This window comes from Mesoplodon bidens (genome assembly GCF_964165515.1).
Source record: "Mesoplodon bidens genome assembly, chromosome: 15".
Lineage (NCBI taxonomy): Eukaryota > Metazoa > Chordata > Mammalia > Artiodactyla > Ziphiidae > Mesoplodon > Mesoplodon bidens.
This window is the reverse complement of record NC_138171.1, coordinates 806,077-1,071,638: the sequence shown is the minus strand read 5'-3', so window position 1 is coordinate 1,071,638 and position 265,562 is coordinate 806,077. Positions and strand designations below refer to the sequence as shown.

Below are 265,562 nucleotides of genomic sequence, written 5' to 3'. Positions count from 1 at the left end.
GCCAGGAGGCAGCTGTGCAACCCCTGCGAGCACCTGACCGCAGGGGGCTCCTCCACCCACCATCTGCTTTGTCCCCACTGGCAGTGGGTGGAGCGGGGCAGGAACCAGCACCCTCACCGCCTGCACTACTGCCCAGGTCAGAGGTTCTCAGAGTTAGGTCCAGGCACCCCGGGGACCGAGAACCCTCCAGAAGGCCCTCGAGATCAAACTGTCTCCCAGTAACGCCAAGGCCTTGTCTTTGTCCCGCCCGTGCCCCCTCGTACAGTGGGGTTTTCAGAGCCACGTGATGTGTGCCGACTGCGCTGTGTGACCTTGAGTTTTAAATGTTTCTGCTTTCCTTTCTGGTGCACCAAGTCTATGGCTACCACCTCAGCGGTGTCTGACCTTGACTGGGTTTGAGAACCAACACCCAGAGTGTGACGCTGGGCCTCTGCTATCCCACCCAGCCCTCCCCTCCCACTGCCAGCCCCGAGGTGTGGCCAGTGCCCACCCTCCCCCTGAAGCCCCTCCCGCTGAGTGTGTTTGGCTCCCGGAACAGCCCAGAGACCCAGGCCCCTGCCCACCCCAGCTCTGCAGGGTGCTGCTGGTGGGGGCCCCGCCCCCCCGCGAGGTCAGCAGAAAAATCCTGGGAGAGGTGCTGTATGTGCTGCCCCCACGTGGACACCTGGAGGTACTGCATGTCCCCGAGAGTGACGTCCGGATTTCTCCTCCTCTGCCCTGGGGAACCCCACCCTGAGCAAGGCACAGGGATGCAGAGAGGTCCAATGCCCTGCCAGGCAACAGACTAGGAGCTTGCACCTTCCTGGGGCTGCCTTAATCACTCCATCCCCGAAGGGGGCCCAAGGCCCCTTCCGAGACCCTCTGAGAAACCCCACCCTCCACCGTGGCAGGGACCCCCATCTTCCTCAGACTCCGGTGGGAGTGGAGAAGTGCCCCCACCTCTGTCCTCACACTGTCCTGAGAGTCCATGAGCCTGGAATGATCTGTGTCCCCCACCCCAGGAATGCTCACCTGCAGGGGTGGGGGCAGTATGGCTGAAATCCCCCCACCCTTGACATCTGGACCACAACAGCCACTGGGACCAGAGGGTGAGGGTCCCCTCAGGGACCACGCTGGGGGGCTTCCTTTGACCCCAGCCGGGGGCTGGATTCATCCTTACCCTGTCTCAAGCTGACAGGTTTCTCTGGCTTGACCGCAATTCTAACTGGGCCAAGTGTAAAAGGACAGCTTCCTGGGACAGACAGCTGGCAGGGTCACAGCAGGTTGGCCCGGGGGGCCCAGGATGGGCCGCGGCTCAGGAGAGCGGCAGGGGGCACCCAGTTTCCTTGGGTAGGGCCACCAGATAAAACACACCAACAAGTGTGAATCTCAGGTAAGCAGTAAATACTTTTTCAGTGTACATAGTGTATGGGACATGTTTATGTTCAAAAATTATCCACTGTTTATCTGAAATCCAGATTTGCCTGGGGTTCTGTGTCTCTGTTTGCCTACTCAAGCTGCCTTCCTTGGAGGCCTCTGAGGGTCAGCCCAGACCCTTCGCATGGGGGTCTGCAGGCCGCCAGCACCGGGGAAGTGGGTCCCACTCCACACTCGGCTTGGCTAGTCTGGTCGCCCTTCTTCTGGTCCTACGCTCCCTTGATGCGCCCTCTGGGGGCCCACTCCCACTTTGGGACTGGGCGGGGAGACACCACAGTCCCTCCGTGGACACCCCTGCACCCCAGCACCCATCTGTTCTGGCTGGCCCCTCACTCGGTGGCATAATTCCCATCACCACCCAGGGTGGTGGGCTGCATATGCTCCCGAAGAGTTCAGGCCTCAGGCCCTGGAACCTGTGATGTGACAAGTGTCAAGGAAGTGTTTTGCAGAGGTGACTAAATCAAGAATCTTGAGTGGAGATAATCCTGGATTATCCAGGGGGGTCTTCAGTGACCTCCCTTATAAGCAGTTGGCAGAGGAGATTTGACCCAGAGAAGAGGAGACCATGTGACCATGGAGGCAGAGACTGGGGGCATGTGGCCACAAGCCAAGGGACTTCGGCAGCCACCAGGAGCTGCAAGAGGCATGGACCGGACCCTCCCCCACAGCCTCTGGAGGGAGCGGGCCCTGCCCACACTGGATCTTGTCCCAGTGGTACTAGACTGTGGGAGAGTCCGTTTCTGTCGTTTTAAGCTGCCAGCTTGAGGCCCATTTGTTGCTGCAGCCCCAGGGGACTCATACATTAGAGGACCCTGTGGTTGGCCTGCTGCTCACCCTGGAGGGGACGCCCCACAGCCCAGTTCCCGCTGCAGGCGGGCAAGTCTGCACTGTGCCCGCAGTCAGGGATCTGCTCAGCCCCGCCCTGAGCTCCATCTGCAGCACCAACACCCGGCTCGGGCCAGGGGCTGCTTTCTGGAAGCAGGGAGAGCTGGGCAGGGAGCCATCCCTCCCCCCCCACCACCGTGCTTGCTGACCAAGGTCAGGGCTTGTTCTGGGGTTCCAGGGGCTGGAGTTCCTGGCTGTGCCGGGGGCCCCACTGAGGAGCAGGATGGCAGTGGCGCTGCGTCCAGCCACAAGTGACCGGCCTAGGGGTGGGAGTTGGGGGGGTTAAGAGTGGGCTTCCAAGAGCGTGGGAGCTTGAAAACCCGGGTGAACAACAGTGTGTGTGACAGTCACTCGTGGGGCATGGGCCCTCAGTTCATCCCATTCTCAGAGAGACCCCCAACACATTCAACCCCGCTTCTGCGGATCCAAAGTGACTCATTCTTTGTCCTGGGTGCCCCCACTGGGGGAACGCCAAAGCCCCCTCACCAGCTGGACTCTGGATCCAGTGCCCCACCGCCCCCCTGGGTAGCACAGGTGGACACCTGGCCAGGTCGCCCACAGGGGTGGTGGGTGCTGGGCGGGACGCCAGGTGGGACGGGGCTGGCAATTTGGTGGGGGGCCAGGAGGTGTCCTAACGAGCGCCCTCCCGCAGGGCGAGCCGCCCACCCCCAAACAGCAGGCGCACACGGCTCCGGGGTCGCTCAGTTTATTGGTAAAACGGGCACTGAGCGTGGCAAAGGCTGGACGCGGAAGCCGGGGCGGCGGCGGGGGCGCTTTTCCTCTTAAAGAACTTCCACTGGACCTTGATGGCGAGCATCCAGTCGCTGACGGAGAGCCTCTTACAAGCGGAGGTGCAGACATGCGCCTGGCGGCGGGGCGGGGCGCCGGGACCGCGCCGGGAGCGGGGCCGGGGGTAGGGGCGGGGGCGGGGCGCGGCGCCGCCGGGGAGGGTCGCGCCGCGGGCGCCCGCGCTTCACTTGCCCGCCTTCTGCGCCTTCTGCGCCGATTTGGTGACCTTACCGGCGCCGCCACTCTTCTTCTCCACATTCTTGATGACGCCCACGGCCACCGTCTGCCGCATGTCGCGCACGGCGAAGCGGCCTGCGGGGAGGGGGCGTGAGGCGCGGGCCGGGATACAGCGCGCAGGCGCACTCGCTCCCGCAGCATCCTCCCCAGCCCCTGGCCCTGGGGCGGGACCCTAGCGCTGGGCACCGAGCTCTCTGCGCCTGTTTCGAGGGGGGCGGGGGCAGTGGAGTACGAGGCTCCTGTCTCCTTAGGTGGCAGGAATAACACACATAGGACTCTACCAAGGCGTCGTTGTGGGCATTAAATGGTATGTGAACAGTACTCAGGGCAGGCTGGCGCAGAGAGTACAGTACACCCTTCTAGCTATCTTGAAGATGGCCAGCAACCTTGCATAAGGCAGCTCTCTGATATAGGTCTGTGGGTCATCCTTGGGGTATCTGTGGGGCGGGCCAGCTGGAGGCAGGCGGCCAGTCCTAACTCTGCCACCAGACTAGCTGTGGGCCTTGGGTGAGTCTGCAGAACAGGGTACCATCCCAGGCCCACCCAGTGGGGCCACCTGTACTCCATGAGACAAAGACCAAGGCCGGGGGTCTCCTGCTAAGCTCTAAGCTGCAGCGGAAAAGTGCAGGACCCTCCGTCCACCCCACCCCCAGAGTGGTCCTCTGCCCTTAGCCTGGATTGGCCACCACCCCGGGGCTGCTCCTCCCTCACCACCCAGCTCACCGAGAGGTGGGTACTGGGAGAAGCTCTCCACACACATGGGCTTCCCCGGGACCATCTCCACGATGGCCGCATCACCGGACTTCAGGGACTTGGGGTTGTCCTCCAACTTCTTTCCAGAGCGCCGGTCAATCTTCTCCTTCAGCTCAGCAAACTTGCAGGCGATGTGGGCTGTGTGGCAGTCAATGACCGGTGAGTAGCCAGCACTGATCTGCCCAGGGTGGTTCAGAATGATGACCTGTGGACAGAGGTGCATGAGGCCATCAGGCACACGCAGGTGGGCGCAGGGGGAGGGCACAGAGCTGGAGGAGGCTCCGCCCACCCCCAGGTCCCTGGGGCCCAGAGTGCTGACCACGGAGGAAGGCCAGTCTAGGGGGGACCCAGGCCCCCGGACCTGGACCCCGAGGTCCTCTTCAAGCATCTAAAAAGCCACAAGAGATAAACAATGATGAGGGCACTGTTTGAAAGGGCCAGTGGTCAGAGCAAAGACGGGGGATGACAAAACCGGACTTCGATTATCATATTTCAATTATATCTCAGTAAAGCCAATTTAAAGAGTCCTAGTCACGTGAGGAGGTGACCGAAGAGGGCACAGTGAAAATGTGGAGAATAAAGTATCACAGGCCTGTCCCAGGCAATAAACGGATAAAAGCGTTTTCAGGACCAAAGTGGGACCTCAGTGAGGCTGGGAGCACCAAGGCCGGGGTGCACCCCGCCTGCTCTCCCTGCCTGCGCCCTCGGCCGGCTTCAACCCTGCCCGGCCTCAGGGGCCCACTCTGCGAAGCAGGGGTCTCAGTCCTCCCCGGCGCCTGGCAGCCGCCTCGCCTGAGGACAGCCCTGGTACTGGTGGTGGTGGTGGGGTCCCTGCCAGCCACGGGCTGCCCACCTGGGACGTGAACTGGGCGGCCTCCTGGGGCGGGTCGGACTTGCTGTCCCCGCACACATTGCCCCTGCGGATGTCCTTGACTGACACGTTCTTCACGTTAAAGCCTACGTTGTCCCCGGGCAGGGCCTCGCTCAGCGCCTCATGGTGCATCTCCACTGACTTCACCTCCGTGGTGATGTTCACAGGCGCGAAAGTCACCACCATGCCCGGCCGGAGGATGCCCGTCTCCACTCGGCCCACGGGCACGGTGCCAATGCCTGGGCCGAGAGGAAGGGGGCCGTGAGGGCAGGCTGGCGTCAGGGGTGCCCTGTCCTCCCTGGCAGGTGGGGGGTAGCCACGTGGCGGGAGGGAGGGGACAGGGAGACCCCAGGCAAGGCGGACGCTGACACGTTCAGACAGAAGTGGAGGCTTCCGCGCCCCGCCAGCGGAAGAAGGGACTGAGGGAGAGAGTTCCCAGAGCACAGGGAGAATGGGCAAGGAGGGGTCCCACCCCTGCCCCCGGGTGGCAGCTTTCCCCGGAGGAGGCACTGGGGGACCCTCCTCTGAGGCCCCACCCTGTGAGGCAGAAACACTGAGCAGATTGAGGACCAGCCCACCCAAGGTGGTCTGCCCGGCGCTGGTGCTGCTGTCTTGAGGGTCATTCCCAAAGGGGCGTGGGTGCCCCTGCACTTCTCAGGATCTGCTTACACGGTGTGGCTGCCCAAGGGGGGTCTGGTGCTCCCCAGAGTGGGGGACGGGGGGCGGGGGGGCTCCAGCCGGTCTCCCTGGCTGTGACAGAGGCTCGTGTGGCATCGCGGAGACTGAGGCTGGTGGCTGTTCTCTGTGCTGGGTGAGTGTGACACCCCCATCCTGCACACAGCCCCTGCATCTCTGCCACAGCCTCCGGGCTGGGAGTCCCCCATCGCTGCCCCCTCGTGGGCCTCATACTTGTTTATGGTTCTATATCATTTCATGACCAGCTTTTCTCACTCCTGCAGTGGATCGTGTCTCCCACAAGACAGGGATCTCCAGGTGGGGAGTAATATGTGACTCTCCCTGTGCCACCAGCTCCTGGTGTAGGGCTGGGCACTTATCTGGAGGGAGGAAGACCCTGGCCAACTCGGGACAGACTGATGGACGGGCGGGGGGAGGTGGGTGGATAAATGGACCGATGGATGGATGCATGGATGGACTGATGAAGAAATGGATAATGGGTCAGGGGTGGGGGTGGAGAGATGGACAGATAGATGCATGGATGGAGATGGGTGGATGGGTAGCCCCCCGGAAAGCGTGCAGCATGGGGGAAGGGGCTGAAATAACCCGGCCCGGATGCTCCTGGTCAGGGGCCCATTCTCAGGAGGGGGTCTGAGGGCAGAGCTGGCCAGGCGTGCAGGGTGGGTGCTGCAGCGGGCGGTGGCGATGGAGCCCTCACTCACCGCCGATCTTGTACACATCCTGCAGCGGCAGGCGCAGGGGCTTGTCTGTGGGGCGTGTGGGGGGCAGGATGGTGTCCAGGGCCTCCAGCAGGGACACGCCACTGGCGTTCCCTTCCTTCCGCTCCACTTTCCAGCCCTTGAACCACGGCATCTGGGCAGGAGGAAGAAGGCACCGTCCTAGAGCCCACGCGCCCCCGCGCCACCCACCCCACAGCCATGGCCTCCGGGCCCATGGTTGGCTCACCCCTCCCTACGTGAGACCCCACGAGGGGAGCTCGATCCACGAGATACAAGCCGGCAGCCCGGCCAGAAGGGGCGGCCCCCAACCACGGGTGCAGGGCTGAGTTTCCCCTGGCTCTCCTGAGATACCCCCCGTGCCCACCTCCCTCAGTGTGGGCAGCTGCAGCCTGGTCAGGACTAGTGACCCCTGCTGGGCCAGGGGTGGCCTCTGGCTTGACCGGGTGAGGCACTTGGTCTCGGGCTCCACAAATTCAAAACAACCAGGTCCCGCTAATCACCTCCTACCGAGTCAGAGTCCCCAGGACATGGGCTGCCAGAGCCACCAGCTTCCCAGCTGACCCCAGAGAGCCAACCCTTGGCCCTTTGCTGTCCCGGCCTGCTCTGGGCCTCGGGGAGGTGCCTGGGGGGCCTCGGGGAGGCCTGGGAGGCCCTTTGGCCTTGGCTCCTGGGGGAGATGCAACTCTGCCACGCAGGTCTCTGGAGACAGAGACGGGGCAAGGAGGCCTGGGCCCCGGCAGCCGCTGCCCCCGCAGTGTCAGCCTGGGGGGTGAGGGGGGCGTGTCCCTGGCCAGAGAAGGGGCTGCAGCGGCTTTTGCCAGCCTCACGGGGAGGCTGAGCTGAGGGCAGAGCGTCTGGTCCCCAAGGAGTCTGGGGCTTCCACCAGCGCGGACACCCACAGGGGGCTGGCACCGCACTTGCAGCGCAGCCCTCTGACCTCCTGCTGGCTGTCTGTGCCCGCCCTGACCCAGGGCCCTCAGGGGGAGGTCCGAGCAGCCCCACCGCTGCCGGGCACTCACATTGGGCGAGGGCTCCAGCATGTTGTCACCGTGCCAGCCCGAGATGGGCACAAAGGGCACGGTGGCTGGGTTGTAGCCGATCTTCTTGATGTAGGCGCTGACCTCCTTGACGATCTCGTCGTAGCGCTTCTCGCTGTAGGCGGGCTCCGTGGAGTCCATCTTGTTGACCCCCACGATAAGCTGCTTCACGCCCAGCGTGTAGGCCAGCAGTGCGTGCTCCCGGGTCTGCCCGTTCTTGGAGATGCCCGCCTCAAACTCGCCCACTCCCGCCGCTACGATCAACACGGCGCAGTCCGCCTGCCCGGCAGGTCGGGCGAGGTGAGCCCAGACCTCGCCCAGCACCCAAGCCCAGGCCCCTCTGGGCAGCAGACAGGGGCCTGGGCCATCGCCTGGGCATGGAACCTGGGGGTCCCAACCTTAGGGGCAGTGTCTGTCTGTCTGTGTGAATCCCCTGGCAATGTCGGATTGTCCGGGGGCATTTCTGCCCACATTTCAGCGTCCCCATCCTGGCCTCTGTGCCTTCTGTGAAGGTGGCCCTGACAGTGGCTGGCTGTCCTTACAGGCACCCTTGCCTGGCTGAGATGCTGGGGTACTTAGTTCTTTGGTGGGGGGGGCGAGTGGTGACAAAGGTGAGGGGTCTCATGCCCTGGCGAGGAATCAGAGGAGACCCAACTACCGCTCACCGATTCCAGGGCCCCCCAGGGTCTCCTGGATGGTGCCCTCGCCCCACCTCCCATTCCCCCAGGCCCCCGAGGCCCCGCCCACCTGGGATGTGCCTGTGATCATGTTCTTGATGAAGTCGCGGTGGCCTGGGGCGTCGATGATGGTGATGTAGTACTTGGTGGTCTCAAATTTCCAGAGGGAGATGTCGATGGTGATGCCGCGCTCCCGCTCGGCCTTCAGCTTGTCCAGCACCCAGGCGTACTTGAAGGAGCCCTTCCCCATCTGGAGGGGTGGGGACGTGGCTCAGGACGGGACCAGGACTCAGCTGGCCTGGCCACGGGTCCCCCTGGGCCGCGGGAGCAGCATGTCACAGCAGAGAGACCCCTCGCTACTGCTGGAACCCTGGGACTCTGGACCCACCTCTGGAACCGGGGACACCCGGACCTCATCCCTGCCCTGCCCAGACCGGTCTCCTGCCGCCTAAACGGGCGCCACCAGCAGGGGGCGCAAGGGCCTGGGAGCAGCCTGAGAGCCGCCCTGGTTTCAAGCCCTCCCCTGGCTGAGGGCTCCCCTTTATCTGAAGCCAGGGTCCCCCCCCACCGCACCCCCCAGATCCCTGTGTCAGCTGATGACCCCACTGGGTTTCAGGCTGTCCAACCAAAAAGCCCCTCTGTGATTTTTTTTCTTTCTTTTTTTTAGGGAAAAAGAAAGAAAGAAATCAGATGAGGTGACAAGGACGGACCTGGCTTTCCAGTTCTTTCTACAGCCGCTAAAGCTCCCCAGTGGCTCTGAGGCTCCTCCTCCACTCCCCGCCCCACCTGACCAGGGAAAGCAAGGCTGGGCTGCCCTCTCCCAACACCTGTGCCAAGTGCCCAGCGAGACCCCCATGCCCAGGGTCAGGCCTGCGGTCAGAGTGGCAGCTGTGGTCACTGCCCAGCTGGTCAAAGCTCCCTGCCAGGACCATGCACAGACAGGGCTCTGCCCTCCAGGGAGGCTGCCCAGCCAGGGCCCAGCTAGACCCGAACCAGACACCCTGCAAACACCCTCAGCCCCCCTCAACACTAGCCCCACAGGGAAGAAGAGACACAGCTTTGGGGCCCAGGAGCACCCCCACGGCCCCATGAGCAGGGTTCAGCCCAGGCCAGCAGCTGCCGCCTCCTGAGCCCTGGCACCGGCCATCCAGGTGAGACCCCTCCCAGCTCCCCAACAGGAGCTTCTCCCAGAGCTCAGGGGCGGAGGTGGGAGACACAGAGAGCAGACCCCCACTCCATGGACACTTCCCACCCATGGGTCTCGGACGCTTGAGAGGATCAGCTTCGAGAAATGCGGGGTCAGCCATCAGGGCCCCTCTCATCCTCACCAGGTGACAAAGACTCCCCCCAAAAAAGGGTGCCACCCTGGACAAGCAGCCTGCCCCAGCCCAGCATGAGAAAATGGAGCTGATGGGCTGGATGCCCATCAATCAGCTATTAATAGCCGCTCTGAGTCCTGGCCCAGCCCTGGGACAAGCGAGGACAGCGCCACCTCCAGCCCCAGACCTCAGCCCTGGGGGAACCCAACCCTGGGGGCTCAGAGACAGTGACCTATACTGGGAGAAATGCACCTCCAGCCCCTCCCCCGCCTGGGGCTGGTCCAGCAGGTCATTCCACCTCCCCCCGACCAGGCACCTCCTCAGAGAGAGGCTCCCCCCGCTGCCCCCATGCCTTTCCCATCTGGATGCTGTGACATACACATCTCCCACATGGGGGCCTTGGGGCTCACGCCCCTCTTGCCCCAGAGGAGTTAATCTGAGCTACGTGCCCCAGGGTCAGGGAAGCATCAGCCCGGCTACCATGTGGGAACCCAACCTCATGGTGGAGACAAAGGTGGGAGCCCCCCCCAGGGCTCACCTCGGCCGCCTCCTTTTCAAACTTCTCGATGGTCCTCTTGTCGATGCCCCCGCATTTGTAGATGAGGTGGCCAGTCGTGGTGGACTTGCCCGAGTCCACGTGGCCAATGACCACGATGTTGATGTGGGTCTTCTCCTTGCCCATTCTGCCCGGGGTGTGGGGAGGGGCTGGCACGACCTGGGGTGTCCTGGCTCAGGGCGAGGGGGACACTGAGCAGTGACTCTGTGGGTCGAGGTGGGGAGCAAAGGTGATGGAGGGCCTCAGAGAGAAGCCCAGCAAAGACTGCCCTGCACAGGTTGGGAGCACACCCTGACCACAGTCCGGGCCCCCAAGGCCGGAGCCAGGTCTCCGTGTTTAGCTGAGCAGAGCCCGGAGGCAAGCCCAAACAGGCCAGGAGCCGTAAATGTCTGAATGCTATGCCTACAGAGCACCCCCACCATGAAAGAGGTTAACCCCCATCTAGAGAAACCGAGAAACACCAGCCTGGGTGAGCCCCGTGACCAGTCAGGAGCCTGGTGATGAGTCACCCTGCCCCGCTCTCCAGTGCCCTGTCCCCGGTTCTTGCTCCCCACCCACAGTCTTGGGCTGGGACACGGCACCTGATCCCAGCCCCCACCCCCCTCCCCGCAGAGCCGCCACGGTGGGGAGACGGTCAGTGCTTCCCACTCCCCTCCTCAAGCAGGGACGGCGCCATCTTCCCCTCATCCCTGCCCGGCAGGCTGGCACCGGGGAGACAGCCTGGCCCAGAGCTCAAGCAGGGCGATGCAGTGCCCAGATCAGGGGCCCAGAATAGCTCGGGCCCTCCCCGGGGTCTGGACGGGGGCAGACAGTGGGGCAGGGAGGTGGGGGTCCCTGCTGTGTCCAGAGGAGGGAGAATCTGGCCCCAGCAGCCAAGCTCAGCAGATGCCAGACAGAGATGCTCTCAGCCTGGTGGGGGCAGAGGGCCATACCCTCCCCCTTCCCTCTGGTCACAGGGTCACAGCCCCTGCCCCATCCTGGAGGTCAGTGGAGAAACCTAGGCAGCCCGGGGTGGGGGTGGCAGGTGGCTGGGGAAGGGAAAGCGGGAGAAAACGGTGCACCCTAGGGTGCGGACACCAGGTGGACACCGCCTGCCCGGGTGGAGGTGGGGTGGCAAGGACCCCTCAGGTCTCACAGCCTCCCCCTCTCCCTCTACTTCGGGGGTGGGCACCCCCAGCGCCCACCCTCACCAGCCCCCAGCGCTGACGACCCTTCCCGAACCCCACAGGGCCCTCCCCGGGCGATCCCAAGGTCACGGCTGCAGGTTGATCGCCACCGCCCAGGAGACTCGCCCCTGCCGCGGCAGCCCCGTAAACAAGCGCTACCGCGGTGCCCCCACCCCACCCAGGGCCGCCCGGGGGACTGACCCCGGTGCTGGGTCCGGAGTCCCTGGGCGGGCAGCCGATCTCCTCGGGGAGCAGCGCAGCCTCGCCAGGCGCCGGGGCCGACCAGTCTCTGCCCCTGGGACTGGTCCCCGGGGAAGGGACCCTCTGCGGAAAGCTGGGGGCGGGGGTGGGGACCCGGAGGCCCAGCGTCCTTACCCGGAGCCGAGGTCTCAGCCAGAGGGACTGGCGGCGCCGGCGCCGGCGGTTTTATCTCTCCAGGAGGGGGTCCACCTATTGACGGAGCAGGCGCAGTGCACTGCACCCCTGCAGTACGGCAATGCGGTACCGGCGCGGGCGGGGCCGGGGGCGGGGATGCGAGGGATGCAGGGATGCAGGGATACAGGGACAGCGGGCCCGCGGACGCACGCGAGCGCGACAGGGACGCGAGAGGAGGATGTGGCGAGGGAGCGAGCTACAAAGGCGGAGACGAGACGCACCCGGAGGGAGCGCGGGCGGGGAGAGAAAAACAGGAGGAGGCGGCGAGAGCCGGATGGGGAGAGGGCGCGGAAAGGAGGGAGGCGCAGAGATGGAGAGAGGCCCGGAGAGAAACAGCTAGCGGCAGAGGGCAGATACAGCAAGGCTGGAACGCCAGGCTCGGCACGCGAGGGGCGAGCAGCGCCGCGCCGAGCACAAAAAGACGTTTGGATCATAAAAGGAGGTCCCAGGGACGGGCCAGTCCGCAAGGACGGGGCGGGTGGGGGCAGGGGAGGAGCAGGTCAGGCCTGGGGGGTGGCTGGGGTCGGCGTCTGGGCCGCTGTCTGCCGGCACCTGATTTACATGGTGCTGTGTTCTGAGACATCTCTCCAGGGTGGCCCAGGGGGTGCCGGCCCCCTGGTGGGGCCCCATAATCTGCTTGTTTCCAAGCCCCCTGCCCCCCCATGTGCCTGCCACACAGACTTGCCCCAGCAGGCCCCCGAAGCCAGGCTTCTGCACCCCGGCCCGGTGGTGTGGCACGGAAACTGTGGCCTCCAGGGTCCCCTCAGCTCAGCATCAGCAGATCCAGTCCGCTCAGCCTCCCTCCCAAGCCCTGGAAAGAACTATTTTCCACCCTGGGCCCCTTTTGGTACAGGGACCACTTGAAGTCCACCCCCAGAGCCCACTGCAATCCTTGAGGGCTGCCCTGGTCTGCGCATATGGGCCGGGGTCCCAGGGACGCAGAGTTTGCCAAGGAAAGAAATCAGCTCTCAGAGAGTCCCAGGCTGTGGCCCTGAGGCCTCCCCTTGATCTGTAGGAAGCCGGATGTCCCTGAGGATCCTGGGCAGACCAGGGCAATGACCAAAATGGGTTTTGAGGTGGGGGATGGGTTAGTGAAGACCAGGGTCATGGCCTCTTCCGGGACCTCCGACCTTGTCAGCTCACCCATTACCGCATCCCCCCATGGCCGTGTCTCCATCTGCCTCAGAGCCCGAGGACACTCAGGTTATGGTCAGAGTCTCGGAGAAGGCGGGGCAGGGTCTCAAAAAATGTGGGGGAGGGGGGTGCAGAGGCCCAGGGGTCAGCACCTCCTGATGGGGCAGTGCCCACGGGGAGCCCCCAGAGGTGGGACCCCCGGCAGGTAAGGAAGTAAAGATGGGCCGGGGCAGTGGTTGGGCGCCAAGCAGGTCTCCCTGCCCCGTGGGGAGGGTCTCTCTGGGAGGGGAGGGGCCCTCCTGCCGGGCTGTCCCTGTGTCCGCCCACAGACCGGGCGAGAGGGGCTGGCAAGTGACCCGGCACTTCCTCGTGCTGCTGATGCCATCAAACAGTAGCCAGGAATTAAAAATAAACGCCTGTGCGGAAAGCACGGCCCCCCCGCCCTGCCCAGCTGGCCTCTGTGTTTAATGCGTCGCAGGATCTGGGAGATGCCGTGACTGACCGAGGCTGGGATGGGACGGACCGAGGGGGCAGGAGGCCCGGGTCCCTATGGACGCCACCCCAACTTCCCCCAGGGATCTCCAGCTGCCTGAAGGCTCAGAGGGTGTTTATCAGACGCCCACACGGGCCTGAGGCTTGCCTCTCTGCTCTGGGCTCACCCACTGCTGTCGCCTGGCAGGAACCAAACCGCACTGGGCTGCCTGCACCAGGGGCTGGGAGGCCCTGCTCCCCAGAGCAATGGCCGCTGCTAATGGAAGGCAACGTCCCCCCCAAGGACCTGCTCGCTGACCTGGGGCAGGGGTCTCCAGTGGTTCCCCCAAGAGGCCTCCATGTCCCCAGGACATGCCCATCCGTCCTCAGCCGGACCACCTGCAGGGCCCTGGGAGCCCGGGCAAGATGGCGTCTGGAGACACTGGGCTCACACAGTGGAGACACGGAGGGAGGTACGGTGCCACATAACCCCGACCAGCAATGCAGGGCTGCACCACCGCGTGGTCCAGCTAACTGGTGAACAGCTGCACCACCGCATGGTCCAGCTAACTGATGAACAGCTGCACCACCGCATGGTCCAGCTAACTGGTGAACAGCTGCTAACTACTGAATAGTGTTTAATGACTACTAACTACTGATTCGTGCTTAATAACCACTGAATAGTACTAAATAACTAATCACTGACTAGTACTGAATAACTATGAAATACTAAGCAATCCTAAACACTATGTGATGCACTAAACAGCCACAGTCACCAAGCCTTGCATGGTGGGGCTCCCAGGCAGCCTGAGGACCCATGGACCAAGAGCCAACTGGGCACAGAGAAGCAAAGCACAGTGTCCAAGGTCACACAGCAAGGAGGGCAGAGCTTGCGGAAGGCTTGGAAGGCCTGAGCCGGGGCAGCGTTACTTCTGGACAAGCCCGCCCAGGTCCCAGCTGTGCTCCTCCCTTCTCCCAGGTCAGGCTCCGCCCCTGTAGCCCTTTTCCCACACCTGAGCCACTGGTCACAGTGGCCCCCGTAGCAGCCAAGGGTTTGGGTGGGGGGACGAGCAAAGAAGGGACTCCTGCTCATGAGGCTGGAGCAGCCTCCCAGGGCACTTTCTGGGGGGCGGGCAGAGGGAGGGGTACAGGCCCCGCCTTCTCAGCCCCTCCAGTAGCTCCCAGGCCCAGCCACGAGCTGTTTGGGGCGGGGCGACACAGACAGCCCCCTCTTTGGCGGGCAGGGATTTTCACGAGCCTGGGGAAAGAAGATCCAGCTAAAATTAACCGTTATCAAGCTGTCAGCCCTGGAAATAAACCCGCCTCCCATTGGCTGCGGGTGATGTCACTGCCGGGTTAATAATAACCTGTGAATGCAGAGCTTTCCACCTGTACGTGTGCCTTCCTGGGGGGCCACGGCCCCAGCAGGTAGGGGCCAGCAACCCGGGTGATGGTCACAGGGGCCCAGACAGCGGCCTGAGGGGTGGGTGGGGGGAGGGGAGGGCTGCGTTGTGTCTCAGAATGACATCACCCCCTGGCCTTGGGCCACGGACTGCCCTCTGTCCCTTGGGCATCAGTGTGCATCCTTACATGTGGGGTCAGTCGCACCTGTCTCCCAGCCTACCTGGGCAGCAGGACCCTGGACGGCCTCAGGGACACACTCCCCTGCCCCCAGCTCTCCAGGCTGGGCGTCCAGGGGACCGAGCTGCCCTTGAGGCCACAAATTAAGTGGTGTCCATGGTGAAGAGGAGCTCTTGGCTACCAGATCCCCTCAGAAGAGCAAGGTCACGGCCCCTAATCAGAGAAGGGAGCGGGGCCGGGCGGAGCCAGGCCAGGTGCACACCAGCCAGACCCCAAGGCCAACCAAGGCCCCACCAGCCTGCCAGCCCTGTGCTCGGTTTCACTGCCGAGTGAAAGTAAGTCGGGGCGACTTACTGGACAATCCAGGCCCCCAAACACACCTCCCGCCAAACCCAGCGTGTCTGGGAGGGTTTGTGAGGCTGACCTGAGTCAGCCAGGGAAGCCTAGAGAGGGGGACACAGCCCCTCAGAGAGGAAGAGAGCAGCTGGCCTGCCCTGCCCCCATCCACGCTGGGGCCACTGGAGCTGCGGGGCCACCGGTACCTGCCACGCAGCAGGGAGCCGTCACCATGGTGAAGGAGCTGCTGGCTCGCAGGCTCCTCCCCACAGGCCCTCACGCCCCAGGCACCCGGGGCGGGGGGCGGGCACCCATGCTTAGAGGGCAGCGGCAGCCCTGCCTGCACTAGCCCAGCTCCACCTGCTTCCCGCGAGCAGAGAGGGGGTCTGGCGGGCTGGGCCCTGGCTCTGGGCCGGTGTGCAGGGTCAGAGGCTCCAGCCTGGTGCCAGGAGTAGGGAGTGGCCAGGCCCCCCATTTGGCCCATTGCAGGCTGGGATGCCAACCAGAGACGGGGAGGGACCAGCCTCTCGGGCCAAGAAGGGGCAGCCCTGCAGTGGGGCTGGGGACACAGGGGAGAACCAGGGGAGGGCTACAGGCTCACCGACCCCCACCACGGTCGCCTTCTCTGGGCCCAGGAGAAAGAAGGGAGCAGGTGGGCATTTGTTGCATCACCTAGCTTCTCCTGCACCTTGCTCGGTTCCCCTGGGCCCCTGGAGTGGGGCGGGGGGAGAGGCCTCAGTGCTAAGCCAGCCTCCCCACCCCCAGGTTCAGAAATTTCCCTGGGGAACAGGAAGAGCCTTAGCAACTCTGCAGCCTGCCTTTTCCGCTCTTTGAACAGAGCTCCCCTCAGCTGGGCAGTTGGGAATAACCTGCCTCAGGGGCTGGGGACCTCAGGGGCTCTTAGGATGAACTGATGCAGGAGGCTTTGGGCGGGGAAAGGACCGGGCACCAAGGGAGACAGGGCTCCAGCCTGCCTTTGAACAACTTAGAGAAACGTGCACAAATTACAAACGTGCTTGACCACCAGATCAAGAAATAGAGCACCGCATCATGCCCTCAAAGCCAACCACTCCCTTGGCTTCTCCCACTATACATCATTTTGCCTGCTCTTAAGCTTTGCGTGAATGGTATGTGCAGTTTGTGTTCTTTTTTCCGGCTTCTTTCACCTGCCGTCATGTTTGTGACATGCACACTTGCTGCTGCATTTGGGAGGTGTTTGGGTTTTTTTCACTGCTGTGTAGTATTCCATTTCCAGTTTTGAGCTACTGAAAATTAAGCTGCTACGAACCTCCCCTGCGTGCCCTTGTGCGAGCATTTCTGTTTGCTGTACGCCACAGGGGTGGAGTTTTGAGCTGCAGTGTGTGTACGTTATGCCAGTCATGCTTTTACTGCCTCTTGGCTGTAAATTCATTTGCCACCTGCTCTGTGACAGTGGACAAAATTACATTAAGCATTTCTCCTTTATAGTGAGCTGATCCACTTTTGCTGAGCAGGCAATGAAGGGTGAATTTACATCTAGGAGGAAATTAATTGACAGCTGGTGTTTTTCCTTGACAAGGAGGAAATTTTACTATTTCTTCACACGTCTAGTGATTTTTGGCTGAATACTGAACATTCTGTAAAGACTCTGGATTCTGTTATCTTCCTAGGAAGACTGTTGGTTCTCATTTTAGCAGCTATTCAATTACTGGACCTTTGTGGGCTTGTTTTCGTGCTTTGTTGGTTTCGATCTGGGAACCCCAAAGTGCCTCACAAGACCCTCGACTTGGCAAGATTCAGCTTCCAGTTTCAGTCCCCCCAAAGCTCTTTATGGGGCTCAGTTTTAAATTTTCTTAGATGAGCCTAGAGTAGGTATTGCTGTAGGTTGTAGTCTTTTCTCCCAAAAATAAGTAAGCAGGTCTCTCCATCCTGGCTGGGCCCAAGTGCCAGTGCCCTAGCGGTCCAGTGGTTAAGACTTCATGCTTCCACTGCAGGGGGCACAAGTTCAATCCCTGGTCGGGGAACTAAGATCCCACATGCTGCATGGCACCGCCAAAAAAAAAAAAAGGCGTGCCTGGACTCCTGACCCATGGAAGCTGGGTATATATAGTAAATGTGTGTGTGTGTGGGGGGGGAGTTTGAGGTTTTTGGGGGAGTTTTAATTGAAGTATAGTTGATTTACAATGTTGTGTTAATTTCTGCTGTACAGCAAAGTGATTCAGTTATACATATATATACATTCTTTTTTATATTCTTTTCTATTATGATTTATCACAGGATATTGAATATAGTTCTTTGTGCTATACAGTAGGACCTTGTTGTTTATCCATCTTACATACAATAGTTTGCATCTGCTAACCCCAATCTCCCAATCCATCCCCGCCCCACCCCTCCTCCCCCTTGGCAATCACCAGTCTGTTCTCTATGTCTGTTTCCATTGCGTAGATATGTTCATTTGTGTCATATTTTAGATTCCACATATAAGTGATATCATATGGTATTTATCTTTCTCTTTCTAACTTATTTCACTTAGCATGATAATATCTAGTTGCATCCATGTTGTTGCAAATGGCATTATTTCGTTCTTTTTTATGGCTGAGTAATATTCCATTGTATATACTGTATGGACCACATCTTCTTTATCCCTTCATCTGTCAATGAACATTTAGGTTGTTTCCATATCTTGGCTACTGTGAATAGTGCTGCTATGAACATAGGGGTGCATGTATCTTTTTGAATTATGATTTTCTCCAGATATATACCCAGGGGTGGGATTGCAGGATCACATGGTAGCTCTATTTTTAGTTTTCTGAGGACTCTCCATACTGTTGTTCATAGTGGCTGTACCAACTTACATTCCCACCAACAGCATAAAATGGCTCCCTTTTCTCCACATCCTCTCCAGCATTTGTTATTTCTAGACTTTTTAATGATGGCCATTCTGACTGGTGTGAGGTGGTACCTCATTGTAGTTCTGATTTGTAAAGGCGTGAGTTTTTTTTGTTTTGTTTTGTTTTGTTTTTGCGGTATGTGGGCCTCTCACCGCTGTGGCCTCTCCCGTTGCGGAGCACAGGCTCCGGACGTGCAGGCTCAGCGTCCATGGCTCACGGGCCCAGCCGCTCCGTGGCATGTGGGATCTTCCCGGACCGGGGCACGAACCCGTATCCCCTGCATCAGCAGGCGGACTCTCAACCACTGCACCACCAGGGAAGCCCAAGGCATGTTTTTTAAAGCCACTAAATTTGCTATGCGGGAATAAATAGCTAGTACACAACCCATAGTGTCTGCTCTCGGGGAGGCCTCCAGCAGCACCCCCTCCAGCCCTCAGCCACACGCTCGAAGGGACCCCACATGAGTTTCTAGGCCCCAGCTGCTCTCTACCTTCAGCTGCCTTGCACCCCAGCTTCGGACTCCGAGCTTGCGGGGACCACCATGCTCTGCTTGGAGCCCTGCTTCAGGGCTGTGGTCAGACCATCCCCAGGGAGCCAGGAGGGTGGGCCCTTGAGAGCTCACAGCCCTGAGGGTCCAGTGTCCACTGACTGGAGCAGCTGCTGCCAGACTCCGTCCAGTTTCACAGTCATTTCTGGACGCTGGCTGGCCTTCCCGCCACTTCTCTGCGGTTGGAAGCAGGAGTTGAGTCCACACATGTCAACTTCTTTTCTGAAACAATTTCAAACTTACAGAAAAGTTGCAAGAGGACCAAGAAAGCTGCCTTATGCCCTGCGTCCACATCACTAATTCTTCATACCTGCCCTGTCTGCTGTACTGTTCTCTGTCTCTCTCTGTGTCTGCTTATATTATTGTCTCTGAAACATTTGAGAAAAGGTTGCATAAATCATTGCCTCGACCCCTTAATACTTCAGTGTACGTTTCCAGTTGATACAATCCCTCAATCTGCAGTCCAGCTTCTAATTGTGTCACTTGCCCCAGTGATATTTTTCGTAGCTGTATTTTTCCCAATCCAGGATCACACGTTGGTTTTGGTGGTCAAGGCTCTTAGTTTCCTTCATCTGAAACAGATCCTCGGCCATTTGTGTCTTTCATGACACAGACGTTTTTAAAGAGTGGAGACAAGCTGTTTTGCAGGATGTCCCTCTGCTGGGGGTTTTTCTCATGTCTCTGCATGAATAGATTCACATTTTATTTTTCCGGCAGGAATTCCACAGGAGCAATGCATGTCAGACAGGCAGGTGCCTGACGTCAGTGGCGGCGTTATCCTCGATCACCTGGTGGAGGTAGTGTCCACCAGCTTTCCCTACCGTGAAGTTACTCTTTTTCCCTTTGTAATGATTAAATACTTAACGAGGATGTACTTTGGATTCAATAAGTATCCTTTTCCTCATTAAAATCCCTCTCAGCGGGGCTTCCCTGGTGGTGCAGTGGTTGAGAGTCCACCTGCCGATTCAGGGGGCGCGGGTTCGTGCCCCGGTCTGGGAAGATCCCACATGCCGCGGAGCGGCTGGGCCCGTGAGCCATGGCCACTGAGCCTGCGCGTCTGGAGCCTGTGTTCTGCAACGGGAGAGGCCACAACAGTGAGTGGCCAGCGTACCACACACACACACACAAAAAAAATCCCTCTAAGCTTAGCACTCATGGAGAATTCTTAACTGAATCAATTTTACTGTGATGGTTGTGCTTTTTAAGTTATTTATATATTTTTATTTTTGAGTTATACAGAAAATTGAGTTTTTGAAAGATGTACAGTTCTGTGACTGTTAGCACAGGTGCAGACTCCTGTAGCCACACAGTTGGGACACAGAATCCCCCATGACCCTAAAAATCTCCCCTGTGCTCACCCTTTATACTCCCTCTTCCTCCTACTCAGAGTCACGGATCTCTTCCCCATCACCATAGCTTTGTCTTCTTGAGAATGTCATGTAAATGGAAGCCTACAGTGTGTTACGTTTTGGGTCCAGCTTTTCTTTTTATAAAGTGTTTTTTTTTTGGGGGGTTTTTTGGGGTTTTTTTAAATTTATTTTTGGCCGCGTTGGGTCTTTGTGCGCACAGGCTTTCTCTAGTTGCAGCAAGGGGGGGCTACTCTTCGTTGTGGTGCGCAGGCTTCTCATTGCGGTGGCTTCTCTTTGTTGCAGAGCACGGGCTCTAGGCACGCAGGCTTCAGTAATTGTGGCACATGGCCTCAGTAGTTGTGGCTCACAGGCTCTAGAGCAAAGGCTCAGTAGTTGTGGCACATGGGCTTAGTTGCTCCATGGCATGTGGGATCTTCTCGGACCAGGGCTCAAACCCATGTCCCCTGCACTGGCAGGCAGATTCTTTTTTTTTTTTAACATATTTATTAGAGTATAATTGCCTTACAATGGTGTGTTAGTTGCTGCTGTATAACAAAGTGAATCAGCTATACATATACGTATATCCCCATATCTCCTCCCTCTTGCAGCAGGTGGATTCTTAACCGCTGCGCCACCAGGGAGGTCCCAGGTCCGGCTTCTTTCATTCAGCATAATGCTTTGAGAGTCATCCAGGTGATTACGTGTTTCAGTGGTTCATTCCTTTTTAAAAATGAATGGTTTTCCATGTGTGGATGGACCGCAATTTGCTTATCCTTCACCCACTAGATGATGTCTGGGTTGTTTCCAGTCTTGGCAGTTATGAATAAAGCCACCATAGACATTTGTGTACAGGTTTTTGCGAACATAAGTTTGAATTTCTCTTGGACAAATGCCCAGAAGTGGGATTGCTTGATCATTTGTCAGGCGTGTGACTCACTTTTTAAGAAACTGCCACACTGATCTCCAGAGTACTGGTGCCATTTTGCATGGCACAGCAGTTGGTGAGAGTTCCAGTTGCTCCGCGCCCTCAGTAGCACTTGTTCTTGTCAGTCTCTTGTTGGAAATTTTGTTTTAGCTCTTCTAACGGATGTGCAGTGCTACCCATCCTGGCTTTAACTGCATTTCTCTTATACCTGATGATGTTGAAGAACTTTCCCTGTGCTGAATGGTGCATTCTCTTTAGTGACGTTCCATTCAGGTGTTTTATCCTTTTAAAAACAAACAGCTTTATTGAGATGTCATTTACATACCATAAAGTTCATCCATGTAAAGTACATATATATAAGGCATAATGCAGTGGCTTTTAGTGTATTTAGAGTTGTGCAACCATCATCATAATCTAATTTCTGAACTTTTTATCACCTCAGAAAGAAACCCCGAGCTATTAGGTAGTCACTCAAAGCAAGCCCCTGGCAACCACTAATCTACTTCCTGTCTCTGTGGGCTTGCCTGTTCTGGACATTTCATATAAATGGAATCATCCAGGATGTGGTCATCTGTGACTGGATACTTTCACTTGGAGTGTTTTCAAGGCTCATCCACACTGTAGCCTGTGTCAGTGCCTCATTCAATTTTTTTTTGCCAACTAAAACCTCATTCCTTAGTTATACCATATTTGGTCGTCATTCATCAGTTGATGGACATTTGGGTTGTTCCCACTTTTTACCTAATAGGAATGATGCTGCCATGAACATTCCTGTCTAAGTTCTCTGTGTGGATATATGTTTTCACTTATCCTGAGTAGATATCTAGGAATAGAATTGTTGGGTCATATGGTGACTATATTTAACCTTTCAAGAAACTGCCAAACTGTTTTCCACAGCAGCTGCACCATTTTACATTCCCAACAGCAATGTAGGAGGGTTCCAACATCTCCACATACTCACCAACATTTGTTATGGGTCTGTCTTTTTGATTATAGTTATTCTATGGGTCTGAAGTGGTCTCTCATTGCAGTTTTGACCTGCAGTTCCCTAAAGACTAATGATGTTGAGCATCTTTTCATGTGCTTATCAGACATATGTATATCTTCTTTGGAAAAATGTCTATTCGGAGCCTTAGCCCAATTTTTCAGTGGGTTGTTTATTTTCTTAGTGTGGAGTTTTGAGAGCTCTTTATGTATTCTGAATACAAGGCCTTCATCAGATATTTGACTTGCAAATATTTTCTCCCTGTCTGCGGCTTGTCTTTTTATTCACTTAACAGTCATTCGTAGCACAAAAGTTTTTCATTTTGATGAAGTCCAATGCACCCAATTTTTTCTTGTGTGGAATGATCCATTGACATTGGCAAACGCCAGATCACAAAGATTTTCTCCCCTATTTTCTTCTAAAAGTTTTATAGTTTTACATTTACATACAATATCCATCTTGAGTTAATTTTCATATAAGGTGTGAGATTTAGGTCAAGATTCATTTTTCTTGCTTATGGATGTCCAGTTCTTCCAGCATCATTTGTCTAGAGATTATACTTTCTCCATTGAATGACTTTTGCACCTTTGTCAAAGCACCATTGGACCTATGTGTGGAGCTATTTCTGGACTCTGTTCTGTTACACTGATTTTTGTGTCTATCTCCACACCAAGACCACACTGAATCGATTATTGCAGTTTTATAGCAATTGCTAAAATCAGGAAGTGTGTGAAAAGAATAATCTCTTTAACAAATGGTGCTGTGATAATTCTACATCCACTTGCAAAAGAATGAGGTTGGATCCCTACCTCACACCATATACAAAAATTAACACGAAATGGACCAAAGGCCCAATAAATCTATAAAACGGTTAGAAGAAAACATAGGTGTAAATCTTCATGACCTTGGATTTGGCAATAGATTTTTAGATATGACACCAAAAACACAAGCAAAAAAGAAGAAATAGGTAAATTGGACTTCATCAAAATTTCAAACTTTCATGCAACAAGGGATACTATCAAGAAAGTGAAAACACAACCTACAGAATGGGAGAAAATATTTTCAAATCATAATGAGTAAGGGTCTAGTGTTCAGAATATATAAGGAACACTTACAACTCCATAATAAAAAGACAAATAACCCAATTTTTAAATGAGCAAAGGATATGAATAAACATTTATCCAGAGAAGATACACAAATTGTCAATAGGCACATGAAAAAATGCTCAACATCATTAGTCATCACGTACCTAATAACAGACCATCAAAATTATGAAGGAAAACTGTCTGAACTGAAGGAAGAAATAGAGAGTTCTACACTAATGGAGACTTCAATGCTCCCCTCTCAATAATGGACAGAGCAACCAGAGAGAAGATAAGGAAATAGGAGACTGAAATAACGTGCTAAACCGACTAGATGTAACAGACGTATGCAGAACACCCCACCCGACAACAGAACACATGTTCTTCTCAAGTGCACATGGGACAATTTCTACAATAGGCCATGTGTTAAGGCCACAAATTAAATCTCAGTAGATTTTTAAAGATAGATATCATACAAAGTGTCTTCCTCCACCACCATGGGATAAAGTTAGAAATCAATAACAGAAGTAAAATTCACAAATTTGTAGAAATTAAACCACACACTCAAACAACCAATAGATCAAAGAAGAAATCACAAAGAAAATTAGAAAATGCTTAGAGATGACTGATAATGAAAATACAACATGTCAAAACTTAAGAGACATAGCAAATAATAATGCTAAGGGTAAAATTTATAGCTATACACACACTAAAATCAAGAAAGATCTCAGACTTCCCTGGTGGCGCAGTGGTTAAGAATCCGCCTGCTAATGCAGGGGACACGGGTTTGAGCCCTGATCCGGGAAGATCCCACATGCCACAGAGCAGCTAAGCCCATGTGCCACAACTACTGAGCCTGAGCTCTAGAGCCCACGAGCCACAACTACTGAAGCCTGTGTCCCTAGAGCCCATGCTCTGCAACAAGAGAAGCCACCGCAATGAGAAGCCCGCACACCGCAACGAAGAGTAGCCCCCACTCGCCGCAACTAGAGAAAAGCCCGCGCGCAGCAATGAAGACACAACGCAGCCAAAAATTTTTTAATATAAATAAATAAATAAATAAAAATTTTAAAGTTAGAAAAAATAAACAAGAAAGATCTCACATCATCAACCTACCTTTATACCCTAAGGAACTAGAAGAAGGACAAACTAAACCCAAAGCTGGCAGAAGGAAGGAAATAGTAAGATTAGAGCAGAGATCAATGTAATATAGAATATAAAAACAGTAGAGAAAATCAATGAAACCAAAAGTTGGTTCTTTGAAAAAAATCAACAAAATCTCCTTTAGCTAGATAGGCTAAGAAAAAAAGAGAGAAGATTCAAATTACTACAGTCAGAACTAAGTCCTCGTATATATGGTCATATGATTTTTGACTAGAGTGCCAAGACTACAGGGAAAAAAGAGTCTTTTCAACCAATGATGCTGGAAAACTGACTACCCACCTGCAAAAGAAAGAAGCTGGACCCTTACCTACGCTATATACAAAAATTAACTCAAGGGCCTCCCTGGTGGCGCAGTGGTTGAGAGTCCGCCTGCCGATGCAGGGGATACGGGTTCGTGCCCCGGTCTGGGAGGATCCCATATGCCGCGGAGCGGCTGGGCCCGTGAGCCATGGCCGCTGGGCCTGCGCGTCCGGAGCCTGTGCTCCGCAACGGGAGAGGCCACAGCGGTGAGAGGCCCGCATACCGCAAAAAGAAAAAAAAAAAAAAAAAAAAAAAATTAACTCAAAATGGATCAAGGACCTAAAGGTAAGACCTAAAACTATAAAACTCTTAGAAGAAAACAGGAAAAAAATCTTCATGACATTGCATTTGGCAATTATTTCTTGAATATAACACCAAGAGCACAGGTAACAAAAGAAAAAAAATAGACAAATTGGACTTCATGAAAATTTTTTTTAATTTGCACCTCAAAAGAAACTATAAACAGAGTAAAAACGCAGCCCACAGAATGGAGGAAAATAGTTGCAAAGCAGATATCTGATGAGGAATTGATATCCAGAATATATATAAAACGCCTAAAATTCAACAAGAAAACAAACAGCCTAATTCAAAAATGAGAAAAATACTTGAACAGACATTTCTCCAAAGAAGATATACAAATGGCCAAGAAGCACATGAAATGCGGCTCAACATCACTGGTCATTAGGGAAATTCAAATCAAAACTTGGACAGAATGTAGAGAAATATGAACACTTGTGCACTGTTGGTAAGAATGTAAAATGGTACAGCCAGTATGCAAAACACTATGGTAGTTCCCAAAAATATTAAAAATAGAATTACCATGTGATCCAGCAACTCTACTTCTGGTTATACACCCTGGAGAACTGAAAGCAGGGTCTCAAAGAGATATTTGTGCACCCAAGTTCACAGCAGAATTATTCAAAATAGTTAACATGTGGAAGTGGATCCAAGTGTCCATAAGCAGATGAAGGGATAAGCAAAATGTGGCCTACGCATGCAACGGAATATTACTCAGCCTGGAAAAGGAAGGCAATTCTGAAACAAGCTACACCATGGGTAAACCTCGAGGACAGTATGCCAGGTCGCCAGTCACAGAAAGACAAATACTGGGTGATCCCACCTACACGAGATACTTAGTCAAAATCATACGAAGAGAAAGTCAAATGATGTTTCTGGGAGGAGGGGAAATGGGGAGTGATGGCTTAATGGGGACAGAGTTTCAATTTTACAAGATGAAAGAGCTTTGGAGACAGTTGGTGCTGATGGCTGTGCAACATAATGAATGTATTTATTACCACTGAACTGCACCCTTCAGAATGGTTAAGATGGGAATTCCCTGGCAGTCCAGTGGTTAGGACTCTGCTTTCACAGCTGAGGCCCGGGTTCGATCCCTGGTCGGGCAACTAAGATCCTGCAAGCCGGCGGCACAGCCAAAGGAAAAATAAAATGGTTAAGGGCTTCCCTGGTGGCGCAGTGATTGAGAGTCCGCCTGCCGATGCAGGGGACGCGTGTTCGTGCCCCGGTCCGGGAAGATCCCACATGCCGCGGAGTAGCTGGGCCCGTGAGCCATGGCCAATGAGGCTGCGCGTCTGGAGCCTGTGCTCCGCAACGGGAGAGGCCACAACAGTGAGAGGCCCGTGTACCGCAAAAAAAAATAAAAATAAATAAATAAATAAAATGGTTAAACTCTTATGTGTATTTTACTGCAATAAAAAAATTTTTTTTGGAAAAAAAAAGAAAGTACTGATGCATGCTACAATATGGACGAACTTTGAAAACAGTACGCTGAGTGAAACAAGCCAGACACAAAAGACCAGACCACATGCTGTATGATTCCATTTATATGAAATGTCCAGAATAGGTAAAATCATAGAGACAGAAAGTAGATTAATGGGGCTGAGGGGGGGGGTGTTGCTTAATGGATACAGGGTTTCATTTTGGGCTGGGGATGAAATGTTTTGGAACTAGATAGAGGTGATGGTTACACAGCATTGTCAATGTATTAAATGGTTACCACTTTAAAATGGTTAGTTTTAGTTTATGGGAATTTTACCTCAATAAAAAGATTTGGGTATTGCAATTTCTCTATATTCTTATTTTTCAAAAGTGTTTTAGTTATCATAGTTCATTTGTCTTTCTGTGTTAATTTTAGGATCTACATCTTTTTTAAAAATTTGCTGAGATCTTTATTGGAATTGCACTAAATCTATATGTCAGTTTGGAGGGAACCGATGTCTTTACCGTGTTGGGTCTTCATTTACTTAGGCCCTCTTTGATTTCTTTCATTAGCTTTAATGTTTGGCCTACAAATCCTATCCGTGTTTTATTAGGTTTATAGCTAAGTGTTTCATGTCAGAGTGTCACTATTATAAATGGTATTTAAAAAAATTTCTGCTTGTAAAATCCCTAGTATGTAGCACTACGATTGATTTTTGCCCATTGCTTTTGTATCTTGCTAATCTCATTCACTCAGTTAGGTTTTTTATAGATTCCTTGAGGACAGGCCACCACGTTGTCTGTGAAGAGGGACAGTTTTATTCCTCACTTGCAATCAGCATGCCTTTTGTTTCTTTTTCTTGCCTCGTTGTACGGGCCTTGACTTCCAGTAGACGCTGAATATTCATCGCGAGAGTGGACATCTTTGCTCCCTACCCAGGCCTGGTGGGAGGACCCTGTCTTCCTCCATCCAGCGCGGTGCTGGCCGTGCTGGCCGGGAGCTCGCGGGTGTGAGCGACGCTCTTGACAAGATCGAAGACGCCCTTTCCTATTCCTCGTTTCCGTGGTTCTGATCATGAACGTGTTTGTCAAGCTCATTCTCCGTCATTTGACGCGAGCGCTCACGCTTGTGTGTTGGTGCATTTTTACAGCAGCCTCCTTAAAGCCTTTGTCAGTCGTTACGGCATCTGCCACCCCAGAGTCAGTGTTTGTTGGCTGGGTGCTGTTTCTCAGGCCAGCTGAGGTCCTCCCGATGCTTTGCCCTGGGTAATTTTATTTTATTTATTTTTAATTTTTTTGGCTGCACCGTGAGGCTTGCAGGATCTTAGTACCAGGAGTTGAACCCAGGCCCTCAGCAATGAAAGCTTGGAATCCTAACCACTGGACCACCAGGGAATTCCCTCGCTGAGTAATTTTCGATCTTATCCTGAAGTTCAGTATTCTTGATGAATAAATACTGATTTGTCATATGCCTTGGGTGGGATTCCAGGGCACTGAAATGCTTGCTTCTGACAGTTGTTCCCAGGTTTGTATTTGCTTTTTGGGGAGAGTCTTTCTGACCTCCTCACTCCTTCATGCTGGAAATCTGTAATGTCTTTTACTACACAATTCACCCTTTCATCAACTATATTTCTTTTTTTTTTTTTTTTTTCAGTACGCGGGCCTCTCACTGTTATGGCCTCTCCCGTTGCGGAGCACAGGCTCCAGACGCGCAGGCTCAGCGGCCATGGCTCACGGGCCCAGCCGCTCCGCGGCATGTGGGATCTTCCCGGACCGGGGCACGAACCCGTGTCCCCTGAATCGGCAGGCGGACTCTCAACCACTGCACCACCAGGGAAGCCCAACTATATTTCTTGAACACCCACAACAGGGCTGATTCTTTCTTAGCCACTGGGGACTGAACAGGTGCAAGCTCAGCCCTCCTAGATTCTACTTAACCAGCAAAAAAACCAATTAGGTTATTTCCAGTAGTGAAAAGTGCTATAAATAGTGACTTTCACTAAGCACCTGCTACGCGCCAGGTCCTGGCACTTCCCGTTTTACCGACAAGGACACTGGGAAACAGCGGATGCTGGCTGCTGCTCCCTGAGGAATCATCTGGCCACACAAAGTGCCCCCACACAGTAGGCATTCATTAAACATTAGTCAGTAGTTTTATTTCTTCTGCAGATGGTGACCTCACCTACAGAGGCCCAGCTCCTGCTAGAGAGCCCGGCAGTCACTGCCACCAGGGAAGAGGTCTTCTGACCGGAAGGCAAGGGGCGGTCCGTGCCGTGGTCCTGGTGGGGAACCCCATTCTCCAGGAGCAGGTGGAGGAGCCCCGAGGGCCCCAGCCCTGCTTGGACTTTCCAGAGCCCTCACCTCACCCCCAAACGCCTGCGGCCAGAGCAACCCCATGGGCACCGTGACAGCAACAGCCCCTGGGTTTGAGCAGCACCTGGCCCCTCCTGTCCGGTCGTCACAGGACACCTGTCAGGAAAGTGCTGTTACCACCCCAGTCCTGGCGGGAGGGGACGGGGCTCGGGAACAGCAGGAGGCCCCGCTGCACAGCCGGGACCCGAACCCCAGGCCCAAGCCTTGCCCCCCCAGCCTTGGGAGCCCATGGCCATCAGCCATCCTGCCCCTTCCACAGTGCAGACGTCCTGCGTGTGGCCATTTCCAGCCCTCCAGAGGATTCTCCTGTCACCACTTCCCAGGTGGCTGGAGGCTCATGCGCTGCGTCCTGACCCCGCGCCCAGCCTGCCCACCCTGAGCCCCGCACGAGCCTCCAGGCACACGGGCCATCACCCCCTGGGGCCAGTGGAAAGGAAGGGCTGACCTCTCCTGAGCTTGGCCCCTGTCCCAGACCCCGTCACCACCCACCGTAAAGACGGAGCAACCCCTGCCCAGGCCTCGCGGGTCACCATTGGCTGCCGGTGTTTGGGAACCTGCACGACCCCGTGTTTCCCCAAGGCTGGAGCCACACCCGGGGGTGGCCAGCAAGACAAGGGCCCTGAGGTGGACCCAGCACCTCCGAGGACACCAGACGGGGGTGCAGCTCCTCTGGAGGTCATCCCATGCCATCTACGCATGGACTGGGGTGGACCAGATGGAGGCCGAGACCCCTCACCCCTTTCCCCGCTCTAACCAGGACATGTCCCCATCTGCTCCGGGTCCCCGATGTTAGCTGTGGGGAGTGAGTGGCGGAGCCCCACCTTCCTGGCTTAGTAAATGCAGCCTTTACACATTCGCTTTTAAAAAAACAAACAAAACAAACCCTCTTTTTGGATAATCTGATCTGGAAGTCATTGGCGAGGTTGAGAGTGAGGTGGACAGGGGCAGGCTGGCCCAGCAGGCTGCTGGAGGGTGGCCTGGGGAGGTGGGAGGCACCGCCACCAGGGCTCCTTCAGGGAAGGCCTCCCCACCCGGCCAGGAGTGCTCAGCACACGGCCCCCACCGCCCCTCCTTCAGGGTCGGCCTGGGCTGCAAAGCCGCCACACCCCCGGGCTCACTTCCCCCGCTGGCTGCCTGGGGCCTGACGCAGGTCATCCTGACGGTCTCTCCTCGCTCCGGGGCTCCCCATGGGCCCACCGCAGCCCCACTGGGCAGCCGCCTGAGCTGACACCACCCCTCGCCCAGTCCTGCGTCCTCCCGGCTCCCCCCACAGGTGCAGGTCACCAACACACATTCTGCACCCCAACCCCTGCCTCAGCAGCTGCTCCCAAGACACTTCTACAGGAGGGAATCCCAGACAGGAAGTGGCCACAGCGGGTCACAGCCGTGTGCCCTGCCAGCCCAGGGTCCCAAACCCTGGCGGCCAAGGGTGACCCCAGGGCACGGCTGGCCTCGCCCTCAGCCCCGGAGGCACAGGCTTCACAGGCTCTGCCCAGAGAGGGGGTCACGTGGCCTGATCAGGCTCAGGAGGACCCTGCTGGCTGAAGCCAGAGAACCGGGGTGGAGAGAATGGAACGGAGTTGAGGGCCACCAAGCTCTGAATATGGAAGAGGGAGCAACAGCCCCCAGGAAGTCTCAGCTCCGAGCCGGGCAGGGGGCAGCCAGAGGACCCCTCCCGGTACTTGTCCCCCCTCCCTGAACCCTCCTCCCCAGCTGCCCAGGCCTGAGCCAGGCCCAGGGAGCCCCAGGGAGGGAGCAGCCTGGGCCGGCCCCATGGGGAACAGATGGGGGTGTGGCTGTGTTGGGGCCGACCCAGGGGCCCGGCACTGTTTGTGAGCCGGACGACGGAGGAGAGGCTGCATAGGCCCCGGGGGCGGGATGGCCCAGGTTGTGAGGCCGGCACAGAGTGACAAAGGTGCCACATGCTCCCCCCCACCCCATCCCCTGGGGAGCCCCTGGGACAGCTCATCTTCTGCTCCCCTCCAGGAGGTAGAACCTGACTTCAACCGCCCCATACCCACAGCCCAGTGCACCAGGGCTCTCTCCAGCCCCAGGGCCTTTGCACCTCCCTGAACTAGTGCCGAGATAGCACGTTCTGAGCCTCTGGGGACTGAGCCTGGAGAGGGCAGGGGCTCCTGCTCACCGCCCCTGGCACACCTGGCCTTGCACTGCCTGCGTCACGGCGGGTTACCCATGGCTCTGGATGGCTGGAAGCCACAGCAGCAAGGCCGGCACCAGCCTCCCTCCCCGAGCCCCTCCCAGCAGAAGCCCTGGTGGCCCTCCTGCCCCTAAGCTGACCCTGTTCTCTAGAGCAGCCCCCAAGTCTCAGCTCTCTCTGCTCAGACTCCGCCATGGGATGGCTCTACCCCGGGGGTTCCAACCCATCTGGCCTCCCACTTCTCACACGGCTGCTCCCCCCTCCCCCGGGAGTACTCGGCGTGCCTCCTGGGCCCCCGGAATGGCACCAACCCTCATTCCCCCAGCTGTGATCCCTCCTGAGTGACCACCAGGCCCACGATTTGGACAGGGCACCTCGCCAAACCTTACCCACCTCCTGACCATATGAGCGGTCCATGGCCCTGGGCAGGCCCCTCATGCTGGCCTCCCCAGCTTCGGGCCCTGGCACCCCAGTCCTGTTGGAGGCATGCATGAGGGGCACCCCACGAGATGCCCACACACTCAGCCGCCGACCACAGGGACACGGGAGTTCACAGAAGGGGCAGAGAGCCCTGTGGCTGAGGGTCCTTCAGAGCAAGACAAGCCTGGGTCTTGCCGGAACATTCCATCCTCCTGGTGTCAACTGCACTGACCAACCTGCTCTGTCAGTGACCCCTCAGGCCTGGCTGCCTCTCCCACTACAGGTCCTGCCACTGGCCCCCACCCCGTCCAAGGCCAGCAGCCCCCCTGCTCTTGCCCGGCAGCTCTGAGCGCCGGGCCCCTCCCCAGCTCCTCTTCAGCTGAAGCCTGACAACCCCTCTCCTGTCCCCCCTCACCGAGTGGGGACCCTCCTTCTGGGCTGGCCCCTCTGCTGGAAGGGGCGCCTACCTGACTCACCACCACTCCCCGTACCCGGCCGAGCTGTTTGCACACAGTAGGTGCTCAGCCAACCCGAGCACTGGGTGAACAGAACAGCACACGGTCCAGTCAGGGCCCCCGTCTCACTCAGAGACCCCTTTCAGGGCCCCTGCCTGGCTCCTGTGTCCCTACCACAAACCCACGAAGGCGGTACCCTTGTCCTCAGTTTCCCCAGCACGCAGCCAGAGCTGGCACCCGCCACCTTCGCAAACCACGCAACACCGAACCCAATCATGCTTCAAGCTCACCGGAGGCTGCCCCTCACTTGGGGACGGCCCTGACGCTGCCAGCTTCCAACCGGTGGTGTGTCTCAGGGGAGGGCAGGAGGGGTAGACACGTGCAACCGGGCAAGTCGGTGGGCTGGGGTGAGGGCGCTCTGTTGCCCATCCCAGGCAAACATGTGGTCAGGGGCTGGCAGCAGAGCTGAGACCAGAGGGGAGAGGCTGCCCCGCACAGTGGGTGGCTCCATGAGGCCCTGAGCAGAGCTGATGGCCAGAGCCCACATGGACCCAAATGGCCAATAACCCAGCAACAGGGCCCTGGCACATTTGATCCACGACCAGGCTCAGGGTTTGGTGAGCATGGGAGGAGTGGGGGATGGCAAATGGCCCTTAAGAATTAAATTTGATTTGCAGTAAAGTCACCATCCAGAATTAACGCCCTGGAGGAGGGCAGGAAGATGGCCAGGCCGTGCCTGTGGTGACCCTGGGAAGCAAAGGTCTCTGGCTGTGAAGGGAGGTTGGGGTGAGGGCTTGGGGGACCACGCGGCTCTCCTTCAGGGTCTTGTCTCACGGGTATGAGCAATCCAGCTGACCCTCTCTGTGAACCACGGTTATCTTGGAAGCCCACGAAAGATGCGGCTGGATGGGTGGCAGGGAGAGACGCTGGAACCGTCCTTTTCCCAGTGACCAGAAGGGGCCCAGTCCATGGGGACACCAGGAAGAGACGGGGGAGGCCGAGAAGGAAAGAGAGTCACCTGGGCCAGGTAGCTGCACCCCCTCCAGGGTCCCCTGGCCACACTGTGACCCAAGCCAGGTCGCAGTTAGGAGGTCAGCAGCTTTGACCCCCACCCAGCCCAGTAAAGGGTCACATCCAGGGGCAGCAAGGCCGCTCCCCTCCTGGAGCCTCAGTTTCTCCGTCTCCTGAGTGAGAAGTGGTACGGAGGTTCAGGAATCCTGGAGGGGTCCTTGAGGGGGTGTGAGGATATGGAGGGCCCAGCCCAGGGGGTTATGGGATCTTCCTGATGGCCCCCCACCGAAGCCGCCACAGATCTCCTGAGACGCCCCCCCCAGCCACCAGGGGCGAGACTGCCCAGACAGGGCCTAGTGCCAAAGAGCCATGGAGAGGACAGGGGGACTTCCCCTCCCTACAGAGGAAGGCTGGGGGTCGGGGGGAAGGCTGACTTCCACATTGGAAAGGAAGTCCTCCTCCCGGTTGAAAAGCCAGGGTGTGTCAGGGCCCAGGCACTGCAGGGAACATTCTGGGGGATCTTTACCCCACCCACTGACACGAGCTCCCCCTCTGCCCGCCCTCCTTTCCTCTCTCCCTCCTCCCCCACCCACGCCTTGCAAGCCGCTGGATGCAAGCTGGAACGAGGAGTGGGTTCCAGAGCCCCCAGAACTGTGAGGGGGACATGGGTAGGCTCCCCAGCTTCCCACCTGCAATGAAGTCCCTGAAGGGCTGGAAAGCTAGAGGCACACAGCTCGTTCTGGGTACCACCCAGGCCGACAGCTGGGAGAGGGCACCCGCTGGCGGGGGCCCACGTCTGGTTGAGCAGATGTCCCCCAAGTATGGGTGAGAGTGGGGAGTGCCCCATCCTGAGCACAGAAGGCCAGAGCAGAGGGGCACTGCAAGGGCTGGGCCTGCGGGGCTCAGCCCAGGACTGGGGGCAGCGGCAGAAACAGATCGGAAGTGCAGGGGCCACCGTCCGGCACCCCCGCCGCCTCCACGGAGCTGGAAAGGTGGAGACAGGCTGGACCAGCAGCGGGCGTGGGTCCAAAAGGATGGCCAGGGCCCGGGAAGGTGGGACGAGAGGTGGGAGACAGGCCCTGCTCTAGGACTGGGGCAGAGGTTATTTAACCACCCCAAGCCCAGGCCAGGCCGGGATAGGCTGCCCGGGGAAGCCCAGGTCAGACGGACGCTGCCGGGCTGGACTTCCTCCAAGGGCGGCCAGCTAGGGCCAGGCCACGGGGGCGGGGCCGGGAGGGGCGGGGCCAGGCTGAGCTTGGGGCGGGGCCTAATAGGCCTCGCAGGGGTCCTGGGCGGGACTGGAGCCTAGCAGGGGCGGGGCCTCGCCGGGGCTGGGGCGGGGCCGGGATCGGGGCGGAGCTCGCAGGGCGCGGGGCGGTGCTGCCATATAAGGGGGGCGCGTCCGCGCGTGCGCGCCCCGCGCGTCTAGGTCGTGGAGCCGTCGGCTGTGGCCCTCTTCGCAGATGGGCTCAGTGGCCTAGCGCCCAGGTCCCCGCCGTCCGTGATTGAGCGCCGAGGCCCGCGAGGGGTTGCCGCCGAGGTGAGGGCCCGGGCGGCGCGTGGGTGGGGTCTAGCGGCCCGAATGGGAGCGACGGCTGGCGGGGCGGACCGCTCGGCGTCCGGGAGGACCGAAGGGCGCGGGTGGGGAGGGGGCGGCGGGCAGGGCCCGGGGCGCGGAGCTGGGAGCGCGCAGGCTGCAGGCAGGGCTGCTTCCCGGAGCCCCAGGCCGGCGGCCCCGCGCACAAAGCGCCTTTGTTGTCCCGCGCGGCCTGTTCGGGCTGGTTAGAGCCGCCCGCGCGGAGAGGGCGGTCCCGGAGTTCCGGAGCCCCGCCTCGGCTCGGTAAACAAACCCGGCCTCCGCCCCTCCCGAGAGCCCACGCGGCTGACCCTGGGGTCCGGGTGGGGAGTGCCCTTTGCGAGAGGCATCGGTGACTGAAGGGGCTCCCCGACCCCCGCGTGCGCAGGTTTCCACCAGCCCACAAGCAAGAGCATGGCAGCCATCCCCTCCAGCGGCTCGCTCGTGGCCACCCACGACTACTACCGGCGTAAGTAAGCCCCTTGCCCGCCCTCCCCACCAAGTCTGACCCGGGCTCCCCCACCCAGCTTGTGGTGTCAGCTCCAGTTCCTTGAGAATCCGTACCCGAGCGGGGGGTGAGCGGCTAAGGACCCCTGGCACCGGCCCTGTGCTGCAGGCAAAGCCCGCTCTTGGTCCGGTGGGCTGGGGGCTCAGTGCCCTGTGGAGCTGACCTGGCCTCTTCTCTCCAGGCCGCCTGGGCTCCACTTCCAGTAACGGCTCCTGCGGAAGTGCCGAGTACCCTGGGGAAGGCATCCCCCGCCACCCCGGTGAGCGCAGATCCACCCCTGGCTGTCCCCAGGGGCTGACTGGAGGGAGTGGCCACAGCAGCACCCCGACCTCACTTTGCTTCTCTCAGGTCTCCCCAGAGCTGACCCGGGACACCGGTGGGCTAGCTTCTTTTTCGGGAAGTCCACTCTCCCATTCATGGCTACAGTGTTGGAGTCCCCAGAGCAGTGAGTCCACCTTCCTGGGGGCCAGTGGGGGCGGGCAGTTGGTAGCAGCCTCTGACCATGTGCTCTCCTCCAGCTCAGAACCAGCCCAGGCCTCCACCGGCATGATCACCTGTGACCTGGCTCGGGAAGCCGTGGGGAAGCAGCAGCCTGGCGGCCAGCCTGGCCAAACCAACTACAGGCCCCCGTCCTGAGCGGCCACCACCAGCTGCCGGGCTTCCTCCCAAGGCGCTAGGCTCATCAGAGCCCCCCTCTCCTTCCCCTCCCTGAGAGTGAGCAGGCTGCAGCCAACAGAAGCAGTTGGGTTTTTAATATCAAAACAGCAAAACACCAAAAAGGAAGTTGAGAGAACTCCACTCTTTACTATCCAAGCCACATGAGAGCCTTCCCGGCACCCTCTGACCTGTGCCTTGCACCGAGTGGAAAATAAACTCCAAGCAGCCAGCAGCCACATGCTGTGTGTGTGAGCTCCATGCCACCCCCACCCCCATGGGAGTAGTCACCAACCCCTCAAACTTCTCACTTCCTGGGCGATGGGGAGCTGGCCCTGCTCCCTGGGCCTTCCTGGGGTCCCTCCCTAGGGGGCCACCTCTGAGATCTGACTCAGGTTCACGTGCGCAGACAGCTCCGGTGAGTGTGGAGCCTTGTATCTGAGAAGAGGTGGGGTGCCTTGCTATTCTGGGGAGCCGGGGAGAGCAGGCAGTCCCAGGGCAGCCACTGAGGTCAGGGTCCTCTGAGTGAGCCCGCCTCGGCCCCTGCTGCCACGGCAGGAGACAGGGTCTCTGGCTTGGGTCCGGAGCCCTCGAAAGACCTCGAGGAGGCCGTCCTCAACCTGGTGTGGAGCAGCTCACACGCCCTGCTCTCTCCCACGTGCCTTCCAGTAAGGGCGGCGTCTCCTGTAGCCTCTTGTAGGGCACACTCTGGGCAGGGCCCCCGGCAGCCAAAACTTCCAGGGTGAGGGGAAGGGGGTGTGGGAGGCTCTAGTGGGCCCCCACCCGGGGCAGCCCAGCTTTGGGCAGAGTCCTACTCGGGAGCTCTGTGTGTGGCTGGGGAGTGGTCTCATCCTCTGCTGGCCTCCTGGGGGCAGGCGTGGGGGGTAGGCTGGTGGCGTCCACATGCCTCAGTGGCCGGCAGAGACTGGCCGGGGCCTGGGGGTCAGGAGAGGGCAGTTCAGTGAGGGGGCGGACAGAGGGTGTGAGGGCGGTGGCTTAGAGGGGTGGCCTCCACTGGTTAGCGGGCTGGGCTCAGCTGGCCACCCCACCCCAGCTCCGCTCTAAATCACGGGAGTCCATCCCAAGGCATTTGGGTGGCTCGTGGCCCCCAAAGGCTGCACCTTCTGTCCTGCCTGCCCTCAATGTGTCCAGGCACGGTTAGCCTGACCCCCACCCAGTCCTTTCGGTCACAGTGTCCAGACGTGGCCCCCAGACCCCCCGGTGGCAGCTGCCGTTTGCCGAGGCAGCTGGATAGGAACAGCGGCTGGCCCCAGGGAGCAGGCGTCAGTGCCCCTGTTTCCACAGAGGACTGGGGGGTCCACGCCCCCTTATATCCAGGTCTCAGGCAAGGCCAGAGGGCAAAGGGAGTGCAGCCAAAGCTTAGGTCCCCACCACGCACGGCCAGGGAGGCTCAGCCCTGATCCTGACAGCTGGTGGGCTTTGGGTCAGGACCAGGCACAGGTCCACTCCCTTAGGAAAGAGGGGCGACCTGGCTCCTGGAGCCCCAGGGCAGGTGTTGGCTGTGGAGGTCCCAGCACTTTCCAGGAGCTGGTGTCAGGCGAAGAGGCAGTCCCAGCTCCTGGCTGCACTGGGCAACAGGCGGGCCCAGGGCTGCCCGAGCCCCTTCTCGGGAGTGTCCGGCTGGTTCTGGGAGCTGTGGGTACCTTCAGCAAATCCTCAGTAAATCTGGGCCAGCGCACTCCCATGATCCGAGGTGGCTCAGGCCCCTCACGAGGGCTGGCCTGGCCTTCAGGCAGTGGCAAGGAGGCGGCCGACTCAGAGCAGGTTCTCGTACCTTCTGAGGCTGGAGAGCTTTTCCCGCAGCCCTTTGAAGCGGGGCCTCTGCTCGGGGTCCCTGTGCCAGCACGAGAGCATCAGCTTGTGTGTGGTGGGCGGGCACTTCAGGGGGCAGGGCATGCGGTAGCCCGCCTCTACCCTCAGGAAGGTATGGACATGCCTGTGGCGGGCAGGACAAGAGGGGCTGTGGAGGCAGGGAGGCCAGTGCCGTCCCCCCTCCCCCAGGAAGCCTTGGGCTGTGCCCTCGCCCTCTGCTTCCCTGGCACTCACTTCTAACTCCCTCCCTCTGGACGGTGACGCCTGGAAGGCATCAGGCACCCAGTGAATGGTGCAGGGGCCGTGTCCAGGTGACGGCCCCCTCCCGCCCTGCCCGCAGTCGGCAACACTGGGCGCCCAGTACCTGGATAGGGCATCTGACCCCTGCTGAAAATCTCATGGAGGAGAACCCCGAAGGACCAGATGTCAGATTTGATGGAGTAATGCCCTCGGGAGAGTGCCTCAGGGGCGGTCCACTTGTAAAGGATGCTGTGGTCATGGGAGAGATAGGCGTTTTGCAATCAGACACGCTGGGGGCGGGCCTGGGGGCCGCCTGCACCCTCCCTCCCCGCAGCGTGGACAGGTTCGGGGAGCCCGGTGCTTGGTGGGCAACTGCGGTCGGGACCCACACTGTGTCAGGGCTTCCTGGGACCCGTGCTGCCCAAGCTGAGTAGGCAGAACCCGCCCCAAATGCCAACAGGCCCCGCCCCAGAGGACCATAGTCGCAAAACCCAGCAGAGAGCTTCCCAGGACAAGGGGCAGAGTTTCTCCAGAAGTGAGCTGCAAGGAGACACCGGGAGGGGTGGTGGGTTAGCAGCCAAGCTGGCGTGATGCTGGGGTCCGCTCGAGGAGCACACTGGCATGGCTGACACTTAGCTCTGGGGCATCAAGATTAAAGGAACCCCTCAATTTCTCAGTGTGTGACTGGGAGTCCTGGAGGTGCTGGTATCACCTGCCTGCTGGGCCACGCTGAGCACGGAAGCAGGACACTGGCCAAGGGCGAGTGAGGGTTGGGCCTGCTCGCCCCCCCGGCCCTGCCGCCTGCGCGCCCTGCCCTGCTTTGCTGCCCACCCACTCAGCAGGGACTTCCCTGCCCCCAGCCTCTGGGCGCCCGAGCTGGCCCCATTTAGCTGTTCTCCTGGACTCATCCAAGTGCCTGCACTGCCCTCCCAGGAGCCTCCTGATCCCATTAAGACCCAGCTCCGGGGGCTTCCCTGGTGGCACAGTGGTTATGAATCCATCTGCCAACGCAGGGGACACAGGTTCGATCCCTGGTCCGGGAAGATCCCACATGCCGCGGAGCAACTAAGCCCATGCGCCGCAACTACTGAGCCTGCGCTCTAGAGCCCGTGAGCCACAACTACTGAGCCCACGTGCCACAACTACTGAAGCCTGCACGCCTAGAGCCTGTGCTCCACAAGAGAAGCCACCGCAATGAGAAGCCCGCACACCACAACGAAGAGTAGCCCCCGCTCGCCCAAACTAGAGGAAGCTCGCGTGCAGCAACAAAGACCCAACGCAGCCAAAAATAAAATAATTTAAAAAAACAAGACCCAGCTCGGGCTCCACAGCCCACACCTCACCTGAGGGCGGGAGGCCCACGGGAACCTCCAGCTCCCTGCACCCTCTGCTCTCCGCCCTCCCCTGGCCCTACCTTGATGAGCCTGGCCAGCCCGAAGTCCCCGATTTTGCAGATGTTGTTTTCCCCCACGAGGATGTTCCTGGCGGCCAGGTCCCCGTGGATGTAATTCTGCAATTCCAGGTAGCACATGCCCTCGGCCACCTGTGCTGCAATGCCCACCAGCTCCGAGGTGGGCCGGGTTTTCTCATCGGAGTCTGCAGAGGCCAGGGGAGGCCAGGGTGAGTGGGGCCAGCCAGGGCCAAGTCCTCTCTGCAGACTCCTGCGCTCAGGATTGGGGCTGGGACAAAGGGCATTTGGCCTGATTTAAAATTGGAACTGTGGACCCACTGCAGCCCTCGTGGAGGGCTATTAGGTATCAGAGCTACCACAGTCTATACATACCCTTTGGAATTTCCTTCTGGGAATCCACACTGAAGCAATAGGAACTCAAAGACTTATGTACAAAGATGTTCATCACAGCATTATTTACACAGTTAAAAACCTCAAAAGGTTTCAACAACAACAGGTGCCTGTGTGGATGTGGCACATCCACGTGGTAGTGCACAGACCGTCAGGATTTCATTTCTGATGAACAATTAGTGATACAGGAAACTGCAGTGATCAAGTGAAAAGCACTGCAAATGTTGCCGTATTAAAATATACCCCCCGGGGTGAGATGAGGAGGGTGGGAGGGAGACGCAAGGAGGAGGAGATATAGGGATATATGTATGCATATGGCTGATTCACTTTGTTATACAGCAGAAACTAACACAGCACTCTAAAGCAATTATACTCCAATTATACTTCAATAAATTATACTCCAATTATTTATTTGTTTAAAATAAATAAAATAAAATATACCCCCAGATACACACATATGCATACTGGATGTCATTTATCCTGCGGTGCACATTTCTTCCCATTTCAGCGTCTCTGAAATTGGGCTGCATCTGCATACAATGGCGCCTCCACGAATTGGCTGCGATTGTCTGGTTTGGGTGTTAAATGAAACAATGGGGCTTGTTATAGATGATGAGGTCTGTGCATCAACGAGATACGTGGTGTGTGAGCGTGCGTGTGCGAGTGTGGGTGTGTAAGCAGACAAACACCCGGAGGAGGGACAGCGCCTTCTAGGAAGAGAGAACAGCAGTGAGAAGCAGGCCTGTGTGTGCCACAAGTGGGAGGGGTGGGCAGCCACGCCAAGCGTTTGATTTAAATGGCCTCAGTTCACCGTAGGTGTAGGAATGATGAGTGGCTTTTCTTGTCTTTGTTCTTATCTGTATTTTGTCAAATTCCTGCAATGAACGGATGGTACATTTATCACAAGATATTTTAAATCCTTTCTTAAAACAGAAAAGGCAATCCCAGGCTGTCTGGTGAATGGTATGCGGGGGCGGGGGGCGGGTTTTCTTTTTCTTTCTGTGCCTGTTTCCTGTTCCCTCCAGCGGGCACGAATCATTCTGGTCCCCCCACCCCGCTCACCCCGCAGCAGCTCCAGCAGGCTCCCCTTGGGCAGGAGCTCTGTGATGATGTACACAGGGTCCCCCACGGACGCCACAGCGTACAGTGCCAGGACGTGCCTGTGCCGCAGCTTCTTCATGGCCTGGATCTCCGACTGGAACGTGCGCTGACGCAGAAGGTCAGCTGTCGGGGCAGGGGGGCGGCCTTGCTGGGTGCAGCCCTCGAAGGAGCTGAGCCCCTGTCCCACCCCACCCCCCGCCCGCACACAGCAGCGGCTCAGGAAATGTGGGCGCCCTCCCCGACGCCCCAGCTCCCAAGCCAGGATGCCAGGGCAGACACAGCCTGGTCCCCGACGTTCACACAAGGGTCCCCAGGGACCACAGACACCCCCCCCCCCCCCCATGTGGTTTACGCCTGCCCAAGACAGATGTGGAGCTGGAACACCCCCTCCCAAGTGTGTTCCCTTGCACCCCTGGGCCCCTGGTTCCTGAAGTGGGCGATCCCAACCTCTGGTGGGTCCCAAGAAGATTTTAGATGAACCTTTTCAGATTTCTAGTGATCTACTTATTTTAATGGATTTCCTTCCATTTATATTAAGAATTTAAAATTCCCTTTTAAGATAAATGCATTTAGGTAACAGCATGAAAGGAGAATGCCACCCGGACACTGCGGTAGGTGCCACAGGTGATCCAAGTTAGGGTGGTGAGTGGTTGGCAGGGCGTCAGGGCCCAGGGCTGGTGGGCTGCCCCACCCCCGTGAGTAAAGCCAGAAGTCCCTGGCCTGGAGCCCGCTCACCTCGGACGATCACCTTGATGGCCACTCGGACCTTGTCCTTCCAGAGCCCTTTGAAGACCTCCCCAAAGTAGCCAGAAGCCCAGCTTCCTGCAGAGCGTGAACTCTTCCCGCAGCCTCTCCCAGTCGTCACAAGTGGGGCAGGGGCTCTGGCTCATGCTGCAGGGACACGGGGCGGGGGCACCCGTCCTCGGGAAGTCAGCCCCTGGTCTATCCTCAAATGTAGGGCCACGTCCTGCTTGGGAGGGTCCCAGTGTCCGGCATGTGGCCAGGCTCTCCCAGGGGCTGCCCCAAGCCTGGCTGACCCCTGCTGTGTCCTGCAAACAAACGCCACCCCGCCTCCCCCACACCTGCTCTGGGCCAGTGACACTGGCCTCAGTGCCACTCACACAAAACTCCTGTCTGGCTGCTCGCCGGGGCACGTGGCCCAAGCTCCCACCAGCCCAGAGAGACTCAGGACGTAGCAGGAGCACAGCTGACCTCTAGCTGGCCCAAGGGTGAGAGTGACTGGACAAAGGAGGACACGTCCCCTGCCCACCGTCCCCCCGTGCCCGGCTCTGTACAACCACGGTTCCCACGTAGCCAGAGTCCCTGGGCTGAGTGTCCCTAGGGGTCCCCCAGCCAGTCATGGAGTCAGGACCCACACCCACCTCCACCTGAGGTCGTGTCACTGTAGGGGGCAGGGGGCCTACCTCTCGGCGGGGCGAGGTCAGCCACAGGCCATGGGACAGGCTCTGGGCCTCGTGGTGGTCCACGAGCTCAGGCAGGCCAGGGAAGGACACAGCCTCTTTGAGGTGCAACTGGCCGTCCTGCCACCAGATCCTGTAATGGCAAACGGTCTGCTGGTCCCGCACTGGACGGAGGGGACGCTCATGCACAGGCGCTAAGAGGGGCCCACTGGCAGGGGTTCCCCCAATGCGGAAAGGAGAGAACCGGCCAGACCCCAGGGGAGGCACCCAGGCCACGGGGCCTGCACCCACTGAGGGTCAGAGCTCCCAGAGCAGGGCCTGGACGTCACAGCACAGTGGAGGGGACAGGCCAGAGGGGCCGGGCTCTGCACACACGAAGGGTTTAGGGACAGGAGCCCCAAAGTCAGGCCCAGGTGGGGCTGCGGAGCGGGCAGGGGCGGGAAGCGGGTACCCGAGAGGACGCAGTTGGCGCCCGGCTTCTCGCTGACCCGCATCAGGAAGGCCCCCAGCTCAGTGCCCGCAGCCTGCAGTCGGTGCAGGGCTTCCGAGTGAGAGATCCGGCCAAAGAACCACCTGCGGGGCGGGGGGACCCTGAGCGGCACGGCCCCTGCCTGTGCCCCCCACCGAGTCCCAGCCCACACCTGATCCTGCACCTGCCCCCAACCCCGGCCCACAGCCGCCCGCTGACACCCACTGACCCAAAGGCCCCTTCTTTGCCCATCACTGACCCCAAATGTCCCAAGTGGCCAGTTCTGGACCCCAGGAAAGACCCTGGTGACCCAGAAGTGGAGAAGGCCCCTCCCACTACCCTTCCCGGACTGTCCCCCGTCTGTGGGGACAGAGTCCCCCATCCTGTGGGTACAGCAGCCCCCCACCAGCCTCGGAGGTGGCTCTGTGGCCATGCTCTTGGACCACATCGTTCTGTGACTCTGTGGCCACCTTGTGCACCCGGGCCACAGGCACGCCATGCTGTAGCACCATGGGACCTGGGGATGCACACGCACCCACACATGTCCACAGGCATTCTCACACCCCAGCTCCCAGCGCCAGGGCAGGGCTGGGCCTGCGGAGTTTCCCAGGGGACCTCTGCTGCCAGCCGCCCCGCCCTTGCACCCTCGGCTCCCTCAGGCCCCGTTGGAACATGGGTCCCTGCACGGAAGACCACTGCCCAGCACTGAGCCCTGTGGGGTCTGCGGGCCACCCCAACCAATCCAGCACCTCTGGAATCTCTCCCATTTGCCCCACCCCCTGCCAACCACCCGGCCTCCTTCCACTTCTCGAATGTGCTGGGTTCCCAGGGCCCGGGGCCTCTGCACTGGCAGTGCCGGCCCCTGCCTTATCACTGTCGGGAGCCCTGCCTGAGATGGTCCTGTCTGCGCCGTGCTTATATGTCTCCCCCTAGGAGGGGCGACCCTGCCCGTGTCGGCTCCGGCACACAGCAGGTGCTCAATCAGTGGCGTGCACAGGCACACGGGGGGGCCGTGGGAATCCCTCTGCCGGACCCCCCCCGTCCAGAGCTCAGGGAACCACCTGGGGTCGTGTGGACACACGCACGCCGGGCTGCGCCTGTGGCCCAAGCTTGCTGGGCCGCCCTCAGGCCCACAGTTGTCTCTGGGAGCCACCTTGCCAGCGATGGGCAGCCGTGCTGGTACGGGCAACAGGTCTGTGGCCCACACCCGGGCGGGCCTGTCGCAATGGCCTTCCCGCTCCCTCTGACTCGGCCAACAGGCTGCTTTCCGGTGTTTGGAAGGTGAGCGAAGCTTCACTCCCCAAAACGCCCGGGCTCTGCCTTGGACTCACTGCCAGCTCGCTGCTCTCCTCTGGGTCCCGGCACGGAGGAGGGGCCGGAGCCTCTGCAGCCCCCATCCCAGATGTCACACAGCAGAAGCCCGGCCAGGGATCCCAAGGCCAGGATGGTAGGCCCAGCCCCACTGGGGGGGCAGGGAGATGGAGCCACGGGCCACTCCTCCTTGGCAGCCCAGGGTCCCTGCCCGCACCCAGAGCCCAGCCACAGCGGTGCAGAGCTCTGTCCTGATAGACGCCCTGCAGGGCCCAGGGACGGGCAACTTGGAGTGACCCACAAGGGCCGTGGGGAGACTCACGGCTCCAACTCCACCGTCTCCTTCTCGGCCAGGGCCCTGCCCACCCCGTCCAGCAGCACGGTCCACCGCCACTCCTCCTCCTTTCTGGCCACGTGGAAGAGGTCCCCTGCCCGGAAGCTCAGCTCCTCGGCTGTGTGGGCCTCGAAGTCCCAGAGGCCCACATACTTGGGGCCCAGGGGAGCCTGGCCCGGGGACCCCACGGCCAGGGCAGTGGCAGAGCTGGGCCGCCTGGCCTCACCGCCTCTGCTCCAGCGGGGAGCAGCATGTGGGCAGGGCTGACCCTCACAGGCCGTCCCCGCCCCACTGAGCCGCCGCTCAGTTTCGTGTGACAAGGCAGCCGGGCCAGCCACACCTGTGCCACCAGAGATGCCCCTCCCAGGCCTCCCCAAGCACCCTAGGCTCTACACCAAGGGCCACCTGTCTTCCCACCCCCTGGGCCAGGTCAGTCTGGGCGCTGCTGTTACCCACCCGCTGGGGGAAACCTGCCCAAGCGGCCACTCAGATGCCCCTGCCCATATGGTCAGACCTAAGTGCCAGGAGGGTGGGGTCATCAATCAGATGGGGGCACTCAGCCAGGGGGCGTGGGACTCAGAGCTGGAGGGTAAAGGGCAAGGCACACCCTCCCCAACCTCCCAGGGCTGCTGGGACTGAGCCGGGACTCAGGGACGGCCGGGGGGGCTGCCTCTCTGCCCGCCCCCAAAGGAGCTCCCCCAAGGCCCAGGCGCCTCCTCCCAGCGGGAAGCTGGGGTGCCAGGGACTATGCCCCCTACAGAAGGGCTGTGAGGAGGATGACCAGGGGAAATCGCACACTAACCCTACTTGCTGGCGCTTTCCCTTTTATTGAGAAGAGATTATGGCACCACCTGCCTCACTTTGAGATCAGCAACAGGTATTTAACAAGCTCGTGAGCATATGGGGCAACCCGCTGACCAAGGAGGGGCAGGGCCCAGAGGGGAGGGGCGGAGCTGCTCAGCATCCTCAGGCTCCCTCACCCGGCACGCCCACCCCTCTCCACCGGCCAGAACGGCCAGAACGCTCCGGGCCCCTCGGGCCTTGGGCTCCACCTGTGAGCCGTTTCCGGGGGGCCTCGGGGAGACGTGCCAGGTCCTGCCTGAACCACACGGGGAAGCGGGAGGGATCCGAGGCTGAGGTCTGGGCCCCTCCCAGGGCACCAGCATCAAACCTGTTCAGCTTGTGCTGATGACACGCCCCAGGGGTGTGCCAGTGACCCCCACGCACACCTGGCTCTCCTGTCACCCCGTCCAGCACGCCCCTCCCCTCGCAGGACGCCTGCCAGCTCTGCCCCCCACACACCCCAGTCCCAGGACACAGAGTGAGCCCTTCAGTGTGTTCGGAGCCCCGAGCCCCACACTGCTGCTTGGTCTGGGAACCGCCCAGCACCGGGGGAGCCCAGCTCCAGCCCCCACCCTCGGGCCCCTCAGCTCTCCCAAGACAGGATAGAGGAGGGTCACGGGCTGTAGCCCAAGTCAGAGCTGAGGCCTGGCTGCCCGGAGTCCCAAAAGGCTCAGGCGAAACCCTCCTGCCCCCTCCCCACATCTGCCTGGGTCAAGGGGACGGTGTCCAAGGCTCTGACCTACAACCAGGGTGGCTGGGGCCTTCCTGAAGTGGCCTGTCCTCACCTCCTCCCTCTGGGCTGCCTCTGCCCGAGGTGTCACCCCCCGCCGCCAATTTCTCCAACCCTACAGATTCTGTTCTCTGAGCATCTGAGCAGCCCCGGCGGGGGGGTCACTTATCTGCACCTGAGGGTCCCAGCTTCCCCACCCGGTGCCAGCCCCCGGGTGGGACCTGTGGTCATGGTGAGGACTAACTGGCCGCTGCGAGACAGCGGAGCTGACCCTCCAGGGACTGAGGAGCTGGGGCGGCCGTGCACGCCTCAGCTGGACAGCAGTGAGCCTCTCTGTGGGGGTTGAGGGGTCTCCCCGGCCTGCCAGCCTGGGGACAGGAGCCAGGTAGCTGGGGCTGAGGACACCACGAGTGTGGCAGCCCTTGCATCTCAGCGCAGACACACAGTCATTAGTTCTTCCTCCCAGCAGCCCCTCCCCTCCCCCAGGACCCTGCCAGCCGCCTCCAGGAGCTGCTCTCAGGGTCCGTCCTCCACCTGGAGGGACCGTAGGCCCCTACCCATCAGAACGGTTGGCTGTGGGGTGGTGGCCTGGAGTCCTCTCAGAAGGCACCTTCCTGTGAATCAGGCTTTTCGCCCAGATGCAAATCCCCCAGGAGACTGTGGGGACGCTGAGGGGCCCCCAGGATGCTGGAGGTGGCCTGACTGAAGCTGAAACCTGCTGCTGGTCGGCAGAGACTGAGCTTGGTGCAAGACCAGGGGCCTGCGTCAGGGCAGCTGAGCCTAGCTTTGCTAGCCCTGTTCACCAACCAGCTTCTGGCCTGTTCTCAGCCAGCATATCACCTCTTGGTGCTGGGGCTGGGAAGAGGCATCTCTGACCCGAGGGTTCCCCAGCTGGCGCCCCCTCCATCTAGAAGTCAGGGATGGGACTTCCCTGGAGGCGCAGTGGTTAAGAATACGTCTGCCAATGCAGGGGACACGGGTTCGAGCCCTGGTTTGGGAAGATCCCACGTGCCGCGGAGCAGCTAAGCCCGTGAGCCACAACTACTGAGCCTGTGCTCTAGAGCCCACGGGCCACAACTACTGAGCCCACGAGCCACAACAACTGAAGCCCACGAGCCACAACTACTGAAGCCTGTGCGCCTAGAGCCCGTGCTCCGCAACAAGAGAAGGCACCAAAATGAGAAGCCCACACACCGCAACGAAGAGTAGCCCCTGCTCGCTGCAACTAGAGAAAGCCAGCGTGCAGCAACAAAGACCCAATGCAGCCAAGAATAGATAAATAAAATAAATAAATAGAAGCCAGGGATTACAGTGGCCAAGACATTCAGGAGAAAGACAGGTAAGGACCACACCCAGAGTGTGGATCAAATGTTTGAGGCCCATGTACTGTGTCCATAGCCACATGGCAGGGCCCTGCTCAGCGCTGGCACACAGCTGTGCCGGGAGGCTACCCTGTCCTGCGTACCCTGAGCCCGCGCCAAAAGGTCACCTCCTCTGGAAGAGTGCCCAGCCTCTGCTTCCCCCCATGATCACAGACTGGCATGCAAATAGACAAGTGTCTGTGCCAGCCTCTCCCCACCTGTAGACTGCCCTGGCCCTAAGGACCGAGGGCACTCAGGGCAATGGGTGGCTCCCCCACCTTATCCACCGCCCAAATGAGCCTCTTTGGGAGCAGTCCCAAAGGCCAGGGCCATGTCTGCCCCACACCTGGCCCAGAGCAGGGGGGAGGGGGCCAGGTGAGTGAGGACAGGTGAGAAGGGTGGGTGAAGACATCTCTGTGACCCAGCTTATCACCCCTTCCACCCCCGGGTCACCACCTCACCCCCTCACAGCACAAGCTCACTCCTGTCCTCACCGTCTCACTCAGAACTGCATCCCAGTCCCCAGTCCCCTGCCCTCCAAGGAATGACCCCGTCAGCAAAGATTGCTGGATGCCAGGCCTGAATCCCTGGGTGTGAGCAGGAGGGCCTGGCGAGTGTGGCATGCGCACACACCATCCAGCCAGCTCGCGGCTCAGCTTAACCACGCCTGCCAGAGTCACTGCCACTTTCCCTCCTAGCGGAATCAGGTGCCCAGGCACACCATCCCTGCACCACACCTTTCTGCTTGCTTACCACTGTGAGGCGGGGCCTGGAGGAGTCATGCTGGACGTGCAGTCCCCAGACTCTATCCTGGCTTACTCCTGTCTCCCCAGAAGGGGCGGTACGCACGGTTGGTTCCAGAGCGTCTCAGGGGCGGCCTTGGCCACGTAGGTGATGGGCACGAGACCCGTGCAGGGCCAGCCCGCGAGCCTGCGGGCGAGGATGTAGCCGCCCTCCTCCCTGAGGGCGTGCAGCCTCTACCCGCGGCTGACACTCAGCTCCTCCGCGCTCCGCGCCGTGAAGTCAGCGCCCTGAAGAGCTGCGCGGGGGCCGGGGGGTTGCAGGGCTCCGCGGTGGGGGGCTCCGCTGCCGCGGGTTCCGGCTCCACGTCGGCGTCGGAGTCCGGGTTCGGGAACCGCGGCGCGCCCGCCGGCCAGATCTTGTCCCACAAGAAGGACAGGAAGGTCAGCTGCTTCCTGAGGAAGGGCTCCACGCCCGGCGGTGCGCCAGGCCCTGCAGGGGACGGAGAGGGTGCAGCAGCGGGGCTCAGGGACCCCGACGGGGAGAAACTGGAGGGGCGGCGCGACGGTGAGCGCTGGAGCCTCGCTGCGCGGCGCCCCTGCTGGCGCAGGGTGGGCGGGTGAGAGTCGCTCCAGAGGCCCCCGCCCGCTCCCTGCGGTGCTCACATCGGCGCAGGGTGGCCCTCCAGCTCCGGCCACACGACGGCCGCCGCTCTCCTCGACCTCTAGGGTGTCTCGCGGGCAGGGCTGGTTCCCCAACCACTCCGAGCCGCGTGCGTCTGGCGCGGGATCGGTCCCAGGACGGCGTCGGGGCGGGGCCTGGAAGAGGGTTTCCCGAAACCTGCGTCTGGGTGGGGCTATGGGGCGGGGTCTAGGTGGGTGGGGCTGTGGTGGGTGGGGTCTCGTGGGCTGTAGACGGGGACGCGGGGAGGTCCCTGTGGGGAAGGAGACGTCTGCGTCTTGACTGTCAAGGTCACGCTCGTGGTGTGATCTTGTAGGACAGCTCCGCTAGGTGTTCCCCTTGGGGGAAATGGGCAAAGGGTGCTTGGGATCTCTGTGTCATTTCTTACAACTGCAGGTGAATCCACAATTATCTCAAAACTGAAAGTTTAATTTTAAAAATTTAGCTGAGGAACAAGAAATAGGAAAAAAAAAAAAAAGATGGGGCCAGAGATGGCAGAGGTCCAGGACATGCCTGACCCAGAGCAGGAGGGGAGACTGCTCTGCCGTCCACCCTCTCTGTGGGTGGGCCGCAGGGCTGCGGGCGGCTTCCTCTCACCACTTTCCAGGTGCCAGCCTCCCCCTCAACCTTCAGAGAGCACCCCCTTTCCAAATAATCCAACTCTTGCGTTTCAGACCCCTAAATAACGACATAACAACAGCTACAACTTACAGAGTTAGCGCCCAGGGCACCCACGCACTCCCTCCCACGCCTGGACCCAGAGGACAGGCTGATGGGCGCTTAGCCCGGCAAAGCCTGCTCCCAAGAGTGAGGCTACCGGGAGTGGTGGGCGTGCCCTGGGAGGCACCTGCCACGGAACAGAATGGGAGGGGAGCTCAGGGGCAGACACCCTGTCTTGGAAGGGTCCCCACCAGTGACCTGCAAGGGGGTGGAGGCAAGTGGCGTCCCTCGGCTTGAGGAGGCATCCCGGCCGGGGCTCGGGCCGTGACACCCCAGGTTCCCAGGGAAGGGAGCGAAGCCTCTGGACGATCTGTCTGAGCTGAAACCTGGGGGCGGGCCCGGGGCTGAGACTCGTTGGTTCCTTCAGTCGGGTCCTGGGGCGGGGAGCGAGCCCCTCGCGACCTGCCCGCAGCCCCTCAGGTCGAGGTCGCCCGACCCCCACGCCCTGGGCTCTCCGCCCACCCCGCCCCCCAGCCCCGGGGGGGCGGGACGTCACAAAGGCCCGCGGTCCCCATGGCAACCCGCGGAACGCCGCGGCGCAAGGCTGGGCACCCCGGCTCGGCGCACAGTCGGCAGCCCTGCTCCGCCCACTGCAGGACGAAGGGCAAGTGGGCGCGGGGAGGCGGGCTGGGGGGATGGAGGACTAGGGTGGTGTGGCGGAGGTGGGCAGGCGGGCGCGGGCGGCGGTCGGTTGGGGGGAAGTGGGCCTGGGGCCGGGGGTGGGTGTAGGGGGTCTCGGAGGCGAGGAGGGTGTAGGTCTCGGGGAGGAGGGCCAGGACAGGAGGCTTCTTTGGAGGAGTTCACCAGCAGCCCCTCTGCCTTTTCCACCTGAGAGACGGTGGGCATCTGGAAACACCTCGGACCCGGACCCGTAGCCAGGTCTGGAGCTAGAGTTCTCTCCAGAGGCAGCTTGAATCTGCCCCAGGCTCCGGCCACCGCCCAGATACCCTGTCTGCAGTGTCCAGGAGCAGGGTCTGCAGCCTCTGCCCCAGGAAGGTCAAGGCCTGGCATCGGGGGAGGGAGACCAACTTGGGGCCCAGCCTCACTGCCCCTTAGCAGAGCAGCCTTGGGCGAGTCACTCAGCCTCTCAACTCCCGTTTGGAATTCATCCAACCCCTGACGCCCCTGAGTCTGTCTCACTGCCCTTGGGGGTGGCTGGGACCTGGGACAGCAGCCGGGGATGCTGGTCCCTCCTGCAAGGAGCCCCAGCCTTGTGGTCAGGGCCTGCCAGCCTGGGAGCACAGCTCTGCCCAGCTGTGGGGTGCACTGGCCCCTCCCACAGACACTCAGAGCTGGGAACCCAGGTTGGAGAGGGGTGCAGAAGGACACTCAGGCTCTGGGGTCTACGGTGGGCTAGAAGCCTGGATTGAGAGCAAGCTACGGACTGTTCTAGCTTCAGGCACCCCATCTGAGAGGCAGGGTAACCATTCAGGGGCTTTACTCATGGACTCAGTGAGCTCATGGAGGTCCTGAGGCCCCAGGACACAGCAGGGCTCGGTAACAAGGAACTGGCATGTTTCCTTCTCAGAGCTGAGGCCGGCAGCCACCCTGCCTCCTGGGCTAGGCCCCGGTCATCTGCTCTGCACCTGTAGTGGGGCGTGGAAGGTGTGCAGGACAGTGGTGTCCCCAGCTGGGGTCTGGTGCTGCTCAGACAGGATCACACTGAATCCTGTCAACAGCTCCAGGGAGCAGCGTGACCCCCTTTCAGACATGGCCGCAAAGCTGGGCAGTGGCTGGGCTTTCCGCACGGGCCATCCCGGCCCAGAGCCCCCGTCTCAGCCCTGCCCTGTGTCATCACAAACGACCATCAGTAGAGTGTCGTGCTGGCCCCCGCGGTGTTCGCTTTTATCTAGATCTGCAGCCTGCTCACCTGGCCCTCCAAGCAGCCCCTTTCCAGAGAGACGAGCCCTCCCCACAGAGTCCTCCCCGCACCCTCCCCCAGCAGGCTAGAGGGCCCAGCATGGGGGCCAGTGGGCCTGAAGTCACCCCCACACAAACACTGCCCCGAGTGAGCCTCTGGGTGGGCGGCAGAGGCCAGTCTGACCGTCCCGCTCATACCCTGCCCTCCACCCGCTGCCCCCAGACCATGAACTTGCAGGTGACTGGCCTGGACCCGGACAGAATGAAGCTGGACAGCCCTCAGTGCTTCCCGGACCAGGAGGAGGCAGAGAAGGCCGAGGATCGGCAGCCGCTGGAGCCTGAGACTTGGCGGACCCACGTGGAGCGCCGCAACGCTCTGCGCAAGTTCCTGACCTCGGACCTGAGCCCCCATCTGCTCAAGCGCCACCACGCCCACGTGGAGCTCCTCAAGAAGAGCTCCTACTACGTCAAGATCCTCCCCAAGCACCTGGGGCTGGGCAACCGGAACCGGCAGGTGCTGTCCACCATGTTCCAGTTCATCGAGCCCCTGAAGTTCCAGCGCATGAAGAAGGTGGGCGCGGACCAGGCCAAGATCCAGCTCCTGCTGCTCGGGGAGCTGCTGGGGCAGCTGGGCCACAGCTACTCTGAGCTGGACGCCCTGCTTGAGTCACCGGACCCTCGGCCCTTCCTGGCGGAATGGGGGCTCGTGGAGCAGCGGCTGGCAGACCTGTCGGCCGTCATGGACAGCTTCCTGGCCACGATGGTGCCAGGGCGCCTGCACATGAAACACCACCTGGTGTCTGACATCAAGGCCACCAAGATCCCCCACATTCAGCTCATGCTGAGCACCAAGATGCCCGTCATATTTGACCGCCAGGAGTCGGTGGCCCACCACGACTGGGTCAGCCTGCGCTGGTATGTCACCCTCCAGCCGGCCGTGCCAGAGCAGTTTGAGCTGCACTACGAGCTGCTGGACCCACAGACACAGCAGGAGTGCAGGCAGTGTGGCATCATCACCGTGGCCGCCTGCGCCTTTGACGTCCGAAACCTGCTGCCCAACCGCTCCTACAAGTTCACTATCAAGAGGGTGGAGGGCAACATGCTGGTGTACGAGCCCTGGCTGGACAGCCTCACCCTGCAGACCAGGCCTAGGCCCCCTGAAGGGCCCGCCCCCCGTAGGCTGGGCAAGCTAGGCCCGGGCCTGGCCACACCTTCCTAGAAACGATTTTTTAGTACTTATCCACTAATAAAGGGGAGTATAAACACACATAGACAATTAAAGAAACAAACCTACTTTTAAAGGAGGCGGCAGCCACATGAGTGTTTCTCCTGACTCAGCCCAGCCCACCCACAAGTCCCAGGCCCCCCCAGCTCCTGCTTCCTTTTCTAGGGGGCGCCCCAGGCTGGCCTTTCCAGGACACTGACCCCTGGAGCAAGAAGCCTCAGCCCTGGCACGGCGCCGCCGCTACCCATGAGGACAGCTGCTCCGAGGCTCTGCGGGGCGGCAGCCCCAGCCCCTCCCCCGTCCATCTCCCCCATCCCCGTCACAATAAGCAGCTGTAACACCTGGGCACAGGCTCTGGCCATCTTTCCTGCCTCTTACACTGGGATTCCTCAAGGGAGGGCAATACCCCCAAGTCCTGCCCAGACCCCAGTGGGGGCAGTCACAGATAGGCCCCAGTACTATCAGCCCCAGCTTCATCGAGGCCAGGGGGCCCAAGGCCAAGAGGACATTTTATTATTTTTTTTTTAATGAAAATAAAAGTACTATCTTCTCCCCAGAAGAAGCTGAAGAACCCCTATTATGAGGTGGGTGAGGGTCCTAGCAAGGGAGCCTGGTAGGGTAGCACCCCCCCAGATCCACACAAATGCATACCTTCTGTTTGGGGGGGCCTCCCTACAGCCCATCGCCCCTCCCCACCAGCTCCTGGTGTCCAGCCCCAGATGGGCGACCTAGAGAGTCTGTCCTTGCCCGCCAGTGTGACCCCCAGCCCGGCCAGCAGCTCGCTCACTTCCTGAAGGCGACGCAGTCATCGGCGTCTACCTGCTCCAGCAGCTTGGCCCTCCGGGTCCAGGAGGGGCAGCGCCGTGTACCCTGGCTACGGCCGAGGAGGACTGTCCACGGGAAAAGGCCAGAGCCACCCTCAGTACACTGCTGACCAGCTTTCCGTACGCACACCGTGATGGTCACTAGGACAGCAGGCCCCTGAGAAGATAAGGTGTGGCCAGGGCAAGGGGTCAGGAACAGGGCCCCTCCCCCACTGAGAAGCGGTTTGGTGAGGGGGGGACCTTAACTGGGTCGGAAAGGCCCAGCACCACCCACCCCAGCTATGGCCCGTGTCCTCTGCAGGGTTGGTGTGGTCTCAGCGGGCGGCTCCCCTCCCAGGCCTCTCCAGCCGCCTGCGAGCTGCTGTATGCCACCCGGGGGTCCAGCCACACTGTCATGCAATCTGTGGCATCGCGTGGCTGTGAGGGGCTCCCTCCTGGATGTCCTGCAGATGGGGTTGTCCCAAGGCTCCCAGGGGTCCAGGGCAGAGTCACTGTGCTTGCTCCACGGAAATGTCCGGCGCAGCAGAGGCTGGGGCGTGGCAGAGAGAAGTCTGGGGAGGGGACAAGAGCAGGAGCCGGCCAGGGGACCAGAGATGTGGGTTTGTGCTGGGTCACACTGATCCAGAGACCCGCACGCTGGGGTGAGCGCTCGCCAAGGGAGCTGCCCTTGGGTCCTGGGGCCTGGCACGCCGTCTGGGGGACTTCAGGGTTGGCACTTCCCTCCCCTGGTCCCGCCTCGCGACCTCACCGGGTAAGGCGGTGCTACTGCAGGCACCCGGCTGTGGGCGGCTCTGAAGCACCCTCCCGGTGTGGCCATGGAGGCCGGGGCACAGGTCCGCGTCCGCCCCGCCCCATCGTGCCCGCGGCTTTGTGCCTCGCTGGCCTCTCTCTCATCTGGACTCGTTGGCTGCCTGGCACACACAGCCGCAGGCTTCAAGTCGCGCCCCAGACTTAAAAGCTTGGCCCTCACTGCGACGAGGCCCCGCCCTCTGCACGCAGCCCCACCTCGCAGCTGTCTGACCGCGGCCCAGCCCCGCTTCCTGCGCCCTGCCCTCGGGGCTTCAACGCCTCTTCCTCCCTGAAGCCCTCCCTGACTCCAGGTTGATGAGGGCTTGGCTCCCTGCCTCGGGGCATGTGCTCCTCCTCTGTTCTAGCGCTTTTTCGCGAGACCCTAGAATTCCCCATGCCTTTGTGGCTGCCCTAGAAGAGAAGTGCCCTTTGGAGCAGGGCTCACCGGGCTGTCGCCACTGCACAGAGGCCATGGGGAAGTGGAATTGCACTGAGAGTGGTTTCCCAGGTCAGAGCTGCCTCGGGAAGGGCTGGGGTCGGGGGCACAGGTTTCCACAGAAGGCAGGACAAAAAGGCACCCTGAGGGGCAGGTGAAGGTCCTCAATCCTGCAAAGAAATGCACACCCGGGCAGGTTGTCCCAAAGGCCCTGACCTGGGAGCAGGCCTGAGGGTGTGAGGGGGCTGCAGAAATCTGGGTGGAGCACATGACAGCCGCCTGGGGCACCTCCATCATAGCCCTGCACCCCCGCAGGGGTCTTGTCATCTGGTTCCCCTCCCAGGGCGCCAGCCCCTGAAGGACACAGGGCTGTAGGTCTGAGTTAGACAGGGCAGTGGGGCAGAGAAAAGGTGGCCTTTTCCAGGGAGGCCTCCTTGAGTGTGGGCTGAGGACCCTGTTCCAGTAAAAGACACTGGCTTTTGGTGTTTTTTTTTTTTTTTAATGGGACTTCCCTGGTGGCGCAGTGGTTAAGAATCCACCTGCCAATGCAGGCGACACGGGTTCAATCCCTGGTTCGGGAAGATCCCACATGCCGCAGAGCAGCTAAGCCCCCTGTGCCACAGCTACTGAGCCTGCGTGCCACAACTACTGAAGCCCGCGTGCCTAGAGCCTGTGCTCCGCAACAAGAGAAGCCACCACAATGAGAAGCCCACGCACCGCAATGAAGAGTAGCCCCTGCTCGCCGCAACTAGAGAAAAGCCTGGGCACCGCAATGAAGACCCAACGCAGCCAAAAATAAACAAATAAATAAATTTTTTTTAAAAATGAAGTGAGCCCCACAGACGGCACCCAGTGTGGTCAGGGACAGCCAGAGACCCAGGAGCAGCCCTGACAGGACTCCCTTCCTGACCCCAAACCTTCCCAGGGACACCAAGTCTCGTGCCGGTCCAGGACCCCCCTACCCCCGAGATGCTCCCTGTCACCAAATGTCCCAGCACTGCAGGTCAGCAGGGAGGGTGGGATCACAGACCCTACCTCCTTTCTCCCAAGTTTGCGCACCAGGTGTGGGCTGGCCTGCTCCCAGCCCTGGAGAAGCCGAGACAAGGAGGTGGCGACTGTGGCCGCGCCGGCTCCATGATCCCTGCTCGGTCAGGCGGGTGCAGGCGGCTGGGAGGTGGCCAGCATGAGCACTGAAGGCACGTGGGATCCTGCTGAGAGGGTCCCCCAGGCAGCGGCAGCAGAGGGCTCCCCCTCATCATCCTGGCAGCCTGAGGGTGGTGGGCGGATGGGGTCTCCAGGAAGACACGACAGCCCCTCTGGACTTGCAGACGGCAGGCCGGCACCAGGCTGTGCTGGGTCTCACAGGTGTCCAGGTGTCCACTCCAGAGTGGGCAGCAGCAGTGCGGGAGGAGCTGGTCTCCTGCCAGTGGGGGGAGGGGTCCGTGGAAGCCCCCACCGAGTGCCCCTCCCCCCCAGGGAGCGGCCCCAGCCCTCCCCACCCCCCAGCAGTTCTTACCGATGACACAGAGCGCCACCTGGGCCCGGGTGAGGTTCATCTGTCCTCGTTGGCCGCAGGTCCTGGCCGCTCTCCAGGCAGGCGCAGACGGTGCTCACCAGGGTGCCGCGCCACTCGCTCCCTGGTGGGGGCTGGGGGGCGTGGTGAGGCCCCTGCCGCCCACCCACCTGACCCGCCACCCCCAGGCCCCTGCTGCCGCCAGCCTCACCCCGTCTCTGGGTGACGGAGCACACGGTCACGCCGGTGACACCAGCTTCCTCAAGTCTCTTTCTGATCTCCAACACCTGGGCATGGTAGGGCTCGAGGACGGCGATGTCCCCAGGGTCCACTGTCCCTCTCAGGGTCAGCTGTTTGGTGATGCAGACCTGAGGGACCAGGCGGTGCGGGCGAAGCCAGCCCTGGTGCCTGTCACGCCCTGGGCTCCTTCGACGCCTCTATGTCTCCCCCCAGGGAGCCACCCCTGTGCAAAGGGGACCAGGGAAGGTCCGGCTGACACCACCACTGCTGCCTGCTCTTTGTTGGCCTTGGAACCCTCGCCCCCTTGGTCCATCAACACCAGCAGGCTGTCCTCAGGGCTCTGCACATCGCCAAAGGTGACAGAGTAGTTCTCCTTGCTCAAATGGCCCAGGATGCTGGGCGGCTGCCTCAGGCCCTGCCACGGCTTTAATCTCTTTTTGTAGAACTCCACAGCAGGGAAAGCACAGACGCCCTCGTGCTGTAAGGCAAGTACCTGAGCCAGAGTCAGGGCCCGGCTGGCCGTCGCCCACGCCGGGGCCAAGGGTCCAGCTGCTCACCATGCAGTACTGCGTGTCCAGTGGGAGGGCGTCCCTGTGGAACCTCTTGAACAGAGACCCGTCCAGGCCCAGGTTTTGCAGCTGCTCATTCCTGACCACAGGCTGCAGCTGCTTGTGGTCCCCAAGAAGAACCACCTGGAGGGACAGGCACGCATGGTCCTGACCCCCCATGGCCATCACCGCCCCACCATGAAGCTGCCCTCCACGTGGTCCCTGCACCCCGGGCGGGAGGCCACACCCGGTGACATCTGCCCAAGCACCGAGCTCACTGCTCGCCTCACTTACTTTAGCCTGTGAGAAGCTCACCAGCAGGATGAGGGTCTTGGGCTCAGTGGCCGTGCCCACCTCGTCCACGAGCATCTGCCAGACGTCCAGGTCCTTGAGGCCGGCGGAGGCTGCACGCGACATGGGGCACGTGGCCCGAGAAGCAGGCCCCTGGCCGATCTACGTGCTCCAGGCAAAGGCTGAGGCCAGGCGCCATGGTCCACAGCTGCAGGGCCCGCGCCAGGAGCCCACACTGCAGGGCGGCGCTGAGCCGCGCCTGCAGCGTATCCCCGTTGCCCGCTCCTTCTGGCGCGGCTCCCAGGCTCCCGAGGCTGGGGCTCCTTCTGGCGCGGCTGCTCCTTCGCTAGCTTCCAAGGCAGCATCCACGGGACGGTGCTGCGTGGGGCCCTCAGGGTGACCAGCCTGGCCCCTCCTTCTCTGCACCAGACACCCCCCAGAATCGCCCCGCGGGGCAGCCTAATCACAGCCTCAGGAGAGGCTACTGCAGAGCCCAGACCCCCGCTGACCCACCCCCGGCTGTGCTGACCCCTCACCTCAGAGTGGACAGTGAAGGTCCAGGCGTGCTGAGTTTGCTTCTCCTGGGCCTGATGCGCCAGGGGCTGGTTGCAGTGCATAGACACGCCTTCAGCAGTCTCACCCAGCTGCACAGGGAAGCCTGGCCCCAGCCCTGCCCCCAGCCACTCTCTCAGCCTCCACTTACCACCAGGACCTCACTGCGGCTCTGCTGGTATTCGGCCAGCTGCCGGGCCTGGTAAGGCACCAGCCCCTCCCACCAGGCTGTGTGCTCCCTCAGCGCCACGGTCCCGGTGCGCTGGGTCCGCTCCTGCAGCTCCTGCTCTGAATGCGCCTTGGTGCACACGTCCCCGACCTCACAGAGGTTGGGCCTGGGGGGCGAGGGAGGGGGGCAAGAATAAATTCCGCAAGATGGCGCCTGGCACAGGCGGCTTCCCTACACCTCCCTTCCCCACCCCTCAGAGGCTGGGGAGGTGCTGGCCACACAGAGGGGACAGGGAACCCTGGTTCAAGCTGAAGGTGGGCGCATTCCACCGCCCCATCCTCACCTCAGGCAGAGCTCCAGCGTGGAAAGCCCAGCAGGCAGGCTGCGGCGCTTCCAGGGCACTGTCATGTCTAAGGGCAGCATCTGTGTATGCTCCATGGCGGAGGGCGCTGGAAGCAGGGAGAGCAGAGCTGGAGGAAGCGGCCCCCAACTCCCCGCGGATGGCTTCGGCCAGGCGCACAGCTCACCCCGGGCCCCGCTGCCCCGCACCCGGGTCTTCAGTCCCAGACGGCTGCTGCAGTGCTCACGCTCAAAGGTCCAGACTGGAGCCTCCTCGGGGCTCCTGGCAAAGGGGCGCTGGTTGTGGTGGCACCGGCAGCCGAGCCCCGGCTGTAGGAGCGGCAGACCTGGCCGCGTGAGCCGCGGGATGGTGGACGGGCGGTCTGCCTCACGCCACACCCTGCTCCCAGGCGGCTGGCTTCAGGCGGGCCAGCGGGATCTCTTGGGGCAGCTGTGCTCCAGCCTGCTCAGGAGGTAAGTCTTTTCCATCAAGCCACTGGGTGCAGCGGAAGCAGCCCAGACACAGGTCCACCCGGGCGCGCAGGCCGGCCAGAGATAGCTCCCCGGCGGCTTTGCGACCCTGGCAGTGCCATCTCTGATGCTGGCCTGGCTCTGTGGGGCGGTATCTGAGGCTCAGCTGGTCCTCTGGGCTGTTCACCTGCGATGAGAAATCTGGGACATGAGGACCGAGGGGCCATGCACACCGGGCAGGGGCTCGGACACACTCTGCCTCTCCCACAGGCAAGGGGACTGACGGTGACACAAAGATGTTTTATTTATTTATTTTTATTTTTATTTTTTTTATTAGTTTCTGCTTTATAACAAAGTGAATCAGTCATACATATACAAAAGATGATGTTTTAAAAGGAAATGGAGCGTCAGCCCTGCGTCAGAGAACCCACCGCTCCAAAGGGAAAACTTGAGTTCGCCTCCAGCAGGGGACCAGCGGTGCGAGCCCAGCCCGGGTTGATGGCCATAAACAGGGGCGGTTGGAGCCGGTTCAGGACCAGAGTCCAGAGATCGCTGACTCTCCCCTGAGCGATTGTGCCCCCAGCTGACTCAAACGTCTGAGTGTGGAAATTACCTCATGCCCCCCACTCCACTGCCCCCTCCCCCAGTCCCAGGGCTGCCCCCAGACCACAGCGGCCTCTCTGCCCCTGCGGTCGCCCCGCGATCCCTCTGCTGGTCCACGTGGGAGAGCCCCTGGGTCTCTGAGCAGAATTCCAGTCAGGCCCCGCCAGGTCGCCGGAGGGCAGGGAGAGTGTGACCCTGGGCAGTTTGCTGAAAGGGCTGCAGGTTTGCGGGGAGAGAAACCCAGAAAAACAGAGCATGTGGAAGGGTGCTCCCAGCAGAGCTGGTGGGCGGCCCCCGCCCAGGAAGGGGCCCTTTCCTCAACGGCACCAGCCAGCCTGGGTGGGAGGGGACCTGCCCTCTAACCCGGGGAGACTCTGAGGTTATATCTACCCCCCTTAACTCCACCAAAGATGTCTGGCCTGTGCCAGGCATCCCCCACCATTACTTGCCGTGACCTCATCCAGCCTCACCTCCTAGATTGTAGAGCTGCCTGGACAAGGGGAGGGCCGGCCGTGTAGCCAGCAGATACGGGGACGTGTCAGGGACCCCGTGCTCCTCCTGGCTCTCCTGGAAGACACCGGAGTCACAGACGCATCTCCCAGCTCCAGCACAGAGACCCCCAGACTGTGCCATGACCGTTTGAATCCACCACCTTTTGGGGTGATGTCTTGCACAGCAACAGATGACTGATATACCAACACCCCCCCTCCCGCAGAAAGCCCATCCACGTCCACCCATGTGGGTGTCCTGTTGGGAGGGGCGGCAATGGGAGATTCCCATTACGTCAGGAAGTTGGCTGAGTGCCATGAACCGTCATGTCAGGCGCCTCAACGTGTACAAACATCCAGCTGCAGGAAAACAGTCCGAACGTAACAGCAGAGACAGAAGACCTGCGGCTGAGCCGGACAACAAATACGCAAGAGAGCTGGAGGGCTCCCGAGGGCCGCAGTAGAACACCTCCGCCGATGGGATGGATAAGGAGACGCAGTCAGTCCTTCCGAAATGGATCTAAGCGCTCAGTGCAATTCCAGTACACATGCGAAGACGAATTAGAGGGCAGGTAAGCTGATGTTTTTTTTTTAATTTTTATCTTTTTAGCATTTATTTATTTATTTGGCTGCTCTGGGTCTTAGTTGCGGCATGCATGCGGGATCCAGTTCCCTGACCAGGGGTTGAACCCGGGCCCCCTGCACTGGGAGCTCGGAGTCTTACCCACAGGACCACCAGGGAAGTCCCTGATAAGCTGATTTTAAAGTTCATTTGGAAAAGCACAACATAAACGAGCAAGAATAGGCAGGAAAATTATGACCAAGACGAGAGCTAGGAAATTGAAGGAGAGAGAACACTCCCAAATTCAGCATTATCCTGATACCAAAGCCAGTTAAGGACACACCACAGGAAAAGAAAATTACAGACCAATAATACCCCTGATGAATATAGATGCAAAAATTCTCAACAAGATATTAGCAAACTGAACTCAACAGCACACTTAAAATGCTGGGCTTATAGAAGGGCTATACCACAGCATAACAAAGGCCGTATGTGACAAACCCACACTTAACTCGATGGTGAAAAGTGAAAAGCCTTTCCTTTTAAGATCAGGAACAAGAGAGGGATGCCCACACTCGCCGTTTCATTCATTCATTCATTCATTTATGGCTGTGTTTGGTCTTCGTTGCTGCGCGCAGGCTTTCTCTAGTTGTGGCGAGCAGGGGCTACTCCTAGTTGTGGTGCGCAGGCTTCTCATTGCAGTGGCTTCTCTTGTTGCAGAGCACAGGCTCTAGGCACGTGGGCTTCAGGAGCTGCAGCACACAGGCTCAGTAGTTGTGGCTCGCGGGCTCTAGGGCGCAGGCTCAGTAGTTGTGGCACACGAGCTTAGTTGCTCCGCAGCATGTGGGATCTTCCTGGACCAGGGCTCGAACCCGTGTCCCCTCTCCGCACTTGGGTCTCTCCTGCCTGCCCAGGCGCTGACACTGCCCAGGGCCCCTCAGTGCGCTCTGCCCCTGGAGTGGCTATGCCCTGTTCACGGCCCTGGACACCTTCCACTCCCGACATGCCCCCTTGGGTGGTTCTCAGGCCACAGGAGCCAGGCTCAGAGGAGTCAGTGGGGTCCTGGGCAGGCCCCACAGCTGAGGACACGGGAGCAGCCAGTGAGAGTGGGCGGAGGTGGGGGGTCGCCCGCCTGGGCTGCAGAGCTTCCCCAAACACCTCGGCCACGGACACGGGCGAGGAGGACCCTGCGGCGTGGCCAGGGGCTTTCCTCCTGAGGAGTGGCGATGGGGGATGGTGGTCACGTGACCCCTAGAAAGGGCTGCGTGGAGATGCAAGAGACCGAAGACACAGAGGGACCCACAGCCTCTGCAAGGACCAGCCTAGGCAGTCAGCTCAGTCAGCAACTGCAGCTTCCGATCAGGACCAACCAGAGAGCCAATGTGTCCCCCAAACTGGTCGTGAAGGATGCCCCCTGCCAGCCCCCTCCAGCGAACAACACCGGCTTCCCTACCCCCACAGGCCTCCCCAGCGGCAGCATCGCCCCGAGGCGAGCCCCCTGCCCGTTCTCTGGCAGGGCTTGACGGCGATGACCCTGGGGCAGAGAATGGGTGCTGGGGACGACGGGCAGGAAGACCCCAGCCCTGGACGCTGGCAGGAGCCTCCGACCCGGACGTCCAGGGAGCCCCATTCCCACACCGGCCCTGCACCCGCTCCGGACAAGTGGCTCAACCTCTACCACGTGGAGGGGTCATCAGGCCATGGCCCATCAGCGTGGCAGCCCACGTTTGATTCCAGGACCCAGAGGCCTCACCGCTGCCCGTGAGCAGTTAAGCCCGACCACCCTCACGTGTGAGAACACAGAGCACAGCCCACTGGCCGTGGTCTGCTGGTCGTGGTGACTCCAGGCAAGTCCACTGCACATGGGGGAGATCCAAGGCCAGACGCTCGACCTCAGGGCAGCAGAAGGGCTGTAGGCCCCTGGACCACCCTCTCCAGAGCAGGCTGGGGAGCGGGCAGGCACCGCCCCCAGGGGGCGCGTCCCCATGTCACCCACCCCCTCACAGCCTTTCATCACCAGACACACACACAAGTTATGAAAAACGTTTTTATTTTAAATCAAAGTACCAAGCAGATACTTGCAAAACAACATACAAAGTAGAACTCAGATGCCTCCCTTCCCCAGGCTGCCTCCGAGCCCCACAGATTCGGTCCTACCTTCCCAGACGCCCGAGCCGGGACAGCCTGCACGCGCCCGGTGGGTGGAAGGGGGAAGTGGTGGGTGGCGACAGCGAGATGGCCCGACCCCACAGTGGGCTGAAGTTTCCAGGAGGACAGTGGGCCCCTCCCCACACCCCAGGCTCAGGGCCCGCCAGGCGCCGGTGTCCGCAGGAGCAGCTGTCAGTGGCTTCCGTCCGTGTGGCTCTGAAACCCACTTTCCTCCTGGTGCCACGTGTCCTGCGGGCGGGGCGGCTTCCGAGAGGTGGCAGGTCTGACCGGAGAGGCTCCAAGCACAAGCCGCCCGGTTCCACTCACGACACGTTCTGATACGGTCTGAGCCGGACTCAGGACGGGTTGGGCGCCTCGTCCGCGGGCTCCCACTGCACGTGTATCAGAGACGCGCCTGGCAGAGGAGCGTGTAGCAAACAGGGAAGTGACATCGCGCTGACACCAGCAGGCCCGAGACAACGGCCAACCAGACGTGATGGAAACAAAACAGCCTCGGTGCTTGATGCGGGGCGAGGGCGCTGAGGTGGGGTCCGGGCCACCTGACAGACGGAAGGACGGATGGATGGATGGACGGAGCCCAGTTCCCTTCAAAGTGCGAGGCGGGCAGTGGCTTCTCTCTGGGTCTCCACAGGTGACAGACAGGAGGCCCAGGGTGCCCGTGGGGACCCTCTGCTGCAGTGGCTCAAGGCCTGCAGGAAGGCCCCTCCCTGCTCTTCCTCCTGAGTCCACAACCAGAAGACCAGAGGGCCGGCTGGACATCCTTCCCGCGAGCACCTGGGTGCCCCCACCTCACCCAGCACTGGCCCCGAACGCCCTGGGGCACCAGTGTTGGCCGGTGGGGTGCAGCCCGCCTCCAGGAGAGGGCCCCACCAGCACGCTGAACACAGGGGATCACGAGCCCTGATCTGAGGCGCGTCCCAACTGGGAGTGAACCCTCCAGAGCCCCTGCTTGTTCCTTCCACGCGCCCTCCTCAGGCCAAAGCCGCAGGGGACACCCACCATCTCGCTCCCCTGGGGGCCTTTCCGACAGTCCCTGTGTACAAAACACTCTGGAACCCAGAACAGATTGGGAAGCCTAGGCACTCAGCGTCGTTTAGGTTGAAAACACTATAAACCTGACTCTTCCTAGAAGCCTACTAAGGAGTTCACTTAAAAATACCCCCAGAGCGTGTGCAATGGCCCCTGAGCCCCTGAGCAACTGCCAGGCAGGAGTGGGGGCGGGGTGCCCCCCTCTGGCCTGTGTTGCTCAGGCCCCTCGGCCCCTCTGGCCAGGCAGGTGCCCCGGGGTCTGCACCCCGACCCCTGGGTGCCCTGCAGCACCACTGATGCCTGTTCCAGAGATGGGAGAACAGGGTGCTGGCCACACTAAACCTACAGAAAACTGTGGGAAGAAACCAAATCCATAGGATCCATGGGTTTCCACACTTGGGGACGGTTCCCAAGACATGTGTTAGTAACGGCCGACCCCAGCCGGCGGGCCGAGGCCCCACTCCCTGCCCTGCTTCTGCTGCCAGCTGCACCTGGGCCCCCTTGGCCTCCCCGACCTGGCTCCTGACCAAGGCCCCACATGTAAACAGTATTAATAAGCAACAGATGGAAAAATATATTTCCCAAGAAAACAGGGGAGGAGGCTCAGAACCCGGAGACCCGTGTCTCAGGCTGCCGCCATGTCCCTCTCCTCTCCTCTCCGTCTGTTTTGGCGTTTCCTCTCTTTGGTTCAGCAGCCCCGTGTGGCCCGCCGGGTGCCAGCGCTGTGCTCCCGGCCAGCCACGGCCCGAGGAGAGGTGGCCAGCCCTGTGCCCACGAGGGGCCTTGCCTTCTGCCGACGGCTACTTGTGCTCGTGGCCCTCCGCCATGGCGGCCACCTCGATGGTGGCCGTGTGCTCCTCGGGTCCCGGGGCGGCCACGGCGCTCTCAACAGCTCCCGTGGGCACTGTCACAATGGTGCTGCCCCCCGGTGAAACCTGGGCCACGTTCTGCAGGGTGGGGCCCAGGCCGGGCAGGGTGAGCAGCTGCAGCGGGCTCACCACCTTGACCACAGTGCTGCCGTCCTGCATGGCGGCTGTGCTCAGGACCGTGAGGCTGGACGCGTCCGGGTGGATCTCCACCGTGCTGGGGAAGGTGGTGCCCGAGGAGGCCAGCACCGTGTAGCCCCCAAGCAGCGGTGAAGCGGGGGAGCTTGCTGGAGCAGCCTGGGGCATGGCCTTGCCCAGCATGGGGGAGGGCAGGGTGGACACCACTTTGCCCAGCGGCACGCTGGTGAGCTGGGAGACAGGCACACCGGGGGTCAGGGCGATCTGGGCGGACTGGGCGAGCACCTGCGAGGCAATGGCGGCTGGCCCAGATGTGGCCCTTGCAAGCCGGGGCCGCTTCACAGGCGGGGGCAGGGAGACAGGCGTCAGCGTCATGAGCACGTTGCTGAGGTGCTGCGACTTGTGCTTGAGCTCCTTGGCCCGACGGCGGTGCTCGTCACACTGCTGCTCCAGGGCTGCGGGGACAGCGACAGGGCATGACTGCGGGGCACAGCGGGCACCCACAACCTGCCCTGGCCAGGGCCTGCGCTGACTTGGGGCCTGACCCGCATGTCCTCACAGTGATGCTCTGTCCTGTCCCCCACGGCCCTTGCAGTGACACTCTCTGTGGGGCTGCTCTGATGGGGACCCACTGCTCTGAGGAAGCAAAAGAGTCATATCCTGAGCAGCTGCCTTGCGCTGCCCGACGTGGGGACAGGACTTCCCTGTTCTCTACTGTGTTCCAATCATCCTAGCGCTCACAGGAAATTTGCCTTGGTGACGTATTAAGATAAGGAGGGCACAGCACGTAAGCAGCCTGTCTCATGCGTGGCCACAGGCACCTCCCCAGGAAGGCGCCACCTCACAGGCAAACCGCGGGGCCGAGGGTGAATTCACGGGAAGTCTGGCTGGGGTCATCTTGGTGTCACCGAGCCCATGCCCCCGCAGCTCCCGCGCAGCTGTGCGGGTCACAGTGCAAGGCCAGCGCACCTGCCAGGTCGCGGGCGTACTGCTCCCGAGAGCGGTCCATCTGGCACTTGTGGCTGGCCAGCACCTTCTTCACGAGGTCCAGCATGCCGAAGTTCTGCACGATGTTGTTGAGGAGGACGGCGTCTGCAAGGGCAGGGCGAGCACATGGGGAGCACGGGCACCCCACAGCCCCCGGTGAGATGAGGGATGGGGCCCAGCAGGTTCCTGTTTCCCGGGCTCAGCTTCGTCCCGGTGGCAAGGAGGGACCTGGTGGGAGCAGGCTAACCGCCCACCCCCGCCGACGCTGGGGCTCAGCTCGGAGCCAGAAGGAGCAGGCTGCACCCATGGCGTCCTGAAGCCGCCCACCACCGCCACCACCACGAGCAGAAGAGGCCTCCGGGCCCACAGACCAGGGCAGGGCAAGGCCGCTCACCTCGGAGCTGCAGAGGAGGGTCCTGGACCCGCTGCTGCAGACCCTTCATGGTCTCCACCAGCTCCTGGTGGAACTCCTGTATGACCTCGTCCAGCAGGCCTGCATCCTTCAGCCCTCGCCAGAAGGCAAACGTGTCATCTGTGAGAGAAGGAGAGGCTCAGAGATGGGGAGTCCTGCACAGGCAGCCCCACCGCCGGTTCCAACCACACGGAGGACCAAAGAACTGCCAGGAGGACACGGCTCTGAGGGGCAGCTGTGTCCCCCACAGCCATATGCGCAAGGCCCGTGGGTCGGCCCTGCGCTTCCTGCAAGAGGACGGCCCGGCGGTCTGCAAAGGCGAAGCCAGCCGCAAATCGGAGCCCCGCCCCAACACACTCCCTGGGTGAAAAGCCGTGGGAAGGCCCCGCCCCCTCCGTGAGACGCCCAGGAAAGCCCCGCCTACCCACCTTGACAAGTCCTGGGAAGGCCCTGCCCCCGCCATGAGAAGCCCAGGAAGGCCCCGCCCCTGCCGTGAGAAGCCCAGGAAGGCCCCGCCTCCCCACCTTGACAAGCCCCGGGAAGGCCCCGCCCCCACTGTGAGAAGCCCAGGAAGGCCCGCACCTCCGACGGCTGTGGTCCAGTCCCCAGGGTCCTCACAAGTCTCGATGGTGATAGTGGCAGGAGCCCCATTCACTGCAACCAAGATGAGCCCGGTGAGCCTCGCCTGCGACAGGCCAGCATCCCACCCACCACCCATCCCAGCTCTGACTCGCTGCGCCCACCCGCATTTTCACAAAATTGACTGAGGTGCATGAGCACAACAGAGCATACACGTGCCTTGCGTTCTCATTTCACTGTTAAACATGTACAAAGAAGGAGCTGGAACATGCCTCCTCGAACCTGTCCACGTGTCCTCAACATTCTGCTGTCCTTGTCGCGGTCACGAGCTTCTACAGCCTGCTGGCCAGGGGCCACAGGCCAGCCTTCCTGCCTGGCCTGCTCTTGGGGTCTCTGTCTCACTGACACCAAGCGTCCATCTCAGCAGCTACCATGTTTCCATTTTTGTAAATCAGAAGTGGGACTTAGAGATGCAAGCCACCCAAGCTGGTTCACCTCTGACTCTAGTGTCTGCAGGGTCCTGGACACAGTTTGGATTTGGCCATTTGGGGCTTAGAAACAAGCCTGGAAACCTAACCTCTGGGTAAGCTTTCTGACCTCATGCCAGCCTCTTTCACATCTGACAAAGACGTCGTGCTGGGGTTGTTAGATGCCTGAAATAGCTCTTTCTTAGTCTGGGCTGATACAGAGCTTTTAACTCCACGAGAGGCAACTCAGGTGTTCTGAGGACTCTGGCTGGAGACCACCACGGAGGTGAGTTTAAGCAAAGCGACAGACCATCCAAGCCACCCAGGGACAACAGAGTTCTAAGAGCTAAACCCCAAAACCCCATGTGGCCTTTACCGGACACGGCGCTCTGACTGGAGCGTCAGCGCCCGGAGCCTTCCTGGAGATCTGTCACTGCGGCCGCCTTTTACAAGGCAGAACAGAGAGTCTGGACCCAACGACCCGGAGGAGGCCCTGTTCCCACGGAAGCCACCGGCCCACCAGGAGTGCTGTCTCCCTGTGTCTCCTGGGGGCAGGGGCCTTGCCGTGACCCAGCCCCTCCCACACTGTGTAGTGCAGTCCCAGGGCCGGCCCTGACTGCTGGCAGCCTGCGTGTTCCTAGAGCTCCTGGGAGGGACTCCCAAACTGGGCCGGCTGCCAGGCCGTGCAGGTAGGGTGCAGGGACTCATTCGGGGTGAACCCCAGGACCTCACTTTGCCCCCGAGCCTCCCTCTCCATCCTCCCAAGTACAGGACAAGGCCCCTCGACCAACCACCGTCTGGTCAGCCATGAGGACAGTCCCTGGCCACACGGCAGCAGGCCCAAACTGACCTGTGGAGCAACAACTTAGGGACAATGCAATTCCCATCACAGGAAAGGTAGCGCCACCAAGTTATCAATGGGCAACATGAACAGGGAACTTGGGACCGGATTTCATGCTAACTTGTTTTAAAAAGAATCTCTGTATTCAAAAATCTGGAAGGAATTCCAGGAAATGTTTAGTCCTTCCACCAGTTAGAGCAACAGATGCCAACACAGAACATCATAAACACATCAACAAATCTCAAGTTGCAGGGAAGTGCACGAGCCGGAACCAAGTGCCACGGGGAGCGGCCCCAGGGCAAGGACAGATGGCAGACCAGGCATGTGGGGCACTCCCTGAACTGGTCACAGGTTGGGGTGGGCACTGGACGTTTGCTCTGTTGTTCTTCATACTTTTCTCTACATATGAATCATTGTATTTTATAATAAAAATGGCTTAAAAAGAGGAAGTACTTCAGTCTTCCCTGTGGATGGAACAGCAATTCAGCTAGACTTCCTCGGTGAGGAAGGAGGAGGTGGCTGCTGACCCCTGGGGCCTGGAAGGGACAGCTGAGTGGACAGGGAGGCCCCGCTTGTGGCCGGCCCAGCACGTACCGTCGGCCGTGGCGGGCGTGAGCGGGATGTACTCAGCAGGCGTGGGGCTGCCCAGGGATGCACGGGCCCCCGAGAGGTCAATCTTGGTGCTGCGGCAGGTGTTGGAGCAGACCCTGTCATGCTGGTAGAAGTCCAGCTCCCCGGAGTCCATGATCTTCCTGAGCAGAGGAGGGCGGGGTGTCAGCCGTGGAAGGCCTGCCCCGGGGCGGGCCCACAGTGGTGTGTCTGCGCAGGCAGGCTCCACCGGGGCTCCCGGGCCGGCCTCTCCAACACCCCAGCACAGCTCTCTCATCTGGCATGGGAACGCCTGCGTGTGGCTCTGTCCACAGGAAGAGCGACCACAGTGGCTGGTGCGCCGAGGGAGGTGGCTGTCGAGAGACGCCGGTCAGCACTGAGGGGCTGGGCCTCTCCGAGACGCTCTGCTGCCTGCCAGCCCCGGCGGGGGACTCAGGGCCAAAAGAGGTGCTGATGGTGGCATACCCGCCTTGTGCGTGGCCCAAAAAGCGAGACCCTCCAGAAGCACCAACAGCACCAGTGCCTCTGGATTCTCGCTGTGTCACCTCCCAGCCTCAGTTTTACCAGGACGGCACCACATATACCCTGCCTGCTGGAACGCCCCCAAGGCCCTCCTCTCTGGCCTCTCCCAGAGGGCCTGGACTTCAGTTCGGTGCATCTCGACTGGCCTGCCTCAACCCGCGAAAGGATCGGACGGCTCTAGGGCTGCCGCCCACCTCGGCCTTGGGGCAGCGTGAATGCGCTGGCTCCAGGGAGTGCAGCAGATGGCACCTCCCGGCGGTGCTCTTCCAATGAAACGGTCACAGCCGCACCACCAGGATACGCCCGGCGGCAGGTGGGGCTGAGAGAGGAAAGAGCTGGGTTGATGGGAGGGTGCAAAGCTGCTCCGGGGGAAGGAAGGGGCTCCCTAGGGAGAGTGACAGGGCTCCCACGGGCTGCAGGCACCCAGGGCAGCAGACATGCCCAAGGACAGCAAGAAGCCGCTTCCCCTGGGAATAAGCACAGGAAGGAGAGGGGCCCCTTCAGCAACAAAGCGACCAGATCCCGCCACTCTGGACACCATGAAAAACCATGGCTGTCTCTGGACAGACAGGCAGCAGGGGCCAATTCAGAGGGGCAAGCCGTTACCACCAAAGCAGGAAATGTTAAAACGTGGAAATTAGGCATTAACGTTCCTGGGGGTATAAACACAAAAGCCTAGTCTGTCCTCAGCCTTCTTGGAAGCGGCATCACCCTTCCCATTTCACAGGTGGAAGGGAGGAGCTCAGAAGGCCACCCGTGACAGGCCACACCCACCAGGGCGGCTGGTGGAACGGGCACCGCAGAGGGCCCTATGGGAGAGCCTGAGCAGGACACTCCAGACACTTGACATTCTTGGAACTGATGTCGGTGTGAAGTAGCAAAGAGCCGGCCTGAAGCTTCCCACCAATTCCTACTCAATTTCAAAGGGAAGACAAAGTGTACAGGGAGAAAGGTGACTAGACACCTCACCAAGACCCCGCCACCGACAAGGGAAGCCGATGGGGCACAGGCCAACAGGACTGACTCTAAACACAGGAAAGTTGGGGCTCTAGGCCAAGACCCCCCGAAAGCGTCAATGCTACAACTGTCACAAGGTCACAGGAACAGCGCAGCTTCGAGGAGACCAATGCTGCCAGTGAACACAGACCGTCCGGACAGGACCCTTGCTGGCAGACTGGCCATCCAGAAAGGACAGTGTCTGGACAACTGGACAGGCGAATGCACAGCAGCTTAAAGAAGCGCCGGCTCTCAACAGGGACCCGAGTCTGGGGTGATGGCGGGAGGCACACGGGGGCAGGTGCTGCCACAGGAGGAAGAAGGCTGGCCTGGCCACTGTCCTGATGAGCAGACAGCTTCACAGCCGGTGTCTTCCTGGTGACACAGTCACAGGTGCCTCGGTAAGGGGCTGGTGGTGATCAAACCAAGACAGAAAGGGCTTCCCTGGGGGTGCAGTGGTTGGGAATCCGCCTGCCAATGCAGGGGACACGGGTTCGAGCCCTGGTCCAGGAAGATCCCACGTGCCGCAGAGCAACTAAGCCTGTGCGCCACAACTACTGAGCCTGCGCTCTAGAGCCTACGAGCCACAACCACTGAGCCCACGCTCCACAACTACTGAAGCCTGCACTACTCCTAGAGCCCGTGCTCCGCAACAAGAGAAGCCACCGCAGTGAGAAGCCTGCGCACCGCAACGAAGAGTAGCCCCTGCTTGCCGCAACTAGAGAAAGCCCAGACGCAGCAACAAAGACCCAATGCAGCCAAAAACAATAAATAAATTTTTTTAAAAAAGCAAGACAGAAACCCCTGCAAGCCTGACAGGGTCGCGTGCTGGCAGGGGTGTGGGCGGCCCAGCCCCAGGGATGCTGTCCACAATCCTCATGCAGAAAATGCCCCTCATCTTCAAAACGCAAAACCCAATGAGAAAGCAGTGGCCACAGTGCTCCCCGACATAGGGTCACCAGCCCATCCCTGCCCAGTCCCTCCCGCCGGTCCCCCGCCCCATCCTGTCTCCCGCCCCACGCCCGCGCCCCACCCACCTGAGCATGATGCCGTTCATGCGGATGGCTCGCTTCCAGTCCTTCAGGGTGGACTTGCCGGCCAGGTGCACAAACTCCTTGGGGCTGATGACATGCTCGTCGTACTGTGGAGGGAAGAGCAGAGCGGAATCAGCCCAGAGCCTCCCCACGGCCCTTCCCTCCTGCCTGACACCACCCGCCCCCAGAGCCGGCCTGGGAAAGGGGGTAGATGGCAGGGCAGATGCGGTGGAGCCGTGGGCCGGCTCTCAACCTGACATTCAGGATTCAGGAAAGAATCACCCTGTGAGACGAGCCTGACCCCTGTGCACAGGGGCTGGAGCGGGGAGCTGGCCTCCTCCTGCCCCAGCGGGTAGTCAGACACTGACCCCCAGCGGGGAGGGAGCTAAGTGCTTGGCGCTTCCCCCCAGCCACACACCCAATGCCTGGGACCCAAGGACCCCACACCACTCAGAAAGGCACAGCACTCTCTCCCTCCCTTCAGACAGCAACTGGCAAACCTCCTTATGCATAACTTATTCCACAAATAATGTACACATATGTCACACCAAGTAACAGGAGACACAGTGCACAGGGTCAGCTGTGAATGTCCCTTCAGCCGGCCTGGCCCACCCCTAATGGCAGCCTTCACGGCCCAGGAGCACACGTCCACTTCAAAGTCAGGGAACTGCCCCCCCCCTCACAGGTCTGCTAGTTTCCCCCAACAGTGGCCTGAGAAGGTAAAGTATCCTATTCAGTCTTATTAAACAAGGAATTACCGGAACCAAAGAACCAACATAAAACTGCCTTTACTTAGAAAACAAAGGACTTCCCTGGTGGCACGGAGGTTAAGGATCCGCCTGCCAGTGCAGGGGACATGGGTTCGAGCCCTGGTCCGGGAAGATCCCACGTGCTATGGAGCAACAAAGTCAGTGCACAACAACTACTGAGCCTGCGCTCTAGAGCCTGTGAGCCACAACTACTGAGCCCACATGCCACAACTACTGAAGCCCATGCCTCTAGAGCCCGTGCTCAGCAACAAGAAAAGCCACCGCAATGAGAAGCCCACGCACCTCAATGAAGAGTAGCCCCCGCTCTCTGCACCTAGAGAAAGCCTGCGCACAGCTTTATTTAAAAAAAAAAAGAAAACAAGCAGGCTGGGGATGGATAAGTCACTGGTCTCAGCAGAGGCAGAAACGAAAGCTCCAACTGTGGCCTGGATGCACAGCTGGACCCTGGCCAGGGTGCCGGCCGTCCCAGGCGTCCCCTTCCCAGGGTTCCCCTTCCCCGGCGGCTGCCTTTCGGGCGCCCTGCAGTCTGTGTCAGGTTGGGCCCAGGTTACCATGCCACTGGAGCAAAAGCACCTCAACTCAGCCACACTTGCTTTGTAGCGCTCCACAGATAGTCATATTCTGCAAATTGGAGGTTCGTGACAACCCTGTTTTGAGCAAGGCTATCGGCACCGTTTTTCAAGAGCAGCTGCTCACTTCCGGTCTGTGTGACACTTTCTGGTAATTCCCGCAATATTTCAAACTTTTTCGTCATTACTATGGTTGTTACGGTGACGTGTGAGCAGTGATCTTTGACGTTACCACTGCCGCTCCGAAAGCTCAGATGACGGCCAGCATTTTTTAGCAATAAAGTACTTTTAAGTTAAGGTATGTACATCGTTTTCAGACATACTGCTGTGACACCATTAACAGAGCACAGTCTAGTGTAAACATAATGTTTACATGTGCGAGGAAACCAAACTGTGTGTGTGACTCTTCTTATTGAGACATGGGCTTTACTGAGGCGGTCTGGAACTGAACCTGCAGCGTCTCCGAGGTCTGCCTGTATCTCCAGTGCACTTGGTCGCGGCAAACGCCACCAGCCTGGGAAGCCCCTCTTGACTGGAAGCAGCTGTCCTAACTGCCTGAGCCCTGCACTCTTTCTCTGAGTCAGGAAGCCACTCATCCACTCAGTCAGCTGGTCGGGAGCCAGGCCTGAGCCTGGGCAGACAGGCAGAGTCAGAGTCAGAGGACCTCACTGGCCACTGCCCGAGCCCAGGAAGTCCACACTGGGCCCGGCCTCTGCCCCCACCATGTGACACCCTCTCTGGCCATCGCCTCTGGCCCTGCCCACACCCGGACACTGCAGCACCACCTGCCGGCCTGTCTCTCCCTTGCACCTTGTGCGCACCCCCATCCCGTCTCCCTCTGGGGGACCACGCTCTCCTCTGCTGGTTGGGCAGGTGTGCCCCACTGTCAGGGTGGGCCAGCTGATCCCACTCACAGCCCTCCAACCATCCCACCACAGAGCGTGCAGAGCCTCCTAGGATGCGCACCAGCACTGCAGAGCCCATCACCTTAGACTCACCCACCTCCTCCACTCTCCACGCCTCCAGCCACCTAAAAGCTCCTCTCTGGAACCACTTTCCCTCTGCCTGAAATCATTTCTTAGAATACCTTTAGTTACGACTTGCTGGTGGCAAACACAGTTTTGCCTGAAAATGTCTTTGTTTCTCCTAATTTCTGAAGACGATTTCACTGTGTGCAGCTTTCCTCTCCTGGCACAAGGAGACCCGCCCTGCGCCAGTCCCCTGGCTCCCTGGGAGTCTTTAGAGCTCAGCTGCCAGGGGGATCTTGCTCCACTGCTCTCGTTATTACATCTCTTTTGCTTCTAACTTTTAATTCTGCTGTGATTTCAACCTTATAAAATAACTGCAGGTACAGTCAGAGCCCCAGCGGCCCCTTCCCCAGGCTCGCTCTCCACACAGGGCCCAACTCTAAACGCTTGCGGGGTAGCCACCCTGAGTCCTTCACGCCTATTTTCTGAGAACAAGGTTCCTGCATAACCACACACAGCTCTCAACATCAGGAAACTACCATTAATGTATTATTATCTGATCCACAGGCAATATTCCAATTTCACAAACTGTCCCAATAATGGTCTTTGTGGCAACTTTTCTCTGATGCAGGACATGGCCTGATTTCGCGCTGCACTGACCACTGCGTCTTGCCTCCTTGACCCAGAGCAGCTCCTCGGCCCGATGGTGTCTTCCTGACCTCAACATCTGTGAAGCATGCAGGTCAGTGTTTTTGTAGACAAAAATTGTGCCCCTCAGTTTTTGTCTGTCTGACGTTTTCCCAAGTAGAGTCAGGTTGTGGGTTTTTGTCGGGAATGCCACAGAATCCCTGCCCATTCGATCAGAAGGCCGGGATGGAGGCTGGTCCCGATACTGATGCCCAAACGTCATCACATTTAGGGAGTGATCTGCAGGCTTCCCCCTGCCGTTCCTGCTTTGCCTCTGTAAGCAGTACCTCAATGATGGGGGTACCTGGAGACCAAATGTCCGTCATCCAGCTTCCCCTGACTAGTTTCAGCACCCCCTTGTGGCACTCTGGCTCCAGCACCCCTTCTACATTTGTTAGTTGGTGTAAGAGTTTAACCTCTCCCTTGTGTCAATGTAAATAAATAACATGAAATACACTGCAATAAATATGGGCCCATAGATTCTTGTTTTTACTTGAATCATAATCCATAACTATCATTCATTATTCTGATGCTAAAGCGTCCCAGGAGCCAGTGGAAGGTCCTCTGCACTGGCACCCATGTAGATTTTGAAATGTGGCTGGTTTCTTCTTATTCATTCAGTTTAGGATCTGCTACGTCTCTTGAACTCTGGGCTGCTCTCTTTCCTTGGTTACGAACGTTCTCAGATGCTCTCTCCCCTCAGAATTCAGATAGATGCATTAGACTTTCTTGTGCTTCCATTTTCCCTCATGACATTTTGGGGGATCATTGTCTGGATAACTTCTTCACTTCTCTCTTCCATTTCACTAATTATCTCTTCAACTGTGTCTAATGTGCTGTAAAATCCATCCACTTAAGTGTTCAATTTTAATTCTGTTTTTCACTTCTAGTTTTTTTTTTAATATTTATTTGGTTGCACTGGGTCTTAGTTGCAGGAGGTGGGCTCCTTAGTTGCAGCTCATGAGCTCCTTAGTTGTGGCATGCAAACTCTTAGTTGCAGCATGCATGTGGGATCTAGTTCCCTGACCAGGGATCAAACCCAGGCCCCCTGCATTTGGAGTCTTATCCACTGTGCCACCAGGGAAGTCCCTCTAGCTTGTTGTTGTTGTTGTAATTTTTAATTAATTTTTTTTTGTGTGTGTGTGTGTGGCTGTATTGGGTCTTCATTGCTGTGCATGGGCTTTCTCTAGTTGTGGTGAGCAGGGGCTACTCTTAGTTGCGGTTCACAGGCCTCTCATTGTGGTGGCTTCTCTTGTTGTGGAGCACGGGCTCTAGGCGCTCGGGCTTCAGTAGTTGTGACACGCAGGCTCAGTAGTTGTGGCTCACGGGCTCTAGAGCGCAGGCTCAGTAGTTGTAGCACACAGGCTTAGTTGCTCTGCGGCATGTGGGATCTTCCTGGACCAGGGCTTGAACCCATGTCCCCTGCATTGGCAGGCAGATTCTTTTTTTTTTTTTTGGCAGGCAGATTCTTAACCACCGCGCCACCAGGGAAGCCCTCTTTTATTTCTTGAAGTAAATTAAACGTAATTATTTTATATTCTGTGTCTCAAAATTCCAACCTGCAGCATTTGTGGGTCCGATTCTGCTATCTGTGGTTTCTGTGTGCACTCATTCAGGTGCTTTATTTCCTGTGTGCTCAGTGTTTTGTTTTGCTTTACTGTGAGCTGCTCCTTTTCTTGGAACTTTGTCTGTCAAAATCACTTGAAACCTGAGATAAAGATGAGTTCTACCAAAAAGGATTTTTCATTTGCTTTTGTCAGATTCCTGGGGGAGCTGTCAGCCAGGAACAACCTACGACTAAACTCTTAGCTAAAGGTGTTCACACTCTACAGGCCACATGTGAATCCTCAAGAGGGTTCTCTCCTCCACCCGGTGCTAAGACATGAGACCGGAGTTTTCCATGCCCTGGGGGACAGAGGGGACGGGGAGTCTGTGATTAGCATACTCTAACCCCCAGCACTGAGGGTAGAGGCCTCTGGAAGTAGCAGCAGCAGAGGGACAATCTCTGCCCCCAACAACACACATAAGTTGGGAGCCCTGGGCTTCACCTTCTCATCTCCAGCCCCATGAGGCTGAGAAAATCAGTGTCGGGCCAAGGCTCTCAGACAAAAGCCGGGGTTGGTGCTTGGCCTCCCTCTATAATCCACCTTTATTCAGGCCCTGGGCATGACTATTTCGTCCTCTTTTACCAGCTTAAGGAGGTATCTAGAAGATGCGTTACGAAAATATCTTAAGTGGCATTTTTGGCTGTTTTCAGCACAAGGTGAGTCTGGGTACCTAAACCATCGCGTTGCAGAAGGAGCCGACCTCTCCCCTCCGTCTCAGTCACGGCTGCTGCTGAGTCTTTGCAAAGCATCCCTCTCGTTCAACCTGCCCAGCAGAGTCACTGCCAATCCCAGCGTCAGCAGAGCTGCCTTCCCAGCCTCTCTCCACAGCTTTGCTCCAGGAACAGAGCATCTCTGCCCTGAGGCTCTCCGTGTGCCCCAGCGACAATCCTGTCTGTCCCTGAAGGCTCCTTCCTTCTCCTCTGCTCTCCCAAGCACGGGATTTCTGCCTTCTGAACTGCCCCCACAGGTCACACCCCCTGCTGTAGGGGTCTTCTTTTGTTTGCTTCACAGCTGCGGTACTGGGGGCCCCTCCCTGCAGCCCGGCACGCAGGCCTGTGCTCTGGTTGCACCAGAACCCTCACCTGAACACACTTCACATTGATGCCGGGGCACACAAACTTCCTCCAGATCAGGTTGGCTCTGCTGTCCCCGCAGGTGATGGGGTACACGATCTCGGCCTCCAGGCTCTCCTCCTCTTCAGCCATCTTCACTTCTCACCAGGTGTGTCGACAGGGAAAGGGGCAACATAGAAAATCAGTTACAACTTCTCCAAAGCACTTCCCGCAGAAGCACAACATTAACTACCAACCTAGAAACCGGAAACTAAAATCCAGGAGGGACTGAGACAGGACCAAGGTGGGCGGGGACATTTCTCATCAGCCCGAAATAAAGAGCCACTGAAGGAAACAAACATTACCTGGCACAATTCCAGAGAAAACCTATTCTTAACATTTGGAAGAGCTCTGAGGCCTTCAGTGTTAGGCAACAGGAAAAGACCAAAGGTGATAAATCATCTTCACTGCCACTCACTGACAGCTACACTAAGTAGAACCACAAAACCAAGCTCTCCCCGCCAGCCACAGGCCAAGGCCACACCTGGAGACCCTGGAGCCAGGGCCTCTGTGGCGCCACCTCTGAAGAAGAGCCCACAGGAGAGCCTCAGGAACCTCTGACTGGCCCCCTACTGATGGGAGGACCGTCCCCTCGGAAAAGCCACCTCCAGAGTTGCCTGCGGGCGCTGCCACGAGAAGGCAGGCTCCCTACCTAGCACGGCCTCCTTGAGCTGCGAGGACGCTGTGAACGCGGCTGCAGCAGCTGCCGCGGCGTCTTCCGTCTCCATGTTGCCCTCCGTCAGGTCACTCCTGGAACAGAGGGGAGGAGGAAGGGGACGTGAACACCTGCAACGACAGCCGGCCTCGCGCTCTGCGGCCACTTCTGCCTGACCGTCCAGTCCAGCCCGAGGCCACGGCGCGGCAGGCTCAGGGCCACGCGCTGCCTGTCACCGCGCTGCTGACCCCACAGGCGTTGCTCCTTGGCTTCCCTTGGAAGACCCAGTTCCTAACTGGCCCTACTGTGTTCTTGTCAGAGGAGAAGTTACCGTGCGCTTAGGGACACGAAGCTGTGACCTTGGTGTCGGGAGAAGAGTCAGGGAAGCGTTACTCGCTCCTGGCCGGGTGGCGGCTCCGCGTCCCCTGGCGCCCCCTGCCCCCAGGCCGGGTGCCCATCCTCACCCGTGCGGGCCCAGGTTGGTGGTGACCAGCACGGTCTTCACCTCCTCCACGCCGCTGCCATCCGCCGCCGTATCGGGCGTCGTCACCACCACCACCTCCTCCATGTGGACGCTCACGTCGGGGGTGGCCATGGCTCAGCGGACAGGAGGCGCCAGGGCACCGGGCCTGCAGGGCAACAGGGGGGCACAGGGTCTGCATGGGGACCTCGCTACCTTCTGACAGAAGCGATGCAAGAGAAGGGCTCTTCCAGGGCCTCGGGCTCTGGCAAGGATGGAGTGAGCACTGAGAAAGGAAGCCCTGGAAGAATCTCGGAGCCATGACAGGCTTGAAAGCCCACTGGTCACCTGCGGGGGACGGGGAAGGAACCAGAATGTGGGCAGACACCTCTGGAGGTGGGTCCCACGCCCTGAACTCAGGGCTGTGCACAGAAAGCCCGCGGAGGGACTTTCCTGGCGGTCCAGTGGTTAAGACTCTGTGCTTCTACTGCAGAAGGCATGGGTTCGATCCCTGGTCGGGGAACTAAGATCCCGCGTGCTGAAGCACGACCCAGAAACAGACAAAAGAAAGCCCTTGGAGATGAATCCTGTCTCTGGTCTGGGGGACCCTCCCAGGCATTATTTTGTCTTCACTGGCTCTGCCCTCCAGCAAGCCCCAGGCCCTCTAAACTCCATGACAGTCACGGCCAGGCAGGCACCGAAAACTCCGGGGACCCAGAGGCACCCCACTGCTCTCCTGCTCTCCATCCTGTGGCGCTTGGCTCAGGGCAGACCAGGTACTGATGCATCGTAGCACAGAGGACACGTAAGAGGCCTGGCTTTTAGCCAAAGCACAAGGAAGGGGGTTCTGGGGGTCAGAGAGTATGCAGGAGACTGCGGAGAGGAGGGAGGCAGAAAGGGCCTGCCCCCAGCTGTGCGCGAAGGCCTGGGTCCCTCCTCACCTGTCCGCGTGTGGACCTGACCCTAAATGGCAAAAACCAAAGATGTCGAGGACCGACCTCCAGGATCGACCCCCACCCAGGTTTCAGACTGGCCTTGGGTGGCACCTATGGGACAGATCCAGAGAACACTGCACAGGCTGGAAGGCTGAACTGACTCAGGACCACGCCTGCCCAGAGGGGGCTCAGAACCCACAAGCCAGGTCCATTTCCTGCTACAACAAAATGCTCCATCCTCCACGGGGTTTAAACGAGAGCCAGAATCTCACAACACAATATTCAACGTATCCAGAATATGATCCAGAATTATCTAACACACAAAGAACCAGGAAAGTCTGACCAATTCTCAAGGGAAAAATTATACAAGAGAAGCCCATACAAGGTGACCAGTGGAATCCACAGTGACCTCAGAGCTGCGGGCGCTCCTGCTTCACAAGTGGAGCCAGCCGTCCTTGAAAGGGCTGCCGCAGGAACCGAAGTCACAGCCAAGCGGAAATTTGATAATTAAAAAATGTAATAACAGAAATAAAAAAATCTACCAGGTGGGCTCAATATCAGAATGGAGATGAGAGAGGAAAGAGATACAGCAATGAAAATAAAGATAGATCAGTACAAATGATCTAATCTGAACAACAGAAAGAAGATGGAAAAACAAAATGAACAGAGCTTCAGGGAATGCAGAACAATATAAAAAGTTGGCCATCTGTATCACCAGAGTCCCAGAAGGAAAGAAGGAAAAAGTGTGATGCTAAAAAAACTCTGAAAAAATAATAGCTGAACACTTCCCAAATGTAGTGAAAAATATAAACTTACACATCAAGAAGCTCAACAAACCTCACAAAGAATAAACTCAAAGAAATCTACACCCAGAACATAATCAAACTGCCGAAAACTAACGACAATGTTAAGAACATTCCAAAAGCAAAAGGTATGTATTTCCACATGAGAACAACAATTTGAAGGCCTGTGGGACTCTCTCCTCAGAACCACAGAGCCCGAGGCAGGGACATTTTTAACGTGCTGAAAGAAAAGAACCTCGGCCCAGGATTCTGCAACAGTGAGAAGATCCTTTAGAAATGAAGGCACAATAAAGACATTTTCAGATAAAGGAAAATTAAGAGAACTGGCCACAATCAGACCTAATGCAGTACTTCAGACAGAAGGAAATTACAGCAGAGGGAAGCCTGGAACTTCAGGAATGAAGGAAGGCAACCAAAGTGGTGAATATCTGGATAAACACAATAAATGGTTGTTCCCTTCGGTTCTTCAGGCGTGTCTGACAGCTGAAAGCAAACATTCAACCCTGCTGGTGGGACTCAGTGTGCACAAACATAGACCACCTCCAGCTTCAAAGGGGATGGTGCCAGGGCCTACACGGTGGTCCCGCTTCTCTATCCCTCTGAAGGGGGAGAACACTGTTCTAAGCAGACAGAAAACTCAAGTCCTTCAACATGTGAATGGGGGAGCAAACTGCATATTCCATGGAATGACCTCTGGAAGGTCATCCAGAGACGAAAGAAATGAGGTAGGAAGCCACAAAAAGACACGGCGGGGACTTCCCTGGTGGCACAGTGGTTAAGAATCTGCCTGCCAGGCTTCCCCAGTGGCGCAGTGGTTGAGAATCCGCCTGCCGATGCAGAGGACATGGGTTCGTGCCCCGGTCCGGGAAGATCCCACATGCCACGGAGAGGCTGAGCCCGTGAGCCATGGCCGCTGAGCCTGCGCGTCCGGAGCCTGTGCTCTGCAACGGGAGAGGCCATAACAGTGAGAGGCCCGTGTACCGCAAAAAAAAAAAAAAAAAAAAAAAGAATCCGCCTGCCAATGCAGGGGACACGGGTTCGAGCCCTGGTCCAGGAAGATCCCACATGCCATGGAGCAGCTAAGCCCGTGTGCCACAACTACGGAGCCTGCGCTCTAGAGCCCACAAGCCACAACTACTGAGCCCACGTGCCAAAACTACTGAAGCCCACATGCCTAGAGCCCGTGCTCCGCAACAAGAGAAGCCACCGCAATGAGAAGCCCGTGCACTGCAACAAAGAGTAGCCCCTGCTCACCATAACTAGAGAAAGCCCACGCGCAGCAACAAAGACCCAACGCAGCCATAAATAAATAAATTTATTTATTTATTTAAAAAAAGACACGGCAGACCCTTAAATGCACACTGTGAAGTCACAGAAGCCAGCCTGAAGAGACCAGTGGTTGCCAGAGGGTTGGGGGGGTGGGCAGGAGGATGAATAGGCGAAGCACAGAGGATGTTTAGGGCAGTGAAACTACTCTGTGTGATACTGTCGTGGTGGATATTCACCATCACGCATCTGTCAAAACCCACGGGATGTACAACACCAAGGGGGCACCCCAAGGTAAACTATGGGCTTTGGATGGTTCTGATGTGTCAATGTAGGTTCATTCTTCGTAAAAATACATACCCTCTGTTGAGTGATTTCATTAATAGGGGAAGCCATGCACGTGTGGGGGCAGGGAGTACATGGGAAGTCTCTAGAACTCTTTCTCAATTTTGTTGTAAACCTGAAAGTGCTCTGAAAACTTAAGTCTTAATTAAAAAATATAAAAATAAAACATACACTGTACAACACCAAAAGTGAACCCCAATGTAAACTATAGACTCTGGCTGATGACGGGTCAACTGGGGTTTGTGATTGTAACAAACATACTACTCTGGTGAGGATGTTAGTGCTGAGGGAGGCTGGGAAGGGGGCACATGGGAACTCTGGGGGCTCCTGCTCAACTGTGCTGTGAACATAAACCTGCCCCCAAATGAAGTATGTATATTACAATACAGCGAACAGAGAATATAGTGGAAAATGCAAAGACAAGCTATAGGTGGAAGAAAATGCTTGCAAATTGCCATGTCTGACAAAGAACTTGCATGCAGAATATACAAAGAACTCAACAACAACAACACAACTTAAAAGCAGGCAGGAGTGGGGCCTTCCCTGGTGGTCCAGTGGTTAATAATCCGCCTTCCAATGCAGGGGACGCGGGTTCGAGCCCTGGTCAGGGAACTTAGGATCCCACATGCCACAGAGCAACTAAGCCTGCACGACGCAACTAAGATCCGATGCAGCCAAATAAACAAATACATTTTTAAAATAAATAAATAAAAGTAGGCAGAAGGTTTGAACAGACACTTCACCAAAAGAGAAGTCCAAATAAGCACACAGAGGGACTTCCCTGGTGGTCCAGTGGTTAAGACTCTGCACTCCCAGTGCAGGGGGCCTGGGTTTGATCCCTGGTCAGGGAACTAGAGCCCGCATGCCGCAACTAAAGGAGCCCACATGCCGCAACTAAGACCCAGTGCAGCCAAATAAATAAATAAATAAATAAATATTAAGAAACAGTAAACACACAGAAAGATGCTTGACATCATTAACCCACAGGAAAATGCAAACTAAAACCATAACGATACTACCACACCTATTAGAACAGCTTAAAAAGCTGGCGATACAAAGACTGTGAGGATGTGCAGCAACTGGAACTCTCACACACAGCTGCTCAGTGCGGCCACTCTGAAAAGGGTCTGGATGTTTCTCAGAAGGCTACATGTACTCTTATTACATGACCCAGCAACCCCACTCCTAAGTATCTGCCCCACAGAAACGAAGACCTGGGTTTCTTTCAAAACCTGTACACACAATTCTATGACAGCTTTATTCATAACTGTCAGAAACTGGAAACAACTCAAATGACCTTCAATAGATGAAAAGAGAAACAAACCTTACAAAAGAATACTCCTCAGCAATAAAAATAAATAAATAAATAAGCTACTCGATATGTGCAACAAGCTGGATGGATCTCCAGAGAATCATGCTGAGGGGGTTACACACGCAGACCCTGGAGGTATCGGCCACCACCATAAAGTGAATGTCACCATAAAGTGAGGCACGTGACATTTTCCGTTTCTCAGTGCATATAAAAGTTATATCTACACTATATTATAGTCTATTATGTGTACAGTAGCATTATGCCTAAAAATGACATACATACCTTAATGAAAAAAGAATTTATTGCTAAAAAATACTAACCACCATCTGAGCCCTCAGAGTCTTAGTAGTGACATCAAAGATCACGGATCACAGATCACTGTAACAAACATATTAATAATGCAAGAGTTTCAAAAATTCCGAGAATTACCAAAATGTGACACAGAGACCCAAACTGAACAAATGTTGTTGGAAAAATGGAGCTGATAGACTTGCGCGACGCGAGGTTGTCACGAACCTTCAATTTGTAAAAAATACAGTATCTGCGAAGCACAAAAAGTGAAGCCCAATAAAACAAGGTGGGCCTGTAGGCTGTATGAGTCCACTTACATGACATTTTGGAAAAGACAAAACTCTAGTGATAAGAGAACAAATCATTGGTGCCAGGGGCTGGGGGAGGAGGAGGAGGCATAAAAGGACAGCACAAGGGAGATTCTGGGGGTGATGGGATTGTTCTGGATTCCGATCATGGGGGCAGCTACATGATGAATCTATACAGGTGTTAAACTCATACAACTGTACACCAAACAACCATAAAAGTTTACCATTTGCGAATCTTTCAAAAAAATTAAATTGGCCAAAAAAAGCGCTACTGTATCCTGGCATATATGGTCAACTGATTTTTGCCAAGGGTGCCAAGACCATTCAATGGGGAATGGGGACAGTCTCATCCATATGTGGAGCTGGGACAACTGGACATCTGCAGGCAAAAGAATGAGGCTGGACCCTTACACCACAGACAAAAATTAACATAAAATGGATCAAAGTTCCAAACGTAAGAGCAAATACTGTAAAACCCTTAGAAGAAAACACAGGGGAAAATCTTCCTGACACTGGATTTGGCAAAGATTTCTTTTTCTTTTCTTTCTTTTTTTCATTTTTTTTGGCCGCACCAGCACAGCTTGTGGGATGTTAGTTTCCTGCCCAGGGATGGAACCCAGGCCCTCAGCAGTGAGAGCGCAGAGTCCTAACCACTGGACCATCAGGGAGTTCCCTGGCAATGATTTCTTGAATATGACACCAAAAGCACAGGCAATAAAAGAAAAAACAGATAAATTAGACTCCGTTAAAATTAAAAACTATTGTGCATCAAAGGACACTCTCAGGAGACTGAAAAGACAACCTACACACTGGAAGAAAGTGCCTGCAAAGCATGTGTCTGCCAAGGGATTCACATCCAGGATACAGCTCAACAAGAACAAAACAACTTAAACCATGGGCAAAGGACTCAGAATAGACATTTCTCCAAAGGAAATATGCAAATAACCTGTAAGCCATTGAAAAGATGCCCAACAACCCTAATCACTAGGGAAATGCACACAAAAACCACAAGGAGGTACCACTTCACACCCATCAGGATGGTTATTATAAACAAACAAACGTAAAGTACATGTGGTCAGGATGCGGAGAAACTGGGAACACTGTGCACCACTAGCAGACAAGCAAAACGGTGAAGCCGCTGTGGAAATCAGTCTGGCAGTTTCTCAAAAAGCTACATGTAGGGGGGCTTCCCTGGCGGTCCAGCAGTTAAGACTCCGCGGTTCCACTGCAGGGGGCATGGGTTCAATCCCTGGTTGGGGAAGTAAGATTCTGCAAGCCGCACATTGGCCAAAAAAAAAAGACCACTTTAAAATCGGCCTTAAAGTAACATTGCTCCGTGGTGCTTGGCTCTCACCGAGGTACCGCTGCTTCACCGGGTGGACTCCAAGGGGGCCAGAAAGCCACGCTTGAGCTCAAAGCTGCAGAAAGGCAGGGACCTACCCTATGGGCGGCTGTCCTCACCCACATCTCAAAACCGCACAGAGCGCTAAGCAGTGGGAACACACAAACCGGAATTCCTGCCTCTCCAATATCAAGTTTTCAAAATTCTTCTTTCCCAATTAACCTTGAGGTAAAGAAGATAGGAGGAAGTATTTCTAAAGTAGCATTCTTAGGCATAAATATACAAAAACAGGACAAAAATGTGAGTGTGCGGTCAGTACATTGGATTCAGATCTGACTTTCCGTGTCTTCCAAATAATCACAAATATTTTCTTTTGATAAAAATACCACTAGAAACATAGCAGAGGTCACAAAGCAGTGGCCCATGGACACAACTTTTTTTTATATATATATATTTATTTATCTTGGCTGCGCAGGGTCTTAGTTGCAGCACGCCTGATCTTCATTGCAGCATGCGGGATCTTTAGTTGTGGCATGCAAATTCTTAGTTGCAGCATTCATGCGGGATCTAATTCCCTGACCAGGGATCGAACCCAGGCCCCCTGCATTGGGAGCACAGTCTTACCCACTGGACCACCAGGGAAGTCCCAGCACAATTTCTTTGATTCTCACTGTGTTTCAAATTTTTTAATTAGTTGCCAGTTTTTTCAAATTTTACAGGGTTCACATTTTAAAAATCCAGATTTCCGGCTTCTCGAAAAATGTCACAAGAATTCATCTCTAGAGGTGGTCCCCCTAGTCCTGCATTTCCTTGAGAATCTGGGCTTCCTGGCCCTGCCCTCCTGTGGGGCGAGGGGGGCGCAATGCACTAGCTGACCAGTCTCGACCACACCCTGCGTCACACCCAGCCAGGACGCACCCGGCTCTTAAGTGTATGATGTATATGTACAAATCCCCGCCCCACCGTGCCCCCCGTCCAGTAGGTCTTCCCAAAGTTTTACACTTCCTACAAAGAAACAATTTTTGAACAGTTTGCTTAATTTATCTTGTTACATTTGGAATTTATTTAATCCATTTGGTTTTACCCTAAGCGGACTGACCTACACTGTTGTACACTGTTGGTGGGAATGTAAATTGGTGCAGCCACTATGAAAACAGTACCCAGGTTCCTCAAAAGACTAAAAATAGAACTACCATGTGTTCAGCAACCCCACTTCTGGGTGTATATCGGAAGGAAAACAAATCAGGATACCCAAGAGACACCTGCACCCCATGTTCACTGCAGCGTTATTTACAATAGCCAAGATGTGGAAGCAACCTAAATGCCCACGGACAGATGAGTGAATAAAAATTTGGTATACACATACAATGAAATATAACTTAGCCTTAAAAAAAAAAAAAAGGAAATTTTGCCATTTGTGACAACGTGGATGGATGTAGAGATCATTCTAAGGGAAATAAGCCAGACACAGGACAAAATACTACATGCTACCACTTACATGAGGACTCTATAATAGTCAAACGCGGAGAAGCAGACAGTGGAACTGTGGTTGCCAGGAGCTGGTGGAGGGGGAATGGGACACATCAAAAAGTACAAAGCTTCACTTATGCGAAATGACTAAGTCCTAGAGGTCTAAGTTACAGCATAGGGCCTATGGTTAACAATATCGTACTGTATACTTAAAATTTTGCTAGTTCAGCGTTCTTATCACAAACTAATAAGAGCGGGAATAAACTTCTGGAGGCGATTGACAGGTTAATAGCATAGATTGTGGTTTTATGGGTGCACACTTAACTCATCAAGTTATATACTTCAGTTATGCACAGATTTTTGTAAGTTAAAAAAGACTGATGTAACTGAAACTGTATTTGCAGTGTTAGCAAAGAAAGAAAACGTTGATTCACTGGAAGTGTCGCTCGACTACATGAACTATAAAGTTAAATATGTAACAGGTCATTACTGGCAATGGACCCATATTGATTGGTTCCTACCACGGGGTTCAAGCAAATACGGGTCTCACTAAAGGGTTGCACGCACGCGGCCCCCAAGGGAAAGGGGGGGCATTCACCAGGCCCCCACGAGAGGGGGTGTATCCACAAGGCCCCCAAGGGAGAGGGGCATCCGCGCGGCCCCCACGGGAAGGGGGGGATTATCCACGCGGCCCCCAGGGAAGGGGAGAATTCACGCGGTCCCACGGTAAGGGGGGGGTAATCCACGCGGCCCTCTCCACGCAGCCCCGCCTAGGGCCCTCCCCGGCACCCGCCGCCCGCGGCCCGCCGCCTTCCGGCAAGATGGAAGCCGCGCCGCCGCCGACGCGCCTGACGCGGGCCCGTGACGCCCGTGACGCCCGCCGCGCGCCGCCGCCCCTCCCCCGCTCCCCTCCCCCCGCCGTAACGTCCTGACGCTCCGCAGGGACCCCTGACTGGACGGCGGCGCGCGGCGGAGCGAGAGGCCTCGCCACAGGGGGGGCGGCGGGCGCTTACCTGGGCCGCGGCCGGGCCTGCGCGGGCGCCAGCGGGCGGGCGGCGGCGGCGGCAGCGGCTGCGGCGGCGGCGGCCGCGGGCTCCGCTCCTTGTTGGGGATTCGGCGGCGGCGGCGGCGGCGGCGGCCCGGGCGCGCGCTTCCTAGTGACGCAGGCGGCGGGGCCGCGCACGCACGGGCAAGGGCGAGCCCGGATATTTATTTGGCGCTCGGCCGGGAAGCGGGAGGTGCCGAGAAATAAGTCCCGGCTGGGCCCGACGCGCGTGCGCGCGGGCGAGGGCAGGGCCGGAGGTGGGTGCTTCGGTTCCTTGCTGGGCGGGTGCTCTGCGACCCGCCCGCTGGCTCACCTGCCGGGACTGGCGGACACACCTGCTCGGCGCGGACTTCCCGGGTAGAGGGTGCGTAGGGGGACGCGCTTAGGGTTGGCGAGAAAGGTGAGTGACCTGCCCGCGTGTGCAAAGGGTCTCCCCAGAGGCAGGCGGGAGGGCTGCCCCGGGAGTCGTACAGTCCGAATCCTGCGATTATCATGGCTTATTTTTGTAGCAAGCGTTAAAAACGGCTTTGAACATCCTCACTTCTGGATCCGCGCGGCTCCCCCCAGTGTTCCTGTGTCGACCCCCAGCCGCGCTGTCCTGTGCTGTAGTCACTGGCCACGTGTGCTCATTTCAATTTACGTTAACTGAAGTTAAAATTCAGTTCCTGCGCAATCACAGAGGCATTAAAAGACACCCTGATGAAGGGTTAGGAACGACCTGAAAACTCTCTTTTTTAATGGCTGGAGTGCAAAGTCCCTGCGTTTTCCAGAACGTGAGAAGGTTAGCATCACTCAGCTTTCCTGGAGTTCCTTTGACTTGGGAGCGAGTACAAACAGGCCTTGCTGTTTGATTGAAAGGTGCAGTGGGGGCCCAGGGGGTGGTGAGTGGGGTCACCTGCCCTGCCCAGGCCGGGGCACTTGTGAGGCATCCTGTTCCTGCCCCAGGACTCCTGGAGGAAGCGCTGCAGCCGTGGTGGGGTTGGGCACATCCCCACATCTCCCTGTTCTCTGTCTCCCCACCTGCACCCGGCAGTCAGGGGGACCCAGAGGGTGGCTGAGGCTGGCTGTTCTCAGACCAGGGAAGGCACGTGCGAAGTCTCCTCGTGTGTGGTGTCACTGCTCTGGCTGCTGTCAGCTGCGGGAGACTCGGGTGCCCAGTGAAAGGCTGCGGGGTCTGCGGATGCTCCCTGTCAGGAGACAGAGAAGGCAGAAAACAAATGCCTTCTTTAGGACCAAGCCGTGAACCTGTGTTCATACGTAGGTAGGAAGACTACTGAAGGCCATTTCCCAGACTGGGAAGTTTCAAGCAAACTTCATTTCAGTGATGTTATAATTGGGAGAGTTAACGCTTTCATTCTGTTTTCAATAATATAGAGTGTACTCAAGCAAGTGATGAAAAGGTCACTGTTTTTAAAGATTAAACTATTGAGCCTATGTCAGTGCAGCTATTTTATCATCTGGTAAATACAAGAGCAGGTGTGTCTGGTCTGTGCATATCATTTATTTGAGTTTCCCTGTCCTCACGTTCCGGAAGTAAATGCCCATAAAGTCAAAGGGAGAGGGCTTCCCTGGTGGCACAGTGGTTAAGAATCCACCTGCCAATGCAGAGGACACGGGTTTGAGCCCTGGTCCCGGAAGATCCCACATGCCACGGAGCAGCTAAGCCCGTGCGCCACAGCTGCCGAGCCTGCTCTCTAGAGCCTGCGAGCCACAACTACTGAGCCCAACTACCGAAACCCATGTACCTAGAGCCCGTGCTCCGCAACAAGAGAAGCCATCGCAGTGAGAAGCCCACGCGCCACAAGGAAGAGTAGCCCCGCTCGCCGCAACTAGAGAAAGCCCGCGTGCAACAACGAAGACCCAACACAGCCAAAAATAAAATAAATTTTAAAAATTAATTAATTAAAAAAAAATGTTAAAGGGAGAAAGCTCAGAAGGATGCAAGAGGCAGACCAGGCCAGGTCCTGCTGCTACACAGTTGGGATGAGCTGTGGCCGCTGGCCCTGGAGTCTGGGCACCCCAGACTCCCCATTCTGAGTTTCCACTGCTGCGTGGCCTCCACGTATTTCTACCACAGGACCTCAGGCCTGGCGTTTGAATCTGCGCTCACCTTTTCTGTCTCCGAAGCATTGGGCTCTGATTGGCTGACAGGATGGATTAGTTTCTCCTGGGGTCTGGGGTGGTGATTTCTCCCCTGTGCTCCCAAGGGGAGGGGAGCTTCCACTCTTGGTTTACTACAGAGGAGAGTAAACCAGGAGAGACAGAGTGTCATCATGGGCCCAAGGATGCGGTGGGGTTGTCATGCCCCACCCTCTACTTCGTCTCCACCACACACAGCCCCTGACCAGACTGGAAGCAGGACCAAGGCAGGCCCAGCTTACCCAGCAATAACCTGTCCCTCCCTTCCTCCACTCTGCAGGCCCCGAGGTCCAGGACCTCCTGCCTGGGGGAGGGTGACACACGCACTGGGAATTACAGAACCGTGCACAGGTAAAAGGTGTGTTTAAGCGCAGGACAGACCATTCAACCCGTGTAAGAATATGAAAGGTTTATTAATATGGTTTCAGATGCACAGTGCAGCCAACCTTTAAGAAACTACCCCTCATCTAGCTTTGGTTTAGTATTAAAGACCAAGCTATTGAAATAGTTTCTTTTTCCAACCATATATCTGTGTGTGGCTAGATTTTTTTCTCATATGCTTCAACCATTCTAATTCTTTTCTTTTTTAAGGAAAACGTCACTTTTTCATTATAAAATGTTAACATGTAATGGGTGTATCATTTTTTCGTGAATTACTGTTTTTTAAAATAAATTTATTTAATTTATTTATTTTTGGCCGCGTTGGGTCTTCATTGCTACGCGCGGGCTTTTCTCTAGTTGCGGAGAGCGGGGGCTTCTCATTGTCATGGCTTCTCTTGTTGTGGAGCACGGGCTCTAGGCGCGCAGGCTTAGTAGTTGTGGCGCACAGGCTTAGTTGCTCCGCGGCATGTGGGGTCTTCCTGGACAAGGGCTCGAACCTGTGTCCCTTGCATTGGCAGGCGGATTCTTAACCATTGCGCCGCCAGGGAAGCCCCTGAATTACTGATTTTTTAAAATATGTATTTGGCCGCAGCGGTTCTTAGTTGCGCCATGCGGGATCTTTAGTTGCAGCATGCAGGATCCAGTTCCCTGACCAGGGGTCGAACCCGGGCCCCCTGCATTGGGGGCACAGAGTGTTAACCACTGGACCACCAGGGAAGTCCCTGAATTGCGGGTTTTTTGTTTGTTGGTTTTAATTTTTGGCCGCACCACACGGCTTGCAGGATCTTAGTTCCATGACCAGGGATCGAACCTGCGCCCTCAGCAGTGAAAGTGCAGAGTCCTAACCACTGGACCACCAGGGAATTCCCTGAATTACTGTTTTTTTAATTTCTGGGTTTTAATTCCCAGTGTGGTCCCTGTCATCCCGAATAGCCCACGTAAACAGAGCTCTTTGGGGGTCCTCCATAAATTTTAAGATTATAAGAGGTCCCTGGAACCAAAAAGTTGGGGAAGTTTTCTCAGAAATCCTAGTACATCCATGAAATAGATGATTGTCCGACGCTTGAAGCGATGTTTGTGAGGACGTAGGGGAAGCGCAAACACGTCACTGCGCGTCTCAGCGGTCTGAACTCGGGCTCACTTCAGCACCTCTTGAGGGGTAAGTCCTCTCCAGGGGAAGGAGTTTGGTGGATCAAGACTTTTGTCTTTATACTTTGTAGTGTGCAGTGAACATGTATTATGTTTGTAACCAGAAAAAATGTTAGTGTCATAAGATAACGCCTACTCTGTTCTCCTCGTAGTGGACCTTGTGAGGTTAAAAACTTTTTTTTTTTTTTTTTTGCGGTAGGCGGGCCTCTCACTGTCATGGCCTGTCCCACCGTGGAGCACAGGCTCTGGATGCGCAGGCTCAGCGGCCATGGCTCACGGGCCCAGCTGCTCCGCGGCATGTGGGATCTTCCCGGACCGGGACACAAACCCGTGTCCCCTGCATCGGCAGGCGGACTCTCAACCACTGCGCCACCAGGGAAGCCCGGTTAAAAACATTTTAACGTGCTTTAAAAAATCATAAACTACCATATGTAACATAAGGTTTTATTGACTCACATGCAGTTTCTCACAGGGCAGGGCCTGGGTGTTCAAATCCATCACTGTTCTCTGGAGTGAGACACACAGATGTAATAAGCACTCACTAAACTCATGTTGAATACATAAATTAGTGCATGGATGTTTTAAAGTTACGAATTATGTACCTACAACTGCTGCCTGGGATTGACTCGTGTCCTCCAGAAATGTGGTGACGTCACAAGTCCCAGGGCCTCAGAATGAGCCCTTATTTGGAACTAGGGTTGTTGCAGGTATAATTAGTTAAATAATGAGGTCGTGTTGGATTGGGGATCCCTAATCCAGTGACTGGTGTCCCATAGGGACAGACACACAGAGGGAGAGGCAGAGACACGTGTGCTGCGTCCACAAGCCAAGAATAGCCGGTGTCCAGCAGCGCCCGGCCTCAAGTTCCCAATCCCTGGGGTGGCCCCCACTGCGTGGAGGCTGGCACTGCTCATCACGGCGCCAGCCACCTGCGGGGCATAGAAGTCCAAACACTTCATTCCTGGCATCCTGACATCCAGGTCGCCAAGGAGAGCGCGATGCAGCCGAGCACCGACAGGACGAGCTTTACTCAGGAGAGAAGAGACCAGGTCGGCTTCCACCGTGGGCATCGTCCCCACGCCGGGTCCTCCCCCCGCTGCTGGCTTGCACGCACCCATCTTGTGCTGCAGGAAGGACCTGACCCCTCCTGAGGAGTCTGACATGCTGAGCGCTGGGGGTGCGTCCATCTCACAACTGGAGGGAGGCCCACACACAGGCTCTGTGGGCCCCCATCTGTTGAAAAGAAAACGGTGCTGTTCTTAGTGGCCCTTCGGCGGGGGGAGAGACTGCCTTTCCCGACAGCTGAAGCTGGGAGGGCCGATCCTGGCCCTCCCCTCCCCTCCAGTCCTGAGGGAGGTGGCCTGGCAACACCTGACTTCCAACTGAAAGGAGACACCTCTGTGGTTTCAAGGCCCCTAGTTTGTTGCACACGTACAAGCAGTCGAGAAAACGAATACAGCTGCCAAATAGCACAATTCTTTTTCCTCAGCAGAAAGAGAAACAGCTGCAGTTTGTACCCACTCTTGCCACCTTCCCTTCTACTCAGCCACACCTGAGCTTGCCCGGCAAGGATGCGTGAGGGGCTGGAGGGGGGCCCCGCTGGGACAGGCGTCTGTCTGTGCTTCCATCTTGCCTGCCTTGCTGGACACCCTGTTTCACGGTGGGGGCCCACTGCTGCCCCCAGGCACCGAGCCAGCACCCACTGTGTCCAGAACTCACAGGGTCATCAAGGCAGAGTGTCTGAGGTGGTTTTAAAACCTGTCCCCAGAGTCTGTGACATTCCTCCTTTCCAAGGTGGGGCCTCACCCCCCCCCACCCCCGCCTTGAGGGTAGGCTGTTCTTAATGACTCACTTGGGCCTCTGTGACTAGTCCACGCCCATGTGAGCCAGCCCACTTGGAAGTGGGCACTCCAAGCCCACGCAGCCTCCAGACAACCCCCACTGGTGTCCTGACTGCGGCCTCCTGAGAGGCTCTGGGCCAGAACCACCCAGCTCCTGGAGCCCTGACTCAACAGAAATGATGTTGGTTGTTTTCAGCCACTGCTTGGACTCACTTGTTACACAGCAGTAGGTAACGAATACAGCTCTAACTGGCTTCCCAGGAGTCCCCGTTTGTTTGCTGCTCTTTGTTGAGAAGCGTGATTGCTTTTCTGCAAAGGATTCCCCATCATCTCCCAACCTCCGAGACTCCATATGGTGACTGCCCCTCAGTGCCTTACCAGGGCCGCCTAAGAGGTAAGAGGCCCTGACCTTGACCAGCTGCTCTTCTGGGAGCTCCAGGGCTGTGCGCTTCTATGTGGTGAGCATGTGGCTGTGAACCCAGATGACAGGCATGCAGAACTCACGCCTCATAAAAATATTTTCCATGTATTTCCTTCCACTTCTGCAGATTTCTGATGTCTCCACCTTACTGGAGGCTGTGTGTCCTGGGTTCTGACTTTCCCACCTCTCCCTGGACAGGGGAAGGTGGGGAGATGGTGAGAGTTCCCTGGAGCCTGGGGAAGTAGCTAGGACTGCCCCAGGAGAGGGCTGTGGGTTTGGGGAGAGGTGAGTGGGTCTCTGGGTCCTGGGGAGCAGCCATCTCTCCAGGGCCTGTACCTGAGGTCCATGTGTGGACCTGAGCATGGCTCAGCGTGGACGTTACGAAACATGCCTTCTCCCCAGCAGAGGGGTCCCTCCCTGCTGGGCACCCCAAGGGGCAGTTCGGGTCCCCAGGACAGACATGTCCACCAGTGTGAGTCACGATGCCTGCTTGTCTCTTTTTGCCACTGCAGGTCCCCATGTTGGGGCCAGATCTGTGTCTGTGAACCGTTAGCTGCCCAACGGGGTCCACAGAGCCATGGGACACACCCTGGGATTCTAGGACCACCCCCCATCCAAGCAAGTGGTGAGAAGGGCAGGCCGCAGACCTCAGACCCCGATCTTCCTCTGCAGCGGCAAGCTGAGAGCCCGGCCCACAGGAGGGCACCGCCCTGGGGGAGCTGGGGTGGCCCCACCTGCAGCGGAGGTCCCAGCCTTCTCCCTCCTACCCCCACTGTCTCCTGGGGCTCCAGAAGGGAAAGTGGGCTCGCGTGCTGTTTATATGCTCTTTTCTTAAAATCGCCATTGTCATGAAAACTGTTCGCAGTTGTGGTGATGACACACAAGGGTGGGGTTTCCAGGGGGACGCTTGCCCAGGCAGTGGCCTCGCAGCTCATCTGACCCCACAGATGCAGGACACACGCTGGGACAGTTCAAGCGTTTCTTAAACACACACATTTTTTTTAATCGTTCATTTGATTTAATTTTTAAGTTCACTTTTACTACGTGGATGAGATGGGTGTGTATTACACTAGGGCTTCCGCTATGAGAGAGCTGCCACTGCTCAGAGAAATCCAACCCTCAGTCCCTTTCCGCTCCCCTTTCTGAGTCCCACAAAAGCCACCGGTGGGCACTGCTGGGTTCCAGTCCTGGCTTGTCACTCCCTCGGGGGCTGTCTCAGTGGGGACAGGGAAGGGGGGCACAGGTCCCAACTTCCCCCGAAGCCCACTGCAATGGATCAGTACCCACCCATGCTCCCTGGCTTGGCTCTGGGAGGTCACCAGCAGTGTCCCCATAGGTTTCTGTAGAACGAAAGCCAGGGGCACTGAGGGCTGCAATCATCTGGTTTCTGAGGCACTGGCTCTGGGTCCTTCCTGCAAGAAACGCCTCATGCTTTCCACCAAGAGGCTGGCCAGCGAGGACTCGGACCCAAGCACCCAGTCGTGGGGCTGGTCTGCCATGAAGAAGAGGAGGCTGCTGCTCTGTCCAAGCAGGTAGCCGTCCTCGAAGGCTGGCGCTGGGGGGTCTGGAGGTGCCCCCAGACTGAGGGAGGGGGAGGAGGCCAGCCGAGGAGGGTCTTGGCAGGAGATAGAGCCAGGCCTCCAACCTGCAGGCTGGCCAGAGTGGGCCACCAGCCAGGAATGGAAGGATGGAGCAGGTGAGGAGGTGGCTTGGGAACCCTGTCCCCTGCCCCTGACATCTGAATCTTCAGGCACTGGTCCCCCACCCCCCAGCATCTACTCAGGGCTCCCAGAGGGGCACTTGTGGCTGCCACCCACTCACACTGGGCCGCCTGTCCAGAGGTGCACCTGAAAGCCCTGTGGCCAGCAGTGTGGGAGCATCTTTTGACCAGAGCAGAGGGCACACGGGAGGGGGCTGAGACTCCAAAGGGCTATAAGGATGGGTCCTCCAAGGGCATCTGCAAAGCCTGGAGAAGGAGAGGAAGGGCAGTGGGAGGCTGGCTTTCCCTGCACAGGTGCTGGGCCAGAAGGAAGAGGGCCCTTCTGGGAGGAGGGGCCAGCATGTGTCCATGCTGCCCACAACCCTCTAGACCACGGCAGCTTGCTCATAGGTCCCTGGTGGAACATGCCCACTCCCCTGAAGACCCAGGCCAAGCCACACCCCACCACCACTCCAGCCAAGGGCAATGACCGAAGCCTCCCAGGCCAGCCAAGGGTGCCAACCTCAGGCCAGGGGGTCTCAGAGGGCCCCTGTGCCACCACATTAAAGTGTGCTGCAGCTCATACCCACCAGTTCCAAAAAGCACCATTGCACACGGGGTTCCCAGGGCTGGCCAGTGACAGGGTACCTGGCCCCCACTGCCCAGAGGTCCTTCTCTGTCCAAGTCTGTCTTCCTCCGCCCCCTCCTGCGTGCCCAGCCCCTCTCCCAGGGGAGGACATCCAGGTGGAGGTGGCCCTGCCTGCCGGCAGGAGCTGCCTCAAAAGACATGCCCTAAGTGACAAGGTGCTCACAGCACAACCCAGCACAAGGACCTGCGTGTTCCTGCCACCATCAATGGATTTATTGAGGTCGCCACCACGTCCACTAAGAGGGCTGCCAAGAGGGGACCCAGCCACTGCCAGCCTGGGGCCTGAACTGCGGGGCTGTGTGCCACACCCTGGGGGCTCCACAGGAAGAGCCTGTGGTCAAAGCCTTGCCACGAGGGCTGGACAGCTCGGAATGCGGAAAGAGAAGCTGAAGCTGGGAGAACAGGAGGGGAGGAGGAACGGGAGCAAAAGCTGCATCTAGACAAAGTCGAACAAAACAAAACCGAAACCCAGTTGTGTTCTTGTCTCATCTCGGGATCCAGGCGCCGCGGTGTCCAAACGGCCGCTTAGCCGGACATCTCCTCCCGCTGCTCCTTGTTCCTGCGCACTTCGGCAGCGTGCAGCTCCTGCGGGACAGGCGGGGTGGGCGGGGCCCTGCAGCCGGTAGGGGCGGGGGCCTGCCCCCCACCCCTCCTGGGCTCTGGGGGCCCTGGGGTCTTTTCCTCCCTAGACTGGCTCGGTCCCAGGTGCGGCAGATGTGACCAATGAGGACACCTTAGTGACCAGGAGCAACAGAGGGCAGGGGCAGGCCCGTGTCACGGACTGAAAGTGCGGCTTAAGGGTGGGGGCTGGCCCTCAGTGAGCCTGGGGTGGTGTCCAGACCGGAGCATTGTGACTCAGGGAATTTCTCCGGGAGTGCAGGTTCGGGCCTCCCCGGAACTAACCTGGTCCCGCTCGCAGGGAGGCTGCTGCGGCCTGGGCAGGGGCTCGCCTCACCCTGGCTAGCCCCAGTAGGACGGGGCGTCACGGGGAGGCCGGACTGCGGGAGCGCTGCTGGCGTAGCGGGCAGGGACCGGCCAAAGGCCGAAAGAAGGGGCTCCTGGGGGCCCCCTGCGTCGGGCCCCGCCCCGCCCCGCCCCGCCCCGGCGCGCACCTTCTCGCGCAGCCGCTCACGCAGCGCGGCCAAGTGCGCCTCGCGGATCTCCTTGCTGAGCTCCATCTTGTAGTTGAGCTTCTCCTCGGCCATGCGGCTGAAGTTGTTGTTCTCCTCCAGCGCCTTGTGCAGCACCTCGCGCTCGTGCTCACGCCGCTCCGCCAGCTGCTTCAGCACCTGCGCCTCCTGCGTCTGCGCGGGCGGCCGGGCGGGCGAGCGTGAGGGTCGGCCGGGTCCACCCCGCCCCGTCACGCCTCCCTGCGCCGCTCTCCGAGCCCCGCCCAGTGACCCGCGCCCCGCCCCGCCGCCCCGCCCAAGCCCACCGCCTCCCGCCCACCGGACTCGTCCTCGGGGAGTTCGGGGCTGCACTGTCCTGCCGTCAGCTGGGGTGACCACCTCATCCCCAGGCAAGCCCTCCCTGTCCACCCTCGGCCGCAGAGCTGCCCCCTCCCCGCTGGGCTCCGGGCGCCCCCGCTCCATCCCGCTCCAGAGTCCGAGCTGCCCTCGGGGAATGTGGGAGGAGCGGAGGAAGCTCTTGCGGGCTGTCGCGGAGCCTTCCCCGTCTTTTCCTCAAACGTCTGCCCGCTGAGCACAAAGTAGGTGCTTAATACACACCGGGTTCTGAGCTCCCTAAGGTGCTGGGGGCGGTGGAGGGGTCCCAGGGCCGCTAGGGAAGGGACGAGTTGGAACGAGGAGGGTGGGGCTGCTGGCGCCACTGTCCGGCCCTGCTGGTGGCCGCGGGAGTTGACCCGAGGCGCCCAGAGGTAATTGGCCTCCCTCAGCCTCCTTCAGAAGGCTGCTGGGCTCCACCAACGTGCCAGTCACTACTAGTTAACCCTGAGAAGCCTGGGTCCCCAGGGCTCACCGGTCCTGCCGCAAGGGGGATAGAGCTGCTGCCCCTCCCTGCCCAGTGGGCTTGGGCACCAGGACAGCACTCCTGAGAGCACGTGCTTCTCTGCGTGTGTCTCGGTTTCAGAGGGGCTGGTGTGAGAAAGGGTGGGGAGGGGCCTGCTTCTCCCAGGGGCCCCCTGAGCTCCGAGCTCATGGAAAGCCCTTCCTTCAGGCTCCCCTGCTCAGGAGGCTGTCGCCCAGCCTCCTCTCCCAGGGCCCCTCCTGGGGCTACCACCTGACCCTCCCCCCCTGCCAGCATGGCCAAGGGTGCCCCTCCCAGCAGTATCTGGTTCCTGTCTTCCTCCAGCTGGCTGCCAATGAGGAATCCTTCCTCCCCCGTCTCATTCTGATGGCTCAGGAGGTGGCCCCGGGACCATGAGACCCTCTCTGCTGCAGGCCCACAGCCCATCGAGTGCTTGGAGCACCCCGCACCTTGGGGACGCGGTCTGTGGCCAGCAAGGCCCCCGACCGTCTTTATCAGGACCCAGAGGGGTGGCTCCTTACCTTCCTCCGCCCCTCAGCTGCCTCCAGCCGCTTCTGCAGCTCCTCCAGGGAGGTGTCCTTCCTCTTGGGGGGGGAGGAGAGCATGGGACTCTCCGGGGACAGGTCGGAAGGGGACTTGAGGATGACCTCAAAGCTCTGGCCGGAGGCCCTCTTGTCCAGCTGCTTCACCTCCATGTCTGCAGGGCAAGAGCAGATGGGGGCTTCAGGGGGGCTGCTCAAGGAGGGGGCAGGCCGAGCACACACCCAAGTCAAGGGTTGAGAGGAGGGCTGAGGCTGCTCACGTGGGACTCCCAGGACCGCCCCCCCCCCAACAGGGACCCCTCTCCGGAAGGCAGCCAAGCGGGGGTTCACAGACGCCACGGGAGGGGGGAGCGAGGTCAGGGGCAGCAGCCGGGCACACTCACCCCCGTACTGGTAGATGGTGTTGGGGTGCGGCTGTGAGTAGAAGCAGGAACAGAGGAGGGACAGCACCGACAGCTCCTTCATCTTCCTGTAGGCTGAGGGTGTGAGGCCGGCCTGAGCAGGCGCCGTCCCTCGCACCTCCAGCCCCACCTCCCCGGATGCCCAGGCCTCCCTGCCTCTGCCCCCGTTGCTGCCCCCATGCGCCTGTCTGGGAGCCCGTTTACCTCGATCTTTTGTGTCCCACATCTCTGACTCTCTCTGTCCCTCCCTCCCTCCCAGATGTTGGCTGTCTTTCCCTGGGCATGCCTCCCCGTGGGTGTCCTGCACTGGTCTTTCTGTTCCTGTCTCTGAGTCCCTGCCCGACCCCCCGTCTGTCTTTGTCTCTCTCTCCCTCCTTTTCTCTCTCTTGGCATTTCTGTCTGTGACTCCGTTCATCCCTCTGTCTTTGTGGCTCTCCATCTGTCACGACCTCTCTTTGGATCTTTACGTCTCCATGACTCTCTGTCACTGTGTATCTTCCCGACTCTCCCCACCTCTGCCGCTCCACGTACTTCTCCTTCCTCCCCTTTCCCTCTCATGGACACTTGCCCGGTCAGTGGAGAGGTTAACCCCCACACTCGTGACTGGGCCAGCACAAACGTAGAGCTTCTGCAGGCAGCACTTTCTTGCGCTGCGCACTTAGGTGAAGCCCTCAGACCCTCCTGTCTGCCCCCCAGCCCACCCCCCATTTGCCCTGTAGTGCGCCCACCGTGGGATGAAATCAGGTTCTCAGCAGACACGCACTGGCTGCTCATCAAAAGCCAAAGGGACGGGAGCTGTCCGTTCAGCACCACAGCCTGCCCTCTGGCCTTGCGGGGTGAGTGCCCACAGCCAGTGTCCACACTACCCAACCAGAAAAGGAGGTAAGCCTGCTGAGGCCCTGAGCCTCGTCAGGGGAGGGGAGATGCTCGCTCTCAGAATGGAAATAATTGAGCTCTTCGTGGTTTGTTCATAGCAAGCCAGGCCCCAAAGGAGACACGTGGGTCTGACGTCTCACTGGCGCTCAACAATCCTGTGTGCCCAGTACTGTCACCCCCACTCAACAAAGAGGACACTGGGCCCAGGTAGCTGGGTGACTTGTTCAAAGCTCCTCCAGGGCAACCCCAGGTGGTCTGTGTTCTTTCCACCGCTGCAGTAGGTCCCAAAGACTAGGGGGCTCAGACCCATGCACCTGCCTCCCTGGCTGGAGAAGCTAGTATAGGTCTCTAGAGAGATACTCCACGGAGAGCGACTCCAGCTTCCATGAAAGAGCATGCGTAGTTACCCACAGCAGTCTTCCGAGGGGCAGACAGGTTGGACAAGAAACTCTCTGATGAAATTTCACACAAGATAATGTTTTTAAATTGATTTCACGTAAAATTGGGGAAAATGCTGGTGTAGAAACAGGACACAGGACAGAAGTGACCAGGCCCTGTCTGAGGGAACAGCTTGCTGTGAGCAGGGTCCTCTGACAACCAGTGCAGAGAATGATGTTATTTGATCTAAATGTCCTGATGTCCCAGACTCTTCTGGAGACAGCCCAAGAAGTTGTGACGGGAGCAGAGGGATCCTGAGCAAGCAGCAGGGAGAGCCTTTGGGGTCTTGGAGGAGAAGCAGGGCAAAGACACATGACTTGGTCACTGGCTCAGCAGTGTGGGAGGGAGGGCCAGGTAGGGGTAGGCCTCAAAGGGGATTTTGGCCTGACCTGTCGAGTTTGCTTTTTCACAGGCAGAATCTACTCACGTATTACTTATGTCATTAAAAGTTAACTTTAGAAAGGAGGCTGAGGGGTACCTCCCAGGACGTGTGCCTGGGAGGTAGAGGAGGCAGGACTGGGCAGAGCAGCTGTCCAGGAGCAGCAGAGCAGGAGATGTTTGGACACCTGGAGAAGCTGGGGAGGTAGCCAGGCCTGTGCTCAGAAGGGAAGGTGGGCCAGAAAGTGAGAGGGAGTCTGGTCAGAGGCCAGGGAGGCGGGGCCTCGGTCTAACCCTGCCAGCACCCACCACTCTGGCAACAAACACCAGCCCCCTACCCTGACCTTTCAGAGAGTCCTTTCTCATCCCGCGTTAAAACCTCCGAAAGAGTTCACCTTACAGGCCAGGAACCTGGGGCCTCACAGCTGCTCAAGGCCCTCTCTGCCTCAAGCCTGAGATTTTCCCAGGAAAAGGGCTGCAGATTAATAACAGAGGATTTTACAGACAAATGCCAGGGGCTCCCTTCCAGGCAACTGACACCTCAGCCTGGAGGGGGGCTGGTGGCAATTCAGGGGCAGGAGGGGGAGCTTGGGCAGGTGTGAGGCAGGCGAGAGGGGAGAGGGCTGGGGGCTCGAGACCGAGGTCAGAGTCTCCGAGGTCATGGCTCTGCCCAGCGGACAAGTGTCCAACTGGGAAGTGAAGGACTATGTCCCGCGGCTGCAAACGGGGACGCAGCTTGGCGTCTGGGGGTTGTGGAGACCCCCTGGGTTGGTGGCCTTTGAGGACCTTCCTTCTCAGAAGACCCTTCCTCAAGAAGCCCAGTAGGAAGGGGCGCCTCCCCAGGAGGGGGCTTGGGAGTGAGGCCTGCGCTGTGGTCTGGCTGCAGGTCAGAGGGGACTGCATGGTGGGTGGGGAACTGGCAAATTTGGAGAGAGTGAGCAGGGGGCAGCCTGCACCGGGGTTGGAGGTCAGGGCTGGGCCCAGCCACGTGCAAGACGGGAGGGTATGGCTGTATCTTCAGAGCCGGAGGGGCTTAAAGTTCCTCTCGTTGCAGAGGGAAGAGGTGGAGGCCCAGAGCTCTCCACAGACATAGCTCCAGCCAGGAAGTGGGGCCTTGAGGCACGCCCTCCCTTTTCTCTCCTCACCAGGACCCTCTCTTCCTTCCCCATCACTGACTTCAGAAAGTCATTAAAAACAAATCTCTACCATGAACTGGATTGCTTTGATCCCCCCTTTATAGTAAATGTTAAACATGCAAAAATGCATATTGGCCTTTTGGATGATGACATCTCAGAAGAGCAAGAGTTAGAAGGCACCAGATCAGCCTAGAGCACCTGGTAACAACAATAATCGTGCTCAAGGGGGATGGGGTGGGCACATCACACCCTTCCTCCAAACTGACTCTCAAGACCAGCCAGCCCAGACAGACTCCCTCATCAGCCTCATTTCTACAGAGGAGAAGGAGGTGCAGAGAGGGCAAGTGGCACCCCCAAAGTCACACAGCATGCCAGCATGGCAGCCCTGTCACGAGCCGAGGCCTCTGCACTTTCCTGTTGGGAGCCCCATGGTGGGTGGGGGAGGTCTTCCAGAACTAGGAGGGAAGGGGCCCCACAGATTCCCGCTCACCCCTAAAAGGGCCCTGGAGGCTGCTGCTAACTGCCTCCTCACAGATGGGGCTTGTTGCCACCCAGGCTGCCCCTTTCTCACTTGTCAGAGTCGGGAGCCCAGCATGGCAGGGGGTGACAGCAGAATTCACCTTTCTCTGGGAAGTGTGGCTACAGCAGTCATGCTGCCTGGCACGGACTGGGCACTCACCTCTTGCCAGGCCCCAGGCCAAGCACCGTGTCCTGAAACAGCTCATTCCACCCTCAGAACAAGCCTAGGGGAGGTGCTGTCGCTATCACGGTCACCCAGATGGGGAGAGTGAGCCCCTGAGAGTCTACGTAGCAGGTGCAAGGCCTTGCAGCTTGCCAGAGTTGCATGAGGAGATGAACACGAGCACGTCTACAAAAGTGCCTGAAGAGCTGAGCACCTGGGAAGGACACCAAGACGCAGTGTCCTCAGAACGTGGCCCATCAGGAGGCACTCAAGGGAGAGGCAGGGGCAAAGCTTTCCAATCTATGCACAAAGATGAGGCTAAGAGCAATCCTGCAGCGACCACAGACCAGAGCAGAGGTGACACTTCAAGGCCACTGAGGCACGAAAGTCTGCTCCAATCAAAGATGTGTTTTCAGAGAGAAGCCACAGCTGGTTCACTTACACCAATTTTGGCCACAGTTACCGGCGCTGTCATGTAGCCACTTCTGGGCCAGACCTCTCTCCTATCAAACTGCTATGGCCGGGAGAAGCTGCAGGTGAGCACAGGTGTGTGTACACACGGGCTGCACTCTATAGAGGGCAGTGCTGATGACAGAACATGAAAGGCCCAGCCCCACGTGATGTCAGCTATGAGCAGTTCTCCAGCTGGCACTGCAGTATGTCTTTGCTGGCCACGCTGGACAAAACTGACCAATTGCACTCATGGTCTCCTTTCTTTTTTCTTAAAAAAAAATTTTTTTTTTTTGGCTGCGTTGGGCCTTCGCTGTTGCACGCGGGCTTTCTCTAGTTGCTGCGAGTAAGGGCTACTCTTCGTTGTGGTGCACAGGCTTCTCATCATTGCGGTGGCTTCTCTTGTTGCAGAGCACGGGCTCTGGGCATGCGGGCTTCAGTAGTTGTGGCGTGTGGGCTCAGTAGTTGTGGCGCACGGGCTTAGTTGCTCCGCGGCACGTGGGATCTTCCCGGACCAGGGATCGAACCCGTGTCTCCTGCATTGGCAGGTGGGTTCTTAACCGCTGTGCCACCAGGGAAGTCCCATGGTCTCCTTCTTGACACCAGGGGTAACTTGGACACCCAGAACAATCCTGGGAAAAAGCATGGGTCAGCAGTGCCCCAAACTCTGGCCAAGAAGAGGGTCTGGTGCCAGGAAACTCTAAGGTCGGGGGGTCTGGGCCCAAGCCCTGACGGCCAACGATGGTGTGGCTTCGTCTGTGGCCCTCCAGCGCCTAACCTCAGTCTGCTCATGTCAGAGGATGAGAAGGAGGCCTGTTGTGCAGGGGTTTTACCAACGGGGTGAAAAGCTGATAAATGCTCCCAGGAGTGGCTGCCCACTGTCCCCCAGCTCAGGCACAGATGGTGAATGAGGAGGCACAGACCTGCCCCCGTGTGGGACTGGGGCAGCACTGGCGACCCTCACCTGCTGGTCCCAGTATCTCTGGGGATGTCAGGGAGAGGGCAGGGGGCGTATGAAGTCCAGATGGATAAGACCCCCCAGATGGATTTGGGGGGGTGTGGTCAGTAACGCACGTGGTCCCCTGCCAGGCTCCTGCAGAAGTCACTGGGGGCCAGAACCCCCGGCCCTGAGGGGCGGGGTCAGGGCGTTGCACACGTGGGTGGGCGGAGCTCTGGCGCCTCAGGCAGAAGCGGCGCTGCGGAGAGAGTCGAACTAGCGGGGGAGAGGGGATTGCAGAGAGCCGCCCCCAGGGCGGACGGAAGGGTGGGCGAGGTGACGGGGGGCGGGCGGCCGCCCGCCCGCCTAGCCATCTCGGGCACCGAGTGCAAAGGTGAAGCCCGTCCTGGGAAAGGCAGACTGGGCAGAGCGTTCCTGGGGAGAGCGACCCCCGCGTCCTTGCGCCGGGGGTCGCCTGGCAGCACTCCCGCGTCCAGTATCTGTCCCGCGTTTCCCGCCTCGCCCGGTGCCCGCCCCTCCGCGGCAGCTCCGCGCCTGCTGCAGGCCCGGGAGGAGAGGGTCATTGCCGTTGAGGGCGGTGGTCTGCAGCTGGGGAGGTGGAGCGGAGGGGGAGGGAGGGGCAGACGCCCCCATCCTAGAAAGTCTCGGAAACAGCGGCAGCCCATCCCCCATCCAAACCCGCAGTGTAAAGGGCGGTGGCTTTTTCGACCGGGGCGGGTGGCACCGTGTCACAGAGGGTGGTCCCGAGCCCGCGGCGGCGAGGGGAGGGGGCGGCGACGCGAGGTGCGGGCGCGGCTCGGCTCAGGTTTCCGTTTCCCGTCTTCTCGCAGCGCCCCCTCCCGTCCCCCGGCCCCTCCGTTGGCGCAGGGAGAGCCTGGGCCCCGCCGGCCCCGGGCTGGGACTCCTGCAAAGGGTCCCGCGCTCCTCCCTCTGACCCCCGAGAAGGCGCGGTCCGACCCGGGTCTGCGGTCGCCGGGCGCCTCCAGGGACCCTGCCCGCATCCCGCGAGCGCGCCCACCCAGGGTTCTCGGAGCCATCCTGAGGCAGTCGCTCCCGGCCTGGTACAGCGGCGCCCCAAGGGGCAAGGGCACCCCCGCACCGATGCCCCCACCCCGAGCGGAGCCCCTGCTCTGTGGCCCAAGTCCGTTAGGCCGGCGCCGCAATCCCTGCCTTATGGGCACCGGGTCTCCCCACCCGGCGGCCCTGAACCCCGTCTCCTGCGGGTTCCGCCCGGAGAGCGCCCGCGCCCTTGCAGAGCGTGGGGTCCGAGATGGGAAAACACTCCGTAATCGGCCCAGCGGTGGGCGAGGCCAGACAATAGCCTCTGCTCAGATCCGCCGCCCCAGGACTCCCGAGGCCCCGGTGCCTACCGGACACGGTGCTGGCCATGGTGCTGGCGGCGGTGGGGTTGCGGAGGCCGGAGAGGCGCGGGCGGTGGCTGGAGCTGCAGTCGGCGAATGCTGCAGTGTCGGGGAGGGGAGGGGGCAAGGGAGGGCAGGAGGCGGGAGCAGCGGGGAGAGGGAGGGAGAGAGAGAGAGAGAGAGAAAGCGCCTGGCTGTTGCACAGGCTGCAGCCGTCAGAGGGAGGGGATGATGGGAGGGGATGATGGGAGGGGATGATGGGAGGGGAGAGATCAGCCTGGGACGCAGAGCTGAGCGCTGCAACCCGTTGCCCATCCTCCCACCGCTCACCACTTGGAGCCGGTGCCCCGCCAACTTGGCTTTGTGCACTCTCGGGGGGATGGCGGAAACAGCCCCCAATTCCCCAGGGTGGGTGCAGCAGGGGGCGATAGGCCTCAACATCAAAGTGGGGTAGGAGAGCTCTTCACTGAGGCCAGTGGAGGCTGGGAGGTGCCTTCTGTGCGCCCAGGCTTGTGCTGAGGACAAAGCGAGTCATGGATGGTGAGGGTTGGGGCTGGTCTGGAAGGCCTCCAGGGGCATCCGAGAGCAGCTCCTGAGGCAGAGAAGAGGGTAAATTGATGTGAAGAGGCCTAGAACAAAGGCTTTGGAGCGAGACGGAGACTGGAGCCAATCCCAGCTCTGACATCTACTTGCTGTGTGACTGAGGGCGAGTTTCTGACCTCTCTGGGCCTCCATTTCTCGGGTGTGAGATGAGACAATGGTGTCAGTCCCCAGGTGGTGTAGGAGAGATGTGCACACTTGGTGAGTCGGTGGCGTCCTGCCCCTCCCCCTGCCAGACTCAGGGTTTTGGTTGATACCCCCAAAGGCAGAGCTGTTCCCGCAGTGACCATGTCACCTCTTTGGTGATGGGGATGGGAAGTCAGGCAGATGGAGCGTTATTCCCATTTTAGGGACGGAGCCACCGAGGCCAAGAGAAATGCTGACTCCACAAGCAATGAAGTCCTAGAGCCAGATCTAGATCTCTGGAAAACCTCGGGAACACACAGAAAGATGAGGAGGGCCCAGGACCCCTGTGTGCACACACAGCAAGCGTGTGACTGGTTAACATCTGTCCTGTGGTCCACATGGGGTCTGGTCCACCGTGGGAGTCCCACAAAGCCTGGCAGAGCAGACGCTCAGTGCAAGTTCGTTGACTTGATCGAGATCGCTGTGCCTGCCGAGTGGGCTTGCTATGGCCAGCCTTCTTTTCCCCTTCTGCTCACCTCTCAGGACCCAGTACCGCAGCATTTATGTGTTATAATTAATAGGAGCCTGGGCAGGAGTCCCTGTGCACAACGTGTGACCAGGGTCCTCAGCTCCATTTCTGGCCCAGGAGTTTGCCAAGTCTCTGGGTCCTGGACTTCCCTTCCTTGGACTTTTATGGGGGAAATGTCGTTACTTTCAGAAGACGGTGGGTGTGGAGGTGAAGAGTGGGACCCCTGGCTCTGGGACTTGCTGCCGTCTTTGGGAAATCTACTAGCCACCCACCCTGTGCTTCCTTTCGTCACCTGTAAGGAGTGGGTCATAAAAGCACTTATCTCAGGGGTCGTTGGAATAACAACCGTGTTAATGCCTGCATGGATGGTACTGAAATGTGTGCCTAGTGAGCACTCAGCAAGTGCGTGGCCGGGTCTCCTCTTCTCCAAGCTCCCTGCTGAGATAGACACTCTACTGTCCCCTCACTGCAACAAGTGGGTGTGGGTGGATGCCAGTGTGTGCCAGGGGCTTCCCCAAGCATGACCTCACGCACATCAGCCTAGACACTCACGTGGCATTCAAGTGCCATCAGTGGGAAAACATCTGGACATTGAACAGCCCACGAGACCCTTTCACATCAGCCTTGCCAGCTGACTGTGGGTTGTCACTTCAGCGTCCGTTTCTTCCTGGTGCTCTTTGGGGCAGGCTGGGGTCACCTAGACAAACACTTCTTTTTTAAAAAAATATTCATTTATTTGGTTGCACTGGGTCTTAGTTGCGTCTCATGGGCTCCTTAGTTGTGGAATGTGAACTCTTAGTTGCAGCATGCATGTGGGTTCTAGTTCCCTGGATCAGGGATGGAACCTGGGCACCCTGCATTGCGATTGCAGAGTCTCAACCACTGCGGCACCAGGGACGTCCATAGACAAACACTTCTGACCACACAGAGCTGTGCAGACCCCTGGAACCTCCCTGTTGACTGCCAGCTGGTGCTCGGTGCTGGGGATTCAGAGGTCCCGCCCTGACCAGTGGGGGACATTGACTGGAAAAGCGGCTGGACCCAGAGAACAGTAAGGAGAGGAGCTGGTGAGGCCCTCAGGAGCCGAGTCATGGGCAAGGAGCAGCCATTTGCGAAATTTAGGGAGAGTGATCAGCTCAGACTCGAGGCTTAAAAAGACCTCTGGGTCTTTCGAGAAGAGGGGAACCACAGGAAACCTGTTAGAAGGCTTGTGCTGTTGTCCGGGCAGTTGTCCGAGGGGGCTTGGCCCAGGGGGGAAGTGGAATGGAGACCCTGGTGGGGAGGGAGGAGACGGCGGGACCCCAGGTTCGTGCCCCCGGACGAGGAGGTGCCGGTCACCGGATTCAGGGTCAATGGAAGGGGCGGGTGGGACGTGGAACGCTGCGCGCCAGCAGAGCGCGGACCCCGAGGGAGGGGACCAGTTTCCGGCCGGAGCACTGCGCAGCGGACCGGAATTGGGGGCGGAAGTGCAGCGCGTTCAGGGATGACTGCGCGCCTAAGCCCGCAAGGTCGGACCGGCTGCCTGCCGAGGACGCGGTGGGGGTGAGTCGGACGGACTGGTGCGAAGTCTTGGAGATCCCGGTCGTGGAAGGCTCCCCGCGGAGACCCTGGCACCGGAACCTGTGCCCAAGCGGCGGCTTCCGCAAGTGCAACTCCCGGCAGGCCCCGCGCAGCCCTCGGGCCGCGCGCTGGCGATTTTGGCGCGCTGCATTGTGGGGCGCGTAGTGCCCGGCTCCGCGCTCGTGGAGGGGGCCGGGCCCGCGGGAAGGGCGGCCCGGCGGGGTTTAGGAGCGCGGGCTGTTAGTCCGAGTATCCAGGCGAAACCAGGCCTCGGGAGGCTGACTGGTTTGCTGGGCGCCCCACGGATTCGCGTCCCAGGTCAGAGCAGCACACGTGCTCTTTCGCTGCCCACCTGGGAGGGATGGGGCTGGCCCGTGGAGCGGAGGGTTGGGAGCCGCAGGGGCGGGGGGTCCCGACCGGCCCAGGCTGGGGGGGCTCCGCTGGGAACTGTGGCCCCTCAAGCTCTGGCGGAGGTCAATACAATGTTATTGAGGGTGGAGCACGTGGAGCTGCATGGGGCGGGAGAACAAGGCAGGGCCGACACCTCTCCGAGCTCCTTGTGACAGGATGTTAGAGGCTCGCCTTCGGACCTGTCTGCGGAGGCACTGCCTGAGGGGACTGGTGAAGTGGCTTGGCGCTCGGGAAAGGGTCGCTACAAACAGTCTTGTCATTGTCGTCTCTGCCATAGGGGCTCCCGTGGAGAACGTGTCCCAGCGGCACAGGCTGGCATAACTTACCTGGAGCGGCTGAGACCCTGAGATGTTCGGAGGGGGGTTTGTCTCGCAGACCCACACAGCCTGCGTTTCAGCCAACCTCTGTGTCCGCCCGAGACCGGGAGTAGGCCAGTATGCCCAAGATAACCCTGAATGGTGTCACAGTGGATTTCCCTTTCCAGCCATACAAATGCCAAGAGGAGTACATGAGCAAGGTCTTGGAGTGTCTGCAGAAGGTGAGGCTGCAGACTGAGGGGCTTGTAACCGGGGGATGGGTCAGAGTGGGTAGAGCCTCAGCAAGACCTAATGTACGTCCTGTTTACTCTGGCCAGTCCTACTGGTGACGCTACCCTTCTGGACGTGGGAGTCGACCATAAATAGGGCTCATGTTTTAGGCGGGGTAGGAGAGATGCTAAACAAACAAAAAGCATAATTCTAGACGGTGAGGAGTGCTGTAAAGAAAAGACATAAGGTGATAGGCTTAAGAGCGCCTTGGGGGCCTCTCTGCGCAGGTGGAATGTGAGCTGAGGCCAAGCGATGAGGAGCGGCCAGCTGAGGGCCTGGAGGAAGTATTTCCACACAGAGGGACAGGTGGTGCCCAGCCCTCGTTAGGGGAGGTCGTTAAACCTCAGGGGGTGCAGCTTGCTTTCTGCTGGGTTTCTGGGCATGCCCTCTTGTACCCTGCCCAAGCCCCCAGCCCTTGAGGGCCGCCTCTGTAGCTGGGGCCATATTCCCATTCCTGCGGCAGCTGGGGACAGCTTTGCAGACATGCCTGTGTCTGCCCAGGTTTCCACTCAGGCTACCGGCTGAGAGCTATGTAGACCGTCAGATTCCATTCAGGTAGTGTAACTGCTTGGATCCAGAATCACAGAATCAAACTCCTTTTCTGGTGCTTGACACCTAATTAGTCATCTTCCTATTTATATTAGGCTGAAAAATACCGTGGTATTTTGGGTAATGCTCTGTAAATTGTTTTCTAACGAGACCTGGTTTGATCTACAGCTTTTGGTTTGAGAGTGGAGAGGTCCTGCGGCACTTTACGTCCCCCGCTGAGTGGGGCCAGAGCTGCCCCGGGGCTGCAGGGCTTGTCTCCGGTGGGCTGTGTGGCCTGTGGAGCCTGCCCCTGCTTCCCCGTGACCCTGTTCCCCACCCCATTTAGAAAGTGAACGGCGTTCTGGAGAGCCCCACGGGCACGGGGAAGACGCTGTGTCTCCTCTGCAGCACGCTGGCCTGGCGAGAGCACCTCCGAGACGCAGTCTCTGCCCGCAGAATTGCCGAGAGGGTGTCAGGGGAACTCTTCCTTGACCGCGCCTTGGCGTCCTGGGGGAATGCTGCCCTGGAAGGAGATGTCCCAGGTGATGCCCCTTTTTGCCTCTCTCCTGGCCCCGGGCTGGGAGGCGGGGAAGGAAGGAGGGTTGTAGCTGCCACGTCATTTCTTGCCGTCCTGGCTGTAAACCTAGGGTCAGAGCCTTATGGCCAAATGAGGACCCTGCAGAGACCCACTGCACTCCTTCATGTAGCGAGCATCGGGCATCCGATGCTTAGCTGTCCCCGGGCCGAGTTAGCTGAGTGCCCCGGGTTAACTGCACACGTGGGCCGTGACCTGTCCTGTTCCCTTGTGCCGGGCAGCGTGCTACGCGGACGTCCCAAAGATCATTTACGCCTCCAGGACCCACTCGCAGCTCACTCAGGTCATCAGTGAGCTCCGGAACACCTCCTACCGGTGGGTCAGGCGGCGTCCACCCCTGCCTCGGGGTCACGGGGGTGTTCTGCCTGGACCCCACCCTGGGGACACGCCGTGCTCTGGCTGTGGGGCTGCCGCCCTGACCTCAGGCTCATACCCTGAGCTCCTCGCAGCCATCGGGGTGTCAGCTGTGGGTGTGGGTCAGGGCAGCTGCGCGGGGGAGGCCCTGCCCCGTGTTGGACCCCCCCAGCACTGCTGCAGGAGAGTTGGTGTCCCCTCCCCGCCGGCCTCCCACGAGAGGGAGCATGCAGGTGGCAAGGTCTCCCCAAGGCCTGCCCCAGTCTCTCGGCCTCGCCCTGGACACTGACTCAGCGGGCCGTGCCACGTGAAAGCCCCTCTCGAGCCGACCCAGCCACTCCCTCTGGCTGCCCGGCGGGCGTGTGAGCCAGGCTTCCCTGGGCTTTGGGTGCAGCCACGTGGCTCCTGCCGCTGGACGGCGCTGGGGGCCCCGCCCTCTGATCCTTGGGCCCCCCAACCGTCTCCTCCACCAGGCCCCGAGTGTGCGTGCTGGGCTCCCGGGAGCAGCTGTGTATCCATCCTGAGGTGAAGAAGCAGGAGAGTAACCACATGCAGGTGAGCTCCTGGGGCGCCCGGCCTGGCCTTGGCGTGTCTGCTGCTGCTGCGTGGGTACTGCCCGGGCTTTAGAGCCCCCAGCTGTGCCCCTGGGGGACGGAGGGGTAAAGAGCTGGCGGGGGTGGAGCTGGCAGGGGGTGCCTGGCTGGGGCTGGGACAGGGCTCGGCCGTCACACGAGCCCAGACCTCGTCCTCACCCAGGTCCACTTGTGCCGCAAGAAGGTGGCAAGTCGCTCCTGTCACTTCTACAACAACGTGGAAGGTGAGAGGGCTGCAGGGGGAGGGGAGTCTGGGCGCCTCTGAGGGCTGGGCTCAGCGGCCCCCTGGGCTGCTGGCTGCTGCCCCTCGGCGCTCCGGCCTGGCTGTCCCCCGCGCCGGGCTGTCGAGGTGCCCGAGCTCTGTCTCCTGATGACCGGCGTTGGCTGGCGTGCGTGCAGAGCAGCGCACGCGGTGGGGCCGAGGAAGCGCCTGAACCGTGCAGACAGCATGCTTTGTGCAGAGTGCGTGCTCCCTTCTGGAAGGCTGGAAATTGGGCGCCTGCCAGGCAGGGGTGCCCATGTGAGCGGCCCCCAGTGCCCCCCCTGGGCGCTGGGTCTCTGGAGAGCATTTCACTCGTGGTCTCAGCTCGTTCTGGGGGAGTCAGCCAGGGAGGGGGTTCTGGAAGCTCCTCCACGTGTTTTTCCCTTTGCTGATTCTGTGCTGCATCCTGTCACTGCCGCCTGTCACTCGGTGGGTATGACGTGCTCTGAGCCCCTGGGGCCCTCCTAGTGACTCCTCCAGCCTCATCCAGAAATGCGTGAGAGCGGGAAGCACAGTGTCTGTGATGACGGCAGCCTGGGCGCGGCGAGGCCGTGTGACCGCGGGTGCCCGGGGCCCTGGGAAGGGAGCCCTTGGTCTCCTGTCCCCAACTTTCTTGGGGCCCAGAGTGGAGGGGCGGCACTGGTGCCCTTGCCTCCAAATTCCTGCTTCTCCGCCTGTGGCTGCCCTTTGTGTCGGTCAGGACTTCTGGAGCCAGAGGTGGTGGCAGAGAGGCTTCTCTGTGGTGTGGCCTTTCCAGACGGGGCTGTGTGGCCTGGGGGTAGAGTCAGGGTTCCCTCTGTTTCCTGCCTTAGGGTTGGGACTCAGACCCTGCGGTGAGCCGGGCCCCGGAGAGTTCACATTGGTGACCCGCAGGCCACCGTCTACTCGGGCTGGGAGATCCCAGCGGGCCAGGCCTGCGCTAGGCAGTGGGTCAGGACAGCAGTACAGTCCCAGAGGCCTGAGCTGGGAGTCCCAGCGCCCTTGGAGAGATGGAGGGGGGTTGCCTGATGCGGGCTTGGGCTCCGGCGGGCCGGCTGTGGGTAGGGCTGCACGGCTTGGCCTCTGGGGCGATGACCCAGGGTCCCAGGCTCGTTCCTCACCACCTTCCCCTTGGCGGTGTCCCTTGGTCTGGTGGCGCCGAGGACCCTCAGGACAGCAGTGAAGTGTAAGGCTGAGGATGGCCTGAGGCAGCTGTCGTGGCCCCGGGCTGGAGACCGCTGGCCGCCGACCCTGCTGCCCCGTCGGCGTCGGGCCTGTGGGTGTCGAGTCACCTGAAGGCTGCTCTCTTGTCCTCGTCCCCCCGCTGCTCGGCCCTCTGCCCTCAGTCCTGCCTTCCCAGGGCCCTGGCGTCAGGCCCCTCCCCGCTGCCCCAGGCCCTGCGTGGCAGAGAAGGGGCTGTCCCAGCTGGCCTGTTGGCTCCAGCCTCTGTGTCCCCTCCCCAGCCCCTGCCCCTGCCCTGCTGTGCTCCCTCCGCCTGCTCCTCGAGGGCATCCACTCACCATAAGCCGGTGCACCCTGGCTGTCTCAACCTCCTTTGCCAGCTGACCCACGATGCAGTGGGGTGTCTCCAGCAGGTGCCTAGGCCTTGGAGGGAGAGAGGAGTGGGAGAGACCCCAGGAGGGGTCTGAGAGGCGTGCTGAGCGGGAGCCCGGCCCGGCTGCGGGAGCCCCGAGCAGTGTGGCCCGGCTGCGGGAGCCCTGAGCAGTGTGGCCCGGCCAGGCCCCTCGCCCTCCTCCTCACTGTCGCCTCCTCTCTACTGCCCTCTCTTCCTCGCCCCCCCTCCCCAGCCCCCCTCGCCCCAGGTAGGTTACGGAGCTCTGGGGCCGGCCTGCTGCAGAGCGTGTCGACTGCCTGGTCTGTTGCTATGGTGCTGCTGAGTGGATGGCTCTTCTTCCCTCCCCTGCCTGCTGTCTGCGGGGGGGCACCCTGGGGGCAGTCGCTGCTGAGGGCCTGTGTGTTCTGGTCTGTGCAGTTAAGGGCTGGGCCTGGTACCTGCCCCAGTGGAGCTGGGAGCCGGGGACCTGGGTCCACATGGGGCTGCCCTGAGACTCTGGGTGCTTATTAGAGGAGACCTTTGCTCCCATCTGCTGGGATAGGCCTGGGTGTCGCTGGGTTATAGTACTTCCCTGGCCGATGCCTACGGGCCCAACTGAGGGGCCTGTGTCCTTTCTTGAGGCCCGTCCTGCCCAGGGACACACAGCCAGCAGGGAGTGGGGCCTGTCGGGGCTGCATCCTGAGGAAGGCCCCCAAGGCTGCAGGGCCTCAGGTGGGCTCTGCGCCTCCCGCCCGCCCAGCCCCAGCTCTGCACCCCTGCCCGGGCAGCACAGGCAGGGACAGCTCGGTGTTCTTGATGCTGGCCGTGTGGAGCCTGGCTTCCTTAAGAGGGAGACTCTGAGCTTGTTCTTGGCGGGGGTGGTGAAACGAGAGGAAGGGACTTGCTGCCAGACTGAAGCCTGATTGCAGGGCAGGTGCCCCGGGGCTCATGGGAGCCACCCGGCCTGGAGAGCATCTGGTGATGACAGGCTGAGGGCCGGCCCCCACCCCACCCCACCCCGGGGTCTCCTCTTGGTATTCAGCCTTAGGCGTGCAGCCGCCCAAGGCACAGAGCAGGGCTCCCTTGGGACTCGCTTTAGGCTTAGCACCCTCCCCAGGGGCTGCCTGTTGCCAGGAGCCATTCCATCCCGGGTGCCTCCTGCGGTCCGGGGACTCTGGACCAGAGAGCCTGTGTTTACTCCTGCCCGTGTCCCCAGAGAAGAGCCTGGAGCCGGAGCTGGCCAGCCCCATCCTGGACATTGAGGACCTGGTCAGGAGCGGGACCAGGCACAGGTAACCCCACCAGGGCTGGGCTCCCTCCACGTGCAGAGGCAGGTCTGTTTCTCTGCTGAAGTGTTGTAAGAAGTGAGATGCTCTTTCCCAGCCCCCAGCCCCCCGCCCCCGCCCGGTGGGCCTTTGTTCTTGGGGCCTCCAGCTCGTCCGGAGAGGATACTGCCCCTCCTCTCCGACGCTGGCTGCGACCTCGTAGCTCCAGGGCTCCGGTTGTGGTGACACATGCCGACTGTCCTGCTTCTCACCATCTCATCCACCTGCCCAGGATCAGGCAGATCTTTTTGTATATTTTTAAATGGGTGACCCACTCACACGGTTGAAAACTGATGGTGTGAGGGGTGGCCGGCAAGCCTTCCCGCCGCCCCAGGCCCCGGCTCTCTCACGCCCCGGGGAACCCTCCCAGCCTGCGCTGTGCCCCAGCACCTCCCCTCCCTCCAGACTGTGCCCCTACTACCTGTCTCGGAACCTGAAGCAGCAGGCCGACATCATCTTCATGCCCTACAACTACCTGTTGGACGCCAAGGTAAGGCCTCGGCCTGCGTAGCTGACGGTGCCTGATGGCAGGGCGTGTCCCAGGCTCGGGAGGGGCCGGCAGAGCCCGTGCTGGGATCAGACCTTCGCTCGGAGCCAGCACTTGGAGCCGCAGGCTCGCACCAAGGGACCAGCCCCTCACCAGCCCAAGGCTGTGACTCGTGCTGAGCTCTAGGAGTGTGTGGCCTGGTAGGAGTGAGGGGACCCCACGCGGCCAGGGTCCATGTCCCTCTCTCCAGCTGGACCCCACAAGGCCGCCTGGGAGCATCAGCCACAGCCTGGCGTCCTCCTCTCTTGGTGTAGAGCCGCCGTGCGCATGGCATCGACCTGAAGGGGACGGTCGTGGTCTTCGACGAAGCTCACAACGTGGTGAGTGTCTGGGTGGCCTTCCCGACACCCCCTTCCTCCTGCCCACTTTCTTGCCCACAACAGCTGGGCCTTTCTGTCCAGACCCCCGCGTCTCACCGTCAGGACCAAGCAAAACTGGGCAAGGTGGGCCGCCGACCTGTGCCCGCCATTTGCACGCAAGACCCCCAGACCCTTCCTGCCATCTCATTCCTTCTCTTCCCTTGTGTCCCTGGTGGCTGCCTCCCTGCCGCCTGCTCGCCCTGCCCCTCCTGTCCTGTGGCCTCTGTCAGGGCCCAAGGACCATGTCTCCAGGAGTGGTGGTCCTTGACCAGAGCACTGGAGGAAGGCCACCTGGGGAGCCTGGAGGGGTCCACAAGAGCCTGACATCCTCAGCCCCACTGGGGTCCAGGCAGTTGTTGCCATGGGGACGGTGGGCCCATGGGCCAGATTCGGCTTTCGAGAGAAGCTAGAAGCTAGAGCTTAACGGGAAATTTTCTAACTATAAAATGTAGGCAGCTGAAGTAAAATTGTTTTCAAACACTGTCTGAGCCAGACATCCATCTCTGGACCAGTTTGAGACCCGGCCTTGAGAACACAAGGTGGGGCTTGGGCGGCTCTTGCTTCCCCTCCCTCTGCCCGGCCCCCCGCCACCTCCGCCTCATGGAGCCCCGTGACGGGTGTGCTCGGGCTCACAGGAGAAGATGTGTGAGGAGGCCGCATCCTTCGACCTGACGCCCCATGACGTGGCTTCGGGCCTGGACGTGATAGACCAGGTGCTGGAGGAGCAGACCAAGGTGGCGCAGCAGGCCCACCCCCACCCGGAGTTCAGCGCAGACTCCGCCAGCTCAGGTGTGCTCGCGGGCCGGGACCGCAGACCAGGCGAGGGGCCAGTCTGCCCAGGGCGCTTCTTTCAAGTCTGCCTCAGGGGCAGCGCCAGCCTCTGTAAGAGTCTTCTTGGCCTCACAGATGGAGGTGGGGAGGTGGGTACCGCCCAGCCTGTCAGCACTTTCTCAAGTCCTTTTCACTGTTTTCCCGGGGGTGTGAACTTGCCTCTACTGCACAGAAGTGAAAACCAAGGGTGTCAGCCGTGATGACATTTTGTAACGACCCGCGAGCATCGTCCACAGGAACGACGCTCAGAGAGTCGTGTCCCGCATTTTCCTTTCGCAGCAGCGATTGCAGTGTGTGTAGGACGCAGTTGGTTTGTCCGGACATTCTGCGTGGCCTTTGTTAGTGTTAGGAATCCACCTTTCGCTCACCAGACCACTTTGTAGCAAGCGTTTCTCCTGTCGAGTTGCTGCAGGTTCGTAGCATTTGCGCCCGGCCCTGTGGACGTCACCCACGTCCCGCCGTGTCCTTCACGCGAGTGTGGGGCGGGGCGTGAACAGCCTCAGCTTCCCGGTCCCTTTACGGTCACACACGTGGACAGACTCCAGAGGCACAGACGCCCCTTCTCCCGCCAGGCCACCTGCTTCGGCCCCCTCTGCGAGGGTCTCCGGGCCTCCTGGGACGCGCTCACAGGCTGTGTTGGGGGAGAGAGGGTGTGTAAACGGCTTTGTGTGTTTAGCACAGGAGTTCTCAAACCTGTTGGCTTCAGGACGCTTTATGTCTTAAACTTTATGTTCTTGAAACTTACTGAGCTTTGTTTATGTGAGTTACATCTATGGGTAATTAGTGTGTTAGAAGTAAAAACTAAAAAACTAAATAACAAACCATTACGTGTCAGTTTCCTAGGGCTGCCTTAACAAAGTACCACAGGCTGGGAGGCTTCAACAACAGCAGTTTATCCTCTCAGTTCTGGGGCTAGACGTCCACTTGTTGGGTGTCAGCCGGGGTGGCTCCTTCTGTGAGTCCCCGGGGCATGTGCTCCAGGCCTTTCTGTCCCAGCTCTGGTAGCTGCTGGCAGACCTGGGCTTGTAGACGCCTCGCTCGAGTCTCGCTCCATCTTCACATGGTGTCCTCTCTCATGGGGACGCCTGTCACTGGATGAGGGCCCAACCCAGTCCTCTAGGACCTCATCCTCACTGACCATATCTGCAAATAAGGTCACATTCACAGGGGTCAGGCTTTAGGATTTGAACATAGCTTTCTGGAGGGCACAATTAAACCCATGACATGTTCACATAAATAGCATTTTTTTGGAAAAATAACTGTTTTAAAAATTAGAAGAGTGGCATTATCTCAGTTTTGCAAATCTCTTTAATATCTGGCTTAATACAAGGCAATTGGATCTCGTAACTGTCCCTGCTTTGGGCTGACGTGATACCACACCTCATAGCTGTATTCATTTCCTAGTGCTGCTAAAAGAAATTTCCAGACTTAGCTTAAAGCACCTCAAATGTATTAACCTCATGGTGCCCAGAAGCCTCGGATGGGCCAGCAGTGCTCTTCCTTCTGGAGTCTGCAGAGGGGTATCCTTCTCCTGGCCTTTAACGGCTTCTAGAGGTGCCACGTTGTTCGGCTTGTGGCCCCACGTCTCTGACGTCTGCTGCTTCGGTCTCCTGATTCTGTAAGGGCCCTGCTGTTCCATTTAGGGCCCCGACAATCCAGGATTGCTGTGCCATCTCAAGGTCCTCAACTGCATGGCGTCTGCACGTCCCTTTTGCTGTGAAGCTGACCTATTCGTGGGTTCCAGGGATTAGAACGCAGACGTGTGGGGACCAGTATCAGCCTCTGGGAAACCACACTGCATATATATATATATTTTTTTTTTTGCGATACGTGGGCCTCTCACTGTTGTGGCCTCTCCCGTTGCGGAGCACAGGCTCCGGACGCGCAGGCTCAGCGGCCACGGCTCACGGGCCCAGCCGCTCCGCGGCATGTGGGATCCTCCCGGACCGGGGCACGAACCCGTGTCCCCTGCGTCGGCAGGCGGACTCTCAACCACTGCGCCACCAGGGAAGCCCTACACTGTATATTTGTGAGAGAAAGAAGGAAAAAGGCAAATCGCGTATCAGTAGGAATAGCAGTAGCGGCAGTAGCAGCACCACGACGATAGGTTGGCCCTGCGGCCGTCCCGGACAGGTCTTGGGCCAGGTCCCTTGGCCTGCTGTGCTCTGCTGCTTAGGTGTCCTCATGGATGCATGGTCCTTGCTTCACCGTCTTTACCTGCGATGGGAATTTCTAAGTCAGCTGCTTTCGACCCTGAATGCGTGTACCTGAGTAAATAGGTCAGTGTTTCTCCAGGGACGTATCTAGGAATGGATTTTCTGATTGACAGTCACGCGCATCATAAACCTTGCTGTTTTAAAATTGTCTTTTACTTTTAAAGTTGGATGTCGTTTCAGGACTTTTTCTGCTTTTTAAAGCCCAGTAATTTTGCTGCAGTTTGTGTCAGTGTTGATTTTCCGGGTCGACGTATGATGACCTCTTTCAGGCTGTCGCTCCAACTCTCCTCTTACCTGGGAGGATGTTGTCCTCCCAGGCAGCGCTCACGGCCCGGCCTTGCTTCGGTTTCTGCTCCAGGGATCATGGCGTGTCTCTTCCACCTGAGTTCAGAACCTGTCACTCTCTCAGATCCTTTTGTCTCTATTTTTCTTGGACTTATAAAAAACTCCCCCCTTTCACCATCTGTTTCTTTTAAGATGATGTGGCACGTATCTACTTTTGTGTTCTTCTAATTTAATCTTTATTTCTCGAGTGTCTTTTTCTCCTCGTTGTGTCTGAGTTCTGTTGCTTCATCTCTGAGCTTTAGAAAACCTGGCTCGTGTTGTTGTTTCACGTCTTGCATCCTGTTCCAACACCGTCATTTCCTGTTTTCTCACCAGCTCACAGGTAACTTGCTGCAGCTGCCGCGTGCCTCCCCCAGAGCCCGCGGCTGAGGCTCTGCCCCGTTTGACCAGCCCCCCACCGAGTGGACAGGTTCCCTCTTTCTCTGCCTCCTTCAGGGCGGTTGCCGGCCTGACACCTTGATTCCGTGTCTTAGCGTGTGTTTCCTGAGAACAAGGACGTTCTCTTTGACGATCCGATCATAAAACCAGCATCCGTACTGCACTCTCGTCTAATCGGCAGCCACATTAGAATCTTCCTAGCTGTCCTCAGTAAGGCCCGAAACACAGCCACCCCTCTGCCTGGTGCCGTGGTCTCCGGGCCTGTGAAGAGAAAGGCTAGTTATTTCGTGGACTGTCCTACAGTTCGGATTTGTCTGCTGTGTTCTCGTGGTTGGATTCAGGTTTTGCGTTTTGGTGGGAATACCGCGGATTTGCGTCGTCTCGCAGGTGACATTGGTGACGTTAACTTCAGTCTGGTTACGTGATGGCTGCTGGGTGTTTCTGCTGTGAAGTCACTGCTTTTCCATTTGTGATTCTGAAGTCATTTGTGGCATCCATTAATGAGTCATCCCTGAATTAATGATTTCCATAATGTTCGCAGAATGAAGAGTCTTCTTATCCTCCCATCTTCTGTGTGAGGTCTTATACTAACCTCCGCATCCGTGTCAGCGTGTGAGTCCACGTGCTTCCGCACTCGCCCGCACGCCCGTGTGCGTAGAGTTGTGAGTTCACGCTCTCCTCCGCCCCAGGTTTAGTCGAGAACCACGCAGTTCATTCTTCTTCCTCCCTTTCCATGTTTGTAACACCTTTGCTGAGAAAACGAGCTTCCATTCTCTCTCAGTATCGTACTTACTTGTTTGATCCTAGAACCCACAGACAGTTGTTTGAGAACTGCCAGCCCACCCACGATAAATGAACATCTACTCACTAGGTTTAATGTTTGTTCACGTCCTTTTTGTCGTTGGTCTGTGACCACAGAGTGAAAACACTCATTCAGAGGCTCCTTGGGTTGTTTCTTTCCGCTTCACTGTGGTCATATTATTCATTTTAAGCTCATTTGTTATGTTTATATTTCATTTCATGCTCCATTTTTTGCCGTTTATGTTGATTTTATTTATTTTTGGCTGTGTTGGGTCTCAGTTGCACGTGGGCTTTTCTCTAGTTGTGGCGAGTGGGCTACTCTTCATTGTGGTGCATGGGCTTCTCACTGCGGTGGCTTCTCTTGTTGTGGAGCACGGGCTCTAGGCGCACGGGCTTCAGTAGTTGTGGCACGTGGGCTCAGTAGTAGTGGCTCGCGGGCTCTAGAGCACAGGCTCAGTAGTTCTGGCGCACGGGCTTAGTTTCTCCGCGGCATGTGGGATCTTCCCAGACCAGGGCTCGAACCCGTGTCCCCTGCATTGGCAGGCGGATTCTTAACCACTGCAGCACCACCAGGGAAGTCCCAGCAGGCGGATTCTTTTTTTTTTTTTTTTTTTTTTTAAAGAAGATGTTGAGAGTAGGAGTTTATTAATTTATTTATTTTTGCTGTGTTGTGTCTTCGTTTCTGTGCGAGGGCTTTCTCTAGTTGTGGCAAGTGGGGGCCACTCTTCATCGCGGTGCGCGGGCCTCTCACTATCGCGGCCTCTCTTGTTGCGGAGCACAAGCTCCAGATGCGCAGGCTCAGTAGTTGTGGCGCATGGGCCCAGTTGCTCCGCGGCATGTGGGATCCTCCCAGACCAGGGCTTGAACCCTTGTCCCCTCATTGGCAGGCAGATTCTCAACCACTGCGCCACCAGGGAAGTCCTCCTTAGCTGCTTTTGTCCATGACAGTTTCTCAGACCTCCCTTGGTGGTTTGGAGGAGGATTGCTCTGACGTGGTGTAGAATGCCCCTTCACTGGGGCTTGGATTTGTGTGACGTTTCTCCCCTGGACGTACAGGGGTGTGGGATTTGGGGAGGAAGGGCTCAGATGCACAGGGCGCGCCTCATTGTACCACATCCAGGTCTCTGCAGTCAAGTCCGCATGACTTATGACCTTGATTGCCAGCTGAGGTCGGCTTTGTCAGGGGCTCCAAGTGACTCGTTCCCCTCCTTTCCACACTGTCCTCTTTGGACGGAGGTCACTCTGCACAGCCCACACGTAAGGAGTGGGGTTATTCACCCAGGTGTCAATCTCCAGGACCCTGCGTTAGGCAGCAGCTTCTTAGAAGTGACACCAACAGCACAAGCACCCAGAGCGAAAATAGATAAACAGGACTTAAGAAAATCAAACACTTCTGTGCGTCAGAGGACACCATCAAGAAAGCAAAGACATCCCACAGAACAGGAAGAATTTTTTGCAAATAACGTATCTGATAAGGGATTTGTATCTAAAATAGGGAGGAAACCTTTAACGACTCAACAAAAAGACAACCCAACCCAATTGAAAAATGGGCAAAAGATATAAATAGACACTTCTTGAAAGATACACAGATGGCCAGTATGCACAGGGAAAAAGGAGCCCATTGGTCATCAGGAAAATGCAGCTCAGAACCACGTTCATGTGCATGTCCACAGGGTCTCTCTGAAGGTGACCGCCCCCCTCAGCTCAGGCTGCTGCTTCCAGGTCAAGTTCCAGCCGTATGGGTTTCAGAGCCTCTTCTGTCAGTGTCTTGCCCTCCACACCAGCATCGTGGTTCCTTAGGACGGGGTGGTGGAATTAGAAGGATGCAGACTTGTGTATTTGCGCTTTCCCTTGCCCAGGGCTGAACTTGGAGCTGGAGGACCTCGCGAAGCTGAAGAGTAAGTTCCCCCTCCTCCCGCCTGCCGTGGACTGCCCCCCACAGCCCCGCCCTGAGAGCCCCTAACCCCACAGCGATCCTGCTTCGTCTGGAGGGCGCCATCGACGCCGTGGAGCTGCCTGGAGGTGACGGCGGTGTCACCAAGCCTGGGAGGTGAGGGACCTAGCAGGGCGGGTGTGCCGGGCTCTGTCCCTGCAGCATTCCGCCCCACATGGCCTGGAATGTCACGGTCGAAATCCGGAGAGTCTTTCCGTCTTGGAGGTCCGGGAGGGTTTGGTCATTGAGAGGGTCGCACCGCCACCCTCTCCTCTGGTTCACCCCTCTGTCTGCGCTGCAGTTGCCTTTTAGAACGGGGCGCCTGCCTCCGTGCCACCTTCTGTTAGGACGAAAAGTCGCCTGGAACGTTCTGAACGTCCCACAGGCCTCTGAGCCGCAGGGTTTGTTCCCCGTGGGATGGTGGCCTGGGGCAGGTGTCACTCTCCTCGGTGCACCACTGCCAGCTGCGCTGGGACCCAGGCCCAGGTCTGTCGAGGCAGGGAATGTTCTGGAATGTTCTAGAGCACTGGGCCGCCTGCCTTGTCCCTGAGCCCCATCTGCTCCACTCTGCTCAGGCCCTCGCAGGGCCTGGTTGCTTCCTAAATGGCCCTGATGCCTCCCTGGCTCCCACACCCACAGGGCTTCCTCTGCAGCTTGCACTGCCCACCCTCCCTCCTAACTCTCCAGAACTGCCCTTTGGGTGCCCTGCCCAGAGCCACCACCTCAGGGAGGCCCTGATGACCTCCTCCTGGCCCCCATGCGGGGCCCGAGTCCCGAGCCCAGGCCTTTTTCTGGGTATACACCGGTCTCATGCAGGCCACTGTCCTCCCCACTGGGGCTCCTGAGGGGAGAGGCCTTTCACCTCCAGGTTTGGGCCTCCCCAGAGGCTCAGAGCTTGTTTCTGGGTGAAGGAAACTTAAAATGATTTTGGCTGTTAGGTTCCCGAAGTGCAGCCTAATCTCCTGCCAGGCCTGAGCTGCCTCTTTCCTCGTAGCTACATCTTTGAGCTGTTTGCCGAAGCCCAGATAACGTTTCACACCAAGGGCTGCATCCTTGACTCCCTGGACCAGATCATCCAACACCTGGCAGGACGTGAGTCCCCAGCCACCATGCGCCCTGTGGCTGACTCCTTACTCGGGCGCAGCCTGACAGGAATTTGGCCCATGGAGCTGCCTTTCTGATTCGGATGTTGAGATCTTAGCATGTTTGGTGGCATGTGTCCTGTAAAGAGCGGGCTTCCCTGTTTAGCCCCTTCCAGGAAAGAGCCGTGAGGGGCCCGGGTGGGGCTGCGGGCCCCTCATCCTCCCCCCAAACCTCCTGTGCTCTGTTTCTGCCCGGAGGGTTTCCATGGGACCGCTTCCCAGAGGCTGTGCCACGGAGCCCTCTGGTCTCACCGGGGGCGCCCAGCCTTGCCTGCTCCTGGGCTGTGGGCAGCCCCAGCCTTATCTGGCTGCAGAGCCGCTCTTCTTGTCCCACTGACCCACGGGAGACCCACTGGGAAGACAGGGTGAGCTGCCCTCTGAGGGCACGCCCCTCAGCCGACATGGAGGCTGGAGAACCCAGTGGATGGTCAGCACCCGCTGCCCCTACAGGTGCAGGGCTGTTCACCAACACGGCAGGGCTGCAGAAGCTGGCAGACATCATCCAGGTAGGGCCCGCTGCCACGAGGATGTGGTGTCTCCTTTTCTTTCCTGATGGAAGTTGGTGGGGCTTCCTTCTGCAGAGCTGCGATAGATTCTAGACTTGGGGAAGGACAAGGCTCCCCGAGCACACGCTTCAAGTCAGCACTGCAGGGCTGGTTTCCTCTCGCCCTGAGCACCCGCCGCAGGCCTTGAGGGCGGGGCCCGGCGGGGGCGGGGCCGCTTAGGGTGAGAGTCTGGCAGGTCCCTGCAGTTTTCAGACAGGCCCAGCGGCTCCTGCCCAGCCAGCTGCCGCCTTTTCTCCAGTTTCTTGCTGACACAGCTTTTCGGGGGAAAGTTAATGCGGAAGCCCGTGCCAGAGTGGGGGGCACGGACTCTGTCCCCCAGCCCCTGTTGCGTTGCTGGGCCAGCCTCGCCCAGGGGGCGTTGAGACGAGGGGTGAGTGTGTCCCGTCGACGCCCATTAGGTGGGGCCTGGGGCTGGTGTTTGGAGTCAGTGGGTGGTCTGCACGTCCTCTGGGCCAGGCCGGCCTCAGTCTGGGCTTTGGGATCCGCTTGGGGGTAGGGGCAGCCTCCAGGGCTCACCGAGCCCCTCCTCTGCCACATGCAGACCCCACTTTCCCCAGGCCAGGCAACCAGGGGGGCTGTCACACGCCTCAGGGCCTCTGGGTGTGACCACTTCGTGCCCCTAACGTGCTGTCCCGTGTGTCCAGCTGAGCCGCTTTCTCAGCTCAAGTGGACAGGCCAGGGCCTGCCTTCCTTTAGCTGCGTGGCTGCCCAGCTGGCCGCTGAGGGCCAGTCTCATGGTTCCAGGCGCTCCAGCCCCTCCTGCGCCTCGCTGGGCCTTTCTGCAGAGGTCCCTCCGCGGACGTTGGTCCTTGGGGAAACGGGGGCACCCAAGGCCCTGTGTGGCATGTGCATGGCTGCCCATGCTGCACGAGGTTACGGTGGGGTGTCCCTGGCTGCAGGCAGGCTCAGTGGGCTCGAGGCCCTGGGTGACCTGCCCGGCAGCGCATCACTCTGTCGCCCCCTCCTTGTCTCTCCCACCCCTCGCGGTGCTTCCACGGCTACACGACATCTTCCACGCTGCCCGCCAGGCCTGCGGTCGGCCTGTGCAGGGCGGCATCCCTGGGGCCCCTGGCCACACCCACAGGTGCTCATCATGATGGGATGTGGGATGAGCACCTGCTGGGTCACACTTCCTCCAGCTGGAGGGGACATGACAGGCTGGTGAGCGAGTATGGCCCATAGGCAGCTTGGGCAGCAGAGGAAGCTGAGTCACCCGCCAGGGGCTACTTAGAGCATCTGCCAAGGGAAATTCCAAACCAATGGGGTTAGTGGTGTTTGGCTTCCAGAGAATATGGAGCGGGGAAGGACCCGCTCCATAAACAGGTGTCGGGGAGAGGAGGGGGCCGTGCAGGCCCGGAGTGAGGGTGCCCCGGCCCGCTGGCCTGTTCAGCTGCAGGGACCCGTGAGGAGGGTGGGAGGACGGGCAGAGGGTGCCCTGGAGGGAGGGCCCGCCTGGCAGGGGCAGGGCCTCCAGGGCAGGGCCGGGGCGCCGCAGCTGGGGCTCGGGACTCCCTGGAGACCCAGCAGTAATGGTGGGTCACCGCCTGGGGGGCAGAGGCCTGGGACGCTTGCTGCCCCGGCAGGAAGTGATGGGAGGAGGGGGGCAGAGCCCGGGCCTGCAGGATGCCACGCTAGAATGTTCCTTCTGCATGACTCCAGCTGCTCTTCCAGCCCCGTCCCCGCCTCACAGATGGGACGGAGCCCCCAGGGTGGAGCGCAGAGCTGGCCGTGGGCAGGCAGCAGAGCCCAGGCCGGGCAGGGAGGCCGCAGCAGGCTCCCCCGGGGCCACAGCTGCACCCGCGCCAGCCACCTCCTCCCGCCACCCACCCGTGTCCGGCACTTGGACACAGGGCAGCCACACGGCTGTCTGAAACTCCTGGCCATCACTTGAGGTGTGAGGGCCGCTCTGGGGCCACAGTGCAGGGGTTTGCAGGGGAAGCCATGGCCCCAGAGTGGCCTCACCAGGCGGTGTGGCCTCTGCTCCGGGGTCAAGTCCAGTGTGTGTGGTTCCGTCCTTGCAGTCAGACACTGTGGTGAATCGCGAGGCCAGGTGTTTCGCCGTCTGGACAATGCAAGTGCTTCTCGAGGCTCCTCTCACCGTTGGTACTTACTCCTCACAGGCTGCACTGTACCCGCAGGCCGTGCTTCTGGGCCCTCACATGCAAGGCCGTGGGGTGCGCGCTGCTCCTCCTGCCCATGCGCCCGCACCCCCTGGGCCTGGCAGGGGTTTGCTGAGAACAGGCTGCTGACCCGGGCTTCCAAGGCCTTTCCTGTTTGTAGGAAGATGTGGTGGGTGAGGCTCCTGCCCACGGGTGCTGGTGGTGCCGGTCTTCTCTGTTTTCACGGACACCGGGTAGAAGTCGTGGCCTCATCTTCAGCCTCTAACCCAGCAGAAGGCGCCTGGGAGTGACGTGAAGGCCCGGGGCTGTGGAACACGCCGTCCCTTTTGAACGTGTCTTGGCCTTGTTTCCACCAGCCGAGTATCAGAGTCAGATTGTTCCCTTTCTGTGAGGAGCCTCTCGGGCTTTGGCCGGGGTGCCTTGGACTTGCGGGTTATTGTGGGGAGAGCCGGGGCTCTGTGATGTCCAGAGGTCCGGCTCTGTTCTCCAGGACGACCTCACAGACTGTTCCGGAGGAAGTGACGTCTGTCTCTTGCTTTATCTCCAGTGTTACATACTTTTTGTTGCTGTTGTGGAAGGGCTCTTTTTAACTCACTGGTGCTTGTGTGCAAGAGAAGTATTGACTTTTATTTGTTGGCCTTGTGTGAAGCTATCTTACTAAGTTTTCAGTTCTAAAAGTTTGTTGTTTGGTTTTCTGGATTTTCTAAGTAGATGGTCCTGTTGTTTGTAGCGTCTAGTGTGTTGTATTTTCTGCCCCCATATTTATCCCTCTTGTGGTTTTTTCTTGGCTTGTTGCATTGGCTAAGAGTACAATTCTGCTTATTTTACTTAGGGATTAATTTCATCCTATTACTTCTCGATGTAAACGGGGTTCCTTTCCCCTATCCTCTGACCCAGCCCTGGGGGAGAGCAGAGAGGGCGGGCTGCTGACCTGGACCCGGTCCCCCCGAGAGCCCTGGACTGGCTGCCGAGGAGGGGCCTGCAGGGCGGCTGTGTCTCTAGTGCGGTGGGGCCCCTGATGGGAGGGGACAGGCAGCTCCGGCTCCTTAGCCTGGGGTCCTGCCCCAGGGACGCTGTTGGCTTGGAAGCAGGGGCAGGTGGTGGCTGTGTCCTGAGTGTCCGTCTGTCCTGGGTGGGAGGGACTCAGCAGGAGTGGCAGCCTCTAGCGTGTCCTGCTGACTTTGTCCCTCATCTCTGCTGTTCAGATGGTGTTTAGCGTGGACCCTGCTGAAGGTGGCCCCAGTTCCATGGTGGGGCCGGGGTGTCAGTCCTACAAGGTGGGTCTGCTTCCTGGATGGGGAGCTCCCGGGCCACGGTCTTAGTCCCACAAGGTGGGGCTGCCTCCAGGATGGGGGCTCCCGAGTGGAGCCGAGGACACCTATCCACTCCACCTCTCCAGGTGCACATCCACCCTGATGCTGGTCAGCGGAGGACAGCTCAGCGGTCAGATGCCTGGAACGCCACGGCGGCCAGAAAGCAAGGTACGGCACCTCGGGTGGCTGGGACATGCTCCCCCTGGGGCGGTGCCCCGTCCAGCTGCGGGCTCCCGGCCGCCTGTCGGTCCAGCCTTCTCCAGGTGATGCCCCACCTGCCCTCTAAGAGTCAGAGCTGTCAAAGTGAGAGACCTCCGAGGGCCCGGTGGCCCACGGCCTGCCTGGAGTTCCCACAGGGGTTGGCCCTCAGACCCCCGCTGGACAGAGAAGCCAGAGCGCCCCGAGACCGGGCTCCTGGCTCCCCAGCGTCCTCCGTGGTCACTCCTGTCCTTGCTGGTGCAGGGCTGGCCCAGGACAGTGTGGACTCGGAACCGTGCTTCCGTCCTCCCCACCGAGGGGCAGGTCCCATCCCGAAAGTTGGAAAAGGCTTCTCTGGTCCCAGAAAGTGGTTTGCTCTTTTCTGGGAAGTGTCCCTGCTGACCTGTGACGTGGTCTTGACCCGAGAGGCACAGTTCCAGCATCCGCTTGTGCTATTCCATCTCCTGTTTCCGGAGCCACTGGGAGCGCATGGGAGGGCCGGCGTGTCTGCCCGCAGGCCGTGCTCTGGCATCCTCCCTGGCTGGGCAGGACGTGTGTAGGATGTTGCCCCGGCTTCCTGCCTCCAGGGGCTGTGGGCCTGCGCCCCTCCCTCTTCTGCAGTCCCACCTGGAGTGTAGGGACGGGGAGGCTGGCTCTTCACTGAGCCACAAGGACGTCTGGGGTCGGGGTAGGCTGACCTCTCTGGAAGTGACTTCAGCATCCCCCTCCCCCGGCCCCAGGATGCTGGCGGGCTTCTCTGGTCTGCTTCCTGCTCCTGGAACCTCCCTCCTGGGACGAGGGAGGGCGGGCAGGCCCCCCGGGGGAGACTTGTGCACCTGGGCCCCAGGGCCCAGCACTGCCTTGGGGGACACAGGATGGCTGCTGGGCAAGCGGCTTGGGCCTCACACGTGCCCCCGCCCCCCGCAGGGAAGGTACTGAGCTACTGGTGCTTCAGCCCTGGCCACAGCATGCGTGAGTTGGTCCACCAGGGCGTCCGTACCCTCATCCTCACCAGCGGCACACTGGCCCCCGTGTCCTCCTTCACCCTGGAGATGCAGATGTAAGGGCTGACCCTTGGCCCCCCCCCAGGGGGGTCCCGAAGCCAGCCCCCCGGCCCTGGGCTGCCGGGGTGCTGGGGGTTCAGGATCTCACAGGGGCCACCCCCTGCCTCCCTCCAGCCCTTTCCCAGTCTGCCTGGAGAACCCACACGTCATCGACAAGCACCAGATCTGGGTGGGGATTGTCCCCAAAGGCCCCGACGGAGCCCAGCTGAGCTCGGCCTTTGACAAACGGTAGGGGGCCTGCTGGGTGAGGCGGGTGGCCGAGTGCCAGGCCCCTCATGGCAACAGCCCCCCGGTTCCTTGCAGGTTCTCGGATGAGTGCTTGTCGTCCCTGGGGAAGGCACTGGGTGAGTGCCCATGCTGTCCATTCCTGAGCCCCTGCCCGGTTCCGAGGTCGCCCGCCCCCACTCCACTCGCTGTCCTGACTGGTCTTCCTGGGGGGCTGGAGGGGTCCTCTGCGGACATCCTCTGCTGCTGACCCAGGCCATGGTGCTTGCAGGCAACATCGCCCGTGTGGTCCCGCACGGGCTCCTGGTCTTCTTCCCTTCCTACCCCGTCATGGAGAAAAGCCTGGAGTTCTGGCGGGTGAGTCCCTCCTTCCAGTGTTTTCTGGGGCCGGGAGGGAGCCCCAAACAGCCAAGGGTCTGGCAGGGCTGGGCCGTGTGTCTTTGAGAAGGTGTGATGGGCATTCCCTCTCTGCCTGCTCCCATAGGCCCATGACTTTGCCAGGAAGCTGGAGGTCCTGAAGCCCCTGTTCGTGGAGCCAAGGACCAAAGGCGGCTTCTCGGAGGTCTGGGTCACCGGGGCTCCCTCCCCCTGCCCTGGGCTCAGGCCAGCCCCGGGGTGTGTGTGGCCAAGGGCCTGCTGGCCTTTTAGGAAGTTTGGGCTTGGGGACGATAGCAGCAGGTCTGCCCCCACCCCCCAGCCCCGGGGCCCCTGGGTTTTCTGGGCACGGCAAGCAGACACTGGATGCTGGCTTCAGGTCAGCCTGGGAGCCCACGCCACGAACATGCTGCTGCAGCTCTGCTGGCCTGCCTCCTGGCTCGGACGGGGCTTCATCTTGCAGGGTGATTTCTGGGGGTCTTGCTCAAGGAGGCGAGGGGCCAGGCCGGGCTGACCAGCCTCCCCTTCCAGGTGATGGAGGCTTTCTACACGAGAGTCGCTGCCCCCGGGTCCAGTGGGGCCGCCTTCCTGGCTGTGTGCCGGGGGAAGGTGAGGCCTCTGAGGTCCGGGTCCCACACACCTGGCTCCTTATCCCCTCCTGGAACCTGTGCCTGAGGGCGGCTTAGGGCTCGTCACCTGGGGGCCGCACCGTGGGCAGGAGAGGCCGGTCACCTCCCTCAGGCCCCATGTCCAGCAGACACAGGAGGGTGTGGCCCTGCTGGTCCTGTAGGGGCTGGCCCTGGGATCCTAGGCTGGGCATTGGGGCCCACACATGGGCAGTGGGCAGTGGGCAGGTGGGCCGGAGGAGGTTCTGAGAATAAGAAGTTGGTCGTGGAGTTCTGGGAGCGGTGGACCCCAGGTACAGCCTGGTTCGAAGTTGGAGGTCTCTCCCACCCCCATCCTGGGGGTTGTGGGGCTGTGAGGGTCCAGGCACAGGTGGGCCCTTAGGGAAGGTTCTGGGCTTGAGTGGAGGCAGATGGGGGGAAAAGAGTGCCCACTGCCTCCCAGGCCAGCGAGGGGCTGGACTTCGCAGACGCGAATGGCCGTGGAGTGATCGTCACGGGCCTCCCATACCCGCCCCGCATGGACCCCCGGGTTGTCCTCAAGATGCAGTTCCTGGATGAGATGAAGGGCCAGAATGGGGCCCGGGACCAGGTGAGAGGCTGTGCGGCTGAGGGTGGGCAGGTGGTGCTCAAGCCCCCGTGGCTGAGCCAGCCCCCCGCCCCGGCCCCACAGTTCCTCTCCGGGCACGACTGGTACCGGCAGCAGGCATCCAGGGCTGTGAACCAGGCCATTGGGCGGGTGATCCGGCATCGCCATGACTACGGGGCTGTCTTCCTCTGCGACCACAGGTGCAAGCCACCCCCCATCCCCCACCCCGTGCTCTCAGGCCAGAGCCCTTGCCCCTGGACACTGGCTCTTCCCTCTGGTGAGTCTGCCAGGGAGCTGGGCTCCGGGGCAGGCGGGGCTCCCGGGCTGACGGCCCCACCGCCCTGCAGGTTCAGCTCTGCGGACGCCAGAGCCCAGCTGCCCTCCTGGGTGCGTCCCCACGTCAAGGTGTATGACAGCTTCGGCCACGTCATCCGAGATGTGGCCCAGTTCTTCCGCGTCGCTCAGAGAACCGTGAGTCTTAGCGCTAGCTGGCCGTGCCCTCGTGTCCCATCCAGGGGAAGGAGCAGGGTGGGACCTCCACAACCTCCTGTGAACGTCTAGATGCCCGTGCTGGCCCCCCGAGCTGCTGCTCCGAGTCTGGGCAAAGGAGAAGGCACTGGCTCGGTGGCCGTGTCACCCGGCCCTCTCCACACCAGGAAGGCCACGAGTCTGGATGTGCACGTCCCTAGCCTGAGGCGCAGACGCACAGGTGCGTGTGGCTGGGCGACACGCCGGGTGGGGCCCCACAGGGTGGAGGGCGGGGCGCCTCCCGCAGGGTGGTGGCACGCTGGGGCCGACGACCGGAGTGCCCGGCAGGCGGTGGTGGACTTCCTCAGCCACGCGTGCTCCTGCAGGCTTGCTGGTCACCGGGGATGCCGAGGGCAGCCTTTGTGTGGAGTACGAGCAGGAACCCATCCGGGCCCAGCGGAGGCCCGTGGGGCTGCTGGCCGCCCTGGAACACAGCGAGCAGCTGGCCGAGGGGCCTGGGGATGAGGCCCTGCCTGCGGAGGACGAGGTGCGGGGGCCGGGCTCCCTGGGGAGGGACACGGATGGCTCGGCCCATCTGGGCTTGGGCGCCACCATGCTCACCCTTGCACACCCGCTGGTCGGGAGGGCAGGGGGGTTTCAGCGGATGCCTGGTGGTGCTGTGTGCCTGCCCCGCCCTGGCACAGCCCCCAGCCCTCAGCTGGTTCCCCAACACGCCCCCGTGCTGGACACGGTCCGCTCACTTCCCGCTCCTGCTGTGCCCGAGCCTGGCCCTTTCTGGGAGCCTGAGCTGCGGGCAGGATGTTCTGCCCTGGGGCCTTTGTCCAGAAGCCCATAATTCCCCAGCTGACCTGAAGCTCCCCGCTTCCCGCCGGGCGTCAGTGCCCGCTCCCTGCTGTCCCGCCCTCTAGGCCCAGGGCGCAGCTGCCCCACTCGTGTTTCTCGTCCCTTCCCGCCAGTGCCCTTCAGTTACTGCCACGCTGCTGCCCGGGACCTGCTCTCGCACTTGGTTCCCTGCAAGGGGCCGAGGGTACTTCTTCCGCCCTGCCGCCCAGGGCAGTGTCAGGGCTTCGGGGCCCTGAGGGCCTGTTGGACACACCTGTGTCGCCCTCAGGCCCTCCGCCACTCCGCCCCGTGGGGCCCTCGTGAGAAGAGACCAGCGGAGGAGCAGCGTGGCAGGCGGAGGAAGGTCAGGCTGGTCGTCGGCCCGGTACGTGGGCGGCCCGCAGACGGAGGAAGCTTGGTGGGCGCCTCGGCCGGTGTGGCTCAGGGTGGTGTGAGGTGTGAGCGGGCCAGACTTGCCCACTGGCCTGACTCAGCTGTCCCCACTGGGGAACAGGCTCTGCAGGCGCTCTGCAGGCGTGCCGGCTGGAGCCGGGGCCCAGGGGAGGGGGCAGCCGGGCCTGAGGGCGGGTGCAGGGGTGGAGGGAGGGCCCGCACCAGCCCCACCAGCGGTGTTTGGCTGGATTCACTTCCTCACAGACGAGCTGCTTGTTCTGCGGATCCCACTGTCACCCTCCACCCGCCAGGCTCATGCTGTGCCAGGGCCTGGCCTGCTCTGATCCCCTCCCTTTTCTCCTTTGATATTTTACTGTGAGAACATCTCACCTCCACTCAGCTCTCAGAACCAGCACGGGGTTCCCACGTGCCCTTTGCTGCAGTGCCACCGCCTGCCTCACGTCTCCTCCCCCTTACTGGGGTCCCTGGGCAGTGCCCCCACTCAGGGCAGACCCTCCACAGTTTGGAGTCCTGCACTCTTGGCAGATTTGGGCCTTTCGTTTTGTGTTGCTTTTTGGTGGGGCGGTCGGGTCCACACAGGCCCGTGGGCTCCATCCACAGAAGGTGCTGTCTTCCCAGCTGGGCAAGAGTCAGGCCTGGCCCTTTGGCAGGTCTGGTGTGGGGCCTGCAGCCGGGCTGGCTCCCCTGGCCCGGGCCAGGCTGGGCTGTTGGCACGAACGTGGCTGGTGAGGCGCCTGCGTGTGAGGCGCCTGCGTGTGCGGCACCTGCGTGTGCGGCGCGTGGTGTTCCCGGCCTCGGATGCAGGCAGCTCAGAGCAGCTCAGTCACACCCTAGAAGCTCCGGAAAGCCCCAAATGCTAGTGCCTCTGTCCGCCACCCTTGGCTTCTGGGAAGAACCAGGCAGTGCCCAAGGGACTGACACTGAGGAAGTGGCCTAGGTGCCAGGGGCCTGGGCCTCTGAGGGCCAAGCTGGGGGGCAGCCTGGGAGCCTGGAGGGTCCTTTTCGAGGGTCCGGGATCAGGGCTGGGGTGTGTGGCAGAAGCAGGGCCCGGGGGTGTTTGAAGTCCTGGCAAGTTGAGAAGCGCCCCCTGCCGTGAGCAGATGGTCCTCCGAGCCCCGAGCACCTGCTGCAGTGGCCCCTGCCATGGGCACCAGGACCTCAGCAGAGGAGCAGGAGCCACCAGCCTGGGCAAGGCCAGCCTGCACTCTGTCCCTCTGCTGTGCTCAGCGGGCCCGGCCATCTAAGCTGAAGCTGACCTGGGGCCCCTGCCAGCCCCTCCTGGCTGCCCTTGGTGACCCCAGCTGGGCCAGGCCAGCTAAGCATCCTCCGCAGCAGCCCCTGACAGCAGCTCGCTGCCCCTGCAGACAGGGAGGGTTGATGCCTCTTGACAGGGGCACCGGCTGTGTGTCGGCAGGAGGGGCCAGAAGCCGGCGTGGACACAGGCGGGGCCAAGCTGTTCATGGCCGCCGTGAAGCAGGCGCTGAGCCAGGCCAGCTTCGACACCTTTACCCAGGCCCTGCGGGATTACAAGAGCTCCGATGACCTCGCGGCCCTGGCCGCTCACCTTGGCCCCCTCTTTGCCGAGGACCCCAAGAAGCACAGCCTGCTCCAAGGTGCCTTGGCCAGTAGAGGCTGCCCATTTGAGGGTCCCACCCTGGGGGCCGTGCTGCGGCCATGGGCTGGGGGGCCACCAGGGTCCCCGGTTGACCTGCAGAGGTGTGGGTGGGGACCCCGTGCAGTGGCTGCAGCCCCGGGGACCTGCAGGCCCGGACCACGCCCCTCCCCACAGGCTTCTATCAGTTCGTGCGGCCCCACCACAAGCAGCAGTTTGAGGAGGTCTGCCGCCAACTGACGGGCCGAGGCTGCAGCTCCGGGCCCGAGCATGGCCTTCCGCGGAGGCAGGGAGCACAACCGGCCCTGGACCCCAGCGGTGAGACGGGCCCTGCCTGGGTGGGACCCTCAAACTCAGACCCTGAGGGTGGGGTGGCAGCTGGCCCTTGGAGTGGGTCCTCATGTGGCCCAGCCTCCCTGTTCTTGAGGCTGACAGATCCGTGCGGGGTGCCCCACTTGGGGGAGGTGTGGGCCCCCAGAAGGCACATGGCCCGGGCCTCCCAGGAGGACCTGTGCCTGGGGAGTCGTGTACACGCAGGGGTCCTGGAGCCCCGTCCACCCCCGTCTCTACCTGGAGTGGGCCCTGCAGGTCCGGAGCCTGGGAGTCGCTGTCCCCATTTGTTACGGAAGAGCCCATCTCTGGACGAGACTTCCCCAAGGGCGGGAATCACAGGGGGCCCCTGGGGTTGGAGATTCCAGCCTGAGTCACCCTTCTGCTCCCTTCTTGACTGGGGTGTCCTTGTGCCTGTCCCCCACTGTCCTGCCCCCCATTTAAGGCAGGGGAGGAGGCCTGCCTGCTCCCAGCTGCCAGGGGCCTCCTGCGGTTGTCTGAGGAGAGTTTGAAGCCCGGTCTCCCCTTGGACAGACCCATCCCCTCCTTGGTCATGCTCTGGATCCTCAGGGACCAGCTGGGCGCCTCCTTGTCTCCGTGTTTCTTCAGGAAGGAGGGAGCCTGACCCCAAGCTGACCATGTCCCAGGGTGCAGCCAGGCAGCTGGACCCCCGCGAACACCTGAACCAGGGCCGGCCCCACCTGGCCTCCGGGCTGCTCCCTGCAGGTACCTGGTCCCTGAAGAGGCTTTGGACCAGAGCCAGGAGCAGAGGGAAGACCCTGACGGGGAGGAGTTTCCTGGGGGCCGCTGTGGTTCTGTGCCCCCAGAGCAGGGGAGGCCAACGTGATTTCCTGGGAAGCTGGCGGACTGAGATGTGTTACCTTCCCACTAGGAGACCCCAGCCGCCGGCCTCCTGAGGGGTCTGGAGCCCCCGGAGCAAAGAAGCACCCGCCTGCCGTGAGTGCCTACTTGGCCGATGCCCGCAGGGCCCTGGGGGCCATAGGCTACAGCCAGCTCCTGGCGGCACTGACCACGTACAAGCAGGATGACGACTTCGAGAAGGTGGTGGCCGTGGTGGCCTCACTCACCACTGCAAAGCCTGAGGACTTGCCCCTGCTGCAGAGCAAGTGGCCCGCGTGGGGGGCGGGTGGGGGCGGGCAGTGGGGTGGGTGGCAGGGCCACGCCTGAGCGATGCTCTGCGCTCCCAGCAGGGTTCGGCATGTTCGTGCGCCCTCACCACAAGCAGCGCTTCCGGCAGACGTGTGCGGGCCTGGGCGCCCCGGCCCTGGGACCCTGGGAGGGGAGCCCTGCTGCGCCTTCTGACCCCGCCTGCGGGGCTCGCGGGCCAGGTAGGGCCGCCTGTCTGGTGCTCCTGCTGCCCTGTCGCCCCAGCCCCCCTCAGCCCTGGCAGGGTGGGCAGGTGGGCAGCAGGGAAGTGCCAGGCACCCCTCCGATTCACTCCCTCCTGTCTCCAGGCCCCTCACTGCCAGAGAAACCCCCCAGGAAGACCCAGAGCAAGATCTCCTCCTTCCTTACGCAGAGGCCGGCTCAGGGGGCGGGGGCTCCCGGCCGGCCCCCCGGTGCCCCCTGCGGGCAGGCACAGTCCGAGTGGGGTAGGTCTCTTGGGAGGGGCTGCAGGGACCATTGGGAGTGGAGGCCCAGCCCGAGCAGGCCTGTGGTGCTCACGTCAGCCCCCTTGCAGTGGGCTTGGTGTGTCCTGGCTGCAGGGCGGAGGACGTGGTCCCCTTCCAGTGCCCCTCCTGCGACTTCCACTGCTGCCGGGCCTGTTGGCGACAGCACCTCCAGGTCGGCAGCCAGACCCTGTGGGCCCGGCCCTGTCCCCTGTGGACGTGGCCTGTTGGGCGTTGCCCCACATGGTGGGCTGAGGGGCTGGGGTGGGCAGTGGGGTCTGGCAGGTGTGTCCAGCGCCCTCTCTCCACAGGTCTCTAGGACGTGCCCGGCCTGCCATGCTGCCACCAGAAAGCAGAGCCTCACGCAGGTCTTCTGGCCGGAGCCCCAGTGAACATTGAGACCCTCTGGGTGCTGCAGGGTCTGCAGAGGCTGAGGCTGCCCCTTCCTGGGGCGCAGCCTGGACACTTGCCTGTCGGCTGGGGGTGAGCCAGGCCTGATACCAGAAACCCCTTGGCCAAGCGTGCACCTGACGGGGAGGCCAGTCCAGTGTCCGTGGGGAACCCCCTGAGACGGCAGCAGGATCTGGGCCCCCTGTGAGAGGCCCCGAGGCCACCTTGGGGTCTGGGGTGGGTCCACTGGAAGGTGCTTCCCCAGAACTTCCCTGACCACCAGCTTGTGGGTGGAGCCCCAGCAGGAAGGAGGGGAGGCCTGCACCTTCTGTCCCGGGGACCTTCAGGGACCTGCTTGTTCCTCAGGGGCCAGGGTTCTAATAAAGCTGCCGGCACTGCTGGGAAGCGGTCTGTGTGGCCCGGCCTTGGTGGTGGGGTGGGGGAACCTGGAAGGAAGGAGGCGTCTGGGCAGCCTCCCTCGCACCTGGTTTGTTCAGAGCAGGAGCCGCCACCCCCTCCACCCGCCGGTTGCCAGGCCTGGTAACGGGGTCAGGAGCTGCCCATGGTGCTGGTGGCCCGTACGGGACCGCCCTGACACTGGGCTCTGCGGAGGGAGGGGTCAAAGCCTGGGCCCCCAGGTGGCCGGCCGCTCCCCTCAGGCTGGGCGGGGCTCCGCGGGGGCGTGGCCAAGCCAGTCCTTATAGGACGCGGCCCGGGAGGCCGCTGCCACTCCAGCGAGACCATGAGGCCCCTGCTGTGGCCGCTGCCGGTCCTGCTGCTGGCGCTTGCGGCGCGGGGGACGGCGGCGGGCGCGCCCACCTACCCGAGGCGGGACGCGGAGACGGGGGAGTGGCTGACGTGTGACAAGTGCCCCCCGGGCACCTTCGTGCAGCAACCTTGCGGCCGGGACAACCCCACGACGTGCGGCGCGTGCCCGCCACGCCACTACACGGAGTTCTGGAACTACCTGGAGCGCTGCCGCTACTGCAACGTCATCTGCGGGGAGCGCGAGGAGGAGGCGCGGCCGTGCGGGGCCACCCACAACCGTGCCTGCCGCTGTCGCCCCGGCTTCTTCGCGCACGCCGGCTTCTGCCTGGAGCACGCGCCCTGCCCGCCCGGCGCAGGCGTGGTCGCCCCCGGTGGGTGCAGGGCGGGGCCGCGGCGCCGGGCCCTCCGCCGAACGGAGCCAACCCGGCTCTCCTGACGCCGGCTTCCCCGTTCGTCCTCAGGCACCCGCAACCAGAACACGCAGTGCCAACCGTGCTCCCCGGGCACCTTCTCTGCCAGCAGCTCGAGCTCGGAGCGGTGCCAGCCCCACCGCAACTGCACGGCCCTGGGCCTGGCCATCAACGTGCCGGGCTCCCCGTTCCACGATGCTCTGTGCACCAAATGCACGGGCTTCCCGCTCGGCTCGCTGGAGCCGGGGGCACCGGGTGAGCGGGGCGGGGGGCGTGGAGGCCCCGATGGGCTCCTGGGAAGGGCTTCCGGAAGCGTGGTGGGGGCAGCCTAGGGGATGCACTTGGCTGAGGGCGTCAGCGCTGGCGGGTGATGCCGTTTCTCGCCGACGTCGGGAAACAGGCTCCGAGGGTTTAAACGGCTTGCGGGAGGGCACGGCAGCGAGCGTGGCGGGTCCCCTTCACGTCGCATCTCACTCCCGGCATCGGCCTACGAGCCCCACCTCCTTGCCGGCCGTTTCCCGCGGTCCCCCGGACCCTCCAGCACGGCTCCAGCCTCACCCACTCGTTAGCGCGCGGGGATCCCTCGGTCCTGTCCCTCCGGGGCGCGGAGGGACGCTCACGGCGCGCTGGCAGTTAGCCGGGTACCCCTTCGCCCCTCCCTCCCGCAGGGACCGAAGAGTGCCAGCGCGCCGTGGTCGACTTCGTGGCTTTCCAGGACATCTCTCGCAGGAGGCTCCAGCGGCTGCAGCAGGCGCTCGCGGGCCCCGGGGCGCGGAGTCCGCCGCCGCCGCAAAGGGAGGACCGCGCAGCGCTGCAGCGGAGGCTGTGGCGGCAGCTCACGGAGCTCCGAGAGGCACAACCCGGGACGCTGGGGACACGGCTGCTGCGGGCGCTGCGCGCGGCCGGGCTATCCGGGCTGGAGCGCAGCGTCCGCGAGCGCTTTCTCCGCACGCGCTGAGCACTCTCCCCGTTATCTATTCGCTCCCGGCCCGAGCCCCCGCGTGGGCGACCCGCAAGTCGCACCTAAGTAGGCTTTGGACCCGGCCCCTGGGGCGTTAAATGTATTTTCACAAAGCCGATTGGCAAACGAGTGTGGTGTGTGGCCGGCGCGCGGTGGTCACACCTGGCGGGGTGCACACCTGGCGGGGTACACACGTGGGCGAGCTGCCCGGGCGCACCCTGCTGCCTCCCCCCGCCCCGATTGGGACGGACCCTCGATGGGGAGAGGGTTGTGGGGGACGGGGACAGCGGGTGGCAGCCGTCCCCAGGCCTCACTGCGTGATCCTCCCCGCCCCGGCTGTTCTCTCAGTGGTTAGGATGGTGTGGAGGGAGGGTTGCCCAGTCCCCGGGCTCTCACCGTGGAACAGAAGCCAGCCCGGAGTGGCCAACACGCCAGCCCATGCGTCCTGGGGCACCAGGAGAAGCGTCCCCCTCAAATTACCCCTCCTTTGGGCTCCACCCTCAAAGCAGCAGGGGATTTCCCAGCAAGGGACCAGCCAAGACCTCCCGATAGGACAGCGTGTCTCACTCGCTTTCTGGGAAACGTCGCTTTTCCCTTCTGGGGCAGGTCTGGATGACGGCTTGACTCATCAATCCAGGGGGACTCCCAGTCCTGGCCTGGCAGCCCCCTGCTAGCCCCGGAACTGCCTGCCTGACCCCCAGGAAGGGCCCCAGGGCAGGCAGGGTCACAGCCCCCCCACTCCCCCATGACTCACATCACCTGCAGCTGGTCCCCAGCCCCAGCCTGACTCATCCCTTCCCAGCATCTCCTCCTGGGCCCCATTGAGGAGAGCAGCTGGGGCTGTGACCCTCAGACACAAAGGCACCAGGCCTCTGGAGTAACGGTGGACAGGAGCCACTCCAACTGTCTTTATTTCACCCATGGCTAGGCTCATGGGGGGTTGGCAGCTCCTGCAGGGGCCGTGGGGGAGGGTCCTGAGGACCAGCCTTACCTGGAGGGCCTCTGCTCCTGGACACAGGCCTGGAAAGGGGTTTCTAGATGGCTCACCCCAGCCCTGAGGGGGACCCCGCCCTTCACCGCCAGCTGGAAGCGCAGGCCCAGCACACCACCAGCCCAACCCCCGGAGGTGGTAACTGTGGTCATCCTAGGTGGGTGGCAGGCAGGCTTGCGCACGGGGGGCGGGGGGGTGATGCCCACTCCCAGCACAACCGCCTAGCTTTACCGTCCTTGCTGGGGATCAAAACAAGGTGGCTGGGCCAGTGGAGGGGGCACACAGCCTCCCAGGCAGGTCTCCCCTGCCCCGTCCTGAGGCTGCATCGGGACAAGGACGGAGGCGAGCCCAGGTCTTCCTCAAGCTGACACCAGCCCCCCAGTCCGCCTCCAGGATCAGAAGGGACAGAGGCTGAGGACAGCCATGGCCCCCCAGCCCCCTCTGTGGGCACGATGCGTGGAGCAGCGCTGGGCACTGTGAAGGGCCCCACACCTCCGGAAACATCCAGTTCCAGGCAGCTGCCCCACAAGGCCCCACGAGGGTCCAGGCCGGCAGGCCTGCTGGAGCAGCAGCTCCAAAGGGAGTGGTGGCCTGCCAAGGCCTCACCCCAGGGCCCCAAAACTGGGCCTCGGGGGCGGGGTCCAGGCGCGATGTGGGGGTCTGGTGGGGTCCCTGCCGCCCCAGCTCCCCTTGGCAGAAGAAGCCTCCGGATGCCTACGCTTTTCTGAATACAGAGAAAAGTTTGTCTTAGAAGAAAAACAAAGCAAGTAGAACCACCACAAGGCAAAGCCAACCCAGCCCCCAGGGGGATCAGCGGCGGAGCCAGCAGGAGCTCTTCCACGGATGAGCGGTGGGCGCCCTGGGCTGGCTGTGCCTATGTGATGTCCCGCTGCCGCGGCGGCCGGTGCACGTTCCGCACGACGCACTTCACCATCCACTCGATGCCCTCGCGCACCCCCTTGCTGCGGAGACAGCGGGTGTGAGGCGGGGCCAGCGCGGGCCCTGGCGCCCAGGGCGAGAGCCGCACTCACCCCGTGAGGGCCGAGCAGGCCTGGGTCAGGAGGTCGCGCCTGCCGATCTTGGAGGCGCAGTCGCTGAACACGGTCTTGATGTCGGGGATGGAGAGGCAAGTCTGGGGGAGGCGAGGCTGTGAGGTCAGGCTCCCGCCGGCCCTACCTCAGGGCAGTTCCTAGAGCTGCAGGGGGCACCCTGGGGCTACTCCGTCCAGGAGGGGTCCTGCCTGGCGAGCAGCCTCAGGGGAGCAGGTGTCAGGGAAAGTCTACAGGGCAGCAGCGGTGGTCCGAGACGCACCCTGGCAGCCACGACCGAGATGCTCCAGGATCGTGCCACCGGCCTGCTCGGGGCCCCCTCCACGCGGATGGCCGCTGCACCACCACTGGCCAGCGGTCCCAGGGGATGAGGCCAGCACAGCTACTGTGCTCAAGGGCAGCAGACAGGTCGGGGTCAGGGCTGACTCCCACCCTGGTCCCTCTGCATTTTCTTTCCAGAGCTTGCTTTCACCTGCGTCTGCCCAGCAGGAGGCTCCTGGTCCCTGGCATCACTGCGGCCAGAGGCCTGGGGTGGGGGAGGGGCTCTGCCCCGGGGCAGCCATGCTCCGGTGTCTGAGAAAGGCAGCAGCCCTCCCCTGGGAGAGGCACCCTGTCCCCCGGGAGTGGGGCCCGTTGGGCCCAGGGGCTCACCTCAACGTCCTGCTTGTTGGCCAGCACCAGGATGGGGACACCGTCCAGCGCCTCGCTTGTGACCATCTTCTCTGGGTCGAGCAGAAAGGCGGCAGTGAGCGCCCTTTGTCCGCCTCTGCCCAGAGGTCCCCAGGCCCTCGCGGACCCCCTACAGGCGTGGACGCACTCGGCCGGGGCCCTCCTTATCTGGCGCCCGCCACCCCCCGCAGCCCAGCTCTGGAAGCAGGCTGTGCAGACGGACCGCCCGCTCCCCGCCTCCCCGGCCTGGCCAGCCACACAAACCGAATGCTTGCTTGGACTCGGACAGCCGCTCCTCGTCCGTGGAGTCGATGACGTAGATGACGCCGTGGCACTCGGCGTAGTACTGGGCGGGAGCAGAACGGGGTGCTGAGCCGCGGGCGCCCGGCCCCCCGCTGGAAGACCCTTCGGGGGTGCTTCCTGGGGGCGGGGAGGGAGGGCGGAGTGGAGCGGCACCCCAGAACCCCAGGGCTGGGGTGGCCACCTCCCCGCCCACTGGCCGGGTGCTGTGTTCCGAACACCGCTTCAGCCTCCGCTCCTAGGACCCACCCACGCCTGCTGGCCTGACGGCGGCCGGAGGGGAAGGGATGGGGCTCGGGGTCTCAGCAGACCTGTGGGTGGGAGCAGCGGCGGCTTGCCATTGGGGAGCCACGGAAAGCCCACCGAGGGGCGAGTCCAGAACATTCAAAGCAGTTCTGTCCCCTGTGTGGGACAGAACCAACACCTGAGCCAGCACCAGCGAGCTCAGAGCTCTGCAGGCTGGACCGGGGCCGGGAGGGTGGCCGGTCCTGGGTTCCCTGCCAGTAGCGGCCACACAGGAGCCACCCCGACACTTAAAACCACCAGAGCCCGGGGTATGGGGAGAGCTATGGGGGGTGAACGGCAGCACCCCTGGGAAAGGACAGACACACGAAACGGGCCTGGCAAGTCGGCCTTCTATCCCGCTCAGAAAAGAGCACGGAAATGCCCACATTGGCGGAGCGGGTGACGCCCCCACGCCCACTCCGGCTCCTGCCCAGCGTGAGCCCAGGAACCCGGAACACCCACATGTGCCACAGGGCATGACCCTGACTTGTTCCCCCCCCCTCACCAGTACAAGTCAAGCCTTTGTACCTGCGCTCGCTACAGAGAAGGAAGCCCGACACGGGTGGCCTCCGGGTCTGCAGACCGCGTGTCCCACACCCGGGGCCTCTCTGGCCAGCCTGCTGGGTGACGCAGGGCCAGGAGCTGCAGCCCGACCGTGGAGGCCTCCGAGGCAGGAGGGGACAGCGTGGGGTTTGCAGCGAGCCAGTGAGGGAATCACCGCTCTGCCCGTGGGGCCCCCGTGGTGGCAGGGGACTTCAACCCATGTGCAACCGGGCCCCGGCAGACGGGGCCACCAGGTCCACCGCCACGCCCTCGGGCATCGGGTGACGGCCAGGCAGCAGCGGCAGGGGCAGGAGTGGCACCCCTGGGGCTGAGCGTGAGCCCAACCCAGAGTGCGAGGGGCTGCCGAGCCCGCGGCACCCGCCGTGCCCAGACCCTGATGGTGGTGCCACCTGTGGCCTCACACTGGAGGGACAGAGGCCAGAAGTCACCCCTGTGGCAGGGCGCCAGGGCGTCTGCTTGGTCCACAGACCTGGCCTGAGGCTGGCACGTGCACAGACCCGTGGGCAGCAGCATGCGGCACGAGCGGAGGTGCGGGATGGACGGAGAGCAGTGGACACGCGAGCGAAGATCCGCCAGACCGTGCCGGAGGGCACGGGGGTGGGGGGCAGGCCCCACGACAGAGTCTCAGAACCAGAGGGGGAGCAGAAGCCCCACTTCCCACCCCTCCTGGTGACTCAGAGTTGGGGTTAGGGGTTTGGTCACCTCCATGCTACCCGCTCACAGGGGCCAGCAAGGCGCCCACCTTGGCAGGGGCACCTGACGCCGTAGGCAGACTGCAGGGCACCCACTCCACCCGAGTCACAGAGCACGCGAGCAGCCCAGGGTTCCCCCGAGACGGCAGGCTCAGCGATTGGGGCTCAGCCCCTTGTGATGAGGCAACGAGGCCACGCCACCAACAGACGTGGAAGCTGGTGGGGGGATGGGGGGACACGACCAACCCAGCTTCCCCTCAGGAGGAGCCGGTCCCCAGAGGCGTGTGTATGCAGGCGCACCTGTCACCGGCCGTGGCCTGGCTGCTGTGAGAAGCAGTGCACCCAGTGCACATCCCCTTGTTGGCTCCTGCAAGACCCACTCTGACCCATAAAGAGCCACCTGACCATATCACAGCTGCCCAGGGCAGCCCACCGTGGTGACCCGCCACAGGGATGGAGTCCCAGCCAGCTTGGCCCGACGTGGGGCAGCATCTGAGATGACCCTGCCCCTGCCTAGGCCCGCGGCCCCCCCATACACTTGCACCCCAACCTCTGCCGCAGCATCTGCCCCCAAGACCCTGGCCTATGACAGAATGTCAGGACCTGTTTCACACTCCCCATGTGAGTCTAGAGTTTGCACAGACAGCCCCTAGCTTGGCTCTGCCTTGGTCCGACTTAAATGGCCACAGGGGATCTGTCAGTGACCTGGCCGCAGGATGGAACCTGTCCTCTTGGCTGGAGGTCAGGACGGGGGGGACACTTTGGGAGGAAAAAGGAAAAAGTGACCAGGTACCTGCTGCTGGGGTCAAACCAGAAATCAAGACCAGGGCACTGAGCCACCGGCAAGTGCTGGGATGGGCACATCTGCCCCCAGAATCAGGGTGAGCCTGTCTGTGCCCCTGGCACTAGGCTGTACCAAACCCGCCATGCCAATCCCTTGGGAGGGGGCTGAGGGAAGAGGCTTGTCCTGCCCTGTTCTCTGCTGGACCGCGGTGCCTGGCACAGGTGGAGCTGAAGACCGACTCCAGTCCTGAGGTCTCAGAAACGCTTCAAACCTACCTCGAAAGAGGAGACACGTGCTGTGGGCCGTGGAGGACACCCTCCCCTGATGGGGAAGGGGCCACCATGGAGGACAGGCCCTAAGGCCTCCCTGAGGGAGGACCCAGTAGGGGAGACTCAGGCCCCGGTGCTGCAGCTGAGCACCAAACAGGCGTTGCGTCTCCCCCAGGTCTGCTCCTCGACCATTCTTCATCTCGTCCCATTCTGATTAGCAACAAAATCTCTAAGCCAAAAGGAACCGAGTTTGTCCCTGCTCTTGGGGGGAGTGACTTGGGAACTGGGCTGGAGGTGAGCCTCAGGAACCAAGTGGGTGACAGAAGCCGCCAACAGGAAGAAAACAAGGGGAGTCCCAGGCCTTCTGAGGAAAGGGAGGAAGAGACCACGGTGCCAGCTAGAGAGATGGCACGACAGGCAGGCCAGGGAGCTGATGTGGCATCCGCCCACCTTACCTTGTCCCACAAGGACTGCAGCTCCTCCTGCCCCCCTAAGTCCCAGAACATGAGGCGGGCCTTTCCAAAGTCCACAGTGCCGACTGGGGAGAAAAGGAGACAAGTGAGGCTGTGGCCTTGGTCCCTGACACGCGGGCTCCCAGCTCTCCCGGGAGGAGCAGGCGGTGCCGGCGCTCCGCAATGCTGGGGCCAATGGGAGCCGGAGCAGTGGCCTCCGTACACCGCAGCATCCTCAGGGCTCCGCCCCCCAAACCCACAGCCCTAAAGGACCCCCTTACTGTTTAGGCCCACAGTGGTAGTGATTTTGGACAGACTCATCCCCTTGTAGTTCTTGTTGAAGCGGGTCTTTGACTGCTCCAAGAAGGTCTAAAGGTAGCGAGAAAGAGAGGCGTGACGTGAGAACTGGGAAACTTCTCATGGCTGCTTCACAAATACCCCTACTTGGGCCTATTCCTCTAAATTGAAGCAAAACAAAACAACGTTTTGCTTTTAAAGCAGCTAGCGGTAACTGTCCCATGGCCTTAAGCGGAATTCGGATCCTATCTTGGTACAGAACACGCAGCTAAAAGCATAAAACCAACAAGATTATAGGGCAGCGGGAGAGTAGGGGTGTTGACACGGGACCGCACGTACCGTCTTCCCGGCGTTGTCCAGACCCAAGATCAGGATGCAGTACTCATCCTTCTGGAACATGTACTTATACAGGCCGGACAGCAGGGTGTACATCCTGCCCTGGGAACCCAAAATCGGTCACGGGCGAACCGGCCCGCACCGCGCCTCCCCAGCGCCCCCCAACGGGCAGAGGGTCTGTCTGCCCGCTTGACCGCTCAGAGCTGGAGCCTGAGCGGGGCTCCTCCCGACCCGCTTCCCCTCAGCCCGGCACTGCCGCCGCCGCCTTCGCCTCCGCAACCGCTCCCGCCTTGGCCCGGAGCTCCCGGCGCCCTCCCTCCCACTCCCGGCCCGGCCAGGGCGCTCCGCTCGCAGGCAAAAGGCGGCCCGTCCCGCCCCGCTTCACCCCGAGCGCGGCCCCCGCTCCCCAGCCCGGGCTCCCCTCGGGCTTCGCTCCGCTCGGGTCTCCCCGCGAGCCTCCCGCCTCGCACCCGGCCTGCCGCGGGCGCCTCTCAGAGGCGGGGCGCGTGGGTGCGGGTGGAGGGTGGCGCGGTAGACTGCGGACCGCCGGGCCCGGGCCCAGCTCCGCTCGCCCGCCTCGACTTACCTGAGCCCGCCCGGACGGGCCGCGGAGCCGGGGAGCCGGGGAGCCAAAGAGCCGTCGGAACCGCAGCGCGCCTGGCCCTCCGACCCCACGCTGACCCCGCGCTGACCCCGCGTGGCGCCCGACGGGACGCCGGCTGGCCACCCGGGGAGGGGCGGAGCCGTCCCGGCGGCCCCTGCGCCAGGCACTTCCGGCGGCGGCGGCGGCGGCGGCGGCGGCGGCGGCGGCGCTCGGGCGGAAGTTCCTGTCGGCTGCGGGGGCGGAAGCGGGCGCCGGGCGGCTTTGGCCGGTGAGGCTGGCAGGCCGTCTGTGGCGGCAGCCGGGAGACGGCGCAGAGGAGGGCCGGGCCGGAGGCGACGGGGTCTGGGCGACGGGGCCTGGGCCCTTGGTGGCAGGCCGAGCGGGTGCGGGCGGCGCGGGCCCCGGGGGGTTGGCCCGGCCGGAGGCATCGGGGGGAACTTGACGGCAGCTCCCGGGAAGGGAGCGGAGGCCGTGGGGGCAGCGGCCAAGGGCTGGCTCTGGCTCTTCTTCTCGGAGCTGGAAACTCCTCTCGGCCCAAACGGGAGGCAGGGCGGTTCACGGTTCCGCAGGCTGTCCGCCGAGGGCGGCGATTGGCCAGCGCTCAGTGCCGGCCTCGCGGGGACGGCCGGTCCCGGGTTCATCCGGCTTCTCTTCCCCGCAGCGCTGGCTCCCACGCCTCCCCTCTGAGGACCCAGGGACCCGGCCCCTCCCGACAGAATGGACGAGGAGAGCCTGCAGACCGCCCTCCGGACCTACGACGCGCAGCTGCAGCAGGTGGAGCTGGCTCTGGGCACTGGCCTGGATCCCTCGGAGCTGGCAGACCTGCGCCAGCTGCAGGGGGACCTGAAGGAGCTGATCGAGCTCACTGAGGCCAGCCTGGTGTCCGTCCGGAAGAGCAAGCTGCTGGCGGCCTTGGATGGAGAGCGCCCAGCCCAGGAGGATGCTGAGTACTTGGCTTTCCAGAAGGCCGTTGCTGAGGCAGTGGAGGTGCCAGTAGCCCCCGAGGCAGAATTGGAGACCGTTCCTGTGGGAGAGACCGGGCCAGGACCCACGGAGCCTGGGCGGGAGGAGGACGAGGACGGGGCAGAGCTGAGTGGGAGGAAGGTGAATGCCCCCTACTACAGTGCCTGGGGCACCCTGGAGTATCACAACGCCATGATCGTGGGCACCGAGGAGGCGGATGCTGGCGCCCCGGGCGTGCGCGTACTCTATCTCTACCCCACTCACAAGTCCCTGAAGCCTTGCCCATTCTTCCTGGAGGGGAAGTGCCGTTTCCAGGAGAGCTGCAGGTAAGGCCTAGGTTTCCGGGGCCCCTGGGGGCGTTGGGGGGGGTGGTGGGTGGATTGCAGACAGGATCAGGGGCTAGGTGGGCCTTCTGGGCTTTGAAGTTTTGGAGTTTTGTCTGTCTTTGCCCAGCAGAGTGCTGACAAGAAGAGAACTTGGGGGGCAGGGGATTCTTCTAGCAGTGTTCTTGTTTAGGTGTTTAATTGGATTTTCTCCGGGTAGATGAAGAAGTATGGAAGGGCTGATGTTGAAAAGAATGGACTCCCCCCGCTCCGCCCCCATCACCAGTTTTATTCTTCAGAATGAAACTTCTAAAATTTGCTTTTATTATAGAAACTTTATTATAGAAGTTGTCAAACACATATGAAGTTAGAGGGAGTAGTGTACAGGCTGCCCGTGCTCCAGCTTCAGGCGTCATTGTCCATCAAGATCGTGCCAGTCTTGTTTCAACTCTTCCTGCCTCTGGATTACCTTAAAGCAAGTTGTAGAAATTACTGGGCTTTTCACTTATAAATACTTCAGGATACCACCCTAACCTGAGTGATAAGGATGTTATTTTAAAAACTATCCCCATGTCGCCATCACACTTACGGAATTTAACAGCAATACTTTGTTCGCATTCACGTTTCCACAGTTGTAATGATGTTGCTTTTTGTTTAAGCACATGACTTTAACTTTGCTTCTTTTTACTTTTTTTTTGCAAAGAATACTGACCGAGATTTCCAGTAGATGATTTTCTTTTTTAGCCAATTGTCCGGGGTAACTTCCTTCAGTTCTTCTGCTGTCTTGTTTCTTTATAGATTCTTGCTGAGCCCAAAGTCTTATTTGCTACATTTCTCCCTTTTTTCCTTTCTTTCCCTGTAAGTTTTGTGAAAGGCGTAGCGTGCATACAGGAGAGTGCACGACAAATCAGTCCTAGGCCTCCCCCAGCTCCCACAGGGTGGGCGCGCCCCTCTCCTCAGCCAACAGTCAAGGAGCGGAGGAGGGAGCCTTCCAGCCTTTCTGCCTCTGGTCCCTCTGGAGGGTTCCTCCCCGTCCCTGTGCCACGTCCTGTGTGGGGATGAGAACTAACGTGTCCCTGTACTGCATCCTCTGGGCAGGCACCGTTCCGAGGATTTCACGCGTATTAACTCACCTGGCAGCAGACCCGCCAGGTAGGCCGTGAGGCTGCTGGGGTCGCTGGGGCTCCCAGGCAGCCAGGCTCTGAGACGAGCCGGCTCCCCTCTGCCCTGCTCTCAGCTGCTGCCTGCTGTCAGCTTTAGGCCCAACCCATGCAGCCCACGAACATGCCTCTCACCACCACCCGGGTTGGATAGTTATTTTCTTGCATTTGCTTTGGATTTTTAAAATTTACTTATTGAAAGTTTTATCTGAAAATTTTATTTTAAAGATGAAATAGACAGCGTTGAAGCACCCTGTGACCCACCACTCTGTCGCAGTCCCCTCCCCTTCTTGGGAGGCCTGGTGTCACATCTGTGGTGTGTTTCTCTCTAGTATACGTGAGACCTTTATAGACACGTGTATCTGTGAATAGGACATATTTGTGCTTTATTTTCTAATTAAATGGTTAGCATGCAGGATGCTTCATTTTGCAGCTCTTCTCACAGGGAAAAGTCCACGTTGATATTTATAGAACTATTTTGTGCATTTTAACTGCTGTGTTATTTTCCTCATGAATATGCCACATTTTATTCTGTCTCCTGGTGTTTCCCAGTTTGTTTGTTTCTTTTAATTAATTGATTGATTGATTGCTGCGTTGGGTCTTCGTTGCTGCGTGCGGGCTTTCTCTAGTTGCGGTGAGCGGGGGCTACTCTTCGTTGAGGTGCGCGGGCTTCTTATTGCAGTGGCTTCTCTTGTTGCGGAGCACGGGCTGTAGAGCACAGGCTCGGTAGTTGTGGCACGCAGGCTCAGCAGTTGTAGCTCGTGGGCTCTAGAGCACAGGCTCAGTAGTTGTGACGCACGGGCTTAGTTGCTCCGCGGCATGTGGGATCTTCCCGGACCAGGGCTCAAACCTGTGTCCCCTGAATTGGCAGGCACATTCTTAACCACTGCACCACCAGGGAAGTCCAGTTTCCCAGTTGTTATTTATTACAGGCAACGTGCTGTGAACATCCTAGTGCACATCTTTTGTCCCTGGTGAGAATGTCCCCGGTGTGTAGCAGTGTGGAGAACACGCGCATTTTCTGTCCTTGTGCGCTGTGCGGTTCCCAGTCCCTGGTCTGCTCCATAGTCACCCTTGGTCACGTTCTCTTACTTGTGAATTCGTGCCCACTGAGAGCTGGGGAGGTGATCTTGATTGAACTTGTATTTCCTTGACTATTAGCAAGATTGAGCATTTTTTCGTACATTTGTTCTAACTTCATCACTCTGTGTTTCAATATCCTTATCCGTAAGACAGAGATGAGCATGTCTCTCGCAGTTGTTGGGAGAACGGGATGCGTTAGTAGAAGTAAAAGAATATTGAACGGTAGCTCACATGTAGTAAGGACACAACGAACTTCAAATTTTTATCTTGTTATTGTAAAATAAAATCAGACAGGAAGTAAAGAAATAGCATGAGGAATCATTGTAACACCCTAGTACTTGCTGCTCAGATCAAAACTACAAGTTTGCCAATTACCCCAGGAGCCCCTCTGTTTGCCTCAGCCCAGGCACAGCCTTCTCCCTCCTCCGAACAGAAGCACTCTCTAGACTTTTATGATGATCACTTCCTTGTGTTCTTTGTTGCTTGTCACTCAGGTGCGGCTGGGGTGTAAACGCTGTAGTTTAATCTTGCTCGCTTTTTAAGGCTGCTGTGTCTGCACCCCGCCCCCTCCCACCCCCGCCTTTCCTGGCCTCACGGTTTCACTGTCGAAGGACCAGACCCTTTGACCATCATCGACCGCCCTGGTGCAGCCCAGCATGTTCCTGTGTTCACCGCAGGCTGGCATCTGCACCCAGGGACCTGGTCACACTCAGGACCCCCAGGTGGGCATGTCTCTAGGTGTTATAGCTGCCAACGGTGCTCGACGCCGAGACCCACTGATACAGCGTGGATTGCAAAACAGACCTCTTCAATTCTGTCAGTTCCTGTACTAGCCGACCGTTACAGAGAGAGGCCTCTCCTTGTCTACGATCTGGCTACCTAGTGGTACAGGTCATATGGAAAAGGCAGGGTAACGCCGGACTTGTCTGTTTTGTTTCCTTGGTTTCCAAGATAGCAAATTGGTTCTCTTCCATCCTGAGGTGATAAATCGGCTTTTAAAAAGTATTTAATATCCATATGGACTGATGGATTGAAATATTTTTGATGAATTTCAGTCCACAGAGATTCTGATTTTTTTTATTTTTTTTATTTTTTATTTTTTGCGGTACGCGGGCCTCTCACTGTTGTGGCCTCTCCCATTGCGGAACACGGGCTCCGGACGCGCAGGCTCAGCGGCCATGGCTCACAGGCCCAGCCGCTCCGCAGCATGTGGGATCTTCCCGAACCGGGGCACGAACCTGTGTCCCCTGCATCGGCAGGCGGACTCTCAACCACTGCGCCACCAGGGAAGCCCAGATTCTGTTCTTTATTGAAACTCAAATTGTCTCACCCTTGTCAAGTGGGAGCTTCTTCAGGTTGGCTCCCACATCCTTTTGACACAGCCCCAGGAGTCAGGGTTTCCCACAGTCATCTGCACTCTTCCTACCCCAGACCTGAAGGCACCCAAGTCTCCAAGAAGCCCTGGTTTCTTTTAATGGGAGATGGCATTTCACAACCCACAGTGGGGGCACTGGGATGCACTTTGCTGCTAGTTGATTCATCGCTGTAGGCTTTTTCAGCAGACGGAACTAGGAAATATAGGTGGACACACACTAATGTATGTGTTAGTGTATGTACCCATACCACATACTTACGTTTTTAAGGACAAATACCTTGTGGATTTATACTGATATTTCCAATTCAAATTAAGGACTACAGTGTTTCTACTTAATCTTTCCTGGATCACATCCGTATTTCCTTCTTTACGCCAGGACTCTGGTTCTCAAGGACATAGGGAATTGGACATATGGACATATGGCTCCAAAGGACCCATAATTAATTTGTTTTATCCCATTTTACACACACAGGACACTCAGAATAACAACATTCATTCTTTAATTATGATGATTGAAAACTGTTAAAAGCATTTTTACATGTACGACTACCCTCTCCCTCTGTCTTTGTGGTTGCACTGGACCTGCGTTTTGGGTCTTGTGGCCGTTACAGCCGTTGTTTCCCTTTTACTCCCAACCTTAGTTCTAGAAGGACCTTTGCATTTCATGCTTACCATCATTCCATCTGTTGGGGTCTTTTTAGCGTTTCGGTTGTCTGAGACTCGTTTTCTGGTAGATTCTTCAGGAAGGGCTCACAGGAATAATGTTTTCGGAGATCTGGCATGTTGATTAGGTTCTGTTTGTGTCTTTTATACTGGAAGAGCAGTTTTGTTGAATACATTAAGTCCCCTTCATACGAACGAGTTCTGTTCCGAGAGTGCGTTCATAAGTGCAATTTGTTCATAAGTCCAACAAAGTTAGCCTAGGTACCCAACAAACACAATCAGCTATATAGTACTGTACTGTAATAGGCTGTTAATACTTTTCACACAAGTAATACATAAAAAACAACACAAAAATAAAACATTTTTAATCTTACAGTACCTTGAAAAGTACAGTAGTACAGTACAACAGCTGGCATGCAGTGGCATGTTTGCATCTTTGAAAGTTCGCAACTTGAAGGTTCGTATGTAGGGGACTTACTGTATGAGATTCTGGTCTCGTATTACTTTCCTTGAATATTTCATATAACTTACTCCATTTTGACATAAAATATTGTTGAAAATTTCCCTTGTAAATCACATGCTCTAATGGTGTAAGGGTCCAGCTTCATTCTTTTGCATGTAGGTATCCAGTTTCCCAGTACCATTTGTTGAAAGAACTGTCCTTTCCCCATTGAATTGTCATGACACCCCTGACGAGACCTGACTGATGTGTGTGAGGGGTTATTTCTGGGTTCTCTCATCCAGTTCATTGGTCCACACCAATGGACTGGATGTGTTTATGCCAATACCTACTGTTTGGATGACTGTAGCTTTGTAGTAAGTTTTGAAGTCAGGAAGTACATAGTCCTCAAACGTTTTTTCTTAAGATTCTTTTGGCTATTCAAGATCCATTGCATTTCCATATGAATTTTAAAATCAGCTTGTCCAATTCTGTGTAAAAGAAGATTGGAATTTTGATAGGAATTGCATTGCATCTGTAGATCAATGTGGGTGGTAGTGCCATCCTAATAATATGAAGTCTTCTAATGTATGAACATGGGATCTCTTTCCAATTATGTAGGTCTTTAATTTCTTTCAGCAATGTTTGTAGTTCACAAGCCTTGGTTAAATTTATTTCTGAGTATTTTATTCATTTTCATGCTGCTGTAAATGAAATTATTTCATTTTTAGATTGTGCATTTTTAGTGTATTAATATACAACTGACCTCTCTGTGTTGATCTTATATCCTGTAACACTGTCAGATTCATTTTTTAGCTCTAATAGGATTTTTTGTGGATTATTTAGGGTTTTCTATATATACAATTATGTCATTGACAAATAGAGGTACTTTTGCTTCTTTTTAAAAAAAATTTTTTTTTGGCTGCATTGGGTCTTCGTTGCTGTTCTCGGGCTTTCTCTAGCTGCGGCGAACAGGGGCCTACTACTCTTCGTTGTGGTGCGCGGGCTTCTCATTGCAGTGGCTTCTCTTGTGGAGCGCGGCGGGCTCTAGAGCGCAGGCTCAGTAGTTGTGGCGCACGGGCTTAGTTGCTCTGTGGCACGTGGGATCTTCCCAGACCAGGGCTCAAGCCCGTGTGCCTTGCATCGGCAGGCGGATTCTTAACCACTGCGCCTCCAGGGAAGTTCCTGAGTGTTTTTACCATGCAAGGGTGTTGGATTTGTTTCAAGTATCTTCTCTGTATCCGTTGACGTGCTGGTTTTCTATTACTGTGCTCCGTCTCATTGAACGGTTTTCGTGTGTTGAACCACCCTTGCATTCCTGGGATCAACCAAACTGAGCTGTGGTGTATACTCATTCTAAGTGCTTGTTTTCTGGTTCAAGTTTTTACTTATTCTGGAGTGTATTTTCGTGAATGTTGTGAAGCAGATGATCGAGTTGGGTGTCGTTGGGGTTGTTTGTATGGGAAAAACCAACTTTTAATGTTTTCCCTATGAAATCCGTAGTGTCTCTTTTCCTGCCTCGTTGGTAACCCCTCCTCTGTCCTGCGTGAAGTTCGTTGTATGAGAGGCTCTTCCCGGGGGGCACCTGGTTCCATTCCTCAGGCTGCCTATGCTCTCGGATGACATCGTTTCATGGACACACCGTTAACTACACCCCGTGGTTGGGAACTTAGGTTATTTCCAAGTCTTTCATGTTTGGGTCACATCCTTCTGGCTCAGTCCTTACATACTTTCATTATTGTTGTTTTAGGGTCATTCCCTAGAAGCACTTGCTGGATTAAGGGGGACACCAAATTTTAGGGCTTCTAAGAGTACCAAAGATTCTTTTTTTTTTTTTTTTGCAGTACACGGGCCTCACTGTTGTGGCCTCTCCCGTCGCGGAGCACAGGCTCCGGACGCACAGGCTCAGCGGCCATGGCTCACGGGCCCAGCCACCCCACGGCATGTGGGATCTTCCCAGACCGGGGCACAAACCCGTGTCCCCTGCATCGGCAGGGGACCCTCAACCACTGCGCCACCAGGGAAGCCCCAAAGATTCTTGCAGGGAGGTTTAGTTCGTGGCGTCTGTGGTGTCTGGGTGTGTTGAGGGGGTGTTTGGCCAAATTCACCGAGTCTGGGCATCTTTCCTCAGTTGAGGAGGGCTTTTCAACCACTGTGCCCACTGCAGGACACCTGGGCCAGTTTTGCAGCTGCTGGTGCCACTGGCCGTTGGTAGTACCCTGGGTGCCTGAGGACAGTCAGGGGTGAGAAGGAACTGGCCAGAACCCCGCCAGGGAGGCATCCGAGGCCACCTTTGTTTGCTCCTGGAAGGTGACTGAAATGCCTTGTTTCCTCTCCTTTCTCCCCATGGACTCCACCTAGGAGACCAGCCATGGCAGGGCTGCCTGTGTGTCCGGAGCGAGTGCCCGTCTTCACTTACTCTCTTGGGGTTAGAACCGCTTCCTCCTTGCAATGGGGGCGCAGCAGGAGACGTGTGCGTGGTTGCTTCATGTCTTTATTTGGCAAAGTTAGAGGTTGCAGCCTTCTGTTCCCACTTCCTCCCCCACCTCCTCTCTCCCGGTTTTCATTTTGGTTTCACTGTTTCACTGACATCTAGAAGTCAAGGCAGCACTATTACAACCAGCTCTTTCTAATTGGCTGGGGAGGACTCAGTCCTGTGAGAGCACGCAGACACACTTGCCTTGATGACCTGTTGTATCTGGTGGAGAGGCGCCAGGGAGCTCTCATCACAAGGATGTCTACCAGCCATGTGTGTGCCTGTGTATACATGACTCTAGCCCAGAAGGCTGGGGAGAAACTCGAAGCGTCTTTTCCTCAGGGTACCCAGGTCCATCCTGAGAGTGAGAGCACAAGCACAAGTGTGTGTGTGTCCATACGTGTGCATGCACATATGTACACGTGTGCACATGTCCATACACGTGTGCATGTACATTGCATATGTGTGTAGTTGAGTGCTTGTGTATACTGTGTAAGTGTGCGTGTGTGCATGTGTACCTGTGTGTGCACACGTTTGTGTGCATGTGTGTGCACGTGTGTATGAGTGCGCATGTGCATACTTGTGTGCACGTGTATGTGTGTGCACATGTGTGCGTGTGTGCGCGCGCACGTGTATGCATGCATAAATGTGTGTGTTGTGCACATGTGTGTAGAAATGCATGTATGGGTGTGTGCACATGTGTGCATGGGTTGTGTGCATACATGTATACTCGTGTTCGGTGTGTATTGTGTGTGCACGTGTGCGTGGGTGTGTATTGTGTGCATGTTTGTACACGTGTGTGTTCAGTGGATGTGTGTACATGTGTGCATGGGTGTGTGTGTCATATGTTGGTACACACGTGTTCAGCAGATATGTATGTAGATGTGTGTGTCTGTCTCCCTGTCCATGCTTCCTGTCCAGGCGGTCTCCAGGCAGGTAGACTGGATCCTCCTGGCTCATGGGGCCCTGGTGGCCGTATCTGAGTCTGCATTCCTATGGCCCTCTCTGCAGGTTCTCCCATGGGCAGGTGGTCTCTGTGGATGAGCTGCGCCCCTTCCAGGACCCAGACCTGAGCTCCCTGCAGGCCGGCTCTGCGTGTCTGGCCAAGCGGCAGGATGGCCTGTGGTACCCAGCGCGGATCACTGGTGAGGCTGCCCGGGGCCTCCCTGACGGGGTCCTTTCTGGGAAGCCCTCCCCGTGTGTCACACGTTAGTCCTGCCCAACCCCTCCTCTGTTTGGGCATTGGGATCCCACCCCACGCCCAAGAGGAGCAAGGCCCCGCCTTGGCCTCGGCCCCGCCCTGCTCCCAGCTTTCAGAGTGTCTCCTTCCATGTGTTGAGGCCACTGCGCTGCTGCCTTGTGCCCCTCCAGATGTGGACAGTGGCTACTACACGGTCAAATTTGACTCTCTGCTGTTGAAAGAGGCCGTGGTGGAGGGGGACAGCATCCTGCCCCCGCTGCGCACGGAGCCCGCAGGCTCCTCTGACTCGGACAGCAGTGACGTGGACGACCCCAGCTACGCTCGAGGTATGGCTGCTGCCACGCCGAGAGGCTCCTGGCTGGCAGGGTCCCATATTGTGGTCAGTAGGAGGACGCAATCGGGGCAGGGGGCAGGCGCGAGGCCCCCACAGCGGGCAGGGGAGATGAGAGGGTGCGTGATGGGTCTGGGGCAGGTCTGGAGACCCACAGGTGCAGAAACCCAGAATGATGACAGTCCCACGCGAGCCACAGGAGTAGATGGGACGCACAGGAAGGGACGGTTTCCTGCAGGGCACGGGGACCTGGCGGTGGACAGAGGAACTGGCTAACAGTGTCTGGCCCTCCCCCAGGGGGGTGTCCGCCTGCGATCTGTTAGCCAAGTTGTCCACGCTGATGGGGGGGAGGACTGAGCCGGCAGGTAGAGGCGGGCACTCCTCTGTTAGGGGAACGGCAGCACCCACCTCCAGGGAATAGGAAAGGGGCCACCACGTGAGCAGGTCGTGACCCTGCAGTGTGGAGAGGGCTGGGCTCTGCCACAGGCTCTGCCTGTCGTTCGCACCACACAGCCCTGGGCAACTGGCAGGGAGCCAGGGGTGCCGGGGATTGGCCCTGGCCCAGAGCTGAGCTCTTGGGCTAACCTTGGCCGGAGCCCAGGGTGCCCTGCGTCCAGCTGGGTTAAGCTGTTGCCCTCTGATGCTCGCAGTGGTGGAACCTGGTGCTGCCGACGCCGGGACCTGCAGCTCTGCCTTTGCCGGCTGGGAGGTACACACGCGGGGCATCGGGTCCAGACTCCTCGCCAAGATGGGCTATGAGTTTGGCAAGGGTGAGTGTGCGCCGCACGGGGGGGCGAAGGGCTCCCTCAGCACGGCCCCGGAGTCCAGGGGCAGTGCCAGCTCCGTGTACCCCCAGGTCTGGGCCGGCACGCGGAGGGCCGGGTGGAGCCCATCCACGCTGTGGTGCTGCCGCGAGGCAAGTCGCTGGACCAGTGCGCGGAGATCCTGCAGAAGAGGACCGGGGGCAGCCAGGCTGGCGCCAGCAGGCCCCCAAAATGCCGGGGCAGAGGGCGCGGGCCTAGGGGCCGCCCACCGTCTCGCAATGTGTTTGACTTCCTGAACGAGAAGCTGAAAGGCGGGGCTCCTGGGGCCCTGGAGGCGGGGGTGGCGCCCCCGGGGAGGAGGAGTGGTGAGGAGGTGTACCACGCCAGCAGGAGTGCCAAGCGCGCCCTGAGCCTGCAGCTCTTCCAAACGGAGGAGAAGATCGAGCAGACCCAGCGAGCCATCCGGGGCATCCAGGAGGCCCTTGCCCGCAATGCTGGCCGGTACGTGTGGGCCCTGCCCGCGCCACGCCCCACCCCGGCCCATGGTGCCTGGGTGAGAGCTCGCCCCGACCCGAGGGCGGCGGGCCAGATCTGAGGAGGGGCTGGAGGGTGGTGGGCAGTGCTGAGTGGCGGCCCCTCCCCAGGCACAGCGTGACGGCAGCCCAGCTGCGGGAGGAGCTGGCGGGAGCCCAGCGGCAGCTGGGGCAGCTCCGGGCCCAGGAGGCGGGCCTGCAGAGGGAACGGAGGAAGGCGGACACCCACAAGAAGATGACCGAGTTCTAGGGCCCCACACGTGGCGTGGACCGAGCTCAGGGACCCCGGCTCCCGCTGCCCGCAGGAAGACCAGCTGTCGCTCGACAGCTAGGACGCCACCGGAGGAGGGGCCAGCCCTCACAGCTGGCCGCCTTGCCGGCCTCGGGCGTGTGGCCACTGCTGAGAGGAGACAGGCTGCAGGGGTTCCTGACACTTCCTTGACCATTGAGCCCACCTACCAGTGTCCTGGGCTGTCTCCTGAGCAAGGACATTAAAGTGACTTTGTTGCATTGTCTTTTAGTGGAGGCTCGGCTGGCTGTGGGGACTTTGAGGAGGAGGGGTCTTTGCACCGGGTCACGGGGCTGGGCTGGAGGGGTCCTGAGTGAGGGTGCTGCCCAGCACCCTGCCCAGAGGCAGAGGGCCCAGGAGGACGGGCATCCTTGCTGCTCTCCCAGATGGTCACAGCCTAGGGTGCCCCCCACGTTGCCTGACACCCACAGACGGGTGAGCCCGGTGCTGCAGTGATGGAAGGGGACCATGGCTGTGCGGGGCCAAGAGGGAGCGCCATTATCGAGGCAGGAGGACCCGGTGGGGCGGGGGGTGTTGGCACCCTGGGTCCGTGCCTGCCTGTTTTGTTGCCCACACGCACCCACTGCATCGTGGGTGGAGACAACATGATTTAGGGCCTCCGATCAGCACCAGCTCGCAGCACACCCTTGCCAAGTCCCGTCTAGGCCCCAGGCAGGGCCACAGCAGGTGAGTGAGGCTGCCGTGGCGGCTGCGTGGGAAGACGCGGCGTGGTGCATGGGCAGGAAGTGAGGTGGGGAGCTGGGCCGAGGGCGACACAGGCCTTGTGGCTCGAGGTGCCAAGCTGCCCGCCACCCTAGGTGGTGGAGGAGGCGCCCCAGCCCCAGCCTTGGTGAGTGCCCGCTCTGTCCTCCAGCCTGGCTAAGGCTCCGGGCCCCTTGGTGCCTTCCTAGGGCAGCTGAGGGCAGGGGTCTGGGAAGACTGGGCCCTACCAGGTCAGGGCATTGGGACCTGGGCCCTCTGGTGAGGAAAGCCCACTCCCTGGGTCTGAGCAGACTGGCCCCCACCTTCGGAGACAGCTCCATGCTGCTGGCCCCTTACCTCCGGCACCTGTGCCAAGACTCCAGGAAGCAGGTGTCCGATGGCAGGGACAGTTGGAGGGGAGGGATGGAGAGCCAGGGGTGGGGTGGCCAGTGTCCAAAGCAGCCCTTCCTGCCTGCTGACCCCCAGCTTTCCAGCCTCTCAGGGGGCCAGTCTCTGTAGTGGACAGCTAAGGGGCATCACCTGGACAGGAGCCATGCCTGGGATGTGACCTGGGGGCCTCCCCGGCTCTCAGGTTTGGCCTCAGTGACCACAGTGGGGCCGTGGCCAGGTACCAGCTGCCCTGCCCCTCCTCAGCTGGCCGCGCTCGGCCATCACTGGAGTCATCCTTGCCAACTCAGGTCCTCTGGGGGCCAGGCAGAGCGTGCCTCACCCCTCACCAGCAGACCCTGGGCAGAGGCGGGAGGGTGGGCGCTGAGGCTGTGTCCCCTCGGCCTCCGTAGGAGGGAGAGGCTGCTGAGCCTTGGGGTTTTCTGTGCTGAGTCAGAGCATGGGGGTGGGGGTGGGGGGACCTTCCAGCAGCACAAGGCGCAGAAGTGGGGCTGTCAGGTTGGTGCCCAGTCCCTCAGCCCCCGGCACCCTGTCTTCTGCCCCCAGGCCCATCCACGGCTTCGCAGGATGAGGCCACAGGTACCCTCGGCCCCTCCTGCCCTCTGGGGCCTAGGGCGCCTCGCCCTGCTCCTCTGGCTGTGGATGTCGCGCACAGCGTGCCACAGGTGTGACCGTCCCTGGCCCGGGTGAGGCCTGGCTCAGCTCTACAGCCAGAGGGGGCGGGACTCAGGCAGGCCCAGCACCCGCTCTCTACACACACGTCCCTATGGGCCTTGGACTGGAGGCCGACGCCTCTGACCCGCACCTCTCCCTCCCCGCTCTGATGACCCTCTTGCACCCAGGAAGCGGGCACAGAGGCAGCTGTCTGGGCCGCAGGGCAGTGTAATGCCAGCAGAAGCGGTGAGTGCCAGGGTGTCCCTGGGGCCAGCAGGGGACCGGCCAGCCTTCCTCGCCCCCAGTCACTGCTGAGGCGACCCCACCACTGCTCCCTCGGTAAGTCGGACACCAGACTGCATGAGCTGCACCGCAGCTGGCCCTGCAGCAGAGGTGAGCTGGTGGAAGGGCTGGGGCCTGGCGGTGGGCAGGCGTCCCCGGACCCCCAAGTAATCTCTGCCCTGCCCCCACCCTCAGCCCCACGGCCTGCCAGCATGGATCTGCACCCGCAATGGCAGGAGGCATCCAGAGGCACGACGACCAGGCCCCCGGCAGCCTTCCCACACCAGGAGCTGCCCCTGGCCACGCCCTCCACCGACCCTGAGGCCACCTATTCCAACGTGGGGCTGGCTGCCATCCGCAGAGCCGGGCTGGCAGTCACCTCTGGGGTGTGGGCAGGGGCACAGCTGACCAGCAGCTGTGCCAGGCCTGGTCCCAAGGCCAGACCCGTGGTGGCTGAGTATGCCTGTGTCCAGAAGCTCAAGGGAACAGATCGGGGCCCCCAAGGCCTGGAGCAGGGGAAAGTTGAGGCGACCCCAGCTGCTCAGGTGAAGTGAAGGGTGCGAGGTAGGGTGGGTGGGACTGGGCAGATCCTTGGCCGAGTGGATGGTGCTGACCCCTCCCTGGACTGGCTTCCTCTCTCCAGGTGGACATCCTGTATTCCAGGGTCAGCAAGCCTAAAAGGAGGGACCCAGGACCTTCCACAGACCAGCCAGACCCCAAGGGTGGGGAAGCGAGTTTGGCTCTGGGGAGTGACCTGGCCTACGAGGTCCTCCCTCTCAGGGGCCTGGGCACGGACAAGAGCCTCCTGGAAAACGTGTATGAGAGCATCCAGGAGATGGGGGTCCCTGGGCACCTGGAACCCCCCAGCTCCAACTCCTACCAGGAGAGGCATGTGCAGGGCATGGAGACCCCCTGCTTCCTGTCTAAGCCTGGGAAGGGGTCTTCATCCCCTCTGCCGTGAACACCCAAGTACAGATGATCCTTCCTCCAGAGTGGGGTGCGACCCCTCACTTCCCACAGAGTCCCCTCCCCCACACGCGGCTAACAGCACGGATTCCGGATAGCAGTGTTGTCAGCCTTTGGGATCCCTGGGGTCCTGGCTGCCATGTTCTCTCCAGGGCAGGGTCTCAATAAAGCCCCAGCTCAGGGAGCATGAACACTGCTATACCTCAGCCTGCTCTTCTTGAAAGCCTGGGAGGCTTGGCGAGGTGGGGTCTGGAAGGAGTGAAAACCTCTCCTTGGGAATGGGCTTCCTCCCGCTGGGGGTGCTGAGTACCTGCGCCCTGTCACCTGGGGCCGCCGGCTGGTCGGGCTCAGAAGACCGAGTGGGGAGGGAGGCAAGCCCTGGCGGGCGGTCCTCAGGCCGAGGGGCTCCTCCGAGCGGTGAGCCGGCCCACAGGGTGGCTACCCCAGGGTGGGACCTTAACCCTGAACGACAGGGAAGGCTCCGCCACCCAGCCCCTGGAGTTACATAAGGGGCGCGGGAGGTGGGCAGTCGTGCGTTAAAGAATAACCTGCTCCCGGGAAGCCCGCCAAGGAGACGCGGCCTCCTCCCGGGTCCGGCAGCTCGCGCAGGGGCATCCCTCGAGGAAGCCGGCCCGCCCCGGCGATGGGGGCGCCGTGGCAGGGGCCGGCGGGCGGGCGGGCGGGCGGCAGAAGCCGGGCCCCCTCCCGGAGCGGCGCGGGAGCGGCCAGCGCGGGAGCAGCCGGCCAGGGGCGGGGTGTGGCCTCGGGGCGGTCCAATGGGCGCGGGGCGGGCGGGGCCTCGGGCCGCGAGGAGGGGGCGGGGCCGGCCGGCAGCCTCCGGGCGGCGCGGCGCGGGCGGCGGCCGATCCAGGGCGGGGGTCGGTGGCCCGGCCAGCCCGGCCCAGCCCGGCCCGGCCCGGGGCTGCGTCCGGAGCGTCCGCCCTCGCCGCTGCAGCCTCGGTACCCGGCCGGCCATGGAGGCCGAGCGCCCCCCGGCGCCCGGCCCGGGCTGCGGGCGCCCCCCACTCCGCGCCGCCGGCCGGGACCCCGCGGCCGCGCCCGTGTCGGTGCCCGCGCCGCCGCAGGTACCGGGCTGGGGGCGCCGACAAAGTTCCCGCTGCGAAGATGGCGTCGGGCTGCACGAACTTTGGGCCCCGGGGCGGGGCGGGCGGGGGCGGCGCGTCGCCGCGCGTGTCCGTGGGTCCGGCGGGGCTGGGCCGGCGCCCGGAGTGCTTCCCGCCGCGGCGGCCGGGGGCGGGGCCGGGGGCGGGGTCGCACCGGCCGCAGCCGGTTTGGGGGCGGGCACCATCGGGTCGGGGTGGCGGTGGGGGTGGGGACTCGGCCGCTGCCCGCGCTGAGCCGGCCGCGTCCGCAGGGCCCTGCCGTGGAGTTCGCGCTGCCGCAGGAGCCGGAGCCGCGGGCCGCGGACCTCGGGGCCCCGGGGGCGGGGGCGGCGGGGCCACCGACGCCGTCGGCGCACATCCCGGTGCCAGGGCATAGGTGAGCCGGTGTTCGCGTGCCAGGCCGAGGGGGCGTGTGCACCCGTGCGCCCGTGTGTGCAGGGGTGGTGGATGGGGCGCAGGCTGGAGCCTTCCAGACCCCACCCCTGCGAGGGGGGCCTCGGTGGAGGGCAGGTCAGCATCCTGAACTGGGTTTCTGTCCTTGCCTTTCGGCTCTCCAGCCCTGGAGAAGTTAAGCAGAAATGACCGATGTATCAGTATGCCTTGTTCCTCCCCAAACCCTGAGGGCCAGAGCGCAGAACTGGGAGGGGGCGCCTGTCAGCCTCTGTGCCCAAGAGGCTGTGAGGCCCGCGTGAAATCGACTGTCCAGGCATCCCGGGGCCCCCGATGGCTGTCTCCCCAGCCCTGTCTGCAGAGAGAGAAACCCTCCCAGGTGCCTGACACCCCGGGCTGGCTGCGGAGGCGGGGGCGGGCTCTGGCCTTGCCCGCTGGGGCCCAGGGACCCGCTTGTGCTTCGAGCCCAGTCTCCCCTGGCTGCTGCTGACTGCTGGCTGCTCCCGCCCTCCCAGGTCTGGCGCTAGGCCCGCAGCTGCTGTTGCACAACCCTGGTTAATGTGTGATTGGGGGGAGGGCTGGCCTGGCCTGGCCCCACCGGCGGGGCCTCAGACCCCTGTCCAGCAGCAGGGTCTGAAGGAGCCACGGTGGAACAAAGCCCAGGCTGCAGAGAAGTCGGGCTTTGGAAAGACCCCGGCCCAGGCCTGTTCCCGGTGGTTCCTGGGGATTTGGAGCTCGGCAACCCGAGCTGGAGGTGGAGCTGGGCCTCCTGCCCGGCTCCTGGAGTGAGGGAGCTGGGTGCACACACGTGCCTAGGCCTGCACGTGTGCCGGGACGGGGACGGGCCTGGAGTACTTCTTGGGCCCTACCCACCCCCCCACCCCCCATCCCCATCTCCTCCAGAGCCCCCCCAGGAAAAGCCCGGCTGGACGAGGTCATGGCTGCCGCAGCCCTCACAAGCCTGTCCACCAGCCCCCTCCTGCTGGGGGCCCCGGCTGTAGCCTTCAGCACAGGTGAGACTTAGAGGCCTGGCTTGGGGTGGGGCGTGGCGGCAGGGCGCAGGACCACTGTCCCTCCAGGACCCTACAAGCTGCCCAGCCCCTGTGGGGCAAGCAGAGCCGCTCACCTGGAATACCGTCTTCTAAGTGCATCTCCTGAGGCCTAAAGCGACATCAGGACCCCCATGGCCCCTCCCCGCGGCCAAAGCTGCAGTGCCCCAGGCCTGCAGGCCTCCATGACCTGTCCATCTCCACCTGGCTGGCCAGGCAGCTCCCCACCCCGTACTCTTCTGGTCTTCCTTCTCTGTGCTGGAGAGGCTCGTCCCCGGGCTGCCGTGGTCAGCTCCTCCCGGCCACTACCCCCTCCAAGAGGTTCTTTGCCCTCCAGGCTCACCTGTGGACAGGTGAACAGGCGGAGGTTTTGCACTCAGGGACTCGTAGCCAGCAGCGTCTGCAGCACAGCCGTGGCCCCCAAAAGTCCTGATGCTGGCGCCGGTGTGTGTCCGCAGAGCCCAGCTTGGAGCCCTGGAGGGAGGCCCCGGTGCGGCCGCCGGGCAGCAGCGGCAGCAGCGGGGATGGGGGCTGGGGCCCGACCAGCGACCAGTCCTCTCCACCTACCCCTTCGCCCCCGCTGCCCCCTGAGGCAGCCCACTTCCTGTTCGGGGAGCCTGCCCTGAGGAAGAGGAAGGTGAGCCACGGTAGCCCTTGGAGCGGGGTGGACGTGGGGGGCGCCGAGGCTGACCGCCCCCTGTCGCCCAGAGCTCGCTGCAGGGGCTGTTCCAGTGTCTGTGGAAGCGCTGCGGGAAGGTGCTGAGCTCGGCGTCAGGGATGCAGAGACACATCCGTCTGGTGCACCTGGGGTGCGGCGGGGCCGGGGGTGGGGGAGGGGCGGGGGGCGCCAGGCAGGCCTCTGCGTCAGCTCGCACCCCACCCACGCCCCCCAGCAGGCGGCAGGCAGAGCCAGAGCAGAGCGACGGCGAGGAGGACTTCTACTACACGGAGCTGGACGTCGGCGTGGACTCGCTGACCGACGGGCTGTCTGGCCTGACCCCGGGGTCCCCCACGGCCTCCGTGCCGCCCGCCTTCCCCCGCCTGGAGCCGCTGGAGCCCCCGGCCCTGCCCATCCTGCTGCGCCCGCCCGCCCTGCCCCCGCCCCCGCCCCCGGTGCTGAGCTCCCTGCCCGCCCCCCAGGTGTGCCCCAGTGACCCCGCTTGCCAGGTGGGTGAGGCCTCGGGTGGCTCTGGAGGGGCGCGAGGCCACAGCAGCGTCTCCTCTCAGGGCTGCCTGGCACCCGTCCACCCGGAGCCACAGCCCATCCCGGTCAGGGCCTGCGCGCCAGCCCTGCCGGCCAAGCCCGGTGCCAACCAGAGGTGCGTGTGTGTGTAAAGGGGCCGGGGAAGGCACCGGGCAGGGAGGCTCCCGGCCCGACAGCACCCCATGCCCCCCATGTGTCCCCCCAGGAAGCCCCGAGGTGACGCCAAGAAGTGCCGGAAAGTGTATGGCATGGACCACCGGGACCTGTGGTGCACGGCCTGCCGCTGGAAGAAGGCCTGCCAACGCTTCCTGGACTGAGCCCCGCCCGCCGGGGCCTCTCCTAGCTGCAGGGTCTTCTTTTTAACCGGTGGGGGGCGGTCCCCACCACTCAAAGTGCCTCTGAAGAAACCAGCCTCTTGGCCTTTTGCACTAAAGCCAAACCTCACAGCTGCCCCCTTGGCCTGGGGTCCCGAGGGGTGGCCGCCCCCCACCTGTCGGCCCTGGACTTGTCAGGGGTGTGACGGGCCCCGCTTTGGGGCCACACGGGGCCGTCCTCGATGCACTTTGAGGGGTGTCGGGGAGGGGGCGCCCCTGCCCGCACTTAACCTGACTGTTTGAGGGCCCGGGTGGACATTTGTACGGTGTTTGCCAAGCTCAGGTGTCTCACGTCTGGGCTGAACCAGGCGAGGAGTAACATTAAAGATTCGGGATTTTTCCAAAAGCTGTGTCTGCCTCCTGGGGGGAGGGACACAGAGCCGGGACCCCGCCATGGGCAGGGATGGCGGTGGGCAGACAGGAGGCCAGCAACCAGGCCACAAAGGGCTGGGGGTGGGGGTTACTCTCTGGCCCCCTCTACCCAGGGTGAGGCCAGAGGAGGGGACGCTGTCTGAAACACACACAAGGCATCTGCTCAAGCAGCAATTTCCCAGTTTATTGAAAGTGATCGCTTTGCAAGAAAGTCTAACTAATCCCGTCACAGAAAGGAGACCCACAGGCGGGCCTGGAGTGCGCCCGGCAGACAAGAAATCTCAAGACCACTAGGGAGGAGGTGCTGTTGGCCGTCGACGGCTCCGGGGAAGCAGGCGACAGCCGTGATGTCCCACTGACCAATTACAAAAGACTCCCCCAGATATGAAACACATCTCCAATACAAACACAGGTTTATAATAATTCATATAAAGTCGATATAATATAGATTATTCCCAGAAAAAATCAACAATCTTCAAACACTGCCCTTTTTCTGTCTGTTTTGTTTGTGTTGACAGGTTGAAAGCATGTTGAAAAAATAAATATTTAAGAAAAGCACACACACACAGCGCCCTCACTACAAGTAGTTCTAAAAAGGGCCACATACAAAACACAATATAGGATCTAAAAAATAAAAACACCATTAAGTATGGCTTTCTTAAGAGTTGCACATGTCACAGAATGAGCGAAAATAAGATTATCTTTCATATAATATTGCAAAAAGTTCCAGTTTTTGCATTTTTTGAGTTCTCTTTTTTAAAAAGGAAGATGTGCAAAGTTGGAAGCAGTAGCTGTGTCCTTTCAGTTGAGGTCCCTATCCAGTCCTGGCAGTGTTGTGACTGTTCCCAAACCCAGAGTTCAAGCATACAACCCGGTCAGGATCCAGAGCTTGATACAAAATCTTGGTTCCCCCGCCCCTCCCCCACCCCCAAAGACCTTGCCGCCCGATGGACCGCGTCCCACATCGGCGTTGCAGACACCAAACACAGACGCACACAGACGGAAAGGTACAAAATGTGAGATGTGATTTACACGCTTTTCCGCTTCATAAAAAAATATTTATTAGTTTAAACATTGATTTGAAAAAAAAAAAATCACGTTAAAAAAGAAACCTTCGTTACACGTCTTTCCCTCCCGCCTCTGGAGGCGGTGTGTTCGCCTGCATCTCTGAAATCCAGCTCTCCAGTTAACCGCACACGAGAATAGTGAACACACGGGGTTCGGGGGCGGGAGGTGGGACCCTCGGCTTTCCAGGGTATTGTTTTGAGGAAGAAAATGCCCTTGTGGCACTGAGGGCCCCGTTAAAAGTCAGCCAGGACGGTCCAGAGCGGGAGCGAACAGGTCCTGAGTGCGGCGCAAAGGTGGCCCGGGGCGCGGGCGGCGGGCTGAGAGGTGGCCCCGTACAAAACCCAGAGACGCTTGGTAGCAAAGGTCTGGTTTCCAAATGCATTTGATAAGAAAGTAAGTCTGTTTATAAAAGGGGTTAGAAAGTGGGGGAAAGGTACACAGTGGGGAGCCCCACCGAGGGGCTCAGCTGGGCCCCCACTGTGAAAGGCAGACAGGGGCACCGGCCCCAGAGGCACCCCAACCTGCCCCGGGCTCCTGCCCCCCGGCCCGGCCCGGCCCTTCCCTAAGGATGCCAGCGTTGAGGAGTTCGCAGCGTCCCCAGCTGAGGATGGGAGGGCAGCCCTCTTCTGACTGAGAGAAAGGTGGCTATGTTTAAAACAAAGCAAAACAAAAAATGAAGCTGCGACTCCTCCCCGGGGCAGGGCTTCAAGGACAGCACCCGTCCGTGTCCACGCAGCCAGCCACTTACTAAGGAGGGTTCTGTGGGATTTGCCTTTCTCCACCTAGAAAGAGTAGATGGGACCTGGGAGAAATGCAGTAAAGCCATTCGGCTCGCAGGCTGTGGGGAGAGAGAAAATCAAGCCAGTGTCTCCTTCGGCTCTAGCTCAGCACCCAAGGGGCCCTGGCACAGTGTCCCGCAGGGGCTCCCAAGCGAGGCGGGTGGAGGGGATGGAATGTATGTGTCACGAGCCTGAAAGGGAGACAGGCCGGGGTTGGGCCCACAGTGTCCTCACAGCACACGGTGGGGCCCCGGCTTCTCAGAAAAAAGAGAGAGAAGGGGTCGTAAGCGTGTTTAAAAGACGGCGAGGGGGCTTGGGAAGGAACCAAAGGAAAGACACGTCTGCGAGTGTCGTCGAGCGGGAAAGATAACACCGAACAGAACCATGTTACGTGCCAGCCTCAGTTTCCTTAGCTACTCACGGAACCGGGGCCCCGAGCACCTGGGGAGGGGGCGGCCCCCGCAGGCGGCGTGAGCAGCACTGGCGTTGGGGACACCATCCGGTGTTAGCAGCAACGAAGGTGAGCCGCCCGGAACGGTCAGCAGGAGTGGCCTGGGCGCGGCAGGACGGGTGGGGCGGAGGGGCAAGCCAGCCCAGAGAAGTGCACACAAAGGAAGAGGAGGCCCCTACGGTGGGAGCACCTGGGACCCCCGCCCAGCTGCCTCAGTGGGGGGATAGCACCTGGGCACCCTGGGCCGAGGTCGGCAGCTGCTATGTGTTGAGCACCAAAGCCCCGAGGCGGGAGGGCCGTGGGGCTTTCTGGACGCCAGACCTGGATCTCGCAGGCTGCCACCGGACGGCACAGCCCTCGAGGGCGGGGGGCAGCGGCAGCCGCCAGCAGTGACCCCACTGCTGAGAAGGGGGAGTGGAAGCGGGGAGGACTCGGCCCTGGACGGGGCCCAGGGTCAGGAGAACTCTCCTAACAGCTCCCGGACCCAGGCCTCGGGGCCACACTTGGGACCCCAGCCAGTGCTGGTCCTTTCTGGGCCACAGGCCACGGTGCGTCTGACGCCAGACCGGTGCGTCCTGGGCTCCCGATGCCCGCCCCGCGCCCCTGCTGGGGGAGGTGACAAGGGCTCTCCCTGGGCTCAGACCCGCCCCGCGCACGTCCCCAGCCCCACTCGCTGGGGCAGCACCCGCCTCTGAGCCCCAGGTGTCCTTGAGGGGTGGGGGAGAGCAGGTGAAGGGGGTCTGGGGCACACACAGGCGGGGGCGGCCGCGGCCCAGTGCCCGGCCCAGCCTAGGAGATCCAGGTGAAGTCCTTGTCGGTGCCCCGGGCAGGGCTGCGAGGCCCCCGCGGCGAGTCCTCGTCCTCCTTGTCGTCCCCCAGTAGTGCGTCCTCGGGGGCCAGGCCCACGTCGTCCTCGTCCTCGCCCAGCTCCTCCTCGCCCTCACCGCGTGGGTCCTCGGGGTCCTCCAGGTATGGCCCGTCGCCTGCGAACAGCTCAGGGGAGCCCTCGGCGCCACCGCCATCCAGGGGCCCGGCCCCGCCACCACCCGCGCAGTCGGCACACACGCCGTGGCGCCGCGAGCCGTGCTTGATGCCCACGCTGGCGGCCGACATGAACACGCGGCTACACAGCTTGCACACATACTTCTTGTCCTTGCTGTGCACCTGCGGGGGAACGGTGGTCAGTTCGGGGGGACGACGGTCAGTGCGGGGGGACGGCGGTCAGTGCGGGGGATGGAGGTCAGTGCGGGGGGACGGTGGTCAGTGCAGGGGGATGACGGTCAGTGCGGGGGATGGCGGTCAGTGCGGGGGGACGGTGGTCAGTGGGGGGACGATGGTCAGTGTGGGGGGACGGTGGTCAGTGGGGGGGGCGATGGTCAGTGCGGGGGGACGGCGGTCAGTGCGGGGGATGGCGGTCAGTGCGGGGGGATGACGGTCAGTGCGGGGGGACGGTGGTCAGTGTGGGGGGATGGCGGTCAGTGCGGGGGATGACGGTCAGTGCGGGGGGACTGTGGTCAGTGGGGGGGAAGGTGGTCAGTGCGGGGTATGGCGGTCAGTGCGGGGGGACGATGATCAGTGCGGGGGGACGGCGGTCAGTGCGGGGGGACGACGGTCAGTGCGGGGGGACGGCGGTCAGTGCGGGGGATGGCGGTCAGTGCAGGGGGACGTACAGTCAGTGAGTGGAGGGGGAGGACTGGGTGGCCCAGAAGCTGAGGTCTGGGTGGGTGGGGGGCAGTCTGCTAGGCTGCTCAGACCCCTAGCCTTGGCCGGGAGCCACTGCACAAAGCCGGAACACACAGAATTGCAGGTGCCACCAAAACTCGTCCCCATCCAGAGGGCTGCTGGGCACTAGGCCGGCCGTGTCCCACCCCTACCCCGGGGGCTTGCCCGGGGCTCAGATCTGCACTGGGGGTCATGCTGCCCCCACACCTCCCAGCAAAGAAGGCGGAGCACTCGCCTCCGCCCCGCCCCCGCTTTTGCCCCAGGAGGGCATGGCCAGGGCTCTGGTGGCTCCCGGCTTGGGCCTGGGGTCTTGGGGGCACGGGTGATGGGAGCCCAGGACAGCGGTGACCGAGAGGGACTCGAGGCACCTGCCTTCTGGGAAGCCGTCAGGACAGCCAGGAGCTGGGCTGAGTGCCCAGCCCGCGGGGCGGCAGGGTCGGGCATCCCAGGGGAACCGTGATTGCTGCTTGAATGCCGCCTCCTGCCTTTCTGAATTCTCCAACTGACGGGCCTGGCCGAGCGCCCTTGGCTTCCCAGCTCAGCAGTCCCGCAGACCACCGTGAACGTCTGCCTCATCACAGCCTTCCCTGAAACCCGACCACGAGGACCTACGACTGCTGCCAAGCAGCCCAGGCAGGCGAGAGGCCGGACGCCCTGGTCGGACGTCAGGAGGAGCTGGGCCGCCTCACAGGTTCTGATTCCAGAAATGAAGCCTCAAATCACTTGGTTCCTGGGACCCTTCCTGGGTCTTTTTCATTTGTTACATTTTAAACCTAGGGCTTCCGGGACCCTCTGCAAAGAACAAAGACCCCAGTCTGGTCACAGCAGGGCTGGGCGGTGGGGACAGTTCCCGGGGAGCCACGGAGCCTGTCCTCCGGGACCAGATGGCCGGACACTCATCCCAATGAACGCATGGGTGGGCGGGGAAGGATGTGGGCGCCGTGGAGGCAGCTGCTGAGACTGCCCACCCCGCCCCTGCCCCCGGCTAAGCCTCCTGGGGCGGGCGGGGCGGGAACAAGCTGCCCCTCTGCCGTCAGGGGAGGTGCAACTGCCTCCCAGCCCTGCAAACCTGTCCCTCCGGGGGACACAGGCATCCCGCAGTCCGCCAGCCTGGGCCCTGGCTCCGAGGGCTGCCTCCCCCTCCAGCTTTTCCACCTGGCCTCAGGGAGCCTCCCCGGGGAGCCCAGCCCCAAATGAGGCGCAGGCCGTGGGCTCTCCCTCGCTCCCTCGCGTGGCTCACCCCGTTGGGGCCACCCCTGAGGTCTCGCCTCGGCCCCCCTCGCTGCGGGGATGTGGCCCCTCCACCCCTCCTGCTGGTCAGAGGATCAGGGTGCTGCAGGGGTCCGACCCAGCCCGTGCGGCCCTGAGGCCCCCCCACTCATGACATCACCCCAGCGACCTCTCCCCACCCGTGCCCCAGCCGCCTGGCCTTCCTCGTTTCTCACGCACCCAAGGGTTCCTCACTTTGTGTTTTGGTGAATCTGCCTCCCTGTTTCAAGGGTGACCTTTTCTACCACTTCCTGGCCAAGCAAATTCATCTGCGCAGCACCTGTTCCTGAGCTGCGAGCCAGGCCGTCGGAACCTTCCAGGGGCTGTGGGGGAGAGGGGCCAGGATCCCACGGCAACTGCAGGATGGGGCACGGAGGAAGTGGCCACGTGGCAGGAGCCGGGGGGCAGGGGCAGGGTCCTGGCAGGGGAGGGAGCACCTGCAGAGGCCGGGCTGGGGCAGCGGGGGCCCCGAAGGGGGAGCTGAGGAGTGGGGCTGCGGGGCGGTGTGCTCACCTGCCTTCTGCCCCTGGGGCCGGGGGCAGAGCTGCTCAGGAGGGATGTGGGGTTGGGGTGCCTCCCCGCTGTCCTGGTCTTTCCCCCCACAGGGCGGACCCCACTTCAGGGCCTCCCGTGGCTTCCTGGACAGCCCACGTCCCCATCCTGCCCGGACACCGCAGCCTCGTGCAGAGCGTGCCCTGGACCGACCCTGTGCTGACCCCACGCTGACCCCACGCTGACCCACGCCGACCCCCCTCTGCCCACACGCCACCCCCACGTGGCCCTGCGCCCGCTCACCAGCGTGTGCCGCTTCATGTGCTCGCGCCGCGTGAACTTCTTCCCGCAGATCTCGCAGGGGTAGGGCCGCTCGCCCGTGTGGGAGCGCATGTGCCTCTTGAGGATGCACTGGTGCATGGCCGAGAAGCTGCAGTAGGGGCAGCGGAACTTCTTCCTGATGACCGTGAACTCGTTCACTGCAAGACAGGTGGCGGCCGGTCAGCCTGCGGACCCCGCACAGTCCTCCCACCGCCCGCGCGCGGGTGTCCCCGTGGGGCTGGGGCTCCAGAGCCTCCAGTCAGGCCTGACCCAGAGCAGAGAGGGCTGCTCCCTCGTTCTAAGAAAGCGCGCTTCTCAGATCAGCCAGTACCTCCCGTGTCAGCCCCTAAAACACACGAGCGCACGCGCGGAATCAACAGAAACAGGAGCGCGGACCCGTCTCCGCCGCGTCCACGTGTCCACACGGCCGCAGCCGGGGCAGGGGTGCCACCTGGTGGACACGGCCCAGCGAGGGGCCACCAGCCCCCGCTGCGCAGCAAGCATCCGGCCTCACTGTCAATCCCCATGTTTCAGAGAGTGATACCATGGGCCCCCGGGCCGGGGCCACATTCCAGGGGGCTCAGGGGGGAGGTCAGGGGTTGGGGTCCGTGGGGTCAGTCCCGCGAGGCCCCCGGGCACTGGGCAGCTCACCCCGAGTGACGCCCTTTGTGCTGAGCACCCGCGGACACCGCAGTGACCCCCTTCTCGAGCCACGGGGCATCCGTCCAGGACTCAGACCTAAGGCCTCCTGGGTTGGTCATCCCAAGCTCACCAGGGTTGCTGGGAGCCCCCAAGTGCTCGATGGCACCTCGTCCTGGGTAGGGAGCCCGGGGCAGATGTCTGCTCTCCGGCCTCTGGAGGCAGGCCCCAGCCCACACACCACCCACAGTGCTCACCAGCCACACCCCAGCACCTACACCCAGGGGACAGACCAAGGGTCCCGACGGTCAGGCCAAAGGCAGGCAGGTGGGAGGAATGTACACCAGCAGCAGCGGGACCCCTGGTCAGACCCCACCAAATGTCCGTGCCTGGCAGGCCCTGGCCACGGTCACAGCTGCCCCCAGAAGTGCCAGAGGGAAGCAGACAAGAAAACAGAGGCTGCAACGTGACACAGCCCAGCGTGGGGAGAAGCCGGGGAAGCTAAGGTGACCAAAGCTGACCCCTCTCGCTCGACGGAGCCGGCCAGGCCACTGGACAAACGACGGGACAGTTCCATCCTGCCCAGTTCCCCCAACCCCAGGCCACCCCGCACATCACACGGGGGCAGGGCCTTCGCCGCCGTCTCCGCAAAGCGTGAAGCGTGCCCCAGGCCTCCAATCCATTCCAGTGCTCAGACCCAGCCCCGGGCAGGTCGCCATGGAAATGGTGCCAACTGGAAGGTGCACTGCAGTGACACGGAGCCCAACGGCCCTGGACACGCCCAGGCCCCCTGAGCATCGAGAGGCTCGTGCTCGCTCTGCACCTCCATCCCTGAAACACGCCAGGCAACACTTAGGAACGTTTTATCTTGCTTCTTAAACAAGCCGTACATTTTCTCTGAGACATCTTAAAAGGTGCCTGAATAATCAAGCAACCAGATTTCTTTATTTTCCAGAACATGGGTCAGTGAGACCGTCTGCAGGGCCTGCCAGGAGCCTGGCCCTTCTCATGGACCCAAGAGCTCTCACTCTGGCATCTCCCGCACCTACGGATGTCAGGCACCAGGGACACACCGCCCAGGATGACCCCTGTCCACGCGCAGGCCAGACAGCTTCACCAGGGGAGGCCATCACGGCCGCAAAACGGCTGTGCGGACCCCATCACAGCTCATGACCGATGCCACCCCCGGGGCCCAGCCGCCTGCTTGCCTGACAGTGTCTGTGCACACAGAAGGGGCTCCATGTCCCCAGCAAGCCTGGGCAGTCACCAGGTGTCTCTGAGAATCCAAGCCCTGTCCTAAGAAGTAAGACATTTTCTCATGTGTAGGAGCTTTCGACGTGCGTGTGGCTGGGAGCTGGGGCAGACGAGAGGCGAGAGGCGTGGACAGTCGCCCGTATCCCTTCACACAAGGCTGCCACAGTTCACAGCATGATGGCTGTGACCACATTTTCATGCTACGATTTTTAACTGCAAGTTCTTAAATGTGCGAATACACCATGATTTGTTCAACAAACATGTAAAGTGTTTCCATTTTTTCACCCTTGTGAGCAGTGCTTCAGCAAAGTGCTTACAAAAGAACCTTTGCCCCTGGAGAGAAATCCTGAGAAGTGGGCCATGCTGGCCGTCGGGCCCCATGGGCCACGCACCCTCAGTCCTCCCGAGGGCCAAGGCCATGCTCCGGTATGCGGGACCCAGATGGCGGTCACCGCTGTTAGCAGAGCTGCTCCCTGCAAGGCTGTAGGCTGGGGTCCCAGCTGCAGGGGCGACCGAAGCATCCGGCAGCTCTTGGACCCGCGAGGAAGCAGCCCTTCCTGGGTGGCGGCTCCAGCCTCCCCACGGAGGGCCCACAGACAGGTGGGTCCGGGTGAGGGTCCAAGACAGGACAGAGGGAAGGGCACCTAGCCTGGCATGTCTGGATGGACCGCACCTGGCAGCCCCCACTCTACATCTCCCTTCCTGTCTGGCCACCAGGCCCGGCCCGACCCAACCCACCTGGTCGACGAGGCAGCCACACGGCCCCCCACGCCTGCCTCCCGCCAGTCACCCCAGCACAGACCCCGGCTGTCACGTCCGCACGGAACACAGCAAGTGCGCCACCCACTCCGGGATGGAAGAGGCAGGTGAGGAGACAAGCCTTTAGGCTATTTTATTTCAAATAACTGTTTTGAGTTATTTTCTGCTTTCTATTCTGCTTCTATAAACATAAAATTAAAATCTGACTTATTTACTCTAGGCTGCATTTAACAATTCAGACCTACATGTTAAAAAAACACTCATCTCTGTACATAAGTGCTGTGCTTTTTCCCCAGAAACACAATTCAGCTGCACGAACATGAGCGTGACCCCCACCCCACGCCTCCACTGGGCACACAGCTGCAGGCTTCTGAACCTACCCCGTGATGAGGAATTTGCTGTTTTCTCTTTCTTTCTTTCTTTTTTTTTTCTTTTTTTCTTTTTGGCCGCGTTGGGTCTTCGTTGCTGCACGCAGGCTTTCCTCTAGTTGTGGCGAGCGGGAGCTACTCTTCATTGTGGTACACAGTCTCGTTGCAGTGTCTTCTCTTGCTGCGGAGCATGGGCTCTAAGGCACCCAGGCTCAGTAGTTGTGGCACGCAGGCTCAGTAGTTGTGGCGCACGGGCTTAGTTGCTCCGTGGCATGTGGGATCTTCCCAGACCAGGGCTCGAACCCGTGTCCCCTGCATCGGCAGATGGATTCTTAACCACTGCACCACCAGGGTAGTCCCAAATTTTGGTGTTTTCTTAATGTATTAGTTTCCTGCTAATACAAATATCCACAAACTGCGCAGCTTAAAGCAACAGACACCAGTCCTCTCTGTCCTGGAGGCCAGACATCTGAGGTCAAGGTGTGGACAGGGCCGCACTCTCTTCAGAGGCTCCAGGGGAGGGTCCTTCCTGCCTCTTCCAGCTTCTGGGGGCTCCAGGAGTCCCTGGGCTTCTGGCTGCGTCTCTCCCGTCTCTGCCTCCGTCTTCTCGTAGCTTCTCCTCTGTGTCTGTGTCTCCTCTTCTGTCTCTTATAAGGACACCCATCACTGGATTTAGGACCAACTGGATATTCCAAGGTGATGTCATCTTAAGATCCTTAATTTAATTACGTCTGGAAAGACCCTTTTTCCAAATAGGGTCACATTCTCAGGTACCAGGAATTAGGATGTGCACGTGTCTTTTGGGTGGAGGGCACCATGCAACCCACTACTTTCATGAACAGTACTGAGGAAGTTTTCATTGACTGTTATGATTAAAATAACTTCACATTGGGCTTCCCTGGTGGCGCAGTGGTTCAGAGTCCGCCTGCCGATGCAGGGGACACGGGTTCGTGCCCCGGTCCGGGAGGATCCCACGTGGCATGGAGCGGCTGGGCCCGTGAGCCATGGCCGCTGAGCCTGCGCGTCCGGAGCCTGTGCTCCGCAACGGGAGAGGCCACAACAGTGAGAGGCCCGCGTGCCGCAAAAAATAAAAAAATAAAAAAATAATAATAATAACTTCAGTTGGGAAAGAAGCTAACACTTCCATAACTCGTGGTTTATAGTCTATATGTCTTAGAAAACCTTTCAACGTCATGTAGTTTGACTCTCTTAAACACACTAATAAAGCCTTAAAAATCCACGTAGAGAAAAAGTAATTGAAATAAATGAAAAAGCACAAGTAGCATCAAATTGAAACAGACACTCTCTACCAATCTGCCCTAAAAATGGGGCCCTTTTGTCTGGAACCAAGTGTCCAGGAGGAACGGCAAGCTTGAACATGAGGAAGCGACGTCAGACTTTGGCACCAGATTATCTCAAGTATGAGGTTCAGTAACACTGAGCTACAATTTTGCAGAAATGTACACACGAGAATATACCACTCAGCAAAGCAGCCTTAGAGGAAGCCACGCCTCTGCCCAGCCCTGCAGAGAATCAGACCTGTCGTAAACGTCACTGACCAGTGAACGTTCCAGAACGATTTCAAGATAACACACAGGACACCAAGGAACTGCCAGCAAGCCGAAGGCACTGGCAGTTTGCAGGTGAGTACAGAGGGGAGGTTTCTCCAGAAGGGCGCTCAAGTCTCTAATCCGTCACTGTCCTGGATTTGTACTCTTCCTCTGATTGTAATTCTCAAGACACTGCACTTCAAGTGCATTTCAGAAAGGGATTCTAACGTGGACCAAACTCTGTTTTTCCATTTATAAATTGATGTGGCTGCCACTTATTGTGCGTCAGAATATAGTGAAGCTATGATGTGTCCAAATTCCTTTCAGAAGGTTTTGAACCATATGTGAAGTGCACACACCTTAAGTGTACCTCTCGGTGAGCTTTTACCTGCCGACAGACCCGGGAACCACCACCCAAACAGGACACCGCACACCCAGGGGCCCGGGGCTGGTCAGTACCACCCACCCCAGGCGACGGCCGCTCGGCTCCCCATCACCAAACACTGGGCTACATACAACTCGGTCTGTGGGGACCTGACACCCAGGTGGGGCCTTGCTCACTGAACACGGAGCCAGCGTGGCCTCGCTCGTTGCCATGTTGTCATCCACGTGACCCCAGGACCCCGTGCCTGTTCGGCAGCGACGGGCAGTGGGCCAGGCTCTCACTTCTGCTGGACGCGCACCCGAGACGAACATCTGGGCCCCAGTGGAATCAGCATCTCTCAGCCACCAACGACACCTAGCCCCTGGCCATTCGCAGGCCCGCTTCTGTGATGCGCTTGTCACGTCTTCTGATCCTTCACTGCGGTGCTTTTCCTTTGACGTTTTATTCGGGGGGTACTTTTTGTTTGTTTTTTGAATTTTCTGGCTGCACCGCATGGCATAGGGGATCTTAGTTCCCCGACCAGGGATTGAACCCGGGCCCCCTGCATCGGAAGCTCGAAGTCTGAACCACTGGACCTTCAGGGAAGTCCCTGATGTTTCAGTTTTACGGATGCTTCTGAACCTGAGTCCTCTGTCAGACGTATTTATCGCAGACCTTGTCTCTAGTCTGTGACTGGCCTTTGCACTCTCATAATGGTGTCTTTTAGTGAAGAAATCAGTAATTTTAATAAATTTTTTTTTGGCCGTGCCGTGCGGCCTGCAGGATCTTAGTTCCCCGACCAGGGATTGAACCCAGGCCCCAGCAGTGAGAGCGCCGAGTCCTAACCACTGGACCGCCAGGGAAGTCCCATATGTTAATTTTTTTAAGAAAAATTTTATCAAACTTTCATCACGAGTGCTTCTTAAGAATTGCCTAAGAAACTTCTGCCCGTCAGCATGATCACGAGCACCACCGTCCCTGCTAAACACCTTCAGGTTTGTGGTCATTCCCATCTTAATTCTGAGGCAGGAATCAAGATTCATTCTTTCATCAACGCTGGCATCCAGCTCACTCGGGAAAGACCACCCGCCCCAGCGTCCTTGACAGGGGCCCACATCACAGTCCAGTCAGACCCTCGCCCACGGCCTCCTTGCCCGGCCCCCTTGGCTGCTGTCAGGCTGGGCGTCTGCCCCTCCTCCTCCGGATCCCCCGCTGTCTGCGTTGACCCTGTTCCCAGTCTCTGCACCCTGTGGCGTCTGGCCCTGTGACCGCGGCAGGGCTGCCCTCCCGGGGCGGGGGGGTGGGGGGCATTCCAAGAGATGATAAATAACCGGCCTGTGAGCACAGCTTCCTGGCGACCAAGCCAGAGCCACCCTGTCCTGTACCAGCTCTCACGCTCTGAGTCACAATGCCAGCCTGATCACCCCACGACCAGACAACCAGGGGCAGCCCCGTGTGCCCAACGGGGCTTCCCTCTGCTCAGTTTTGATACACCGTGTTTTTTAGGGAATTTGCCCATTTCTTCCAACTTGTCAAAGGTGTTAGCACAAAATTGTTCACGATATTCTCTTATTATCATTCTAACGTCTATTGGATCTTAGCAATGATCTTTTTTATACTTTTTATTGACAATCAACTTCCCTCTCTTTTTACTGATCACTGTGACAGGAGTTTGTCTGTTTCATTCATCTTTCAGCGTACCGGCGTTTGGCTTTGGTCATTTTTCTATTGTCCGTCTGCTTTCTATTTCATTGATACTTGCTCTGTTTTGCTCCTCCAGCTTTCTTTGGGTTTAATTTGCTATTCTTTTTCCTCACTTCTTGACCCCCCAAATGACAACTTTCCTTCTTTTCTAGTAAGTGCAACTAGAGCTATAAATTTCCCTTAAATACCACTTTAGGTGTATCCTCCAAGTTTTGGTATGTTGTATTTTCATTATCATTCAGTTCAAAATATTTGATAATTTCCATTGTGACTTATCCTAGTATCTTTCTGTTGTTGATTTTTTTTTTTTTTTTTTGCGGTACATGGGCCTCTCACTGTTGTGGCCTCTCCCGTGGCGGAGCCCAGGCTCTGGACGCGCAGGCTCAGCGGCCATGGCTCACGGGCCCAGCCGCTCCGCAGCATCTGGGATTTTCCCGGACCGGGGCACGAACCCGCGTCCCCCGCATCCGCAGGCGGACTCTCAACCACTGCACCACCAGGGAAGCCCTGTTGTTGGGTTTTTAAATCTAATTTCACTGAGGTTAGAGAGAACACTCTGCATGATTTCATCCTTTGGGATTTGCTGAGACCTGCGTTACAGTGCCGCTTGGTCTATTTTGTAAATGTTTCCTGTGCTTTTGGAATGTTCTGCACTTGTTTGGTGCAACGTACGACTTGGTTAACCATGTTGTTATAGGCCAATACTTCTCTGAAAAAAGATGCAAAACTCCTAAACAAAATAGCAAGCTGAGTCCAACGATATAGGAGAAGAACAGCACCTTGTGACTTGGTGGGTTTATTCCAAGAATTCAAGGTTCATATTTGGAAACTGTGTTCATATCTTCTTCATCCTTCCTGATATTTTGTATGCTGATCTATCAATTACTGAGGAAATTTGTTAAACATCCTCAACTCTAATTGTGGACTTGTTTCTTTCTCCTTTCAGTACTGTCAACTTTCACTCCATGTATTTAAAAAGCAAGTCTATGCACTTCAGGATCTGTGTTTCCCACTGACTGAACTGACTCTCGTGTCACTGTGTAGTGGCCTTAGAGCAACACACCTCCCAGTTTACTTTGCTGCTGACATCAATAAGCCTCTTTAGGCTGGTGTTTCCTTGGTTTCTCTTTTTTATCTTTTTGCTTGAAACCTTTCTATGCTCTTACCTACAAAGCATGTTATCTACAAACAACAAATTTTCTTTAAAAAGCAAGCTGATAATCTTTTCTTTTTCCTGCAGTGTTCAGTCCATTGGTAATAACAGGATTACTAGTAGGGTTGGGTGACATCTACCATCTCCCTATGTGTGTTCTATTCTGTCCTTGTATGACTTTTGTTCCTTTAAACTTCCTTGCTTGCTTGCTTTCAAATTAATCAGGTATGATTCCATTTTCCTCTTCATGAGCCTTTGAGCTGTATGTGATTTTGGCCATTACTCATTGCAACTCTGTAGAGAAGGCAAGACTCGTCCAACGGCCAAGCTCGCCGCTGCCACCCCCCCACCCTCTGAGCTGTTTGTGTCATGCGCTATGCTCCTATTTGAGTCAAAAACCCCACAAGGAGCCATAAATATTGCCTTAAATGATTAAGATCTTTCTCTAGAAGGCTGTTTTTTAGTACTTCTTGTCAGCCGGCAGTGAATTCCCTCGGTTTTGTTTTCTCTGTGTGACATTGTCATCACGTAGCCTTGGTCTCGGGGGGATACTTTTGCTGGATATAGAATACTGGTCTCGGCATTTCTGCAGTGCCTCAGAGACTAGCACCATCGTTTCCATTGAAAAGTCAGATGTCAATCTCGATGTTGTTCCTCTTCATATCTTTTTTCCTCTGGCTGCTTCTAAGATTTTTTTTTAAACCTTTATATATTTTTTTTAATTTATTTTTTTATTTATTTTTGGCTGTGTTGGGTCTTTGTTGCTGTGCGCAGGCTTTCTCTAGTTGTGGCGAGCGGGGGCTACTTTTCGATGCGGTGCGCGGGCTTCTCATTGTAGTGGCTTCTCCTGTTGCAGAGCACGGGCTCTAGGCACACGGGCGTCAGTAGTTGTGGAGCATGGGCTTAGTTGCTCTGTGGCATGTGGGATCTTCCCAGACCAGGGCTCGAACCTGTGTTCCCTGCATTGGCAGGTGGATTCTTAACCACTGCGCCACCAGGGAAGCCCAAGATTTTTATTTTTGTCTTTGGTTTTCAGTAGTTTGACTACAACATGCCCAGTTTTGTTTTTTGGTTGTTGTTTTATGTTAGTGTTCATCCTGCTGTGGGTTTGCTGAGCTTCTTGAATCTGCGGATTGATGTCTTTCATCAGTTCTGGAACGTTCTTGGCTATTGTCTCTTCGGATACTGCTTCTGCTCCATTTTCTCTCCTCTCTCCTCTGGACCCCAATTACACATGTATTAGACATTTTCACTGTTCCTCTGTGTGTCTTTGCTTGTCCCCATGCTTTTCTTTCCTAAGCTTCAGCCTGGATCCTCTCCATCGCTCTGTCTTCCAGTCTCCACGTCCTGTCTCCGGTGGTACCCAGACTGCTGTAAACTACTTAATGGATCCCAGCCTCACACATTGTATTTTCAGTTCCAGCAGGTTCGCTGGGCTCTTTTTTACAGATTCTTCCTTCCCTCAAGGACTGCAGCCTTCAAGTCCCACCTGCACTGATTGCTCCCCAGGATGTGTGTGTGTGTGTGTGTGTGTGTGTGTGTCTTTGTGTATATGTGTATGTAGGTGTGTGTATGTGTGTATATGTGTGCGTGATTTTGGGGGGCCAGTTTTTCAGGTAGTTTTTGCCTGGAGGGTAAGCCCAATACAAGCTAGTCATGGTTGAAACTGGAATTTCAAATTTTATTTCAGAATTCTTTCTTTAAAATAAATTAGTGCCTTTTCTTAGCTCCTGAGTTATGTGCAACCACCAAACTGACAATGATCCAGACTGGATTCTTAAATATTTTAAATGCAGTACAGTAAGTTAGTATCCCCAAGAAAGTAGGAGTCCCCATTTCTACACACATACACACACGCATGCACACACACCCTACAACACGTGGTTAGTACCCGAGTTTGTGAGGCCACCCAGTCACATTTTATGAAAGTGGTAATAGGCCAGGAAGGCCACAGTAAACTTGTAGACATGGAGCAAGTTTTGTGGCAGTAAAGAGACCTAAATTACCAACCTTTTATTATTGCAATCCTTTCTATTCAAGAAAGATTAATATTACATATTGATAAAAGTTTTAAAACTCTTTGAAATCAATTCCTGAGCCAGGATATTTCAATGAGAAATTCAATAAAATGTAAGCAATGGAATACCTAAATGAACTTGCTTAAAATTTCATATGTTGGATGACAGTACTGTTTTAAGGGAAATAATATTAGAACTAAGAACAAACTCAGGGGCCATCTATCTTAAAATGTTTCCTATGTTCCCATCACTTTACCATCTATACATCTTTTTTAAAAGAAGAGATATTCTCTCTCTTTCTCTATCTTAAAAAGAAATTCAACTCATTTAAACTAAAAAATGCACCAAAACAGTTCATTCATTTCTCCCACCCCCACCCCCACCCCTGGAAATCACCAAACTGTTTGTTTGTTCTCTGTATCTATGAGCTTGTTTGTTTTTTTTGCTTGTCTGTTTTTGTTTTTAGATTCCATATGTAAGTGAAATCATACAGTATTTGTCTTTCTCTGTCTGACTTATTTCACTTAGTATGATAAGCTCTAGATCCATCCATGTTGCTGCAAATGTCATTATTTCATTCTTTTTTATGGCTGAGTAATATCCCACGTGTGTGTGTGTGTGTGTGTGTGTGTGTGTGTGTATACACACTGAATTTTCTTTATCCATTCATCCACTGATGGACACTCAGGTTGTTTCCATATCTTGGATATTGCAAATACTGCTTCAATGAACAAACCTATTTCTTTTAGGTACAACGGAAACTTTCTGAAATTTCTTCATTATTTAAAAAATTTAACAAAGCCTTTTTGCACTATACTGCGGGGCCTCTCCACAGGGCAGGCCTCCTTGCAGGCACAGGTCACGCTCCATCCACGCAGGGAAAAGTCCCACAAGCAAGAAAGTAACAGGGAAGCAGCCACAGGGTCGCATCCCCGGGGGCGCAGGTAACCCGGGGCCCAACATGGGTGGTGCACACGTGCATTCTACGACAGCATAACCCCATCTGGACACACAATCTCTGCTACCTAACAGCCAAAAATCCCACCATGACCAGCAAAAAAGGAATGGAAAGCTTCCTTTTCTCAGAAATGTTGTTTATATGCAAACACGCACTTAATAAACCCTCTCAGAAGGAGTGACACTACCAACAGGTCTTTGAACTCCCAGGGACACTGCTCCAGTGGGGTCACCTTGGCAACAAGCATCCTGGGCCTCTCTCAAAGCCCAACTTTTCTCCATCTTCAGAACTCATCTAATGGTTGTAAAGACTGGAGTGACTGGGGCAGGTGGGCAGCCTGAGCTGCATGTGGACCAGGCCCTGACCATGGCCACGGCCATGGGAGGTGGGAATGGGCCTGGCAACTCCAGGAATTCGGAACCTGGACTGGGCCGCCTGCTTCCTTCCTAAGCCCACCTGCTGCTTGGCCAAGGGTCCTGGAGTCCCTGCATCCTCAGCCAACCACAGATGTGGGCCCAACGTGTCCAGGGCAGCTAGACACCAGCAAGGACAACGTGATCTTTCTGAGAAGAAGCCAGTTTGGTGACCCTGTCTCCCTCACATGTGGCAGGCAGGGTACACCGAGGTTGTGGAGACTGCGCTTCATCCTCACATCTTTATGGAAAGTAACGGGGTCAGAGCCATTTGGTTCCAAGATCTGACACAATCCCCACTGCCTGGAGGCTGGAGGTACACCTGTCCTACCTGCCCGCCACTGGGCACTCAAAGGCTTTCACCAGGCCTGGTGAAGGATTGGGGAAGTGACCGTTTTAAAGGCTCCACACCGACGCCTGGTGCCAGCTCTGCCGTCGCCCGCTGGCCACCTGGACCCGACGCCAGGCTGCCCGCAGCACAGAGGCCCATGCAGACGTCCGCCCCCAAGTGCCAAGCGCCTGTTCCAGCCTGGCCGCCTCAAAACCATTGTCCGCAGCGGAGGCGTCCGTCTCCTTGGGGCTCCTTAGCTGACTTCAGGGTGGAGCCCTGGGCAAGTCCATCCAGGCCGTGAAAGTGCTCCTGGCCACACAATGAGCCAGAAGGAGACCCTGGTCATCCTGGCCGGGCCGGCGGACCCCATGGAAACCCCAGGCACCTGTTGGAGCCACCTCCGGAGGGGCCCGTCCCTCGGCCCAGGCCTCCCGGTCCGAGGGACGTCGACCTAGAAGGAGAGACAGATGAGTTACAGGCCGTCGGGACGCGGTGGAATCGGGAAGACTGGAGTGCAGACGCGCGTCACCCCCTACTCACCTTGTCCCCGTCCAGTCACCACACGGAAACCGCCACGCGTCTGGAAAGGAAGCTGCAGTTAATTCTTGATGAACGGACGCGCGAAAAATCCACGTCAACAGAACGCCTGCCCCTCCCCCCCAAACCATCCTGTTGTCAAACGCACCGGAATAGCATTTGATTTATTTCAAATTACAAAATATGTGATCAAGCTCTCCCTCCTTAAATATTTTTTCTTCAGGGAAACAATGGAGCCTAACAGACCTGTCTTTAAATAACCAGCTGTGACCTGAGGCACAGGAAGTGGATCTCAGACGCCTAGCGACAAACACGCAGCCACCGGCACCGGGGCAAAACCTGCTAGAGACGGGCTGGCACTGCTCAGTTTGAGGAACTGGGTTTTTAACTTGCTGCTGTATGAGTCTGTATATTAGGGGGGGAAATGCCTCCAAAAAATATTTTAATTTAAATATCAAAATGGATTTAACTTCATACAACATGTTGCAACTATTACTGCAAAGCTGACACCTGTGTCACCTTGAGTGACATGGGGCCGAGGGGATTGTGGAGCGGAGGGTGGACGGGAAAGCAGCTGTGACCACACAGGCTCACCCAGGACATGCTGAGCACGCGGGTTCTGGGGTGCCATGCCCACGAGGACATGCGCGGCGGACGGGCGTCTGGCCGGGGCTGCCCCGACGTGGCTGGCCGCCCTCCCGTCTTACCTGGGCTGGGGAGGTGGCTGGCTCCCTGGGCTCCGTCTGGCCGGTCCCCAGAGCGGGCATCCCGGGCTCTGAGTGCAGGAGGGTGGAGGGGCTGGAGGGAGGTGACTCGGGTTGGCGCCAGGCCCTGGGGACACAGGAAACGAGTCTCACCCACGTGAACGGACACCAGCCGGCGGGCTGTAGAGAGTTCAGGAAGCACCGTCCTTGGCCATCCTGCGGTGAGCCGTGCGCTGCCATGTGGCGAGGCCCGGATCTCGCTGGGCAAGGGTGTTTGGGGGCTTCTATCAGCTCGCCACTCCCAAGTGCCAGGGTGTCCACATGTGACTTGTCTGGGGCGGGGTCTCTCTCCCAGAAGCAACATGATTACAACGGGTGTCTGCACAGAAAGTCAGGACCCGTGGCGTGGACATGGCACACGCTCACCTGTGCTTGAGGAAGGATCTTCTGGAAAGTCCTTCATGGTGTGTCGACCTGACTATTTACCTAAAAGGGTGGTAAGACTTCCATCAAATGCCCTTTCATAAGACATTGCTTAAGATTCCAGTATCAAGCCAGACTCAAGTAAAGTCCTTGATCATTTTAAACACCAGAAGGAAATACTCTTTCAGCCACAATCAGAACGAACCCAGCTGCCACTGTTCCCCGATAGGTGTCGGGGGCGTCCCCGGAGAAACGCTGGGCGGGGGAGGCCCGCGGCTGGTGGCCCCCTGGTCCAGGGCAGACCCTGCCCACCACCACCCCAGGTCTGAGCTCTCCTCCGTAGCAGCACATCCTTCCAACCAGACAGGGCAGCACCAACCATCGCCGTTAGGAGAAATCCTCGACTGCTGCCAGAGCCGTGGCGGCGACGTGCGCAGGACGGTCGGGGTTTCTGGGAGTTTGTGGACGGCACCGCCCCTCGGGCACTCAGCCCCCAATACCCAGAGCGGCTGCTTCATCTCCACTTCATTCCCGTGAAATCAAAGTTACTCATGTTCTCTCAGCATTTTTCAAGGTCCCTCCTGGATCAACACACACCCACAAACACAGCTCAGGGAAATAGCTACATTTGTGTGCCATGAACGTGCTGGTCACGGTTTCTATTCAGTGAACAGTGACTTTTAACCGGTGGGATGCCAGCCTCCTGCTGCAAACGTAATAAGAGCAAAAGAATCGACTTAAACCGAATCAAAACAAAAAGTACAAAAGTCCTCTTATGGAGAAATCAGTTAAACAGTGATGATCCAGCAACGAAACCATCTGTGGAACTTAATTGCCAAGCCAAACGCTATCAGACTTGGGAAAGCAAGGAAACGCGGTTTTTCTCGGAGGCTCCAGAACCTTCCAGAAAGGACCTTTGGTTACGGCTCTGTGGATTTGCTGCATTTAATTTGAACATCTGCGACCACCACCCCTTTCTTCTGCAACACTGCATGCCCGCAGGCCACACTGACGCATGGCAGGGCTTGCCACCTCGAGACCAGGACGACCCAGAAGGGCTGAGAGCCCCACTCAGCACACCCCACGCCACACAGCTGCCACCGTCAGACATCACGACGGGGACGTGCCCTCCCCCTATTCCTCCAACCACGAGTCACGGCTACTGGGACGTCGGTCCTATGGGCCCCCCAATATCACAAAACAAAAGGCTCAGCCCTGGAAAAACCTCATTAACAACCTGAGGAGCCTGGGGGCTAGAGTCAGGAAATAGCCCCCCCAACGCCCTCAAACTGGATCAGGGGCGAAGGACCCCCAACACAGCAGCGCAGGGCTCCCATCTCCCTTCCAGGCCTCCCCGGAGGAAGCGCGCCAGGCTCTGCACCCACCGAGCTCGGGGGCATCTCCATACTGGAGCCCGGGGGGCGGTGCCACTGCTTTGCCATCTGTAGTGCCCAGTGTGAAGTCAGTTTTCTCCTTCGAATGTGTTTTTAGGTCCCCTGTGCTCCCCGGACTGGGGGTCGCCTGAGCACAGGGCTCGCGTCACCACTGGGCGGCACCCAGGAGGGGTCTCCCCATCTGCACGCTCCCATCGGGCAACCCCTGACAACATCTGCAACTGAACGGAAACCATGGCCCGTCTGGAAGCAGAGCGGTGGCGGGGGGTGAATGCAGGGGCTCTGGGGGGCCTGACGCTTTGTCGCATCCGTGCACAGAAGCCAGCGCCTGTGAACTGAAAGGCACGGAGCAGATGCGCCCACGGGCGCTCCGCAGGGGCCGCCCAGCCCCGGCTCAACGCAGGAAGGCAGCTCGCGGCCCCTGTCCACCTGCCCGCCAGGGACGGAACGCCTGCCACAGGGCGGTGACGGCACAGTCTTGGAAACTAGAGTTCTTCTCTGGATACTTCCATTCCTCAGTTTAGTGTATGCCCAGAGCAGGCAGACTTTACTGAGGATGTCAGAAAAGAATGTTCTAAACTAACCCATTCCTCCAGCAAGCCCTTCAGCCTCTCTGCCCGAGGGAACATGGGAGCCCATGCCTGGCCCCCTGGACACGGCCCAAGTCACCAGCTCCCAGCCGCCAACTTCTCAACCCTCTCGTAAGGGCAGAGCTAACGAAAAAAGTGGGAAATTTAGAGTATTTACCGCAAAGAGGTTAAAACATAATAGAAATAACAAAATATCAAAACCCACTAGTCAACTTCAGGCCTGGTTAGTCACAGACGTACTAAAAATAGAGCGGATGGGGTTTTACTCCCCTGCGCCCAGCTCCCTGCGAACTGCGAAGGGGGGCATGTGCACGCACGGGGCCTGGGGACGTGCCTGGGGTGGTGCAGCTGCCCAACTGCGTGTCCACTGGGAACAGACCACCCGACGGGGTCACCACTCGCCCTCTGACTCCGCCCAGCTGCCCCACCTGCTGCCAGGCCGGGTCTGGGCCTCTGCAGGGACAGGGCCGGAGGACAGGGGGCGCCCTCGGAAGTGAAGAGCATCTCTCCCTGTGCCTCACTCGTCCCAGAGCCCCGCAGTCAGACCCCTGGCTCACGGCTCACGGCCTGACCAAATGCGGGTGCAACCGGTGCTTTCGGGCCACCCGGACCCCTGGCCCCATCCCTAGCACAGCTCTGCACAGAGCACCAAAGGCCCGGGGAACAGGCCCACCCCGGAGGAGAAGGCTGCCAGACACGGGGACAGGAGGAGAAACACCGAGAAACCGCCCGCCTTGTGACAACGCGGTTCAGCCACGGAGGAGCTGCTGCGGCCTCCCGGGGCCTCTGACACGCGGGGTTCACTCCCGCCAACTGGGAGCGTCCAGAAAGAGCCAGAACAAGTGTCCAGCCCTGCAGTTACACACCCAGCCTGCTCCTTCCACGACGTCCGTGAAGCTGCCCAGCCGTCCCCTCAGCAGGACGCTCACCTGCGGACTCGCCGATTCTAAACCCCAGATACCGCAGATACCCCAGGACCGCCTCCTCAAGCTACCAGATCATCACAAACCCAGCAGTTTCTGCTGACAAGTTCAGGGTTGGAGCTGAGCGGGAATGGACTAATATTGTGGAGCGTTTATCAAACACACTTGGCTTACGTGTCCCACGTTTCACATTCACAACAACTGTGTCAGTGACTATTGCTATTCCCATTTCTCAGATGCAAAAAATGAGGCCTAAACGTATTTTTTAAAGTGTGTCCAACAGCCTCGGGGGATTCACCCCTGGGTCTGACTTCACAGCCAAGTCCTACAACCGCCCTGGCGTCCCACCTGCCTCGGACTCGGCACAAGAAATAAAGACAATGTGGATGCTATTCTCCACGGTCAGAATTTATTAGCCACAAGCAATTTTCATCATGAATGCTTAGTATATTTTAGTGCTCGTGAAGACAAAGTCGTGAAAATATTGTTTTTAAAATTAGAGTAAAAATTAGAGACACACTCCCCAGACCCCCAACATTGGCTGCAGTTCTTCCTTTGCTTCCTTCAGTGGTGCTCAGGGACCCACACACAGCCCCGCCAGCCGTACATGCTCGGACCGCAGGGCCCTGGGATGGGGCCCTTCCCACGCCCTCTGCACTCAGAGCCACCTGTTTTGGGGTGTGTCACTCTGCCCCGAAGAGGGAAACGGGGCCACACCCGACTCTCCCTCACAGACACCAACCCAACAGAGCGTTTCTCTCGGGACGACAGAGACGTGGTCACACTGCCCCAGGCACCCAGGACCCGGGCACCCAGGATGGATGATGTTCAGAGCACCTGAGCCGAGGGGGAGTGGCACCTCCCAGGCCAGCGCCCGGGGGACCCTCGGCCAACACCGCTGTACCATATCCGCTCCTTAGGTTACTCTGTTATTTGCTTGTGAGCAACTGGAATTCCGCTGGAGACACTCAAGGTGTAAACACAACACCCAAATCCTTTAAAAATCTCACGTGCCAGCAGCACTGCCTGGTAGAAAGCGAGGATCTGCAGCCTGGCCACGCTCCCCAGGCAGGATGAGTCGGCACAGGCAGGGGGCGAGGCCAGCAGAGGGAGCCCGAGCCCGTCATGTCCCGAGGCCTCCCCAGCGCAGGGGTCCCTGTCCCAGGCCTGCACGGCCCAGCACTTGTCAGCTCGATCAGGGTTTAGGGTTAGATGCCTCGATTTCAAGTATGAACGTTCGGACAAGCACTCGGCCGCTCCCCTCCCGGTGCCCCGACAGCGCTGCCTCCTCTCCGAAGGCCCCTCGACCGCCACGACCCACACGCACGCACGCACCCTCAGCGCGTCACGGGCTGAGGTGCACCACTCCTGCCCACACTGCGCGCCCGCGCGGCACTTACGGGACAGGGAGTGGGTGCCCTTGGGCAGGTACTCCAGCAGCAGGGAGCTGTCATCCGCCAGCACGTCGGCCTTGAGGGCCAGCAGGCTGTTCTTACTCATAAGCGCCGCCCGCAGGTTGGCCACCGCGGTGGCCTGGTGCAGCGCGTCGTCCTTCTCCGGGGTGAGGGGGGCTCCCAGGTAGCTGCCTTCTCCTCCCAGGAGCCCCTCGTCCACATGTGCGTAAAGCTCCGGCCTCTCCCCGCGGCTGTCCGAGCTGCTGGCTTCAGCGACGGTCAAGTCCGCGTCTGGGGAGGGAAACACGCGTTAGAGACCTCGCCTGTGGCTCAGGACCCTCCGAACAGCTAGCAGACAAGTTTAGGAGAAGCTGGAGCCACGAGCGTCCTGAACCCCAGCGGTCTGGCCTCAAGCCCGATCCCGGCCTGCCACGAAGTCCCAGGACAGTGGTGACATCACAGCCAAGACCTCGTGTGGGGCTCAACCCAGAACCCGGGGGCGGGGTGGGCGCCCACCCAGGACAGGGGGTCTGCTCCGGGGCTGAACGTCTGGGTATTTTCACCTCTCAGAGAAGGGGCAACACTCAAAATGGATCAAAAAGCCCAAACTGGGGCTTCCCTGGTGGCCCAGTGGTTGAGAGTCTGCCTGCTGATGCAGGGGACACGGGTTCGTGCCCCGGTCCAGGAGGATCCCACATGCCGCGGAGCGGCTGGGCCCGTGAGCCATGGCCGCTGAGCCTGTGCGTCCGGAGCCTGTGCTCCGCAACGGGAGAGGCCACAACAGTGAGAGGCCCACGTACCGCAAAAAAAAAAAAAAAAAAGCCCAAACTACACAACTCTTAGAAAACCTCCACGGCCTCAGACTGGGCCACGGGTTCTCGGCTGCGACACCAAAAGCACAAGCACTAAAACAGATTAAACTGGACTTCGTCAAACATTAAACCCCTGAAGGCCTCAAAGGACACCATCAACACAGTGAGAGGATGGGTGGGAGAGAATATCTGCAAACCGTACGCCTGACACGACAGCCTGTCTAGACGCCACAGAGGACTTCACAGCTGCTCCATGAAAAGACAAATACCCTAGCTTCAAGGTGGGCAAAGGACATGAACAGACATTTGCCCAAAGAGGACACACGAATGGCCAGTGAGCAGTGCTCGGTGCCGTTCGTCGTCAGGGAAGCGCCACTCAGCAGCAGGTGGTCGTCCCCACGCCCTCTGGGACGGCTGCAACCCACAAGTGCCGACGGGACGTGGGACCTTGGAGCCCCCAGGCTGCTGGTAAAAATGTAAAATGCCGCGGCCGTGGTGCAAGAGCCTCAGGTCCTCAGAAGGGTGGACACCAAGTTGCCACGTGGCCCAGCATTTCCACCAGTGGGAGGACGTCCAAGAGGGGTAAGACCCACGTCCACGCTCAGAGCAACGGCACCTATGACAGTCAGAAGTGGAGCAGCCCCAACGCCCACCTACCAATGAAGGATAAACACAGAGGAATATGATTCAGCCATAAAAAGGAATGACGCACTGGCGCAGGCTACGATGCGGACGGACCTCGAGCACGTTATGGCCGGTGAAAGGCACAAATACTGTCGAGTGCACTCACGTGAAATACCTAGAAAAGGCAAATCCACGGGGACAGGAGGAGACTGGGAGCTGCCAAGGGCCAGGGGAGATGGAGGGGGCGAGTCTTGGGGTGACTGTTAAGGGTGCAGGTTTCCTTCTGGGGTGATGAAAATGTTCTAAAGTCGACTGTGGTGACGGCTGCACAGCCCTGTGAATAGACTAGAACCCAGCGAATCACACACTTGAAATGGGTGAGTTGTCAGCAGTGTGAATTACATCTCAATAAAGCTGCTACTAACAAGAGGATTTGTGACAACCTCTAGCTCAGGGCCACGTAGGCAGGACCAGGAGCCTCCTGTACCATCTGGGCCACGGAGGTGCCCCCAGAACGGGCCGGCGCCAGATGGACCCCAGGGAGAGCTGCTGCCTGGCCAGGGCCCCCCTGGGAACAAGTGGTGACTCGAGAAATCAAAACAGAAATGGGAAAGCAAGACCAGTCCCGAGAGGAGGCGAAGGCAGGCGGGGGAAAAGGGATGGGCCACCCTTCTCCTCCCAGCCCCAGGCTGTCTTGGGAGGGGGGCAGCGGGGGCACTGGTGACGGGGGGATGCTGGGCAGGCTCAGATGTGGGACGGGCCCGTGAGCCGGTCCCAGGAACGACAGGTCCCTCCTCAGAACCCAGGGAAGCAGGGCCCAAGGCTGCGGAAATCAGAGAGACCCCGAACCAGCCTGAGCATCACACCCGGACGCAGCCTCGTGCACCTGGGAAGTGGGGTCAGCAGGTGCCAGGCAGCACCACAGGTGTCCCCATGTGGTGGTTCTATGGCTCCTCCCACAAACACATGCTTGGAGGTGAGCGGAGGGCGGTGGGTGGACCGCCCGCTCACAAAGCGCAGGACCCGGTCCACGGAGCCAGGTGTGCAAGGCAAGGACGGCGGGGTCCGGGGGGCGCACGAGCTCCCCGCAGAGACCTGCACGCCAGGGTGGTGCCGAGTGCCGAGGCAAAGACACAGGAGGTTCCAGAAAGCTGAACTGAACGTGAAGAGGGAGAGAGCCCGGTGCTCCTCCCCACGAGATGCAGGAGGACAGAGGGTCCCCTGTGTCCTGAAGGGGCTCGGCCAGCCTCTGTCCCGTGACGGCCGCCAGAGAGCAGAGCGACTTCCATGACGAGGCCACTCCTTAGCCGCCTTGATGGTGCACGAGAAAACTCGGACCCAGCCTGCTTCATGGTGCACCTTCGTGTTGGAGGAAATTACTCAAAGCTGCAGAACCAGAGGGCACGGAGTCAAGAACCACCATCAGACAATCCACCAGACTCACCCAAAATGCCTCAGACAGCTTTCACAGAACAGTTCAATCATTGCAAGCGATTGGACTTCTGACTGTGGTCCTCGGACAGGAGTCAGGATCAGAACCGAAGAGCCAGGGCCCCAGGCACCTTGGGGACACATGGCCACTGACCGATGTTTGCAGACACTCCCGAACTGGAAGGGCACATTTGTCCACGCAAGGTGCGTAGGAACTGGGTTTTGGGGTGTGGGGAGGGCCCACCTCCGCAGAGCCCCTCAGGTGTCAAGCGCCCTGGGGGCACTGGGGCCCCGGGGAACAGGCTGAGAGATCACAGGGGCCCTGACCAGGGGCATCACGTCCCACAGGGCAGCACACCCTGGGTGCCACCACGTGGATGGGTCTAACTTCTCCCCAAGGATACAAGGCACCAAGGACACTGCTGAGGTGCAGCATCAGGCTACTGCTGACCGAAGCTCCGGAAGGATGCTTTCTTTTTTTCAAACTATAAGCCTTTTCATATTTTTCTGCCAATTCCTAAATGTTATATCAGCACTGACTTTGCATTTCTAGCCACTAAGTGTAGGGATTAAATCAAATTGAAATGAAGGCTTTGCCTCTGTCTGCACAGGCTCCTGTAAGACTTAAGCGGTTCTCAGTTCCGGGGCTGCAAAGGCCAGGATCTGGGTCCAGCAGGGCCCTGTTCCTGGTGGAGGCTGCTTCCTGGCTTGCAGACGGCCACCTCCCCGCTGTCCTCACCTCGGTGGGTGAGCAGACGGAGGGCGCAGGCTCTGAGGCGACGCAGCTGCCGAGGGCCTCCGTTTATCCTGATGACTTCCTCACCGGCCCCATCTCCAAATACAGCCACACCAGGGTTAGGGATTCAACATATGAATTTAGGGGACACAAACATTCAGCCCATAACAGACTGAAAACTAAAAAACACCAGATTTCAAAACCAAAATTTTAATGAAATTATATTAACAGTTTAAGTTCAAAAGCGTGTAAAAGAAATCAAGATTAGCTGAAAGATTCCAACCACACGTGAAAAGCTAAAAGTTGGGTTTCGAAGAAGGGTGTCTGGGGTCTGTTGACTGAGCACTGCCGTGAAACGAGGGGCGGGAGGGACCGGCGAGCCCGAGCCACAGACACACTTCACGGGCCGACGCTCTAAAGATGCTCGTGGGGGAGCGGTGAGGGGCCACGAGATGCAGGGTGACAGTGAAGGAAATGAAAGCCGTCAACTGAAACATTCCCACATGAACATTTATGACTCAGGAAAGGTACCACCGTCCAGGGAACCAAGACCAGACACGCCTGTGCAGCTGTCAGGCTACCTGCGGTCAGTCAGTGACCTAACCTAGAGCCCTCGCGGGTCCAGTGAAGAGCCAGCTGCAGAGCCCCGAGCAGCTCGTGATAGGACACGCGGACATGCTCTCAGCACCTGAGTGCACCCTCCATCTCCCAAGCCTTGCGGTCTGTCTGCTGAGCACCCAGGTCGAAATTCAAGCCCCCAGTTCTGGAAACAGCACTTGGGACGTCTCCCAGTATAGGGATGATACCAGTCAAACGGAGCTTGGAAGGAACTGGTCATTCTGAAGATGAGAGTCCTGAAGGAGACCAGAAGGGCTAAGGGGACTTGACTCTCCGACGTCATCTTGATGGGCCGGGCACACGCACAGCACAGCCTAGGGCGCCCCATGCTGGCCCGGGTGGGCTCCTGCGCTCATGCTGGCATCCACTTTGGAGGTGCAGGGAGACCCAGTTGCCCCAGAATTTCTTGTTCAAATGAGAAAGCGGAGGAAAGTGCCCAGAAGGGAGAGGTTACTGTAAGGCCAACCCTGGGCCCTCCCAGGTCCTGAGCCTCCTGCCAGGTAGACAGGCTGGGAGCCTGGTGAGGGGCAAGGGGCAGGGGTGGTGCCTGAGGGCACCGGCCAGGCGCCAGGAGAGAGAGCAGGTCCTTCCCGGGCCCTTGCAGACCACAGCTTGACTTCAAAAGGACGGATTAAGGGCTTCCCTGGTGGCGCAGTCGTTGAGAGTCCGCCTGCCGATGCAGGGGATGCGGGTTCGTGCCCCGGTCCGGGAAGATCCCACATACTGCGGAGCGGCTGGGCCCGTGAGCCATGGACACTGAGCCTGTGCGTTGGGAGCCTGTGCTCCACAACGGGAGAGGCCACAACAGTGAGAGGCCCGCGTACCGCAAAAAAAAAAAAAAAAAGGACGGATTAAGATGCTGAGGTCAAAACCGAAATTCTACAGACAGAACAGGGGGTTGAAAGCAACAGTTAACATTGCAACAAATCCTTTCATAGATGAAGAGTTTGATGTTACTGAAGCCGCAAAATAGACTCTTACTAGATTATTGTTATCAAAAAACTAAAACCATTCCAAATACTTCGGCGGGGGGTGGGGGTGGGGGGACCAATATAGCTGTCCTACCCGTTAGCAGCAGCAACGGCTTTTCTTTAGCAACTTGACATTCACGGGTTAAGCTCAGACTTCATTTTGTGCTGCTCTCAGGTGGATCTCAGCTGGAGCCGGGAGAGCTGGGAAGCCAGGCTCGGACCTGAGCTTCAGGAACGGCCTCCAGCCTGAGCCATCAGCCACCATGTGTGACAGGACTGTCCCCGAGTCCCCTCCAGGCAGGGACATCTCCTGAGCGAGGACCCCAGGGGCTCCTTCCTTCAGCTGCTAGAGCTCATCCACCGAGCGACAACCCTGAAAACGTCTCATCTAACATTTTACCTCTGAACAGTGACGAACGTAGACTCAGTGACTTAGAAAAAACCTTAAATAGTGAGGTTAAAAAACTGACAGGGGGGCTTCCCTGGTGGCGCAGTGGTTGAGAGCCCACCTGCCGATGCAGGGGACACGGGTTCGTGCCCCGGTCCGGGAGGATCCCACATGCCGTGGAGCGGCTGGGCCCGTGAGCCATGGCCGCTGAGCCTGCGCGTCCGGAGCCTGTGCTCCGCAACGGGAGAGGCCACAACAGTGAGAGGCCCTTGTACCGCAAAAACAAAAAACAAAAAAAACAAAAAAAACAAAACAAAAAAAAACTGACAGGGACTTCCCTGGTGGTGCAGTGGTTAAGAATCTGCCTCCCAATGCCTGGGACACGGGTTCGAGCCCTGGTCCGGGAAGATCCCACATGCAGCGGAGCAACTAAGCCTGTGCACCACAGCTACTGAGCCTGTGCTCTAGAGCCCGCGAGCCACAACTACTGAGTCCACGTGCCACAACTGCTGAAGCCGCACACCTAGAGCCTGTGCTCTGCAACAAGAGACGCCACCGCAATGAGAAACCTGTGCACCACAACGAAGAGTAGCCCCCGCTCGCCCCAACTAGAGAAAAGCCCGCGCACAGCAACAAAGACCCAACGCAGCCAAAAATAATAAAATTTAAAAAAATAAAAGTGCAGACCCTTTGAGCCAGCAATTCAACTATTAAAAAAACAAACAAACAACTGACAAACCAGGGGCCAGATGAGGTGCGACGGGCTGGGCTGTTAGCTGTGGGGCGGTGGACCCCTTCCAGGTCACCTGGTGATGCCACAGGGGGCTTCCTCGGACAGAAGAGACCACGGCGGCACTGCTAGCAGCTGGACGGGGAGACCGGCCACCAAGACAAGGGACAGAGTGTGTGTAGCCATTTCCCACACGCGTGTGATGGCAGGAAATGTCCCCCCACCGACCGCCCAGGGCAGGGGAAAAGGTGCTCAGGGCTTCTTCCCCAGGCTGACCTCTTTTTAATAAACAAGGCAACCAGGATGAAAATATCAACATCTAACTGTAAAGGGCCAAGTGCTAAATGTAAAGATTGATTCTAGAGCAGAAAGGGGTTTGGCGGGGTGGGCCCTTCTTCCTGTAAGTGATACATTGTAACATTTAAAAAATTTCACTCACTTACAACCTTTGGCTAAAAAGCAGAAAACAGATTATAATTAAAATAAGCAGAATTTCTAAACAATTAAACTAGAAGATGCTGTGTGAGCTGCAAAGTGGGGAATAAACAGATGACGGAGCAGAGGTGGGAGCAAGTCCAGGGCCGGGGGTGATGGCACAGGGGCCGCCCTCACCACGAGGGCCTGGTCAAAAGCAGACACTCGGTCTCTAAGATTTCCCCAAATCTCCACTCTTCACGATTCTCAAAGATGCTCCCAAGCTGCCTTTGAGAGGCTTCCTGCAGATGTCCCAGCCCAGCCTGTGGCCTCTCATCCAGGGAACAGGCACCCCGCGAACACAGATGTGTAAACAGCAACACAGCGGAACCTTCTGGATGAGTGGAAACTGCGGGGCCCGAGGCTGTCTCCCCGGGGGACTCCACCCTCCCGAGTTACAGCTCAGACCAGACCTTAGTCCTAACTTCCGCTAGATCTCACAAACAAGGCAAAAAAAAGTTCAAAAAACTATAATTATGCACTTTGTCCAAAATCTACCTTCTTATTACTTCATGTGTCTAAGGTGTATTATTTCTTAAGTGCTTCTTTATCCAAGTTAAAATCAAGTTACCTCATTTTCTTTAACTACCAAAATGTTTTCACTTCATAGAAGAAATTCTCTTTAATTAAAAATATATATACAGTTAGTAAGGTAGTTCCATGGGCAGGTGGTTATCAGAACAGCTGGACACCACATGCAGAAGGTGACCGTGAAGGCGGACCCCTTGCCTGCCACATGCAAAGACCAGCATGCATCCCAGGCCTGTAGTCACACCCAATCCTCCAGGGGAACCACGGGAGAAATCTTTGTGACCTTAGGCAAAGGTCCCTTGGATTAGACCCAAATAGCATGAACCACAAAAGAAAAAAAGTTCACATACTGGCCTTCATCAAAATTTAAAATGTGTGCACTCTTCAAAAGACACTGTTACAGGAAAAAATGAGCCAAAGGCTGAGAGAGAATGTTTTCAGAGCACACACCTGACGAAGGACTTGCCACCAGGACACTCGGAGGATGCTCTACTCAGCAGAAGACGCTTCCCCAGGAAGAGGGATCAATGGCTACTAGGAAACAATGCTCGTCGTCAGAGTGGGACCCCGGGCAGCACAGGGTGCTGGACGGCCCAGCCCTCAAACCCGCCACCATGCACAGCCCTGAGCACAGACCGCTCAAAGGAAGACAGGGGAGGCTGCTGAACCCCTGAGAAGACAGTCAGAAAACCATAAGGAACCTAGGGTCAGGACAGGAATAAAGATGCAGTTGTAGAGACTGGACTTGAGGACACGGGAGGGGGAAGGGTAAGCTGGGATGAAGTGAGAGAGCGGCATGGACGTATATACACTACCAGACGTAAAGTAGATAGCTAGTGGGAAGCAGCCGCATAGCACAGGGAGATCAACTCGGTGCTTTGTGACCACCTAGAGGGGTGGGATAGGGAGGGTGGGAGGGAGACGCAAGAGGGAGGGGATATGGGGATATATGTACACATATAGCTGATTCACTTTGTTATAAAGCAGAAACTAAAAACATTGTAAAGCAATTATACTCCAATAAAGATGTTAAAAAAAAAAAGAAAGAAAACCATAAGGAGATGTCCCCACACCCTCCAGAACCAATCCACGGGATGCTGACACGAGCGTACATCACACACACCTGGTTTCTTGCACACACAGTACCCGACGGCCCAGCAGCCCAGTCCTGGGAGGAATGCAGACAAATCACACAAATACTCGTCCTGGGACGTTCGGAGCAGCTTGATCCTAATTGCCAGAAATCACCCAAATAACCCAAACGTCCATCAGCAGGTGTGTTACAGCAGAGAACGGAATAACGTTGGCAGTGAACGGACGATTTGTGGACGCACGTGGCGGCCTGAGCAAACCCCGAGAGCGTGTTGGACGTCACAGCCAGGGACAGATCAGAAGTTCCCGAGGCTGTGGAGGGGAGCAGCCCGGGGTCCCCTGCTGGTGACTGTGCAGGGCCAGGTTGGTTTCCTGGCTGTGTTGCTGATACATCAGCACTGGGGGGGCTGCCTAACAGGTGCACGGGCTCTCTCTGCGTTATTTCTCACAAGTGACTGTAAATCTGCATCATCTCACAATGGACACAAGTGGGCCGCACAGCACACCCTGTGTGACACCCTCCCTTGCAACCCCCAGGCTGGCAGGAGGCGGGGTGGGGTGGCCGGGGTCCAGAGGCTGAGGGCATGTCTTGAGGGCACGTCTGCCATCCAAAGGCACATGTGTGGTGTGGGGAACGCGGGCTCTGGTGAGAGGCTGGCTGGAGTGCTGGGATGAGGTGCTGGTGTCGGCTCTCTGGAGTTCAGAGAACGAGGTGGGTTTGGATGATCAGATGCATAAACATGTATACACAGCAAGACGCAGCAGGTGGAGAATCTCAACGCAGGCAGGCTCACTTTCGTGTTTTCAACCTTTCTGTAAGTGTGAATATTTCCCCCAATAAAATGGCAGGGAGAGAGACAATAAATTATTCAAACCGTACACTTGAAGTCGGTGCAGTTTATTTTTTTTATAAATTTATTTATTTTATTTTAGGCTGCACTGGGTCTTTGTTGCTGTGCACAGGCTTTTCTCTAGTTGAGGCGAGCGGGGGCTACTCCTCGTCGCGGCGTGCGGGCTTCTCATTGCGGTGGCTTCTCTTGTTGCGGAGCACGGGCTCTAGGCGCTCAGGCCTCAGTAGTTGTGGCATGCGAGCTCTAGAGCGTAGGCTCAGTAGTTGTGACGCACGGGCTTAGCTGCTCCGTGGCATGTGGAATCTTCCCGGACCAGGGCTCGAACCCGTGTCCCCTGCATTGGCAGGCGGATTCTTAACCACTGTGCCACCAGGGAAGCCCTGTGCGGTTTATTGAATGTATATCATACTTAAAACAATAGGAAAGGGAATGGCAGTTTTCACCAAAACACCTCGCTATTATCTGTGTTCCCATGATGGTCCCCAGGTGTCTGGGTCCTAATCTCCGTGAACATGTCACCTCACGTGGCAAAAGGGACTTTGCAAGTGTGACGGGAGATCACCCTGCCGGCCCAGGGGTCCCTGTCCACACAAGGGTCCATCTCAGAGGAAGAGGGAGGCATGAGGGCCAGAGCCAGCGAAGGGGATGCGGCACCAGAGCTGAGGGCCGAGTGACACAGGGCCACGGGCCAAGGAATGTGGCGCCTCTGGAAGCTGGAAAAGGCCGGGATTCTCCCCTGAGCCCCCAGAAGGATCCAGCCCTACGAACCGGCGACATCTGGGCGAGAGATAATACAGCTGGGCCGCTTCAAGCCACTAAGTCTGCGGTGATTTGTCACAGCAGCAGGAAACAGACACACCCCTAGAAACACCTCTAGGTCTACACCAAAAACACACATGCCACCAGCACCAGAAGGCATGCACTGAGGGTCCCAGCAGCCAGGTCCATCAAGGTCAGGACAGAGCCCACGGCTGGGGAAGGGGCGGGCACCCCCGTGGGCTCCATCAACAGCAGACTGATCGGGAGAAACCAGCACACAGAGGCCGAGTCAGGACACACTGCCTGGGGAGGTGGTCCCCAGGACGGGTGTCGGGGTGTCTCGGGGGTGGGTCATGGCCCCCTTGCCGGCTGAACATCTGGGATTTGACTTAGAAGAGTCAAATGTGTAGGCTCTGCTTCCATCTTTTAAAAGTCTGATAAAAGCAGTAGCATAAAAGTTTTCAAATGAACAGTTAAAAATTACACTCACAACTCCTTTTAAAATCTCCATTTAAATGTAAGCTCCCAAGCTGTGCTTTTAAGTGTATGTATATAAATACATGTATAGGGCCTCCCTGGTGGCGCAGTGGTTGACAGTCCGCCTGCCGATGCGGGGGACGTGGGTTCGTGCCCCGGTCCGGGAGGATCCCACGTGCCGCAGAGCAGCTGGGCCCGTGAGCCATGGCCGCTGGGCCTGCGTGTCCGGAGCCTGTGCTCCGCAACGGGTGGGGGGGCCACAGCGGTGAGAGGCCCGCGTACCGCAAAAAAAAAAATACACGTATATACAGCAAATACAAAATATACGAGCATCTCCCTGGGCACTTCAACACAACCAGAGCCTCCTTGTCCCTGGGAGGTGGGTGCCTGTGGGGCTTCGGTCCCCACCCCGGTCGGCACCCTGGGGGCGTCACTGTCACAGTGTCCAAACATCAGAAGAAAACACACACTTGGTTGAAGAGGACAAAACCCCTCAAATTCAAATCAAAACAGGACCCAGCGAGGTGGCGGCACGTCTGGGAACCTGCCTGGAAGCAGCAAAGGCAGGTGACCTCCGTGCCAGGCCAGCAGGGGGCGCCCGCGAGACCAGGAAGAGCTGAAATTCACCCTGGAGCAAATGAGCCGTGGAAAAGCTGCCAGCCGGTTCTGCCAGCACCAGGGCCCCAGCCAACCCCCACCCCTCTGTCGCGAGTGGAGCCTTGGGGGTCCCGAGAGCGACCGCGGGCCGCGCCCACCTGTCGCCTCCCAGGGGCCCCGCCTTGTCCTGACCCACCCAGACCCAGACCCTCCAGCTCCTCCACAGGATGGGGTCGGGGGGTGGCCCTGGGTGACCAGCCTCGGCTCCCACATCTAGATGATGCGAGGCCTCAGGGGCTCTGTCTTCAGGAACTGAATTTTCTAGAAAGTCCAGGAACTCCCATTTCATCAGAAAAGAAGCTCTGCTGGCCACTCATCAAAGCCACAGTGATGAGGATCTCCAGTCCGGGTGGTAACTCGGAAGTGCGGCCTCAGGCCAGGACTGGGCGGCCAGGGGGGCACAGGCCAAGGGTCCCAGTCAGCGCCGAGCCCCGCCCTCGCCCAGGCCCCGTCCCCAGCGAGCCCGCTCTCCTGGGCCAGCACGAAGGCCCCTCCCCCACCTCCCTTCTCAGCAGCAGGTACGTTCCCAACGTACCTCCCCATGAAGACCACTGCTGAGGTGTCAGGGCAGCAGCTGCCCCCTGACCACGGCCCCAAGGTCGACCAGAGGAGTTCCAGGCAATTCCGCTCATTTCTGAAAGGAAAACATCTGGGGGTACAGCCAAGGGAGGGGCTACCGGCCTGGCTTCAGCCCCAGCATCGAGCTGCGAGGGAAGAGACCCTCCGACCTGGGCCGGGGAGGGCTGGGCCCTGGCCCCAGCAGGACGGCAGCTGTGAGCTTAGAGCATCCACCAGAGTCTCCGGGGGCCACCTGCACGCCCTGAACCCGCTCTGTGGTCCCCACGTCCTCTTCAAAATCCCAGGACGCCAGGGCCCACCCTTACCGAGGTTCAGGGATAAACAGTTCCTCCTTCACGAGACCCACACGCTTTATTCTAGCTCAGAACTTTATTTCTGCAGATCCTTTTCGGGACACGTGTGGGATGTCGGGATGGGGCACCTGGGCTCTCCTGGCGCCAGCTTCTGAACAAGTACAACCCACCGCATCGGAGGCTCACGGTCTTGGGAGCACAGACAAGGGGCCGAGGCCGGAGCCGGCAGCTGCCACGGGCCCGGCCTGTGTCCACTGCACCTGCACGTTTAAACGCCGTTTCCCACAGCTGTAACCCGGAGGTACATTTCAATGGATGTTTTCTTGGAAGCTACTGGGTTAGAGAGCACTTGGCTGCCTGCTTGGAAGAATCACTTTTAAACGCGAACAGGCCCCAGAGTCCCTGATGCCGAGGTGGGGACACACAGGGGACAGGGCGGCGGTCCTGCTGCAGGGCTGGGCATCAGAGCATCTTCGTCAAGTGCCCTGAATGATCGGCAGGAACCGCCTGACACATTCCTTTGGAAAAGGGCCTTTTCTCCTATAAACAGGATGAGAAGAAAACAATACTCTCCTCTAAGATGTAATAAATCTTTAATGAAAGCAAACTCTCCTCCACTGGGGATCACAATTTATGCTTCCAAATCCCAGCCCAGGGCCAGGGCAGAGGAATAAATGGCCACCGTGACGGGCAGAGCCGTCCCACGCAAGCCCACACCTCGGGTCCTTGTCTTAGCAACTCAGGGGAAATCTCGCAGTTGCCTTGGTAACCCAAGGGATTTCAGACATTAGCAAGAGTACACCAGCAGAAATCACTTGTTGGATTCTAAAAACACCTTCTGCTCGACAACTGCATTTAAAACATCAAACCCACAGGCTTAAGGAGCGTCCTTGTCCTTAACGTGCTGATGGGCTCTCCGATCTAGAGCCTCCAGCCCCTCGGCCCACCGGACAACTCGTGATGCGGCAGGTGTAGGACAGGACGGCAAGGCTCTGCGGCCCTGACCCACCCAGAAGGTTCCTTAAGTCAGTCCCTGTGGACGCTGCTCTCCAGGCTTTCGTCAGAGCTAAAGGGACGTTTAGGCGTCACGGAGAGAGCAGACACAGACAACCACTGTGCCGACCGCTGGCAGGGAGACAGGTGGGCTTTCTATCATCTCAGAAACTTAACCTTCTTCTGACAGTTCAGTTACACTCAACGGTTCTGCGGGGGGCTTCCCATCAGGGACACTGGCAACGTCATGACCAGGGGTGGGCGGCTCCTGGCATCCAGCGGGCGGAGGCCAGGGCACTGCCGATGTCCTACAGCGCGAAGGACGCCACCTCACACAGAATCATCCTGCCGAGGGGGCGACACTGGTGGAACCGGCTTGGACTGAACCTGCAGGAGGCTGGCCCAGCGCTCGGGGCTGGGGATGCACAGGGGCAGTGAGAATGAGAACCAGTAAGAAAGGCTACAGCGTCTCCTGGGGGTGATGAGGAAGTTCTGGAGATGGATAGTGGCAATGTATTTAATGCCAATACACTTAAAAATGGTTAAAGAGGGGCTTCCCTGGTGGCGCAGTGGTGGAGAGTCCGCCTGCCGATGCAGGGGGCGCGGGTTCGTGCCCCGGTCCGGGAGGATCCCGCGTGCCGCGGAGCGGCTGGGCCCGTGAGCCGCGGCCGCTGGGCCTGCGCGTCCGGAGCCTGTGCTCCGCAACGGGAGAGGCCGCGGCGGTGAGAGGCCCGCGTACCGCAAAAAAAAAAAAAAAAAAAAAAAAAAAAATGGTTAAAGGGGTGAAGTGCATGATACGTAGGTTTTACCACAGTAATCACGCTGTTGTATCAAGAGCCCCAGGGTTGCCCTCCCAAACCCAGCACAGGCCTAGCATTGGTGACACCTTTCAGGGCTTGTGCCCACGGTCCACTGCCTTCTGTCCACCTCTGAGCCCCCACTGATTTCTACCCTCCTTCCTGGAGGGGCCTCCCCAACGTGGTCACTTGCCGAGAAGCCTCCATCCTGCTCTGGACCAACCCCTGTCCCACCAACACCCCTCCTCACTCCAGACGCAGCCCTCGAGGTCCCATCTGCCACTCGGGGAAGCTCGGTGCAGCCGTGACTATCACATGCTCAGTGCCAGCAAGAGCACCTGGCATCTAGTAAACATTTCATTTGTTTACTAGCCTGGGAGACAGATAAAACCATCCTCCAGAGGGTGAGGGCCAGCGTCAACAAAGCTAAGCTAAGAGCCCTCACGGCTGACGGACTCGGGGTCCAGAAGGGGCTCCCCACCTGTGCGGTAACGCCCAGCGGCTGCTCTGTGGGTGAACCACAGAACCCGCACTTGTTGGCAACGAGGAAACACCCCTCACTGGGAGGGGGGCTTGTGGCCACAGCCCTCACGTGCCCAGGACGAAACACACACACGTGGTGTTTCTTCCACGTTGACAACAATGGCCACGGCCGGCGCCCACACACGTGGCCTGTCCTTCCCTTCCACCCGAGTCACGTCACTTCGTGCACTTCTTCATCGTTTTAACACTGTCATGTCTAAATCTTTAAAAATTAAGTTACGCCACCCAGTGCCTACGAGAGGCTCCACCACACCCCACGCTGGGGATCCTTCCGGGTGTCACCCCGCCTCTCCAGCTCCAGAAAATCCCCAGCCCAGCAGCCTCCGTGTGCCGGCGGCCCTGGCATGCCCGCCGGGACGCGTCGGCCACCTTCCCCGCGCTCACACCGATCTACTACGAAAGGGGGTGACCCGCGGAAAGCCACCAGCGAGAGCCTGGAAAGGTGCCCCTGCGTGGACAAAACGAGCAGCCCCAGGGCCACTGACCAACAGTGCCTTTGGGCTGCCCGTGACCCCAGGGCGCCTGAGCCCAGCCTGTACCAAACCAAAGGCTTACTTGAGTCTCGGCTGCTGAAGGGCCACCCGGACGTCGGGAGGAAAGATGGCAGCGGGGAGCCGGCCCGGCTGTCGTCCTCCACGTGCTGTGTGATGTGCCGGACCGTGTCTTTGTTTTTCCGATTCTTCCTCCGGCCCGTGGGCTGCCAGCCATCCCCTGCCACCTGCTCCGAGAAGGAGTTTTGAGCGGCCCCATCCCCGGCGGACGGCGGCTCGCTGCCCCCGTAGTGGGCCGGCGAGAGCTGCTCCTCCTTGACATGCAGGGGCCCGTAGGCCGCGTCGCCAGGCCACAGCGGCTGGGAGGACAGGTCGGCGGGGCCGTCGGCCTTGGGCTCCTGGTCCTCCTTCCCGCAGCTGCTCCCGCCCTCGTGGCAGCTGGCGATGGCCGAGTCCCCGGAAGAGTTGGCGGGGCTCGTGCGGCGGGCCAGCCACGGGGAGATGCTCCTCCCGGCCATCACGGCGGAGATGAGGGCGTCTGCGCCGCTGCTGGGGGGGGCACCCACCTCGAACTCCGAGAGCTCGTCTGAGGCGTCCGGCTTGATGCTGATGTCCAGCGCGGCCTTGATGAAGTCATGGCAGGCCTGCACAATGTCCGTCATCTGCAGGAAGCTGGCCGCTGACATCACCTCGATGACGTTCCTGCTGGTGAGGGCCAGGTGGGCGGAGTACATGAAGTCGATGATGGCCTTGAAGCCCTGGGCCGTGACGATGTCCAGGTGCGTGACCGTGGCCTGGTCGGACGCCTTCTGCACCTGGCAGTAGAGCGTCTTAAAGTAGCGGCTGCTGCCGAGCAGGACGTTCTTGTGCGCCTTGAAGACCTTGCCCTCGACCACCACGCACACGTCGCACAGGACGCCGTGCTGCCTCTGCTCGTTGAGCTCGTGGAGCAGATGCCGGTAGTGGGACGCGATTTCCATATCTTCCCGCCGGTTGTTCATCTGGGATCCCAGGGTGGTCTCTTCTATGGACTCTGTGGGGCAAGAACGGAAGGGTTACCCGCACGGTCGACACACACCCCGGGGGAGTTAGGAGGGTGCACGGAGGGCGGCCACCGGGCACAGGGCACTTGACGGTGGGCACCTGAACCAGCGTCCGGTTTGAGGCTCACCTGTCGTCGGGCACATGGCGCTCTGAACAGAATCCTACACACTGCAGCCAACCCTCCGAGCAAACAAATATTCCAGAAAGGAGGAAAACACCCATCCACAGTCGAAGCGACTTTCTCACCCAAACAGAAACTCAGAACATCGAGGCCAAGTAACCCAGGGGCACCTTCATCCCTCACCCTTGAAGCAGCATCCTTTAAAAACAAAGCGACAACAACATCCTACACAAACAAAACCCCTAGAACAGGAAGGACTGAAGCTGCACATCCATAAACTCCCAAACTCCAGCCCAAGCCAGCTCCAGAGGCGGAAGGCCCTGTGACCAGCTCAGCCCCCAGGAAGGGGTCTTTGGGGGAGGGACCCAAGGTGATGAGAACCCCCTTCGCGGTCCCAAGCGCCCGAATCATTTCTCGAGTTGGGCCCCACACGCTGCTGTCCCCAGACTCGTCCCCCAGCTCTTTGCTGCTCCCAAAGTTTCCCGGGGCCACCGGACTGGGCAGACAAAACAACAGAACTTCAGTGCCGCCCAGACTGGAGGCCAGAGCCCGACCGAGGCCGAGGTGTGGGCAGGACTCCCTCGAAGGCCCCGCCGGGGGATGCGTCCTGGCCTCCGTCAACTTCTGCGGTGACCGGCAGTCCTCAGTGTCCTTGGCTCGTGGAAGCGTCGCCCACCTCTGCCTCTGCCGTCTCCCTGCGTGTGTGTCTGTCCCAGTGTCCCCTCCTACAAGGACACGGTCACATCGGATTAGGCCCATCCTACTACCTCAGTACAAATCACATCCAAACTAGGTCAGGTTCTGAGGCGCTGGGGGCTAGGACTTCACTGTACGAAATCTGGGGCCAGGCTCACCGCATAAGACGCCCTGCATAAGACAGGTCTTCCCTGATAAACACACGGTTTAACAGCTGGTCAAAGGTGCGGACATCTGTCCAGCTTTCCCCGGGGCGGAGGGCGGGGCCGCCTCATTTGTGCAACACCTTCCTTTAGACTTTACATTTCGCATCACCATCTGAGGTCACCTGGAAACGCCCACAGTCCCCAAGCTGGGAGAACGAGGCTGGGGAGGGTCCAAGCCTTTCACTCCCTTGTCTCCCTCGACAGCCCACTCAGCACCGTCCCTGCCAGGCGGGAACAGAGACCCCCCGCTCCAACCAGTCCCCCGACTCGAAGACCAGAAGTGAACACGCTGCTTCGCTCGTGTGGCCCTGAGGAGAGCAGGCGAGCTCACAGCTGGCTGCAGGGGCCCCAGGCCCACAGCTGACACCCGGTGCTCGGCCCTGGGTGCGTGGACCACCCCCGAGGGTGGTCAGCAGCCGGTCTGCCCCTCCCCCAGGGCGTGAGAGGTGGGGAGGGGGACAGACAGGCCGTCCAGGTGTGGCTTCACACCGCACACCGGGCGTTACAGACTCAGGTTAGCCAGACGCTGAGGGAGGAACCGAAACACACGTCAAACCAGGAAATCGACCATTAAACTCAAAGCATCGGCTTCGTGCCCGGAGTCCACGCGGAGCTCCGGCCAAATATGGGGGGAGGTACCGAGAGCCCTAAGGACCCTGTGTTCAAGTTAGGGAGAGGCATGTTTCATCGCCTGACTTCCTATATGAATAATAAGCCTCCTTACTCGCCAGTGAAACAGAGAGCCTAAGAATTAGGAAGAACACTGAAAAGGGGCAAAATGCCAGTGCCATTTTAGAGAAGCAACAACTACCTCAGGGGGCTTGCAGTTCTCAAATAATTTCAACTCATATGGAAAGTTCTAAAATAAATTAATATTTAATCAGAGCAGCTTAAAATCAGTTATGTACTTCGTAGAGATTTTGTTGTAAGAAAACACAATTTTCATTAGGGAAAAAAATCACCTGTACACTAAAAAGAAAAGGCATCTAAAGGAATGATCATCAAAAATAGATTTGTCTGCGGGACTTCCCTGGCAGTTCAGTGGTTAGGACTCCGCGCTTCCACTGCAGGGCGCGCAGGTTCGATTCCTGGTTGAGGAACTAAGATCCCACGTGCCGTGCAGTGCAGCCAAAAAACAAACAAACAAACAAACAACAAAAAAAACAAAAACAAAAAACGATTAGTCTGCTATGGAAATATTAAGGATACATGTAATTTATCCAATTTATCCAGGAAACTTTAGGGGAATAACTGAATTTGCATTACAAAGTTGGTTATGTCTCCATATCAGTAAGAGGTCATGAGGGTCCCACCCACCTGACCACAGCAGAAGAGCGGCTGCCCAGTTGCATTTCAGCAGCTGTGACCCTAAAAATGGAAGCATCCTGGGTAGTCATGTCATATGATGGCCTGATAAGAAAGATGCAGGCTTCAGACTAAAGCACACTCACCACAGTTTTTCTTTGAGGGCAAGGGCAGCAGAGCATCTGCTACTGTCCAGTGAAGATGCACCTGGCCATGGGTCACACAGCTGTTCAGGGAACACACACCTATGGGCCCACACCTGTTCACAGGACATACACCTGTGGACTGATAACCTGACTGTCATCTCTGAATTACCTGTGCTGCTGCACAGATCACAGGGCATTTTCATGCATCCAAAGGTCCACGCGGGCAGCCCTGTGAGGAAGGGACCCTCAGAGAGAAGCCTGCGGTCCTAAGGGACTCAGATGCCACACTGACAGGAGCAGCTAAGGCTGGGTGAGACCAAGGGGCATTTGTTGCCACACCGGCACCTGAGACTTCACCGAAGTGACGCACGTGCCACCTGGAAGCCACACCATCTCTCCAGTGTTTTTATTTCTCCTGTGGGGTCTCTACTGTCTATTTTATTTATAGCTTGCTAATCTCAAGACACTTCAGTTTCGGACAGTCACTTATGAAACGTGACCACTTTGGTGCCAGAACAACTTGAATCCATGTTCCAGACCAAACTCCAAAAGCTGCGTCGCCCTGCACAGTGCAGGGCTCAGGGCTGGCCGCCCTCACACGGGTAACCTGGGGCACAGGGACCATGCCAGAGACCCCACAGCGAGTGGCGCAGGGGGCAGCCGCGGGTCTGCCCCGCCCAGTGGGCAGCCTGCCAGCTGCGGGACACATTTCCAATCCCACAGCCTCCGGGAAGGGCGGAGGTGGTCTCCAAGCTGCCAGGCAGGGAAACTGAGGCTTGGAGATTCCCAGAGTCCGGCTGTCGGGGAGCCACCAAGCACATGCTGGGCACCACCATCCCGGGCCCCCAAGTCTCACTGTTGCGAGACAGCTCCCACGACCCGAGAGACACAAGTCTCGGCTGCTCAACACGGTGGCCCAGGGGCGAGGGGGGCTTTGAGGTCTCCCCCAAACAAGCCGCACTCAGATGTGAGCACAGATCTGCTCTGCCAGCCTCCTCTCTGAGAGGCAGGTACCCGATGTGGGTGTCAGGGGGGCTCCCCTGTCTGTCACTTCCAGGGTTCAGAGCCCCCAGCACCCAATCCCAGAGCACCTCCCAAACCTTTTCCCTACAGCATCTGAAGGTAGAGGGGTCTCAACCAAAAGCCATCTTCACAAATTATCAGCAGGAGCTATGTGTCTTATTCATCCAGTGCATCCATGAGACCACTGATGCTTCGTGGGCAAAAGCCAAATAAATTGCCAAGCCTCAAAATGCACAAGAACCATGAAACGTGGAGACCGCTGTGAGTACATTTCATTTGCTGCACTGTGTATTCAGAGTAGTAATTCCAGGAGCTGGATGGGGTATTTTTTTCCTCTGGTCCTTAAGGAGCTCCACCTGGAAGGCAGCTGGTTTTAATAAGAATGTAAAAGAGTGGATGCAATTTGGACGTGTGTCCTGCTGTACCCAAACAAGCCCCAGGTCTGTACAGGGACCTGGGCCCCTGGTGGGCCAGCCCCTCCCCCAGGCCAGTCACCAAGTCTCAGTCCAGAAAAACCCAACCTAGCAGGTAAGTGCCTCCAACACCGACAGAACCTCCTTGCCAGCCCAACTTCACCTCCCTTCTCACTTCTGCATTTTCATTGCACTCAATTTACACTTCCTTGAAATTTTCCTTCAAATGTTACCTAACAGGCAAATATTGTTTTAAAGCGGAAGCAAGATGCCTTTAGTGCTAGAACCAAGCCGCCCCGATGCTGGTCTGCAGAAGCCAAGCTGCTTCCCGCAGGCCCAACCAGCCGAGCCCATCTAAACGGCCCTTCCACAAAGACACGGGTGAATCTCTCGATAACTACGCGGCGTGAAAGCAGCTGGACAAAGGAGACGGTGCAGGAGTCCCTGCCATGAAACCGGAACCTGCAAAGCGACCTACAGGGAAGGGGACAGAAGGCAGGTCAGGGGCTGCCTGGCCTGGGGACAGCGAGGAGGGGAGCCCCCGGGCGTGTGCAAACCCGTCCAACTACACTCTGACGAGTCGTTTGCTGTAAGCAAATCATTACAAGGTCGATTAGAATCTATTTTTATGGAAACATTCTTGTTCAACTACAAACATGTGCGTATCTATTGCCTTTTGCTGTGGGTCGCACCGTATCCCCCAAACTCACTCATCGGAGCCTTAATCCCCAGACCGCAGCATGTGACCTTATTTGGAAATAGGGCCCTTGCAGATGTAACTGGTTAAGACAAGGTCGTTAGGGTGGGCCCCGATCCAATGTGACATGTGTCTTTATAGGAAGGGGACACTGGGACACAGACACCTCACAGGGAGACGGCTGTGTGATAACAGTGACGAGGCCACAGCCAAGGAACCAGCAGGAGCTGGAGAGATGCCTGGGACAGAGGGGGCGCGGCCCTTGCCCTCCAACTTCTGACCTCTGGGACTGCGACCGGATAAATCTCTGTCGTTTAAGACATTCAGCCCCGGGTTCTGTCAGGAGCCCCAGGACATATCATATCTACCACGGAACACCACTGATGCCAACGGCGTGATTCAGCGTGGATGAAAAGCACTCTGATGCTTCTCGACAAGAAAAGCCCGCTCTGCCTAACCCCGGGTGTCCCAGGGCAGAACCCAGGCAGCTCAGCACCCTCTCTCCACGGACACTACTTCCCTCACCCCGAGGGTTACGACGTTCTGAAAAACCCAAGGTCAAGACACCAACGATGGGAAATCATGTTATAACCCACAGTTTATATACATCGTATTGTCAGTGTTCACGATTGCCTTTTAAGATTTAAAACCGAGCTCCTGCCTGGGAAGAAATACTCCACATGCGTTAACAGAAGTCGTCCTTAACTGCCTGATGGGGGCGGCTTCGCCCAAAATTTCTCCGGTGACCACAGTCTGACGCCCTTGGGTGCTGGAGACCGGCGCGATCCCAGAAGGCGAAGCTGTGCCGCCAGGACGGGCCCTGCCCCACCCTCCCCCTTGCTGCGGCCTCTGTCGGTTCCGTCGCCTCCATCCAGGCTGGAGTGGCCCCCACGCCGCCTTTCCCACCTGCGTAAATGTCACCTCGCTCTCAGGGTGCGCACCCTGACCGCGTAGGGCTGGACGCGTCCTGTGACCCCGGAAACCCCCCCTTCCAAGACCGTTGGGGTGGCTTCCTCCACCCCCTGCCTGCCCAGCCCTCACTCTCAGCGGAGAAGGACCCACAGAGTCCCAGGGTCTCACCCAGGTCCCGGCGTTTCCCCAAGCTGTTTCCGCGTTGGCCCCTGCGGTGCCCAGGAGCCTGGAGCTGCACTGGGTGATGGCACCCAGGAGCCTGGAGCTGCGCTGGGTGCTGGCGCCCAGGCTGAGGACAAGGCTCCCCCAGCCACGATTCCAGAGCAGCACACAGGTGCCGCGAGGGCGCCCGCGCTTGGGCAGGGGCCAGGGTCGGGGAGACTTCCCAGAAGGGGGCACAGGCCAGTCAGGACAAGGGAGTAGGCGCTGGGGGTGGGAGGGTGGGGGGAGGGCCCCAGGAGGGAGCAGCACGCTGCGGGTGGCGCTGGCCTCTACACAAGGCCCCGTGAGCTGCCATTCCCGGGTTCAGGGCCTCGGCGGTGGGGAGCCCTCCCATGCTGACCCTGGCCTGGAGCTAAGCAAGCCTCAAGGGGGCTGGACAGAGTCCACCTTCGCACTCCAGGTCTGCGCCGGCGTGGAGACAACACAGCAACCCCAGCGACCCAGCCGAGCCCTGAGCCTGGAGGTGCCAGGCCACCGAGCCACCGCCCTGGCCGTTCCAGCCCAGCCCCAGAGGACCGCGGCCCTGACCGACGGAAGGACCACGGAAGTCGGCCCCAGCACTTCGGGACACAGGAGCCCCTGTGTTTCAGGATGGTCAGAGTGCAGCGAGCAGTGGCCAAAACACAGGCAGCCCAGAGATGGCACAACACCTTGGGCGTCTGGTGGGAGAGAGCACGCGACAGTGAGATGGGGCAGGGCCAGGGGAAGACCCCGCAACCAGCCAGGGCGGTGCCAGTGTAGGCCTCAGGGTGGCACCAGCCACCAAGACCAAGAGCCCAGAGCCCAACTCACTGAGGGGAGACCTGGACTCTCACGGGGGAGCAGCCCCCCAGGGGGTCCCAGACATCCTGATTCGGGCTCTGGCACAGGGAAAGTGCCCAGGGCCCCGGGAACAAGTGGAGGGGCAGGGAGAGAACAGAAGAGACCAGGCAGGGACAGGGGAGACCTGCCTTAAAGGCCTCAGTCAGAGCCAAGGCCCCGGCCGGGCGCGGCGGCCCGAGAGCTCTGTCACTTCTGCTGGTGGGAGGCTGGTCGGGGGAGTGACCGGGGAGAGAAAGAGGAAGAGGTCACCACTTGACCTGTGCTCCCAGGCACCTCCTGCTACACTCGACTCCCATTTTGGGCGTTTCGTCTCTAAACCGTGCTTCATCATGACAGGCAGCTAAACGATCAGCTCCCTTACGTGCTCGTTTTACAGGTGAAGCGACAAAGGCAAACCCTGCTGTGGAATACAAAAGGGATGCAAGCGCCCCGCTGGTGACACTGCCTCCTCCTCCAGGGAGCCTCCAGGGGCTCCTCCCACTATGGCTCGCAAGGTGCCTCTGTCACCAGACACCTTGACACCTTCCCACCGAATCTGAGAGCCTCTCCACACAGGGACCACATCTCGACGCTGAAGAGTCCTGGTGCACACCCTTGGGGGGGTCAAACGACAGTACCGGGCTTCCCTGGTGGTGCAGTGGTTAAGAATCTGCCTGGCAGTGCAGGGAACACGGGTTCGAGCCCTGGTCCGGGAAGATCCCACATGCCACGGAGCAACTAAGCCCATGCGCCACAACTACTGAAGCCTGCGCTCTAGAGCCCGTGAGCCACAACTGAGCCCGCGTGCCTAGAGAATGTGCTCCGCCACAAAGAGTAGCCCCCGCTCGCCACAACTAGAGAAAGCCCGCGACCTGGCTGGTTGCGGGGTCTTTCCCTGGCCCTGCCCCATCTCATTGTCACACTGGATCTTGGCAGATTTAACCAAGTTAAAATGAGGTCATAACCCAAGTGGGTCTGATGTGTCACCAAAGGGGGAAATCTGGACACAGACATGCACAGAGGGACGAAGGCAGAGACGGGAAGGACGTTGCCACAAGCTCAGGGGCGCCTGGGCCCCAAGAGCTGAAGAGGCAGGAACGACCCTCCCCCAGAGCCCCCAGAGGGAGCACACAGCCCTGGACCCCTTGCTAAAAGGGAACACATTTCTGTTGTGTTTGCCATCAGTTTGTGGCACTTTTGTTACAAAAGCCCTAGAAAAAGCCACACATCCACTTAAAATTTCTGTAAATTTTTCTTAGAAAGCAAGCTGATCAGCTTAACAAGGCAGAAGAATGCTTTCCAAGGGTTTTAAATCTGAGATACGCTGTGACTCAAAATGTTAACTAACACTCGTGAGCCCTGCCGCCAAGAAAAACGTAGAATCTAAATAGGAAATAACCTAAAAGCAGTGCCTGTTCTCAAGCCATAGGATGGAATCTTTTGTTGCCTTTTTCAACTTTTTACTTTGAAACACTTTCCAACCTAAGGAAAAGTTACAAGAATAATTCAGAGAACTCCCACCTAACCCTTAACCAGAAACACCGCCTTTTTTTTTAACATTTTGCAACATTTGTTTACATCAAGTAACTGCTGGAATCTTTAATAGGTCTTTCTCTTTTGTTTGTTTGTTTAGAAATTTATTTTAGGCTGCGTTGGTCTTCGTTGCTGTGCCTGGGTTTTTTCTAGTTGCCGCGAGCAGGGGCTACTCTTCGTTGCGGTGCATGGGCTTCTCATTGTGGTGCCTTCTCTTGTTTCGGAGCACGGGCTCTAGGTGCACGGGCTTCAGTAGTTGTGGCACGCGGGCTCACTAGTTGTGGCTCGAGGGCTCTAGAGCGCAGGCTCAGTAGTTGTGGTGCACGGGCTTAGTCCGTGGCATGTGGGATCTTCCTGGACCAGGGCTCGAACCTGTGTCCCCTGCATCAGCAGGCAGATTCTTAACCACTGCGCCACTGGACCACTGCCCCAGGGAAGCCCTATAGGTCTCTTTTTTCTTAAAAGTTGCATTGCTGGAAAACAAGAGAAGCCACCCAACAACCTAAGGTGCTGCCTGGGAAACCCAGTACTGATGGGTCGCTGGGCCTGGACCTAGGGCGGGCGGAAACGTGGTCCGTCACTTTCCGGCGGGCGGCAGTGAGAGCGCCACGCAGGCTTGGACCAGCACAGATGTTTGCTCTGGCTTCCGACGGAATTTCAGCCACTAATCGGATGTTTCCAAGTCCTCACTATCCCTTCCGCACAGGCCTTTCAGACAGTAAACACTCACTAGATGCTGAGTAAATGAAGGCTGGGTGGACGGCTGCTGGGTGGACGAAGAGTGTGTGTCCGCCACGAGGACCTGCACCACGCGGCCCTCCAACAGCATGGACGTCAATGGCCCAGCAGTCCCGGACCTGACCAGGCCTCAGCAGTGAAGAGGTCACACTGGCCCCTGATAGGGGTGGGGGTGGGCTGATGCAGCAGCAGCTGGGGGCCCAGGCCAGGCCACAGGGCCTGAGGCAGGGGTGTGTGATGGACGCAGGAGGCCAAGGTGGGACAGACCTGGCGGGAAACGGGTCCCAGCATGGGGATTACCTGGACCCACTAGGATTCAGCTGGGCGCCAGCTCAGCAGGTGCTGCGGGCCCCGGGGTGGGGGCTCCTTTGGGGAGAATCCCTGGGGGGAGGAGCCCCTGGGGGCCAGTTCCTCCTCCCCCTGGCTGGGGCCGGGCTTGGGCTCCAGGGAGGGCCCGGAGGTTGAGGGCACCCTGTCCCCCCTCTGGCATGGGAGGGATAGCCTCCCCCCAGGGAAGCCCTTCTCTGTCAAGTGCGGCTGGGACAGCTCCAAGGTGCTTTAAGACATGAAACCCTGATTCACGAGGTTGGAAATGGGAGTTGCCACTGACCTGGGGAGGGCCTCGGGGACACAGGGGCTCCCCAAGCCCGCCCTGGTGACAAGTGGCTGCAGCCCACGGGTAGGGGTCCCCCACCCAACTCGGGGGCTTCGCCATCCCTGCCACAGAACCGTGCAGCACAGGGCATAGGTGGGGGTCAGGCTTGCTGGAGGTGGGCACCCCTGTGTTCGGACAAAGCCCACACAGGGGCTGTGCCGTGAAGCAAGGTGTCCTTCTGGAACTCGTGCCCCGACTCACAGATGTGCTGCATCTTCAGCCCCGATTCTACTTTTGGAACCTCCCCCAAGGAAATAACCGCAGCACACTGAGAACGAACAAGCCCCAACTCAGAGGAGAAAAACAATGTGCTTTCCAGGGGTGCTGAGAATTCATGAGAAATAAGTGGGAATCGGAGCAGCATGGACCCAGCACATGTGCTCTAACCCCCATCGCTCCACGCCAGTCCCTTATTCACAGACTCAGAGATGAAAGGCCTGTCCACCACCCGCTCTCATGGGGCCAGATGACACACTTCAGACCCAGGGTTGGTTTTTACCCAGGGACAAAAACGACTTACCTGGGAAAAAACTAAGGTAAAAATAGCTCATGCCTCCAAACAAACATTAAAACATTCGAAAGGAATAATCTTGCCAAACAAATTATGTTAAAAAAAATTCCAGGGCTTCCCTGGTGGTGCAGTGGTTCAGAGTCCGCCTGCCGATGCAGGGGACGCGGGTTCGTGCCCCGGTCCGGGAGGATCCCACATGCCGCAGAGCGGCTGGACCCGTGAGCCATGGCCGCTGGGCCTGCGCGTCCGGAGCCTGTGCTCCGCAGCGGGAGAGGCCACAGCAGTGAGAGGCCCGTGTACTGCAAAAAAAAAAAAAAAAATTCCAAGATGTTCCTATACTTTAGTAACCAATGGCAAATCTAGAATTTTTCAAATAAAACTTATATAGGTGATGATTATCTTGAAAATTCCATATACATCTCCTTGGGACTTCCCTGGCAGTCCAGTGGTCAGGACTCTGCGCTTCCAATGCAGGGTCACGGGTTCTATCCCTGGTCAGGGAACTAAGATCCGACTGCCTTGCAGCACAACCAAAAAAAAAAAAAAGTGAAAAAAACCCCAAACATATATATCTCCTTAACGAAAGGTACAAGTATCTTTCAAAGCAGGCAGCAAATATGAAAATGATTCGTTTTTACGTCAGAAATTCCGATGCAGACGTCACCGTCACACTTTGGACCCTGAGTACCAGACACATGGGTCCCCCTCGCCTGGGCTACTGACCCCTCACGGGATAACAGGGCAGGGCTCCTGAGGGTCAGAGGATGCCACCAGCCAGACCACCACGTGGGACCAACAGCCGTGATTTTTCAACAAACAGCACGAAACAGAATAAAGATCTCAGAGGCGCCACCCCAAGTGCAACCCACCCCGTCCCACCCCAGCAGGCGAGGGTCCTCATTCAGGGGGTGACCGTGAGGGTGAACCAAAGTGACGGCAAGGACCCTGGCCTCCCAAGGTTGCGGGGCCCCCAGGCTCCTGGTGACCTTGGGACCCACCGTAGAGGGACTTCACCCGTGAACGTGGAGGACACGCCAGGGACAACAGCCCTGTCCACAACCACGGCCGCTGGTCACCATGGGGCACCTCCACACTCATCACTGTAAGAATCAGGAATTTCAGACCAGCCACTCGACAGCCTTACTTGATGGCACGTGAAGCTCCTCCTGTTACTACAGCAGGGAAGAAAGTTTTCTAGATTGTGAAGGCTACGTTTCAATAGCTGCTACACTTCATTTTCCAGTGTCTCCTACAGGAAGCAATAAAAACGCCATCCAGAAAAGGGGCCACGAGTCTCACCAGCTGCCTGGGGGCGAGAAAGGCCTGGGTCCAACCAGGGGGGCAGACGGGCACACGGGTATCCAGCCGTGCAGACGGGTCCAGAGGAGGGGCTGGGTCCTGCTTTGGAGCGGCGGCAGCAAGTACCCACCCCAGCGGCCCCGTTGGGGACCCTGGGCTCCGCCTCTGCTCCCCGCCCCACGCCCTCCTCCGGGCCCTGCGCATCCGTCTCCGTGGCAGGTGTTGACATCTGTCTGCCCTGTCCCTTCCCCTCTGGGAAGCAGAGCAAGGACCTTGTTGGCTGCTGTGTCCCTGGACCAAGAGCCCTGCTTGCTGCAGGCGTGGGGGCGAGTGCAGGTCCGCAGAGTGAACTCACCAGTACCGTTGTCACTGGCCACGTCTGCTCTACCAGCAAGGGAAGGGCAGGAGTGAGAGGTGGCAGCTGGAGACACACGAAGAGGCCTCAGGAAACGCTGGGATTGAGAAACGTATGTGGTAATGTGTCAGGCAAATACGAGCTGTAACGGTATAGTGGGTTGAATCACGTCCCCCCAAAAGATAGGTTCAAGTCCTAACTGCAGGGGCACGTAACCTCATTTGGAAATAGGGTCTTTGCAGATGTAATAGAGTTAAGATTAGGTCATTACGGTAGACTCCAATTCAGTGTGACTGGTGTCCTTATAAGGAGAGGGAAATTTGGACACCAGGGTGAAGGCCATGAGAACAGGACAGGAGGTTGGAGGGATGTGTCTTGGCCATGAGCACCCAGGACTGCCAGCAGCCGCCAGAGACTAGAAGAGGCAGGAAGCGTCCTTCCCTGGAGCCTCCAGAGAGAGGGTGGCCCTGCCCGCACCTTGATTTAGGACTTCTGGCCTCCAGACTGTGAGAGACTAAAGCTCTATTGTTTTAAGCTGCCAGGTTGGTGGTCCTGTGTTCTGACAGCCGCAGGGAACTCATTTAAGCAGCAGCCGCCTAACTTACACCAACTGCTCCGCGGTCAGACGGTAGGAAAGGCCTCTGAGATGGGGCATGAGGGGTTCTCAACCAAGATCCACAAAGTCCAGTCTCACCCCTGGACCCTGGGCCAGGGTGCTGGTCCCCTCCCAGCGAGCGGCTGAGGGGGATATGGGGAGTGCATGTTCCCTGCCAGCAGGAAAAGGGACAAATCATTGTCTATCCTAATAGTTACACGTCCAAGAAAGTGTGCACCAAGAAAAATAGAACCGAGATACCAAACTCACGACTTCATGGATATTCTTGCTTCTTCAGACGAGGTAAAAGAAATGTTAAGTAAATGTGAGGCCGGTGTGACCCACGGGCTGCATCGGGTGAGCTCGAGAGCTGGTGCTCGCCCTGCATTGCTTCTCCAAGGCTCGGTGAGTCTGCTGACCTCAGGGAAAGACACCCTGTCTTTGAAGGGCCACCTGTGCCTCAATGGAGCAGATCTGCCGGCCACAGCGAAGGCGGGTCCCCTGGCACTAACCCTCCCCGACCTGCTTCTCAGGCCCTCGAGGGCACTCACACACCTGCAAGTGCTCCCAGCTCCACGGCATCCTGACCCCCCGCTCACCACAGAGGAACCACGGTCCCCGCGGCCACATGGTACTGCCACCACTGGAAACTTCCACCCTCCCTCTGGTCCCGGGTCCAGGCAGGTGGGATTTCCACCCCACAAAGGAATCAAAAGCAGCAGGTGATGGAGAAGCCAGACCAGAGAAGGAAAGATATTTAAAAGACCACCCATCCACAGCCAAGTGTGTATCACACTGTCCAGTAGAGCTCAGTGACTTTAATGGTAAGGGATGTCCAAGGACACTGTCGCCTTGTCACTCATTGTTCTGGTCTCATTCTACCAACAACATAAGAAAAAAAGAGGGGGAATTCCCTGGCAGTCCAGTGGTTAGGACTCTGTGCTTTCACTGCCGAGGGCGCAGGTTCAATCCCTGGTCAGGGAACTAAGATCCTGCAAGCTGCGTGGTGTGGCCAAAAAAAAGAAAAAAAGAAAAAAATAGGAAAGGTCAAGGTACCCAATATTAAAGACCACCTGCTTCAGGTGCATAGTGAGCCTGTCATGATACGTGGTCCCTGACCTTCTGAAAAGTTCTTCAAAACACTCTGAGGTTGAGGGGGGAAAGTCTTCAAATAAAATAAAAGCGATGAAATAACAGAGTTTCTATATCACCAGAGGCAATGGAAAAACACCATTACTTCCGGCTGGCCAGCCTGCTCCACTTTCTGTGTGAGAGAGGGCGTGGGCCATGGAGCCGGCCGCCACAGGGCTGCCGGGAAGGACCGGCTTTCAAGCGCAGACCGGCGGCTTCTTTAGAGGCCAGGGGTCAGGGTGGGTCCTAGGCCAAGGTGCCTGGCTCCCTAGAAGGGGCGACGGCCACCTGTGTGCGTGACTCTGAACATCAGACGTCTCTGACTCGACCTCGTCTGGAGCACAGCGGACATCGCTGGCCCAGGACCTGGACGGCGGGGGCCTGGGCTGAGCAGCCAGAGGCCCCGCGATTCTGGGAGTGTTCCCCGCGGAGCCGGCTCCCTCCTGCCCCCGAAGGAAGCAGAGTCGTTTCTGAGCTGTCTTTGAACCTCCTAAGGAAAAGGAAACTGCTGCTCAGAAGCGGCATTACTTTGGATGGGATGGGATGAGAAAACAAAATAAACCTGCTCCAGACTTGGAGGGGGCCACAGCAGTACGCAAAGGCCCATTCTAGGCGCCTGCCTGGCCCGCTCACACCAGAGGCGGATGCGCTGCCCACTTGCCCCACACCCCTGAGCTCCCCCAGGCGACCTGGCCCTCCCCACGAGTCTGCAGCACGCCTGACACTCACCCTCCCCCGCCTGGTTCTTCTGGACCACCCTCCTGGTGGCTTTTCCATCGCCCTGTCCCCCCTCTCACCGTAACCAACTCTCCAGTGCACACAGAGCCCCGGTGCCTTCCCTCGCCCAGCGGGCCCAGAGTGGGTCCTGTGAGTGTGCTTCCAGAAAGCCCTCCTGTCCGCATCTGCGCCCACACCGTCCCCGTGTAACTCGGTGCGGCCACCTCTGTGACTGGGGGCGGATGAGCCCTGGGAGTCCGTCCGGAGGGCAGCACGCCCGCACCGCAGGCCGGTGTGCGCCTGGTCTGGAGCGCTCGTGTTCTGCTGGCCGACGGTCCTCCTGCCCCAGGCTCAGCCATGGGACAGCGTTCAGAGTGGCCGCAGAACACAGGTCAGACCCTCCTCGCGCCAGGTGACACAAGCTCAGAGGGTGACTCGCCCAAAGCCACCCAGGCCGTGCCGCCCACGTGTGTGCACCTTCACAGAGGCAGCTCTGGATGCTTGAGATTCTCGAACCGTCCATTTGCAGCCCAAGACACAGAGTTGCCTTCTTTCTGCTCTACACAGAAGGGGTCTGACACGGGGCCTCAGGCCACCACATAGCACTGACAGGAGGGCTTTCATACACAAATCTGGATCTCTTCAGAAGAGGGCTGCACAGCTGGTCCACTCGGACAAGCAGTGCTGGGGTGCTACTTGGGGGCCAGGAAAAGGACAGCTTCCCCGAGACCTTCCCCAAAAGACGAAGGGTGGTCTGTGGGCATGGATGTTCAGGAAGTGATTCCTGTGCTGCAACATGTGCTTTGGAAGACGTCATTTGAAACTACACCACCTCTTGCCCCCATCCCAACAGCCAATCAGCCCCCAAAAGCTGCCTGGCCCCAAGAGTCCTGCCCTCTCACTGGCTACCCACTGTTGGCAAAGCAGAAGTTTGAACAGAATTTGCTGCACACGCACCGGAACCGGAGGCTGGCACCATGGGCCCATCAGGGGCGGGGGAGGTGTCAGCACGGACACCCTTTCCCTCCAAGAGTCTTTAGAGAGCCCACCAGGTGGGCTACACCCTGTCCTGCTTCGAGCTCTCACTAGCATCTGTCACCACATCAGGTCACATCGGTGGTTCCTGTAGGCTCCCGCCCCCCCCACCCTTCCCAACGGGTCACCGGCCCCTCCGTGGGAACTCTGTCCCCAACCTGGCCTGAAGGCTGGTCCACAGCAAGCCCTCAATAAGGCCAAAAATCGTCATGAGTAAGAAACTCTGGGAATGTCTCTCTAACATGACTCAAAAAACACATCTGTCAAAACACAAAACCCCCGTAAATGCTGTTGAAAAATATGTTGACATTGTTTCTCAACTTTCTAAAGTGCCTAGGTCGCTAATTTTTTAAATCTAAATAATGGCATTTAAAAATACTTAGTCAGTTAAAAATCTAAATAAGAGTTAAAGGCACTGTTGAGAGATACTGGAGGGAAAACTTTGCATAAATCACACTAAGGTCAGATCTGACTGGTCTAGCTTGTCCTTATCCTTTACTAGAAAAACTTTTCAGTTTGTCAGAAACAGTTACTTTTCTTTTCCATGATTTCTCTGTCTACGAGCAGAACCAGAGGACGTGTTCTGTCATCATCAGCAAACCAGAACACGAAGCCCGAGTACACACGTGTCAGGCACACAAAGTACCGAAGCTAGAAAGGCAGAAAAGAGGGAAACCGCCAATGATCCCATGGTTGAAGACCCCAGCTGTACTGGTCATACCAAAGCCAGAGCCAAGAGCAGAGGACACGAGAGCCAGGATTAGGACAAGACAACCGTATTTCAAAGACTGAAGTGAGTCTTGTGGCCTCAGTAGCGATTTTTCAATCATCTGTTTATTCTTGGGAGTTAGGCCATTCAAGCACACTTGTGGCAAGAAGAAGAATCCTTGTTGTTCCGGGGAGGGAGCAGATTCACAAGGGAATTCTTGACAATCTACCATCACTCAACCGATTCCAAAGTAGAATACATTCGATCAGAGAGAAGAAAACGCCTCCGTCTTTATGAGAACACGAAGCCCCCAGAACAGGGCACAAGAACTCTCCACCCACTTCAACACAGAGGCCAAGAGGGCACCTGGGCACATAAAGCATCAGCAAAATGAGGAATGAGTTCAAGTTCACGGCTCGTGGAGCCTGCTGAAGATGTTCTGCTGGGCTGTCCTCAGCTGGTCCAAGACCTCTGGTAGACAGCAGAGCAGGAGCACAGCTGCCCCAGAAACACAGACCCCAGGGACACAGTGGCCCAGTTTCCCTTAATTTGAAAAACCCCACATAAGGACAATGTTGGAAAGTTTGTTAATATTTGGTTTAACGTGTTTGCAAATAACACATCTTCTGACTGTAAAAGGGTGTCCTTCCAGGTACCGGGAGGAGTCTCACCCATTCTCAGGGTCGACCTCACCTTCCTGTGCTAATGTGTGACCAAGGAGGGGGCGGCGGCCCCCTGACCCTGGGTGACCGAGCAGGGACACAGAGCACCCAAGAGCCCCTGCAGCCAACAGTCCGCCAGTCCTGAACATCAGAAACTGGATGTGGGAAAACAGCTCACTTTCAAACACGAAACAGCTAAACCTGAACAGAACTTATCTCATCAAAACAAAATTCTTTCGTGCAGTATGATGTCAATGAGGCCTAATGAAATCCTGTCCGGAGGCTGGCCTCCAAGAAAGGCTGAATTTTCGGTTTAGCCTAAATGCGTCCATTCCACCACTCCCTCAAGAGAACTCTCACAGTAAACTCCACACACACACCTCCTTCCCTTCAGTAAAAGAAATAAAAATAATTACTAGCTTTTTAGGGGAACACAGTGCCTAAGTTCCTACTTAAATCTAGTTAACTTCTGCCTCAGTACGCCCCTGGCTTAGTCATTTCTGTAATAGCAAGGTGTCCCAAAGTTTTCAGTTCACAGCACCTAAAACTACCATGAAATGTAGCAAGGAGAAGGAGTCCACTATGATAAAATTCTATTGTTTACTTCATTATTCATGTGAAAAACCCTTCCGTAAATTTGCCTTTGGGGAACAAACTATTTCCCACTCCTGTAGAGTGGAAACACTGCTTTCACAGGCAGCACGCAGGCCAGCGATAGAGTGAATCCACAGTCTGCTACCCAAAAGGGAAGTTAGCTTTGACGATAAATCCAGTATGAAAGATTCTACAGCTGATACAAGTAAAACGCACGCGAGGACTCCGCACAGGTGTCTGCGCGCAGCCGGGTTCGCTAAACCCGTTGCCTAATTAGCATTTCTGTAAACAATGCTGATAACAATCTTGCCTCCGCAATCCACGACAAACGCGTCGCTGAGATTGGAGCACGGAAAGCGTGAGGAAATTCGCTGCGAATCTCGGTCAAACTTTCTTTTGTTTGTATTTCCTCGGTGTCAGAAAATATCAGTTCTTCGCCCATTTGGTTTGTACCCAGGCTCCTCCGTCCAGCCCTATTGTGCGTGCTCCGTTAAGCCTACAAATAATGAATTTGTTAGCAGGGGTGGAGGAACCCCAACTAGCCAGAACCCTCCTCCTGCTGCAGAAAATCCCCCATTTGCCATCGGGATTGAGTTGTCAGACAGTGACTCTTGCTACCCTGTGAAACTGACATGTCTATTTACAGAGAAACAAAGACGCTGCTCGCGGCGGACCCCGCTCCCTCCGCGCGCCCCGTCCGCTCTGCGCGCCCCGTCCCCTCCGCGCTTCTCTAGCCGCCCGGCCTCGAGGCCCCTGCGCCCAGGTTCAGCCAGTAATTAAAATGGAGACGAGGCCGGTGCCCGGCTTCAGGGGGAGACAATGACCCCCAAGGCCCGGCGGGGTGCGGGGAGCCGCCGCGCCCACCTCCCGCAGTTCAGACTCCTGGCAAACTCGGCGCGGGCGGGTCCGGGTGCGGCTCGCAAGCGCGGGCGGGGGGCGCGCGGGGCGGAGCGGGCGGGGGGCGCCAGGACGCCCCCGGGCTGCCTCCTGGGGCCGGGCGTTGACGCAGCAGAAATTACCAGCTGGAAAATTCCCCTTTTGGAGGTGACGGGGGAGGGACCGCGGCGGCGGCGGCGGCAGGAGGCGCCGAGGGCGAGGGGCGCGGGGCAGCCCCGTCGCCGCCTCCGCCTCCGCGCGCAGCCCCGCGGGGACCCCGCGTCGCCCTCGCCCGCCCCGCCCCGCCCCGCCCGCGCCACCGGAGATCAGGGAACGGAGGGGGCCGGGCGGGGGTCGCTACCGCCACCCCCGGAGCCGCAGCCGGGCGCGCCGATCGCCTTCGGGAGGGCGCCCCCGCGGGGCGGGGCGCGGCGGGGCGCGAGGGGCAGGCGGCGGGGGCGCGCCCGACTCGGAGCGGCCCCGGCCCGGAGCAGCTGGCCCGGCCCGAGCCCCGGGCCCGCCGCGATGCGCCGGCCCGGCCGCGGACAATGAGCCGGCGCCGCTTACCTGTGACCCCATGGGGCGCGGGCGAGGGCGGGCGCCGCGGCCGCCGGACCAGCGCGGGTGATCGCCGCGGCCGCCGGGCGAGCGCTGCGTCCGGGCGGGTCCGAGTTGCGCGCTCGCCTCGGCTGCTGTGTCCGTCTGTCCGTCCGTCTGTCCGTCAGGCCGGCGCGCGCCCCCGCGCCGCTCCAACCCCGCGGCCCCCGCCGCGCGCGCGCGCGCCCCGCCTGCGGACCCTGACCCCGCCCCCCGGCGCGCGCCCGGCCGCTGCTGATTGGCCCGCGCCCCGGCCCCGGCCCCGGCCACCGCCCCGGGCCCCGCCCCGCCGGCCCGGCCGCCGCCCCGCCCCTCGGTCGGCCGGCTCCGCTAGCGGGGCGGAGGGGGCCTCGGCGGGGGTCGGTTCGCCTCCGCCCCCCCGTGGGCGGCCGGACAGCGGAAGTGCGGGCTGGAGCTCGCTCGGCATTGTGGGAAGCCCCCTCTGCGGGGCTGGCGGGGGGCGGGGGCGGCGCGGCGTGGGGTCTCTAGGCGCCCGAGCCCCTTCCCACGGGGACCCAGCAGCCGGGAGACCACCGATGGGAGATGCGGGTCGGGACGAGGGCAACCCAGCCCTGCCCGGACTGCGCCCCTGGCGTTGCCCACGCGCCTGTTCCTCGGGGGCCCAGGGTCCCCGGGCCGCAGGCTGTCCGCGCCCCCCAACGCACAGACGCGCCGCGCGTGTCTCGCAAACTTCGCGCCTTCCCCGCAGGTTGTGCTGGCTGCGCGCTGTGCAGAGAAAAAGCGCTCCCACGGCGCCCAGGGGCTCGGGGCCGCGCTGTCGGGGACCTCGGCGCTCCCAGCGAGAGGCGCACCGCGGGGCAGAGGCCACGGGACAGTGCCTGCCACCGGGGCTTGAGTTTGGCCAACTGAGGAGCATCGGCGGCCGCGCGCGCGTCGGTCCTTCCCCCCGCGAGGTCTGTCTGGGGGGTTCGGGGTCCTGCGAAGCAGCGGGTGCCCCGCTTCCCCCGCAAGCGATCTCTAATCGCGCTGCCCGAGACGGGCCCTGCGCGTCCCTTCTCGCCCCCGCTGTCCTCGAGTCCTCGGGCGGGCAGAATGGGAAGCGTGGCCCCGCATTCTTGGCTGGCCTGTGCGGGGGCAAAGGCCACCTCGCTTCCTCTCCCGGACGCGACGGTGGGAAGGGAGGTGAGCCTGTGGCTGGCCAGCCGCGGCAAGGGAGTCGAGCACGACCTGGCCATCCAATGGGGAGGCGCCGCAGGCCGTCTGCGCCCTACCTCCCTACGGGCCCAGCGCCGCGGAATTCCTGGGAAGGTGGGAGGCGGCGGGCCATTATGGATGCTTTCTCAGGATGTGTAAGGAGGCATTCACTGGGCTGCTGCTGGGGGAGGGCAGGCTTGGGGGGGGAGTGGATTCTCCCTGAGTGAACAAGGGCGGCCGCGGTCTGGCAGCCAGCGATGAAAGGCTGGGACACTCCCTCACTGCAGCCGGCGCCTGGAAATGGCTGTGCAGACACCCTCACCCCGCTCCCCGCTGCCTGCGCTGGCCCTGCCGGCACAGGGCCCCTCTCAGGCCTTTCCTGCGGAGGACCCCGGGTCTGGCACCGCAGGCCCACGTTTCCTGGGCCCTCTCAGGTGGGGGCTGGGTACAGCCATCCTCAGAAGTGCCTGCCTCTCGGCCTCCAGGAGGTTCTGGCCGGTCACTCTGTCCTTCCTGAGGGGACGGAGGGCACTCTCTGCGGGGGTCCTCCCCCACCTGCCTGCCTGGAGTGCAGTTGTAGCCCATGGAGCAAAGGATGCTGGGGAGACTGAGGAGGGCAGCCCGCCAGACAGAGGAGGACCATTCCCCTGATGGCTGCCCCCCGCGCCCAGAGAGAGCCCCCCTCACCACCAAGAAGGTTCGACCCCCAGACACTCTCCAAGGAGAACAGCGTTGCTAGGGTGCCACGTCCATCGTCCCTGCAGAACGGAGAGCTGCAGAGGCTGCCTTGGTGGAGCACACAGTGGTGCTCAGCCATTGCTCAGGAGACCTGCCCACGAGGACCTAGCCTCTTTCACCAGTACCAGGGCTCACCCCACCTGTTAGCCTAGGGCTTCTGGTCTTGGTAGAAAGTCTTACTGAGTTCTGGAATGAGTCCCTGGGGTCCTGGAACTCTCTCTCCCCTCCCCCTGCCCTGCATGATGATGAATCGAGCCTCCCGACCCCAGCAGCCCTGCCAGTGACTGGGGACTGAGCCTCTCATCTCTTCTCTTCCAAGAACAAACAGAAGGGCAAGCACCTTGAGGAGGAGGCTGATAGACCAAAAAGGCAGAACCAAGGACCGTCCCAGGGAGCTCTGATCAAGCTTTGCCTAAAACTGAAGACAGTGAAGCTTTTGGGAGCTAATAACCCCCTATCATAGGAAGGAAGGGAGGGAGGGAGGGAGGGAGGAAGAAAGAAAGGGACAAAGGGAGGAAGGAAAGAAGAAAGAAAGGGAAAAGAAAAGAAGGAAGAGAAGAGCCAATAGTAGCAGCGGTGGCCTCTCCGCGGAGCTGGGAGGAAGAGGAGGGTCATGCGGCTGGACTGCCTGGGGCCGCCTGGGTGCATCTGCTCTGATGGGGGGATGCTGGCAGCACAGACCCAGGGGCCCCACGTTCATCAGTGCCGAGGCTCGGACTCAACAGCGGGCAGACGCCAGGCTTGGTCAAAACGCCTCCGCTCTTGCTGGGGTCCCCTGGACCCTGGAGCAGGTGACACATACTGCACTTCACCCCTAATACTGGCGTAGACCCTAGGAGGGAGCTGCACATGACAACCAGTGGGTCCGTCACCGTCAGTAGAAGTGTGGCCTCTGTGAGGGCAGCTCTGCCCCGGAGGTGGCTCTAGCAACAGGCAAGGACCAAGCATGTGGGGTTGGCCTCAGTGGCACTCTTCAGCCACGGCACCTGGTGTCCAGAGGCAGCAAAGCCAACAGATGGGAGTCTGGGAGGGCCTGGGGAATAAGGTGCCTGAGATGCCACGGTGAACCAGACGTGGTTCCTGCCCCTTGCTTCGCTGGAGGACAAGACAGATGAACAAATGGATGGTCAGTGGTCCCTGCCACATGATGGTCCTTCTGGAACTTTACCCCCAGCCACATGTGTGAGCGCGTCTGGAGCCTGCCCAAGAGACACCTTGAGGCAGTGAGGGTCTGGGGGCCTGGAGAGATTAAGCATCCCCGAGGCCAGGGCTGGGAACCCAGGGGCTGAGGTGCAGAAGCGGCCAGGCCCACAGGTGTGCTTGCCGATGGCTGCCCCTCTGAGCGCGCTGCCTTCACGCCCACCTGCAGACCCCGGGCCGTTGAAGGGCAGGCTCAGTCCCCAGAGCTGCCTGGCTGGCAGGGCCCCTGCACCACGTGCTCAGCCAGCCCTCCACCTGCACTGTGTGGCTTCAGGGGGCAGAGTTGTTGGGAGGGGACCCAGCCCCACACCGGGGCTGCTCCCAGAGGCGCTTTGGGAAGAAATGTCCCTTCACCTCTCCCTTCCTAGTGTCCCCCTGGGCCAGCCCCCTCGCCAGGCCCTTCACCCCCACCCCCACCTCCCCCCAGGCAGCGTCCCCCCATCTACCCCAGCTGGGTTCTCTAGGGCTGTCTTCATGGCAATCACTGGTCAGGAAACCTGCCTGTTTATCCTCCAGCCAGTGGTGTTGCTCAGCCGTCCCCATGGCAACAGCCCCGGGAGTCCTGCCCCTCCCAGGAAACTGCCCAGAACCTGTCCCTGTCCTCTCCAAGCCCCCGCTGGAAGCGGACAGGGAGGGAGAGAGGCTGAGGGCAGGGCAGGAGACGCAGCCTAAGGATGCCCGGGCCGCTCGCAGAAACCGCCTCTGCGCGTCATCCCAGGCCCCGCGGGTGGACTGGGGGCCCGCCCTGGGCTGCAGCAGAGCCCCACCCGTGGGCCGGGGGCCGCCTGGCTGAGGCTGGAGCCTGCTCCTGGGCCTGGCTCGGCCGTGTCTGGTGCCAGCTGGCCCTGCCCTCCTGCTGGGCCTCCCCGAGAGCTCCCTCCAGAGCCAGAGGCTACCTGCCAAGCCCACGCCTGCTCCACCCCAACTGTCCTCCCGGCCTGCGCCCCTGCCAAGCCCCACTGCCGCTCCAGCTGCCACCGCCAACTGTCACCCCGTTCCATTCCAAGCGCTCACCCGCAACCGTTCTTCCAAAATGCCACTGCCAAATGCCAGCCCCCTCCCTTCCTGAGCCCCCGCCCCCTCAGCCCGGCCGCACCAGGGCCCTGCCTTCCTGACCTTCACTCCAGACAGAGGCTGGGCCACACCTGCCGTGTGCCTGGGAGGGGCTGGTGTCAGAGGGCAGGGGCAGAAAGCTGGAGGTGGTGGGGGGCGGCTGACCCGGGCGGGGCGGGAACGCGGCAGAGCAGGGGGGCGGCAGCCTGGGCGAGCCCGGGGGCTGTGGGTGGAGCTGGAGCCTGTCCCTGCGGGTCTGCGAACAGCTTGGCCTGACCGCTGACCTTGTCCTCTCCTGGCACTTCACCTCCCATCCCACCAGGCCTCTCTCTGGAGGGCCCCAGCCCACCCCAGCACCCCCGCCCCGCGGGCCCTGCCCCCAGGGCTCAGCTGCCTGAGGCCGGCCCGACCGTGGATGGTGGCACCGGGCTCCCCTCTGGGCTGGCCCGGGTCCCTTTGTCATCTGACCCCACCCCCTCTGTGGCTCCAAGTCTTCTCCTTGCTGCCCCCCCTTCCTCCCTAAGCCCCCCTTTCCCTGTTCATCCCTGTGGAGGCGTCGTTCCCTGAGGACGCTTCCCTGATCCCCGCCCCACCCCCACGGGGGTCTCCACAGCCCCCGCTTCTCCTGGGCACACGGCAGGCATCCTACCCAACTGGGACCTCACTTGGCCCTGGGAGGAAAGGGGAAGACAGGGCCCGGCCGAGCCAGGAGGCACCGCTGCCAGCCGCAGGTGCGGGCCTGGGGCTGTAATTCCATCTCAGGCGGGCTCTGGAAACTGGGAGGCCGCGGGGGAGCAGCCAGTCAGCGCTGGAGCAGGGCAAGGGGGCTGGGGGCCTCCATCCCCGACGAGGAACGCAGCTGCTCCCCGGGGCCACAGCCACGGAGGCTCGCGTTGCAGAAGCTGGTGATGGCTGCAGATAGCCATGGAGGGTGGGGGTGGGAAGGGACACCGGGCTCTCCCCAGGGTCCTGTTCGGGAGCCGCCAGGCGGGGACACGAAAGGGGGGTGCTGGGGGCTACAGTCAGCCAGAGCCTGACCGAGCTCCGTCCTGGGAGGAAAGGGAGAGACGGGGCACATTTTCTGAGCACCTACTCTGTGCCAGGAGTCTCCCCATGGGGTCACCTGGCCCAGCTCCTGTGCTAGGGGCTGGGAGGGGGAGGAAAAGGAGGTGATGAGGGGCCCTGTCCCACCTGGACAAGGTACAGGCCCCTCCCCTCCCATCAGAGGAGGGTGTTCTGGGGTCCCTTTGGTGGGCTTGGAGAGGCCCCAACCCTGTGCGGTGCCAGCCCGCTGCCTCAGCCTCATCCATCCATCCACTCACGCACTTACTCAGCAACATTCATGGAGCACATCGAACCTGCCATATGCCACGTACGTCCCAATATTGGAGAGCAAGACAGGACGCCTTTTATTCGGGGAAGGAGCCAGGCGGCGAGCAGGTCAGCCGAGAGGTCAGCCAGGGTGGACCCGGGAAGGGGGGTCCCTGGAGAAACGGCCGATGAGAGGGCGGGGCAGGGAAAACACAGGGGGAGCGTGTGGCAGTGCTGGTAGGACGGAAGGGCTCAGAAAGCAAAGGACAGAGGGACACGGGAGCTGATGGGAAAGGTGGCCAGAGCCGGGGCCATCTGAGCATCAGAATAACGTCCCGCTGGATATGACACAAAGCACGAAGTGACATGGCCGACATAAACGCAGGGCCGTGAGTCTGGGTCCTCCAGGAGGTGGAGGCGAGCCCTCACGCTCCTTGAGCGTGGAACCCCCTCTGAAGAAGAGGGCGAAAAAGGGAACGTGAGGGGCTTTAGCGGGGAGAGACCTGGCAGGCAGCCCCCTAGCCAAGTGATCAGGGACATCATGTGGCAACTACCCTCAGAGCACCTGGGCCCTGGCGGGTCGGGGGGGCTCCCACAGCTGTGCCTGGAGGGCCGCCCTGGCTTGGACCCCCTTCTCCAACCAGCCTCAACCTCAGACCCCGTTAGTCCAGGCCCCTGATGTGACGTGACAGGAAGGGTCCCTCACCTCTGCTGCTGTCTTACCCCCAACTCATAACCCTGGTGTGATCATGAGAAAACACATCAGACAAACCCAAATTGAGGGGCATGCTACAAAACACCTGACCAGCACGCCTCAAAACTGTCACGGTCATGAAAACAAGTGCTGTTCAGACAAATGGTCCCAGCCCAGAGGAGCCTAGGGAGACGTGAGGGCCCTGCAATGTGGTGCCCTGGATGGGGTCTTGGAGCAGGAGAGGGACACTGATGGAAGAACGGGTGAAATCCAAGTAGGGTTGGAGCTGCACTTAAGCGAAGCTGCCTCGGGGTTGCAGTGGTAACTTTAGGGGAAGCTGGGCCGGGGGAGGGGTACACAGGAACTCTGGGGACTCCCAAATATCCCCGCTTTTCCATCTACCTAAAATCAGTCCAAAGTAAAAAGACCCAACCAATCAATGGGACAAAACCTCCTCCTTCAGGCCTGGGGCTCGTTTTCACTTTGGGATCCGAAGGCTCCCAGTCTGCCCACCCTCAGGGCGCAGCAGCCAGGGGGGTAAACCCTGGACCCACGAACGACTTGCCCCAGTGCCCTGCCGAGAGCCTTGACCCAACCTCAGCCTGGCCTCCACTTGCACCAGTCATGTCCCTAAAGGTGACTCCAGCCCCCCACGCTGTCTTTTTGCACAAAAAAAATCCCAATGTTGGGGCTTCCCCGGCGGTCCAGTGGTTAGGACTCCGTGCTTCCACTGCAGGGGGCGCAGGTCCCAGCCCTGGTTGGGGAACTAAGATCCCTGCGTGCCGTGCAGCACAGGCAAAAAAGAAATCGCAATGCTGCCAAACCTCAAAATGTGCTTTGTCCCAGTCTGTTCTCCCTTTGAACCCCCTGCATCTTTGTCTCAGCTGGAGTGGAGTCTCTCCCCACTGCAGTAGACCGCATGAAATCCATCTCGCTGCCTCGAAGCCTGTCCGGGGCTGTTTCTGTTGACAGCTGCCATGAGCCTTCGTCATGCCTGTGTGCTTGCACACGTGTTTGTGGGCTCCTCGGGGGGGGTGTGTGTGTGTTGGTGCATGGGTGTCTGTGTGTGTCCGAGTCCGTGTGTGTTTGTTCAGAGGAGACCGCCAGGTTGGTACGAGAGTGTCTGGGAGTGTGTGTCCTGCTTTGCTCACTCTAGAGGGAACCAGGCCCAGTTCTGGACACTGGGCAGGAGGTGGTCCCGCCCAAATCTCTGGAACGAGGGCAAGACGCCCTCCAGATGGGGAGGGGGGGACGTGGCTGCGGAGGTGAACAGCGTGCAGCTTGAGCCTGGCGGGGGGAAGTCCTCGCTGGGCCGAGCCCAGGTGCTCTGGGGGGCGATGACCTCAAAGGTCACCTGGGGCCATGTGGCGACTGCCGGGCAGGAGCTTCTGGGGTTTTCCACAGGCTGTAGGTCCCGTCACAGACTTTTGAAGAGGAGACGGGCTCGATCGAATGATCCAGAGATGTGTTTAGGACGAGAGCTGACGAGCCCTGGGTGGAGTGGACGCGGTCGATGAGGGAGAAGTGGGGGGAGCTGCCTCTCCGCTTGGCCGCGGGGCAGCGGGTGCCTGTTCAGGGGACAGGAAACCAGAGCGGGTGTGGGTGCGGGAGACACGCGGGTCTGTGGAGCAAGGCCAGGGCTGCAGGTGCCCAGCGGGGGCGGGGAGGCCTCGAAGGAGAGGAGCTGGCTTGGGTGCCTCTGACCCTGGGGCACGCAGCCCACACCCCAGTGTGGCTGGGGTCAGGGGAGGTCATGTGGCAGAAGGGTGACCGCAGGGCACTCCTCTCTCCTGCTCACTGGAGTTTCAGAGGTCGCTTGGGCAGGGTCCCGCGCAGAGCCCTACCCTCAGAGCACCTGGGCCCTGGCGGGTTGGGGGGGCTCCCACAGCTGTGCCTGGAGGGCCGCCCTGGCTTGGACCCCCTTCTCCGACCAGCCTCAACCTCAGACCCCGTTAGTCCAGCCAGGACTCTCTCCCCACCTCGGCTGAGGGGTGGGACACCAGAGTCCGTGCTATGGGCCTCAGGGGCCTCCATTAAGATGGGGCAAACTGACCTCCAGTCCTGCCCAGGTGGGACCAGCCCCCGAGGGACCCTCCCCTCACCCTGGCACAGCTCCGGGATGCAGCCAGCCCCACCACAGCTGGTGACCCTCCTTCCCACGGATGCCCCACACAGCCAGCGTCCAGGGCAGCCCAGCCCGAGGGCAGCAGGGAGCACCGGAAATGAAGTGGAATATGCCCCACCCTCCACCCCGTCTGCCAGCCTGCTCAGGAAGCCGGCCCACCCCTCACCACCATCCCCTGGGCCGGACCTGTGGACAGGTGGGTCCCAGGCCCACACACCTGCTGTGGACGAGGGAGACTGCCAGCTGCAGGGGCACCACACCTGCCCTTTGGCTTTGCCTGACACCAGCTTCACAATGCCAGCCCGCCAGGGCCCAGATGCAGCGGTTCTTCTGCCCTAGGGCCTTTGCACCTGCTGTTCCCTCAACCTGGAATGCCTTTCCCGCTCCTACCCACCTGGTGGTTCTCAGCCGTCCTGAGGACCCACTCCCGACCCTGCCCCCCGGCCCACCAAGACAGCTGTGCACTCTTGCTCAGGGAGAGTGGAGCCCGCCCAGACAGGGCTCCACTTTGGCCTAACGCCTGCACTTTTTGACTGTCCTTCGCCCCTCCCTGTGCTCCATGAGGGCATGGCCATGTCAGATTCCCTCTTGTGTCCTGGGTCCTGAGGGGCCAGCCTGGCCAGAATTGGGATCAATGCTCACTGTGTGATTTTGGGTAAATCACTTACTTCTCTGGGTGGCAGTCTGCACCTGAAGAACCCACCTGGCATAGCTGAGTGGGCTGAGCAAGACGGCAGGACACAAAAGCGGCCCCAAGGTGCCACCTCCCTTGTCAGCATCGTTATCACGGGGGTTAACAGTCACCAGGGCCAGGTGGGCACGATAAAGGGCCGGGCCAGGCGGGCACTGAGAGCAGGCTCCCGGCTTTCTGCTGCGGTTGCCAGCCTTGGATGTCCTGGGGGCACATCTTCCTGACGGGATTGAGGCTGGGGTCACCCTGGGCTGCTGCTGGGAGCCCCAGGCAAGGCGGACAGGCCCTGGGAAGAGGCCGTGTTTGCCTGGTGTTGGGAGGTGAGTGAGAACTGCGGGGCAGTCTTCCTCCTTTGAGCCCTCAACCCCACACACCCAGGAGAGGGGCGGGGTGGGGAAAAGCCGGGGGAGGGGGCTAGAGGGGGCTCGGGGCCTTTGCCTTGGAAGGCCCCTGCCTGCGTGGAGCTGCTGGGGGGAGCCGGGAGGGGCAGCCATCCCACCTGGTCTGACCAGCCCTGCCTCACTGCCCCCAGACCTGGCCAGGACCCTCAGAGACCATCTCTGTGGCCACGCGTGGGTCTCTGTGGTTCGGGAGGGATCTGGGGGCGCAAGAGCCCAGTTCCCCAGTCCCCGGCCGCTGCTGCGGGCTGGGCTGCGCAGGGCTCTGCTCGCTCCTCCCCTGGGGGGTCCTGGTGCCGGGGTGGTTTGAAAACCAGAGCCTGGAGGCCTTATCAGACCACAGGTTTTCCTGAGGAAGGAAGGGTGGGTGTGGGCCGCCGGGATGGGACACCTCCTCTGGGCGTGCCCGCCGGGTGGAGGGCGCATGGGCGCTGCCCTCCTCGGGGGGGGGGGACAGCCTCGCCCAGGGAGACCCTAGCCCAAGGCCCAGCCCAGCCAAGGACAAACAGACCCCAGGCTGGAGAGGCCCTAGGCCAGGCCTCGAGTCTAGGAGCCCCAGCGTGTGCACTCCCTGAAAGCAGGAGCAAATTGTAGCATTTCTGGGAGTGTCCACAGGACCCCCATAATACCCTCAGAGAGAGCTATGACCATTCAAACCGCAGCTCCATGTCTAGGGGGGCCCAAGGAAATACGTGCTCAGGTTCACAAAAGCCACACGTCCCAGAATGTTCAAGGACGCCCTCTTTGCGATAGCCCCAAACTGGAAAAACCCACTGCCCACCAGCAGCAGAGTATGTAAGTGAAATGCAGCTTGTCACACAGGGGACACTGGACAGCCAGGAGGATAGCCACCTGTGACTCCCGGCTGCACAGTGGCCTCACTTCCACGGCAGGGCACCTTCAGATACGGGCGGGACAGTCGGAGCCAGTGAGGTCAAACAGCGATAGCCTTTGGGATGTGGGCCCAAGGGGGCCTCCTGGGCTGGCCATGTCCTCTTCTCCTGTTTCGGGTGCTGGTGATAAGTTGTGTTCAGTTTATGAAAACTCATTAACTATGTACTCAAGGTATGTGCACTTTTCAGTATGTATGTGGTTCGTCAATAAACAGTTACACAAAAAAACCCCAAATCCTCCACTGACCCCGCCCTGAGGGAAGATGCTTTCCTGGGGCTGTCGGTCCTCTTCCCTCCCTGCCCCGACCTGCCTCCTACCTGGGGCTCCAGGGAAGTGGGGGCCAGGAGGGGGCAGCCCCGGGGCAGGTGCTGGGGGCAGCCCTGGGACCCCTCCTACCTCTGGGGACTGAGGCTCTGCCAGGCTGTCTGCCCCAGGGCCTTCTCCGTTTCCTCAAGAGCAGGGCCCAAAGCAGCCCCAAGGCGGGGGTCCCGAAGCCTCGCAGGTGGGGCCGGGAGGATGTGTGACCCGCCCTGCTGGAGCCGGGCTGGCTGGCCTGGGAGTGCTGGCGTGGGCCCGGGACACCCGCCCTCTGCCCGCTGGGCCGGGGGTGCCTCCCGCCCTCGCCCTCCCCCGCGGTGCCTCTCCCCCTTCCGCCTCCAGAGGCCCCGGGGCTATTTTTAACTCGCCAGGGCTGCTGAGGGTGGACAGAGCCTGGGGCTGGCGGGGAGAAGGCCCAGCAGCTACCGTCCTGCCACCACCCCTCCCGGGGGCCGGGCTTCCTGGGGGGGCACTGGTCGTTCTCGACCTTCGAGGAGAAACAGCACTCCACCCCACAAATATAGACATGCAGGAAGGCCACGTGGATACCCCAAGATTCAGACACACGCCTGGGATACAGACTCAAGCACACACGCATGTGCATACACACACAGGCACACATGCACATGCAAACACACACGCGTGGCCCAGGGACGTGCTCAGAAACATACCAGATGCACAGAGACTCAGGAGACAAATACAGGGACACATAGACGGTCTCAGCCCTCCCCAGACAGCTAGTCCCCCTGGAAACACACACACACACACACACACACACACACACAGGCAGACACACACACACACACACACAGGCAGACACCCAGCACTGATGCTGGGGGTGCAGGCAGGACCCTCAGGCCACGTTCTAGATGGATGTGGGAGGGGCCTACAGGTGCGGTGCTCAGCACACTGCTCCTGCTCCCCAAGTACCAGCCCGTTTCCCGGAGCTCTCAGCACCTTCCCAGCCGAGATGTCTTGCCCTGGCCTCCCCCTCCCCCAGAGGAGGGGCAGGCTTGAGGCAGGAGCCGCTGAGCTGACTTGAAACCTCTTCCCCCGCACTCTGGCCCACGCCTGCTCAGGACAGGAAACCGAGAGAGGGATGGGGGCGGCAGCCCATGGCGCTGTGGCCTCAGGGCCTCCCCTTCCTCGCCCTGCTCCCCACTTCCCCTCTCCTCCCCTGGCCTTTGTTCCCTGGAGCAGCTCACCCCCCACCCTGCGGGGGAACCAGAGTCTATCCTGGAAAACCCCAGGTGCTGGGCTGGGGGCCTCTGTCCGCTGCATCCGGGTCCAGGGGGAGGAGGAAGCCGGGAGGACAGACGGGGCCAGGACCCATTGGCCGGGGGGCAGCCGGTTGGCTTCCAAATCCCCTCCACCCCCCACACCCCCACCTCTGTCCCTGGAGGCCCCAGAGGGATGGAGGAGGGCGGGAGCCGGCCTGGAGGACAGGACATCCTCTTGGCAGGACACAGGACGCCAGGCCGGAGGTTCCCAGCCCCAGTCAAGGCCACAGGGGGAAAAGGCCACTGGGGCCTGGGGCTCACCAGTTCCGAGATGGGCCCGGGCACCGACGGCCGTGACTTCAGGAAGGACAGCAGAGCCAGCACTAAAGAAACACCCCGGTCCCTGACACTCCCCCAGGCCCCTTCTGGCCTGCCAGTGTGTGGACCCACCCCCGGTGGCACCAGGCCCAGGGCCCCTCCTCAGGGAGCCCCACAGGTCACGGGAGAGGCCAGAAGGCCAGGGGGCCACTGTTGCCTGCACCGTGGGGAGCCCCCACCCCCGCTGGGAGCCCACTCCTCCACGTGAATTCCAGGGCCCAGGGCCCAGACCTTAGGCCGGCCCAGCCCTCCCCTGCTCAGGACTAGAAACCCAGGGACAGTCAAGGTGGGGTGAAGGCCACGGGGACCCCTTGCTCCTGCACCCCCTCCTGTAGCAAAGCAGCAGCCCCCCAAGCGTGGCCCCCCAAGCTGGCACCATCAGCCCACGGCTGACCGTCCACTCAATGGTCTGGGAGCTGATGGTCCCAGGATATCACGGCATCCAGGCTGCCCGGACCTGGGAGCAAGTCTGCGCCTGTTGGCCAGTGGTGAGTCCGACACAAGCCCACTAGCCATTCACAGACACTTCTGCCAGCCTGTTCTGGTCACCTGGGTGGGAAACGATGTCCCATCTAAAAACAGCCTATAAAAATGAGTTATGTCAACACACAGCTTGAGCCTGGATCTGCTTCTGTTCACCCGAGTTAAAATCACCAAAGGGGAATTAACCATGGACTTAGCTCGTGACCCAAGAGGAATGACACCTCTGCCAGGAAGACAAGGCCAAACCCAGCCCTCACTGCTCCCAGCCCTCAGCTCCGTCCCCATCGCCTCCGCACGCTTTCCTGGATTCCACTCACAGTCCTTACATCTTTTGAAAAATGAGGCTTTATTGGAGTATAATTTATGTACAATGATATTCACCAATTTGAAGCATACAATTTGATGAGCTCTGACAAGCAGTCGTGTAACCACTCCCACTATTCCCCCACTATTATGATATAGAACATTCCCATCACCCCCCAATCCCCTCAGCCTCTTGTTGTTCATTGTGCCCCCAGGCCCCCCCACCCTGCCCTGCCCTGCCCACCATTGATCCACTCTCTGTCACTATAGTTTTGTCTTTCCCAGGATTTCACATAAACAAAGCCACGTAGAATGGGGTCTTCTGGTCCCGGCTCCTTTCCCTTAGCAGGGATGCTTATTCTGCGTGTCAGTTATCCACTCCTTTTCTTTCCGGTGTGTAGACGGACCACTTGCCAGCTGACAAATTCCTTTCATTTCTTTGGGGTAAATTCCTAGGAGTGGGAGTGCGGGATCATATTCTAGTGCTTGTTTTCTAAACCTTTGAATGTGTTTGGTTTCACTCTGCCCCACTAGGCTGTAAGCTCCCCAAGGGAAGAGATGTCACCTGTGTTGCTCATCGCCATGACCAGAGCCCAGTGCAATTCTGTGCCAGGACTATTGCCCACAGATATTTGCCCACAGAGTGAGTGAGTGAATGAACCAGTGATGGTGGTGCCTGGGACGGTGGATTTTGGTGATGCGGATGGGAAGTGATCATGGCGCTGAAGGCAATAGAGGTGACGATGGTGATGGAGGTGCCTGTGGTTAGGGGACAGTGACAGGGGCTGCTGGCGGTGACAGAGGTGGTGTCTGTAACGGTGAAGGCTAGAAATGCCTCCTTTGCCCTCAGTGGAGACGTCGTGAGGGCCCTCTTTGGATGTCCCCTCCACCTCCCCAACTCCAAACACCTCCAGTCCCCCACTCCAGAGTCACACCTTGGAGCAAGTTGTCACCTAAACCTCCACCCACCCTGAAGCGACTCTTCCCGCCAGCTCCCGCTGTGGCCACACCCCCACTCGCCCACAGCTGTGACATCTCACCAGGCACGGCCCTCCTTTCTCCCAAACACTCGGCTCTCCCCTCTCCCGTCTCCCTTCGTTCACATTTTCTCTCGAGAACACCGGAAGTGTTAGCGTATCCATCCTCTCCTGGTGCCCGGACACTCCGGCCCGGCCCGCGCGCGTTCCTCCCAGGCCGCTGTGCCCGCCTGCTCACACAACCCCCCTTGCTGGCCCCTCCCTGCCTTCTGGAGCCTTCCTCCAGCCTAAGCCCCGCCCCCGCCCCCAGCCCTTCCTTCACAAAGCAGTGACCGCTCTGAAATGCAAACGTGAGTCTGGAACTTTCTTGCTGAATCTTTCAGTGGCTTCTGAGAAGTGGCTTCCTCTCAAACCCCTCTCCCCAGTTGACCAGGCCCCACGTGATCTGTCCCCCATTCCTGGCCTCATTCCTGTACCCCCGCTCCCAGGTTCCAGCCACACTGGCCTCGTTCTTATTCCTCCAGGATGCCAAGTTCCCTTCAGCTCCAGGCCTCTCCCAGGGCCAGGCTGTGAGCTCCGTCTTGGCTCCTGCCCTCCCCACTCCAGGCTGGCGACCACCCGGTGTTCCCTCCTGAAAAGCCCTCCTTCAGGCTAAGCCCTTACTTGTGCCCAGCAAGCACCCTGGGGCAGCCGTGGACCATGCCATGCTCAGCCCTGTCCCCCGCCAGCAGGCCCTCCGTGAATGGTGCTTGTTGGGAAAGTGAGGGGGGATTGGAGGCGGGCTGTTCAGCTCATCACCAGGCGCAGAGATGACCGAGGAGGAAAAACTAGCTCCATCCGGGCTTCCTGGGGGCCAGGACTGCCAGGCCCAGGCAGTGGTCACCTGCTGGGGTGTGGGGGAGCCCCCCCTCCGGGATGCGAGGCCCAACCCAAGGGACCTGGGAGACTCCTGCCCCACGCGGGTCCCAGGCACCGCCTGGGACTTTCCAGAGGGCTGTGCCACCAAGGGAACCTTTGCTGCTGGGGCCAGGGCACCCGGGCATTTCCTGCCCAGCCTCACTCCCCGAGGCCAGGCCCCAGCCCTGTGGCCCCGCTCCTTCCTCCCCCGACAGGGGGGTTTCCACTCAGCCTGAGCCCCGCTATTTTTAGCCGAGGGAGAGGGACCAACTCCTGGCCCCATTGCTTCCCCCGAGGGAGCATGGGCAAAATGGGGGCTGGGCGCCAGAGGCTGGGGAGTTGACCCCTGAACTCCCCACACCAGGGTACACCTGGGCAGCCCAGGTGGCCAGTGCATGGGCCCAGTGGGCAGGGGCTCCAGTCCTCGGGTGGGGTGGGCCCAGGGCCTGGGTGGGCTGCCGCCCACGTCCTGCGGCCTCGCCCCAGCACTTCAAAGGCTGCTGGCAGCCCTGTGGTCACTCCCGGCTCCCACGCAGCTCAGCCTGAGGGGCGGGCCCGGCGCAGGAGCCCCGGCAGCTGAGTCCTGCTCCTCCGGCAGCTTCAAAGTGGCTGGGTGGGCAGCCCTGCGGTTAGATCCCCAGGGCGGGTGGGGGACAGGAGGGGGGGATAAGGGGGCCCTCTCTGCTCCTGTGTCCTCCCCGCCCCACTGCCTTCCTGGGTGGGCTTAGGGCAAAAGCCCAGATGCTTTCCTGGCCCCCAGATCCTGTCCTGGAGCCAGGCCGCCTGGGGGTGGTGATGCCTTCATGACTGTGTGATGTGTGTGCGGTCCAAGTGGGCTCCCCCCGGAGGGCAGCCCCCTAGAGAAACCTCAGGAGCCAACGTGGGGCGCCCCTCCTGGACCCCTCAGGGCCCCGGCTGTGGCGAGGGGGCGCGGACACCTTCCCTTCTCCCCCATCCCCCCTCCCTTCTTGCCCCACTTTTCTGCCTGAAGCGGGGCAGCCGGGAGGGGAGGGGACGAGACGGGGGAGAAGGGCCTGCCTGTCTGGGCCCTGGAGCGGCCCCGCCCACACCCTCCACGGAGGTGGGCTGGATGGGCTGCGGTGGCTTGACCTCGCGCCAGCTCCCCAGAGACCGGCGGGGCGAGAGGGGTGGGGAGCCAGCGCCTCAGAGCAGCCGCCCCGCGCTGAGCAGACGCTGAGAACAGAGACTGTCTGTGAGCAAGCGGGGGGGAGGAAACTTCCAGGGTCCCCTGGGGTCAGCTCCAGGACAGTTGCCATTTTTAATCTGCGCAAGAGACTTAGAAGGAGCCGCGAGGGCTGTAACCTAGATCCGCTCAGGAGGTGCCGGCTGTGCAGCCCAAGGAGAGCCCCCTCCCCCAGCTGCGTACCCCGAAGGGCAGAGCAGGCTCTGCGCCAGAGACCCCAGGAGATCTCGGGGGCCTTGCAGGGTCCCCCCTGCTCTGGGCTGGCTCTGCCCCGCCCCCAACCTCCAGACGCTTCCCCCCTCCTCCGCTCTCTGGTGTGTGTCGGGGGGCGTCAGGAAGGAGCCCCACTCGTGAGCCCCCAGCCCTGACGCCGGGCCTAAGCGGAAGCCAGCTGCAGCCCACCCACTGGGGCAGGTGGGAGAGTCACACCCCAGAAAGGCTGGCCCTGGGGGTCTCGGCTGGAGGCCAAGGGGATCCGCACCCAGTCCTCGCCCAGGCTGTCTCCCGCTCTCCAGAGGAGAGCCGAGGGCTCACTCCTGAGACCCCTACCCACGCCCCCCACCTGCTTCTTCACTCTTGGGGTGGCTGCCTGGACCCAGGATGCTGCTGGGGGTAGCGTGGGAGCTTTCCAGTAATGGCCCCGCCTCCAAAGAGGAGCCGCTTCCCTGCTGGACTGTCAGGAGGAGGGTGACAGGGCACCGGTGTGGGGGACTCCGGGGTCGCCCTCTGGAGTTCTCCAAGGACCACTGTGTGGGTTGCCCCTTTGGAGACACATCCCACCTTCCGCCTCAACATCAGGAAACAAATGTTGATGGTTCTGGGGCTTGGAGGAGCCAGGAGGGAAAGGCAACATCTGTGCCCCCTAGAGACCCCCACCGGTGGAGTCAGAGTCCCCAGGAGAGGCTCTGTGGGCAGGAACCAGGGCTCCAACTTGGGGGTGGGGGGAAGGGGGGGCGCTGGGGCAAGTGGGGGAGGAGCCATCTCAGGCCCTCTGTGCTGATCCCCTTTCCCGCCATCATCACTGGTCTTCAGGGTCCCCTGCTGAAAACATGTAGCACCCCCAAACCCCAAGACCTGCCTCCCAGGCCGAGGGTACCCCATCCTTTCCATCATTCCATCATCCCCGCCCCGCTTTGTCTCCCCTCTCCAGAGCCAGGGCTGGCGGAGGTCCAGGCCACAGTTTCCATCTGGCCACCATGAGGGGGGGGGGTGTCCCACAGGTGAGGGACCTCCAAGGGGCAGTGGGCAAAAAGCAGGACTGGATTGCCTGACTGATGGAATGGCTCCTGGTGCCTGGTCAGCAGGTCAGGATCAGTCAACATTCATTACACTTATACACACGTAGACCAACAAATACTAAACCACCACACTCCCTGGCCTTGCTGCAGAGACAGCTCCCCACATGACTCACAGGCCAGCACAAACTTTTGGAAAAGCAATCTGGCCACACCCTGGCACACTCTTAGGACTCGGGTGTGGAGGGGAAATCACCAAGAGGGCAGGGTCCTCAGACAAGGGTGTTCTTGGCAGCCATGCTGAAGGGAAAGATCTGGAAACCTGGGTATCCACCAGCAGAGGGTACGCTGGGGCGTTAGTGTCTGCACATGGGGAGGAGTGGCCACTGGCCAGCTGCGGGCATGCGGCGATGCTCACAGGCCTGTAGGTGGGCATGTCTGTGGGCAAGTAGAGAAAGGTTAAGACTTTTGGGTACCAGAGAGGGGCTTGGGAAGCACGGTCACCTTTCTTCGTACACTGCCTGACTCATGGCAGGGAGCCGATGTGACACTTTGCATAACATAATGCAGCCATCACTTTACATCAAACCCCGAGTGGGGGCTGCAGGAGTGGAAAGGGTAAGGTCCGCCCTGAGGGGCTCTGCCAGCAGTGACATGGGGCTCCGAGTGTGCACTGATGCTTCCAGTCATGCATGGGGCCCCGGGGACCACCCTAGGAGCGGGGCTGTGGCCTGCACACACTGTGCACCAGCCAGGGGTGTCGAGCCCCTGGGAAATAGGCCCCCGTCCGACTGGCCTGGAGGGCTCTTGACCCCAACCCAGGCTTTACCCTGATAGGGGGGACAGTGGGAGGGGAGGCTGAGACTGACCCGCAGGAAGGCAGGAGGAGAGGGCGGGGGTGTGCACAGCTCCCCACAAACCCCCGCCATCCTTGAGGGCGCCGGTAACTCTCTGTGATTCCAGATGTTCAGCAGCTGTCTTGGCCATTTCCGCCCCTTCTCTGACCCCGCATCCGCCAGGAAACGTCCCCTCCTGTCCTCGGGCTCCGAGCCACCCCCTACCTTCCCTGCACCCCATTTCCTGAGCAGAGGCGTTTGTGCAGACTCAGCTCTCCCTCCCGTGGGGCGGCTTCAGCTTTCCCAGGGCCGGTGCTGCCCCCAGAGCCTGGACACCCTCTGCCAGGGGCTCTGATCCTGCCCCCGCCCCTCCAGCCTCTGGGACTGGTTTTCCCTCTCTCCCTCCGTTCCTCCTCCGCCTACATCGGGGCCTCTGGGGAAGCTGAGCAGAACCGGCCAGGAGGGAGCCCTGCTCAGTGGGGGAGGGTGGGAGCCCTGTGGGGTGGAGGCCAGAGGTCAGAGACCCCAGCCAGCCCTGCGGGGGCGGGGGGGACGCACGCTCAGATGTCTGTCCGGTGGACACTGGGGGGTGGCCTCTTCCATCTGAGCACCGAAAGCTGGGGACACAGCCCCACCTTCCCTGAGCAGACCGGGGCCAGGGGGATGCTGCAGCTGGTCCAGTCTGGGGGGTCTCCTGGGGAGGGGACAGCGGGAGGGGGACTCCCTTCCTGTCATGTGCTTTCCTGTCTCAACAGAGCTGGTGGTTCTGGGGCACTTGGGCTCCTGTGGGCTGGGGGCAGGGCTGGTGGGGTCAGGGGCCAGGCCAGACACAGGGTAAGGGCTCCGGGGGGCCAGCAGCCCCAGCCCGTTGACCTCTGCCCCCCAGAATCCGGTCTCTGGCTGTTCCCCCTCCTCCAAGCTTCCTGCTCCGCCGGGGGAGCCAAGGGCAGGTGGGCCCGGCCAAAGGGAAGCCTCTATTTCCAACCAAGATGGGAGACTACCCGCAGGAGGACGCTGCTTCTCCATGCCCCATCTCTCCCCGGGGAATCAGCACAAAATGTGATGTGTCCACCATACCGTGCAGACACTCCGGCGGGCCGCCCCACCGCGGCCGCTATGTCTGCCTGGCTTCGGGCTGAGCCCAGAACAAGGCCTCTGCTCTGCTGTTGGGGTGGCTCCCGAGGGCTTTCAAACTGAGCCTGGAGCCTCTGGGTCTGCACGCCCCCCGCCCCCACTCCAGGATATGAGTCTATGAAAGAGGTCCCTAAGACAGTAAACGCCCACACGCTCCCCCTAACCTCAGGGCCGGGGCAGACTTCTCAGGAGGACCAGGACCACCAATCCCCGTGGGCAGCTCTGCCCATCCCTTGACCCCAGGCATGGCAGCCTGCGGGCTCCCTCCTGGGGTGGGCCCCCCACTGCCCCTGCTGCCACCCAGGACCTAGTAAAGAGGTGAAGTGCTTTCAGGGCAGAAGGAACAGGAGCGGAGCCCCCACCCAGGTGGGACTGTGGACTCTGAGCCACCCTCTTGGGCCTCAGGACCTGACTGATGAGTAAAGCAACCCAGTCTGGGATAGGAGCTGGATAATCAGGAAGATGAGAATCTCAGCGCCTGGGAGGAGGGGTGCTGGGGGTAGAGTTGCCAGATTTAGCAAAAAATAACAAACCAACCAAAAAGCAGGATATCCAATTACAGTTGAATTTCAGATAAATGATACTTTAATATGAGTATGTCTCATGCAATATTTAGGACATACTTATACTCAAAAAAAGTATTGGTTGTTTATTTGAAATTCAAATTTAACTGGGTGTTCTGTATTTTACCTGGAAACAGGGGTTGGGGGGATAGATATTCAACCCTCTCAACTCACTCACTCTGCCCATTGACCCCTCCTGCCCACCAACCCTGGAGGACAGCAGTTGTCCTCAGCTCTGTGTCCCAAGCCTGGTGGCAGCTGACTGGACCAGCAATGCCCCCAACTCAGCTTCACAGGGCCGTAGAGCAGAGAGGACTTGTTGGGGCCTGGAGCCCCCTCCCCAGAGGGCTGGGGTCTCCAAGGCAGGCCTCTTGGGTTCCGAGGGTCCAGGTGGGTTTGCCGAACTCCCTTTCGGGTCCAGGCAACCGTTGAAGGAGCCCCCGGAACCTGGCTCTGCCCTGCCTTCCCCCCACGGACTCTGCCAGGCCCTCTTTGCCCTCAGGTGGGCAGGCCCACTCTGGTGCAGGAGAGAAAGGAGAACCCACGAGAGCCCTCCAGAAAAGGAGAAGGGACATCTTGTGGGGTGGTTTCAGGGAGAGGAGAGCTCGACCAGGGGCTGGAAATGAGGAACATTGGCCAGGCAGGACCCACCTGGAGAAGGTCATTGCCTCTGCAGGCGTCAGTGGAAAGAGGATCCAGAACAGCTCGGGGGGGCGGGGGGCAGGGGCGGGGCGGGGGGGTTCCAGTCTGCGCTCACCCCCTTTCCTGGGAAGGAAGGTGTGGAGGGCAGGGGCACAGGCAGTGAGCAAAGAGCCCCACCAGCCAGCCTCGCTGCTTCCCCAGGGACTTCCTGGGCTCCGCCCTTGCACTGGGAGGGCTGGGCAGGGAGCTGCTCCCCCTGGCCGGCCTGTTGGGGGGCCCACGTAGCCTTTGCAGACTCTCACACAGCCTGATCCCCAGGGCTGCTTAGTCCTGTCTCTGCTCCCTCTCCCACCAGGACAAGTGCCTCGGGAGGTGGCGGGGTTTCAGGGCCGTGGGCAGCCCTGCATTTTTCCCGGTGAGACCCAGGAAGAGGTCAGCACTGTTGATTTCTGGCCTGTGTGTCCACCTACAGTTCAAGGAGGAGGGGCCAGACGCTGCTCAGGCCCGGTTGGAGGTGGCCTTGGGCGTGGGTGAGAGGCTAATGAGGCCCCGGGAGGATGCGGGCCAAAGAGGGCCTGGCGAGGGTGTGGCCGCACCAGGGTCCTGAGGCTGTGGCCCGGGCGGGGGCGGGGTGGGGGGGCGTTCCACCAAGCCCGGAAACCCTTTGCGCGCCCATCACAGAGTGCCTCCTCTCCCGGGCAATGGTGACTCACAAAGCCAGCCCACGCCGGGCAGAGGACGCCTCCCCTGGGCCCCGGTGGGCCCAGGTCATAAAGGCCACGAGGGCCAAGCTCTGAGGAGGCATGTCCCGAGGCGGCCCCCCGCGCGCGCGCGCCCCTGCCACCACCCTCCGGGCCGGACCTAGGCCTCCCACTGCAAGCGCGACCCGGCCCGGCGACTGGGCCCTAGGGTTCTCTGTCGGGGCCCAGTGCCTCGGCGCCCATGTGCGTGGTGTGCTTCGTGAAGGCGCTGGTGCACTTGTTCAAGATCTACCTGACGGCAAACTACACCTACAACTTCCGCGGCTGGCGTGTGGACTTCCGCTGGGATGACGCGCGCGGCGGCCACGGCGGGCGTGTGGCTGCTGCGGGGCGCGGCGCTGGGCGAAGATGCGCAGGGGTGGCCGCCCCGCGGGGCGCGCAGCCAGGCACAGTGCCTCCTACGCGCTGGCCCACTCAATGGGCCGCTGGCTCATGTACCCCGGCTCCATATTCCTGATGACGTGCGCGCTACTGCCGCTGCTGCAGCAGGGCCAGGAGCGCCTGGTGGACTGCTACCGTGGCCGGCGCGCCAAGCTGGTGGCCTGTGACGGCAACGAGATCGACACCATGTTCATGGACCGCCGCCAGCGCCCGGGCAGCCATGGCCGCGGCCTGCGCCTCGTCGTCTGCTGCGAGGGCAACGCCGGCTTCTACGAGATGGGCTGTCTGTCGGCGCCGCTGGAGGCCGGCTATTCGGAGTTGGGCTGGAACCACCTGGGCTTCGGGGGCAGCACGGGCGCACCGTTCCCTCAGCACGACGCCAACGCCATGGACGTGGTGGTCAAGTCCGCGCCGCACCGCCTGCCCTTCCTGCCCGCGCACGTGGTGGTCTACGGCTGGTCCGTCGGCGGCTTCACGGCCACGTGGGCCACCATGACGTACCCGGAGCTGGGCGTGCTGGTGCTCGATGCCACCTTCGAAAACCTCGTGCCGCTGGCGCTGAAGTTCATGCCCCGCAGCTGGAAGGGGCTGGTGGTGCGCGAGCACTTCAATCTCAACGTGGCCGAGCAGTTGTGCCGCTACCCCGGGCCGGTGCTGCTGCTGCTCCGGCGCACGCTGGACGACGTGGTCAGCACCTCGGGCCCCCTGCGCCCCCTGCCGTCGGGCGACGTGGAGGGCCACCGCGGCAACGAGCTGCTTCTGCGCCTGCTGCAGCACCGCTACCCCGCCGTGATGGCGCGCGAGGGCTTCGCTGTCGTGACCCGATGGCTGCGTGCCAGCAGCCTGGCGCAGGAGGCCGCCTTCTACGCGCGCTACCGCGTGAACGACGACAGGTGCCTAGCCCTCCTGCGCTTCTACCGCGCGCGCTGCGAGGACCGGCAGGAGGACGAGGAGGCCTGGGGCCCGCACGGGCTCGCTTTCCCCTGGCTAGTGGGCCAGGGCCTGGCTGCCGCCGGCAGCTCGCGCTGTTTCTGGCTCGCCAGCACCTCAAGAACGTGGAGGCGACCCACTGTAGTCCGCTGTAACCCGAGGACTTTCAGTTGCCCTGGAGGCTGTAGACCGTGCTTCTGCGTGTCCCTTCTCCCACCCCCCACCCCAAACCAGTAAAGCTGGCCCTGCCTGGGATCCCCTCCTGGTGTCTGGGGGAGAGTGGGGCAGTGCATAGGGACCTGGCAGTCTCCCTCACTGGGGCATCCCCTTCCCTCCTTTCTCTTCCTCCCTCCAACATTTGTGCACGGTCCCAGTCTGCTCCCAGCTCCTAAGGGGAATGCAAAGATTAACCTGATCCAGTTTATGGCAACACTGTGTGATGGGTGCCTTGATCACCTAGAAAGGATGGTGTGAACATGGGCTGTGGGACACCAGGAGGCGTCCTTCACCTGGCCTGGGTTACAGGATGACTCTGGGAAAGATGAGTGTTGAAGGGTCTATGCAAGTTGCCTCTAACTATGAAAGGACACTGGCTTTGGAAGGGCTGTAAAAGTCTTAGCAGCTAGACCTCCCCAGGAGTGCGATGCTGCTGCTTCATAGGGTTCCCCCCGCCCCATTCCTGGCTTCTACAGGATGGGGTTCACCGTGGAACCACAGACTCGGAGTAAGTGGCAGGCAGTCCAGGTGGGACTACAGACACACCTGCGCTGACCACTCATTGCTTTGTTCCTGGCTCAGGGATGCCATACGGAATGAGAGACAAGCCCTCTGCCCACCACCATCTGTAATGCAGTCGCATTCCTTACCACCTGCCCTTAACTGTATGAAGCAGGGACTACTGGCTGTCCTCAACCCCTGGGGACAGGGGCTGGCCAGCGTGGTTTCAGCTAGAAACTCTGAAAAAGCTGAAAGAAGGCAAGTGGGGCAGGCATATAATTGACGGCACCAGAGCAGGACCTGGCCTGGATGCACCTGGGCCAGTGCAAGCAGAGGCAGGGGGACCTAAAGTACCAGGAAGACCTATGGGGAGAAGGTGAGTTTTGAGCTGAGACAGTAAGAGAAGTAAGCCAGGTGAAGGAATGGGTTTCCTTCCTAGGGATCAGTACATACAGGGTGGCTTGGCTGTTAGGGGGAATGCTGTCCAGAAGGGTCAGATCCTCAAGGGTTTGAATACCACTAAAGCAGCGGTCCCCAACCTTTTTGGCACCAGGGACCCGTTCCGTGGAAGACCATTTTTCCACGGACAGGAGGGAAGGAAAGGTTCAGGCGGTAATGCGAGTGTTGGGGAGCGGCAGATGAAGCTTCGCTCACTTGCCCGCTGCTCACCTCCTCCTGTGCAGCCCGGCCCCTGCACTAACGGATTGCTTGCAGAGGCAATTAGTAGCCAAGGAAGGGTAGTCGTGGGACTTGTTTTAGCGGGACCGGGTTGCCTAATGGCTACACACCTCTCCTTTGACAAGTTTGGCAAACTCTTCTCCGGAGTCTGCAGGAAGCAATTCAACTAGCTGAGTGATGGGCAAGTAACTCTGGCCTCAGTTTTCTCATCTGTAAAGTGGGGAGGGCCCCATCTGCCTCACCGGGTTGCTGTGAAAAGGAAGTGAGAGAACACGGGGTCGAGAGGCGCCTCCAGCCAGAAGAGAGCAACTCGTGGTCGCGCCTTTTTCTGCGCAACCCCCATACAACTTTAAAATCCCTACAAAAAGGACAGACCCAAAAAGAAAAAGAGCCCCAAAGTCAGTGGGTCCGGCCTCGGAGGGATCGCAAGCGGCCTGAGTCTGACCCGCCGAAGTACGTGAGCCGTGGCGCTCGCAGGCAGGGGCAAACACCTTGGAGACCTCCTAGAGGCCCACCTCCGGGATCCCGTAGCGCCATGTTGCACGGTCCTCCCAGTTCCCACCTTACCCCGTGCACCTCAGGACCGTTCTACCTGTGCTTCTCGCTGGTGGGCCGGCCTCCCTTTCCGGCTTCGTCCGCAGCCTCGGTCAATCAGATTGAAGCTGATGAACCGGGACTAGGCCAAAACACTCTCTCATTGGATGCCGCTCGTGGGGGCGGGACGGGGGGGCGGAGCGCGCGTCAATGCGGAAGTGGGTCGTCGCGCTGTTGATTACGTAATGCCGCGGTGCCTGAGGCGATTCAGCTGGCTGGTGCGTAAGCGGCGAGCGACACCTGGTGCGGCCCGCTCGGTTCCCACTGCACCCGCGACCGCGGCTTCGACGCCAGCTGCGGCCCGGCCGCCGCCTAAACATGGACTCCGCCGGCCAAGGTACCCGCGGGCCCGGCGCCGCGTGGCGGCCTTTGGGCCCCTCCGCCTGCGCCCGCCCATCCCGCGGCACCTCTTCCTCTCCCAGGCGCGCGGCCTCGAAGCTCCTGGCGGGTGTTCCGCCCCCGCTGGGACCGCTCTGAGCACTGGTTCCCCAGCGCCCTCCCCTCGCCCCAGGGTCTTGGGTTTCGTCACTCCGGGTAGCTCCCACTCTGCCCCCGCCCGACTCTTGCCCGGCGGGCCGCCCTGCGCAGGGCCCTCGGGGACACTCCATCCGGCCCTGGATGCGGGCCGAGGTGCCGTGCGCGGCGCCCGGGGAGGGGAGGGGAGGGGAGGCGACGCCGTCCTCGCGTTGGGCGCAGCGCCCCTTGGGTGGCAACGCAGCTCGGAGCCCAGCCTACTTCAGAGTTGTCTGGAGGGGGAATGGTGAAGTGAGTCAGGGGCACACCCAGCCTACCAGGCCTGTTTCTGGAACAGACATCCCAGACTAGTTTGAGGTGGCCGCTGGGGGGTGTGGAGCGGGCCCAGAAGCTTAAGATCTTGAGGAGGTGGTACGAGACTGTCTTCCATTCTGGGGCTCTAGAGGGAGTGCTAATACTACGTTGATGTAACTACACTGGATGATTTCAGGGTGCTTTTCTGTCGTTTGATCTGTATCAGCATATTAATTAAACATTAGAATTCGTCACAAGCGTGGGGTTCCGGTCATGAGAACGACAGAAAACATTTACTGAGCACCTACTATGTGCCAGACACCATTCCAAGCCTGTTTCTCAGATCTTTTTCCATTTTCGGAATAACCTTTTTATAATGGTCCAAAAAAAAACCCATTTTGCAGATGATTATACAGGCTGAGCGGAGACTCACCCAGGTGAGGGGCTCTGGCCCCCTGGTGTTGCCTACTGCACCAGCCCGTGCTAATTCTCTCTGTAGGTCCTTTGGTAAGGACCTTGGTCTCCTCTAAGTCAGGGTGTGAATCGCATCTGCCTGCAGGGGGGTACTGAGCTTGGGCTCACCCAGTGATTGGGCAGAGCACAGCATGTTTGGTGAGTGTACAGTTTTATCTGGGGGTGATTTCCATGGGATCCAGTTTTAGCTGTATAAGCAGACACTGTCTGAGGGCCTTCATCTGTTTTTTTAAGAATAGAGAAGTTGTAGGGATCTTAAGGCACTTACTGAATTTGAGTAGGTTCAACATAGCAGGTACAAACGATGAAGTAAAACCACGTAGGTTGATCTCAGTTAAATATTGAAATCTGTTGATTAAAAAGAAAAGCTTCATTTAGTGAACATCTCTAGAGCACCACAGAAATGCGTGGCTCCAGCTGTGGGACATGTGAAGGGAATGACACGGCCAGCTAAATAGAGTGTCTTTGGTATTAAGGGCATTTCGCCTATTTTTAGCAGATTCTAGGGTTTCTAGAGTAGACAAACATACCTGCAGTTAAAGACACTTTTACTGTTTTGCAACCTTCGTGCCTTTAATTTACTTTTCTTTCTTTTTTTTTTTTCCCTTGGCCATGCCGCGCTTGGCTTGTGGGATCTTAGTTCCCTGACCAGGGATTGAACGCGGGCACTCGGCAGTGCAGGCGCAGAGTCCTAACCACTGACCATCAGGGAATTCCCTTTAATTGACTTTTAAATGTGCCAAACACCATACAGAGCCCGTCTCTTCACAGAATGTGCTGATCAAAAGGGAAGATGTTTTCAATGCTGATTGTGTAACGTACTAAACAACGACGGCCTTGCATTGGGAATTGGAAAGAACTGACGTAGCCCCGTTTTTCCCGTAAACTTCTAGTGCAGACAGGACAGTGCGTTCACGTGGAGAACACTCGTGACGCAGGGGTTCCAGCCTGGTCTGGGTACAGCAGAGGTGTGGGGAGGCAGTGCCCTCTGCACACCGGCGCAGCCTTCTTGCTGTGGGGTGAGGGTCGAGGATGAACTGAACGGATTTTGTTTTGCTGACTCCCCACCGGGGCTGGATGACTGTGTTCCTTGTGTGTAATCTTAGCCTGTGCCCTGGCGGAGCAGCTGATTGGAAAGTGGTGCTGGTTGTGTTTACAGCTGTATTAAGTTCCTTCACGCTAAAAAGTGGAAGAGCTGTTAGATCCAGCGGCTTTGTTTTTAACAAAGGTTTCCTGTCTGTGAAGATAGTATTCTTACAGGAGGAACCAGATTTAGGGAGTGGCTGCCTTGTGCCAGCATTTCTAGAACCTGAAGAAGCAACTCGGGTGGACTGAGATGTGGCTGCTCTCAGTCTGGTGGCCAAAACCATCTTTGCAGCACCTTTCAGAGAAGAGGCACTGTCTCCGCGGGCCGCCCGCCCCTTCCCCCTAACCCTGCCCTTGCCCCCTTGCTTCTCCCTTGGTGGAGGCCTCTGTCCTCTGTTCCTGTGTGACTTCTTATTTGATGCTCTCTGACCGCATTTTGTCTCTGGCAGATATCAACCTGAATTCTCCTAACAAAGGTCTGCTCTCCGACTCCATGACGGACGTCCCTGTGGACACAGCGGTGGCCGCCCAGGCTCCTGCTGTCGAGGGTCTGACAGATGCTGAGGCGGAGGAGCTCAGGGCTGAGCTTGCAAAGGTGTTGTTTCATGGCTGTCCATCGGGGGTGACTGTGAGGCCCTCCCAGCCTAATGAGGGGCCAGAGTGCTGGCTGTGCTCTGGAGAAATTGCCCTGGGAGATTGTCCCTGGAGCCCCACAGAAACTGCCCTCTGCAGCCCTTGGTTTGCATGTGTCTGGCACCTTGTAGGTGCTCCATGAGGAGAATATCCACCTGGGGCAGTTGCTCTGAGCACGCCATCTGCTGGGAGTTTCTCTTTTGGAATCAACACGACATTTTCAAGACCCCCATGGATATATCCGTCCCTGGCTCTTCATTTTTCTTTTAAAAATACTTCTTCTGTAAAAAGCGTTTCATGTGATCTTTTTAAAGTGAGAGCTCTTGAAGAGGAAATAGGAGTTAAGAACAAAAGTGTCTGTGTATGATTTTAATTCAGACTAACTGCCAAGAGTGTTTCTTTTTACGGTGTGACACAGAGTCTAATAGTGACTCGCTTGAGATTCCAGAATCTGGGGAAATGAACTTGTTGGCATCAGTCAGGCAGAGGCTGGAGCACGCTTGTTGCAGTTCTCTGCTCCGTCTTCGGAAACAAGCCCATCCTGATACATCCTGGGTCCAGGCCTGGGTCTGAGCAGAGCTGGTCACGCGGACAAACCCAGCCCCAGGACCAGGTTTTAGACCATAGAGGAAGCCGCCCTTTCTGAATTGAACGGAGGTTAAAGGAGAAGCAGCAGGAAGTCCCAGGAGACTTACGTTTTGCCTTTTATTTCAGGAAATGTTGGTTTAGGTCTCTTTCAGAGGTGAATTGCAAAATGAAGAAGCTGTTGTGTTTCTTAAAATTTTCAGCTTGCGTGTCCACGTGCCCTTTAGCCCATGTGCCCAAAGCACCATAAATGGAAAGTTCAAGTCACCGAGGGTCACTGCTGGGGTGACTGGTAATAGTTTGGCCTTAGGTGATCCTGTAGTTTTGAATCGTTTCTTTTGCAGTATTTTCTAAAGCAGGATCTAGTGATACACAGGGCTTCAGGCTGTTGTTAGTGCCTTAATCCAAACAGTCGTTTTTTTAAGAAAGGGACTTTTTTTTTAGAGTAGCTGTTCACATAGGAGCAGGAGGTATTGAGAATCTAAAGTAGGAAGGCTCTAAAGGATGCTTCTCTGTAGTTCACTCTGTTTCAAGACATGAGAAGGTTCTGGTCGTTATTGTCAAGATTTTTTCTGTTGCCCAACTCAAATTACTTTAAGCAAAAAGAATTTTCTTTGGGTTTGTGTAAGTGGCTTTTGCCGAGGCCTGCAGCTGACCTTGGGGACACAAATGTTGTCAGAAGGGTTGTTTCTCTGTCATGTGGGTCTCTGGCCACCCATCCGTCTGTCAGCTCTGCTTCCTTCCCCCGACGTGTGGAATTCCCCCATGGTGCAGATGGGGCCTGGCTGCCACCCCTCCCACCTTCTGTTCCTCACGCCCAGACCCCGGAGCCTGGACAGAAAGGGGCTGCTCTCTTCTAACGCCCGTTCCTAGTCCCAGGGAGGAGCTCCGACAGGCCTTGCTCGTCATCCACAGGTGGGCACTGTGATCAGTAGCCCCGCCAGAACACTCGGCTTAGGGTGGCGGGACAGTTCTCCAGAAGAAGTCAAGGTGCTGGTGCCACATACAAACAGAACCGATGTCTGCTGTAGACTATTCCTAAGATGAACTGTGTTTTCTGTAAATGGAAAATTCTCAGGTGGTTCTGAGAAGGCCTTCACTGCGACGTGTGTAAGGATGGTGGTCACTTCCTGCCATAGTGGTGGCTGAATCCTGGTAACCGTGCTTTTGCAGGTGGAGGAGGAAGTTGTCACTCTGCGCCAGGTGCTGGCAGCCAAGGAGAGGCACTGTGGAGAGCTGAAGAGGAGGCTGGGCCTTTCTACTTTGGAGGGCCTGAAGCAGAACCTGTCCAGGGGTTGGCATGATGTACAGGTGTCTAACGCGTGAGTGTCTGCTCTACCTGCTCGATGGGCGTTGAGTCCTGGGGGTGAGGGGCCTCCTGGGAACAGGGGCAGCAAGTGTGCCGCTTGGAAGCAGCCAGCGGGGGGCCCTGAATCCTTGCCAGCAACTGCATTTGTATTTATTCAAAGAGTGTAGAGTCTACACGTGTTTTTTTTTTTTTTTTTTTTTTCTTTTTGCGGTACGTGGGCCTCTCACTGCTGTGGCCTCTCCCATTGCGGAGCACAGGCTCCGGACGCGCAGGCCCAGCGGCCATGGCTCACGGGCCCAGCCGCTCCGCGGCATGTGGGATCCTCCCAGACCGGGGCACGAACCCGCGTCCCCTGCATCGGCAGGCGGACTCTCAACCACTGCGCCACCAGGGAGGCCCTACACGTGTTTTTAAAAGGCGGCAGACATGCTAGCTAGTTGTCCAAGCAGAAATTGACAAGAAGAATATGTTTCAGGGTCTAAATTGGAGAGAACACGAATTAGGTGCTTAATGAGGCTGGTTTTCCAGTGGTCCCCACAGGTCAGCGTCTGCCAAAGTGGACATGAGTCCGTCTCATGAGCATGACGTGGTCAGGACCTCTGACCCAGACCCTCCGTGCCGCATCTCTCTGAATTTGGGTGGTGCGGCTGTGCGGCTCCTCTGAAACGTATCCTCCAAGGTGGGGTATGGGGATGTCTCCCACTGTCTGAGAAGCCATGTTCCCACAGGAAGACCAAGTCAATTTTCATAAATCTGCCCTAGGAAAGGCCCAGTTCTCTGTCCTAGGAAATTGTAGGCCTTGAACCCCAAAGGGTGGCTGTCAGAGTACTGTGTTGGGGCCATGGGCTGTGCCCTGCTTGCTCCTCCCAGCTGTACCCCAAGAGATAGCTTCCGTCGAGTGAGCAGGCCCTCCTTCGGCATCAGCGGCCGGGCCTGCAGGTGCCTTGCCTGGGCCTGCAGAGCCGGTGCTGAGCAGAAGCAGGCTGAACGTTCAGTCTTCCTGCCAAGTGGTCCTTCTCTGTTTTCCCTGGAATTTCACTTGCAAGTTTGAAACCTGAGTTGAAGTAGTTTTTCTAAATCACTTATCACAGACTTTCTGTTTTTAGCTACGTGAAAACTTCTGAGAAACTTGGAGAGTGGAATGAGAAAGTGACCCAGTCGGACCTGTGAGTGCCTCTGCTGCCGGCACCTCCACCCTCTCCCCTCCTGACACTTCTCTGAGGGACAGGGAGGCTGTGCACACGTGGCTCAGACCTAATTGTGGTGTTTCTTGGCTGTTTTATTTTTAATATTTTTCTCCTCTCAAACACAAAAGAAACTGTCCTTTAAATGCTTCTGGAAGAGGGTGCAGACGCTGAAGGAAGTTCACTCCGCCACCAGACTGCACTGAAAACTTCCCCCTGCCTGATGTGTGTCCCTCAGATCAGAGGCCAGAGCTGAGCTTGGGCCACGTCTCTGGCTGGTGATGCACCTTGGGCGCCATCTGGACTGATGCTGATGGTGCTTTTCCCCCTCCTTCCCCTGCAGACCTGGCTCCAGCTGTGGTGCTCTCAGGGTCTCTTGCACTTAGGGGTGGCTCTTGAGCTGGGGGCGCAGCGTGGGCCGTGCGGGTCAGATCTCGAAGGAGCTCCTTTGGCCTGAGAAGCGCCAGGCTCTCAGCCACACAGACAATAAGTAGAGCGCAGAACCCTCATGGGAGCTCTCCGTGTCTGACAGAGCTCTGGTCCAGGAGGACTCCCGACGTTCTATCTGAGAGTCTTCAACGAGATAATAGCACTTCATTCGTGCTCCGTCTGTTTTAGCCTTTGAACCGGGCGGTGCAGTAGTTTATTTTACTATTATTGTTTAGATTTTATGTATGTATGTATGTATGTATTGATTGATTGATTGATTGGCTGCATTGGGTCTTCCATTGCTGTGTGCAGGCTTTCTGTAGTTGCGGCGAGTGGGGTCTACTCTTCATTGTGGTACGTGGGCTTCTCACTGCGGTGACTTCTCTTGTTGTGGAGCATGGGCTCTAGGCGCGCAGGCTTCAGTAGTTGTGGCACGTGGGCTCAGTAGTAGTGGCTCGCGGGCCCTAGAGTGCAGGCTCAGTAGTTGTGGCGCACGGGCTTAGTTGCTCCACGGCATGCGGGATCTTCCCGGACCAGGGCTCAAACCCGTGTCCCCTGCATCGGCAGGCGGATTCTTAACCACTGCGCCACCAGGGAAGCTCCTGCGGTATTTTAAAATAGTCACTTTCTGGGATGTCTTGCTTAGAAGGAAGTGCTGTCGTTGCCAGAAGGCACAGGCAGAAAGCCCTTCTATGTTGGGCTGAAAGGAAACGGTTGTGACCCAGCTTGTCTTGGAGGTGCCTGGAAGCCCGGGTTGGCCAGCTGTGTGCGTGGAGCCTTTGCAGCCTGGGGTCACGAGGGGGGTGCCCAGGTCTGGTGGTTGGAGTTTCATGCTGTTTGCGTGGCTTGGTAGGGCAGCCCGTCACTGCAGGCAGGCTCACGGTGCAGACCAAAGCTGAAAATAGCCTTGGGAAATCTTAGTGCTGTTCTGTAAAGCTAGTTGACGGGAAGCTGCTGGGATACCATCCGACGATCACGGTTCTGACTCCTCTGAACGGACCCTGTGGCTCTGGACCTGCAAGTGTGGCTGGTGGGATGGCCCTTTTCACGTGCTTCATCAGGCAGCGGCCATGAGGTCTTAGCCCCAAGTCTGGTGGTAGAGTTGTCAGGGCTGGAGGCATCTCTGCAATGATAGCCCGGGACGGGGACAACACGACACAGCTGCTCTGCGCTCTCGGGGGCACCTGACTGGTGCCTCCCTAGCGGTGGCTGCCGGAGACCGCTGCTGGGGTTCCGCATCCGGAGCCTCGGAGCCACCCTGTCTTTCGCGATCCGCGTGCTGGTGGATCCCGTTCGGAGAGCGCCGCCCAGGGGGAGGAGGCGGGTGTGTGCAACCCGAGCACTTAGCTCTGGTGCAGCGGTTCTGTCACGAGTGGGTTGATGCCATTTCGGAGGGGGTCTCTTCCCTCGGCCAGCTGTTGATTCAGCAGCCATGCTCTGTTGGTCGTGAAGTGATCACCTAATGGGATCCTTTTTTAGGTAGATCATAGCTAAAATCGTGCTTTGCGTGGACACCAATAAATTGCATAGTCACTCGTTGGCATATTGAGTTCTTTAGTCGCAGGTGACAGAAAGCACAGCTACAGATAGTGTCAGCCTAAGAGGGGCAGGGAGGCTTCGCCTGGCGAGAAGCCCCCGCTCCAGGCCCTCCACCCGGGGCTCCGCCCAGCGCTCCCAACCTGTGTCCCTTCCCCTTCCACTCTCCCCACAGTGGCTTTGTTCTCAGGTAGCTGCTCTGTGGTCAGGGGGTGCCTGATGGGGCTGGATGGTATCTTCCCAGCCTTGCAGACCAACAGTAAAATTGTGCTTTCACTGTGGTCAGGGAGCTGTAGCCTCTGGCCAGGCAGTCTGGGATCACGTGCCCCACCAAGCGGCAGGTGGAGACGGCCCCCCAAGGGAGGATCCTGGAGGAGGACCATCCAGCAGATGGCTCCCTCTGACTGACAGCCACGCTCACTGATCCTGGGAGGAGGCCTTTGTTTTCCTACAAGGTGAAAGGAATTCCCAAAGGGGCAGCGGCCAGGGCCGCACAGCCTGGTGCTCTTAGGCACGGGTGGGGCCGAGTTGCCGGGACACAGACGCTGGCCCTGCCCTGGCCTCTGCACCACATCTGTCCCAGAGGGGTGCTGCCCTGCACAGTGGCCCACAGCACGCGCCTCTCCTGCTGGTGACTCAGTGCCTGGGCCCCCTTCTAGGTCACCCTCAGGATGCTCCACTTCTGTTGTCACCGTCTTGAGAGACGCTGAGACAGGCCATGGTGTAGGTGGCAGCTCCGGGTGAAGGCGTCTTCAAGTCAGAAGGCGCCTGGGAGAACTGCGACCACAGTCTGTGTGGAAACCCTCTGAAAGGAGGGTGTGGACTTTGGGTTTTAGTACGAATCAGCTGTGGCCTAGAATGGACCTTGTCGCTCGGTCCGGGGGATCCTGTCCAGGCCCCAGTTGTCCAGATACCTGGGTCGCTGGGCAGGTGATTGGACTTTCAGTTCCTGTTCACTTCAGTTCTGTGATCGTGTCAGACTATCACTGGGGGAGGAATTTCTTGTTGTCAGGGTTTTCTAAGGCCTGCGTTCAGAATGAGGCGTCTTAGTTTTTGAATCCAGAAAACGCAGAAGCAGATTTTTCAGCAAGGATTTTAGAAATTATTTTTTCCCCGTTATTAACAATGTGTTCCAGAATTACTGACCTTCTGGAAACTGAGATAAACTCAGATGTCTTAGCAATTTCAAGATATTTCCGAACTCTTGCTGGGAAGCAACACATGTTTTGAGGCCCGGGCCCTGCTGTGCTGTGAGTGGCTGCAGCTGAGGGGAGGGAGGCCCCTCCGGGGTGCTTGGGGCCATGCTGTCCCGACAGGACGGGGAGTGCAGGGCTCCAGGTAGGAGGCTGGCCTGAGGGAGGCGGGTAGCAGGCGCTCACGTGGGGCCTCCCAAGGGCGACGATGCAGGGTGGATGGGAAAGGGGCCGGGAAGCCCCACTGCTGGTGCCGTCCGAGCCAGCCCTCTGTGACCTGGGGGTGCCAGGAGAGCCGGAGCCGGCTGGCGTCTCCGGAGCCCTACCATCTCGAGCCATTATTGTGGGGTTGCCAGTTTGGCTAGAAAGGAGCTCCTGGGTTCAGGCTGCTGTGTCTTCTGTTTCTGGTGGGGGCTGGACGGGGGGCGGGGTGGGGTGCTGGCGGCTGTAGGTGTTGGCTCTCAGCCTGGGCCTGAGGGTGTCCTTGCTGTCCCTGTGGCCCAGGCACCCTGCCCGTGCCTGTGCCACTGCCGTTGAGGTCACGAGCCATCTCGTTGTGGGTGGATGGGGCAGGAGGGTGTGGAACAGGTTGTCTCCTTGGGGCGCCAAGACCACCCCCTTGAACCAGTTCTCAAACGACATGGTAGATGCAGGACAGGAGGGTGGAGGGCTGGAGGGGCTGCTCGGGGTCTGAAGGCTGGCCCGGCACAGGCCACCCTGCCGGCTGCATCCCCTGTGGGTGTGGTCGAGCTGTTCTGTCCTCAGAGGACTGTCTTAGACGAGAAGAGAAAAGAGAAGCCCCAGGAGGGCCTATGGGGCTGGTCTGCTTGGCCGCAGGCCCTGGGCTCTGCGGGCCTCTTTGCTGCAGGGGTGGGGCAAGTAAGTTTCCACGGAGGGGAGGGGAGCCTGCATTACAGGAAGAGTAGAAAACGGTGTTATTACAGGGTGGGGGGTCGTGACCTGGCAGTGCTGCGTCTGTCCCTCATGCAGTCCCCTGGGGGCCCTGAGACAGGACACGTGTCCTCTCCCTGGTGGCCAGGCTCACTCACCGCCTGACCGCCCACTCTTTTCTCTGGGTGCCTTGTCCTTGGTGTGGGGAGGCATGGCTACGCCTTCAGTTTGGTTGGTTTAACTGGTGTTTCTCCTTCCAGCTACAAGAAGACCCAGGAAACCCTCTCTCAGGCAGGACAGAAGACCTCAGCAGCCCTGTCCACCATGGGCTCTGCCATCAGCCGGAAGCTTGGGGACATGAGGTGAGACTCCCTGGCCCGACACCTCCACCCTGAGACCTGGGATGGGCAGGTGGGGTTTTAGGGGGTTTAGATCCACTAGAGGGTCTGCAGGAAGCCTGCCTGAGCCTCCAGGCTCAGATGCACATGCCTCAGGGGCCCCTCACCACCCGCAGGTGTGGCCACACCAGCCCCGGACCAGTTGGTTCACAAACCCTTGTTTACCAGCTACCTCTGCCATTTATTTGTACGTGTCTTGGGGTGAGGGGTGGGGGTGGGGGGTCACTGGTGCCTGTGGGTAACTTTGGTACTTGGGGTTGGTAGAGGCGATGCTTCTTGTTGAAGTTCCATGGAGAGAAAACGATTCAGCCTGGGGGCAGCGTCAGCCTGGGTGGCCCGCCAGCCTGGACAAGTCGAGGACAAGCGTGGTGTTTCTCGGGGTGTTTGCCAGGCCTGCCCCCAGAGAGCGTGCAGCTGCACACTAGGGCCCCCGACTGAGCATTCTGTCCCAGAAGTGGATGAGACCCTGGTGGCCACCCGAGTGCCTCTGGGGCCAGGGAGCGTGGGGGCCCGGGTACCAGGTGGACCACACGCAGCAGTGCCCACCCCCAGCCTGACGGCCACGCTGCTCCCAAGCCCGGCTTCACCCTGAGTTTTCTGCTCTGGGCTTTGCGCTGCCCCCGCAGGGCCTCCTCGGAGCCAGAGGCCAGAGTGTGACTCCTGGCTGAGCTCCCTCCTCGCTGTGCCCTCACGAGGGCCTCCCTCGGGGTTGTTGGGACTAATTGGTGAGAGACAGCGGGCAGTGCGGGTCACCCCCATCGCCGGCACCCTGGACTTGGCCCCCCGGGTTCCACTGCCGGCCCTGCCCTGTCTCCTCATAGCCAAGAATCCTATGGAGTTGCCGTGGGTCTGGCCCGCTGAGCATGGCGTTGGGGGTCCCCCTGGCCCTGACCCCTCACCTCTCACCCTTCCTTGAGTGGGCTCCTTCTTGCCTGCTTAGGGTAAGCATTTCCCTGCCTCACAGCCTGTGGCTGCCTTGTGGGCCTCAAGATAGGAGCCCTGCCCTGGCCGATTGGCCACAGGCACTCACAAGCCCCAGGCCCCACCCGGCTGAGCAGAGGACAGCTGGTGCCTGGAGCCGTGCTCACGTTTTATCCGTGTTTGTTTGACATCGTTACCCCTCTCCTCTCCCTGACCCCCCAGCTTTTTATTTTGAAAAACTTCAAACCTTCGGAGAAGCTGAACAGTCAGTAATAGGCAGTCTGTGCCTCGGGTGCACCCTCTACACTGGGGGTCCCTGTGGGCCACGCTCGGATGCAGGCCTTGCCCACCATGGATGTGATTCGGGCACAAGAGGGACCCCCCCCGCCAGGCGGTGGCTCTGCCCTGGCAGCAGGAGGGCCCGTGGCAGTTGCTCCCCAAGGCTTCATGCTGCTTGGCTTCCGCTTGACTCTGGGTGTGTTCCTGGGTCGAGTCTCCCTTGACACTCAGTGGGATGCCTGCTGTGACCACCTGGGCCAGGCTGGGGTAAGCCTGGCGACAGGTTGATCACACGCCCCTGGCGGCCAGGCCTCACTCCCAGGGCCCGTCACAGAGCGAGGGGAGCGCCTGCTCGGGTCTGCGCTTTCCTGCAGAGGCTGCTCTGATGACAGGGCATCTGAAGCAGGTGACAGATCTGCTTCGTCGTCTTCTGGGAACATTCTCTTTCATTTTTGGTGTCACGCGCTCATGTTCAGTATTCTCACTCACTTTCAAGCGTGTTCGGAGCACTGTGGGTGGAAAGCAGGCGAGAGGGCGGAGCCCCTGGCGCGTGTGGAAGCGGCTGCGGGCGAACCTACTGGGCAGTTGCTCACGCGAACGGCTTCGATCTGGGGGAGCAGTGATGCGGCCTGTGCTCCGTCTGCCCCCGCTCTCTGCTCAGAACCCGGAGTGGCCGTGTCGCTGTAGGTCCTGTGCCCGCCGTGTGTGAGTCAGCCCGGCAGAGGAACCGGTGCATGGTCACAGTGCCTGTCGGCTGGGGTCTCATACCGGGGCCTTGTGTGCCTGCTGCTGGTTTTGCTCTCATGATTCCAGTGGTGCTGTGATCTCTGGGTCTCAGGGTCCTCGGTGTGTCCCCATCGCCTCACCACGTGGTCTCAGGTGGTTTCTGAGGCCAAGGCCCATTTACCTCCGTGGTTTGGAGCTCGAGGCTGACGGAGTTGCCAGCTTCTCGAGAAGGAGAACCAGGCCCAGGGAGGTCTCCCTTGCACGTTCAGGGTCAGGTGCTGCTCAGTCCTTAAGGACAGCAGCCCCACACTGGTGTCTCGAAGGGCCCATCCAGGAGTAGCCCGGGTCGAGAGGCCTTCTGCACCCCCGGGGCTGGGGAACTGGATTGGGGCCAAAGACCCAGTTAAAGCAGGGTCAGGCCTCCGTCCAGCTGGGTGCCCTTTGACGGGACACATGCCTCTTCTCACCACTGGGCTCGTTCTCCCGCCGAGCGAAGCAGGTCCTGCCGCCCCCCAGAGCGGTGTGGGTACATCAGGCCATGTGACTGTCACTTCTGAAATGATCTCCACGTTGGGGTGGCCTCGTCCCCCTCCCCAACCCCCCGCCCCCCCAGGCAGCTGCCCTTGGGCACGCTCAGATTTCTCGGTCAGCTTCTGTCATCTGTGGTGATGGAGCCAGAGCATGAAGTTCTCAGCCCTGGGGGTGTCTCAGGCCCTGTTGCGGTGCAGGGGGCGCCCCGGCCCAGCTGGAGTGCAGGCTGATGGGGTCCTGGGTGAGGCATGGACTCCGGGGGCCGAAGAGCACCTCACGCCCTCGCTCTGCTTGTTTCTTTGGGCTCCTTCTCTCCAGTCCGTGGCGTAGTCAGATGCGAGGGTCCCTCGTATGTGACCGCATCCGAGAGGGTGGGGCAGAGGCTGGAGAGGGGGCACGTGCCCTCCTCCGGCAGTGTGGTCGCCGGGGTCCCTGTGCTCTTCCGGAGCTCGAGCAGAGGGGCCGGGGCAGGACCAGGCGCCCCTCCTAACGCTGCATCTCTACTCTCCTCCTGCCGCCGCTCTCAGGGCTCGGCCCTTCTCACACTCCTTTAGGTAAGACTGACGCTGGACACGCTGGCACGGCTGGCCCCGGGGGGAGGCTGTGCGGATGAAGGTGGGGGTGGGGCCAGCACAGCAAGGCGGTCACCAGCTGCGTGATGGGTGCAGGGCTCCGGGTGCAGGGCTCCTTCCCTGATGGTGCAGCCGTCTGGGTCCTGTCGCCGTCCGTTCTGACCCCGCCTCACCGAGTAGCCATCGGCCCACCCCTGACTCTTCCTGGAAGGGGCCCTGCCGGCCCTCAAGCCGTCGTGTCCCCATGTCCTCCCCCAGAAGCGGTCCTGCCCCTCATAGTGGAGCTGGTCTCCTCCTCCCCGCAACCGAGCGCCCTTTCTGCCGCGGGGTGCGTGGGACCGGGTCAGACAGCCTCCTGAGTGTCCTTTACCTCGTGCTGATCAAGCCGCTCCTCCGCCTTGGAGGCCTGGAACCCAAATCCAGAATAGTCTGTGACTTTAAATATTCCTACTTGCCATGCTGGTCTCTCTGGAGCTTGCTGTGAAGTCATGTGGGGACACCTGGCGGTTCTTGGCACCAGAAGTGTCTTTAGCACCCCAGGCTAAGGGCATCTTAGTTTCCTTGTCCCAGCACCCTCCTCCGGCAGTGTCACGCTTCTGGGGCCACGCGAGGGGCACCCGGGTCTGGTTCTCCCCACCGAGGGCAGCCTTGCAGCTTCTCTGCTTCAGTGGTGCGGGGCGGGCGGGGCCTCAGTTTCTTGCACGGGGAGGCTGGTCCTGTCCTTGCCTTAACTCTCCTTCTCTGCTCCTATCACGCTTCCGAGCAGCAGCCACTCCATCCGCCACTCCATAAGTATGCCGGCCATGAGGTAACGTGCCCCCGCACCCCACGGCTCCCCGAGCCCGCTGGGACCCCACTGGGAGGCCGGTGGGAGGGGGTGGCTCCAGCTGGTCTGTCTCACTCCCCAAACCCCTGAACCAAGGACCATCTTCCCCCTCAGTGTCCTCTTGGCTCAGGGTTGGGAGCTACCTCTTCGAGGCTGAAGAGCTGGTGGGGGTGAGGCCCCAAACTGGGCTCCACCTGGAACTTTCCAGGGCTGCCCTCAGGGCCGGGCCGGAAGGGGCAGAGAGGCTTGCACACGCCAAGAAGTCTCAGGTGTCTCCGAGATTTTTATGGTGGCTGTGTATATCCTGAGAACAGCCAGAGCCAAGACCTATTCCTCCTCGAAGTTCCCACCTGTGCTCGCTCCTGCTCTGTAGTGCAGCCTGGGTCCCTGCAGAGCTCATGTCCCCGTCCCAGGAGAATCTGCTGCAGCTGCTGCCCCCTGAGCATGCCAGGGGTCACTGACAGGCTGCCTCCAGAGGCCTGGGCTCAGGGAGCTGCGGAGCCAGGGAGGGGGACGGGGGCTGGGTGGGACCAGGCCTGGCCTGCTTTCTCCTCTGCCTCCTCGTCACTCTCTGCTCTCCGAATGCTCCTTGCTTTTCCTCTTGCTCGCCTTCTGTGAGAGATCTATGTGAAGAACACGTGGGACTTTCCATAACCCCAAGATGTGCATTCAGGGCGCAGCAGAAACGTGCCCGGCATCCCCCGGCTGCCCAGTCAAGGGGTCCGCAGTTTGCCCAGATGAAGTCTGGGGCTCACCAGCTGGTGGCATGCAGATCTTCTGTCCTGCAGTTGGGGGGCGGTGGCTGACCTCAGTTCTGTCCTGGGGAAGCCTCCGAACATGTGCGCCCCCTCCCCTTTTTTTTTGGCTCATCACGTTTTTGCAGTGAGACCTCGGGATCTCTCCAGAGGATGACCCTAACCCCGAGTTCCTCAGGTTTAGGAGGGTGACGAAACAATGTGCTCCTTATACTGACATCTTTCTCTCTCTAAAGGAATTCTGCCACCTTCAAGTCATTCGAGGACCGAGTTGGGACCATAAAGGTAACTGGATCTGGACCGGGGTGGGACACGTCACTAGTCATTGTAGGTTCACGTGCAGTTATGGGAAATGATACGGAGAGCTCTTGTACCTTGTGCAGTTTCCGCCGGTGGTAACATCCTGCAGTGTCACAACCAGGAGACGATGGCTGTTACAGTCACAACAGAGCACAGTTCCAGCATCCCCACAAAGATTGAGGCCTGCCTACCCCCCTGGCAACCCCTCATCTGCTCTCCGTTTATGTTGTGTCAAGAATGTCATGTAAATGCAGCCATGCAGCATGTAGTCTTTTGGGGATTGGCTCTTCTCCCTCTGTGTAATTTCCTAGAGAGAGATCCAGCCTGTTTCCCGTGTTGGTGATTTGTTTTTTTCCTTGCTGAGCGGTGTCCCTGTTACATAGACTCACGTAGAGATCGGACACCTTGAACTCCCAGTACGGGCCTAGGGTCTGCTAGGTGTGTGTGCTTGCCCTGTCTCATGTTCTTCTTTCTTGGTCTTTTCCCATCTGTAGTCTAAGGTGGTCAGTGGCAGAGAGAATGGCAGCGACAACCTTCCCTCCCCGACCGGGAGTGGAGACAGACCCCTGCCTGATCACACGCCCTTCTAAGCCCATAGCGGCTTTGCCCGGCCACGGAACAAGCACACCCTCATCGCCACTACTGCAACTTCGAGCGGCGGGTGTTGAGAACGATCACACCATCCCCGTGGAGACGTGGCTGCCGCGCTCGCATGGGTCAGAGAACATGTCTTGTACACAGATGCCTCCCCTTCTGTCGGCAGATCAGCAAATCACTGCGCCGTCCTGCCTCAGAGCAGGAAGCGGGCAGGGTGGCGGGTCCCAGGGTGTGAGCCAAACACAAGCTCCTGTTGGGAGTCTTGTTAGTTGATCAGCATGTTGAAAGCGGGGTGGGGGTGGGGGAAGAGCGCTAAGTATAAAACGCGTGGTGTTTTCTAAACTCCTTCCCTAAGTCGCAGGAGGAAGCGTCATCCAGAAAGCCCTGCCTGATCTGCAGTTTTATTTCAAAATGCCAAACAGGAAAACTACCCATTTTCTGAGACCTTCCAGAAAGCTGATTATCAGCAGATGCCTAATCATTACACTAATGATCTAGCTTTAAGAAAAGCAAATTCTTTATTTTTTAAAAGCAGTGGGTTTTTCAAAAAGTAAAACTAAGCAAAGCAGCTTTAGCCTCACAGTTAGAAATATTATTCCTTTGGACTCAAGCTGAAGTGCACGCCTTATATCGCCTTATGTTTTATTTGTTTATAATTTTTTATATATATAAATGAGGGTTCTTTAGTGGATTTTGAGCACTAGGTAAAATCCTGCATCCAGCCGAGGGACAGCACCTCTGTGCCAGTGGTGTGTTTTATTTCACTAGTGCATTCCATCCCCGAATAGAAAACTGGCTTCTTGCTCCCCTCAGTGACCGGGGCAGCTCCCGCTGGCCGGTGGGGATGGGAGAAAGAAAGACCAGCACCTTCACAGAGGGCTGGCGCTGCCCCTTTGCAAGCTGGGCCTGGCTGGCACATCACCGATCAGTGGCTCCAGCCTGCGTGTGTGGCACACGCCAGGGCCAGCGAGCAACAGGCAGACCCTGCAGGTAGGTCAGGGCCCGGGCGTCGGGTCGGCTGGGACTCTGCTGTGGCCTTTTCTCAGGAGCCACAGAGATCGCTTTCCGCTCCGGTGCTGCCACAGCCCGGCAGCCTCCCACCCAGGGCCCCACGTCTGGCGCGCCTGGAGGGGCAGCTCTGCGCCTTACAGGCTCTTAGCGGGCAGCGACCTCGCCGGCATCTGTGCACTCTTGAAGGGAAGGAGCCGTCAGCTCAGTGTCTTCTCTGGTCGACTGTGATGTGCTGTCTGGTACCTCAGTGTCTGCTGGTCACTTCAGACACACTGCAGGGTGGGGGTTGGCTGCAGTCCACACTCGTGCTTTGGGAGGAACGCTGCTCTGTGCTCTTTCCCCAGGGTTGGAATCTCTCAGATGGGGTGTGATGGGAAGGCAGGATGCAGGTGTAATAACTGATTTATCTTTTCCTTGAAGTAGATAACGGGTGATTTGTCAATAAAGCATTCCTTTGGGGGAAAACCCACTTAAGCTCGTGTGGTGTATCTTACTTCATTCAGGAAGGTGGCGAAAGAGTGGCAAAGTAACCGACAGGCAGGATCCCTGCACCCTAGGGAGAGGCAGGCAGGAAATAGATGGTCTCAAATACAAATTCTAGATCTTCAGTGCCATGAGAGGGTGTGTTGGTGACAAAGCTGTGGGGTCTCTGGGGAAGGGGTATGGAGCATGGGAAGGAGCCGGCCAGCTTACAGTGGAGTCTGGGCTGAGCTGCCAGAGCCACGCAGGCAGGCACTTCAGCACGAGGGTGGCCGGCCGGCCCGGATCCACCCCACTGAAGGGCTCGGGCCTGGCGTGAGAGCCGCTTGAACTCCTGAGATCGTCCGGCTGCAGCTGTAACAGCTGTGGTGCAGGAAGGGCACCCGTGTCCTCGGCTGGGTGGGTGGGTGGAGGGGCTCACTGAGAGGGGGGGTGGGCCTTGGGAAGAAGAGGGTCCTGTTCCTTGGGCCAACAGTGTGCGGCCATCTTCCCGTCCTCGTGGCCCCGCTCTGCTGGGGCACCACGTGAATGTGCCGACCACGGGTAGACGACAAGTCCTGGAGGAATGAGGCAGGGGTGGGTGAGCTCAGGTGGTGCAGAGTGGGGAGCAGGGACCTGGGGGTGGAGTGCAGGGATGCTGCGGGGAGGACTTCTCTGCTAAGTGTCTTAAGGTCCTCTGTGTACAGGATTCAAAAGTCAAAACTGGGTGTGAGGCCCGCTCAAATGCACCCGTTCCCTGTACACCCCCCACCTGCCCTCTACGATGGCTCTTCACCCTCCCAATGCTTTCTTCATGCAAAACCGAGCAACTACGAATGTGTATTCTCATTCCCTTCCCGTTCTTACTCAAAAGATGGCTTACAACTTCCTGCACTCTGCTTTTTCTTCTTACTGCTGTGCCCTGGAGTGCCCGCCACACCACCCCCAAAACTCTTCCGGGGAGAGCCTCGCTCTGCACTGCGCTGGTGCTTCACATGTGTCCATTCCGGCTGTATTGGGTGTGCCCAGTGGGAAGTCCTTTCACTGGGAGCATCGGACCTCCTTTGGGGTCAGAGGGCATGGCTTGCCTGAGATGCAAGAGCAGGGAAAGTTAATGACTTCAAATTGTATGAGAGACACGCCCAGCCCGGCAGTCCAACACGACATGAGGCCACACCAAGTGGAGAAGCACCACCGCTGCCCCCAGTCAGCATTGCTCTCACTGACGATGGAAAGGGGTTCCATGTGGTCTTCACTTACTCAGTGTTTAAATGTCTGTGGGTAAGAGTTTGCTAGGCTCTTGTTCTGGGGTACAAGGATGACCCTGACATGGACCTAGGCCTCAGGTGTTCCCCGTAAATAACGGACCCGTGAGATGAGCTTTGAGGGCTTGAAGGACTGTAGCAAGTGGTGGGGCTGGCATTGGAGGGCAGCCATGGCACCTGCTTCCCTGAAGTCTCAGTTTCCTCTCAAGGTGAGGATAGGGGCACCCACCTGGCCCAACTGAAGGGCCTGCAAAGCACAGGGCCGGACTGCAGCCACTGTCCATATTTGACAGTATTCTTCCTCTTCTTTTCTCCAAACAGGTTGGCTTGTTTGTTTATAGACATATTTGTAATAATGTACTTCTAATACATATCGTGCATTTTGCTCATTTTACTTTCAGGAGCTATCACAAAAATTTTCAGTGCTATTAGGTAACCTTTGTATACATCTTATAACTATAGTTTTCCATTTGAATGTGCTTATTTGTACAGTTGTGCAGGTTTCCATTTTCACTATTATAAATAACACCATCAAGAGTAGCTTGGTGCATACAACTTTTTCTGTATTTGGGAACATTTTCTTAGAAAGAATCTCCCTAAAGTGGAACTAGTAGGTCAGGGAGGGACTCACTAAGGCCTGCTTCATTCATTCTTGCAGTGCCCAACACAGCTTCATTCTGAAATTGGTACCGGGTTCATTTGGTTCTCTCATTCCTCCTGCGATTCTGGCCCAGGATCTTTAATCCTTTTGAATCAACAGACATAGACACTAATCTGGCCCTTCTGTTTCTTGGTTTTTAAAGGCCTTTTCGTGCCTGCTTGATGTTGCACAGTTTAATGGCTGCCAGGCGACTTCCTGAGCTCTCTGCCACTTGCAGGCCCTGAGCCTCGGACAAACTGGGCAGTTCAAGGCCGGCATGATGGCAGAGAGGTGTAAGAGGGCAGAGGTGGACGGGGCTGGGGCTTGTTGGCAAAGAGTTTGGATTTTACTCAACGTGTTTAGGGAGCCTTGGATGTCATAAAGTTTCTGTGTTAAGAATATGACTCCGCTGAGTGGAAAATGGCCAGTGGGCAAGCATGGAAGTGGGGAGGCTGGCCAGAAAATCTGTTGGATGGCTTCTAGGATGAAAACTGGCACATACCAGTGTACCAGGCACAGAGCAGGCATTCAGTAAATGGTAGAACTGTTTCTGTCATAAGAAGTGATAGGGAAGGGTAACGAGCAGGTCTCCCCTCCCTCAGGGGGTCAGTGAGATGAGCAATGGTCGTACCTGGCTGGACAGGGAGGGAAGTGAGTGGAAGTTCGTTCAACTGCCCTTTCAAGACATTGTTTGTAGGTGGTTCTGGGAGGGCCCGGACAATGGCGGCGGCACTTCGGTGATTGGGCAGGCAGACAGGAAGTCGCATCTCTGCGCTGCAGGGATGAGCAAACGTCAGTCCCAAACAGTGGCTCAGGGGACGCCGGCCTCCTGGTCATCTCCCACCAGCTCCCTCTTCCGTTCTTTGACGAGAACAATTATGTGTTCTCAGTCTTACGTAAAGCGCGGGGCAAACTCAACTGCAAGACAAGTCCTCGCACCTCTCCCTCACGGCGGCTGGCCGCAGCACCTGCCGGCGCACCGGAGAGCACCTGACCCTCTGGTGAGCAGGCCCCGCCCCTGCGCTCGGCCCCGCCCCTGCGGGGC

General features: G+C 59.2%; 15 protein-coding genes across 34 annotated transcripts; 9 read left to right on the top strand and 6 right to left on the bottom strand.

Annotated features, from left to right (window-relative positions):
• Positions 1–2,998: 2,998 nt before the first annotated feature.
• Positions 2,999–11,574, bottom strand: EEF1A2 (eukaryotic translation elongation factor 1 alpha 2). 2 transcript variants are annotated; one of them, XM_081256421.1, is made up of 8 exons: positions 11,497–11,574; positions 9,938–10,159; positions 8,151–8,330; positions 7,386–7,682; positions 6,349–6,499; positions 4,934–5,190; positions 4,051–4,285; positions 2,999–3,402 (listed from the first exon to the last, which is right to left on the bottom strand). In XM_081256421.1, exons 2-8 carry the CDS (start codon positions 10,079–10,081, stop codon positions 3,275–3,277), a joined length of 1,392 nt encoding a protein of 463 aa, XP_081112547.1. In that variant the 5' UTR covers positions 10,082–10,159; positions 11,497–11,574; the 3' UTR covers positions 2,999–3,274. The 2 variants fall into 2 exon arrangements, with proteins under 2 accessions (XP_081112547.1, XP_081112548.1); XM_081256422.1 differs by lacking the exon at positions 11,497–11,574 and adding an exon at positions 11,323–11,415.
• A 22,262-nt stretch (positions 11,575–33,836) lies between these two features.
• On the top strand, positions 33,837–35,267 carry PPDPF (pancreatic progenitor cell differentiation and proliferation factor). Its single transcript, XM_081255193.1, has 5 exons — positions 33,837–33,973; positions 34,398–34,478; positions 34,699–34,776; positions 34,866–34,962; positions 35,036–35,267. Exons 2-5 carry the CDS (start codon positions 34,424–34,426, stop codon positions 35,151–35,153), a joined length of 348 nt encoding a protein of 115 aa, XP_081111319.1. The 5' UTR covers positions 33,837–33,973; positions 34,398–34,423; the 3' UTR covers positions 35,154–35,267.
• Positions 35,268–35,402: 135 nt separating this feature from the next.
• Positions 35,403–50,469, bottom strand: PTK6 (protein tyrosine kinase 6; the record flags this gene model as incomplete). Its single annotated transcript, XM_081256490.1, is given in 20 exon segments — positions 35,403–37,128; positions 37,362–37,522; positions 38,659–38,840; positions 40,108–40,269; positions 40,882–40,957; positions 40,959–41,012; positions 41,014–41,037; positions 41,571–41,731; positions 42,019–42,140; positions 43,670–44,021; positions 44,662–45,113; positions 47,465–47,592; positions 47,596–47,642; positions 47,645–47,954; positions 48,022–48,174; positions 48,749–48,788; positions 48,885–48,955; positions 49,349–49,585; positions 49,705–49,761; positions 50,344–50,469. Coding segments are annotated over 20 exon segments (3,096 nt in total). The 3' UTR covers positions 35,403–36,947.
• A 374-nt stretch (positions 50,470–50,843) lies between these two features.
• On the top strand, positions 50,844–51,836 carry FNDC11 (fibronectin type III domain containing 11; the record flags this gene model as incomplete). Its single annotated transcript, XM_081256171.1, has 1 exon — positions 50,844–51,836. The coding sequence occupies one exon, from the start codon at positions 50,844–50,846 to the stop codon at positions 51,834–51,836; it is 993 nt and encodes a 330-aa protein (XP_081112297.1).
• Positions 51,837–61,706: 9,870 nt separating this feature from the next.
• On the bottom strand, positions 61,707–86,280 carry GMEB2 (glucocorticoid modulatory element binding protein 2). Of its 2 annotated transcripts, none has more exons than XM_081255748.1 (10): positions 86,230–86,280; positions 77,149–77,313; positions 76,682–76,779; positions 76,000–76,127; positions 70,320–70,423; positions 67,750–67,907; positions 65,851–65,922; positions 65,251–65,388; positions 64,839–64,961; positions 61,707–64,324 (listed from the first exon to the last, which is right to left on the bottom strand). In XM_081255748.1, the coding sequence occupies exons 2-10, from the start codon at positions 77,277–77,279 to the stop codon at positions 63,666–63,668; spliced, it is 1,611 nt and encodes a 536-aa protein (XP_081111874.1). In that variant the 5' UTR covers positions 77,280–77,313; positions 86,230–86,280; the 3' UTR covers positions 61,707–63,665. The 2 variants fall into 2 exon arrangements, with proteins under 2 accessions (XP_081111874.1, XP_081111875.1); XM_081255749.1 differs by lacking the exon at positions 86,230–86,280 and adding an exon at positions 85,245–85,304.
• A 4,105-nt stretch (positions 86,281–90,385) lies between these two features.
• On the bottom strand, positions 90,386–97,542 carry STMN3 (stathmin 3). The gene is made up of 6 exons (XM_081257487.1): positions 97,452–97,542; positions 97,048–97,223; positions 95,653–95,844; positions 94,014–95,125; positions 93,480–93,604; positions 90,386–91,163 (listed from the first exon to the last, which is right to left on the bottom strand). Exons 1-4 carry the CDS (start codon positions 97,531–97,533, stop codon positions 95,066–95,068), a joined length of 510 nt encoding a protein of 169 aa, XP_081113613.1. The 5' UTR covers positions 97,534–97,542; the 3' UTR covers positions 90,386–91,163; positions 93,480–93,604; positions 94,014–95,065.
• An 8,922-nt stretch (positions 97,543–106,464) lies between these two features.
• RTEL1 (regulator of telomere elongation helicase 1) lies at positions 106,465–134,470 on the top strand. Of its 6 annotated transcripts, none has more exons than XM_081255881.1 (36): positions 106,465–106,545; positions 107,252–107,512; positions 108,436–108,631; positions 108,906–108,999; positions 109,512–109,593; positions 109,795–109,855; positions 112,644–112,719; positions 113,158–113,242; positions 113,554–113,619; positions 114,294–114,447; positions 120,089–120,127; positions 120,201–120,279; positions 121,157–121,254; positions 121,755–121,810; positions 125,196–125,267; positions 125,390–125,471; positions 126,429–126,561; positions 126,680–126,793; positions 126,869–126,909; positions 127,062–127,147; positions 127,275–127,352; positions 127,697–127,774; positions 128,234–128,380; positions 128,462–128,577; positions 128,725–128,848; positions 128,939–129,086; positions 129,232–129,392; positions 129,978–130,073; positions 131,517–131,715; positions 131,892–132,032; positions 132,654–132,770; positions 132,937–133,167; positions 133,256–133,393; positions 133,520–133,657; positions 133,747–133,850; positions 133,987–134,470. In XM_081255881.1, the coding sequence occupies exons 2-36, from the start codon at positions 107,411–107,413 to the stop codon at positions 134,065–134,067; spliced, it is 3,813 nt and encodes a 1,270-aa protein (XP_081112007.1). In that variant the 5' UTR covers positions 106,465–106,545; positions 107,252–107,410; the 3' UTR covers positions 134,068–134,470. The 6 variants fall into 6 exon arrangements, with proteins under 6 accessions (XP_081112007.1, XP_081112006.1, XP_081112004.1 ...); XM_081255880.1 differs by having other exon boundaries at positions 132,579–132,770; positions 132,937–133,106; XM_081255878.1 differs by having other exon boundaries at positions 132,579–132,770.
• A 52-nt stretch (positions 134,471–134,522) lies between these two features.
• Positions 134,523–136,317, top strand: TNFRSF6B (TNF receptor superfamily member 6b). Its single transcript, XM_081255886.1, has 3 exons — positions 134,523–135,204; positions 135,295–135,498; positions 135,912–136,317. The coding sequence occupies exons 1-3, from the start codon at positions 134,808–134,810 to the stop codon at positions 136,199–136,201; spliced, it is 891 nt and encodes a 296-aa protein (XP_081112012.1). The 5' UTR covers positions 134,523–134,807; the 3' UTR covers positions 136,202–136,317.
• Positions 136,318–137,077: 760 nt separating this feature from the next.
• ARFRP1 (ARF related protein 1) lies at positions 137,078–143,624 on the bottom strand. 5 transcript variants are annotated; one of them, XM_081255581.1, is made up of 8 exons: positions 143,479–143,624; positions 142,896–142,994; positions 142,541–142,628; positions 142,263–142,345; positions 139,178–139,333; positions 138,896–138,961; positions 138,227–138,327; positions 137,078–138,157 (listed from the first exon to the last, which is right to left on the bottom strand). In XM_081255581.1, exons 2-8 carry the CDS (start codon positions 142,986–142,988, stop codon positions 138,070–138,072), a joined length of 675 nt encoding a protein of 224 aa, XP_081111707.1. In that variant the 5' UTR covers positions 142,989–142,994; positions 143,479–143,624; the 3' UTR covers positions 137,078–138,069. The 5 variants fall into 5 exon arrangements, 4 of the variants coding, with proteins under 4 accessions (XP_081111707.1, XP_081111710.1, XP_081111709.1 ...); XM_081255584.1 differs by having other exon boundaries at positions 138,896–138,966; positions 143,479–143,623; XM_081255583.1 differs by having other exon boundaries at positions 138,896–138,966; positions 139,178–139,259; positions 143,479–143,621.
• Positions 143,625–143,672: 48 nt separating this feature from the next.
• ZGPAT (zinc finger CCCH-type and G-patch domain containing) lies at positions 143,673–155,327 on the top strand. 2 transcript variants are annotated; one of them, XM_081255577.1, is made up of 7 exons: positions 143,673–143,764; positions 144,158–144,785; positions 152,990–153,123; positions 153,350–153,505; positions 154,161–154,280; positions 154,367–154,775; positions 154,919–155,327. In XM_081255577.1, exons 2-7 carry the CDS (start codon positions 144,214–144,216, stop codon positions 155,055–155,057), a joined length of 1,530 nt encoding a protein of 509 aa, XP_081111703.1. In that variant the 5' UTR covers positions 143,673–143,764; positions 144,158–144,213; the 3' UTR covers positions 155,058–155,327. The 2 variants fall into 2 exon arrangements, with proteins under 2 accessions (XP_081111703.1, XP_081111702.1); XM_081255576.1 differs by having other exon boundaries at positions 143,722–143,879.
• A 99-nt stretch (positions 155,328–155,426) lies between these two features.
• Positions 155,427–158,261, top strand: LIME1 (Lck interacting transmembrane adaptor 1). The gene is made up of 5 exons (XM_081255585.1): positions 155,427–155,783; positions 156,753–156,871; positions 157,049–157,106; positions 157,166–157,687; positions 157,786–158,261. Exons 2-5 carry the CDS (start codon positions 156,774–156,776, stop codon positions 158,101–158,103), a joined length of 996 nt encoding a protein of 331 aa, XP_081111711.1. The 5' UTR covers positions 155,427–155,783; positions 156,753–156,773; the 3' UTR covers positions 158,104–158,261.
• Positions 158,262–158,967: 706 nt separating this feature from the next.
• Positions 158,968–162,578, top strand: SLC2A4RG (SLC2A4 regulator). Of its 4 annotated transcripts, XM_081256522.1 has the most exons (8): positions 158,968–159,193; positions 159,484–159,608; positions 160,526–160,635; positions 161,130–161,308; positions 161,380–161,480; positions 161,565–161,811; positions 161,899–161,990; positions 162,081–162,578. In XM_081256522.1, exons 1-8 carry the CDS (start codon positions 159,083–159,085, stop codon positions 162,190–162,192), a joined length of 1,077 nt encoding a protein of 358 aa, XP_081112648.1. In that variant the 5' UTR covers positions 158,968–159,082; the 3' UTR covers positions 162,193–162,578. The 4 variants fall into 4 exon arrangements, with proteins under 4 accessions (XP_081112648.1, XP_081112649.1, XP_081112650.1 ...); XM_081256523.1 differs by lacking the exon at positions 161,380–161,480; XM_081256524.1 differs by having other exon boundaries at positions 159,046–159,193; positions 161,565–161,990.
• Positions 162,579–163,594: 1,016 nt separating this feature from the next.
• Positions 163,595–220,759, bottom strand: ZBTB46 (zinc finger and BTB domain containing 46). Of its 5 annotated transcripts, XM_081256051.1 has the most exons (6): positions 202,218–202,336; positions 201,111–202,079; positions 186,206–186,490; positions 181,479–181,602; positions 180,775–180,814; positions 168,854–168,881 (listed from the first exon to the last, which is right to left on the bottom strand). In XM_081256051.1, the coding sequence occupies exons 1-5, from the start codon at positions 202,231–202,233 to the stop codon at positions 180,790–180,792; spliced, it is 1,419 nt and encodes a 472-aa protein (XP_081112177.1). In that variant the 5' UTR covers positions 202,234–202,336; the 3' UTR covers positions 168,854–168,881; positions 180,775–180,789. The 5 variants fall into 5 exon arrangements, with proteins under 5 accessions (XP_081112178.1, XP_081112174.1, XP_081112175.1 ...); XM_081256052.1 differs by lacking the exons at positions 180,775–180,814; positions 181,479–181,602; positions 202,218–202,336 and adding exons at positions 163,595–166,083; positions 220,610–220,759 and having other exon boundaries at positions 168,706–168,881; XM_081256048.1 differs by lacking the exons at positions 180,775–180,814; positions 181,479–181,602 and adding an exon at positions 163,595–166,083 and having other exon boundaries at positions 168,706–168,881.
• Positions 220,760–240,503: 19,744 nt separating this feature from the next.
• Positions 240,504–243,348, top strand: ABHD16B (abhydrolase domain containing 16B; the record flags this gene model as incomplete). Its single annotated transcript, XM_081256053.1, is given in 5 exon segments — positions 240,504–242,140; positions 242,142–242,243; positions 242,245–243,236; positions 243,239–243,312; positions 243,316–243,348. Coding segments are annotated over 5 exon segments (1,311 nt in total). The 5' UTR covers positions 240,504–242,030.
• Positions 243,349–245,330: 1,982 nt separating this feature from the next.
• On the top strand, positions 245,331–262,622 carry TPD52L2 (TPD52 like 2). The gene is made up of 7 exons (XM_081256054.1): positions 245,331–245,486; positions 247,927–248,072; positions 249,869–250,017; positions 251,111–251,170; positions 255,498–255,599; positions 260,482–260,530; positions 261,040–262,622. The coding sequence occupies exons 1-7, from the start codon at positions 245,468–245,470 to the stop codon at positions 261,133–261,135; spliced, it is 621 nt and encodes a 206-aa protein (XP_081112180.1). The 5' UTR covers positions 245,331–245,467; the 3' UTR covers positions 261,136–262,622.
• The last annotated feature ends 2,940 nt before the right edge of the window (positions 262,623–265,562 follow it).

Bases quoted from the DNA above. Each gene is read 5' to 3' on its own strand.
- EEF1A2 (XM_081256421.1), bottom strand. From the start codon at position 10,081: ATGGGCAAGGAGAAGACCCACATCAACATCGTGGTCATTGGCCACGTG. The intron at 8,331-9,937 runs GTGAGCCCTGGG...CCACCCCTCCAG, and splicing joins TTGAAAAGGAGGCGGCCGAG to ATGGGGAAGGGCTCCTTCAA. The intron at 4,286-4,933 runs GTGGGCAGCCCG...CTCTGTCCACAG, and splicing joins CCGCCCAGTTCACGTCCCAG to GTCATCATTCTGAACCACCC.
- PPDPF (XM_081255193.1), top strand. From the start codon at position 34,424: ATGGCAGCCATCCCCTCCAGCGGCTCGCTCGTGGCCACCCACGACTAC. The intron at 34,777-34,865 runs GTGAGCGCAGAT...TGCTTCTCTCAG, and splicing joins AGGCATCCCCCGCCACCCCG to GTCTCCCCAGAGCTGACCCG. The intron at 34,963-35,035 runs GTGAGTCCACCT...GCTCTCCTCCAG, and splicing joins GTGTTGGAGTCCCCAGAGCA to CTCAGAACCAGCCCAGGCCT.
- GMEB2 (XM_081255748.1), bottom strand. From the start codon at position 77,279: ATGGCCACCCCCGACGTGAGCGTCCACATGGAGGAGGTGGTGGTGGTG. The intron at 76,128-76,681 runs GTAGGGAGCCTG...CCTGGTGAGAAG, and splicing joins GCTCAAGGAGGCCGTGCTAG to TGAAGATGGCTGAAGAGGAG. The intron at 65,923-67,749 runs GTACGTGCTGGG...TCTTGGTTGCAG, and splicing joins CACGCCCGCCACGGCCGACG to TGAATGGGGCTCCTGCCACT.
- STMN3 (XM_081257487.1), bottom strand. From the start codon at position 97,533: ATGAAGGAGCTGTCGGTGCTGTCCCTCCTCTGTTCCTGCTTCTACTCA. The intron at 97,224-97,451 runs GTGAGTGTGCCC...CTTGCCCTGCAG, and splicing joins CACCATCTACCAGTACGGGG to ACATGGAGGTGAAGCAGCTG. The intron at 95,845-97,047 runs GTAAGGAGCCAC...CCGCCCGCGCAG, and splicing joins CAGCTGAGGGGCGGAGGAAG to ACGCAGGAGGCGCAGGTGCT.
- RTEL1 (XM_081255878.1), top strand. From the start codon at position 107,411: ATGCCCAAGATAACCCTGAATGGTGTCACAGTGGATTTCCCTTTCCAG. The intron at 128,381-128,461 runs GTGAGAGGCTGT...CCGGCCCCACAG, and splicing joins AGAATGGGGCCCGGGACCAG to TTCCTCTCCGGGCACGACTG. The intron at 128,849-128,938 runs GTGAGTCTTAGC...GTGAACGTCTAG, and splicing joins TCCGCGTCGCTCAGAGAACC to ATGCCCGTGCTGGCCCCCCG.
- TNFRSF6B (XM_081255886.1), top strand. From the start codon at position 134,808: ATGAGGCCCCTGCTGTGGCCGCTGCCGGTCCTGCTGCTGGCGCTTGCG. The intron at 135,205-135,294 runs GTGGGTGCAGGG...GTTCGTCCTCAG, and splicing joins CGCAGGCGTGGTCGCCCCCG to GCACCCGCAACCAGAACACG. The intron at 135,499-135,911 runs GTGAGCGGGGCG...TCCCTCCCGCAG, and splicing joins GCTGGAGCCGGGGGCACCGG to GGACCGAAGAGTGCCAGCGC.
- ARFRP1 (XM_081255581.1), bottom strand. From the start codon at position 142,988: ATGTACACCCTGCTGTCCGGCCTGTATAAGTACATGTTCCAGAAGGAT. The intron at 142,629-142,895 runs GTACGTGCGGTC...CGCTACCTTTAG, and splicing joins TGGACAACGCCGGGAAGACG to ACCTTCTTGGAGCAGTCAAA. The intron at 142,346-142,540 runs GTAAGGGGGTCC...TTTTCTCCCCAG, and splicing joins TACCACTGTGGGCCTAAACA to TCGGCACTGTGGACTTTGGA.
- ZGPAT (XM_081255577.1), top strand. From the start codon at position 144,214: ATGGACGAGGAGAGCCTGCAGACCGCCCTCCGGACCTACGACGCGCAG. The intron at 153,506-154,160 runs GTATGGCTGCTG...TGATGCTCGCAG, and splicing joins CGACCCCAGCTACGCTCGAG to TGGTGGAACCTGGTGCTGCC. The intron at 154,281-154,366 runs GTGAGTGTGCGC...GTGTACCCCCAG, and splicing joins GGGCTATGAGTTTGGCAAGG to GTCTGGGCCGGCACGCGGAG.
- LIME1 (XM_081255585.1), top strand. From the start codon at position 156,774: ATGAGGCCACAGGTACCCTCGGCCCCTCCTGCCCTCTGGGGCCTAGGG. The intron at 156,872-157,048 runs GTGTGACCGTCC...TCTTGCACCCAG, and splicing joins TCGCGCACAGCGTGCCACAG to GAAGCGGGCACAGAGGCAGC. The intron at 157,107-157,165 runs GTGAGTGCCAGG...CCTCGCCCCCAG, and splicing joins GTGTAATGCCAGCAGAAGCG to TCACTGCTGAGGCGACCCCA.
- SLC2A4RG (XM_081256524.1), top strand. From the start codon at position 159,083: ATGGAGGCCGAGCGCCCCCCGGCGCCCGGCCCGGGCTGCGGGCGCCCC. The intron at 160,636-161,129 runs GTGAGACTTAGA...GTGTGTCCGCAG, and splicing joins GGCTGTAGCCTTCAGCACAG to AGCCCAGCTTGGAGCCCTGG. The intron at 161,991-162,080 runs GTGCGTGTGTGT...GTGTCCCCCCAG, and splicing joins AAGCCCGGTGCCAACCAGAG to GAAGCCCCGAGGTGACGCCA.
- ZBTB46 (XM_081256048.1), bottom strand. The intron at 186,491-201,110 runs GTAAGCCTTTGG...TTCCCTCCCCAG, and splicing joins CTTCAGCAGCCGAGACTCAA to ACGCGGACTTGACCGTCGCT. The intron at 166,084-168,705 runs GTGAGCGGGCGC...GTTCCCCCGCAG, and splicing joins ACATGAAGCGGCACACGCTG to GTGCACAGCAAGGACAAGAA.
- TPD52L2 (XM_081256054.1), top strand. The intron at 248,073-249,868 runs GTGTTGTTTCAT...GTGCTTTTGCAG, and splicing joins TCAGGGCTGAGCTTGCAAAG to GTGGAGGAGGAAGTTGTCAC. The intron at 250,018-251,110 runs GTGAGTGTCTGC...TTCTGTTTTTAG, and splicing joins GATGTACAGGTGTCTAACGC to CTACGTGAAAACTTCTGAGA.